The sequence below is a fragment of the Boleophthalmus pectinirostris genome, unplaced genomic scaffold (assembly GCF_026225935.1).
Source record: "Boleophthalmus pectinirostris isolate CB_2022bp ecotype Guang Dong unplaced genomic scaffold, ASM2622593v1 HiC_scaffold_10, whole genome shotgun sequence".
Taxonomy (NCBI): domain Eukaryota; kingdom Metazoa; phylum Chordata; class Actinopteri; order Gobiiformes; family Gobiidae; genus Boleophthalmus; species Boleophthalmus pectinirostris.
This window is the reverse complement of record NW_026570971.1, coordinates 21,020,806-21,283,966: the sequence shown is the minus strand read 5'-3', so window position 1 is coordinate 21,283,966 and position 263,161 is coordinate 21,020,806. Positions and strand designations below refer to the sequence as shown.

Genomic DNA, 263,161 nt, shown 5'->3' with positions numbered 1-263,161 from the left:
GCTTTACTATAGAACATTCTATGAAAATAAAATCTCCATGGAGTAGATAGCATGTGATTCATCAGAAAAGTTATGCACCTTTAATGATTTGATCAATTCAATGCTGGGATGGTAATATTCTTTCTAATCTCTGCAATCTTTACTTTTCAGACAAGTCAATCATACCCAGCATTAAAATGTCTGTAGCCTCAGACCTCTTCAATGTAAATCATATCGCCAGTGTCATCAATATTCCCTCTGTGCACTTAGACTGAGAGAGGCTGTTCCACTGAATTGAAGGAAGCATCCTTCATAGCTTGATTGAGCGGTTGCCGTGGTGACTCGGTAAAGTCCGACACAAAACATCAGCAGCAGCACACGAGGATAATCGGATCGCTCTTGACCTCCGCAGTGTGGGATTGTGGAGAAAAGAATATGAATTCATTGGTCACATATCGTTGAATAAGGCCAGTCACACTCAGATATGCAAACAGCAAAGTGTCTGAAAAACACTTGAGTTATTGGGCTAATGCAGGCTGTCTGGACTGGCTGTTAGGGAGGCGGACAATACCCTGACACATTTGTTTAGGTGGCATGTAACAGGGACCAGGGAGTTCGGAAAGAAACTTCACTGTCTCTTGAAAAACACTGTGAATATACGATACACACCCTATAGCTGAAATAGAGATATTTTAATCATTATGTTAATATAAGGGTAATAGCTAAACTTAAAGGTGCATTGTATCACTTTTCTGGTGGAGGGTCTGTTACCTGCTTGTTTCTGTGGATATGTTATTGCACTGCTTAGAAATGAGAAATAACTCTATAAAATTAAAACATTTTATGGAGATATAGCTTGAAAATACCTAGAAAAACAAGTATTCTGGCTGTGAGCCGGGTTTCCTTTTTCTACACATCTGACCTGTAACTTGGTCTGGTTTGGTCTCCTTTTAATACTATACTGGGAAACATCCCAGACAAAGCAATAACCTCCCCATAGAGAAAAGCATTTGATGGACCCTCCAGCAGAAAAGTTACACAATGCACCTTTAAATAACCTTCAGTAACATACATCTGGATAGGTTTCCAATATTTAAAGGTGTACTTTGTAACTAGCCAGGCTGGTGCCACCTAGTAACTCCATTCAATTTAATTTCTCTCCAGAGACTAGGTCAGGAATCGGAATACACTAGATGGTTTGTAAAAAGCCCAGAAGTGCGAGTTCAGGCACCAGCCAATCAGAGAAGAGTCATAAATTCTGTGGTAACAATGATTCCTGAGATCGAGGATTTAAAGCCGGAACAAAGAGAATGTTTGGTGAATTTTATCAAGGGAAAATATGTTATTGCCCTTCTTTCTACGGGATTGGGGAAAAGATTAATATACTAATTAGCCCATTAGCAGTGCATTACATATGTCACGACCAAATAGCAGTGATTGGTTAAATAAAAAAAGTACATACTTCCCGTCAAGTGAATGAATCCTAATGCTGCGAGGTCAGATGGTTTCTACAAAGTGAAACTGGTTGATGAATCTATTCTGTTCTGGATTAAAATCTGACTAAATCTGCTTGTTTTTACTTTGGCTGAAATGTGTTACCGTTTTAAATATATCAATCTCACGTTTAAAAATATCTTGCCTCTAATTTTGTAAACTGACCTCTAAGCATTTTCCAATTTCTTGTCTCTGTTGTGATCAGTTTAAAGCTATACATACAAGCAGAAGAAGTTACATGGTAGTATATCCATATTTGGACTGAAACTGTGGAAATCATTCACAGTTTTTTTTTTGTTTTTTTCAGTGTTATATTTACTTTTTTATTATTAACTTGCGCCTTTTTCCAGGGATGGGCACAACATACGCACTGTCATTTTGTGAGTCTAGGATCTGACCACATTAAAACTATAGAGGGGGCAGTGTTGGTGAAACGTCACAGAAATGCCATGCCGTTCTTTTTCTTTTTGACATGACTGAACTATATACCATCCGGTCAGAGGATCACTGCTTACCAACTGCATTAATAATTATCAGACACCTATCCGTTCTTGAGACTTCAGGAGCTCTTTGTTTATAACAGCATGGTCCGATTGCACGGAGGTGGGAAATCATCTTATTAAACACCATCACGTAGCAACCAGCTGTTTACTGCAAGTGGAAACAAACCAGCTGACCTCATCCAACAAAAGACAGACAAGAGTTTTTTCCAGTGTCACAGCTCCTTCACTCATCTGACACACAGATTATAGAGAGCACGTTTAAATCTGTAATTTATCATTTAAAAAAACTTGTTCAACCAGAAGACAGCTGAGCTCATTGTGTGTGGTGGGTTGACGCAGTGTGTCTCAACATGCGGCACAGGGACAACAGTTTGAAGCAGGGATTTGTTTTTACGGGAGATAATTAAAGACATTTCTTTTCGTTTTGAGCTACAATGATTCTGAAAGACAAGCATGGTCAAATTAACGATCAAAAAGAGGAGCAATTATACAATTAGGCAAATCGGTGTTCTTTGGAAATATCTCTTCAAATAATTTTCAGTTTTTGTTTATCTTAGCAATAGCCCAACAAATAGGGTATTAAAAATGATTAAAATGGCTTAGTAACTATTTAATTAAAGGGTTAGGTTTAGAATTTAGGGTTAAGTTATGGCCAAAAATTATTTATAAATAGCAATTTTTAGCTTTTGTTTTTTTTTATTTAGTTTTCCATACTCTATACAACTGTACAACAACTCACTCTTGCAATAGACAACCCTATGTCATGTCAATCACTATTTCATCTTCGCGCTGTTTTTGCTTACAGCCTCCTTTATAAAGTAGAAGTGTAACAATATCCAAATCTCTCGGTACGATATTATAATTATATGCATCTCATGCTATGATATTTATTGCGATATTTTGAAGAGGCTGATATAAGTGTAATGGAACACTTTTTTGCTTTTAAAATACCTTGACAAGATTTAGGGGTGAATTATTTCCATCATAAGCCCAATAATTCAAGTAAAAAACATATTTTTTTCATATTGTTTGCACTGAAATGAATCGTAGGATATGTAGTTTTCTATGTTTATAAGTTGTAGCTACTATAAAACAATACATTCAAGTAAAGAAACTTGTGATTCGATATATTGTGACAGCCCACGGTATTACTGTTAGACTTTTGACGACACGATATCACAATATTTCGGTTATGGTTAAGGCCAAAATGCTCTATTCCATGTTGTGATGTCATGAATGGATAGTTTTCAGGTTAACAGCTCTTTTTACTATTAGTTCAGTACAGATCAGCAATTCCAAGGCTGAAAGAATCCAAATCATTCTATTGAAGGTGTATGAAGTTAAAAAACTGGAGTAGTTCGATATATTGTGACAGACCACGATATTATTGTGAGACTTTGACCATACGATATCATGATATTTCAGGTATTGTTACATCCCTAGTATACAGCCCAGATATATTTTGTATTTACTATTTTTATATATTTTACTCTTACTTGTAAACATACAATTGTACAATAAATAGGGATGTAACGATATCCAAGTCTCACGATACAATATTGTCACGATATGAACCTTACGATATTTATTGCGATATCGTGGGAAAGATCACAATATTACTATATTATACATAATAACAAGACTGATATTATAAAATGCTTTGACCAGTCATTTGGTAAAATATTTATTGCCACATTCTAGGGATGTAATTATATCAGATGGAACAGATGGAACACTTTTTTGCTATTAAAATACCTATTATTGTGAGACTTTTGACAATACGATATCATGATATTTCGGTTATTGTTACATCCCTAATATATAGCCCAGATATAATTTGTGTTTACTATATTTATTATATATTTCACTCTTACTTGTACACATACAGTTATTTAATAATGCTTTATTTGGCACCAGTGTCACTATCTTTGCTACTTATTTTGAATTTAACATTATTATTACCATTTATATTTTTGCTCTTTGTTATTATATTTATTATATTGTGACATGTGAGCTACTGTGTTCAAATAATTTCCATTGTGGATCAATAAATTCTAGTATTAAGTGTTAGCAATCTAATACAATGATCTATAACAACATGTATTTTTAATCAGTACATACACATGTCATTACATTTGTTAGTCTTTTCATGATAAAGTGCATATTTTGAAAAATATTGGTGTTTTTTCTAACAAGACAAATTCATAAAAAGCTAAATTAAACACAAAGTTTCAACACAATGAATGTTCTAAACACAAAGCACATACGTAATAATAAACACGACATTCTTGTAGGTTATACCATTACCAGTTTCTGAAGAATCACCTATGAGTAAAGTGTTATGACAAAACATCCCGGGGGTTAAACATGACAAGTATCTGAGACCACAACTATAACATACTGTAACCAATCTCAGCTGACAGTAACCTCTGCAGTACTTAGCCATAGTTCCTGCTACAATGGAAGGAAGTGCGTCACAAACACTACTCATGCACCTCAAGACAAAGAGTGGAACGCAGAGGAGAGAAAAAAACAGGGGATGTGTTGGAGAGAGGGGTGGAGGAAGTGAACGAAAAACAACCCAAAAACAAGAGAGGTACAGTGTAGGGAGGGGGGGGGGACTTCTGAACAGGCACGCAATGGTCAGCCCCAGACACCTGTACCAACAAACCAACAAACAAACAAGACCCTTCCTTCCTTCCACAACTTCAAATTCACGGGGGAAGAGGAAAAACTTGAGTATTGTACGCGTTGTTATTGAGTGATGCCTCTCATAGCTGAACACAATGACCAAGTTTGTCCCTGTCAACGTGGCCGCTGGGGTAATTTATGAGTATGCAGGTCTGAAGGGGAGGCTATGGAATGTAATGGAAGAATGCTGTCCTTTTGTTGTTTGACCTGAACTGGAAAACAACACCTCGCCTCGGCAGCTGGTCCCGAGTTAAAATGACTAGAGAGCGAGTGCCTGCCTGTGTGGAGGTGGAGGGTTGCTGGCTTGGATGATGATGAAACAGATTTTCTTGAGGTCTGGAAATACTAAGCAATACAACTTACTCTATGCCAGCGAAGTCTTACCAGGAAGTGGTCAGAGTGTCTTTTTGATGCAGAATGTTTGTTATAACGCAATAGGTGATTCATGATTTTTACAGTAACCAGCAGGTCTCCAGTCTGAGTGTGTCGGGAAAGCTCAGCATAAGTATATATTCCTCAAACGTAGAGAAGAAGTTATATTTGAAGTAATTTTTCAAGCCGTTTGGACTGAAAGTTAACAAAAACTAATATTACTACAAAACCACTAAATATTCAGATTTTAATAATTACATTTTAAGCTTATTTCCAATCCACTCCACTTTATTTATATAGCACATTTTGTAAACTGTGACAACAAACAAATAAACAAATGGTCTACCAGTGCTCATAAAATAATAATAAAACTCTAAAACCATAAAAAGATGTTAAGAACAATAAATAAAATAAACACATATTTTGTAAAAGGTTGCCATGCCAACAGTGAAGCTGAAGAAACAAATGAGCAAGCAGAAAGGATTGTTGTCAGTGCTATTCTTCCTCACTATTCAAGCTTTTGGTCAATTGGATTTTAGGTTTGGTTGAATCAGTGCCACCAAAATATTAGATCAGAATTGAACAAACTGAAGAGTAATATAGTAAACAAAATGAATAAAGAACTGCATTTTGTCATATAATTAAAGGTGCATTGTGAAAACTTTCTGCTGCAGGTTCGTCAAACACTTTCCTTTTGCGTCCAGTGAGTTACCATTACAAAATTTAAGAGGGCAAGCCTTAGATCAGACATGTCAAACTCAGGCCTCGGGACCAAATTTGGCCCACGATATAATTATATAATATCAAATATGTATTAGAGCTGACCTGCGGGCTACAGATAATTTATTAAAAAATGTTATTATTTTATATTATGTTTGTTCTGGATTCAGTGTTTAAGCAAAACTATTATGAAACATTTAACACATTTAATAAGAAAAGGTTTAAAATTACATATCTCGAAAGAAGAGAAAACATGCAGATATCACTGAAAATTTTCAATAAAAATAAGTTTGACTCATGACTTAGTCCCAGTTTTGTGAATTTGAGTTTGACACCCCTGCCTTAGATGTATAGTGAGTTGCCTATAAACATTAAACCATATCCATTTATTAGTGAACAAAGTTCAAAATAACACATTTACAGTGGTAATTAATCAAAAGTTATTTAGTACAACATGTATAATTCAGAAATCTTTTGGTAAGCTTCTTGTAAGGGGGTGGAGAGCTACTGGTAGCTCCTGAACTATAGGTTGGAGACCCCTTTACTAATTCTTTGTCTAGAATGTTTCTCAGTAAAGCATTAAAGCTTTTAATCTACATGGAGATCAAACCAAACCAAGTTACAGGTCAGATCTGCGGAGAGGCGCAGTCAGAATGTCTGTGTGTCTTGGTATTTTTGAGCCCTGTAATTGAATACAAGTAAGGCAGAACTGTGGAACATTCCAGGCAGAGTGACATCTCCATGGAAACAAGCAGGTGATAGATCTCCAACCAAAAAAGTTACACAATGCACCTTTAAATAAAAAAAAAGATAAAAATATGAGTTTCAGCACATAAGTGATTACTGATGCAGGTGAAATGTCATTATTTGTAGCATGATTTATCGTAGTATTATTGTAGTATTGTAGTATTTGGTCTCCTTCTTGAGGTCCGTTCCTTCTGGCTGGATGCGGGCCTAATGTGTGTGTGGAAAAGTGGAAAATTTAATTAGGCTGCCAAAGGGGGTTTATGTCACTTTGCACGAGCCCTCCCCCCACCCTCTCCCCTCCCTCTCCCCTCCCTCCTCCCACTCAACCTTTGCTCTTAACCTCGCTGGAACAACCCCAGTGTTTGCTCCCTGTTCTGTTCTGTGTTTCTTACCCATGATGCTTCGGTGTTGTGACCCACTGGGGCAAAGGTCACACAGGGGTCAACAGTTTCCAGCAGGAGGAGGTAGTGGAGTGCGCCCGGGTGAGTGTGTGATGTGATGGAGATGTCACTGAGCGCTCGTGTGTGGGGATCATGTGTTACTGTACAACTGTGTTCACCAATGCTTTAAATCTAATGTATTTTATCACATGCTAATGAAGAACAGCACTGATGGAAAATGTATGAAGATTTAGTTGCTTTTTTTTATCTTCTATGTCATTGCTCTGCCTGGAATGTTCTACAATATGATGTTAAACAACTCTACCTTATATTTATTAAATTACAGGTGGTTTTACAGCTCTAAAATACCTAGAAAACATGAATTCTGAATGTGAGCGGGTCGCTATTCCACAGATCTGACCTGGAACTTGGTCTTGTTTGGTCTCCATGAAGACAGAAAGTTTAATGCCATACTGTGATGCATTCCAGACAAAGCAATAACACCTCCATGGAGAAAAGCATTTGACAGACCCTCCACCAGAAAGGTTACACAATGCACCTTTAATAGATAACATTATACATACATTATTCTCAGGAATTCAAATGCGATTAATCACGATTAATCACATGTTATATACAAAACCAATTAATGAATTAAAAAGTTGAGTATAGTGCACTTTTATTGGAATAAAAAAGTGCGCTATCACTTTTATTGGAAATGTAAATGAAAGAGCCATACATTTGTTGTGCAAACAGCATTTCTTTCAAAGGGGAACCCTCAGAGCCTTCAAGGTATTCTGAAGGCTCAAGAAAAAATATTGAATGACTTTTTGTACTACTATATAATCTATTTTTTCAATATTTTTTATTCAGCAAGTAATAAACACTACTAGTAATAATTTCTAGATCATTGTTATAAACTTGGACTGATATTTCTGAGTTAATATAATGGAATGAAAATGGACCAATCACAATTTTTCTTCCAATGGTATCTGGGTAAATCAGTGACTCCCCCTGCACCACTGACCTAAAGAAACACCTGCAGGGCCTTCGGTGACTGGAACGAAGTTTGAAATTGACAGTTGTCTTAGCCAATCATATTTCTTTGAGTTATGGGCGGGATCATGTTATGAAATCTTCCAGGCCTTCGCGAATACCCTGTGATAGCATAATGTAAGCGAGACCGCAGCGACGTAAACCACACTGGACACCTCTATTTGGATGCCTCAGGGACATCTGGAAGAAGGAGAAGAAAAAGAAAGACCCGTGAACCACAGCCCACGGCCTGGTCGGAGCTAAGAGCCTGCAGATGCTCAGAGCCCACGGCTGGTAGCCCGCGGCCGGGCTGGAGCCAGAGCCTGCAGTTGGCGGGAGCTCAGACACGTTGCATCTCACATGGTCAGAAAAAAGTGACAAAAAGTGTAAAGAAAAGATGTCAAACTTAAAGAAACTCTCGTGGTGGACTTTTTCAAAATAAAAGACAGTGAGCAACAGACATTTACAATTAAAAAAATAAAATAATAATAATAATAATAATAATAAAAACTGCGTTAACGGCATGAAAATAATTGTCGCGCGATTAACATGCCCGGACATAATTTTTATGCATTATTAATTCACTCTAATTGTGTAGCCATAACTGCTCTCGGGTAGCCAGGCTGGAGCCACCTAGTGCCTAGTGCTCAGCCAATCAGTGAAGAGCTGTGAAGCCATGATGTCAAACTCAAGCGCCTGTCTGGGTCCCTTTTGTGGTGGAGCACAACAGTAAACAAAGCGGTCGAGATGGATGTAGACGAAGACATACATTCAGTGTTGGAAACGATTCCCGAGATCGAGGATTTAAGGCCGGAACAAAGAGAATGTTTGGTGAATTTTATCAAGGGGAAAGACGTTATTGTCCTTCTTCATATGGGATTTGGTGTATGGTGTTTATGTCACAACCAAATAGCAGTGATTAAATAAAAAAAGTACCTGCCTACCGTCGAGCAAACAAATCCTAATGCTGCTAGGTCAGACGGTTTCCACAAAGTGAAACCGGCTGTTGAATCAGGCTAGTCCTGGGATAGAATGACCAAAGAACACTGCAAACTCTTCTAAAATCTCCATCAATGAGATAACTCATCTACCCACATTCATGAAGTTCGTTTTGGTAAGAGTCTTGCTCATGGGCACAACATCAGTATCTGGTCGAAGCTGGAATTGAACTGAAGATTTTATTAAAAGCATCTTGACATTTATAAAGCTTTGGGGCAGACTATAGTTTTAGTTGTAATAACTGACATTTTATTGATTATCATACCAGTACAGTAATGTGTTGTTGAGGCTCATGTAATTTAGTTTGGAAATACTTTTAAAATTGTATCGCTATGTACTTTCTGGTAAAAACTCAATCTATATAAACCATGATTAATTACTGCTAGAACATGTGGATCCAGCTAAGCGTTGCTAAGCTCATCACAAGAATATTAACTCCAGAGCAGGCTGTCTCTTCCCCATTTTGTGCTCCTCTTGTGCGTCTCAGAACAAGATGAAACCGATTCTGGGGAAGCGAAAAGATGTGGGTGCAATTCCCCTCGGCCTGATCATGAGTTAAAGCCTTCATGGGTTAACTAAGAACGCCCCTGAGGTCTAGCTTTGTGTAGCACAGTTCTTAGTTCAGGCGCATTAGGCAAAAGCGCTGGCCCCAGTTCAATGCATTTGATTGTGGAAACTGATGAGACTAAATTTGCCTGAAATTATGCTCAAATTAGCACAGCAGATTCACAGTTTCAATGGAGGTGTTAAAAGAGTGTTTAATAATCAGAACAAGAACAAGAGAGAGAGTACAGATCTCCACCAAGGCATTACAAATACAATCTGAAATCTGGGTATAGCAAATGAGATGCACGACGGATCTGAAAATCTGTGCAAAGCATATACAAGCAATTTTCAAATATTCAAGAAAATCATGCGGAATTCCCCTGTACTGCCACAAGTGTGTCTTGTTCAATTTTAGGGCTGAACAATTCAGACAAGAATATCTAATTGTGATTTTGCAGACAAGAATTGTGTTTAGATGACTTTTTTCACATTTTAAACGATTGAAGGTGAATGATAATCTCATACAAGAATGGCATGCATTTTGGAACATACGGTATTTGAAGTGGTCGATATTACAGTGTTAACAGTTTTATTAAACACAGAATATTGTGTAGTTTTCAGAAAACATCACATTAATAAGCAACTTTTTACATGCACAGTTCCACAGGAATTTTGAAGCGAAATATATTGCTAAAGTAACTATAGACAATAAATTATAATACTTACACCAAACTATAAAACAAAATTCTCCCAAAAAAGTAGTCTAAATTCTACAATTGTAGACCACAGTTTATGAACTGCAATACATAAATAGCAGAATGCAACCCTTAGTTTGTAATTGTAATTAGTTAATGTTTAATTCATTATTCAACCTTATATAACTCAAATGTTATCATATTGCTGAAAGAATAACCACAAATATCCCACTGGCACAAAGAAAAGGTACACAATAAATACTTACCCCCAATACTATTGTATCATCTAACAGAGACATGTCAAACTCAGGCCCAGGGGCTACATTTGGCCTACAATATAATTATATTTGGCCTGTGAGATCATATCAAATATGTATTAGAGCTGCCTCGCCAGCTACAGATAGGATATAAAGACATTATTTATTTAAAATCTTGTTATTATTTTATATTATACTTGTTCTGGATTTAGTGTTTAACTATTATTAGTGTAAAACTATTATTAAACATTTATTTTAATAAGAAAAGACAAAACATTACATATTGTGAAAGAAGAGAAAACATGCAGATGTTGTTCAAATTTTTCAATAAATATTTAGTTTGGCTCATGACTTAGTTCCAGTTTTTAATTTTGGATCTCTGTGAATTTGAGTTTGACACCCCTGATCTAACATTGTACGATATAATAATTATCAAGACAGGTCTATTTATTTATTTATTTATTTATTTGATTGGGACAGAGCATGTTAATGGACAAACATGACACAACATGAATGTAAACACACCAGATTGGAGCCTAAGGCTAATTTTCATCTGTTGTCCCAAAGGGCTGGGGTCACAGGGGGCCAAACTATAAAATATTGCACACTCCACTCTACTCCTCTGTGTATATAAGCCAAATTTACCATAAGGAATTTCACTGAATTTGAATCCTGTAGTTCCTATTTGTTCTGTATTTTGTCCACACCCCTACCCTCTCCCTTTAAATTTCTCGGTGGTACCTGAGCACCTGTCACTCTGGATTGCGTCCCTGTCTGTTGGTCCTGTCGCTGTGATTGGCTGTGGACACTGATAGAGCTGTCAGGCAGGATGACAGCAGACACACTCACACAGGTACATGGAATGTGACAACACCACCGCCACCAACAAACCCCCAGCCCCTCTGCACCTCCCCAAAACTATTTATACACACATTGGCTGGGCTTGTTTTAACCACTGGGGTCACATACATTCAAAAAACCTGGAAATGTTTATTTCAAATAAGCACAATCTCTTTTCCATTTAATTTTTTATGCTGATCCAGAACATTTGTGATACAAATTAATATTAAGCGTAGTCTGTACATCTCTTTAACATAAACAAATTGGTTTGCACTTCATAATAACTGCACCTCAGTTATAAAGGGTTACCAGTGTTTGAACATAACATGCATTCATTTTATATCATGCATTTTTGACTATAATCCATAAACTTAAATTTCAAAATACTAAATTGGTGTTTGGTCATCACATTTTGGCTATTCCAATAAGCTTGCATTCATTAATTACAAAACACCACAATTAATTTTAATGTTTTAAGATGTTGAGTGAAAACAGTAATACCAAAATACTCTATTCCACTCAGTATTTAATTGTTTTGTCAAACCCTTCACATTCACAATTAGCAAAATGAGTTAAGGAAAAATTTCAGTTTTTCAAGAGTTGAAATTGTCTAATTTTCACAACATCTTTGGGCCGTTTTTCAGAATTCTCAGATCAAACAGGCTGCAACAAAGGCCCCAAATCCCCCTCTCTGCTCTCCCTTTTCTCTCTCTCCCTCGTTCCAAAATTAGTTAAGCCTCTCAGCTCCATCATCCTCAGCTCGCGTCAACAGCTCCACACGCCGCTCTGCAAACGCCCTATAGGCCTTCACAGTCTCCCCTCCTCACAACCAAGTCCACCTCACTCCTGTAAAGCCCCCTGACGACTCACATACACAAGTGTCCATATGTCTGTGACCGTTTGTCCAGAGGAGAATACACTGGTCAGGTATTATGAATTTAAAGGGCCCATATTACTCTGTTTTCTGACTTGTGTTATTATGTTGTTTCCTCATCAAAAACATACCTGGAGTTGTGTTTTTTTTCATTCACACATGTCTAACACACAAACCCTGCATATTTAGTCTGAGTTCTTCTCTCAAATAGAAAACACCCTGTTCCACTTTGTGATGTCACTGAGTTTTTAAACTTCATACACTTTCACTAGAATCATTCGGATACTTTCAGTCTTGGAATTGCCGATCTCTACTGAACTAAAACGTAAAAGGAGCTGTTAACCTGAAAACTTCATTCCATTCATCACAAGGTGGAGCACAGCATTTTGATCCTTGGAGATGTAGACAGACTAATAATAAACATATAACGTGGCCTAAAGCTCAGAAAAGTCAATTATGTGTAACAGGGATGTAACAATAACTGAAATATCATGATATTCTATCGTCAAAAGACTCACAATAATACTGTGGGCTGTCGCAATATATCGAATTACAAGTTCCTTTGCTTAAATGCAGGTTTTATAGCAACAACCAGAGGTGGGGACTTGCAAATCATGACATGGACTTGAGTCAGACTTGAATCACTATTTTTGCAACTTGAGATTTGGCTTGATAAAATGAACTAAAATTTGGGACTCGATTTGGTCTTGAAGGTTAACAACTCAGGACTTGACTCTGATTTGAGGCCTGTGACTTGAGAAGACTTGATGCTTCTCCTAAAATATATTATGTTTTTAGAAAATACTTTTCTCTTTACAGTTAATAAATGTGACGCTTACTTTTACAGGAACAAACTGGAACATGTCCCTCCCACTTCTCTGTTTGTTACTTTGGATGGAACTGAAGTACTGCGATGTGGTATCCTCAAATGTACTACAGTAATATGCAGTACAATACAGTAAAACAGAGGGAACTGCGTAGAACATGGTCCTTCATGACAAAATAACTGTAACACTTTTAAATCTGAATTCTTTCTGTTCTGGCCGTAATGATTCACACTAAGCTCTTGTCAAGACATTTAAAAAGGAAAAAATTGCATTTCTACAACTCTTAAATACTCATATATAAATATACCATATTTTTTTAAAGTACAATTTAGTTTAAAAGTTGTATAAACAGCAAAAATCCAAGCTGTATTTGGTACTTTGGTTTAAAGTCTTGAAATGACCTGAAGCTCAAAGCAGATAATTTCGACTTGACTTGGATTAATGGGCCAGTGACTTGAGACTTGAATTGGACTTGCTTGTATTTGACTTGGGATTTCAATTGGATTTGAGATGAAAAGACTTACTTGAGACTTGTAAAATCACAACTTGGTCCCACCTCTGGTAGTAACAGCATATGAACATATGAACAAACTACATATCCCATGATTCCTTTCAGTATAAACAACATGAAGAGAGATGTTTTTACTTGAATTCTTGGAATTATGACAAAAATAATTCACAATAAAATCTTGTCAAGGTATTTTAAAGCAAAAAAGTGTCCCATCTACAATTATATCAGCCTCTTCAAAATATTGCAATAAATATCGTACTGGGAGATGCATATCGTGATAATATCGTACCGAGAGATTTGGATATCATTACATCCCTAATGCATAATATAGGACGTTTAAAGGTTTACTATGTAACATTATTGCATTAAACTTGTCTATCAGAGTGAAGCAGCTGGTGAATCCTGTATCAGAAAAAGTTACATAACACACCTTTACATTAAGACCTCTTCTTTTTGCTTTAGTACCAGTTTACTCTTGGTTTAGTCCTTCTTTATTTAATCCAAGTGTAATCCTTGTTTCAGTGCTGGTTTCATTCTAGTTTCATACTATTTCTCACTTTCCTTATCTGGTGCAGCTTGGTGTGAGCTATTCGAGATTGTCTGCTACAGCCCTCACGGACACAGTGGTCAAGATTTCCAGCCCGTTTCCAAGACGGAGCTGACAGATTGTGCTTATTGGACACGAGAACAAATAATCTGAAATAAGACCTCCCGCCTGTCTCCCCTCTTTGACATCTCCAGACCGACTCGGCGCTCCTGATGTCCTTTTGATTACTTCATATTCACCATAACAGCACAAAGGCACACGCAGCTTCCTTCTCTATTAAACTTTGTCAGCCATTAAAACTTTTGGAGACTTTGGGAGGTGATTTGGGGTGAGGAAGAGTAGTTAGCTCGAGGTTACTGCCTGGAAAAAGGTGGTTGTAGGGTTTTTGAAGTGATCCTGTTTCACACAGTTGTCACTCGCAGTGGCTGGCAGGTCCTTACTGCCTCAGAGCTTCTTACAGGCCTGTCACCAGTGAACTTAATGTTAATCGTATGCTAATATTCTATAAATATATACATATATTAAAAAAAAACAACCTAGAACTATACCAAAATCACGCAGGGCAAACACCAATCAGGAAAAACATGACCGCTGTCATAAATATCTGTACTGTGGCAAAAATTATGCCAAAAATTGTAAAGTAAGACCGATACTTAAAGGTGCACTGTGTAACTTTTGTGGTGGACAGTTTGACACTTTCTTGTCTCCATGGAGATGATATTGCTTTGCCTTCAATGTTCCATAGCATGACATTAAATTAAAATCTTACTTTCAATACAATTATATGCATTTTTTTGCTCATAAGTTCAACAAAAAATGCATTCATATTGTAAGCAGTAAGGATATAACAGTAACCAAAATATTCTGATATCATATCATTACAAGTCTCACAATAATATCATGGTCTGTCACAATATATCAAATCACAAGTTCCTTTGATTAAATGTATGGTTTTATAGTAGCAACAGCTTATGACATCGGGAACTACATATCCCATGATTCATTTCAGTGCAGACAACATGAAGAAATATGTTTTTTACTTGAATTCTTGGGTTTATGACAGAAATAATTCACACCAAAATCCTGTCAAGGTATTTTAAAACGGTCCTATCTTCAAAATATCGCAATAAATATCGTGAGATGCATATCGTGATAATATCGTACCAAGAGATTTGGATATGTTACATCCCTAGTAAGCAGGGTAACATCTCCACAGATTTGCCTACTTGCCTGTTACCATGCAAACAGATATGCTTAATGTCAGAATGCGGAACATACCAGGCAAAGCAATAACATCTCCATGGAGACAAGCTGTGGGCAGACTGTTACACGGTGCACCTTCAAAATGATACTATTCGAGGAGAGATACAAAGAAGATTGAAAAAATATATTTGGGGAAAGTACTATTCAAGTAAGAGTAACTGGACTAATAACATACAATTTGCAGAAAATCTGTCTGAAAATCAAGACCTGTCTGAAAATCTAGACCACAAAATTGAGAAAACATGAAATCTCTCAAGTTGTAAGAAACATAAACGTTAAATAAATAATTGAATACTGCCAACAAAAGGCTTTTGACACATAGACAGTGGGGAGTAACCCAAACTAAATATGGTGTGAACTATAAATGTACCCAGGGCTATTGTGGAACATGGGTGGGAAACAGTAAGCAGCAATTTGGCCTCAAACAGGAGAGTGAAGAAAATTGGTTTTGGAGGATTGGAGGATTAAGTCTGACAATAAATTTTAATGGGTCAGAACATCCCTAAATTTACAGAACGTGAGAAATTTTCAGGTATGCAAAGGTCAGTATCGATGAAAAGTTAAGATCATCAATTGATACTTTGCAGTGACCTCACGTTGGGGGTGTGGTACATGCATCTCTATTTGCGGATTGTTCAGGTACCATGGTGACACTTTGCACGCATTAACAAACACAGCCAAAAAGTTTTACAATCATCTGGAAACTCAAAAAAAAAAATAATAATAAAAAATTAAATAAAAATAAATAAATAATACTAATACAAATAATAACACTAATACTACTAATAATAAAATAGATAAATAAAATAAATTCTTACTACTACTACTGCTACTACTACTACTACTACTACCACTACTAATAATAATAATAGTAAAAAAATAATTAAATAAATTCTTACTACTACTACTACTACTACTACTACTACTACTACTGTTACTACTACTACTAATAATAATAAAAATAATTAATCAATCAATCAATCAATCAATCAATCAATACAATACAAAATGGATTTTAAAAAACACATTTTCAGGACACACATTAACAAACAGCCTGGGATCAATACGAGCATTCATGGTCCTAGTTAGGAGTTTGATTTCCAACAAAAAAGGTCAGAGTGACTAACTGAAAAACTGTTGGCTTGTGTAATTTTATGATGATTTATGACGTATTTTTTATAATTATGTGAAACTTGTTTAACAGTAAAAATCAGCTCACCTGTTCTAGTTCCAACCAAATCAGGTCTTTCTGGTCAGATTGCGTTAAAACAAAGCTCGGATTAAAGTCTGACTTGAGTGACAGCTTCTAACAGAGTAGTGCTTTCAGATAGCTTCACACCCCCAAAAAATATTGATGACATCAGCTGCAAAGTATCAATACTGGCCAAGTAATGAGTGACCTCCCTACACACGAGGATCAGAGGAAAGTCGGCTGTCTCAAACTTTCTCCCACCACAGTAAATAAAATCCCTCAGTTTGACTCTCACCACTTTGGATATTCTTGTTAATTATTCTCGCCTTTAATTATTCCATGTGTCGACCGTTGCGTTCTTCTAAAACGTCTGGATTAGTGGATTTGCAGAATTAGCGGGGAGGGTTGGCAGACCTATGCACTGTGATTCAGGGGTATCTCATCTTCAAAAGGTAGCTCCAACTGCACCTGTACGGGATCATTACACTGGATAAATCCACGCTAAGTTGCTTAAAAGCGTGTAATGGTAAGCCATGTTTGAGTGCAGACACATGGCGAGGGAGCTAATGCTAACGTGACTTTAGCAGAGCAGCAGGGACAGCGGTTAAGACACTTGTTTACAGGTGTCTTACAGGGCTTACGTCAACTGGGGTTCAGGTATTAAAGCACCTATGAGACAATGTCCCCTCCCATCTGGCTGATCTGAAGATGGCACGCTGTCTAGTTTTTTGCACGAAAGTTTGTAATGTCTGGAGTTATTCAATTTGAGCCAGGGCTTGACAGTGTGATTCAAAGAAATGGATTAACAGGTAATCCTTAATGAAACTTGGAACACTTCAGTTAATTGGTGGAATAAAACCAACAGATTACTTTGAACTTTGCGGCAAATTTGCAAGTCTAGTGATCGCAAGAATATGACCTGAACCTTATTGTTAATAAAAAAAAAAAAAAAAAAGGAAAACAAAAAACAAACAACAACAAAACAAAAAGGTCCACTATATACATTATGTAACTTTTCTGCCACTTGCTTGTGTTCATGGAGACTGTTTAGGCTAGAATCTATCTCCATGGAGAAAAGTTACTAGTCAGAGTTGTAGAGCGACTTCACCGTTCACATAAATGTGCGTTTTTTCAAGGTATTTTAGAGCAATAAAAGCACCAGTAAGTGAATACATGAAAGCAGGGTGTCCCCAGGTTTGACTACCCCAAATTTAAGACTTTTAAAGACCTTTTTAAGACCAGTTAAATTTAAATTAAAACAGCACACCCATTATGCAGGGACAAAACACCAGATCCAGTTCTAATAATGACCATTACTGACTGATTGAAGTAACATAAAATAAATCAATTTATTTTTAAAATCTCATTCAGAACTCATTTATAGTAGTGTGCATTGCTTGTAAAATGGCCAAAAAATCATTTATAACATTATAACAAGACAAACTAAGTATTGTTTGCACATACTTCAAATTAGATGTTCTTTAATTTTACACGATTTCATGTTTTGTTTTGTTTTTTTCCCCTCGCTCCATTTAACATTACAGTGCAGCCCGGTTGAGTATACAAACAAATAGGCTAATGAAATTTAAGACCTTTGTGAAAAAAAAGACTTAGACAACAGTTGAATTTAAGACTTTTTAAAGCCTTAATTTAGGAATATGAAATTTAAGACCGTTTTAAGACTTTTAAGATCCTGCGGCTCCCCTGGAAAGATAGATTCAGGCTTAACACCAAACTATGGAACATTTGAGGCCAAGTGATAACATCTCCATGGAGACAAGCCCTCCACCAGAAAAGTTATGGAGTATACCTCTAATATCACTGAAAAAAAAAAAAAAAAAAAAGATAAAAAAAAAAACAAAAAACAAAACTTGTTTCACATTGTGGACAAGAGCACATATCCACCTTCTCCCATATTATTAAAAGTCAATTGTACTTTTGGAGCAGTAGTCATTACATCTTGAGCCAACTGTCAAGTGAAACTATTCCTGTGCTCGTTATGATGCTCCCCTCTCCCTACCACAGCCCCCTAGCTCTGCAAAAGAGAACAGCTCATATCTCTGGCACAGCAAATGTTTTGAAAGCAGGTCGACAAAGGTTATGCTAAGAAACATGGAGTGAGGCAGTGAAAAAGACAAAAACAATCTTGCATTTTAATTATTTTATTAAGAGCCTTGATGCTATTAAATGCCCCAGATACATTCAGCTTATAGTTGTGGATTGGACTTGACAGTTGCTGCATTACCAACAATAAATATAGCAAAAGGCTGTGCCTGGGGCTGGACAGGACCCCTAACTCTGACCCTCAGATTTAATGATGAAAACAAGCGCACACACTCCTCTCCACTCGCTCCAGCAGAGGCACGTGCACACAGCGTTTGGACACACACACACACACACACAAATGAACCAGGGCTGACGCATTACTTCAACACAAGTGTAGCCTTCCTCTTGTTCACTCTGTAGTGTTACTATGTGTGCTACTGGTAGAACAGTTTGAGATTATTAAACATTAAAGGGCCCATGTTATGCTATTTTCTGATTTATGTTTTAATTTTGTTCACTCATCAAAAATATACCTATATATACATTCACACGTTTAACACCAACCCTGCACATTTAGGCTGAGTTCTTCTCTCAAACAGAAAACACTGTTTCACCCTATGATGTCATGTGGTAATATAAGAAGTGCTCTACTGTGTTTTTAATGTGAATGAAACAAAACATAACTCTATGTTTTTGAGCAGGTAACAGCAATATAACATTGTTAAAAAGTTAGTATAGCCAATTTAGCATGATATAGGATCTTAAGTGATAGTGTAAATACAAGAGTTGGCTGTTTTTTTGTTTTGTTTTGTTTTGTTGTTTTTTTTACATAAGTGTGCATAAAATAACTAACATTTCTGGGCAGCAACTTATGTTGTGATTCGGAGCTAGGCTTGTTTAAAAAAAATAATTCTAATCCTACAAAAAATAATTTTCAAACTAGATATAGATTAATAGATTCAATAAAGTTTAAACAAATGACAATTATGTTGTGTTGAAACTTTTCCTTATCATTGTGAAAATTGGTATTGAGTAGCATTTTCCATTGCATAGATCCAGGTGTTTTAAGATGATTTCACTTAAGGCTCTGTATGTTTGTATGGGAGGTAATGGTCGGACAGTAACTCTAATATACATGTAATATACCAGTTTATCTTTTCATACTCTTTCCCCGCTCTACACTAGGACACTTCGATACCAGCCACCTAAGACAAAAAGACAAAACCCTCATAATGAAAATGCATGTTTATTGTACTGGAGTAACATTCTTTTTTAACTTACATAACAATTAACAGTAAAAGTTTCACAGGGATTTCAATGGTCAAATATAACAGCATTTTACAGTGAAAACAGAGGTGAACAGTTTTATGACAAAGGAAAATCAGTAAACAAAGATTCCTCCAGCATTCCAACAGCTCTTCATGGTGACAGTTTCTATGTTGTTTACATAGACTTTAACAAAAACAACATTGACAAAACAGCGGCTGTAAGTGGAGTTTTAGCTCTAATGGTTCTAATGGTAAAAACAGATTAGGCATAACGTTATGAGAAAGATGGAGGGTCCGTTACCTACTTGTCTCCATGGAGATGCTATTGCTTTGGTTAGAATGTTTCACGGTATAACTGTAGACATATACATCTAGCATTTATTCATTACAGGTTTTTCTAACGCTCAGAAATACAATAATTCCCTCTGTGAATAGGAATGACTCTCCACAGATCTGAATCATAAAGTAGCGTAGTCCTGTAACCTGCTTGTCTATCTTGTAATAGATAGACAATGGCTGATAATAGACAAAGCAATAAAATTTTCATGGAGGCAAGTAGGTGACGGACCTTCCACTAAAAAAACACTTGAGCAGTGCACCTTTAAGAATCAGACCAGGGCCAAATTAGTAGAATTGTGATTCACAAATAGCGGCACCAAAACAGTGGGGTGGTCCTGTTCAGCAATCAAATCAAAATCAGAAGTATTCCAAGAAATGAACAGCAACAGGTGTCTGTGTGCCCCAACAACAAATATGTTTTTCTTGTTATGCTTTAACTGTGTGTACTCAAACAAATATATCTGGATATCTTTTAAAGTAAGGAAGTGCCTCATTACTCTGTCTGGTAAAGTGAAGGAGCAGATTAAGAGTTATCAGTTTCATGGAAAAAGAAACTTGAGATTTACTCATGGTGCAGTCAGTGCACTTTGTCTTAGTACTTGCACAGTACTTTTAAAGTCTTCCAGGTACACAGCCACATACACACATCGCGTCTCTGCAGGCGCGCCAATAAGACTACAGTTTCCCGTTGGCAAAGGCTCCCTCCTGAAACTGAGGTATGAAGCTCTTGAAGTACGCTCTGAAGACACAACAGACACAACAGTATAAACGCACAGCCAACTAAACATCCACATGTGACAATGATTGTGATCCTGCCGCTTCAAAGCAAAGAACAAATTCACTGGGTCAGTCCCAGCGCAGCGTGTGGTAAAGAGGAGATGAAAGCAAAGCTGTTTACTACAATAGTCCAAATGCATCTGCACCAGCACAAGCTATGGAAGAATCAGGGAGATTTTCATGCTTGTAAGTATAAGGTAAATATAAATACATACAAAAATAATTCAAATATCAAAGCAGAATGTGCAGCTCAGCTCTGGGAAACAGACAAAGGCACAAAGCACATGTCAGACGGATCATTTTAAGCTGCGTTTATGAATGTTGCTTTTGCCAAGAACAAACAGAGGCCTATAGATTTCAACGGGGTCATGTCAGTTTATGTACTCAGGGCGTGTGCGTACAGAGAGCTACTGCTCTAATCACAACTAAAGTACATAGCATTTTTATTTGTTCATTTGGTTGTGCATGTTGCTTATAAACACGCTAGACAGTTGTCATGGCCACATTTAGAACTGCTGGGCTTGCTAATTACCTCTTTAAATACAGACACAGGAAGAAATGCATGTGAAGTAGAGCAGATGGAGAAAATCTAAGGGTGAAATTATGCGATTGGGATTTGTGTTTTTAAATCTGTATTCAGTTCACAGTGGACATTTTAAACACATCCAGTAGCATTAACATTTGTGAAAGATATTAATATGAACTGACAAATTCCCGCAAGCATTGTGTACATTTTTTGAGGAGGTCTAAATTACAAGTTATCAGGTTAGAGTTCAACAATCAATCTCCATTCATCAATCAACCATTCAAACTGCAATTTTGGTTCAATAGCAGTTAATCGTGCAGCTCAAATATTAAGTGCTTTGCCCAAGGATACAACCGCAGTACAGACTGCTTAGAGTGGGGAACCAAGGGGAACTGCAATAGCATTTTAGGATTGTTTTGCAGATTGTAGCATCATTTCCTTTGCTGTATTTTGGGTTTTGAGGTTTTGAGCTTTGGGCCCTAACTTTGTCAACAATTGTCATGCTAATTATCTGCCCTCAAATGGAAAAATTCACTTAAAAAACCCAATGGAAAAATACTTACTTAGCTCTTTTGGCCATCTCGTTGCCATCCCATCTTGGACTGTATGGATATGACTTCTGCACTTGTGAGTAAAGCTGACCGCTGTTTGTGAAGTGGTAAACGGACTGGAAGGTGAGGGTGGGCTGGTCCCGGGGGAAGTACAATGGCAAATCCACTATAAACCAGAAAAAGATATGTATTAAGACCAGCTGAAATATTCATATCATTAAGTTTGATTTAACATCCTTACCATGCACTAAAAAACAAAAATCCTTCCACATGAGCAACAAGGTGAGTTTTGTGAAGCCCTCTGCATCATACTCTACAACGCCCCTGCAAAACAAAACAGTTTTGTAGTTTATTTTCAGCTCTTAAAATATGAGAAATCTGTGAAAAGGTAATAACTGGATGTACTAACGTTCCAAAATGGCTCAGGAAAGCAGCAATGTACTCCCTGCGTTTGTGGTAACCTTGGATAACATACTGCACCTGCAAAAAAGACAATGAGTGAAGAGGCTGAAGTGGTTTTGAAAAAATACAGATTATGACTCTGTGTACCCAAAATGATAGAAAATGTCTGCTATTAAAATAAACATCTTTGTCAGCAGTCCAAGGTTTCCTCAACCTCAATACTTGTATCACACTAATTAATGGACAGAAGAGTGCAGTTAGAAATCTATTTCAAATGCAGTAAAATATACACACATACACAGCTAAGTACAAGATGTAACTTTTCTGGTGGAGGGTACACTTGTCTCTATGGAGATGTCATTGCATTGCCTGGAATATCTCCACGTCAGATCTATGGGAGCCCTCTCACAGTAAGAATACATGTTTTTTTGGTTTATTTTTATTACTATAAGTTAAACTAACCAACCAACTACAGTAGACTTAAATAATTGTAGAAGAATGTAAGGTGAAGCAATATATCATCTGTAATTAAAATACTAAGAGACACGTTTAATTAGCGGTGTGCAGAAATATCTAAATATTGATATATCGTATCACTTAATGCAATGATACAGTATCGATATCTGCTGTGGGCTGCTGTATCAAAAGATCGCCAAGAGTATTTTTTGGTATATTTTACAAAATGATTTTGTTACAGCGCTACAGTTTTGTTGCTTGGTCAGAGGAAGGAAACTCGTTCATGCAACACATTTGACATTTTCACTGTTTTGATGAGTAAAATGGGTGTGTTTCATATTTACTTTGCACAAGAAGTGACTTAACAAAGTCTTTTAGTATCACAGTCATCATTTAGCCATTATTTTTTATTGAACCGTATTGAATCGGTTTCAAATATATCGTATTGAATTGAAAGTGCACTGTATTGAGATATGTATGTATGTATCGTAACAGCAACTTGACTGAATGATACCCAGGCCTACGTTTAATTAGCCTGATTCATCAGCCAGTTTCACTTGGTGGAAACCGTCTGGCCTCACCGCATTAGGATTCAGTTGCTCGACAGTAGGCGGGTACGTTTTTTTTTTAAATTCAATCAATCACTGCTATTTGGTTGTGATGTATGTAATGCGCCAAATACCGTAGGAAAAAGGACAATAACGTCTTTCCCCTTGATAAAATTCAACAAACATTCTCTTTGTTCCGGCTTTAAATCCTCGATCTCGGGAATCATTGCCAACACAGAATGTATGTCTTCGTCTACATTCATCTCGACCTCTTTGTTTACTGTTGTGCTGTACATAAAAGGGACCCAGACAGGCGCTTGAGTTTGACGTCATGACTTCACAGCTCTTCACTGATTGGCCGTGTGTAGTCTACAACTTCCAGGGTTCTAGGAAACCATCTAGTGCATTCTGATTCCTGACCTTGTTGTTGGAGAGAAATTAAATTGAGCGGAGGAACTAGCCTGGCTAACATTTAATGCCATACTGTGAAACATTCCAGTAATGACAGACCAGTAGTGTAATAGGACTAGTAATTATTTAGTAGTAGTAGTAGTATTAATGTGAGTATAGATGTGAACTGTGCGTTGTTTTTGTGATGTGTTCAATATCTTTCTCTTCATATGAATTAAATATAATAATAGCTAGGTTTCTACACATTTTACAGCATGAATACCATTACCGTATTTTGTATTTCCAATCACATCAGTGCATTTATATTAGCTCCGTCAACACCTGTCTTCAACCTTCTCTAGACCAAAAGCTAATGCTATGAGACGCGTTACCTGTGGACCAGCCCACAGTGTAAACAAGGCCAAAGAAAAGCAAGATTAAGAGATATAGACCTTTCAACAGCAGCTTTCAGTTTGACCTGAATACAAAATAACATAATACGGCGTCAGTGTTGATGTAGGAACATTGTTATGGGATTTCAGATTATCCTTTAATGTAACTTGGTTGTGACATTTCAATCCAGTGGTGAGATGTAAATGCAGATGTAGGTAAGGCTGGGAAATAAAATTTTAATCAAGTTTCAATCATTTCTAATTGTCTATGATTTGCTTTGATGTTTTTCCTTTGGAGGACCACAGCCAATCCATATAAGGAAAGACACTGTGGTTTTTGTTGTTATATTTGCCCGGGCCACAGATGTTGTTTAAAATATTGTTATGAGTATTTTAAGGGCCCATATTACATACATATTTTCTGAACTGTTATAATGTTTCCACATCACAGACATACCTGGAGTTGCGTTTTGTTTCAGTCACACACATTGCTAATCTCTACTGAACAAAAGATAAAAGGTCTGTTAACTTGAAAACTACCAGTCCATGACATCACAAGGTGGAACAGAGCATTTTGAGCTTTAGAGATGAATATGGATTAATAGATCAGACAGATTAATAATAAAGGCTTACTCAAACATGTTTGATTGAAACAAAACACAACTCCAGGTATATTTATGATGATGAGGTAACAACATTCTAACATATCTTAAATCTCACAAGAGTCTATTTTGTGTCATATATTTAAGCCCAAAGAGAAGGCTGAGGTAGTGTTGACCATAGTGGGTGCTGGTTATAAATCCCGTGGTCAGGTTAGAAAATCTATGGTCAGCCTGTAGGCCACCCTGATCCTTCACAAACACTGCAAACTACTACTAACTTCTGTACAGATGCTAATATTTTTGTGTATAGTACAATCATTACAGATTTCTAATAATTGCTGTGTGACATAAAATCAAAACCAAAAGAAAACGTGGAATAGGATTTAAAATAAATGTCTTTATTACACTCAGGAAGTACAGGTGATAATAGTTTTCCCCACTACTATCAGATTAGTATCTGATTGGCCACCAGCCACCTGTGTGCCTAGTCCTTTCATTTGCTGTTTAAGCTAACGTACAAAAAACACACATTATTGTTTGGCAAATTGATCATGGCAATTTTTACATCAACAAAGGTATTTATTTATATATCATCAAACATCTACAATGTGCCTCTTGAATTAATAGTGACTTCTTTGAATCCTCACTTTTTGTCAGACAGAGAAAGCCAGTCTCCCCTTTACAGATAATGACAGATAAAGGACAGTCAGATCTAGTGTGGAGTATGAGGACTACAGCAGGAGAGTGTATTGTTAGAGCCACTACTGTGCTTACTCATGGTTTATGAGTGAATGTTGGTGTTCTTAAAGAGAACAGCAGTAATCTGTGGAGCACACAGTCTGAAGGCAGCTTAAACACACTGTGACTCAGCTCCTGTTCAATGCTGTTTACATGGGACAGTGGAGGCGTGCATTTAGATAAGTGAAAAGCTGCAAGGCCACTACTCAATACTGTTTATTTAGTTCCGCTGAGCGACTGTGGTTTCAGGGGGAACTGCAGATCACTGAACTCTCACACCTACACTCAAAAGGAAGTCCCACCCCCCGCTGCCTACGATTGGCTGCCTGGAGGTTGGCATGACGCAACACAGGTGATGCTGTTGTGCAGGTATTTGCAGGTGCCCACACCCAGGCCTCGTTCCGTACACTCTTTGTGTTTGACTGTCTGAACATGTGCCAGCGTTGCGCTGATGCAACAGCACCGGAAGTGCACCCTGATGTGTGATTGAGAAATGGCACCTACGCATTCGTACAACCCACAGAGCCTGTCTGTTCTTTCAGATAATAAACCAAGGTGAATCTCTTTATTACCTTTTTCTTTTAGGCAAACAAATGTGCCACAGGAATAAAAAAATAAAAAATAAAAAAAATGAGAAGGATAGGGACTTCAACTGTGTGCAGGGTCCTTAATACACACAGATAATAAGAAAAAACATCAAAGAGCATTTGCGTTATTTATTAATTAACTTTTCAGAGGGACAGGGTGCATTATTAAACATTTTAACAAGTGTCCCTGGATTAGACAAGGCTTTCATTGGCAGTAATCCACACATTTATACTTTATGCTTTGAAAACAAGTTGAGAAAAGTGTTTCTTTCCACTACAACATATAATGAAGCACCATGTGAACACTGCTGTAATCAAAAAGACTTAAGAATTAAAAGGGCATCTTTATGGAGGTAATATTATACATGTACAATATCCATTATCTCTCATGAACCAGTAAAACTAATGCAGTATGGAGTTATCCAAAACTGACATTATTGAATTTAAAATGAGAAAATGATGTGTGTGCACAGGATTGTGTCTAACATAGACAGTTCAACAAACTATAACTGTCATGTACACACCCCTTTAACAATAGTTAGTTATGAAGAGTATTACATGTAGCAATTATCTGGTTACGGCAGAGACTTGCCGTTAAAGACCAGGATTACACAATACAATCTAGATTAGAGCAGGTTTCTACCTTGTTTAATCAGAGTTTAGTCTAGATTTAAAATTGATCAAGACAAGACCTTTTTAAGTCATAAACCAGTTCTGAACCACATTAAATCATAGTTTAGGTATGTTACAAGTCTTCAGTTAGGTGTTTTAGCTTCTACTTGGAGAGCAATGTCCTTTCAAAATAGTTATTATTTGAGAACAACTGATCTAAAATATCAGTGGGTAAATGAGAGAAGATGTGATATGGACACCAGGTGCAGAGTCCCTGTCTGTCTCACAGCTGAGGTATGCTTTACATTGTGTCATTGCACTCGGAGCATCTGGAATAAGTGGGTGTATGTGATAAGTGACTGCACAGGCTGGTGTCTGGGAAATTGATATTATTGCTGTTTAGATGAGTAATGGCCCTTAGTATAGATGTGAACAATATTCTGTAGGCGTAAGGTCTTTAAAAGTGATTTATTTTATTTTATAAGCATAATTTGTGTTATGATACTATAAATATGGATTATTAGTCACATGACAATCACACACCTCTAATGTTTTCCAGCTGAAGTGACATACATATGTTGTAATGGAAAAACACACTTCAGGATGCTCAGAGGTATGATTATCTCTACAGGAAGTCTGTTGGGTTTGTTCATGCAACTATTTTTGTAGAAATCTATTTTTGTGCTGGTTCCCTCTTATCTGTGCATGCAATTGTCACAGTGTGTTCGAAGGCCTTGCCCTAAATTTAACAGAGGGGGCAAAGTCCAGTGCTACATAAATGAAAATAGGGCTGCAGAGAACGATTATTTTAGAAAGTGATTAATCAGCAATTTTTTAGCGGGTTTGTCAAATGATTATTTCTGTTGTACATCAATACGTTTTTTATACATTTTTATCAACTAAAGACTGAAATATGGTAACTGAAGGCTTCTAGACAGACAATATAGATGGATAATTACTGATGAAAATCTCATTATTATTATTTTTTTTAAATGCTATTTTGATTTAATTCTACAGTCTTTGTTATGAAAGGGCTTTTGTATTTTACAATCTGTGTAATAATTTCTCTTAAACATAGTTAACATTGATTCAGGATTTTGCTAAAACATTTGCCTAGTCTTTTCTAGTTTTGAAACTTTGGTGAATTTTACTTCCTGGCTAGACACGGGCAAAAGATATGATAAAACAAAGAGGTATGTTACCTAGAACCATAATGTCAAGGGTCAAAATAGTTATGATTTGACAAAATAAAAACACCTTTATTTTGTTAAATATTGACACTGTCATAAAAATGTCTTCCTTGAGCATAAACTGTCTCTGTATTTTGGATGGAATTGATGACAGAAGTAGTATTCTGTTATAGAACTCATTTCTAATTCCTGTATTTTCCAACTATTTATTTTCTACATTTCTTAACAAACTGCTACTTGATTGATGTACATTATGATGAATATTTACCTTGTGTACTATCCCGCCAAATCAAGTAATAATACAATAATATATTGTTCTACAAAATGCACTTTAACCCAAACAAGGTTCAGTAGTTTCATTCAGGATATGTTCCTCTGGCATCTGACTTGGCGGATGTCAAGTTCAATAAAACAAACCCAAAATAAGCTAATCAAATTTCCTTTAACATTTATTCCTCTAACATGTGGGCGTTCACGTGATGTGGAGCTCGGAGCCTGTAGGCCATTTGAGGACAAGGATGTAGCAGACATTATTAGCTCAGTAGTTAGCGTCCAGGTGAGCGAGGATAGAGAGGGGAGACAGGGGCGATCAGTATGCATTATGTGTGGGTGAGGAGAGTGAGAGAGGGTCTGGGGACTGGCCATGTGGGGGATGGGCTTCTCTTACTCCCCCCGGGCGAAAGGGCATTACATCTCGTCTCCTGCTCTGCATAGCTACCTGTCAACCTGTGGAAGTTAGGAATCAGCAGACAGACTATGGAGATCGGCCAGGACGCCCACATCTCCAAACATACGTGCATCAGTACACATGTTAACAAGTAAATGGCTATACACAGCTCTGAGGCTAGAGCTGAATTAAAGGGCCCATATTATGCTATTTTCTTATCTATTGTAATGTTGTTTCCTGATCACAAACATATCTGGATGTTTTGTATCTTGTGTTTTGTTTCATTCACACGATTAACACACAAATCCTGCATATTTAGGCTGAATTCTTCTACAGGAAGTGCGATACTGTTTTTAAACTACAGTTTCACTAGAATCATTTGGATAGTTTCAGCCTTGGAATTTCCAATCTCTACTAAACCTAAGGTAAAAGGAGCTGTTAACTTGAACACTACTGCTTGACATCACGAGGTGGAACAGAGCACTTTGAGCATTGGAGATGTACACAGACTGATAATAAAAGATTACTCAAACGTGTGAATGAAACAAAACACAACTTCAGGTATGTTTTCGAGGAGGTAACAACATAATAACACGGTATAAAGCTCACAAGAGTCAGTTCTGCGTGATATATGACCTTTAAATATCATGCAGGAAACAACAAGAGCAAGAGCAGCCATGTTAATAGTTACCTTATTGGTGAGTAACTGGCAAACTTGAGGTACATAGTCGATCAGGCATCCTCCACTGGGGAAGGCTGGGATGTGCAGTGCAGAAGATCCTCCGAGAGCGCTGAAAGAGTAACAAAAACATGTGAACAGTGTAACCCGAAGACACACTAGGGTCCAAATTGCACAATATTTATATGATTTGAAGTGTTGCTGAAGAGATTGCAAAAGACAGTCTCAACACACATAGTCAATAATCATGTGTAATTTGTAGGCATGTCTTCACAACTTTTTCTAATCTTGTTTTGATTTTAACAACCTCAATTACTGGGAATTTCTGCTGGTAGAGAAGATAGGTTCAAACAGTGAAGAATAAGTAAGCAGTTTTAATAGTAAACTAATGGAATAAAAGTATCACACAGACACTGGTGAGGTAATAATATATTAGTAATGTGATGAAGGGGGAGTGTGATACATTTCAAACTATTTTCCCCAGAGACCATTAAGAGGAGTAGATGGAGAAGCTGAGGTGGCTGAGGATCTTGTTTCTCTGATGGAGAAAGGGCAAAGATGGGTCATGGTAAATACTGAGACTACATTTTGTAATTTTTGTTTGCGGGAGGATATATATAATAATGGGTTGAGATATGACTGAAGAAGAGGTAAAAATGGCGGGATGTGGTGTGGCCAACAATGAGAAAGATTCTAGAATTAAAGCCACAGTATGTTAGCCAAGTTGGCACCACCTACTGCCTCCGCTCAATTTCATTTCTCTCCAGCGACTAGGTCAGGAGTCAGAATACACTAGATGGTTTGCAAGAACCCCGGAAGCACATCGGCCAACCAGCTGTGAGCTGTGAAGCCATGACGTCAAACTCAAGCGCCTGTCTGGGTCCCTTTTATGTACAGCACAACAGTAAACAAAGTGGTCGAGATGGATGTAGACGAAGTCATACATTCTGTGTTGGCAACGATTCCCGAGATCTTGAATTTTACCAAGGGTAAAGACGTTATTGCCCTTCTTCCTACGGGATTTGGCGCATTACATACGTCACAACCAAATAGCAGAGATTGGTGAAATAAAAAAAGTACCCGCCTACCGTCCAGCGAACAAATTCTTTCACTTCGTGAAACCGGCTGACGAATCAAGCTAACAGTATGTAGCTTTTTAGCCAAATATTATTAATTACATTAAAATAATAATAATAATAATAAAAATAAATAAATAAGCATGTTTTTTTTGGTTGTTTTTATTGCACTCTATAACTTATGAAAACAAGCATCCTTACTCTGAGTGGGCTTGCACCTCCACAAACCTGACATTATTTAGTCTGGAGGAGGGCCGCCTCCTGCTTGCTTCCATAAAATTGTTGTTCCTTTGTCTATAATCTTTCCTTGTATGACATAAAACTCCATAGAGGAGAATGTTCAGAAGTATGGTTTTACCTTCCGATTTCCGAAAGTTACATACTGTGCCTTTAAGGACATCAAATCATACACTGATTAATTTAAACCCTTGCTCAATGACAGAAAGCTTTTATGTTTTAAGACTGTATTGTTGTGCTACTGAATAGTTTTACTTGAATTACTTGAAAATTTTGGTGACTCATAGCTGTGGCATCCTCTTTATTCCTTTCCTTATACTGGTCTGACATCTTTGTGATTGTGCAGCATAGAGATCCATTAGTGATTAGTTCATGCTTGTTTAATCAATAAATCTGCTGCTGTAGTTGCTCTGTGACTACACCGCTCACTACAGCTCTTCTGATTCAATGGGGCAAAACAGGGAAAACCCCCAGGACAGGTTAAAGGTCTCTAAGAAGCGTTTATTCTGTCATAATGCTCATTTTAAACATCGGCGTTCACAGATGAGTTCTTCTACTTGACAGACACAGGCTGATTTGATAGGTCTTATGAAATACAAATGCATGTCTAAAGTATTTGACAACCGTTTACCAGGTTCAAAAGGCATCACGCATGTACTTAAAGCTCATCAAGAAACATCATGTCAAATACACAGAAGATGAAACACAACCTTAGGGCAAAATGAGGTTATTATAAGGTGAAAATGCAGTGAGCAGTGACTGTGTACTGTAAAATTTACTTCAGTGCTGAAATATTACATATAGTGTAGTCCAATTTAATGATTCATATTATGACTGTGGTTATAATTACTCTAATCGTTTATGAAAATGGTGTAATAGGAAAAAAACAATTAATAATTACCTGTTCTTATGGGCTATCATTCTGCCCAACAAAACCTGGAGCATAGCCAAGTTGTTCAAGCTTTCAAAACATTAATCAAGAAGACATTACAAGAGAATAATAATAGGTCAATACTTTCTCTGGTAATTTGACTGTACTTAACCATTTCAAACAATTATGATTTCAGTTTTTGTTCCATAATCAAGCAGCTAGAGCATGTGGATTAATTATATTTTAAATAAATCAAGAATCAATTATTTTAAATTATATACTTTGTGCTTTTTAATTTGAGATATCTACAGTCATTCCTCTAGCCAAAAGAAGCATGTGGAGTCCATATTTAGAATAATTTGAACTGTTTTGTGTGAAATGGCCCTGATTAAAAGTCTGATAAAGATTTTTAAAAATGTGATCTATCAAAGAAAGGAAAATGAACAGCTCTCAGCCCTATGAGCAATATGACCACATGTTTCATGAATGTGAGAAAACATTTAAGGGAGTCTAGAGGAGGTTGATGTAAGCCGCTGAATAATGTGCGCCACCTTACAAAAGATGGGAAATATTTTAAAATAAAGGTCATAGAATGGTTACTGGTAAGTGAACTTTTGGCCTTATATGGGAGGTGCATTTTGTTTGACAGGAACACTGTTGTTCCCTATAGAGTATTGACAAATCTCCAGAAGCATAATAGATTTTGTGTTAGCTAACTTTTAAAAAACTTACAGAAACAAGCCAAGCAAGCTGTCAAAGGCACTGCTATTGTCAAACCTATTTTTCCTCCAACCCAAACCCAGTATTTACACAGAGCTTTGTGCAAATAATTAGTGTTAGCATGTGCATTTCCGTGCTCAGCAACAAATGGCTTACTGCATCAAGCACAAGAAAGCCTTTGAAAAGGAAAATCTAGCTGATGCCCATCTATCCACCCACAGGTCTAAGAATAGCGCCATATCATTCAGATGGAAATGCGTTCGAGAGGGACAAAATAAACGGTGCTGCGTTCGTCACTCATTTGTGTCAATGCGGGCCTAGGAACAAAAAAGTGCGCTTTGTGTAGCACTGGTTTTCTGGTTTACTGAAAAGAGGAATGGATGGGATTGTAATGGTCGTGTGTAATGGCACCAAACCACACCAGGATGAAACGAGGAAAAAAGAGTGAATGATGAGAATATGAGAAAGTAATTGGGTGACAATAAAACGGAAAAGGATAAAATACTGTTGTAAATGAGACCAAAAGAAGACGACAGGTTTAAAGAGTGTAACCATGGCAGCAAAAAAAACCAAACAAACAAAAACCACACACACACAAAAAAGGAAGCTATGGGGGTGATATGTACATGTGGTAGTTGTAGTAATTAATGTTTATTTTTGCTGTTTGTTTCTTCACTTGTGTCATCCCAGTTCAGATTATAAATGTGGTCAATGTATTAAATCATAGTTGTGTATGCTTCCTGTAAGGTATAAGTGGCGTTTCCAGGAGGGCCCTTGAGTCCTCTGTCGGCCTTAAACGGTGACAGTGCTCTTAACACTACCCACACATTACAGAGTCATCACACAGACATGCTACCTAACACAACCCCTGTGAGCAATGCAGCTCACTGTATGACACTGTACAGTAGACACACACACACAGGACATGGAAACAGCATATGACTTCATTAACAACACATATGAACCTGTGTCTGTCATACACTGGTGATAGAAGAGACTTATGTTTAGAGGACGAGAGGATTTCCGACACAAGATGACTTAAAGCTGAATTACTCAGATAAAAATGCATCGTGTAAGGACGAAAACAAAAATCAGACTGTTACATGCTGTCTACGTCCAATTAGAAAACATTTTGACAACTGCTAACACATAGGGAAGAGTCATGTACGTCACTATATGATGTTTTGGGATGAGAGCTGATTGGCTGATTGGTTTAATTAAGGTCCAATCTGCTTCACCTTTTCCGGATATATATATATATATATATATATATATATATATATATATATATATATATATATATATATATATATATATATATAGTTCTGAGCAAAGATACTGCACAGAACTCTCAAGCTCCCAGGCCGGACAGGCAGGGGGCAGGACCCGAGCTGAATGAGGGTGAGAGAGACCTACCACCGTGGAAGGTGAGAAACACATTTTTTTAATATATATATATATATATATATATATATATATCACACACACACACACACACACGTGTGTGTATATGTATGTAAATATATATATATACACACACACACACGTGTGTGTGTATATGTATGTATATATATATACACACACACACACGTATACGTATATATTCACTTTTTATTCCACGTTTAGATGAGTGTTTTCAGGAGGAAATCTGCGTGCATACGATAACGCAAAAGTGTGTGGAATTTGATTGGGTATGCATGCCAGGCAGCTCGGTGGTGACGTTAGGTGGTGATGTATGTGACATAAATGCGTACGCGATGTGAGCAGATCTGACCAGAGTTTTGCATCTTGGTCAGTGTAGATTTTTGTGTTTTTAAACCCCTAAAACATTGTCACTGTCTAAACGAAAGGCACTTCCGATAAAATATTTTGTTGTTTTTACCCACAATACATGCATGCGAATACAAGTGATGCGCCAAAGGCTTTTTGAGAGCTACAAGAAGTAGTTATATAGATTTATACCAACTTCCTCATTTCCTGGCTTGAAAATCAGCTAGTATTATATTGTAGAATAACTTAAAAATCATACTGTATAGCGCATATTGCATATCAGCCCAATTTATTAAGATACTGTTAAGTCACTGACAATGAAAAAACCTAATGATAGAAAGTCATTATTTAAATGTGGACATTATCTGTGCTAATATCAGATAGCTTATTTTAGGAATTTGTTGTGAAGACATGTTTTGACTTCCTGCAGTATTTCTTGGGAAAGTGGTTTTCTTGGTAACTGTTACTGGTTTTGCTCTTCCAGTTTGAAAAATGCAGCCATACTACTTGGAAAAGATATACTATCAGTGTTTATACTTTAAATAAACCCTAATAGTGTGATTAGGTTCACTGGGTCTTCTGTATTGATTATACTTAAGATTCTTAAGTACATACCTCTATTAGTTTCATACCTTGACCGTTTTGGCTACACACATCGCCACCTTCCTCAGAAGTGTCAGATGATGTAGTTGCAACATGGTTATTGGATTTAAACAGATTTTTTCCCCACAGGGCGTAGCAGGGTGACAGCGCCATCTGCCGTCCAACTTCTTCAGAACTGCATCCCAGTTGTGAGAAAGTTGGTATGCCCCCTAATCCCGATTTACAGTCTGTTGTTTTACTGCTCCAAGCAGGAATCAAGCTGAACAGACATGTCACAACAACATCATATGCACATAAGAATCTAAAGTATATAAAATATATAAAGTATAAGTATAGTTTTTGAAAGCTAATTGAATGGACCAGTGCAACCTGTCCCCAGAAAAGTAAACATCAAGCAAATTGTTCTGTAATCTTTAAAAATCTTTCAAAACTATTTATGTAGTAGTAATCCTCCCACAGTGGTAATGAGCTACACAAACCAGTGCACCTTTTATGCAAATAAAAGAAAGAAGTCATGAACCATAACCATAACTCCTAGTCCTTGTAGCGGGAAGTGTGATAAAGCAGCAATAGGCTGAGTCACACATTTCTTGCCTGAGCATCAAAAGGTACGTTGCAATTGTGCTTTTATTTCCTCTTCAGTTCCTCAAAGTTCATAGACTGCAAGAATATTCATTAAATAAACTTTCAAAATAATAATTATTTTCTGCTTAACTTGTATCAGTAAAGCCTTGATATTGTGGTAAAGACAGGTGAAGAACATGACAGGGGAAGTTTGCACTGTCTTTATAAGTGACTGACTTGATGATTTCTGACAGCGACAAGATGCTCAGGAAACCTTGAAAAATATCTGATCATAATGCGCAGATTTCAAAGGCCGTAGAACACCTCTGCAGACCTCTAGAGAAGGGACACACGCGGCCGCCCACGCACACACATCCTTATAGGCACCTACAGGCAAATGCAGATCTGTGGATAAACACAAGCCCAGCGCAGCCTAAAACTGTCTCTCTGTGTAGATTTTTACGGGCTCCTAAATCTGGTTTGGGGGCAGAGACGGCAGTGCCCACTCAATTCTTTTAAGCAAGGCAGCAGGTTTTTCCGGGGAAGCAAAGACAGTCCCAGTGCATCTCATGGGCATGGTGCAATCAGGTAAACAACTAGTATGAAGTTAAAAGCAGTGAGAGGTGAGAGACATAATATTAAGAAAAGCCATGGATCAAAATGATGGTGCAGCTCTGTGCTTGGGTAAAACATTAGAAGTATATTGTTAATCATAAGGTTTAATAGACAAAAGGGGAACAGGCAAATGCAATTACAGAATAATAAAAATCTAGCTCAGAGCACAATAAACAAATAGCTTTTCAATGAAAGAGTTTAGAAGATTCTAACTGCTAACATGCTAACATCTTTAATTAAAGGTAAATTTTTACAAAGTAAGTGCACGTTCATTCTAGCCTGATTCACCTCGCTGACCTCGCAGTGTTAGAAATCGTTCGCTCGACCGGTGGGTGGGTACTTTCTTTATTTAACCAATTGCTGCTATTTGGTCATGACATAGGTAATGCACCGCTAATGTGGTTAACTGGTTTATAAAGCTTTTACCAAATCCCATAGGAAGAAGGACAATAACGTTTTTTCCCTTGATAAAATTCACCAAACATTCTCTTTATTCCAGCTTTAAATCCTCGATCTCAGGAATTGTTGACAACACAGAATGTCTGTCTCTTTGCTGATTGGCTGGTGCCGGGGTTCCGGGGTACTTCCGGGGTTCTTGCAAACCGTCTAGTGTATTCCGATTCATGACCTAGTCGCTGGAGAGAAATTAAATTGAGCAGAGGCACTAGGTGGCGCCAACCTGGCTACGTTCATTCTACAGTACCTATATAAATATGTAAAAAAATTGCCATGGGTGTAAATTTGGTTCTGCCATATTATAATCCACATTTTGTATGGCGAGGGAGGTCAATATTATTATTCAAGATTATTCAATTCAGTTAGCTCAAAATATAACTGTAAATTACTAAAAACACCATTCAAATTAATCTACTTTCTAAAACAGTCAACCTAAATTTTAAGTGTTTATTTAACTGGCTATAACATTAACTTTATCATTCAGAAAGTTTGATCTCACATACTAGAGGAATGGTGATCTAGACATGTCTAGATGTGTGTAGATATGTGATGCATATTCTCTCAATAATTGTACACTAAAATATGATATAGTAACATTCCAAAACTGAGCTGAATCAAGTATAAAGATTGGCGCTGGAATGTAGCTGTGTGTTTGGAATTGTGTAAAATATTGAATTAGAGATAATCTTAATCATAGAGTGTAATAAATGCAGCTGTATTAGACTATGCAATTATAAACCAATTAAAAATAGTCCCATGAAAGAATTTGGGAACACAGTAATTAATCATATTTAATTAAAGGCCAATTATTATCAGTGCAGATTCATTCTATGTTACCCAAATGGAAAACCTAGAGCCAAGAATGTAACTTTTGTCCTGCCAAACCATATATATATCAATTTGTAATCTATAATATATAATCTATATCTCAGAATGTCCTCTGGCAATTTTATTTGCAGTGTTTACAAGACAGATTCAATAGCTTTCCTTGTTTATTTAAGTGTGTGTTTTCAAGGCAGTCTGCATATTATTATATAAGGTATGAATCTTAAACAGGTAATTTTCCGAGCCTCAAGAGCCACAGTGGAGTTAGAACTTCTTATAATCAATAACTCCTACAAAATGCAGCGAATACAAGGTGCAGTCGCATCAAAGATGCATGAGCAGATGGAGCGGTCTGTGCTGCACATTATTGGTTAAAATGTGGGTGTTTCAACATATTTTTCTCCATGTTATCACACAATAAAGTGAAAAAAAAAAAACTAGCAGAGACTCAAAAGGTAAAAAAGAGTGAATAGAAATCGAGGTATAGCTCTGGGGTAACTTTACTTTGGAAATTCTCAGATCTGACCACTGTGAAAACGTGAAATCAAACAACCCAAGAGTGATGGGAGACGCAAAGACAGGAAGGATAGAAAGATAAAAAAACCCATCCGTTTTTCCATTGGAGCGAGAGACGACCTTGCAGAGACAAGCGCGCCGATTTTTAGTCTTTCAAGTCCCACTCACTCACGCTGGCTTCCCTTTGAGGATCAGCCAGAGGGATTGGCGGAGGAGAGGAAAACAGAGCGATGGGAAAGAGGAGAGGGGAAGGAGACACATGAGGAAATGAACAACGAAAGAGAGCAGGATACGGGGACAACCGGAGTTAAACGTTTTACCAGTGAGAGGGGCAGAGTTACAAAGAGATGTCTGAAGATGGCACACAGCCTGCATGGGGACAAAATTACAGGCCAAAGGATCAAAGGAAGAGAATAAAGAAGATAGAAATAGCAACTAATAAAGCCAAAAACATTTGATTGACATTTATCAAATCTACTTTTATAGACAAGTCGAGGTATTGGCTGTGAAGGACAAGAGAACACGCCATAAACGCTTGCTCTTTATCAAATGGGCACTTTTATTACAACGGTGTTCCAGCTGTGGACAGAAGACATACATCTGTTTTTGATGTGTTTTTTACAACTTTGAGAAATTGCAACTATTTAAATGATGACAATAAATAAACCATTATTTGTGGACAAGAAGACAGGCTACATAAATCATCATTAGTGCTTGTGTATAGGCCTGTCACGATAAATTTACTTATCGTTCAATATATGAAAGCTGGAACAATGTTTTTTTGGGGCCAGTATACATCATGTGTATTTTTTCTTTGAATTACAGGGACATTTTGGGTTATTTTTTGGCTATATGGTAAGATTTAAAATGCAAAAGCTTGAATTAATAACTACTATGACTCATTACAGATGCAGACTATGTAGTAAAGTGTTTAATTCTGATATTTATTTATTGCAGCTAATGATTTTTTAACTTTGCTGTACATTTAGAATTGTTTTTGTTGCTTAAATCTGTTGTTGGGTTATTGTTGTGTCACTGGCATAAATTCATGTCAGTATTATCCCTTATGTCCATATTTTCTTCAGTAATGTATATATTGCACTTCAAAATTTGTTATCATGACAGGCTTACTTAAGTACATTTGCTGGGTCTTATTTTTATTGTTATGGGCAATACCGCAAGTTAAAAATATTCACCTTTCTTTCCGCACATTAAGCTGTGCAAAACAAAATAATTAAAATCTCTTCTATGGATGAAGCCTGTCAAACATAACACAGGGGATGTAGCAGGACAGTGAAATAAATGTGTTTTCCTCTTCACTTGGGCCCATGTAAAATAATGGGCACCAAAGGCTAACAAGGGTCAGTAAGGACAACTAGCACTAACAGATCTGCATAAACAGGCAGCAGAGGCTAACACACATCAGCGTGCTAAATTAAGTAGCGAGTAGAAGGCAGAGCAAATGCGCTGAAGCGTGAACATGTAACACACATGCGATCGTTTTGTCTTCAAACAATCGCGGAGCCATACATTGTAGCCCTGGGTCATGAATTAACACACTCCCACACAGCTCACAGAAAGGTGCACAAACACTTGTACAGATCCATGCGGCCTTCATATGCATATGTGTAAATAGAGGCAGCACAAAGAGGCAGCATCAGGGCAGGGCTAAATGTGTTTGGAGGGTTTTTAGTTCTAACATTTTACAGTGTTTTATAGCCTAAGCTCATGCGCCCTCCTCCGCCACCACCACCAACACCACAGTCGCCTGCTCCACTGCCTTCAGCCAGTCTGCTCCTCTCTGTGCCTGTCACGCTACTGGACGAGCGCACTGCCTCCAAGAGGAACTCAAGTTTGATCTGAAGCTGCGCCAAGGTCATTGTAACACGCAAGTACAAGTAATACAGCTTACAAGATATCATAAGTTAGTAGACATCACTATCTGCTTTCCTCTATGGATCTATGAAGATGTTTCAATGTTCCACAGTATTACATGAATTATTGTATCTTGCTTTTATTCAAGTATGGCTGTGTTCACTGCAAATAAAAATAACTCTCCACAAATGTGACCTGTTACTTGGCCAGAGACCGTCCCGTCAAAGCAGAAAAAGTACCATAAACAGTTGGTGACAAACCCTCCAAAAAAGTTCCATACTGCACCAAAAAATATATTATTTTTGATTATTTGATTATCAGAAGTCGCTTTTATTTTCTGGTCAATATACTATAATGGATTTTGTTTTTGCTGCCACACAAGAATACGCTCTTGATTACTTGACAATATAGGTGTACAAAAGACCAACATTATCTAAGAAAACATATCTCCGTATTTGGGAAAAGTGCAGGAGCAGAGTGCACTGAGAGGAAAGGGTGAAGTGTGTCCAAACAGAGAGAGGTAGTGGTGGAGGGGCAGTGGGCAGCAGAGGTCTCCTAACCTGGTGCGACGGTGCGTTTGCTTGTAAATAAACATCAGCCTGAGATTATTCCAGGCACGAAAGCCCAAACCGAAGAGGCCTGGGGTCAGAGAGATCTCCTACAAAGCACATGTATTGGGTTTCCACGCTTTTTGAGGACATTGCATTGACTTGCATTAATTTCCTGGAGACTGATTCTATCCTAAACCACTGTCAATACCTCCCCATTACCCAGACCCTAACATGAACTTTTAAACATGTTAATTCTTATCTTAAATTTAAATTATGCTGCTGATGTAATAATAAAGCATTAACATCATGAGAACCTTATTTCTGACCCCATAATGGAGACAGGTAACTGATTTGAAGGTGTACAGATTTCAGTCCCGACATTGCAATAAATGTGAGCCAAAACTGTACACACTGTACTGCTTCAAATAGTGCTGTATGGCCAAGGACACATGCAAGTAGACTTACATTTAGAACAGCAAAAAGCTATAAGTGTCTAACTGTGGGAGTACCAAGGTTATTTCCTGTTCAGCTTTTACTTTGGAACATAAAATTCAGTGGTATAATGGAGTGACACTGCAGTCATTTTACTCCCTTTTTCAAGTATTTGATTCATTTAGTCATTTGAGCTTGGTTACTTACTGCTCAATACTGGGAGAAAGGTAGAGCTTGGGGAAGACCTGCGTGGCCTCAGCATCTTCAAAACTGACCGACAGAAGAGCCATGTCCTCACCAGGGTCCAGGGTTGTGTCCTGAGGGTAGACAATAGTTCATTAATATCACAGCAATGAGGGCTCTATTTCAGTTTATGTAGACAAGTCCTAAAAATGTGAAGGGGTGCAAAGGAAACCAGGAGAGACACCAGATAAAAACATCTGTTGGTTTTCATGCTACATTAGCCTTAACAACTGCATGAGGCTGAGCTGATGACTGGAAGCACCATCAAATCAAGTGTGAGAGAGGCAAAGGCCACCCGGAGCTGTGCACTGCAAACTTTATCTAGCTCTCCAAGCTCTTCATTTACCATTCTGTGATGTTCTTTTCCTAGAGCGTGGCACTGTCATTAGTGCACTTCTACGTCAAATACCAATCTGGCCTGGTTTCCCTGACAGAGCGTTAATCAAATGTCTTACAGATGGTTTGAACTCATCCAATTGTTATAATCACTGCCCGAGATGGTGAGAGGAAATGTAGCTACAAAGATGATGGACACAGGCAAAAAGCTACCAGTTAACAGCAGCGCGGCCTCCCACATGAGAAGGCCTATTAACTAATTGCACATGTCTGCCCCACACAAAACCAAAGTGACCACTGGAGACAGCCTGTGTGGGCGGAAAACTTCACTGAGCAGATTTTCTTCAAATCAAGTGGAATAATATAGTATCTTTTGCATGTACCCTAAGAATTACAATTGGTAAAATTAACTACTTACATCTTGATGGAGATGGAAAAATATATATAATGCAACAAGGGTTAGTTGAAGTTCAAATGCACAGTATGACACTTCATTATATCACAAAAAACCTCCCCGCGGCAGTATCAAGGCTGTTGAAGATGAAATATAGATTATTAGCATTAAAGAGTGTTTATTTGAACTGAAGCTTATTGAAGCCCATACACACAGCAGGGCTCTGTGGCCTGTCCCCTTGTGCTCGTCTCTGAGACTGCACTAGGCTGAAGGAGGCGACAGTCAAAGATGCAGTGAGTGTGGCATCCAAAAGTGTTGCCTGATGAAATCAGCTCTCATCAATGGACTGAGCTCCAGTAAACAAGAGCGGCCTCATGGAGCAGGCGAGCAGCGCTCAGGGCCTCTACAGCTGACGATATGAGACAGAACAGACCCCAGACGACGAGTTGGGCGAGTGGGTTTATAGGAGATTGTTTTGCTTCAGTTTGTATCTGTCAACTCTTATTTTCATCTGGAGCTTATTTAATAAAAGTTTCTTCAGGACTGGGATGCTGTAAACATGAGATGAGAACAGTTTGGAGAGAGAGGCACACTGCAGCTGTAGTGGCTCTAGACTGCGTCAGGCTCTGGAGGAGAAAAGCCTTTCTGTGGCATGATGCAAACTTGTCTTGTCTGACTGGACAGCGAGGGACTGTCACAAGTCATACAGCACCAGTCCACCAAACTACAGGCACACCCTTAAACTTTTAGCTAACATACAATATAAAAACTCTTGCATGGTTAAAAATAGACTTAATTTCTTGAGAAGGCTATGTCAAACGACAAAGCACAAAGAGAACCAGATTAACACAGAACAATATTCTGTATGATAAAATCACAAATGCTAAACTGTGCCCATAAATAAATGGAATGTTAACATTTCCATCAAATATCTGATTATAACTCCAAAGCTTGGGAAAAGTCTGTATGAGAAGAAATGTGACCTTCTAGGCCCTTTATTCAGATTGATACAAAATGTATTCCCCTCAGTAATGAAATGAAGCCCCAAACGGCCATTAAATGCAGTGTACACACTTGTTATGTCTTTTGAACTAAACAGACTGGAGGGCAAAGCGTGCTTATGTAAAGATAACAAAGGACTCCCATTAAAAATCCTGACTCCACAGGCTACAGGCAGGGTCTTAATGAAGTGCGTCTTCATTGTGGAGTAATGAGCCCTGAAAAGCCATGCTCAGACCACTGTCCTGCAGGGAAGGTGCAGACACAGAGGCAGTATTTACTGAGCCCCTGGGCACAGTGATTCAGCTGCTCGAGGACTAGTTTTAAGTAAGTACAAAGTGAGAGCGGAGATCAAGGTTAGAGGGGGCCTGAGAGTCCACCACTCTCACCACATCTCTGATGCTCCTGACTCCTGGAGACAGTCTCTGTTCTTTCTGTCCGCTCTGTGTCTGCTGCCCTGGCCTCTGGCAGCTCACTGTGCTCCATGTGACAGGCTGGAGATGTGACAGCTGTCCTTATGCCAGACCAAGTCTGGCCAAAGTCACAGCACACACAACACACAGTGATGGGCCCCACTGCAGGGGAGTGGAGGAGGTAAGGGCACGCTGTCCGCCTTCTTCACCCAACTTTAAATGTCAGGCCCAGTGTAATGGGAGGCATGACTGACAGCGGGATTGTTGTGTGAGGACATGTCCAGCTCCTGGGCCAGCTGTGAGTGGCCCTGTGCATATGCTGGACACACAAGAGGATGTAACCTTCTGCTCCAGCAACAAGGGCCACATGTGTCTTACATCTTTTGTTCTTTAACATTGAAGGATTTTAGTCATTAACTTCAACACACTAGTCTTTGATACCATTTAGTTTGCTGGAGTAAACAAATTAAACTTCAGCATGACTCAATCAAAGTAAAAAAAAAAGTGGGAAAATGTATTTCAATCTAAAATATCTGTTTTGTGTTTACTGGAACTTGTTTGGTTGAGTTTTCTGCCATAAGATGAAGAGCATCTCTAAGGATCACAGGCTTAAGGTGGCTGGAGCCCAAATGTCTCTTCCCATGATGCGCAGTGCTGTGATTGAGGCCAGTTAAAGAGATAGTTCCTAATTATGTAGCTGTGCTTCTGTTGACAGGAATGTGCTGTGACGCTCTGATGGGCTGTGATGAAGACAGGAAGGCATTTATAAGGTCACAGAAAGACTGAGTGCATTTCTAAGATGGCATCCTCTGTTAATCTACAGTTGTGTTTCATTTGTGTTTGGGGGAAAAGCTAACTAACTTTATTACTGAACAACTAAACTGCGCACAAAACATTTAATTACAGTTAGGTGAATCCACGTGCTAATGTAAACTACATATCTCATATGTGGCCATTTACTATGAAGTCTTCATCAGCCTTTGTGAAAAGGCTGGGACCTGGGCCAAATCCTGACTGTGGTGGTAACAATAACTGGCTGGTGACCAATGGATGTGACAATGAGCTGATAATATTACACTTGTACTCGTCATGTGTGACGGTGGCCAAGAGTCAGTGATAGTGTGTCAGTCAGAGCATGCTCTGTACATATCAGTGAGAAGTGTGAAGTACGGGCTGGGAGCCACGGGCGTGACTCAAGTATGTGCATTTACATGTGTAGGACAGAGGAGGAATAAATGAACATATACTATGATGTATCCAAAATAAATGAATGAGATACCAACAGGAAATAGACTTGGGTTTAGGGCAATAGATTTTATGTTAACATTTTTCTAATTTTAAATATAATTTGGACAGATTTAGACATAGATAAGTATTAATTATGACTGAGCAACCTCACAGTGGAGAGTTGGACGCAGTTTTTATCCCAAATAGTTGATAATAAGATCTCTCTGAACTCTTGACCCTGTATGACACTGTGGATATTTAAACATGCATAAACAAGAACCAAATAACGAAAATGTATCTTCTTTTGGAGAGGGAACAGTCTAGAGGCTTTCACAGAAGACGATGTTCATTTAGTTCATAAAAATAATTTTTTGTCAGTCTGACCTCAGATGGAACACAAGATACTAATACTGACCACATGACCGATTACTGTGGCTTGTTCTCAAAATGTTAAACGGAAGGGTCAGAGTCAGAACCTTCTCAGCAAATTAATATTACAAAACCATATGTTTTCTTATAGTGGGGGTCATAGAGTTGCTTGCATTATTATTTGAGGGGTCACGGTCATGAGTGTAATGTAAAACTATACTTTGTTGTGAACCACATCACAGAGCAAGTAGTGTACCGATCTCCATACTGCTTTGCAAGAGGCCATTGTTTGTAGATAATAAAAAATAGACAACATTATTATTCCCTAGACATTGGTAATCCAAGGGTAAGCAAAGGCCACAGCTCACAAATGAGCATGGACAGCCAGCATATAGGCATTGGGTTTAGCCTGGAGCCATCACTGTGTTAAACTGCCTATAGGATGCAGAAAACATGCAGAGTGACAAGCGGACTGGGGTTAAATGAAAGATGAATAACATGGTGGTTAATGTAAGAAAAACAAAATGATCAAAAAAAGAAAATTTGAAGGTGTAAAATGGAAAACAACATAAAGATAGTTGATCTGGAGCGCAGGCGGAAAGTAGGCCAGATGGAAGTAATCCCACAGAGGCGCAGAGAGGAGGAAGAGTTGGTGGGGGGCTGGGGGGCTCTCTTGAGACTGGATACTAGAGATGTGATGCTCAGCTGGGGGTGCGGGCAGGTGGGTGGGCTCTGAGTGCAGGGATGTGTGGGTGGGGACAGGACGGAATGCTGAAGTGGGTGATTGGGAATGGCAGATTCACAAGGGAGTTGTGACCTTTGACCTTTGGTATAGGAGATCACACTGGGGTGAACTTGAGTACAATGCATCGTAAGTTTATAATTTTTACTTTTAAAGCAATTTGCTTTGATTAATCAATTACCATGTTGTATTCTTCTGAAATAAATTCAACCACTCTTCACGGGGTGGAAAATAAACTATTAATTGTCCATTTAGGAATCAATCTGCATTGTACTTTGGATAAAAATACTTCAAGCTTATCAAGAATTATGGAGGCAGTAGCAAAACAGTGGCTTAGTTTTGTTGTTTATACATCTACATTTTTGTGTTTAAGTCATTCCTTTCGGGCCCTCAATTTACTTTTTTTTATTTTGTTATGCTGTTTCTGTTTAGCTCTTTTACAAATTTTGTTTCTTTAAAAAACAAAACACTACAAAAAGAAGACTAGACATTCCTTTTTTGGAGTCCAGGAAAGAAAAAATGATGCACTACGTGGTGAATGGGCGTCCATATGAGACACACTGTATGAATGTGTTGAGTCCATGTCTGTCATCACAGCATGAGGCAACATTATGACTCAGTTACATCAAGTAATATGTTGTTTATCATATGCAAACAATTATCAATGCACCCGCGTCACAGTCAGTCTGTGGCATTAGTCACCGCATATGGTCCACACCTAACGGGCCAAAAGCAGACATCATAAATGGGATGCTACTGAATAAATCAGATTCAAAACCTCTGAGGATGAGTATTACTGAAAGAATCTCAAGCGAAATCGGAAAGGTCAGAGGGCTCCTGTTTGTATTAGAGGCTAAGCACCTCCTTGTGCAGAGCCGTGCCAGTGCCGGCAGTCATGTGTCACAACATGGACTGATGGAGCACACCTGACTACAGCACCCTGGGCCACAACCTTAGTGACAGCCCCGTCACCAGGGCAACAGTGATGATCAGCCGTGTCACTGTCACCTCTCACCTCTGAGCAAAACAAAATGTCTGGCAAGACATTTAGGAAAATCTTGAAGACTTCTCATTATTTCCAAAATATAAATTGATTTTAGAATATAATGCATAATCAGGTCAGTGAAATTGTACAGAGATTACATCTTGATCAGCAATAAACTTTTACATAGCAATTACAACTATAAAACAACTAGATCATCTGTTGGTTTATGGTTAAAAATATGTGCCACTATACCCGCAAAGAATTACAAAAATGAATCCACCCATGAGGCCATTGTTTGGCCTCATGGGTGTTAGCTTTACATGTCACTCTTCTCCCTTATACCCACATTCGTTATCAACACAGGGGTTGGAAAACTGTACCAAAAAGTCAAGGGGTCTGTGTATAGACATGTCACACAAGCCAAAAACAAGTGTTGGTGGGGTAGGAAAACTTTTTTGTAAAGCAATGCTATTGATAGCCAGGTTAACCAAAAACTCTGACAGGCGGTTGCAACCTGGCCACATTATTATGTCAAGTCCTGCCTGCTTTTCCTGCAGAGCGGCCCTGCCCTGACAGGTGCACCCAAACCACAGAGTGAGGGCTGTTGTCAACATGCCCACGCAAACAGCATGGACATAAAAAACATAGCCATTTTTACATGTAATTGGAAGATAATTGGAAGATTTGAAATTTAAATGGTACCCTAAAGTGAGTTATTATCAGTAATATTCAACTCTCTGGCAAACTTCTGTAAAAATCCTCCATGGGTGAGTCAGCAGTTGGACGCTAATGGTAATGGTTATGTCATGACCAAAGACTAGGCTCAAATATTTACAGTTGGCTCAGTGCGTTTCAGGGTGTGGGCATTACCAACCTCAAAATTGATATTTACAAGAACAAGGATCAAGTGCTTTTGGGTTTCTATGGGCTTTCTATTTTTAACATAATGTTCAAATTCACGGTGCAAGTTCAGGCATATCTGGGTGCGTTATTGGTAATATTTCACAGCAATCTGATGACCTAAAAAAGGGAGCGATTTTTGCACCTATGTAATTGGGAGATTACATGACAGCCATTATTACTGTGTTTATTGATTAGGTTTCTGTTACTGTTTACTGTTACGGTGTATTACACATGTGCTGCACTGAATGTCATGTTTACACTGGGGTTATTTATGATAAAAAGCATAAGTTAAAAAGTTTATAAAGTAAAAATAAAAATATAGTATTGCAATTTACTTCAAAACTAAGCTAGTATTTGATGCTCTAAATGTAATTTCATTGTTTATATATGACAATGACAATAAAATCTTGAATCTCTAAATTATTTTTTTTATGTACATTTTATACATATTTGGATTATGCATTTCATATCTATTTATACCTAAAAATTTGAATAACCCAACAAGTACAAACATCTGTTTATATATTTGAGTCACTCCCTGAGCTATAGTACCAAAGCAGTTTACAGCATCTATAATGTTAAATGAGTAATTGGATTTAATGAACAACCTTTTGACCAGTACATAAGAACAAAATAGCTGTATTTGAACACTACAAATATCTAATAATAGTTTTAAGAATAATACGCACTATAAGGACTTCATAAGCAAATCTGAAAATGACCAGTTGTTCTTGCAAGTTATAAAAGTAATTTAAGCAGATGCGCCTTGCTTTTTGTGAGCAACAGGTGCTTCTTAAATCAGGGAGGTCTCAGACATTGGCTGCATGCATCAATAGTAATAAAAGTCTTCTGTCAATTCTCAAAAATAGCCTGTTTACACGGCAGTATACAGCTGGGACCATTATAAAGTAGTGTCTGCAGAACAGTTCGTGACAGTCTAAAGCACAAGTATAAGATGAAAGCTGTGCTACTAATAACAGAAGTATCATCATCCAGACTCCCTTTCAACTTTCTGTATACGATGCATCCTCAGAACGGGCTCCAGATGTTACCACACCTGGTAATAACAGCAGCAGGGCTTGAGAATATATTTAAAAGAGAGTATACTACCATGGCTCTGGAACACACAAAAATACAGGTATCAGGTATCATTACTGCAAACAGGTGCAGTTATTATTTTAGTTGTAGTCAACTAAAGACATTTTTAGGCAACTATAAATGCCTTGTGCATTGACTAATCACCTAAAAGGCATAGGATGTACTCATAGATCAGGGCTCAGAAAAAATACTTTTGATACAAAGTAAACTATAAATATTTTGTTGGAAACTCCTGCTGTATTGTATATAAATCCTCAAAAAAGTTGAGTCAACTGAAACATAACTGACCAATAACTAATTAATAAATAATACAGCCCTAGATAGAATACTTATTATATCAACTAATTAACATTTGAATGACTACTATAAAAGATTATAGCCAAATGAACAACATTTCAGCCAAGTGTGCAAGCCCGTTTCGAGTAGGAACAACTTTTATTTTTATTTATTTTTATTTTTTCTATTTTTAATGATGTGTGTCTCTAAGCACAAGCAGCAGGAAGGGGCCTCACAAGTCAGTCACTGACAAAACAGTTACATCAGATAACCTACACCGTACAAATATAATTTGTGCAACAGCTATAGAGAGGTTCTTGCAAAATCTGGATTTCAGTTTGCAGTGTCAGCAAAACAGCTGTGGACATTTCCTGTATATGGATGGACACATAGCAATAAGTGTAAACCAACATACAAATACCACAAGGCAGACTCAAACTTTACATCAATAAAACAAAAAATTATTTACATATTATTTTTTGCTTCGTTTCCGTTTTAGAGCTGTTGCTCCTGACATTTAAATCTGTCTTCAAGAGCATCCTGAGTTAGAATACATCCACCATTTAAAAGGCACGTAATTGTTTATCTGCGTGGAAGCATTGGCTGGCCTTTTCAGATTTCAGTCGTACACTGCATTAGTGAAGCCCAAACTGGCAATTACTTAACAATGTCTTTTGGGCAACTTGCTTTCCCACTAAATGCCATGTCTTAGTGCCATATGGATAATTTGACAACTGTTAGAAAGAGGGGAAAAAAAATAAAAAATGCATGTATATAAAAACCTTTCAATTGATTTATCTCAATGGACTTAGGATATAGTTATTGATTTGCATTATAATTAAATATAACTGAAATCAAATGATAATCACTCAATGTTTAACCTATAGCATAATAAAAAATGTGAAAAAAAAAAAAAAAGCTGTGGTAGAGGGCAAATCCAGGGCCAGGATCACATCTCTAAGCATTACAGGAGGAACCTACAATTATTTTATAGCTCTTAAGATTCCTGAGCTCTTAGTCAGTGTTTACCATGCAGGGGCATGGCAAGGCCACAAATTACCTCCACTCACAGTGACACCAAATGCTCAATGGTCACGCACAAAGCAAGTTACAGTATTACTATGTCGTCATAGTAATACAAACACTCAGGTGATCATGAACAGTAATAGTATTTATATTTCATTGATAAAAGAGTTCTTTCTGATTCATAGGCATTAGTTCACATGTTTGTTTGGTTGTTCAGGCCTGGCCCATCTGTGTACCCTCTTACAGTTCTGCTCTTATATAAAGTCACACAGTTGTTTTCCAGCTCTGTGCAGAGCATTACAAAAGCCTCATGTGACACGGAGCTATCTTCAGCCACTTCTCCAAAAGTCCAACCGCCACAGTGTACCGACCTCAGGAGCGGTTGAGGGATGTGCAACATTATGTGGCAACTATAGAAAATTATCTCCAGCTGCCTTTACGTGCCAATTATCTAAAGATAATCACAAAATCAGCCAGGATTAGGTTGTCTTTACTAAATAGGCCCCATCACCAGAGGTATTATGAAAGATAATTATTGAATAATAATAATGATAATACTGATGAAATAATAAATGGACATTTTTCTAATCTGAACATAGAAAACAAAAGCTGCAGATGTGGAGAGTGGGTTGGCAAAATCAATCTTGCTTTACAACACTACACCCACATAATTAGCCTCTGAATAAAAAAAGTGTTGACCTTGTGCTATTTATATCCTGACATAACCTTTTAACAGCAAAGATAAACACAGGTCACATGGTACTGTTTTAAAAAAAAAAAATCTAAATTAGACAACATTAGAGAAGAGGTTAATTATTCAAATGGCATTTCAACATGTACTGCTGCAGAGCCTCTGGGGTAACAAGCAGAGTAAATATGATTAGTGCAGAAAGGTGCAATAATGGAGTCAAGCAAAACAGGGTCATTCATCAAGCTGTCAGGAGGAGACAGGGGTGGAAAAAAGCCAAAATTCATAATTTAAAATTATGTTAAATTTTTAAGTAAAATAAAGTAGTCTTCCACAAAAAGAGCATTTGAATATGGTTTGAGAAAAAAAGGAAACTATTTTATATAACTGATTTGAAGCTCACTGTAACATAACTACAGTGAGAATTATGTGCTAAAAGAGACAAGAATTTCAAAACAATGTTTCCATTTTGCAACATAAAAATCTGCACACCAAACAATAAACCCTAATAGGTAGCAAACAGCAGAGATAGCAGATAAAGGAAAGACATAATGACATTGATCTAACAGTTGTTTTAATTTAATCTGCAAATGCAAATATTATTAAAAGGTCCTATATTGCACAACATTGATTCTTGTGAGTTTTCAGACATGTTATAATGCTGATACCTCCTCAAAAATTAGTTGTACTTAATTTCAATCACACATGTTTAAGTAATCATTTATTATAACTCTGTCTTCATTTCCAAAGCTCTGTTCCACATTGCGATGTCATGAAGAGGAGGTTTTCAAGTTAAGGGCTACCTTTTACTCTTTGTTCAATAGAGATGGGCGATTCCATGGCTAAAATTATCCAAATGATTCTTGAAGATGTAGGTAGCATTATAAGAATGAAGAACTGAATTATTAGTACACATTCTTGCAGTTCATTATTAAAATCAACAAGTCCTGACCTCTTCTGTTGGGTAACATTTAACTATTTATTCATTTATTTACTTAGTCCAAACTAACGCCCACGGCAAATTCTCATTTAAAAATTTGTATAAAAGAACAAACCGTGACAGGAAATGGAGGGCAAGAGCAGAAGTCGGCGACACTGGCACCGCGAATGAAAAGCCCGAGGCGGCATTTCACCCTGACCCTCCCTTCACTCTGAACAAGGAGCCTTCGAGGTTAAAGTGCATATACAAGAGGTAGGAGTGGGCTGAGATGGAGACCAAAATAATTGGAGTAAAAATAATTAGACACTAAATTGTTCTTTTGAAGCATGCACAGAAAATAAGAGACAAAATAAGGATACAGGAATGTCCTGCGTAGAATGCTACCTGGACTTAGGAGAGCAGAGCGGGAAGCACAAATGAGCTGACGAATGAAGTATGCAACCACTGACACTAATATAGCTTTTAATAGATTTAACGGTTGTACTAATGTGTGACGTTCTAGTACATAAACACAGATGGAGGAAAGAGATCTTCAGTAGCATATGGACAAGACATTTAGGGTGTGTTCACATATGTCATGATTTGGTTCTGGTTTGAGCCCAGTTTAGCTCCAAAGTGATCTATACGCAAGTGTGAACGCACCCTTTAAAATACTAAAAAAACACTTGTCCACAACAGGTGTATTACTCTTATGACATAATGACCAAAAAATACCAAAATATTCACTCACAAAACATTTAATCAATCATAGTTTCTGATTAAAAATAAAATGGCTCACACTACTAACTTTATTAATATAATAATAATAAAAGAATAATGTATATAGTAGAAGAGTCAACTGCAAAGAAATAACAAAACATACAATTAAGATATTTACAGTGTCTGATCTTCAGCAAACTCTACCATGTTTATCTTAGTCTCACAACATGAGTTCTTTATAATGTTACAACATGACAGTAAAACTTCTCCTAAAATATCCTTTGGGATCAATAGTGCTGTAAATGCATAAACAACAGAAAAACACTTGCAGGCTGCTCTGGAGCTGGTGACATGGGTCAGTGCCTGCGAAGGGAACAAAGCACAAGTGAAGCGAGAGCAGAGGCTTCAGTCACGAATGTGGAGCCCTCTGCACTGATCACTGTGGACATTTAGGCTTATCAGAGCAATGTGCTGCCATGAGGAAGTGTGGACGAGCAGATGGAGGGGCAAAGAATGCATGCAAAAAATGCAATAAGAATTGAATCAAAATGGTAATTGAAATGGTGGCAAAAACAAAAACAAGTTATCAAGGCAAAATAATGTCCTCTGCAAAATGTAAAAAAGAAAATATCCTGGGTTCCACAGGGTCTAATATTGTACTGTTGCACTGTTGTTGTGACATCTACAAACATGTGCTAAAATGCTTGTTGTTCTTGTATTAGTCAATATTTCAGTCATGTGAACCTGCTCCATTTAATGTACAACAGAATCTCAATTGAAAAACAAACAAAACAAAAAAACCCTGCAAATTTTACCACAGAATTACTGAAACAACAACCACAAACTAGAGCCCGACCGATATATCGGTTGGCCGATATTATCGGCTGATATGGGCAACTTTGGGCATATCGGCTATCGGCCGATATGCTTGCTGATAGGGGCCGATATTTCACGTGGGCATGTTATACCTCGTTATAAAGCTTAGACTCTCTACATTCTGTTCATTTAATCCAATTTACAGACAGATAAATGTCCTAATATGTGGCTCCACATCAGTATTTATCTACGGAGTCATTTGTCTGTGTGTGTCCGTACTGTCCCTGAACACACCACAGAGTCGCGTCACTCACGTGTGTTTGTTTACACCTGCAGACACAGATCCAAACACTGAGATTATATACTTTTTACGGACAATCGGTTTGAGTCTGGATTAAAAGGACATTTATTAGTGCAGATTTGTGATGTGAGGAGGAGCCTGTGTGAGCGGTGAGTGTTGGAAATATGTCGACTCTGAAACTAGTTTTTGTCATTTGTTATGGGTTAGCTGCTGTAGCTCCCGCACATAGACAGACTGTTTTCTATTGGTCTGTACTAAAGTGACTATATTGGCCGTATATTTGCTACTGGACCTGCACTGATATGTAAATGAGCTGTGAATAGAGGTGTGAATTATGACATTTGCGCATATAATTAATTACCGCGGCGCGCACGTATTTACGGTTAAAGGCTAATAGCGCTACTTTCTTTACTAGTTATGGGTCGGTCGCGAACGAAATGACTCTTAGAGCCGGCTCTTTGAAGGGAACGACGGGAGCCTGATCCTTATTGGGAGCCGTGTTTTCTCTTTCTCTCACTTTTTTCTCTTCACGCCGCGTGCAGACTCGTGGTTTGACAGCGGCAGCGGCTAAAAACGAAACTTTGAGAAATTTGCGTGTACGTAGGATTAAAAAAAATAAAAATAAAAATAAACGAGCATATTTGACTGTAGTTTAGCATAAAATAAATAAGTCCCGGTTTAGTCATTTTTCAGTCCTGGTTTAGACCTGGTTCAGTCCTGATTCAGTCCTGCTTTAGACGTGCTTTAGTCCTGCTTGCAACAAAACAATCTGAAGAGCCACTTGGGAGCCAAAAGAACCAGCAGCTTTTAGTGAGCCGAGCCAAAAGAGCCGGTTCTCTAAAAAGAACTGGAATACCCATCACTAGTGTCTAGAATGTGATGCAAAAATGCCATTAAGTCAACCTACTGTCTGTAAATATGATGTAAAGAGGCAGAATAACAATAAATGTTGCCTAAATAAACCCAATTTAAAATCCACCAGAGCCAAACCTAAGTTTTTTAAACAATTCAACATTTACAGTGAATTTTTACATCACTAAATATATCGGTGATTATATCGGCTATCGGCAGCTCCAACTTCCATTATATTGGTTTCATATCGGCCACAGCAAAATCCATATCGGTCGGGCTCTACCACAAACAAAATCACCATTAAACATTTTGCCTTAAAATGTGCATGTATTGAGCTCATTATTTTAATTTGATTAATGCAAAAATCTATGTAATTACAAGCCAAAACTATTCTATCAGAATTTGACGAAGATAAACCATGACACAAAAATGTCCCCTAATCCATAAAAGCACTTTGAACATGTAATGGTCAAGAGGTTAAAGGTTAAACTATTTGTGTGATCCTGTGCACTTAAGGGAGCAGAGCTAAACCTGCATGTACCTTCTTATCCTCACAACAGCCTGCCCCCTTTAAAATAAACACACAAGTAAATGAACTCAAATTCCTTCTCGCTCCTCTAGGCCAGTGGTCCACAGAGGAAGGTAAACATGTCCGTGCAGTACGCTCAGATTTCCAGGATGCTGCAGGTAACAGTCGTCCTCTACAGCTCCGCGCCCACCAGCCGTATGCGGGGTAGCCCATGTCTGAACACATTTCCACTCCAGCACTAAATCCCCCCATAACACAAGGACATCCGCGAATTTGATGGCGAGATTCAAATCAGGGTCAGTGGTGCGACCTCTACCTGGCTGTGGGCTTACCTTATGTGTACAAAACAACTTTTTTTCTGAAGCCTGCATTTTGTTGAACAGAAAGACCTCCTGTTAACATGCTGTAAAGTCTGATTTCCACCCATGGGAAAAGCTCCACCATTATCTATTCAAATGATCTTTTTCAACCACTAAAATAATACAGTCTCTAAAATTCTTTGTTAAATGTAGTGATTTCAAATTCAAACAGAGCTTAGCAGTGGTAGGGTTTGTCTATGGCCATAAGCTTTGTGTAATGACTAATCTTTATCAGTTATATATAGGGGACAGGCGCAAGATGTTTCAAGAAATCCCCTCTTGAGTTACAGACATGCCCCCCCGATGAGACACCGGAAAGGATTGTAGAAATGCTGAGCGATCTTTTAGATGAAAACCATGAAGTGTCTGGGGAAGGGAAAAGTAGTGTAACTTTGTTTAAAGGGCCCATATTACACTATTTTCAGATCTGTATTATGTTGTGTCTTATCAAAAAACAGAAAACAGTCTGCTCTACCTTGTGATGTCATGTGGTAATACAGGAAGTGCTCCACTGTGTTTTTAAACTTTATACACCTTAACTAGAATCATTTCAGCCAATAGAATTGCCAATCTCTACTAAACAAAACATGAAAGAAAGTTCTTACTCAAAAATGTGTGAATGTAATAAAACACAACTCCAGGGATTTGATCGGGTAACAACATTCTAACATGGCTTAAATCTCACAAGTCAATTTTGCGTAATACAGGACCTTTAAACTGTTACATAAAGTGCAGTATATTGGTAGTACATGTCAAAGATTGTATTGCTTGTATATTTTCCATATTCATCGTAACCCTTGTAACTGACTAAACTAAACTTTTTTTTTTGCTCAAATAGATGTATAGCAATAGGGGCACTGGCAGCACCAAAGAGCTACTGTTCACAATGCACAAAAACGACCGAGTGGAGACAGCATTCACACTGACACGACTAATTACATGACAACTGTCGAAGTGAAAATCCGGGTCATTGATTTGGCTACACCGATGTAAGAGTCCGGCCTATACGCTGCATAATCCTGCTCCTCCAGAATGCGGAGGTGGACAAGGTGTAGGCTGATGTTCATTACTTTCTTCTTTTCTGCGCCAGCTGTCTTCCTCGGTCCTCAGCGCTCCCATGGAGATACTATGTATAACCTGGCTGCCAAATACAGCAGAGCACTGTGAGTTTTGTGTGTGCGTATGGGCACATGAGGCTCAGCTTATGATATGATCAGTATGACAGGAATGTACGTCCAATTCCCACATCTCTTCTCTCATAAAAAAATCACTTAAGATTACATGCCCGACACCATGTCACTGACTGTGCAGCACCACCCATAGTTCAAGGTGTCAATGTGGCTGCCCCAATATTGCATAAAAATCATCGGGAATCATTTGGGAAATAATCCACTAATAAATGTTATGCCAACAGTGAAAAATGAGATAAAAAACAGGAAGAAACTTTTAGGGAGGCAGCATGCAACTTGTCAACGCATATTTTGTACTTGCATTTTTTGTACTGTACTGCTTATTCTACTCTTTGTGCCATTTTAAACAAAGAAAGGATTTTTCTTTATGATAAAACATACCTCATTTGAGAAGCATCACTTTTTAAATTATTCCAATTATGCATGTATCGATTAAAACAATAGTATTTGCAGTCTCGCTCTAAATCAAAGTTTGACTTTGTCCCGGCAACAGTAAAGAACTTCTGGGACATTTGAACAAAGGCTGATTTGACACTGATGACTTCTGCTGTTCGCCGTATGTTTATCATCATTTCCCTTTCACAAACAGAAGCGCGGACTGAGAAAGGCCAGAGAGCTAGGGCCCGGAGCGCACCGAGGAGGGACGGGCGACACTGTGCAACAAGGACTGGAGGAGAGAGAGAGTGGCGGAGGCAATTACTAATGCGGCCGAGCAAGGCAGAAGGACAGTGAGGGAGGGATGGAGAGAGAGAGAAAAAGAGAAGGAGAGATGGAAGGAGAGAGGGCGAGTTAAGCTGCCTGCAGACACCACGCGGCTCAGAGCAGATCCAGAGTGACGGCTCGCTGATTAGTCAACTCACAGCCCCCAAGACTGTGGCCTGCACATTAAAAAGTCCTCTAAAAATCAACCGCTCACATGCCAAAAACTATTCAACACATCATAATTACAGCATCTACAAACGTCAATACCTAAAATTAGACTAGTGACAGTACCTTTAGAAGATAGACAGGGATGTTGCTGAAGTCCACAGGAAGTTTTAGGAGGAATCGGGCAGAAAACTCGCCAGTCTGGACAAACAGAAAAAAACATTGTTTTATAAGTAAAATGGCAGTGAAGAAATACCCGTATGAACTATAGAAAGCTGGTTTTAGGTCAACACAATGAATTATTAATATTGAAACTACTGACACAATAACGATAAATATATAGTATGATTAAAAGACATTTGAAACTGTAAATAGCAAACTAAAGCAATTGATACTTTGCAACTGCTCAATTTAGATGTAATCTGAGCTTTATTTTAACACAATCTCACCAGAAAGAGCTGACTTGGTTGGACTTCCAAGAGTCTCTCACACATAAAATTACAGTCACATGCGAGTGAACAATTTTTCAGTTAATCACTCTCACCTTTTTGTTGAAAATCAAACACCTAAACTGGACCATTATCCCTCTATTGATCATAGGCTCCTGAAAATGCGTTGTTTAAATCCATTTTGTATTTTTTCTTGTCTTAAACTTTTTTGTCTGTGTTTACTAATGTTTGCGTTGTGTCACCATGGTAACTGATGTACATTCTTCCAATAAAAATACATGTAGAACTCCCCCAGCATCAATAATTAGCCACATTACTTAGTCATCCCTATACAGTTCTAATCATATCGTATTACCAAAAAAGTAATGAACGATAAATCAATAGTATTTATTGCGGCAGGCCTAATTATATGTTAAGCAGTGTATTTATCAACAATATAATATTATTCATATACTTTTTGCACCTTCAGGCACACTCTGTCAGCGGCACTGTGGTGTGTGGTAAGTTTGGGGGTTGCAAAACCTTATAGGGAAATATCACAACATGCTGAAGTGCTGAGCTTTCTTCAACCTCAACAGCTTTTTAACCACAGCGGGCAGTTGTTATTTGAAAACCACAATGTTTTGCAATTTTACCATAAAATTCCATAATCTCATCTCTCTGCATTTTAGTGACATAATCTTGTAAATAACTGAAGAAAAAAGATTCAAAACAAACTATGACTTTTTTACTTGCTATTGTAATACACAAATTATTTTATTGACAAAATTACAGAAACCTTTTGATAAATACCTGGATAAATAGAGTGATATCCAGTAATTTAATCAGATCAATTTGGTCTGTTTACATATGCACAAAAAAAAATCTGATCATCAAAATTAAGTGTTGTATCTAAGAGACAAAGTAAAATGAACTTTAACCCACTCAATCTTTAACATTTTCCCTTTCATGTTAGTCTTTTGGCACACTTTTCCTTGCCAAAAACTACACAGAAATGAACAATCAGAAAGAAATCAGATTACTCACATCATGACATTTTAATAATCTGATAACTGCTGAAAATAATGATCTGATGTTTGTGCATGTAAACATAGCCAGAGAGAGGAAGCCACCTATGATTAAAGGTGCACAGTGTAACTTTTTCGTGCTGCTGCTGCTTGTTTCCATGGAAAATGGAATTTCTCTGCCTGTTTTGTGTTCCACAGTATGATAATAAAACAGCTCTACCTTACATTTAATCAATTACACATGGGTTTTATAGTTCAAAAATATCTAGAAAAACAGGTATTCTGATTGTGAATGGGTTGCCTCTCTACAGATCTGACCTGTAACTCTGGTTTGGTCTCCATGAAGGTAGCAAGGTTTAATACCATACAACCAAAACATTCCAGACGAAGCAATAATATCACCGTGGAGAAAAGCATTTGATGAATCCTCTACCAGAAAAGTTACAGAATGCATCTTTAACCACTCTGCCAGTGTGCCTATATGAACTGTATCTGACACATACCCAGCTGTTCTTGCGGCCGGCGTAGATCTCGATGCTGCGGGCATAGTTGGGGTCCTCCAGGAGGCTGTCGTATTCGAAGAGCAGCCGGGAGCTCTCGCGCAGACGCTGGCACTGGTACTGGTGGTACTGCTGGATCAGCTCCTTCACCAGCTGGAGCAGGCATTCTGGATTCCCAGCATCCCACTGGACCAAGTGCTGAGGAAGACAGACAGAAGGTAGATGGATATTTTTATTCAATTTCAACATGTTAGTACATCATTATTTTTATTAATACAACTGTAATCAAACTACCCAAGTAAACAAGCTTTGTATTTTAGCTTTTATTTGGTGGCAGATGGGTAGGGCTCCAAGGCACAAGGGCTTTCAGTGATCACATTAACACTTCAATACTTAACACTAAATTATTACAAAGTCGTTCCACCTACTGCCCATATGTGTGCTGTGAGTGGTAGCAAAGCCATAAAGCGGAGGAACACCACAGGGCAAAAATACACTTGTGAGTTAAAAATGTCACATTAACAGCATAATCCTGACAAATGGAAGTTCCCATGACAATACGAGATTGGAGGGAGAGGCTGAGCTAAAGGATGTCCTGTTTCCATAGAGTGACTTAGCATATGATGGAAAAGTACTGAGTCTACTCAGGCGCCAACGGCAAAAGATGTGGAAATTTTCACTTTAGAGCAAATTAAACACTACAAATGCTACAAATATTTCCAAGTAGCTTGAAAACAGTTGCTAATACAGCGAGTCTAACTGGTGCATGGACTCTCCCTGTATTTAATCTCACTCTAAGTATAAGCCAAATGCCACTCCACCCACTGACCAAGGCCGCTAAGGCAAATAAACATGAGGCAATCATGGCGAATGCAACCCACGATTAACAGATTCCAAAGAAACTGTCTTACAGTTTATCTAGATGAGAAAAAGAAAGAAAAAAAAAAACATAAATATTGCAGTTTGCAGCTGATATCGGAATCTATTTCACCCATCTTCTGTCACCACTGCTCTTAACAGTCTGTATTCTGAATCCTCACCAGTATATGTGCTGTACCGTATCGCAATAACACATTTTGAAGTGCAATATATTGTTAAAATAAATATAGATGATAAACGATAATACTGAAGCCAAGCCATAAGCAGAAAACTACCTCAAAAATTATTCTACATGTACAGTATTGTTAAAAAATATGAGCTGCAAAACTTCAGTAATTATTAGGTTGTATTTCTAATCGGTCATAGATGTTCATAAGTCTACGGCTTAAAACTTATAGTAGTACAGAAAAATAACCAAACTTTTCCCATGATGAATTTTGACCTCCAAAAATGTATGTTCTTTTTAAGATGTATTGAATATTAACTTGATTAACTAGTAATTATCGTGACAGGCCTAGTGCTGCTGTCCTGTCTGTCTTGTAGATGTAAGGCAAGATGTAAGAATAAACAGCTCTTTTAAGACTTGAAATGACCAGTTTAAGGATTTAATATTTAGCCAGTAAATGATTATACATTAGCCTAGCCTGATATGACCCATATTTAATGCCCTGCTCTTCCTGAACATGAAATTCTTTGGATGGGATAAACAAGAAGCTATGCAACTTTATGACATGACTGGCATTCCAAGTGATAGTGCACCACATTATGTGACCTTAACTCAATCAAACAAAGCTAAAAGTGAATACTGAGTCACTAGTGTGCACCAAGTAGGGGGATGATTCAAACTTTAAAACTCATGACGCTAAGATATCAAAAGTAGCCTTGGCTTCTGCAATGCTTCATTGTGAATGTCTACATTGTTCCCCAGCGACTCAACCCGCTCCCGCCATGTCAAAACCAGCCTGCGTATGTGTGGTGAATAGAAGTGGGGCTAAAGTGAGACGTGACCTCATCAAACTTGTCTCCCAGTGGTTACCAACAGGGATTCCCGAGACATGGGCAAATGCAAACAAGTGTAGGCATTGTCCAAAAAGCAGCAGCAGGGGAGGTGATGGCCTGGGGACTTTCAGAGTGAGCCGAAACTGAGGGGAGAGATGGTGGGAAGTGCTGCGTCAGGGCTGTGACAGAGCCCATCAGTGAAACTCCAGCGGTGGGGAAGGGGAGGGAAACGGCAACTAGGACAAAGCCAAAGAGGGCACTGGTAATTCAACTTCACTGGAAGAGAGTCAGTGTGGTCAGGTTGGCAAAGGTTCAAGAAATTGGAGATGGATTAATGAAAACTATCATAAAAGAGTGAGATCTTTAGTAGTATTTGTTGGTAGATCAAGTATGTAGCTCAATGAGGCATTTTAGTTTCAGAAAGTAAGACCCTTTTCCCCTATAGACACGTTTGATGGACGCTAATCAACTATGAAGTAACACAACTTTCAGCTTTATATGTGAAACTTTTTAACCCACAACATCACAAATACAGGATAAATCGTGGTGGAGTATAATTTTTGCTGTCTATAATTAAATAAGTTTTAAGAAACTTTCAGAAGCATCAAATTTCAGTGTGATTTGCTAATCCCTAAATATATTTTTTGTTTTTGTATACCATGTCCAGATAATATGTTAAATTGCTGGCCATCACACAATATTGTTATTAACACAATTGAGTAATATAGCGCCTTTTTGGACACCTACACATTTTATACATAATTATTACACATAAAAATAATACAAAATATGCATAATACAAAATAACTCAAAAATAAACGCTTTCCAAGTAAATATAAATCTGCTATGGAGGAAGTTTGCTGCATGTTATTACTTGAAAAGGTTTTATAGCTAATAACGGCAGAGTGCACTTGCCGTCTTCTCCCGTACTGAATGTTCTGACCACGAGTTAACAAGGTAGCAGTTGGACGCTGGAGCGGATCTCTGGTCAAATGGAGACCAAGGAAGAATGGGAAGCACTGAGCCAAAAAGCAATGTCCATGTGTTGTATATGAATGTGTGTGTGTATATGTGTGTGTGTGTGTGTGTGTGCATCTTCACAGAATTGATTTTACACGCTCTGCTGAAGACTGTGTGTGCCAAAACAAATCTATGTGCTTTTTTCATGAATTGAACAAGCCTGCACAAAAGAGAGCATATTTGAAAAAAGGAAGGGTCAAAGTCTGGGTAATTCTGGGAGCTGTCACAATAATTACTATATTGACCTATTATTCAATATATAAAAGCTGGAACAATACATTGTTGGTTCAATATTTAGTGCATGTACATCTTCCTTGTAAAAGTGAAGAGATTTTTGTTATTTTAGTTGTAATACAATAAGATCTGAGCTGACTAATTCTAGGTTCATTTTGCTATCTATTGCAGTTCAGGCCTTTGATACTATTTAAAAATGTTTTTACTGGCCTGCTTCATTGTTTTTGTGTCAGTGGCATAAAGTAGTTTCAGTATTATCGTTTTCTGTTATATTTCTCTGTAGCAATATATTTAAAATGTGTTATTGTGACAGGTATAGGGAGCTGTATAGATTGAAATAATAAAGTATATCTATATGTGCCTTGGACCAGGGAGCTTAATCCACAGGGGGCAAATATTCATAGACCCAAACAATGTGCCTTGTGTCAATCTGGGCTTCATAATCCAATTATTTGTCACAACACAGGGCTAAACCTGTGAGAAATTATTATCCAAATCTAGCTCATTAAAAAATAAAAATATACCTTTAAAAATAGATCTGGCCAATATATATTATATTGTCATAAGGATTTGATATATTAATTTAGGATAGAAGTAAAGATTCACAATTTTAGAAAGGATTTGAGGACAAAAGTAGTTTATTATTTGTATAGTATTTGTGCATTTAAGTATTTTGTTCCTCCCTTCTAGTTTTACATTTCATATTTTATTCTTTATTTAGCACATGCTGCAGGGACAAGGGCTCAAAAGACAGTGTGCACCTTCAAGAAAATCTAGAAAAATTTTACTATTTGTCTTTTGACTGTCAAACAATACAGTGCATGTCTTGCTGCATTGCGTGTGTCATTACGGGACCATCATGTCCCATAATTACAAGAATACCACAACTACACCTATTAGCTTGGCGCTATACCTGCCACAGTCAACATTACTGTGCGGAAAGAAATCCAGTGCAATCAATGAACCTTCTGTCTACTTTCAATTATCAAAGTGGATGTCTCTCAAGTGAGGCATCTGGTACTGACCATCTGTGGTTATTATGCTTCAAATATGCTTTCAGCAGCCTCAGACACAGACAGTGTTTTATTATATTAGTCCAAAAATACAAATGCATGGGACATTGACACTGGCACGTTAGGACTTCTCTGTAAATATAATGAGAAAAATTGTCCAAAGGCGGTGTTTAAGATCCTTTAAGAACAACACGTACACCTAAATTGGGCATATTCACAGTGAATAGACCCAAGTTGACAGAATTATGTCTTCCTGTGCCATCCGTCTGTACCATCTTCGATCCAATATTTATCTGAGGCCAATGAGAGAGGGGCTGGCATCTGAGAATGCAAGATAATTATATAGGCCAAGAGAAGATATTTGTTTTTACGTCTTAAAATGTGATTTTTATAGATGCTGGCAACCTGATCCAATAAATCGCTGTAGACTTGAAAGTGTGAGGCATTAAAAAACTCCCAAGTATTAAATTAATCTGTGTTAGTCGCTAATTCAAGTGTGGGCTCACACCCTGTTTCGCCCCCGGAGAGTGCCAAGTCTAAGATCATGCTAAATTGCTCTTGTCATGTGTTTAAGATACTTGGCGCTCCCAGCCGTGTGCTTTCTCACCAGGCTCGTATGGGCTGTGTCCAATGCACTGCAACTTGTTGACAGAAAAAGCACTTTTCCTCAGGAACAGTACATGGGGTTCAGTGTGTGCTTTCGTGCAGGTTAAAAATATTACATTATCAAATCTTTATCTTGGTTAAAAATAAAAACACATTTGTAATATGTGGATGTCTGCCCCACAGTCAAGCACTGCATGCTGAGCATGTCCCTGAGCAAGACACTTTACCTATCTTGCATGATGTATGACTATAAAATTAGTGGTGGTATGACACAAGGGTTATACATGACACTTTATTACTCATTGTAGTTCACCATTATTAAGGAAAGCACACGACTGAGGACGACATGACTAGTGAGTAACTTTAAGAAGCTGGAAATGCTTAGCATGCGCAGTGAGAATGTAACCTATACTTTGTGTTTATACTAAGAAAAAGGTTTTGGGTGCAGCATGCACTCTCGATGCATAGATCTTGTGTCACAATTGTATTTGCCAGTATTGTTAACAAAAGCTATATCTATTCAAAAGTGAACACTGCCAGTAATAAAGTCTAATAAAAGCTGGAATGCACTAAAGCCGGAAGGAAGCAGAGCAACAGTGGTGCACTCTGCGCAGGTTGACACGATTTCTCTTTACGGGACGACAGAGTTCCATTGTTACTAACTATCAGGGGACAGGCTAGAGCGGGACAGAGAGGAAGGCCTCACCAAAAGCTGGCATTCAGGCTCACCAGTGGGTAAAGTCAAGTTGGGAATGTTTCCTGGTCCTTGACGGGAATGACTTGGATTGGCAGCACACTTCATTATCTTTGTGAAGCAGAAATACAAACACAATAATGCAATGTGCATCCACAGGAGGGACACAAGTTAATGAAGCATACAAGAGAGACTCATTATAGCTTTCAATGTTGGCTACGATATTTTACAACAATATGTTTTTTGCAGATAAAACAAACAAACAAGGTGATGCAGGAAGATTAGGTGTTCCCCAGATTGCTATTGCACTGCAAAAATGCAGAAAAAAGAAATTATTAAAAACATGAGTCCTTACTGTGAAGGAACTTGCATCTTCACAAACCAGACTCTGCTGACTGGCCTTTTTGGTCTCCATGGAAATGTTGTTCTTTTGGCTATAAAGTATGGTATACAACTCATCTATCTCCATGGGGAATGTTCTGAAATATGGTTTTAATTTTGTTTTTCTGTGGAGTCATACAGGTGATGGCACCTCCAAATTACACTGCATAACTTTTAAAACATACTTCTAGTTAAGGGTTAGAAGCTTATGTTTAATGATGGAGAACTTATAGGCCACATTCAGTTAATTAACAAACACTGCAAACTCCTGGCTGCTTTTAGTGAGTGAACCGAGCCAAACAACCCATAATTCCACACACGCTCGTAGGAACCAGAGTTGGAAATTCCAGTTTAACTAGACTGAGCCTGCCTCTTAACACTAACATGGAGATACTGTGCTGTGTGTGATGGCTAACCTTGGAGAAAAAGGTGTATTTGGGAAGGGTATTCGGTCTGAAGCACACATTGTTTGACTGAGAACACTACAACACAAGGGGAACTCCCAGCAGTTTAGAGCCAACACGGATCACTGAACAAGTCTAGACCAGACAAATGATACAGTGTGCTCAAAGAATGGGACAGAGGACTAGATAAATAACAGTATTAAGGGAGTAAGAGGAGGTTTTATAATTCGGTCAGGTCATGCACACAAGGTTACAACCTCAGAGCTTGTACTCCCACTTTAACAGAAGAAGGAACTTGGCATTCTTCCTAACCAAAATTTTAATGAGACCTTTAACTGTTTCAAATCTTTGTCACTGACGTAAGGTACTCATGAGTTGTTGTTTGTGAGCTCTGCCAAAACATACAAAATTACTTCATGGTTTCCTCATTCTGAAGTGAATATATAGCTTAAATAAACAACATTACCCCATATAACTTGCTTTGGCTAAACAAATGGCAATCAAATCATTGCATATTACATTTAACATCTATAATCTCAGCAATTATTTAAAACACTTCTCTTTTTAAAAGGTATACTGCTATAATAAAGTTGTCTTCATTCAGAGTACTAGGGAAGGCACACGGACAGATGATGTAACATTCTCTAGAACTGCTCTCCAGCTCACCTCCTTTCCTGTGTATTTTTTGGCCTCTTTTCCGTATTAGCGATAGAGTCATGACTTTTCTAGTTGCTCAGTTATATGAAAAATTAATCACAGATTTCACAATAAAGTTAAACGTTTGATTTAATAATGTCAAGTATGCAAAAACTAAAACTCAAATGTCAGTAGTATCTATTTTTTGTGTTTTTGAACCATTTTTATTCTACTGCTGCTTTGCCATTTCAACACAAATACACAAATATGCAACATAAATTATCTTTCATGTCAAGTCCAATGTATGCATAATGTGTCCCAAACTTAGATTTGATTGACCACTGACCATTACCCACTATAAACTATATGAACTTCTGTTAAGAGAAATAAAATAATAAAAAAGGATTGTGTTTTCGTGGCACTTAAGTCTAGAACTATGCAATGTGCTTGTCAATGGTCTCAATGACTGAACGATCAAGTTCTGATGCAACCAAGCTATTTCTCAGTCTTAACAAGTTTGATTATATTACCCAATACACATTTGGGTTACACAGTGCCATCGTTAAAATGACAACTTGGCACAAGTGAAGTGACAAGATGACAACTCATATTTTTTTACACTTTTACTTTGCACTTTTGTATTTAATTTCACTGTCCATTAACATTTTAGCACATTTCTGACAGATACAAATATTGTCATCAATGCATAAAAATAAATATACATATGCATGCATTTTTGTTTTGCTTTTGAGAGTCTTAACTTTTACTGTAAACTATAACTAATCTGGATAAAAGGTTAAATAAAACCAACAATGCACCAAGTGACCTCAATGAATTAGTTGCAGCTTCTTGTGGTTTGCTGTATTTAAGCAACTCTACTTAAAAGGAGCATTGTGGGTAATTTCATTTGTGAAATGTTCTTCGTAAAACATGGCATGGCAAAACCCAAGCTTCATGTGCAGGCCAAATACTATAAAAGAGAGCATAAAATAGAAGAGGAATGTAATGGGGTACTATATGTTTGGGCGAACTATGTTACATCACTCACGGCAGGGAAAAACACACAGCTAAAAGGAGCAGCTAATGATAGCCTTGGTTGACTGTAAACAAGAGCAATGTGTTGCTGAGACATCAAGAAGTCAACAGAAGACCTAAAATTATCCCTAATGCTTAGTTGAAATGGACAAAAACTATTGAGTTATAAGTTACCTAGTTTGATCTTTTAAGCAAGAATGTTATTGTTGTTCTACCATCTAATAATGACAAAAACAAGATGCTTCTTCAGATACCTGGTTTATTTTAAGAGAATTCCCAGAAGCCAAAAACTGGTGGTAAAAACTTTTTGGGGTTAATCTAATGAAGTGCTGGGAAGTTTTTATAAGGAGGGGGTTGTACTAACAGAAAGAGCACTGGAAAGAGGAGCGGGAGAGGGAGACGCAGGATTACGAAACACAATATAAGCGAGAGAATAAACAAGTGCCGGGCTGCCAAGCACTGGCTCAGCAGAGGTACTTCCCCTTATGTGCACAGCTGGATCTCGCTGAGACGGTGAGCAATACACTCCCCTCTCCCAGACACTGACACAAACAGGGGAATTTAGCTGCTCAGTGCAAGGCTACATTAAAAATAGACTTGGAGTAGAAGAAAAAAAACAAGCCAAGTTCCATAATGTGGCACATACTTCTCAAAAGGGTTGTAAAAAAAACATAAAACTAAACTAAAACTAGTATTGTAACTACACTGACATTTGATACTGATCAGATATTGGTAAAAACAAACAACAGTGCATAAATTGGTCAGTACCGGAAATTTCCTGAGATAATATCAAAGAAACTATACTATTTTAAAAGTGTTGAAAATTACTTTAATGTAACTTTTTGGTTGGGGGTCCGTCACCTTCTTGTTTCTATGGATATTTCACTGCTTTGCCTGGAAGGTTCCACAGTAATTATAGTTGGTTTTACAGCTCAAAAATATATATATATATATATATATATATAAAAAAAAAAACAGGCATTCTGACTGTGAGCGGGCTCACTTCTCCACAGATCTGACCTGTATCTTGGTCTGGTTTGGTCTCCATGAAGATAGAAAGGTTTAATACCATACTGTGAAACATTCCAGACCAAGCAATAACATATCCCACCAGAAAAGTTACACAATGTCCCTTTAAATTACCTAAACAAAGAGCGATTTTTATTATTGGTGTGGTTAGAATCAAAACTGCAGTAAAGGGTGAGAACCAGGCTCTAAAAAATGAGGTGCAGAATGAAAGAGAGGAGGAGAAGGCTCTGCTCGAGGCAATCTACAAGTCCATATTCATCCAAGACAAGATGGACCAAAGAACCAAGAGCCTAGAGACAGAACTTGTCCTGACCACAAAGAACTTGTAGCAACCAAACAGGTACAAATGCTTACGTAATAACGTAAGATCATCAAACTCCAGGAGTCTACGAACCATGCAGAAAACACAAGCTAAAAACAAGAGGCTGCGGGAGAAGAGGAATGAGGAGATGCCCAGGCTAGAGGCAAAACTGGTTTAAACAACAAAGACTCCAGAGGAACAGAAATCGACTACCATACTTAACCACTGAAAAAATTGCTGGTTGAATACAGAAGAAAAACACACTCCATGCTTCAATATAACATACACCTAACATACTCTTCTGCAATAGCCTCCTTACTTCAGAGTGTTTATCAGATATTTAGAGCTTTCAACTGAGTGTCAACATATTGTCAGAGGCAAAGTGCTTGCATAGGAAGGTCATGGTGAAAAATGTCTCACATCTTATGCCAGGGTAAATATTTTCTGTGTAATTTTACTGGAAATCCAACTTCCTTTTTTTTTCCATGTGGGTCTTATACATTTTTGGAAGGGGAGTTGAAAGCTGCATGATTTCCTGGCTATATTTCAGTGGTTAAAATGTATGCTAACTTTATTGCATTTGGACTGCAGGGTGACAGTATTAGCAAACACAAGAACTCCCAATTTAAAAAGTGATGCAAGAAGTTGAAGGTTTAATATCAGCTTTGCAACAACAAATTAAAGTTATTTTCATCTACATTTGTCTGACTACACTACATATCCTTTAAGTAAATACAGAGCAATACTAAGAAGAACATTAAAGCTTTGAGTATGTTTTCTGAAGGTATACAATGATTATTTAGTTAATGATATCAATAGGATACTGTAATTCTTGTCACTGTAACTAAAGTATGGTTTAGGTTACACATGACCCTCCCCCTTTATCTTGTTTAGACTAACTTTAAAGTGAATCACTTGACAGATTTGCAGATAAACAGTAAAGCCCACACAAAAAAGTACAATGAGCAGTGGCATGCTAAGTACTGCAACATATTTAACAAATTAAGAACCTGTCTACAGGATATTTTAAATCTCTCAGTCTGTTACGGGAGTGAAGTCTGTCGACTTACAGGCAATTCTGAGGGTTCAGGAAGAAACTCAGCATCTTCTCCAAAGATAAAATCAGGAGGCAGCTCCGGATATTGTGCATTAAATATAATATCCCCTAGAAAAAGAGATAAAAGAAATTAATAGAAGGTTTTTGTTGACAATAAACATTACGTTTACAAGTAATATGAAATTCTGTGTAAGCCATAAGAAGAATAGAGGAATGGTGAACTACTGTATAGAGAAGAAATAGAAGGCACTTACAAAAATGTGATTGTAAATGGTGGTCAGGGGGCTTTGCATTATATTAACTGGACACTTCAGTTTTTTTGTTTTGTTTTTTTTTGTTTTTGTGTGTGACATACTCAAAAATTTCTTGAAACATTGTTGTAAGTGCTTTGCTCTTGTTATTTAATAGAACCAGATTTGTGCCATTTGTGATTGAAGAAATGTATCTATAGACACAGATTGGATTTCTAGGGAAATCTGGCTTTGCCTTCTCTTACAGCAGGACTGACAATATGTCCATGCCTATGTACAAAATGTATATGTGACTTTCAACATTGTAATCTATAATAAAGATTACCTTGAATAGTAAAACTCCAGTCATAACATTCTGAAACCTGTAGTAAATGTTTTTTGCAAGAACAAATGGTTTTAGAAAAATGCTGAATAAGCAAATTACTCTTCTCCTCTATCAGTTGTGACCACAATATCCTTAACAGAACTACTTACTAACAGAAATGTCATAAATAGAAAACATTCATAGCATACAGTGTTACTTTTAATGTATAGAAAAGCATTCCAGTATGCTGAAATAATTTTCTTTTTATTTATTAGCCAACAAATTACATCACCCATTACCATCACCCACTGATAAGGGATCATGGCTTAATTTTAGACCCACGCAATACTGGTATTTATGCTAACATTACATCTCTAGTGTCATAGGCAAAAGAATATGAATTGGAATTTGAATGTGTGCTTGATCAAATTAGAATAAGTGTATGTTTTGACTACATGAGTCATCTAAGTTCCAGTAAGACTAAAGAAGTGAGGACATTTAACTGTCACTCTGCATTTAATGACTTGGTGCTGAGCCTGTGGGCACTAAGCAAAAATATGTTAAATCAATAAATATCTCAATGGAAATTCATATGACAGGCTTAATATGAATTTTAACAAAAAGTAAAATAAACATTTATCTTTCTATGAATAAAGTGACAAGAAGTTGGTACATACATTTTAGTGTCTCTCCAGCGTAAGGTATGTGGAGCTTGAAACGATCACAACACGGTCCAGGAGTCAATGACGTACATCTGACCACAAGACATGTACAGTTAGTATCTAAATTGTAAGCAAAGCATACTATATTATGTATGTACATAATTAACCCTATACAGAGGTTTTTAACATATTTTTATTATTATTATTATTAACTGTACTGAAAAAATAACAACTGTACAGTCTGCTTTTAAAGTCAATTTAGATAAAATAACGACTATCAAAATATGATTACAATTGTGTGCCATTCAAAATGTATCGAATGAGCTACTGCAGTCCTGTTAAACCATTACAGAGTCTTTTGGCATTGCTGAGTACTTAAGTTGAAGTAGTTACATACAGTTTTATGTAACTGAGTGCCCTTTGTTCAAAATAATTGTATTCCCTGGTTCTTGGTGTCAAATGAACCTCCAGACTGTTTTCATTATTTTGCTTGGCAATGACAAATAAAATGTTACTGCTAACCCCATAAACAGCTGATTTGATTTAGAACAAGAATTTGCATTGTTTTGGTCCACAAGACACCTTCCAAGTGCAAAAAGAATTCAGACTGGCAGAATATGTTCTTCGTAAAAGCAATTATTTGCAGTGTCCTACATGCACACATTCCGCCACCAGTGTGTAATGTAGCCAATGTAAATACATTTAAATATATAATGCAGCGCATAAGAAGTGACTTTTGTGTCGCCAAACATCAGTATGGACAAATAAATTCACCCAGTTTTGAGGTCTGTAACACGAAGGCAGTTGGTGGAGTCCAGTCCCACACGCCCATTTCGGACCACATTGCACAGCAGTGGCCGAAGCTCCGGGGTGATCCGGTGCAGCGCGACTTCAGGGGACATATTATTCATTTTGTGAAATCTACGTGATCTGTGGACACATAGCAGCATCACTGTTATTACAAGAATTACAAGATAAACAAGCAGGCTATCCTATGGCAATGTAGGTACCAGAGTAACATTTCTGTCAGAATTGATGGAGTGATTTCTCTTTGCCCTTTCCCTTCTCTTGCTTTATTATGATAGCTAAAGCATTCGTTTGGTTAGCGTTCACTAAATCTGCCTTTGTTTAAGGCAAATATCAGTGTCTTTCTGTATCAGACGGGATGTCAGCATAAAAAACAAACGCATAACTTCATCATCATAATTAAAATGTGCAGGTCATTACCTTTACAAGTTATAAAGTAAAATTAGACCAATGTTTACTTCTTCTTCTTAACATTTCCGGTAATTTGTTATTTGGGTCCTTTAAAGGGCCATGAAGTTGCCTGTTTCTATGCCTGTACAGAAATGTAATTTTTTAAGTTTTAAAATCCTGGAAACATCGATTAATGTACACTAAAATGCTAGTATAACAGCGTACCCAACAAGGGAACAATCGTATTAATTATTTATCACACGTTGTTAAAGATAAAAGTTTTGCCCCCTTGTCTATGGTCGGTACAACGTCACATGCGGACGGACAGACTAGACCGGGGCGCCAAATTTAAGGATTCTGAGCAATCGAAATGACAAAACTACGTAATATAAGACAAATGATGCAGCATGATGATGTTTAGAACCTATTTCGAGCGACCGAGCCACAGTTTATAGGGATTTTACTTGGTCAAGGTCAAGAGTGGTGGAAGAGCTGGAAGCTTTAATTGGATATCCTTAATTATATTTAAAACTACCAAGTTTATTAAACTGTTATTGGCTAATAATGAACAAACGGGTTGTGGTTGTTATATTTGTGAATATATTGAAATGTACTTTTATGAGCTTTTAACCATGTTATAACTGTGTCATTAGCTTACTCAAAGTTGCATTAAGACATGGTTGAGAAATCCTGCATTGTCCTCAATTTAAGGCTGGAGTGCTGAGAAGATGCTTATTTTCACCTACCCCCTATCTCTGCTCACTTCTCTGTACTTTGTGAAGCCTAATATTAACACTAGCACTAAACTCTGAAAATACAACCAGGACCATACAGGATTACTCTTAAGGCCACTCTACTTCACCCTTTAGGTGCACTGTGTAACTTTTCTGGTGAATCGTCAAATGCTTCTCTTCATGGAGATGTTACTGCTTTGTCTGGAATGTTCAACAGTATGTTATTAAACCTTTCTATCTTCATGGACATTAAACCAGACCAAGTTACAGGTCAGATCTGTGGAGAGGCAGTCTGAATGTTTGTTTTTCTAGCTATTTTGAGCTATAAAACCACTTGTAATTGAATAAATGTAAGGTAGAGCTGTTTAATGCCATACTGTGGAACATTTCAGGCAGAGCAATGACATATCTATAGAAACAAGCAGGTGATGGACCTTGGTTGGGGGTCCATCACCTGCTTGTTTCTATAGATATGTCAAAGTTACATATTGCACCTTTACCATGCAATCAATTGAGATGCAATTCTGAGCATTCTAATGGGGGAGCACCGTTATTACATGGTTCATTTGACATACTTCGTAAAATTTGTAAAATAATAGTTTGTGCCAACATTTAAACATCATGGTTAAACACTTGCACATAAATTGTCTCTTATCACGTCATGACCTCAGCACTCTTTCTGAGTTGTTTGCATCGCTCACATGTGTGGGTAGCTGTGTTATTACTCCATCACTGCTCAGGTAATACTGTCAAAGACACTCATTTTTATGGTTCATATCCAACTAGGGTTAGCATATTTAGCTTGATAGGCGTTTGCAGAATTATGGCGGTGTGTATTTAGATTATAACGCGAGTTTAGCCGTTTCCGAAGAGCTGACGGTTTTATATTACAATGCGAGCATGCAAATGCAGCGTATACATATAGGAAATGCATGAACTTGAAACAGTTTAAGGACGATGTATACTCCAGTATTGACATTTCCAAACGTTGCCTGCTTGGGTCCTTCAAGGACCCAGATTTGGATATCTTCGTGTATGCCTGTAAAAGTGCGAATATTTTTTGTCTTAAACATGCATATTTTCTAAGGTTTAATGGCGTATAACGGATATTTATAACCACAATACAAAATATCAGGTAAAATTATAAAATGTTAACTGTCCATTGGACATTTTATGAACGAAAATGAATCGGGCAGCACTGTGCCACTTCAGCGCTGACCGAGTTTGTGCATGATCTTTGAACACTGTTATTATAGTAATTTTCGTCGAGTAGGCAAAGGATTCTGCTAAAGGGAACAACTGTCCAAGGTAAATACAACACAGTTCCCTCCAGACATTTGTGGCCATTTGAATATGACAGTGACATGAGCATTTTAACTTGTGTAGCAATAGATTCCGTGTTGTTTTGTGTGTGCCTGTTCCACAAATATAACTAGTATAAAACATAACTATGGACCTATTCTAGCCCTCAAAATTACACAGAACACTGTGCATGTCTGCACAAGAAAATAGAAGTGTATCAACTATGTAGTTCATTGCAATGTTATTATGCATAACCACTGTCAGTACATCCCTCTCCAGTACAGATCTAATATTCTTCTAGTGTCTTTGAAAAAGACTCCAAGTTTATGCCTATGAAGTGAAGACAATATGCTTGGAGATGTGGGAGAGAGAATTGAGCCATCCTACAGCCAGCGGCCAGGCTTTCCAAGTGTTCTTCTGACTAGGAAGAGATTTGAGGAGATTAACTCTCAAGCATTAGCTCTGATACAAGCAGAGGATTGAATTAATTACAGGCTCTTCTGCATGGGGTAACACAGAAGCATACCCCAATTCAACCCCCAATAAACCTGGCACCTTTCCAACTCAGGCAATGTTGAATGATCTATTTATACCTTCATTTATTGCAGCCAAGTGCACGCAAATGTGTGAGATAAATACTTTCAAGTGTTTGTAAAATAAGGAGAACCACTGAGTTTACATATTTTGGCTGAAATTGCCTCAGAACTCATCCTTCTTTTGAGTTATGGTTTTCTCCAGCTAGATATTTGACAAAAATGTCAATAATTTATATAGTTTAATAAAGCTGCTATTTTCATCTCATTGTAATCAAAGCTGTGTGTGTGTCTTTCAGATGACATCGGGCAAGGTCTTGGACGTGATTGTTGTGGGCTCCTGTATGACTGATTTGGTGAGGTGCGTAAACTAAAAATGAATTCTGTCTTAAAGTAAAGAAGTCTGATGATAAGAGCATTTTTGAAGAAGGCTTTCCGTGGTTGTTAGTTTTTCTCTTGTTTTGATCATGACTCATAACATCAATATAAATACAGATTTAGATGGATCAGGAACTGAACATTAAAAAGCATTGTTTGATTACTGGGGCATGGTAAGTAATATTAGTTATTTTAGTCTGAATGCAGTTGTCCTGTTATTTCTAAACTTTATTGTACATCAACCCATTCCTATTTTTTCTCTCAGATGTTTTGTTTTTAGTCTTGAATACTTGAAAATGTATGACAATGTCTTCAAGACTTTTTCCATGAACAGCACAACCCTGTCTGTACTTATATTAAGGAAGTGGCTATTCTTAGACAAGAATACAGACTTTGTATTATAATCATTGACCTAATACCGTTGATTTGTAGCAATTAAAACAACTCAAGTTTAAGCATTCAATGTGTGATAGTATGATTGAGTAAATTAGTGCTGAGTAAAATGTCAGCATTGCATCATCCCTGCATGTGGCAAGATTTGTTGAGCCAACTAGGATCCTTTCCCACAAATCATTAGTCATCTACTGTAACACAAAAGGCTTAGTTGAAAACAATTTGTCACTTGTATTTACCATAACCTTTGAGAAGACATGACCCAACAATTAGATAAAACTACAATAGTAGAAGTTCGACAAGGCCTAAGCCTACAAGATTCCTGCTATTATGTTTGAGCATGCTGTATATTTTTCTGTCAAGCTGCCACCTGGCTGTCAGCAACATCTATTTGTGACATGATTTAATTCATTTGACTTGAGTTGAGTTATCTGTCCAACTTTCAAACATGCTGGAAACAAGCATTGTGCCCTTCCCACTTTTTGGCAACTATTTATTTTGCTCATTAGTAATTCAAACAATAATGGGTTGCTTTGAAGGACAGGAGTTCTCAATTAAGATCCTAATAGGCTAACGGGAAATGGCCTGGTTTTTGGGGTGTGCACTGTTGGGTTTTTGGATGGAGGTCAGAATGCAGAGGGGAGGGGAGTTGTTGGAATACAGCCCTTCAAAGTGATATGTGCAGCTTTGAAGTAAAAATCCAGTTGTCTTAAGCCAGTTTTCAAGTGGCAATGGCCAACAGAGACTACAGTTTTTAAATAAACCATCCTTTTCGCATCTACCTCATGGAGATTTTCATTGTGATCCTAGGCTATAAATGTAACTGATTGGGGCTGTAAAATGCACTGTACATATCTTGGTTTGGTTGTAAAAAGGTTATGCCGATTTTTCTGCTCCCATAAATAAACATTGGAGAAGTAGCAGCTTACTAACCCTATTGTCAAAGCCATATAGTGCCCCCTACTGCTGCAGCAAACTGCACAAGTCCAACAACTCCACATGCTCAACTTTAAATAGTAAAAATAACAATGTCTCTCTTTATAGAAGTTTTAGTCTAAGACCGCAAAATAATATGAATGCATAGAAACAGCATTATGATCCCCAGAATATCTTGTACACATTCAATACAGTGGATAGTAGGGCTGTACAAATAATCACATTTTAAACAAGAGATCGAGATTCATTCATTTTTAATTGTCAATTATAAGGTTGTGTCTTTTTAATCAAGAGGTTTACAGCAAATCCTCTACCAGTAAAAGCATGTGGTTTGCAGCAGAGTTCAGAATTTGGAGGGAGAAATTATGTTATGTTTTAAATCGCAATCATGAAACATTTGTTCAAACATTGAAAGTCTTTGGTATTTGTTTTCAAGAAGAAATATTAAAATAAACGTTGAGATTGTTAAATATGAAGGGGTAAAATACTGATAAATAAATTATCTTTTTTATGCTATTTTGGTAACCAGGAGGCTTGCTTGATTGCAAAACCTACAAATGTTATTCTTTAATTCTCTTAAAACTTATTAGAGATTGCCTTGCCCTTTCACCATGTCCACAATTGACCTGTTTCAGTCCAGACTTTGTTTTTCCACACTTTGTCCACTTCCCCTCATCTCTCACTCACAGCTGACTTGAACAGTGGCCGAGGGAAATGAGAACCAGCCTTTAAGTAAACATGTCGCGTCACAACACACCTGCTTTGGCGTTTCGGTCGTGTGAGAAAAATCTCTTTAACAAGCAGTAGTTTTCCTGTAAACTCAGAGCAGACAACAATGTTTTTGTTTATATGGTCAGTCTATGAATGTGGACATTCACTTATGTAATTAAATGTTTTATTACACATATGACAAGGAAGAACCTGCCTGCTAATTTATCTTTGAATGCCCTCACAATATTGCTATGTATGAATGCATTTTACATTTGCTAAAGCCTACAATAGATATATTGTGATACTTTATTACTATGGCATTAGAAATAAAGCAGTTTTCCTTTTTAAATTTCACCCTGTTCTGACACAATAAAACATTAACTAAGATGCCTACACCAAGGTAGGTGGAAGAGGTGTGTGCGAGTTTATTTACATGAGTTCGACCTTTGTTCAGCTTCCTTGTCTGCACTGTTCAGGCTCAGTGACCCTGCATCCTGCTATAGCTTTGGGCATTCCACTATGTTCACAGACCGCAGCAAAAACAACAGGGTTGGCAGCAATGCCATCAGTCTACTTTAGGTCACTGGAAATCCTGAGATTGAGCAAAGTTACTGTGAAGGCACACCTGCAATTTAGACTGTTAAGTGTAAACAGTGGACAAAAACAGGTGCATGACAACATTTTATCATCCACTTTGGCCCTGGCTTTGACCGCTCAATGATGTTCAGTGAAAATGACTATAACCAATGTCTTACTCATTGCTAGCTTTTGTTTAGTGATTGCTTAATTCAGAACAGATTCTGAGGACAACCACCTGTTGCACTGCACCTTCCAGGAGAGGGGGAGGGGGGGCTCTCCCAACCCTGGTGAGTCAAGTAATATCGCGGCCAGTGTCAGATTGAAACATTTTTCAGTTGAAGAGGTTGCATCATGAGCACATTTGGATACTTATACCTTTATTAGTGTTGTGTGATACTTTATTTACACCAAACAATGTTGGAAGATATTAAAAGAAATATATTTATTTATTTATTTATATATATCAACATTCAAACAACTGTTTCCATTTAATTCCCACTGGATTACAGTGGTCAGTGCATTTCACTGTTTTGGGTTTTCCTCTTTTCTCATGCATCCTTCAGTGAGTCAGTATAACCATATTCCTTGCTGTGTTTTTTCCTGTATTGTAATTCTAAAGAAGGAGGAGGTTTTGAAACTAAATTGAATCAAGTCAACAAAGAATTTGAGTCTGTTCATTTAAAACTTCAGTCTTTTAATCCATGTTTTTGTTTTTTGTTTTAGCCAGGCACCAAGATTACCTAAAGCAGGGGAAACTATCCACGGTCACAAGTTCTTCATCGGGTTTGGCGGTAAAGGAGCCAACCAGTGCGTGCAGGCTGCAAGACTGGGTGCAGAGAGTGCAATGGTCTGCAAGGTAAATAACAAAAGTCAGCAATTAACAATGGTTACCTCTAGTATATCTTCTGGTACATTCTATCTTTGTGTTATTATGTAGAAATAAGTGTGGATTATGCTCAGTTGATGAAAAAGAGCAGTTTGTGATTCTTATCACAAATCATGAGCAATGAGCTTTTAGTTACCAACACTGAATACCTTGTAGCTTCGTTCATTTCACAACTTCAACTCACTGCACATCATTTTCTGTTGATCAATACCATACTGCATGCATACACCACCCACACTGGTGCTCCATCAAACAGGCCTATTCCCAGACTATACAACCCCAAGTCTCCAATCAGTAGGCTGAAAGTGGCCTTTCAACCTGAGCGCTAAAGCAACGAAGCCCCACCTCTGTCAGAACAAAGAGGCCCGATCGATAACAGCGCGGTGCAGGAGGAGCTCTCCGGGCATGGGGAAACCCAAAAATAGACACCCGGGTTTGACAAAAACATCCAAGACACAAGGCCGCTCTTCAAAGAGAATGGGGCCAAGCAGCCAATACCAGCCCTACCCATTATCACAGCCAACTGCAAGTGCCCGAGTTTTGGCACATTTTTTGGAAAGCGTGGGTTCGTTTTGAGCGCCTCGGGGCAAGGTGGGGACCCCTTGAACAACCCAAAGTAGCTACAGATGTGGACATCCCAGTGCTGAGCCGGCGAGGAAGGGAAACTAAACCGAGGTGGGCATGAAGAGGCGTGAAGGCGGGGTTATCTTGTCTTCAAGGCTTGGCGCAGCTGGTCCTGTGTTTTCACGTATGTGCATTTTCTTGGCTATGTTTGTTCATTTCTACACTTTTTTGTTGGCGGCACGATGCCAGTATGCTGGCAGGGCACACAAAAAAACAACCCAACAGAGGTTTGAGTAGACTACTTTTCAAAAGTTGCCGCTAACCAAGTCTGACCTTGCTTGACTCTTTCTTTGTTGTAATCGTTTTGCCTTCTGTGTTCTGTAGGTTGGAAAAGACTTCTTTGGAGACAATTATATCCAGAATTTCAAGGACAGCGGTGTGCACACAGGTAAAACCGGGCTATATTTTTGTGGTGCATGCAGTATTCTACTTACAGTATGGAGCCTTTTGTCTGTAGTAGGTGTTTAACACAATAACACACAATTTTTTTTTTAACATTTAACATTTTATTATTGTTTTATTTTCTCTTAAAGATTCCTTTTTTCATGTGAAAAATATATAAGTATATATTACTATATACTTATATGTATTCTACCTGATTTCATATATTTTGATAACACACAAAAAACACTCACTGGCATATAACTAACTAACTGATTCTGTTTTATTCTGATACAAAATGTAAAATGTATAATAGTATTAATATTAGTCATTTTAATGCTTTTGAATGATTTAATATGTTAAACATAAGTCATACTTTTAGAACTGACTGTGACTCTTTTATCCTCTACAGACTTTGTACGACAGACCTCAGATGCAGCAACTGGGGCAGCCTCCATCATTGTCAATGATGCAGGTAAATGCTTTTTCTGTCTTTCTTGTCACCTCCCTGCTGAGATCTTAAAAGCTCCAAACTGTGGGTTAGTGCTCTCACCCCAAAAACAAAAACACCTTTTAGTTTTCTTGTTCTTTACTATTCTATTACTCTTATTACTTACTTTTCTACAAATAACTTTACTTCTTTTTCTTAACTGTTGTAATGAAAACAAACATACGTGTCACATGCTGCAAATGTATATATTATATAAAGTTTTAACTCTAGACTCTCTAGATCATGAGGGTGTGGTACAAACGATGCTATTTTTGATCACTGTTTTGTTTTTGTCATCTCAGGGGAAAATGCCATTGTAATAGTTGCGGGTGCGAACATGTTGCTGAATGCTGAGGATCTAAAGGACATGCAGCCCTCTCTGAGCCAAGCGAAAGTCCTGGTGTGTCAGCTGGAGATCAGCCCACAGACCTCACTGAACGCACTGTGTATGGCTCGGGAGAGTGGAGGTGAATGAGGGGTCCCCAAGTTACTCAAACACTGCTGACTATAAAGCTTATAGTCTCTCTAGATGTGACCACCTAGAATTGGTTGATTTTTCTGATAGATAAGGTCTTTGATTAAAATAAATCATAACATTATGCCAATTACAAGTGATACAAAATAAATATTATTTATACTAATATATTTAAGATTACTTTGAAGATAATAACATGTTGCTTTGTGATTGATATAAGTAGACTCAGGCCCCATACAGTGTTCTCTGTTCATTTGTCACCTTTAGTCATAACCAGGTTACCGAGCTAATCATCTTTAACAGTATCCTATTAATAGAAGCCATGCGCGTCATCCAAGACGTCTGAGGAGCTCTGGGTTCTGCCGCTGTAATGGCTCTCCGCGGGCTGCCAGAACGTAGAGTCGCAGCAGAAGCACGTTGCAGATGGGACACCCAGATGGCCTTGTGGAGACGCTCTCTCTCTGGTCCTTGGCCCCCTCCTCTCTCTGAGGAGTGCAGCGGGATTAGGCTCAGCAGGCGCGAGAAGACACTTGGCAAATGATGCCACCTCGATGTTGCTGCACCAGATCATTGCGTAAATGGAGTTCTCTGGAGAGAATGGGTGTTAATGGGTTTGGCGGCAAGGATTTAATGACGCGGGGGTGAAGCGCCGCTCAAATTACGCAAATGTCACCATCAAGCCACACATACTGAAGATGCCAGCCCTCACATACACTTGTAAAAGAAGTATATTCAATATATCCAGTATAATTGTATGTTATTCTGCCAATTAAACAATACTTTATGTCAACAGATACCAAGCAATTTGGATCCTCTTCCATATCTTCCATATAGGAATATAAATCATTTCTTACCAAAGCGGATATGGTAGGAGTTATGTAGTTGCGCTCTTTCCTTCTTCCGTCCTCTCTGCTCTTCCTCCCCCACTTCCTTGTCTGTGTGCGAAGCTGCTTTTTATTTCTCAGCAGATGCAATTAGAGCCTCTTAAAGCCTTTTCACAAACTCACTGGTGACTCACTTCTTTTGTATGTGTGTCACTGTAAAACTGTGTGACGATCTCCATCTCTCTGTCCTTGTTTTCTGTTCACCTTTTGACCACAGGAACAAACTGCTGCGTTATTGGACTTTATTTGGCCTATTTGGTAAAAAGCCTGGCCTTTGCACACATGTGCCACCTGACTCTGAACTCAATCATGACACACACCTTTATGTCATGAGTCAGTGCCCACTGTTCACACATCTGTCCCAGCAGCCCTTGGGCTTGTGTCTTTTAAGTTTTTTTGTGTTATAAAGGCATCTAGTGAACACAACAGAACAGAGAGAATCTAAATCATAATTAACTAACATATCCTCAGTCTTTATTTTAAGGCTTGAAGATGGACTCGATACTCAATACTAATTCAATACCATGATGATAATAAAAAAACAACAACTATACAATACAATATGATTTTCAACATTAAATCATAGTACTTTCTTTTTTATTACTAAGAGGTTTTAAATTTATGTAATCCCTCAGTTGTCCAGGTAGATTCCAAAATGGTCAGTGGCTGTATTAGTCTGTGTGCTCATATAATTGTTCAGATACACCTCAAGATCTTTCTAAAGCAATTAAGGAAAGGTTTATTTCGGTTCTGTTTATTTTCTGGATTTCTGACTTTTCTTGTATGTATACTAGTTCAAATGAGTATCTAGTTTTATTACAAGTTTTAATACTGAATAGTATCTGATTATAATTATTATTATTTTTAACAACCCTAGTATACAGTAGTCTGAAACCATTTGTTGTTGAAAAATGTGTTTTTCAACTATTGCTGTTGAAAAATGTTTCTTTAAGCAAATCATTTAAACCCCAATTGAGTACTTTATGTAATTAGCCATTTCTTAAATTCTACTTTGATCTTGAAATGTATCTAGGTAATTACAAAAGGAAACCATGAGTAAGAATGTTTTAGTTTTAGAATAGTTTATAACTTAAAAACACCCCATGGCAGCTGAAAATAAAAGAGTTTGTTTCATTCTTAAACTTTGCATGTCTGTGACCTGTGGCCCCAGTGGTGTAAAGTGGAGCTATGGAAATGAAGGTGCAGCGTGTTTGACACAAATGTCGAGCAGGATCAGAGCAGATGGAGCACGTCCGTGTTGGAGGGCACGCATGTCATGGCCCGGCCTCATTTGGGTTTACATACATTCAGTACAATCCAAAAACAGAGGGAGCGCTCACTCACCAGCCGCCCAGCATCCACCTCAAAGCGCCAGGTGGCCAAAGCCCTGTGCTAACCCACGCAGCTGTGCTCTGACGGGCCCACGCAAACATACACACTTTTTTACACAACAGACTTTGATGTCACCAACAGCCAACATACATTTCCCTTGCAGACGCACATTCACTGGCACAAGGCTTTATTTTGTACACAGAGATATCAGAATTAATAGGGCTTATCCTCGCACATACACAGAAAGCCTGGTATTAGATGCATTAACGTCGCGCTCTCATGAATATACATAAGACAGTTGATGTGCTACACATACTGAGGATTACTTTTGACAAATAGGGCCTCTCTCTCTCCCTCCCTCTCACGTTCACTCACTCCTATGCTCCTTAACGCATAGAGAGGGTCATTTGGTCATCTCACCCACTCACTGGCACACTATATGTACACAGTAGAGGTATACGTACTTTGTGTAGATTTTTTATTTTTTACATAACAGCAGGGATGGGTCTCTCTGTATAAAAGCCCTATATGTGTTACTCTGGCACTCAGCTTCCTCTTCCAGTTCTAGTTCTGGGGAATGCTAATTTCATCGTTAAAAGGTGGCTTTATATAGAAGCTTATGCACTCGCCCCAGAGAGCAGTCCCCTGAGGAGGCCCATTTGCTTTGTTCCTATTGAAAGTTTAATTAAGGTAATGCCAGACCTTGACAGTAAGCCTGTATCCAGAGGGAGTAATTATTACACAATTGTACACCGTGTCTCAGTGGAGTATTGTCAAAAGCATTTAACAACCCTGACATATTCTGTTTGGGTTGCAAATTACTGTTTATTCTCAGACTGACCCTAAGATGAGTAGTTTTGACTCTATACCTAAATAGACTGCTCTGCTTTTCTTGCAGTGAAGACCATATTCAACCCAGCGCCAGCAATCCCGGTCTTGGATGAAGAATTCTACAAAGTGTCTGATGTGTTCTGCTGTAATGAGTCTGAGGTGATGATTCACACACACACAAACCACACACAAAACAACTGGCATCTTCAGTCCCGCAATAATTACATTTACAGTAAAGGAAGCTGAACCAGTCATTACAGGTGTGCAGTTAAATTAAACTATTTTAATTTTTTTTTTAAGATTTTGTGAAATGTTCAGTATTAATAGTATAAGACAAAATACAAATTATTGTTGGCAGAAAATATAAAACTTATTTACATACTTATATATTACATATTTAAAATTATAAATTCTTATCTCCCACCTAAATAAAAGCTTTTTGTGGATTATTTTTTCAAAGTATTTAGCAAGAAAAGATTAAAGGGGTGTTCCCTTTTCATTAGCTTATTTTATTTCCATTCATTCATGCGTGTTTGAGTAATCCTAGTAAACTTTAGTAAGTATACTTTATTTATATAGTGCTTTTCACAGATAAAAATCACAGTGTTTTAAATCCTGTACGTTCTGCATGGAAAACTTGAATACAGAGAAGATTTTTGTTTTCACCTAGCCCCTATCATGTGGGCGGGGATAGGAGCTAGGTGAAAACAAAAATCTTTCTTGTGATTATTTAAAAAAAAAAAATCCAGATTCCCGATCATGCATGTGTTTCTTTTGTTTGTCTTTGAACTATGTGAAGCGTCTTTGAGCATCATGAAAAGCTCTATAAAAGTGCTATGTATTACTATTATTAAGTAGGATTCAGAAATGTCATGTATCAGCAATAAAACCATATAAATAAAAATCCACTTCTTACTACACTGAAACAGCACTATGAAGAAGTGAGGCTACCCAGTACTGAAGTTTTTTAACAGAATATTATTTTACCCATCTCTATTACAGCATTAAAACGTTAGACATTATAGTGTACTAAATACCTGATCATAATTTAATCCCTCCCCTTTTAGAAGAGAGGAGTGGGATTAAATACATTTTCTTCTTCCCACTTCTTTTTGGGCACATTTTTTGTTGTTGTTCTTGATTCTGTTGATATAATGACACTAATGTCAATATGGATAATACTATGTTCCATTGTAAAAGAACGTAAAATGCTTAATAAATACTATATCTTGTTTTTTTAGGTGATAGAAATTCTTCCACCAGCTCAGCATATTTTCAAAGTTTCACTGAGTCTTTAAAAGCATTGTTGATTGAAATGCAGGTGAGAAAATCTTTTGAGAAAGGTAGACTGTAAACAATAAAGGTTTCTGCTTCAGCTCCTAGGTCCTGACCTCTGTCCAACACTTCATAAGGCTCCAGTGTAGCCTGCAGCAGTACATGTAATAACACTATGAACAGACATGTTGGCCCACCCTTCTTTACGGTAAAAAACTGTGACATGGCACCTGAGTGTGAGGTGATGACAGATGAGTTTGGAGGGGCAGGGGTTGATGGGAAACGTAGTAAAAACAACAGGCAGATGTGCTTAGGGCCTGAGTCAGCGTGCCGCGGGGATGAGCTGGAGGAGCCTGGTCTATTTGAAGTAGTGCTGCTGTCGTATCCAGGTGTGGGACATGAAAGGGAGAGTACTCGAAAGAGTGACTTGTATTCACTTTTCCACAGGTGTCAGGGGTTGTAGTGATGGAGTTATGCATTATGCAGTGTGCTGAGGTGTAAAGGACACCACCTCTTGTATTGTGTACTTGTGCTGATAATGCCAATAAATAACGTAATGGCCAGCCACAACCACACACTTTGACAAAACTTTACAAAGACGAGTGAATCTGGAGCTGTATCCCGTCTCCCAGATTTTACAGGGCATGATTGACAGGCCGATTAACCAATCAGAGAGACACATGGTCCTTTCGCATCAAAAACAAACATGACATTACACGTAAAAAGAAGAAAAACAACAGTGCAGACTTTGTAGAATCAACAACTGAAACAATGAACTATTACTTTTCTCAGTACTTTTTGTTAATCCCAATGGTCATACCTCATCCTCAACAATAAAAAACAGAAATATATTTGTCCATATGTACTTCTGCAAGTCAGCTGTACTTATAAGAGGTTGAGCATATACCAACCACCAACCATGATTTTAAAGTTTGGCTTGTTTATATTGGCTATTGTTGTATCAAGGGGCAAGACACTACACCCACTTTGCTTAGTCATCACAGAATGTAAAAAAAAAAACAAAAAAAAAAATAGAAGACTAGTTACAAAAGGGAGGTCATCTGGAGCTGGTAAATAGTTCCAACTTGTTTGATGGAGCAACCCTGACAAAAAAAATAAATAAAAAAATAGTGTGGGAACTGTGCAGCTGGAATTCCATGTCTTAAAGGTGCACTGCGCAACTTTTTGGTGGATGTTATTGTTTTGCGTGGAATCTTACATGGTATGACATTAAATATATCAATCTAGCATTTATTTATTCATTGTGGGTGTTTCTATTACTCAGAAATACAGTAATACCTTCTGTGAATAGGGGCAACTCTTGACAGATCTGAACTGTAATGTAGCGTAGTGCTGTAACTTGCTTGTCTCCCTTGTGAGAGATAATTTATACTGTGGAACATTCTAGACAAAGCAGTAACATTACCATGGAGACAAGCAGATGGCAGATCTTCCTCTAGAAATGTTATGTTTTCAAACTTAAAATTTTTAGTAAATAGCATCTTGGGAGTCTGTTTAAAAGTAATCAGTGTTTTGCTCTGCTTTTGTTGTTTTCTTGCAGCTTTAACTGTACACCATGTTTATCAGCATCATTACAGTGTATGTGTAAAAATATTCTATTATTCTAATGCAAAACTGTAGCCCACCTGCCTTGTTAACAATAAGAGAACCTTGAAATAGTGCAGAGTTTAGATTGCTAACACAATTCACCTCGCTCATATCCTGGTACTCAGAGGGAGGTAGATTGATTCTGGGCCCTGGTGTGAAGCCTGATGACTAACAAAACGTCTCCACTGGCATCCGTGCCCTAAAGCTCTGATACACTCCACGGCCGTTTATTTTTGAACTGTCCAAGGTCATTGTTCGCTTCGACAGATCACAAGGAGCGGATACATCAGATCTGCATTCAGTGCCGTGTCAGTACTAGAGATGTGCTAATACCGCTACAGGTGTGTGTGTGGCCCTACTGTAGCGTGCCCGAGATAATGGTGCAGAGCAGAGGGGGCATAAGGGGGGCAGAGGAGGGGCAGTGGGGGCAGAGGGGGGGTAGTGGGGAGGCAGTGGGGGATTCTGGTTGACAAAGTGCAGGTACTCTTTGATCCCACATACTCCGCCACACTGCTTTATTCTGTATAGTCTTTTGATGTCCACCTGAAGACATTATGTGCCAAAACGGATTTATGTTTCCATCGTCAACAAAATCTCCAGGAATTCCAGAGTTTTTATTTTTAACATGAGTTCAAAAGAAAAGTAATCTGAGTTTTAAAAAATGTGAATCTCTATGGTTAACATTTGTAAAAGAGTCTCATCTTTGATCTGTAATTGTGGCATAAAATTAAAGGGGAAGGCCGCTTGTAAAAAGGAGTGCACATGACAGTATGTTTAATCTGTTTTAGATCACAAGAATGATGCAAGAATCTGTTGAGATCTGTTACATTTTCTATTCAGTGCATACAGTTTATTTTTCTTTTCATGGAGTATTGCTATTTACTAAAGAAATATTTAAAAATGCATTCTCCATTACTAAAATTCAACTCTATGCTATAGAATACAATTTACTGTGTTAACTTAAGTTTTGTGAAAAGTAAAAGTAGCAAAACAATGATTTAACTTCTCTCTAACTGATTTGACTTCATTCTACACATTATATTAGCACAATTAACATGTATTTATTTCTGATTTATTTATTTTTTGTATGTGTTTCCCTGACATTGGCTGAGACCAGCTCCAGCAGGCTGTGGGCTTTGTCATAGTTTAGTCATACTGGGTCCTCTTTGTGAATCTCTCGTTTGCGGAGCGCCGTTGAATCCGGCAAATCCTTCCCAGACTGTATGTGTTTTATGAGTCTGCTTTAGCACGGTCACTGTGTAATTAAGAGCTGAGTCATCCCACTGCTACTAATATAAAACCGTCAATACATGTAGGCAATGATCAGCTAATAAGGCACTATAACAGTTGTGACAATAAAGCAAATGCATTTAAATTACTGTTACAATTTTTTTAAGTAAAAAAAAAAAAATAAATATATAATATATATATATATAATATATATATATATATATATATATATATATATATATATATATATATATATATATATATATATATATATATATATATATATATATATATATATATATATATATATATATATACTATCTCTGTTCCTGCTTCATAATATAATTTTAAAGATATACTTTTTATATTTCAGTTCAGTGGAAAATTGTTCTATCTTTGATACACATTTTTTGCACATTATTGAATTTCTTTTGAACCTCTTTTAAATTTTCAGCGATTTTGTAACATGGACTTTTTTTTTTTTTTTACCAAGCTATGTAAATCACACTGACATTTTGTTAGATTTTGGTCTAAATATAAAGTACATTATAAATGAAATGTATTAGTGTACTAATTATTAATATAATTACTATAACTTAATATAACTTATTTCGTACTGCTTCGGGAGTTTTTCCCTTAGGGGATTTCCATAAACCAGTCTTTATTTATCCCACTCCAATGTTGGTTTTGCTGTATCTTTAATTTGAAGCTAAATTAAATTGACTCCCTGGCTGTAGATAACCTGTAATTAAAATGCCTCCTGCACGTTGTCCTAAGTAATTTCCCTGTTGTTTCATTTTCAGGCCGAGCTGTTAACAGGCTGCCCGGTCTCCAGTGTGGTCGAAGCAGAGCATGCCGGACAGAACCTACTAGCTCGTGGTTGTGGGGCAGTTATCATCACTTTAGGACCCCAGGGTTGTGTGGTGCTCCAGGCAAAAGGGTCCACATCCAAGCACATCCCAACAGACGCAGTAACAGCTGTAGACACAACGGTAAAGTACACACAGTTTGTTGCATATCAAAGTATTACAACTAAAATAACACGTTCTTTACATTCACACTGCTTCGTTTTGTTATAGTTCTTATAATATCTTCAAACAATCATGTCCATATAATTTAGTAATAGTAATACTATCAAATTTTATTTTCTTAAAATTAATTAGTCACATAAAAATTACTTAAATTGTCATATGATGTAAAATCAAACTTTCTCTATATATTTTTGAGTCGAACTACTTACTACTGTTATTATTGTTTAATTCCACTGTATGCAAATGTGTTGACATTCACCCTTATTTTTCATATTTTTACAAGCACACATTGATTTTTTTTAAGTTAATACATTATTTGTTTTACCATTTGTTATTGAAAGAATTACTAATATTTTTATTGATTCATTTGTAACAGAGGGTTAACCTTATGAACAATTCTGCATATTTTGAGTTCCCAAGAGAATTTTTACTCACACTTCTCTGAAACAACACATGCTCTGCTTCGCACTATTGATTTATTTACATCTCCTGAAATAATCAATTCTGGTACTTTTGTCGAGTGGAACCAGGGCCGCGCTGACCAGCCTCTCTGATTGTAATCTGCGATACAGGCTAGCAGTGCTTGACGCATTTCATAGCGGGTTTTGAATACAGTTGTCGTCACATGCACTTCAGTTAGTTTGAGTTTCCTGTTTCTGAGGCTTCTGTGGTCTTGTGTGTGTGTGTGTGTTTTAACCAAGCCTGTCACTGCTCAGAGGTGATTATCACTTCACCTCGCCATGGTCTTTAATTGTTTGTGTAATGGAGTGTATTGCTAACTAGCTCTCTATAGGGACTTTTACCATGTTGCAATTCCCCAGTGCTGTTGATGACTGCTTATAGTAAATCATGACTTAAACTCTTCCGACGCCCACTCTAGGCCCACTCTTGTGAAAACAGAAATTATTGACCAATAAAAGTTTGTGTGGGGTGAAAACTCAGAAGTAATGGCACTAAGACTGTGGTAAAGCAAGCCTGTTTGGGTGGTGTTTAGAAATCTAGTGACCTTCTATTATTTTTGTGGCTTAACTAATGTTATTCCTTTTTTTTTTTAGTAAATTAGTTTTACAATTATTGAAAAGAAACTTCACATTTTAAAGTTGCGCAACATAAATGAAATGATTAGAAAAGCATATCTAGGTATGCTATCTAGGCTTTTCTGAATATAGCTTGAATTGAAATGACTCAGTTGTGATTCTGATTATATTGTGATCTGAACGATTATCAATTAACCAACTAATCTTGATTTTCCTAGTAAGAAATTTTATCTAATGAAAAATTTAGACCATGGTTTATTTATTTTATATTGATACTTCTAATTTTTACCATCTTGAGAGCATCTACTCACACAATTGAAGATTTAGTTTAAGTATAATTTAAATTATTGCTATAATAAAATTGTATAATTTTTTTTTTGCAATGAACCAATATAGATAGAAAGATTTTAGTACGTTGGAACGCCAAATATTTTCTGGTAGCGCTTGTGCAATTCACTTTGACATTTCTAGAACAAAAGACCTACTTTCTTGAATACCATCTGACTGAAACCACATTGTGAACAGGGACACACAGAGCTCCTCAAACCATCTCCCTTCCCATAAGCCCCTGGGGTAAAGGCACCCCTCCACGCCTCTTGTTGTGCTTGTTGAGTCATTATTTGGCGCATCAGTCAGTAGAAAGCAGAGTTAAGTTTTTTTGTGGTTGTGCCGGCTGCTTGTCTCCGCTGCGTTGGTAAACACGCACTCACACACTCACACACACACAAACACGCACACGCACGCACACATACATCACCCCTCCTAACCCGCTTCTCTTTGATGAACCCATAAATCTCAGGCTGTTTAACTCTTTTGGACATCATAATCCCTGTTCCAGTAAGGCCTTTAGTTTTTACAGAGGAGCACTCAGGAAACAATCTGTTATCAGGATCATTATTCACCCCTTTGGGAATGTTACACTTTATGATTACCTTGTGGCCTATTCATTTGCTAACCAATATGCTAATTAATTTAACCATCTTAACATATTTTCACTGTTGTTGCTGTATGTGGCCTGTAAACAACAAGAAAAACTGCCTTGAATGGGTAAAATTGATAATATTGTTGGTAATTATTAGTAAATAAATAAATAATAATAATAATAATAATAATAATAATAATAATAATAATAATAATACATTATTCTTTTGATTTTGTGAGAGTAGAATTGTTTTCATGTTTCTCAAAATATTTCTGGTGAATTTTCGTGATTTGTTATCCAGTGTGGAAAGACATATTTTTGTTATTATCATTTCAGAATCAGAATTTGTTTTTCCATGAAACCAGAGACTAGCCTGAACCAACTAGTCTCCAACAACAACTAAGTCTACTTTACTGCTAGTGGTGACTGTGACTTTTCTACTGTAGTTCTTCAGTAGCAACGCATGAGTCACTTGTGGTTTCTCACTTTGCAGCTTCTATTGAGCCATGTGCCAGGGATGACCCGCTCTGAATGTAACACAATTATCCTCACTGTAAAAAAGCATTTGGTCACTTTGTTCCAGTAGACACAGATGGACTATTATTTTTGCTCTATCTGCTGACGCCGACTACTGTTGGCTAAATTATGTACCCTCCTTTTGTCAACAACTCTTTGCTGCTAAAACTGTTTGTATAACACTTTTTACTTTGGCAAGAAATGTTATGGACTGAGTCAGGCTTGTGAATCTGTTGGAAATACTTGTACTACGCATCTCAAGTGTCTCCCGTAACGTTCTTTTGTTTGTTCCCTTGCGCTAAATTGTGTACAGGCATCCCAAGTAAGATCAGAAGATTTTGTTAGGACAGTTAGACAAAACTTTGATATACACACATGTTTTAGCCCGAGCAGGACTTGGGTGGCCCTTGTTTCCACTGTTCCGGGAGGTCTCGTCTAGGGTGAAAGGTAGACATTACAGCACTGCAGTGGTGGGTCCCGGACAGTCAAATTGTTCTCACATGACTGGACAGTTAGAGGAACGCAATCACTTTGTTCCTTCCTGGAAGCTCAAGGTAAAATAAGACATCCACCCATAGTGTTCTTTAACTTTGTGAATGCCGGACAGAGAAAAAGATGGAGCCATAGCCATTAAAGGAAATCATTTTAATTTCTACCAAAATGTATCAGTTGTACAGACTGTGTATCTATGGCAACAAAGTTATTATTCCTTTATCTGATTTGACCTTTTCCTAATATACTTCAATCTATGTTTCATTTCATTTATTGAAACCTGTTTGAGTCAATATAACACATGAATTCATCTTCAGCTTGTCTCAGTTTTAAGTCTTTTTGAAAGCAAAATCATTGCATTGACAGACAAATGTAATATTTTACCCCTGGTCCAGTAAAAGTACTACCCACTTTTGCAGTTGGGTTTGTGGCCAATAAGAAAACTGCCACATCACCAGTTTAAATAGCTCTCATCTGTTGCATTTTGGCCAGATGTTTCTTTGCCTGTGCAGCATGACTTGCATCACCCTCAGTGTTAAATAGTGAAAGAGAAAAAGCATTGGGGATGGTGATGCAAGAGACTAATTGGTCTAATTAAATGTTTTTTTGATCTTGTGCTCTCCGGCTCAGTTGCCTCTGAACTGTGGTCCCCGGCTGATAGCGAGCCTTACTGGAAGCTTCCGGATGTGGAAGCCTTGGTGAGTCACGGCTGGCCCTTCAGTCGGCCTTTGCTCTCCCCGGGGAGCCTTTCATTGACAAAAGCTGTAGGCTTCAGGAACTAACGGCACGCAGCTCCATCTGTCACAGTGCGCTGGGAATCGGGTGTGTGCCAGGCTACTGGTCGAGATATAAAATATAGTACAGGTTTCAGAAAGGCTTTGTGAGTGCAGCCGGTTCATTTAGCACTGAAGATGTATGTATGATCTAAACTGTCAGCTCTAGGCTGATATTGGAGTTTGATAAATGTAATTATCAGCCCTGATGCTTTTTAGCTTTGCACTTAAAAGTAAGACTTGTCAGTAAAAACCTGGGTGGCTTTTGTCATTTATACTACCTGTGAGTTTTAGACTGACTTTGATCGGTTACAATTGCTTCACTCAAATTCCATTTGAACTGTTTTGATGAAGTTCTGTAATACAGTATTTTTATTACTTTTGACCTCAATGGGGCTGATATATTGTATACAAGATAATACTGAAATTGTGTTTTTGAACATATGAAACATAACAATATTAATTTTATCGTCTATAATTTAAAAAAGTTAAAAGTTCCTAAATCAACTTTAAATTTACAGGTACATTTTAGCACATTTGTAGTGGATTGCAAATATATCATTTGATTATTTATTAGGACATGTCATTTTTGTCCATGTCACCCACCCTCTACCAACCTTGTAACAAACAAGCTCTAAAAGAGAGGAGTCAGCTGTTTTTCACTAGGCCGCTGTCTAACTGCACAGAACTTCTGGATCTCTACTCGGTTTATTTGGTGAGCTTCTGAAGTGCCATCCCAATCGTGATCATCAGCTTGAGCTCCAGCAGAAACACGGCAGAGAAACGGCACAGGGTCAAGACCGCCAGAGCATCAGCGCTCCTCCGCAGAGAGCACTTGTGTCATTTGATTGACAGGTCCCCACATCTAACCTTCATCAAAGTGTGTCGAGGGCGCAGCACTGTCAGCCTCACTGAGCCTCAGTCAGAGCGGCCACGAGCGTCACATGCCAGTCTCAAGTCCAACAAACAAGGAGCCAGGAATCAGAGGACAAAGTGTTCAATTATCTGCCTGCTGAACACTGTGCTTTTAGAGTAAATCTTTTATAGCTCATAGCAGCATAGCAACTACACAATATTATTTTAACTTCTTGCATATTGCTTATGTATATAGTATTAGTTTTTACCTGCTCTATAGACATTTATCAATTTTAAAATATTTAAAACATCACAAAGAAAATATCAAAATTATAAAATATTAATATTTTTCTAGAGGTCAGGTTGAAAATACTGTAAAATGATTGTCTTTATTGCAGAAAGATTAGAAAATTACAATTCAATTGACTGATTATTCAAATTTTCCTTTACACAAACCACATTAACTTTGCTAAGTACATAGGCTGATCTAATAATAATTTTAGATTCAAATTTGCAGTGCTAGTTAGAGGGTGTGAGACACATTTGCATTAATTGTAAGAAATCAAATATAATCTAAGGAATATTTGACCATTTATAAAATGTTTCAACTGACCTTGTTTTTCACACATGACAAATACTTGTATTTTTAGCTTTCAAGCTGTTCTTATTTTTGTGCTATAAGTATGTGGTTTAATCATCGCTTCACCACTAAATCACACTAAAGTGGTGGTGTCATCATCCTGACCACAGTGAGAACATGGGCATGAGCAATGTCCAAAATAGCTCCAGAGCATCACTACAGCTGTACTCTCAGATTCTCAGACAAGACATAAACGCACCTTGGACTGCCGCATGGAAATCCAGCCGGCCTGTAAAAGGGTTCAGCTCTGATCTCACTCTTTCCAACGTCTTCCCACTGAAGGAGCCACACCAGCGAGAGGGGGTGGGGTGGAAAAATGCTCCTTATAAATGTCACATCACAGGAGCTTATACATTTCTGGTCTCTATCATTCTTAAACATTAGCAATTATTGTGAGATCTAGTTTGAATCTTTCCTTTCTTATAAAAAGAATGGAGACATATTTCTTGAAAAGCAAAATATATTGCACACAACTGGACTCATCTTTCAGTTAAATACCCTTTTCACTGACACATAACCTGACAAGTGTTCAGTCTTGCCATGGTAGTTCTTCCACTTGTCGATCAAAACAGCGATCCACACATACGTTAGTCATCTTTTGGGTGACAAGAGCTCAGATGATAAGTTAGTTTTATGATGATTTATTTGATTCCAACTCAGATAGTGAGTAATACTGTTTTATGAGATTGGTAACTGTTGATGAGGCCGTTGCTGATGTCAACCCACCCCAAGGCAACTGTGGCTACAATATTTACAGTTCAAGTGTGGAGAGTGAATGATGCATGAATGATGCAATAATGCAAGACCAATGCATTATAAAATTGTATCATCTTATATTTGCAAGATTACTGAAAATGTATTTACAAAAAACAATTCATAATATAAAAAAACTATTACTTTTTGTCTTTTGTGCTATTTGAGACTTTCCCGTTAAATGCCCCAGTAGGGTCATGGTTAGGGCCTGTTTTTTGCCCCTTCTTACTGACTCATCTTCTCAGCTGTCACTTTCTTGATTGGTTAAACCTGACAAAAGGGTTACTTTGAGGTTATAGGGGGTGCTTGCAGAAGTGAATCGAGGAGAGAGACTGTGATGAAGTCTTCTTTTGAGATCCAAAGTGATGAGTAATGGCACGGGCCTGTGAGAACCAGTGTCGGGGGCCATTTGTGGTTAAACATGAGCGTGTCGCCACATACCAGTGAGCCTTTTCCCATCAGTGGACCCCCCTCCCTGCGTCCTGTTTGAGCCCACCCCCCAGGGCCCAGACGCACATTCCATCTGTATCAATAGATGAAAAGACAAAGAGATGATATTTCTGAGATTACCAAAACCAGAAGCACTGAGTTATGGCCACTGTGACTAGCCCATTTATTTTTAGATGTTTTTTCTTTTCTTGTTTGAATAAAGAACACCTCAATCACAATAAACATGTACTATTTATATATATGAGATCATTTATTGTGAACTATATGTCAAAGGTTAAACAACATACAGTATGCTTTTACTTGTATATCCTAATGATAAAACTATATTTTATTGTATAGTTATCTAGGAAAAGGAAAATATTTTATTGTAGTTGTTTTGCTCAGTCTCACATTTGTCTTGTAATAAAATTGTTTCTTCCAATATGCAGCAACTTGCCGGCTTGAAGAACATGCAAATTGAGTAGCAGCTACTGATTAGTGTCATAGTGCCCCCTACTGCATAGCCAATTTTTGCACTCTCATGATCATTACAGTCCTAATCAGATATCATTATAATTGTAATCATTTTTCACCAATATGATTATGCACATGTTGAATGTATATTTTTTTCATCTTTTTAGGGTGCTGGTGACAGTTTCATCGGAGCACTGGCATTTTACATGGCCTATTATCCCACAGTGCCTTTGGAGGAGATGGCGAGGAGAGCTAATAAAGTTGCTGCAGTAAGCGTGCAGACCATGGGCACACAGACATCCTTTCCCTTTAAAAAAGATCTGCCTTCTGTATTATTCTGAAGCCTTGAAATCAACTATATATGAATCAAAACTGCAAAATTAAATATTTTTAACAACAGATGAATTGTAATATATTGTATAACACTTAATTTTTAATAAAAATGTACAAAATTGAAATGTAAATACTGTAGTTACATTTACATAACCAACTTGTCAAAGCCTGGTCTCATCTTATGTCGGAAACTAATTGATTAACAGATTAGTACTTGGACAGGGGAATGCTGGGAATATCAAGTACCACAGCAGGGCAGCAGTGGTTGTAACTCTTACTGATACTGTGTCCTTGGGGAAAACACTTGACACACCTTGCCTCTGCCCACGTATGCTTGTGCCTTAATGAGAGGGTTTGAGAGTGAATGCAGGAGAACAGATGGAAACTAGCTCATAATTTTGTTTACAGCATATATGTCATGTATATTCATTAACACACACATAAACAAATGATAGTTACATTAGTAATTTTTCCCACAAATAGAATATAATACAAGGAGCATAGATGGCAAGTCCATTTTGAAAGTATAATGTGAGAATCCTAACACATAAGAATAAATGCATAATCCAGTCTGGTGCAACTCTGTACAATCCACTTTGAGATGTTTTCATTTTGTCCATTGATAATTTTCTTTTCTTGAGAGTAGCATTAAATAGACCGAATCTTCCTCTTCTCAAAGAATAATACATGCTTGTTTACTAGAAAAAAACAAACAAAAGGGCAATGTTTAAAAACAGGAGTAATTGGACATTGACCACAATAAGCTTATTAGCCCAATGAGAAAGCTTTTCGTAGCAAATGTGTCTCACCAAATGGATCATGTTTACGGATGACTAGTTTATCTTTCAGTCTGTTTCTCTTGGTGTTGAAGAAGTATCCTGTTCCTGCAGCGCTTACCATCTGCACCAGGATTGTCCTGTTGACCAGCAATTGTAACAGTTACGTTATGATGACTATTTTTACCATGCATTTGTAATAAAACACACTTACTTGGATTTTGCTTTGGCCACTAGAGGAAATAAGAGCAAAGAACATAGTTTAGACATGCTTATAAACTTTATCCAGTCAGGTATAAACCAAGATCGAATCTGTAGCATGTAATTTCTTTATATAATAACCCAAATATTTGACATTTCCAAAACATTTAACAGCAGTGATGTGGAAAGAAACTCGAAGCCTACTAGCATCGAAAAGCATGAGGATAAAGGCAAGATGGGTTTCATAAACAAGGATAGAGTATAGTTGCGGCATACTTTAAAATGATAAAATGTTATACTTACAATTAACAGTGGTTAGAAACATTATGACACGTTAACTGCGCATTAATAAGCAGAAATTTTAAAGCACTTGAGCAGCAGAAAAAAGTCACATTGAAAATAGAAGCGTTTCCGATATCAGAACCACTTCCGGGTACTCTTAAAGAGACAGTGCAGAGAGAAACCAACCATTGCCTGTAATATTGTATTTTTTGAACATTAATTGCTCTGTTAAAATGAGATGTAGGTGACTAGGGAAATAAAAATTGTATAACCTATACTGGCTCAAAACCTTTAAAAAGACAAGAAAAGCATAATAGTGCACACACATAATCATGTGTTAAATTAAGAAAAAAGCCCCTATTTTTAAGCAATTACGCTTCACCTAAGCAAAAACAATTTTACTAGCCTCATGTCTAAATATTTATTTATTTTATTTTTATTTTTTTTTTTACAGTGGATTCATTCCTTGGACATTGGTGAGTTTAACTACCCCCCTGCAGTGCTTAATGAACCTCCTGATTTAACTCCTTATCATATTATATAAAACTCATAATTCACAGTAACTGACAAGTCAGCTCTTTCTGGAAAAGATGGACCCCTGCTAAGGAGAGATAATTGCTTTTGTCATAATCATTAACCATTTGAGATTTGTGAGGCTTATTTTAGGTATCCCATGCACACATGATACTGTAACCAATAGGCTCCTTTGGAATAAAGCTGTCTTTCTGATCCCAGAGCAGTAAAGATAAACAAAATGTCCTAAATGGTAAAATGAGCAGCTAAAAGCATTTTGAATGGGACTGAGAATAAAAGCTCAAAGTAGGAGAAGAGTATTATCTGAAAATCTCTATTCGAAAATCCTCTCATCCTTTTCAATACACCCCTGTGTTTGAGGGCAAGATCTCCTTCAGTATGTTTCTGGTAATTTTACTCAAGTGTTTCCGGTGAAGAGCAGCTACTAAGAACTCAAACATCATTAAAGCCGGTTTTGGGGGGGAGCTAGTATGTCCAGTGGGTTTTCCTCTATATTCATATCTGGACTCTGCACCAGTGCACATTTTGATCCAATATGGTCGACTTCCTGTTCATTATAGAGCAGTGCTTCAATTCATTTTTAGGCTTGTCTCATGGAGTTCCAGTGAGGATTTCTGTTCACAGGATGTTGTTGTTTAACAATAAATAATACATAAATAATACGCATGTTTAAGAAAGTGGCACTGTTGTCATATTGTGAGTCTGGCCTGAGGCAAAACAAGTGATGGATTTGTGGCACTGTGGAATGTGCCACTACTGTGGACTATTGAACGGACATGATATGAATAACAATGTTGTATGGAAATCCCCCAACTCATCTCACACTAAAGTGTAATTAGATAACTACTTTTTGGTGAAGATTGGCTGAATCAAGTCTGTAGTGGTTTCACTCTTTTGACATGTACATTGGACGCAATAGAGGCTTCAAGAATATAACCCGAGGACCTCTTACAAAACCTTTGGCACATGGTTAGTATCGACATGCATGATTTTTTTGTGTTCAGTGCACTGCTTTTAAAATACAGATTAAGAGAAAATATTATTATTAGGTTATGAAACTTGCTGAATATGATTACTGTAGCAAACCTTACTTTACAGTTGCAGACCAGAGCAGGTGATTACAAGCTTACAACCACAATCTTAGTGCAGGGCAGGAGCAGATGTCAGGATGTGTGAGTGGAACATCCTGTCTAACAGATCATCATTTTGACCAACCTCCCCTATTCACTGTCCCTCTCTCTCTCTCTCTCTCTCTCTCTCTCTCCCTCCTTCTCCCTCTTCACTTAAACTAAACACAGCTCTGAACTTTCACTCAGCATCTTGTCCTTCAACATTAATCATATGGCCATTCAAGTTAAGAACAATTTGTGTGAAAGATGGGCTGACTGTGATGACTGTGACAGAAGCATTTGTAATTATTATTTTTTTAAATCTTTGGCCTCAAACCCACAACATGCAAAATAAGTAAAATTCTCCAATGTCGTCTTGACAAAATCATGGCGACGGGTTCCTGCTCCTGAAGGGTTGCCTCAGAAGCACTGAAGTATGGGTCAAACACAGAGGACATATTTCTGTATGGGGACAATAAAGTGTACCTTAACTTTAACTAATCCCTTTGGAGCCACAAACCCATAACTAACTCAAATTAGTGCATTAGTAATTGTGTCCATGAGCAAGACACATTTCCCATGTTGAATGCCTTGAGAATGTGTGATTGGTGGTTTTCGAGGGGCCAATATCACAGACTCACATCTCACTCCTATAGCAGTCTACAGCGCAGCTATGGCTCTGGAGTAGCTCACCATGAGTTTGAGGAATGAATGAATAGTTTACACAATGTAAAAAAATATGCAGTATTTAGCTAACCCAGTCTATTGATTAATTGGTTTGTTGTTGTTATGTGTGAATTTAGCTTGATATTGTGTATTTAGCCCTAATAAAAACATACTGCCTCTTTGTATTAGCTCTTATTACTTATTACTCTTTTTTATTTTTACAGAGGATACCTGTTGACAGTTGCACATGCCCTACTACTGAAACAGCATCAGTATTATTAGCTGCCACAACACTTTGGCTTTTCTTTGACCAGACGAGCCCAGTGGTACAAGGTGACGGGATGACTCACATAAATACAAACAGGAGAATCTCGACTCCCCAGTCTGCGTCAGCACACTTCTTATCAACTAGTATTAAGAGCCAACTGAATCAGGTCTCATTGCATGTTGCCATTTTTCATCAAAATATTATGAAAATACATATTGGTACCAGTAATTTGAATGCCATTGAACAGGGTGTTTTGTATATGATTTTGAATGTTTCTATTCAATTCTCTATATATTTTTTAATCATAAACAATAATTTCATTTTAGTATTGAAAAAGTTTTATTCATCTTAACAAGTATTTGTTGTTTATGTTATCTATCATTTATTAAAAGAATAATGCTCACAACTTGAAAAATTATTGTAAATTTTGAAATCTGCCAGCAACTGACAACAATATTCAAGCTATAATGAATTTGACATTTGACATCATTCTGTGTCAACATGCAGTCTGTCAAAATGCAATGCTAGCAAATAAAATTACCATTGGAACATACTGCTGGTGGTGCAAGCCAAAAAAAATGCCCTGAATTGCTTTTCCATTTGCGTAAATGGGAACAATCCAGCCTGTAATGATGTCACTGCCGATGTGCATCACGTCTCCATGGATACACCAATCTGGTGGTGGAGAAGCACATGGCTCTTACAACAGCAACAGGTCTGTGAGGTGACCTGCAGTGGGATAGGCTTAAACACAAAATAACAATTTTCTCTTGATAATATTAAATTAGCCTTTAGACTTTTCTGTTCACTCTAAAATTATATTTTTCTTCCATGTAGCCTATTTATTTAGACCACACACTTATCCTGTCAACCTCACTTTTTAGCCTCAACATAAAAATAAAACACCATATTAGAAACGAAATGTGTTGTTCTTGTTTAATCTATTTTGTTGTTTTTATCTCAGAGTCATTTTCATTTCCCTTCACTCTAAAATGGTCACTTCCTCCTTCTATATTGGGCCCAAGTGATATTTATAGTCTACAGCAGGGTGCTACACAGTTGTCCTGATGACCATGGTGCGTTGTTAGGAGTAATGTTATAAAACGGCCAGCCAGTAAGTGTGTCCTCCTCCCATCTGTTCCCTGTGTCTCCATTTTGGCCTGTTCCATGACGTAAAAGGCTGAGTGGGAGTGGACCAACCTTCTGCTCCCCGAGAGAACTGAGTGGGCCATTGCCATCCGCTGTGAACTCACAATACACACCCAAGCAGCAGGACAGGGAGGAAGAGGAGAGAGGAGGGGAATGGTCAGGAGAAATTGGGCTAAAAGAAAAATAGATTCAAGTACAAAACCAATGTGCAAACTGTACAGTCAGAGCTCATGTTATTTATGTTTTTTATGTACAAAAAAATCTGATGGTGGGTCCATTACCTGCTTTTCTTCATGGTGATAATATTGGACCAGGAAAGTTTGAAGATGTCTTAAATGAAACTGAGTGAGTCACTGGAGATTTCAATAGTGATCCACATGTGCTAACAGAATAAACTCAATGACCGCCTTGAAGACTTGCCATTTCTTAAAATAAGGCTATAACAATAATCATATTAAAATTGTAAATTGATTATGTCTTATCTGCATGATGTAACTTTTTATTGGAGGTCCGTCACCTGCTTGTTTCTATGGATATGTCATTGCTCTGCCTGGAATGTTCCACACTGTAACATTAATCAGCTCTACCTTACTATTATTTAGTTACAGGTGGGTTTATGGCTCTAAAATACCTAAAAAAAAAAAAAACAGACATTCTGACTCTGACCTGTAATTTGGTTTGGTTAGAAGATAGAAAGATTTCATACCATACTGTGAAACATCTGAGACAAAGCAATAACTTCCCCTTCAAGGAAAGCGTTTGATGGACCCTCCATCAGAAAAGTTACACAACGCACCTTTAAATGCTGAAATTATTGTAGCCAGCTGATATTTTCTTAATTATAAACCTATTTACACAAAGCACATGCACAACAAGAATTCCAAGAAATTAAGGTCAGCTGAGAGTCTGTTTAGCATTCTCATTAGCATTTCCTCCTGCATTTTCATTATTTGTGTTAGCTGACCTTAAAGCATTTGTTTCTTATGCTCTAATTTGAAATGGTAAAATAACCTACATTATGCCCAATTTTATCATGGCCAAACCAGTTCATTTGAAGTCTTTTTTGCGATAATACATCTTTAGATACATTTCTTAGCATTTTAGCTGTCTGTAACACTCATAGCAGCATAGCATTGCAGTATTACTGATAATGTAAAAATTCTATTCATTCAAATGGACCATTGTGTAACACTTTTACGCATGATTTTTCCTATTAAAACGTGTAAACCTTCGGATTAAAGTGCTCCCCATGAGACCTGGAGCCTATTTTCTGCCACTTCCTGGTCCTCCTGCCATGGGTCGCTTATCTTTAGTAACTCCACCCCCCTCATCTTATCCATCAGTGGCTATTTTACAATTTGGCTAAATCCAGCTCTGAGGTAACAAGTGACACCTCCTGTTTCTATGCTTCCGGTCGCTATAGCAACCTCAGCACCGCCGGAGAGAGTCAGATGAGAGCATGAGAGGAGAGAGCGGGCAGAGGAAGTGGCTGTGTCCGAAACCCCCCTCCTGTTTTCGTCCACGATTCCATCCTCCGCCCGTCCTCCTGCGCGTCAGCCCGGGGCTCGCTGCTGCGTGCGCCTTTCCTCGTGCTGGTGTTGAGGAGACAGCTACTGGAGATGAGGACATGGGAGCACTACAACACTCTGCTGCCCTCTGTCGGGTAAAGATTTGCAAGTTAATGATAAGAAAGTATTACAGTAAGCATTTAGTACAAACGCATGTATCTACTTTGCTTCTGAGGTGATAAAATCATTTTGATATAATCTAAAGAGTAAAACTATAAATATGCCTAAGCTTTGGATGGGCTATTTAAAGTGACCTTTTGTTAATCAAAAGAGCTTTTGTGAGGACATTTCTTCTATCACCTATAATACTTTATTTGAACTGTTTTAATGCTGTATATTGGGGGACCGTTCTGGAAAGATTTTTTTTTTTTTAATCCTGAAACCCATGAATTCAAAGAAAAGTGATTTTCCTCCATCACCAAACTATAAATTAAATGTAAAAGTGCAATAGTGTCATGGTCAAGATTCTCACAAATTGAGAGTGAATCACAATAATATTTCCAAGCTCATGTAAACATTGCATCTTAGAAATAATGCATTTGGTCAGTGACTCACTCACACATCAGGCATCAGGATAAACCAGCGCCTTAGCTCACTTTTATCCCCTGTTAAAGAGGTAATTATCTCAAGAGACCTAAGAGTGCTGTTTAAAGCATTCTCTTTTGGAGGAAGCCAAATTGGCACAATGAACTTGCATAAAATATGCAAATGTAGTGATAAATGTGAGCATTCATGTTAACCTGTCTGTGTCTTAGTGTCAGCCCACCTGTCTGCTCATTACTGGTACGACCGCTGGTTTGAAATGCAAGCTGCCTTTTCTAATTATTACTGGAGGTCAATTATTCAATTTCTATTAAATTATTCTCACATTCGTTGGTAGTCTTGGATATTATGGACCTGGAAACTTGCAAAGAAATGCAAATTAAAGAAAACTCAATGTGATCAGTTAAACAGGAGATTTGTTACAGTACAAACACAATATTTGAAATGATTAAAAGTTCCTATAGGTCCTAGATAAATAAGGTAAATAAGAGTAAACAAATAACAAATGTTGACAAAAATAAAGAAATAGACTAATGATTATGCCAAAGGTTAAACCACAATACAACAGTAGAAATAAGCCTAAAGTTCAAGTAAACCTACAGGCTATCTTAAGTGTGTTACTCAAGATGCAACCAAACCTTTACATATGAACTTAATGATCTAATTTCATATCAGTTAAGCCCACTGATTTAACACATTTCTTTGTCAGTAACCCAAACTTGTATTATTTCTCAATTCCTATCAGTGGCCAGACATTGCCTTTCCTGGCACTATATTGTGTAATCAGGAAAGACGCACATTGTGAGGCTAAATAGTGGAAGTATTCCTGGACCATGTGGGTTTTATTTAAACAATAGTGACTAGAAAATAGGCACTGAGAATAAAAGTAGCCTCTTCAACAGCACAGATGGGCCCCCGCTTCCCGCCACTGGGTCATTGGGTGAGCGCAGAGAGGAGGGTGGGAGGCAGCGGCTGTATTCTGTTATCCAGGAGAGAAAGAGTGGGCGACGCAGGCCGGAGGAAGAGGAACACAAGCACTTCCAAGGCCAAGTGGGCTGAGGTTTGGTACACACTGCTAAAAACAGCTAATGACGCACAGAGGTCAGCCCGCTGCTTTGTCATCAGCTATTTCAGCAATGTTAAACAAGTGATGGAGCAATGAGGAAATGTTGACATCATTATAACAATATCTCCACATTCTGTTCATTGTGTAATTGTCCACCTGGAGAAATAAGTTTTCTCTGTTATATCATGGCCTTATTTGGAATTGCAGGATCAGAGTAGGGTATAGAATTAAGGTTATAATTTTGTTATTTGGTCAAGAAAAAGAGAACAAAAGATTTCCGAATTAGGGAAACTTCTGAGGGTACACACACTTGCCAGGAGATACTTGGATGGGTCTTATATAGCAGAGAATAGTATTTGAATATAAAATGTTCTTTGGAGTAGTCCTATATTTTACATCTTTAATGTCTCAGTCGGATTTTGCTGGCACAAATATCATTAAAAGAAGAAAACAGTTATAGTTGGCAGTACACAGATTACATAATTGGTACCAAGTTACTCAAGAGTATGTGAGACAAAGGGGACCCAATAAGACAAAAAGGTTGGGAACTACTGATGTAGGCTGTAGGACAAACAGTGCCTCAAATTTCCTAGTAACTTACTGAAACAAACAGATAACTCACATTCAGCTAGACTTAGTGACAAACTTTTACTGAGTGAGACCTTTGCTCTTTAACTTAGGTCAACGTGGAAGACAGTAGACTTAGGATACATGTATTGACGTGTATTTGTGTACATTGCTGCTCACACACCTTTGTGGATTCAATACAAAGAAATGTCAACATGCTGAACCTTGTCAACTAGAGATCAACAAGATCCAAGTGTAATGAGACCAAGTCGCCAGGAGAGGGCAATCAATAAGCCTACTTAATACAAGTGCTACTCTATTAACCTAATACTACTTTATAAAACGAATACATAATTGAATCTTTGTGTTATTATGTTAAGTAGCCCGTAGACAAAACATTCCTCTTGAATTTATATCTGTTAATTTAACAAAAGAATAAGAAAAAAGACTTCTAATGAGACTCTTGTCTAATGAGACGCACCTTTTTACGGTCTATGTTGTCCTAACGATGCCTGACGTGGTTGTGCACTAGACCATAACTCAGACCTATTATTTATTTCTTGCTCTCAAAATAATACACGTGCTGCCCTCGTGTGGGCAAACCGTTAAACTCCATTCTATAACTAAAGGTGCACTATGTAACTTTTCTTATGCAGAGTATGTCACCTGCTTGTCTCAAATACTGGGCCAAATTACAGATATGTGAAGAGTCAAACCCCTTCGTAGAAACAATGCATGTTTTTCAAGGTGTTTTTGAGCAATTAAAACACCTACAATTGAATAAATAAGGAGGTTTAATGCAGTGATTTACTCATAATATTTACTTTAGCCTATTCTAATCAAAAAGCTGAATGAGCACCCTCTTTGGGTTGCCAGATCACATGGACTCTTAGCATCTGTCCTCAATAAAGTGTGTATATATTGAACTTTCAAATAATGTATGGCATGTCCAAATAAACTGAGAATGAGATGTTAATACTTTTTGTTTATGGGTTAGATTGAGAGCAGTAAGCACATGTTACAACTATACATGCACTTAAGTACTTCTGAAAATAATTATAAACCTTGTTGGAATTTGCCTTATGCCTTGTTATGCATTTCAGTCATGCAATAACTACAAATAGTGCAGACCTATGAGTGGTACTTCACTCGGGGGCTAATTTCAGTGCTTGGACATCTAAATTGGATTTGAGTTTGACCTGGAGCAAAGCCACAGGTTCCTAGTAGAGTTTACCAGGTCAGTGACAGTAGGAGGAGTTATGTGAGAAGGCCTCAATGCATGACTAAGCTACAATAATTTTAAAGCTCTATAGTTGGGTGATTGCGTGCGTAGATACACCCGGGCTTTCTTAGATTACTCCATAAAATAAACAAAGGCCTATTGCTTTTATAGCCTCTGACATAATTGGATGAGTATCACTTTGACAGCATGCTGGAGACGAGTTATGTCACTGGTTAAGGTGTGTCTCGCGTCTGCCATCACAGGGAATAGTTCTGTAGCATTAGAGCATTTACAGTGCGTTACTGCAGACAGTGGTTGCAAAGCATGACATCATTGAAACTGGATGCCCCACTTACACCAATTATACCTGACATGCTCTCTCTGCTCTCAGCTTTCTCTCTCCCTCCCTCTGTCTCTGCATCCAGCACTGGTCACTAATATTTCAAATATCCCAACACAGAGGACTTTGTAATGTTTTGATATTGCAATTAAAGCATCTTCTTATCAAACTTGAAATACTAATTGTTCATAGGCCCATATCTGAGGGTTTTCATTTAAGCTTATCAGAGGTGGAACAAAGTTGTTGTTTTACAAGTCTCAAGTAAGCCTCAAGTCTTTGACCTCAAGTTCAAGTCAAGTCCCAAGTCAAATACAGGCAAGTCCAAGTCAAGTTTCGAGTCACTGGCTCATACGTCCAAGTCATCTGCTTTGAGCTTCATGTCATTTCAAGTCTTTAAGCTTAAGTATTTAGATTTTTGCAATTTATATGAATTTTAAACTAAATTGTACTTGAAAAGTCATGATCTATTTATATATGAGTATTTATAGAGTATATAAGAGTTATACAAATTAGTTTGGCCAATTTTTCCTTTTAAAATGTCTTGACAAGATTTTAACATGAATCATTGGTCAGAATAAAAAGAATTCAGATTTAAAAGTACTTCTCAAGTCTTCTCAAGTCACAAGCCTCAAGTCTGAGTCAAGTCCGAAGTCACTAACCTTCAAGTCCAAGTCAAGTCCCAAGTTTTAGTCAGTTTTATCAAGTCAAGTCTCAAGTCCTAAAAACAGTGACTCAAGTCCCCACCTCTGACTCTTACGGTTACATATAATTCATGCAAAAAAACAAAATGAAATTAAACTGAACTAATCTCAAGAAAAGAAGTCTTATTCATAAAGTTGCATACAGTTCAGTTACAATAGGCCAGATAGGCTGATAGACAGTAACTATTACCAACCATTTTAAGTAAGGTTATGGGGACATTATTGATATGTGTGACCTTCAACGCCAGCACGTTATGCAAAACCGTAATATACACGGTGTTCCTTATTATAATTAACTATTAACTACTTTTGGTACTTTACTACTCATTAACTTTTTTCCATTCACTACTGACATGGTGCAATGTTGACATCTAGAATTACTACTTCCACATAGTATAAGATGCAGTGCCAAAGAAATACTGCCTTTAAATTACAGGGGCGACCTCTTAATATAAAAATACTACAAGTAAACAGTACAGTCAATGTGGCTTTAATTAGGTCCCTCCTCTTTTAGTAAAATACATGACATCATTGCGTACTTTAGCCAATCTAAGCGCAGCTCGCTCAGACCGGAGACTCACTCCGTGTTCGTGCAGTTTACTAGGCATCTGCGTGTGTGCATGTGTGTGAGAGTGCGTGTGTGAATGCGAACAACTTATTACTATATTTTTTTTATATTTTCTAAAACATATTTCAATTATTGTGCAGTGTAAGCAAGCCGGGCCTAGGGTGAGTTAGTCCGAAACGGAAAGAGAAAGACTTTTTTTCCCCTTAATTACGCAGCTACCAAAATAAGTTCCCTACGTTTATGTCTTAGAAAGTACGCAGAATTCTGATACAATCTATCATTCTATCGAGGTTCATAGATGCTTACAGGGTCATCTTTGGAGGCTGTCAGCTTTTACCAGTGCCTTTTAAATGTCGTTCATGTCTGTAGTCTTGTAGGCTCTAGCTTTTAACAGCACCAGTAACGCGTAATAATAGCCATACACACTGAAACAATGTTAAAGACGCTGACCAAGAAGCTAAGAAGACATTCACTCAATGAAATACACCCATTTCAACTAAAGGTAAGTTTTGACTACTTTTTATGATGCAGTAGCCTTTTGTTGTTGTAATAGTAGGCCTAGTAGTAGTAGTAGCAGCAGCAGCAGCAGCAGCAGTAGTAGTAGTAGTAGTAGTAGTAGTAGTAGTAGTAGTAGTAGTAGTAGTAGTAGTAGTAGTAGTAGTAGTAGTAGTAGTATTGCAGCAGCAGCAGTAGTAGCCTAGTAGTAGTGTAATTAGATGTAGTGTGCTTAACCATGGGAAAAAGTGTAGTGAAGGAGGTTGTTTGTGAAAAGTGTGGCTTTACTTTTGTGTCTTGTGACTCAAGTGTATTTGTAGGCCAGTTCCCTTTAACGTTGCTTCAGTGGAGTTGAAATAAGTTCATATACTTTGTATCTTTCATGACATGGCACTGGTTGATATTGCACTTAAGCTTGTTCTACTATCTTACATTTTGACATCCAGGAAGTATGCCTTGTTTGTTGATATTTTCTGGTTGCTTCCAAGTACTTCCAACCGTTCATTACAGTGTCACAGGGGGAATTTAGGTCTGCAAGGGTTATAGGACTTTGCCAGATGTTTACTGAAAGAAACTGGAGAGCCAAATTGCTACATAAAACTCCAGCAAGCATGTGGCAGTGGTAACAGATCTCATACTCATTGACCTGTAAACTAAACTTGTGCCTTTATTTTTAAGCCAAAAGCTACAGAGTAAATTCTTGCTTTGGAAAACTGTTCAGACAAAACTTTTGCATTACTTCCAGGATGTACAACTCCTGGAAAATTATCCACTATGCAAAAAAAGTGCTCCTCAATTGTTACTGCTTAGTACTCCCTTTTCACCTAGGAGAGGGGTGAATTGTATCCAGGCATGGGTCACTAACTTGCTTGATCCAGAACACTATTGTGCGTCAACCAACTGTATAGTCTACTGTGTAGTCGCATGGCAGCCATTTTGTGCCAAAGTGGTCCCCCCTTTCAAAGGCCTGGCTGAAGATACAGGGGGAAAGTGTGCCATCTCTATTGTCTGCTGTGTTCTTATTTGGTGCTGCGGTCAATGGCGGGGTTCCATCTTGTTAGGGTGATCAGTGAAGTGAGTGTGTCTCTCTGGGTTGCTGATCAAGATATGGTGAAGTAGCTACACCCACTATTACTGAGGCAACTGATTCCCACACAAAATTATATGATTGTGAATGTTATCGCAGAGGCGGAAGGAATGGCGTTTTGTAGGCTTGTCAAGTGTGCATCGATGGCCATGATAAACAACCTGATCAATACAACAGATTAAACAGTAACGTGTTCCGGATTGAAGCCTGTTTAGCACAAAATGTAGATGTCCTTAAAAGCACAAATCACATTTTAATGTAGGATTTCTGAAAGTTGTCACCAGGTTAAGTGTAAGTGTTCTATGCTGTACTTTGTTTCTCTGGAAAACACAATATTTTACACACCCAAAATTGTGTTGATGTGGGGCCATGATTTTGACTTTGTGCACACAATTCAGACTTCAGAACCATTCATGTATCTATTGATCATTTACCGTTCTTAACTCCCACTATGGCTATTAATAAACCTCACAGGGGTTTCCAACAGTGTTACTCAAGACAGTTTGGAAACAAGCCAAAGCAACAATGTTTCTGTTATTTTGCAGAATGAACTTGATTGAACTAAATGTATACAAAAACTTACAAACATGATTATTGATAAAGCAGATGTCATGAAATCTCATCTATTTTAACAGTTGCAGACAGCAGAATCATAATAGTTTGTCTCTGTATGTTAGATAGGCCTGTGTGATATTGCTGGTTAATATAGATGATAAATATATTGAAAGTAGGGATGTAACAATAACCAAAATATTGTGATATCGTATCGTCAAAGTTCTCACAATAATATCGTGGACCATCACAATATATCGAATTACAAGTCTCTTTGCTTAAATGAAGAGTTATGGTGCAGCAATAGCTAAAAAAAAGACAGAGGGAACTATATAGACCATGATCCTTTGCTCCATTTCAGTGCAAACTACAAGAAGAAATAACATTTCTAAACAGTTTATACATGAAGTCTTGTCAAGGCATTTTAAGAGGAAAAAGTCACATATTAAAAGTTTTGTTTGTTAGCCTCCACAAAATATCGCAATAAATATTGTACTGTGAGATGTATATTGTGAAAATATTGTAACAAGACATTTGGATATTGTTACATCCCTAATCGTGAGCCTCCACACCACATTGTGAGCTTTCCCACGATATCGCAATAAATATCGTACCGTGAGGTTCATACCATGACGATATCGTATCATGAGATTTGGACATCATTACTCCCCTAATTGAAACCAAACCATAAAGCTGAAACATCTACAAAAAAATATTTTAAATTAGCAATATTGTTCAAAAAATTAGCTGCAATAAGTAAACGGCAGAATGCAACACTAATTCAGTTGCATCATTTTAGTTCTACTGCTCAAGTCTTGTCATATTACTGAAAAAAATAACCAAAAATTCCCTCGAGTACAAAGAAAAAGTACTCATGATAAATACTGACCCCAAAAATGATTGTTCCATGTAACAAATATTGAATGATAAGTTGATATAGTTATTATGGTGACAGACCCAACGTCACAGCAGAGGACAGATACGTATGTGGTTGAACTGGCTACTGTTGGGAGAGCGTGTACGGTGACATTGCCATTGATCCAGCTTAGCGACCGGCTCAGAGACACTGCACTGACAAGGATTTCATTCAGCTCTTCTTGACACACAAACACTCCTCTCTTTGTCCATGTGAAGCTGCAGCACAGTTTTACGACTTTAATGATGTGGCATCGCATCATGTGGCCTTTATCACACAGTTTGTGCTTGTGTTTTACAACCTCCTCTGTGGGATGGATAACATAGTGGACATTTGTATCATTGTTGATTGTTTAGTGACTTTTTAATCGCAAAATAGTGCACATGTAAATTGTTAGGACTGTCATGATAACACATTTTGATATATTGCTGAAGTAAATATAGACGATAAACGATAATATTGAAATTAATTTATGCCACTGACATGATAACCAAAGAGCATATTTAAACAACAAAAACAGTTCTACATGCACAATATTGTTATAAGAAATAATGAGCTACAGTAATGAAATAGCAGAATGAAACACTTTTGCATCTGTGATGAGTCATACAAGTTAATAATTCATCATTTGTGACTCAAATCTCGTCATATGGTGAAAAAATAACAAAAAAAAATCCCTGATACTACAAAGAAAAAGTACACGCAATATATACTGACCCCAAAAATATATTGTTCCACCTTCCATATATTGAATAAGTCGATAAAGTAATTATCATGACAGGTCTATAAATCATTTTACAAAAGGGAATCTATTATTAAAATGATTTTGTTTGCAGTAGTCTGTGTTTTCTTAAGAATGATTATAACGTCAGTGGTGTGAATATGGCTGATCCTGGTTGGACATTCTAGTTGGCTTTAGTTTCGACAAACCTCTTTGTGTTGAGTCCACTTGTTTTTACAGTTGTCTAATCAGTTTTAAACAAGTTACAGTTTTGGTTATACACTTAAACATTGAAACTTGGCTCAACGTTACAGCACAGGCCAAGGACATAAACAGTGGAGATGTTTTCCTGCCCTCTAATGTTTCCTGACATCAAAGTACAGGCCCCCTCTTTCTGCAGTGGAGCATGGTTAAACTAATACCGTATATTTAGATGCAAAACATTCTCTGTCCTTCCTAAACTAACCGTACAATGACCATTATTTGGAGTATTGTGGAATGTATGAGCAGAGGTGGGTAGTAGTACTTTACGCAGTTACAGTATTTACTTTGGAAAGAAATTATACTTCTTGGAGTAGCTTTTGGACTGCATTTTACCCCTTCTGTGTACTATTTTGTTTAAAGTACTTTTACTCTTACTTGAGTAAAAGTTTTGGTTACTCTTCCCACTGCGAATATAAGTCTATCTATGGTCACAATTATTTAATGGTGATAATATTGATGATTTGAACACTTGTGTTTCATGCACCGCTCCTTCAGATATGATTAGTTTTGTTTATTTTTGTGGTCCATCCTTTGAAAATACCTTATTATCTATGGTTTTGTCCATCCATTTACATTAACTTCAAATCAAATCTTGAGTCCAGGCAGTAACTTTTACTATTACTCATTGTAGTTTTCCCAAAAATAGGTTCACTTTAGTTATTACTGGACGACTACTTTTACTTGAGCAATATTATTTTGGAGGTAATATTACTTTTACTTGAGTACATTATTTGGCTACTCTACCCACCTCTGCGTAGGAGTCTGAAAGCTGCAAATGTGGCTGACTTGTGAAGTTCTTATCTGTATCTCTCGTGGTCCCGTGGTATCAAGTGCACCAGCGTATACATGCCAGTGCCAGGAGAGATTCCTTACATTCTGATATAATGTTTGAGCCATAAATCACTGTGACATCTGAGAGGATCATCTCTCCTTGAGGTTTACATTTCCTCGAAAAAGTCTACTCCATCTGAACTGCTCTACTAGCTCTTCTAAATTAAAACATGATATTTATGTAACGCTACAGTATATTATGAATGGTTTTATAGGACTGAAGGTTAGGGGTTATTAACAAATCATTGTCATTGTTTGCATCCAACCTAATTTCTAAGAAGACCATTTCTTCTAAGAGGCCATGGTAAACTCCCCATGTGTACCTACTCTATTTCATTACATTTATAGTAGTTTATCATATTTTTACCTATTTATTTACCTATTATTTTTTATTTAAGTTATTTAAGTTTATTTAGATTTTACCTAAAACTCACAGAAAATGAAAATATTTGGCCATTGTGGTTAGGCCTGTCACGTAAACACATTTTGAAGCATGATATATTGCAGCAGAAAAATATAAAAATAAACATTAATATTACCACTAACATAATAACAATAAATCAAGATAATCCCATTTTTTAAAATAGACAGTATCATTAAAAGGCATCAGCTGCAACAATCAAATAGCAGAATGAATAAATGTTTAGTCATAGATGTTACTTTTGCAAATCTTTACACCATATTACAAATAAAATAACAAAAATCTCCCCATTATTGCACAGAATAAACACTGAGCTCCAAAATATATTGTTCCAGCTACCATATATTCAACAATAAGTCAGTATAGTAAGTCTGAAACAGTATCTTGTTCTGACTCTGGATATCCTTAGTAGTCTGAAACTCACTGAAGACTTGAACAGAGCATGTCCTCCTGCAGATCTACACATGTTTTACATTTGTCTTGATCTCCAATTCATCAGCACAGACCTTTGAGTCGGCCTGAGGGGAAGGAGAGGCCAAATCATTACTGTCAGACTCAGTGTGATTGGAGGAACACTTGGCAATATTTGGCTATGTGCAGACAGACCGATCTCTGTGTTTGCCTGCATTGGTTGGTTTGCTAGTCTGTGTGACCAGCAAAGATTTCGTGGCACAAGATCTCACAAGCTAAAATTACCACAAGATTGTGCAGACGTGAGTAGAATGATTTTTTTCCCCCCATGTGTTTACATTTGGCTCAGACAAGTGAGTGGTGACTAACATCTCTTGAGAAGCCCTAGTTCAAAAACAGTGCTACAGTGACAGCAACAATATCAAATAAATCTGAAATTGTGAGGACAATTAAATGAACATACTCGCACCATTTAATTATAATACATTATGTCAAACTTGCTCCAATCACTCAAAGACAATGATAATAATTTAAATGTGTACTAAAGTGTTTTATAATTTATGTTTTTGTTTGTGCTGCATAAACATGTTTCAGATGCTGAATGAGTGACAGTAAGCTATGCACTGAGGTCACTTAGATTAGAGGGTCCAGTTGGGATTTCTATATTATATTGCACAAACTGATGTGAGAAAAGGCTACGCAAATTATCTAAACATTTTAACAAATATAAGTTTCAACATTTGTCAATAAGAAAAAAACACACTTGGGACAAAGTTGAGATTTGAATGTTTTGTAACTTAGAAACAGAAGTGACCCTTTGACTCACTTTTTTTTTAACATGTTCTTTTAAAAACTTTTACCTTATTGTTCATACATATTTAAAGCGGCATCTGTACTATACCCCTAAGAACATTCACACTTGAAATGTATTGAAAAGCTGTGAGGGCTTAGAGGCCACTGGCTCCCTTCTTGCTTTTTCTTGTCTTTTGGATGAGTACCCCCCTCCGCTCCAACCCCCAAAAAGGAAGGAGGTGTGTGCGCTTGTGTGTATATGAGGGAGGACAGTGTGTGAAGCGTACAGCAGCACATGCACAGATGGCAGCTGCTCAGCGAGGCCTCACAGTGGTAATTACCCACACGAGGGGCATTACTTAACTCTTAGCGTGGCAGTCTGCAGGGTATCTGCATTGTTGCGCCGGCTGAAGACGAGGAATTGATTTTAATGAGAGAGTGGAGAGGGGCGAGATTGTGGGAACTGAAAGTTGTCAATACAATGAATGTGAGTATGGCACTACTTTGTCACTTTGGTTTGATGCACAAGTGGTGAACATTCGTATGAAAATAAAACACAACATCTGTGTTTTTGTTCACAGAAAAAGAAAAACTTGCTTTGAACCCTACTGAAGTTACCTTGACTTGCAAAAGTTGTCTCAAAAGTTCTTTTCAACAAATTCAACCAATGAAATATGGATCTTCCAAGCATATGTACTTAATTATTAAGATGTATGGTGTTTGAATTGTTGCCTGACTTCAACTAATTATTAGTTTCCACTCTTTTGTAGTACAGATAAACTTCATAAATAAACAACCATATTAAATTACTTCTCAATGTTGCGTAACCTCAGCCAGGATTTGAATGAAAAACATGGGTATTTATTCAATAGCTGAGTCTTATTTTCTATTTGTGAACTCTGTCAGTAGTTTGTGGAAGTGCAGTGTTCCCTTACTGGCTGTACTGTAAGAACTGCCCGGCTGGTGGACCATATGGCATATCTGACCTCCAGTATAATGTGTCTCCTACAGATTTCTTACCATGGCAGCGGCGAAGGCGGAGAGAGTGATGACTCTGAGGGTGAGAACCAGGAACTTGCACAAATTGACAGAGGTGAGATGAATCAGTCAGTTTAGATCTAAATGTTAGAGAAAGTTTGACCTAAATTATAGCCTCAAAATGGTCAATTAAATAAAGAACAGAAGATTGTTTTCTGCTCTTTCTTAACTTTTTAATACAGTTACAGGAGGAGGATGTCCATGCATTTTCTATTTGTGAGGAACTTGTCTAAAGTAATGATGACTAGTGCCAATGCTGTGGTTTCAATTCTCAAAAAATGTAGCCGAAAGGGGAAACAGCTGACAACTGGAGACATTTATTACATGAAAGCAAATTTTAAAGTACAAATGTAAATGACAACATCTTGTGTTCTGCCATTTTAAAACATCATAATAACAGTAAAATGTTTATATCAACATGTGTTTGTACATATTGGGAGTTACTTTTTGTAAGTTTTTATCTTTGCTTTGCTGTTTTAACCATTTTGACAACTGAAGCAGAGTTTTAAATCACATCTTGACCTTTTCCTTTGACTCCTAGAGAGGCGGAGAAACTGCGCCCTCACTCCCTTGGCCACCAGTCAGCAACACAACCAGGGTCCTCTGTCCCCTGCACGGCTACGTCGTCTTCGTCTCCTTCTAGACGCCAATCTTGACCGGCATTCTTCAGAAGAAGAACTGGAGAGGATCAGCTGTGGCGACAACAGGAAATGGGTGTCGGCTTTCCACGGACGTCATGGTGATCACCATAGCAGCGCATCTAGTGACGAGGAAGTACGGGACCTGTGTGGATGTGGGTCTCCAGCTGGTAACAGAGCCCTGGAGCCCGGTGCGTGCCTGGCCACGTCCCCCAGCCCTGTCCTGTTCAGCTCCAGCCCCCCGCGGACTCTCAAACCCCCCTCTATGAGGTTTCAGCTGCAGGTGGTACAACCCGTCACACGTCCCATCATCCTCACACACTTCGACCAGGCCGCACCATACAGGAAGTACAGGCACAGTTATGGAGGGGAGCTGGGGAGGCCCAGTCTAGACCTGGAGAAGATGCAACAGGTGAGTCTCCAATAGAAACATGTTCCATTTAATGAAAAAGACTGTAATAGTAATAGTACTGGACTGGTTAAGATATTTTTCATTCCAGATTATTTGACACACAGACTATTATACTACATTTAAAAGTCAAATAAAATAAGATTTTTTTTTTTTAATATTAAGTCAAATTTGTGGCTTCTCAAAGTTTGAAAACACTGTCACTAGTTATAGTACAAAAATCTTGAAGCCACTTTACACATACTTGTACAAGAATTCAACCTGTTTCCAGAGCAGTTTTTGAACTTGCTTTTGCTGAACCAGTAGTGTGCTGTAGGTATTTCTAAAAGCCATGGACATTTGTTAGCTCATATATTACCCTCTGCTGGTGTTTGTAGTGAAAACATTAAAGTACCAAGCAGCAGATGAACCTTATGCTGCCCGCTGTACAAGGCAAACAGTTATGTTGGTCTGAGGATCTGTTCCAAAAATACAATGATGTCCCAGCAGTCTATCCGGCTAGCCTCCGCACACGCACATGGCTCCCTAAATGTGCACGCTCTCACAGGCAAACAAAGTCATCCCTCTCCTCAGCCCGCTCGGCCTGCACGGTGGTCTGCTGGACCGGGATGAAGGAGCACGGCAGATGTCCACCCTGCTTTTGCACAAAGACCAGTGAGTGTGGGACAGCGTAAGAGGGGTGGAGGCTCAAGGAGAGGATTAAATACACAATCAAAATGACAGCCAATAATAACAAGCTCCAATACTGATCATCTAAGCCAAAGACTATTGGCCCAGAGCATACTGGGCAAGGCTGTGTGCAGAGGGTTTGGACCATATGTCCATAGGGTTTTATAGGGAGATGGCAGATGACAGGAGACAGCATTGAGAGGGTGAAAAAAGAGGAAGAGCGGCAGAGGTCTGAGGTCCGCGTCTATCATTCGCCCCTGTGTGCGTGTGTGTGTGTGTGTGTGTGCGTGGGCTCATCCTCGTGTCTGCTCATTTGTTGCTGTATCAGTCTGTGAGGAACTCAGTCAAGTGGAATGGGAGGTGCAGCAGAATACAATAGGGGGCCTACAGAGGTAGCAGCAGACTGCTCCACTCTCCCATTAACCCTTTAACGGAGCACTTCCAGCTTCCCGTTTAAATCTCCTCCACAGAGCACAGCATGAGCTACAGCCAGGGGCATACATTTATTTATCTCATAATTTCCTTAAAGGCCGGGTTAAAGGGTCAGTGGGTTGTTTTCTCTCAGTCTTCGATAATCCCTCATGCATGCTAAGCCATGTCCAATCGCTCAGATGTGACAGTGTCATTGTTTGTTAACCACCTGATAATAATTGAAGGGCAACAGTTTGCACGGCAGATGTCTGCTGAGCCTCAGCCAAGCATTTTGGAAATATTTAAAATCCCCAAGTAAGGGTGTACTTGAATGATCTCATTCTATAACCACAGGCATTATTATAAACAATAATTAAATTATTTGTTCTCAAACTGCTTGAATTAACTCATAAAAAGTCCAAGCCCTTGTAAAACAGTTCATGAGCAGACATGTCACAACTTGCTTTGCTTCACACAAGTGTGACACTTGTGCCTGTGTGTTACCCCGCTGAGACTGATAGCGTCTCTGTGTTGTGTGTTCAGCAGCCTATCTAGAATCAGCAGTGGAATACTCATCCGTCATTTGTGAACTGATATCATCTAAATGTCTATGAGTTTTTTTTACCCATGGGCTTTATTGGACATGACAGATGTAATCATGAAAGAGGTGAAGAGAGGGGAGAGACCTTCAGCAAATAGTTACTTAGCTGAGTATAAGTCTCACATTGCTGAGGTGGCAAAGTTCTCAGTATTTGTGCAACCACAACTTAGATTATTGCGGAGCTCGTTGAAGTATAAAAATTATATTGAAACAAAAAAAAAATAAATGCCAAAATGGATTTAGAGACATGATAGTTACTCTAAAGTTAGTTTCATTCTCCAATTTACTGGCTGCTGAGCCTCAGCCCATTGGATAGTAAAGATAAAACCGATATAGACCTTGGCATGAGGTGGGCAAGAAAGCAAGTGCACACCAGCTCGCTGCCACATCATAACAGTGGGAGAGTAGAGTTTCCATTCTTTTCTGTGCTCCCTTCCCCCTTAGAAGCCAGCCACCCAAGCCAAGACAATTCGATGATTGTGTGGTCCCACCACCCCCACTGCTTTTTGAGAACAGTTGAACTGCGTCTACATGGTGGGGAGTGGGAGACAGGATATTGCATAAGTTTTATTGACTGCTTGTTTAGGTTCATAAGATGGCTGGATTTGGCTCACTTCCTGCATCCTAAATTGGTGTGAATGGGCTGAAAGTGTTAGAGTGACTGTTTAGGATAACAGCCTCAGGTAGAGTCAATATTCACATTTAGGTAGGAGGTGCAGAGGCTCAGCTCATGCACATTACTGAATTATAACATTGCTATGTTTTATTTTCCAGAAAATGCTCCTAAAGAAAAACTGTGGAGGAAAAACTCGGACAATAAAGATTCGGGTGAGTATCTCATTGAAACCCCACATGCACTGTCTGTCCTGATGGTAAGCCTATACCTTTGATTTGAGCAGTGTTAATTTAATGCACACACAGCCATTCCCTTTATGCACAACTATAATAGGCACTGCGGTCCAGGGTTTCCATTGACAGCAGTGATAAGGTTGCAAGGTTGCTCAGCCCCCATGCACAGCTCAACCTGTCCTCTCACCTGCTCTTTAATGTCCATCCAAGTGCATGCAGGGACAGTACGTGGCATTGGAGCTTGTTCACTGAAGATCAAAGTGGACATTTGGCCCTTCCACCCTTAGTTTTAGTAAACAGATTTCAATGTCTTAAGAGTTTACAGCAACTTGTAACTTGTGCTTGTTAGTGGAGTAACACTATAAGTAGAGTAACACTATAAGCAGTACTGAGGGAGTAACCTGAATAAATATATAGGTTTATTAGTTTATTTAAAGCTTTGCTAATTTTGTTGAGCTGTGTTAACCTGGAGATTTGCCAGATGTTATGAGACTGATGTTATGAGAGGTCAAATGGGAGATGGCTTTTTATATCTAGTCAGTTCTGGGGATTACAATCATTCACTCTCCTATTTCTTTGCTGTCAGCAGTTTCAAACCTTTTGTTTTTTGACAGTTGGAAGAAACCACTGTATCCATAACAGAATTTTAAAATGTACTAAATAGTTTTATTGACGATAAGTAGTAAGATTATGGTACTAGATCCATTGTATTATTTCTTTATTTTCATTATATAGATATGTCGAATGTCATTGTGAGACATTCTAGGTAAAGCGATACGATTTCCATGGGATCAAGCAGGTAGTGGATCCTCTATCAGACTGTACATAGTGCACCTTTAATTGCACTGTAAACGGGAATATTTTCATATGGTTGTATAGAATTTGATTGTGTTTTGTTAGTGGGGTTTGGGAAGACTGGAGAGCGCGGTGGAACAAGCCCGGGATTTTGGCACTGAGTGGAGCACTCCAGACGGACGCGCAGTGTGGTGAGAAAAGTGACGTTATTATCACGTTGTGTGGGCTAGTGTCAGTGGAACCTTATCATGCACTTGTTTATGTACACACATCCACCGACTGTAATGCTCCAGGCTGCTTCATCCATAGCTCTAACAGAGTGCACTGAACAACTTTAAAGGCAGAACTAGTGATGATGGAGAGATGAAGAGGAGGAGGAGTGCGGTTGCTTCCCTTGTGGTGTATTTCCAAGGATGAAGTCATTTTCCATTAATAGAGCGGCCGGCTGTCTGTTGAGCTGGCCTGATACATAGAGATATCGCCTCATATTCTCGTGTTCTCGCTGGTGTTGTAGCCGCTAGTGTCCTCGCTAGTGACGTCTTTGTGACTTGGGCGCATTCCAGTTTGTTGATTTTCTTCGCACACACAATTTGTATTAACGCTCTCCGCCTTAAAACGCCTATTCTCTCTAACTTTAACACGGGCCTCTCCTCTCTATCCCCTGCACGGCTCCGTCCTTTACCCCTTTTATCTGTCAACCCTCAGTTTCCTGGCCCGTATCCAAAAGAGACACTGGATCCTGACCCTGTAGTCTGCGCTTTGAGGCTGGATTCAAGCATTCAAAGATGGGAGTTGTTACGGGGTTAAGGAGGTCGGTGGCTTTAGTTAAAGGAGGGGGTCAGTAGGAAAACACAGCCCTGGCTTCTCCTCCAGGGGCTGTGGGTGAATAGGCGAGTGGGCCGGTGAGAGCTTCCCAGGGCAGGAGTGATGGCGTCTGGTTTCAGTCACTGTGCACAATGGGTGGAGAGCGGGGCAGATTGATTGAGCTGGGGGAAATGGTGCAGATTTGAAGGGAGTGGAAGGAAAACCAAATGAACGAATAGCGTGTATGCCTTATTTTGATTTGAGATTAGGGTCACAGGGGAAGGAATACAAAAACATGACTTTGCTATGATATCACTTCCCAGTTAGTTTAAAAGTTAGTTTAATTGTTTCTTGAATACAGTAATATGTCACTTCTCTATGGATGGCGACTGCATGTTTATTGCGTCCACTGTCCAAAGAAAGTCATGCACGTGTAAGGTGAAAGTATGAATCCAAATTGCCCAAAAAGAATGTACATTTCAGAGGGTGCCTGCCTGTGTATCCAACTTGAAACTTTCTGTCTTTCTTTTCCTTGGTGTACTCCACTCAATCATCATAAAAGGATGAGTAAGTAGAAAACAATAAAAGGATATGAAAGTTTTATTATGTGGCCTTTCCAAGTTGCAATATGGGTTAATAATTTTGGAGTCTTACTAGGTTTGTGCATTGTTTGTAACATTTAGCCTTGAGACTAACCTGCCCACTGCCCAAAGTGTAGCTACTTCTACCACTCATGAAAAGCAAAATAATGTTATTACTTTATTACTTGTGTCATGCGCACAGTTGCCATAGCAAAACGTCACCCGCATTCATCTTATGTTGAATAGAAAATGGAATTCTCTGTCAGTAGAAGTAACCCATTTTGCAACCACTGCCTCTGTCATGTTCAATATCAACGTAAACTCTTGACCAGGCTGTAACTATAAGTACATCATCTGCTTTTCAGAAATTGGTACCATGCAAAGTCCTCCATGAATTATCCTCGACTGTATTTGCAATTTGTTCTTTAAACCTTCACAATCCCATCAAAGCAGAAGGGCCCCAGCTGTACTTTGTTATGCTCCCGGGCCTGTCTTTAGTGTATCTTCTAGGGCTTCTTCTTTTGGGATCTGTACTTTGTCTGACCCTTTTGGGCTGTGGATGTCTGTTCTCTGCAGATGTGACAACAGGACAGCTCTGTGGGGATCTTGAAACCATCCTGATCTATGGCTCTTACCTCCCCCTGCTTGCTCGACCCCTATATCCCATGTGGAGAACAGTTAACAGCAACATAAATCACACTTACTGTAACATGTTCCTGGCTGGAATAAAGGGATTTTCCATGTATTGGTTCTTGTCTGTTTTTGTTATCAATGGTCGTCTGTTTAGTAGTGGGAATTGTTGCTGTGTTACTGCTTCTCAGTAGTCAGAGTTGGATCCCTAAAGATATAGCATAGCAACATCTCACGTTCATTGAAAGACTTGATAGTATGGCAATACGTGCAGGATTGAATGGAGTGGATGAAAAATGCTTGTGAGATTTATCAAAAGTGCACTGGAAGAGCAACTATTAATTCAACATAATTTTGGTGTTCGTTGCAATTAAAGGGCCCATATTGTGCTGTTTTGTGGGGCTGTGTTTTGTTTCATTCACACATATTTAACACACAGACCCTGCATATTCTTGAGTTCTTCTCTCAAACAGAAAACTCTCCGTTCCACCTTGTGATGCCATGTGGCAATACAGGAAGTGCTCCACTGTGTTTTTAAACTCCATACACCTTCACTAGAATTATTTGGATCATCTCAGCTCCAGAATTGCCAATCTCTACTGAACAAAAGGTGAAAGATAGCTGTTAACTTGAAAACTACCACTTCATGACATCAGAAGGTGGTACAGAGCATTTTGAGCTTTGGAGATGTACCGTCGAGCTAACTAATCCTAATGCCAGTCAGACGGTTTCCATAAAGTGAAACTGGCTGATGAATCAGGCTAGTAGATTGACTGAATAAAGAACTGTTAAGGCTGGGTATCATTAAGAACGTTGCCTATACAATATATATCTCGATACAGTGACCTTTCGATTCGATACAGTATATTTCAAATCGATTCAATGAGTCTAAATCGTGGCTGTGATACTAAAAGTCTTTGTTAAACCACTTCATGTGCAATGTAAATATGATACATGCCCATTTTAATAATCAAAACAGTGGAAATGTCAAATGAGATGCATAAACAAGTTTCCTTCCGCTTAACAAGGAACAAAACTGTAGCACTGTAACAAAATAATTTAGTAAAATATACCAAAAAATACTCTTGGTGATATATCAGTACAACAGCCCACGATATCGATACTGTATCATCACATTAAACAATACGATATATATCAATATTTCGATATTTTTGCACACCCTTAGCTGTAACATGTGTGAATGAAACAAAACAGAACTCCAGGTGAGGACTTTTTGATGAGGGAACAACATTATAACATGGCTTAAAGTTCCCGAGACTCAAGTTTGTGAACTCTTCAGCAACTGCATGTGTAACGACCCAAAGCAATGCTAACATGCCTAAAAAGTACATATTTCCACCATGAAGTAGTTTATTGGTGCTATAAAGAAAATAGGAAAGTGACTCGTAGATGGAATCATTCATTTCGTATCCTGTCTGGAGGTGTGGCACGTTTTCAACATCTCTGAAACACAGCACCAAAGAATGCAGAGTTACTAAACTTAATGAAACAAATATTCTCTGCAGCCCATTTTGTTTTCCAATCATTAGCTTTTTACACTCTTGCATGGTTGTGAATAGAGCAATGGAAATTCACAGCTCCAATCTAAAAAACATTGTGAACACACTGGAGCACCAAAGCCCCAATCTATCCCTCTCTGCAGACTTCACTCCCCCTCCACAGGCTCTGGAGAAACTGCTGCCTCACTGCCAAATCCAACAAAGTCATTTCCTGTAGTTTCCTGTCGGGAGGAAAATGACCAGGGCTAATTTTAGACGTGAAGCTTGTAGAGCCGTAAGAGGCCTGCTGCAGCTCACCAGGGGTCGACCTTGTGCGGGGAAAAGTGTAAACCTGAATGAAAAACTAGAAGTGTTTAGACTTGTTTTAATGAGGGCCAGGCGTTTTCCCACACTCGTTTCTCACAGTCCTGGCGCATCGGTTAAAATAATATGAGGCAAATAATAACAAGTAGTTGACCTGGAGTTGCAGTTAATCCACATCAGTTTTAAGCACGAAGCTAAACGTAAAAGTTAGATTTTGAACTTGCACAACAGAAAAAGGACACAATGCTGTATTTTGTAATAGTGAAGATATTCAGTTGTGACATCCCAAGAAGTTTACAGATGCATTTTTTTTCCCATTAAGCTACACAAAATCACTGTGTCACTGTGTATTCTGAGTAAATCTGCACGAAATGGCTCTGACACTCACACTTCCTTGAATCAAAACATTAAAATGGACTATAATATATAATCATGTTGTCCTTGTTTATAGTAGCTGCTTTTACTATTATTGAGTGCTACAATATCAATTATAATCCACAGAACTAATCATTAAATAAAGTAAATTGTTAACCAGAGTTGATAAAACACCCTGTATCCTGATCATGCACAACTAGACATAAACTTAGACATAAACTTTATTGATCCACAAGGGAAATGAAATTATTTGGACACAGTAGCCTACACATCACAATATATTATAATAACTTGAACTAACATGAAACTGTCCCCTTATTTCTCTTTCAGAACTTGACCAGCAGCAGCCGCCCTCCTCCCAGATACACCTACGACCCATCCATCTTTGCGTTTCGATCCCTCAGCACGGTGCCCCCCTGCAGCCCCCTCAACTCCAGTGAGGACCCTCCCTGCTCATAAGGAAATCCACTCAGCCCTGCCGTAGTGACCCAGCTCCCAGCGCCCTGTTCTGCATTCCCAGCCAGACAGCCGCTTTCATGTGGCTTCTGCTGCCGAGACCAACAAGTGACTGTTAAAGACTGACAGCTTTAGAGGCACACTTAAGACACATGTCCGCTGGTCTAACTCTTGCACACTCAGGTAATCCTGCTCCTAATGCTGAAACAGGCTAAACTACACACTAAAGTCCAAGGGTATTTCAGGTATTGCATGTCTCAAAATCCTAAAATGTTACTGTTTTTATGGTGATGAAACAGATGGGGCAAATAATACAAAAGAAACTTGGATGATTTTGAAGTTAAACAATGCATGTAAGACAATCATTGGTACCAAGATGTCTTCCTTACGATGATAAGATTCTTGGTAATACTACGTAATCGACACATTGAGTCATCTTATTGTTAAACTAAAGGGCAGTTTTTGTCTAACTCTTTGGCTATGAATATACAGGTCATGAGATATAACCAACTGTAATGACTGTAGTTGAATAGTCGATTTTTGATGATGTAATGTGTGTTTTAATGACTGTCACTTGTAGTCAAAGTTGAGTACATGTATCTTCTTTCCTTGCATGGATTCCAGTGATTGCAGAAAGGAGAGGTGTCAATATGAGATGACAGTAGTAACTGCACATTTGGCAAAGTGTAATCTGTGTTCTGCATAGCCTACTTTATAGTGTGCCATGATTTTAAATACTACTGTAATTCATTACTTGGAGGTAGAAGAGGATCAATTGTGTATAGACATTTTAGTGTCTTTACAAGTCCCTTAATGCCTCAGGGTGAGATTACGGCTGTATGAAATGCTAGTTCTCGGTTCAACACAGATTGTAATGAATTTGATGGACGAAACATCACTCTAGACAAGGACACTGCTGAAGAGAAGGTAACATTGTGACTGATGTCCATGTTGCACAAAATGAACCAATAAACGCCCTGTGGCCTCTTGTTTGGGCAATCACTTTCTGTCTGTTTTTATAACGAGTTTGAAGAAAATCCTTAAACATTACACAGAATGGCATTAACCTTACAGGTGTTATTTAACTCCAACAAATGCTCAGTAAAACATAGATTCTGGTTGTGATTGGTTTGCATTTATACTGAGCATTGTCTGGTGACATCATCTGGTATAGGGCTAGACAGGTTTAATGCCATATTGTGGAAAATTCCAGGCAATCCGGTGTATTACCCTTCCCTCAGAAAAGTTATCATACACTGTTAAATTGTAACATTCTTTAGTGCAATTTATACTGTATTTTTTGGTTATGGCCATACATTTCTTTGGTACTTTTCACCTCTGAACCTGAAATACAAACTCTAACCACATTGTATTGTTTGAGTCCTAGCTTTAAATTAGAAACTTAAAAAGGGTAATTTAATACTCTACAAATGGTAAGATGTGCGTACCCCTCATTAGTAGGTCACACACACAAGTTCAGAGCAAAGCACCACAGCCAAGACCACAAGCCTCTTTACACCAGTCCATTCCCTGAGAAGAGCTCTTTGTGTGAGAGAAAAGAGAGAAAGCGCTTCTGACGTCAAAACTGGTTTGGGTGTGAACAAGGCATCCTGGTCAAAGCCAGCTGCCTGAAAGTCCACAAAACAATGGGGTCAGTAACAATTATTGAATTTAATTACATTTTTATATAACAAAATACAATCATTTGACAACATTACAGAGAGCACAAACAAGAGAATACAAGCGCAATTAGTAGGAATTACACATAAAGGAATCCTACTTCATGCAAACAGTTCAAGTGCTGACGGGCTTATTGGGAAATCCTGTTAAAATAAGAACTTTGCATGTGTGTCAGTGTATATACAGACACACACACTTCACTTAGCTTGAGTCATTATCAGCTTGCATTTCATCCAGTTAGCCATCCAAGTGTCCAGATGGTCAGAAAAGCTGCTTCAATGCCTTCCTCTCTTTCTCTCTCCCTGCTACGCATTCTCTTTTGGAAAAAAAAAAAAGGTTATGCCAGCAATTGACTAGTGCCAAACAGGAGTGGGTAGACGGACTGGGTGTCAGGTGAATTTAACAGGAAGAGAAAGCTGAATTGAGATCAGTTAAATGTCCCTGCTCTGTCCCTTAGTATTTTCCACTCAGTAGATATAGTGAAGCAGCTCACTGAAATTAAATGACAAAATTTTAAGTGTGACCCCATCTCTGAGTACAAAAGTGCCAGCAGGCCAACTGCCCAGTGTCTGCTTAGATGGAGGGCACTTCTCCAGCATTCTCAATTTAAGTGAATAGACATGGTGTGGTTTTGTTTATCACTCTGTAAATAGTCCCAAAAGCTGAAAAGGGTGCATTATTGTCTCAACGAGTGGGTTCGGGACAGTTTTATTGGTCTGCCTCTCCATTTCTCAGAATGACCAATAGTAGGCTTTCTAGAGCTAAGTAGACCACTTTGTATTGTAGGTATTCACTGGTATAGAAAGGCTGGTGAAGTTGAGTAAGAATGGTCCCTCAGTAGCCATATTTGTCATTTAGGTGTGTACGACCATCTCCAGTCTGACCTACAGGATACAAAAGAACAGAGTTTATTGAAAAAATCTATACAAAAGACCAGTGGACAAAAGATTATTATAGTATGACAAGAATATGGTTAGGTTGTAAAGAGCATTTTAATATTTTAAGCAACCATTAATATTTTTGAAAAGTCAACTGTCTTTAGTTGAGAATCATGAATAATTTGGTGCATAAATAAATCTGAAATCGTAGTTTACATCACCTTCTTCTTAAAAGCAAAGTTCTACATGTAATAGTGTGATGTTACAAATATGTCTTACCCACAGGAGGCACCCACACACAATAATCAGGGTCATCATCTGGATACTTTCCCCCGGTGAGTGGCACAGGTGGCTAAAAAACAATAAATCAAATCAAAATACAACAAAATCCAGAACTTGAAGAAGCAGCTTCGGTAAGCTGTGAAACGTATTCAACCAAATAAACTTTTATCCATTTGACAAATTGAATTTCTCCTTTTGCCATGGATTCTCCTTGGATGACTGAGGGATATTACACACAAACAAAACAAAAGTCTTTGCTGTACACTGATTGAACATGCAGACTTACCCTGCTCGGGCCAATGACTTTCTTCTTTTTGGGAATAGACACAGATGCTGTTTCACTGCTGTCATCTGGCTTGGACTCTATCACAACACAATGCTGGTCAGGTGCGACTTCATAAATAGGCTAATGTGTATAAAGGTCCAGGTTATATTTTTCTAATAACACATTTTAAGCTTAAAAACCTGAGCAAGTTGGATCTGATGAAGTTTCCTTATTCATGGGACTTTTATTGACCTTCTTCACTGCTTCTGTCCGTTTGTCTCCTTTCAATACTTTTGAACTGTGCTCTAAACAAAAATAAATACTAAACTATATAAGACTATAGATGGTAAGGAGTCCATTATAGCCGCCATAGAAAGACATTGCTGTGGAGATCTGCCGCCCTCTAGTGGAGCGATTGAGTATATATTTTACACTATTGTGTTGCATTTCTTTCACCTTTTAGTCTTGGCCTTGGTCTTCCTTCCTCATTTTCTTCTTCTACCATCTGCTCGGTTGCTGATGTTCTGGTCTCCTCTTCTGTTTCAGGTTCAGACATATTTACACAATTTTTATCATTGTTATCATTGTCCTCCATTTTGTGCTCTTCTTCCTCTTCCTCTTCTTCCTCCCCATCTGGAGGCAGCTCTTTCATATTGAAGAGCTCTGCGGGTAGATTAGGACGCTTTGGGGGCAATTTCTGAAGAAATGTAAAAATAAAAGGGTTAAATAAACATGGAACAGTATGGAGATACTAGCTTGAATAATTGTTCTTACCCCAATTGTACCAGTCTTGAGTTTGAATTTACTGCCACCCTTCATAGCCCCAAAAAGTGGAAGGGTTTTTTTCTTTTCTGGCTCTGAGCTGCTGCTTAAATGTAACATAAATAAAAACATAGAATTGAAGAATAAAATAAAATAGAAAAACAAAGATTAATTTGTATACCTTGGTACAAGTGTTGGTAACTGGACAGGCCGTGTAAGTTCAACCAGTTTGCGAAGTCTCTGAACTTCTTTCCTCAGATCGGCAAGATGAACGTGGAGTTTTCTGCGCTCTACACCATCCATAGCCGCCTCACTCCTTACAGCTGTCATGAAAGCATCCAGAGGATCCTCAGTAGATGACGCGGAAGAATCTGACAGAGGTAGTTAGATAAATAGTTCAGATACTGGATTTAGACAAAACAAAGTAAATGAGAGAGCAGTTGAAAACGGACCTTTCCTTCCAGAATCAAGCTTTTTCTGAGTGACTTCTAACTCCTTTTCCACCCCTGCCAGTTTGGCCACCTGGATGAGCCCAAGACAAAAAATATTTTAACAACACACACATTTGAATCTCTCAAAGATACAAAGAATGAACTGGTTTAAATTGTGCCATCTTACATTTAAAAGGTCCTATATTACACAAAATTTACTCTTTTTTTTGTTTTGTTTGTTGTGTTTTGAAACAACATTATAACATAGATCAGAAAACAGTGTAATATGGGCTCTTTAAGTTACATTCCATAATAAAAAAAATAAGTGTCTAAGCAAGGGTTGAAAACATATTCAGCATTACTAAACTTTCACCCACCAGAGATTCAAAGGTTTCAGCTCGCTCCTCTATCTTCCCTGCTTTTTTCATCCTCTCCTGTCTCTTTCGTTCCACTGTGCCGGTTCTGTCCAGGAAAGTATCATCATCACTGTCATAGTAATCCTCATCCTCCCAGTTTTTCTTCTTACGCTTCCGGGACACTAGAAATGACAAATAAAAGAAGTTTTATTGTAACTTGAGACTGTGGGGGAATCAGTTCCGTCATCTTTCTTGGCCTTGATCTCCCACCTGCCTCTTGGCGCAGCAGCCCTCGAGCCTCCAGCATGCGACACGCCTCCAGGCAACACTGAACTGTCACCTCTTTCTTCTTTCCTGTGTTGGTCACCTCAGCCACTAGCTGCCTTCCCTTGGCATCGTCAACCGGTAACCTGACAGAGAGCAATGTTAGTGTCACTTAAAACCTGGACATTTGTTAAAGGTGCACTGCACAACTTTTCTGATTGAGGGTCTGCCACCTGCTTGTTTCCATGCTTTCAATGAAATGCTCCATGGTATGACTTTAAACATTTCCAGCTAGCATTTATTCATCTTAAGTCTTTCTATTGTTCAAAAATACAATAATTTGTTCTGTGAATAGAGATGACTCGCCATAGACCTGAATTGTATATATAGCATAATGCTGTAACCGGCTTGTCTGCCTTGTGATAGAAAGGCTATACTGTGGAACATTCTAGACAATAACATTTCCATGGAGACATGAGGTGATGAACCCTCCACTAGAAATGTTATGCAGTCTACCTTTAAGACAGAATTATGCTATTTATCTTTCTTACTTGATTCTGCAAAGCCATGTTCCTGAGCCTTTCTCTTCATACTCAAACTCCAGCTCCTCTCCTGTGATAAAAAAAACAATTAAAATAGCATTGACTTAAGTAATTACTATGCATAGATTATACAAAAATATTATAATTGCCAAACCTTCTCTGTCATAAAATCCCTGGAGTGTTTTCTTTGGATCTTTGAGATAGGCTGCTTCTTGATCCTCTTGAAATTCTGTTGAGAAAGGGTTCTCTTCATTTTCATCCTCGGCGATGGCATCATCAGCTGGAATAAAAGTTAATAGAAGGGGTGAAGGGCAAATATTTATAAATAACTATGTGTATAATAATAAAAAAGTTCATTTTAAAAGGCATGATGACTCACCCATTCCCCACAAGCAGCCTGAATCCTCATTTGACTGTTTGCTCTGGTTCTTCTTGTCTTCCTCATTCTCTCCTTTCTCCTCTTCCTCATCATCAGAACCAGCTCCCATCATCCTTTTCTCCAGTTCCTCTCTCTGCTTTCGAGCGCGCTCCTTCAGCTCTGTCACAGTAAACTCAGACTCCTCCTCCTCATCAGACTCTGGACCCTACAAATATTGTGGTTCATTGGGATGTAACATAACAATACACTGGCCTATAAGTAAATTTATCAAGCCTGTGACAAACATTCAAACATTAAAAGTAAAACTATTTTATGATTTGTGGGTAGTCTGTTTTTTGTGTTTGGGAGTGTTTTTAATCACTGTAAAGCACTTTGTGTTATGTTTTTGTATGAAAAGCGCTTAATAAATAAAGTTTGATTAATCGATTAATCGAAAAACAGTTGAGAACCACTGATCTAGAGTAGACTAGACTATATTATGTAAAGACACAAAATAAGACAAAAAATAATTAGACAGATTTTAAGCCTCACCTACAATGGATTTACATTTACTAGGGGGTCCTCAAATAAAATGGGAAAAATATATATATTTTTAATTAATTAAATGGTCTTTGCATCCTAATGAATATTATGACATAATGCTACTTCTGTGTCTCACCTGTAATATAAAAAGTCTTGTACTCCCACCAAACTTTAACACATGCCCAACTTTTAGTCTAATGTAAGTCTTTGGTGGGATCTTGTTCTTGTTCACAATGGTTCCGTGTGTGCTGCCCAGGTCTTGGACGTAGAAGCCCCTCTCCTCACCCACAGAGTCCGTTTCGCCGGACTCTCCTCGGTACTGGATGATTGCGTGGTACCGGGAGATGGACGGATGCTCCAAAGCTACATCACACACGGGTAAACGTCCGACAACGAAGAAGCTCCCGTCTTTAAGCGGTATCGTGTTTACAATGGCACCGTTTTTTAGGATTTCTATAGAGTACGGAATATCTGGAGCTTTACCACCCCAACTCGGTTCTGTGTAAGGAAGAGGAGGGAATTTACCAGGCGGGGGACCTTTAGGAAGCGCTTTAGATTTAGCTTCATGTTTTCTTTTGATAGAATCCGTTTGCCTTTTTGGCTCATCGGCATCCTTTATTCTTTCTTTTTGTGTCTCCTTGTCGGGTACAGTTTGAGCATCCACAGTTTCATCTTTTTTGTCCTCTTTGACGACACTTGTCTCAGATGTTGGAGTCTTGGTTGGAGCAGTGACAGTAGCCCGCTTAGCTGAGAGAAGGGGCCGCAAAAAGAGCCGGCTTTTTAAAAGGCTCATCTGCTTCTACCTCCGCTTTAGACCCATTTTCCGTTTCGGGTTTTTCATCGTGGTCTACACCTGTGGCTTCAGATGTTTCCATTATAGAGTTTATTTCTTCACTTGTGTTTTCCACACACTGCTCAGACGACGGGGAAGCGGCCATGTTTATTTGGTACGTCAGTCAAAGCCGACCGTAATGTGGTTCTATTTAAAATATTTTCAAGATCGAATATTGACTTATATATCTATGCAAATAAAATAACTTAATGTTGCACAATTACTTCAATTGAGTACATATGTTAATATATAAAATAAAATGTATATATGTATTATTTTCATTGTATCGGAACACAACATACGGTTTGTTCTTACCGAACCTATATACTGCAAGGACAGGAAGTTTTTATCCGCTCAAACCTGCGCTCCAAACAAAATTTATTTACATCAAATTACAACGCATAGCCGTCTTCCTCTCAGTGTAAGCTACTTACTAACTGAAAACCTTATATGTGGATATTTATTACTTCCATTTGTCGATGTTAATGTTTTAGTATCGACCCTATGAGATTCAAAAGTATCTTGGTGGTTCAGGCTATGTATATAAATAATTGTGCGTTTGCGTAATCTAATTATTACTGTATTTGAAAGATCAGTGATGCTTGGTACTGCTCTGACGGTCCTAACTGCTCTCATCCTTTCTAAAACTGTACAGTTTGCTCTGTGGTCATTATGATGCGTTACTGGGGTGAGATTCCGGGTCCTGCGGGGGCCCCTCCGAGCCGCAGCTCCTTTGACCTGCTCCAGCGCGAGTTTCGCTCTGTGGAGATGCAGGACCCTCCTCTGCACCAGCCGTCCGCTCAGCGCCCGCGCCCCACCACTATGCTGGACATCCCCTCTGAGCCCTGCAGCCTCACCATCCACACGGTGCAGCTCTGTCAGCACACGCGACGCCTGCGGGGACTTTTAGCTTTAGCCCAAACTCAGGCTCAGGGCCAATCCTCTGCCTCCTCTGAAGGAAGATTAGAGGAGACGGACACCAGTCTGCCTCTGCGGGCTCCCACCCCTCCTGCCATGCCAGACGACCTGCTGCCTGTGGACAGTAAAGCTCCCCAACAGCCTTTTAATCTTCGACACAGTGACCCTGAAAGTGACTTCTATAAGTGAGTAAATCAGACACTGATGATGTTCCTCCAAACACTTCACATGATATAAAACACACAATTTGTTGTATTTGAAGTTTCATAACAAATGTGATTAAATTAAATGAGCACATTTTTCAGTTTCCAGAAATAATTACTTTTTATTGAATTTTTCAGGGGCAAAGGCGAGCCTGTCCTAGAGCTGAGCTGGCCATCCTGCAGACAGCTCCTGTATCAGTCTGTGGCCACAGTACTGGCCCATGCGGGCTTTGAGTCGGCCCAAGAGAGTGTGTTGGAGACACTCACTGACCTGGTTCATGAACATTACCTCAAACTCACTCAGCTGCTGCGAGTAGCAGTGGACAGAGAGGCTCGACTGGGCGCCACCAGCTTTCCCTGATGTGATGGAGCAAGTCTTTCATGAAGTGGGTATTGGCAGTGTGCTTGCGCTGCAACGTTTCTGGCAAGTGAGGATAAAGGACTATCACAGCTATATGCTACAGGTGAGAAACTGGTGTGAGATTTTTCTTCTCTGACCAATACGTATACGGGGTTATTATTACTTTATTTCTATATAAAAACATACAGTATACCACCATTTTATGATGTTATGATACTAGCATCACAGTAAAGAGTTTTCCATATTTTATTTTAAGTTTATAGCTCAAGCTCTACTTTATGTTTGGGAAAATAAATACTGTCCTTACGAACCCCAGAGTTGTACCTAGAGGCAGCGACTATATGTTGAATACACAACATTGTGTGTTAGTTTTGGCTATTCAAGCACACCTATGCTATACAAGGAAGTTTAAATAGGAGCTAAGAAGGATATCTTGGAAACAAGATGGCTGAGATAAAATGAGAAAAGCATAGCATACTGCTTCTGAGATGAGTTGACCAAGGAAACTGATAATGTTAAAGAAGGACAAATTCTGTAATAGTTGGATGATGCCAGTGCTAACCACAGAGAAATGTCAGCAATGAACTGGAGCTGTCCTTGTAACACTATGCTGAGGATGCAAACATCCACAACCCTTTGTACTGATATACTGTATGTGTTTCACCTCTCAATATTTTCTCCTACAGTTGAGTAAAGATCTGTCAGAGGAGTACGAGCGTCTAGTAAACCCAGAGAAAGCTCAGGAGGACTCCAAACCTCCCAGGATCAAGGAGGAGCCCATGAGTGACATCTCGTTCCCTGTTAGCGAGGAGCCAGAAGCTGACTTGGCGTCTGGAGACCAGGCTCTGCCCATGGGAGTGCTGGGACCACATGGGGAGAGACTCACATCAGGCTTGGACAGTGACCATTCTCCTCATACCTCAGGTGAAACTTAATCTATTAATTATTAATTTATTATAGATGTTTTTCACTGTAGAGCAATATGAGAAAAATTGCAATAGTGCTGTATGCCTATTAAACATAACCTTTCTTTATTATTACATGTCATTTACAAATGATCAAGTCATTCTTTAGAATGATTGTAAATCTTTTTTTTTTTTTTTAGCATTTTCAATTCAATTGTATTTCCTTTGGGTGGCGCACAGATTATTCCTTTGAATGTTATTGAGTGGGTCTATAGCCACATAGAAATTTCAAATATAATCCAGACAAAAAAAAATTGTGTTGTTTAAACAAGATTCACAATAAATACGTTTTTATTTATATTTCTTTCTTTCAAATAAGGTGGAGGTGGTGCCAACAACTCCCCGCTGTGGCCCCAAGTAAAAATAGAGCCTCATGACGGTGATGACGGCCAAGGATCCAGTCACCACCATCACCACAGTGTCCTGGGAGGAGACGTGTTTGAGGAAGGGGATCCCATGTCCACCATGAGTGAGTCTGGGGGGGCCATGGCTCCGTCTCCAGGGGGTGCTGCATCAGACGGGAGCTACGGATCACAATCACCGGACTCTCTCATGGGAGCGTCTCCTGTCTTCAACCAGAGGCCCAGGAAACGCAGGAAGATGTAATACTGTGTTTCCTATAAGACTATATTTTCATCGACCTAGAGTTCAGTGATGTACAGTTGTGAAGTTCTGGATTTAAAGTAGTGAACAGCATCTTCAGAATGGTACTTCTATTGTTTTCGAAGTATACTTTAAAAGTTAAAGTTGTTTTAGTGGGATGCTCAAGAAAGTTTTCATACATAAATTAATTTCTTACAGTTATCATTTGGTTTACGAACTTGTCCTTATTAGGAAATTCAATTCACAGCCTCACATGTTAGCAATACAAAATGGATAGAAAAGTAAAAGTAAAATTCTATAAATGTGCAAAAAATATTTATGAAACAACAATGTCTTGCTGTAAGAATTATGATTTGTGCACACCAAATATTCAAGACAAATATGGCTGAACACAGAACAATCTCCGAGTGACCGTCTGTTTCTAATTACTCATCTTTCATTCATGTTTTCTGCTTGTTTCTGAAAGGCTCCAGTCACAATCCAAAATGAGCAACTTTCAGTCTTAGGTAAAAACACTGCAGGACAGAGCCACCCATAACACCTATGAACAACCGTTTTATTCTTGTGATATTAATTCAGTGTTTTCAGATTCACATAGCAGGTGTGCTCATAATTTTGACAACCACAGTATTTGCCAGCACAAGCAGTAAAGCACAATGATAAGGTTTTTGTATAAATTTTACATTAATTTCTAATCAACCCATAACATCGCATGAATATTAAGTTTGGCAATTTGTATGAATTCATTTTATTGCCTGAAGAATAAAATCCTTTTTCATATTTCTTCTGGCTTGATTCCAGTTGTTTAGTTATTTGTACAATATATAAAGCTCTTTCAATTAGCCTAATGAATCTTAGAACAGGGGGAATAAAAAGATTTAGACGCAAATTGTTTTGTTGAGCAAGCTAATAAGTCACTAAACGGCTTGTTTTCTCCAGCTATTAACTTTGCATTTCTTCAAATACCAATTAGCGCCGGTGCAATTTATTCATATACAAATCCCTAACCCAGTTCTTATGATGATGTATTTCTGCTGTGTTTTTCCAAGCGCAGTTCACATGAAACACACTACTAACACAAACCACCTGTCAACCTGAAACGGGCACACCAAATAGCATCTGTTTCAGTAATGAGACAAAGCTGAGAATGCAACACCAGAGGCAATTATAGGCTGGTTGTCTGCTTCACCAAGGCTACATCAATCCATGCTTAATGGCAAATTAATCTCAGCACGCATAGTTTTGCATACACAATGAGGAGCAGGTCTTTCCTTGAATACATGTGATTTCTTTTTGAGCATGACTATCACATTCCCACAATTAGTCAGGTAATTGGCTGCGTACACAACAAAGTGCCAATGAGGTCATGTTTTCTGAATAGTCATTTAGCAGCATTAAAGCTGATTTAGGTGTTATAGGGAAAGTGGGGAAAAATAACATTTGCCCATATATAGTAATATTTTAAAATGATTCTATATGTACTCTGAATCACGCAGAATATATTTTCCAGCACGTCTTACTTCTAAAATGGGCTACTATCTACCTTCATTTTCAGCTTAAAGGTGCACTTTCAGGTGGGGGGTGAGCCATCTAGCTGTCTACATGGAGATGGGCCCCCTGGAATGTTGCAGAGTAGAATATAGATAGGTTATAGTGTGATAGTGTGGAATATTTCAGGAAGCTCTATGGATATATAAAGAGGGTAATAATGGCTTCACCGGTATATGTGGCTGTCCTATTATGACTATATGACTATTATTGTTGGCAGTGTTTGACATTAAGAACATTTTCTCCTTAATAGAATAAATTATTGGCCAGGCTGGCGCCACCTAGTGTCTCCGCTCAATTTCATTTCTCTCCACTGACTAGGTCAAGAATCGGAATACACTAGACAGTTTGCAAGAATCCCAGAAGTGCGAGTCACCAGCCAATCAGAGACATACATTGCAGAGACATACATTCTGTGTTGGCAATGATTCCCGGGATTGAGGACTTAAAGCCAGAACAAACACAATGTTTGGTGAATTTTATCAGGGAGAAAGACATTATTGCCCTTCTTCTTACAGGATTTGGGAAAAGCTTAATGTACCAGTTAGCCCCGTTAGCGGCGCATTACATACACCACGACCAAATAGCAGCGAATAAGTACCCGCCTACCGTCGAGCGAGCGAATTCTAATGCTGCGAGGTCAGACGATTTCCAGTAAGTGAAACTGGCTGATGAATCAGGCTAATAAACTATGGCTCTTAGTTCCCAAACATCTTTTTAATACTTATATTCTAACTCTGCTGTATGACTTCTTCGTAGTCTTTGGTGTTTCTCCTTGAGCTCTTTTTACCAGTACAAGGCAGCTGCTCAGGGGAGCACAGGCCGTTTTAAGGTAGTTTGTTAACTTGTCAAAACTGTGCTCTAGGGAGGTTCAGCAAAGGTAAGAGCGCTGACTGAGATGCAGGTGGTGTGGTCACATTGAGTTGTGTACTTTAGAAATACCCTGGGATTAAGATGGTTAGGCCAGCAGTGATGTTAAGTGGATCAAAAGCACTGATCACTGATTAAATCAGAAATGGACAGCTTATATTTAATGTTTTAGTTTAGGTATTGTTAGATTGACAGGGTTGCTATAAACAGTCACCAGTTGCAACAGTCTTGTAAATGAAAATGTGATGCTGGAGCCATGCTGTTTGGCTAAAATTATGATGCCAAAGTTGCCCATTTTCATCCATTTCTGAAGCACAGAGTTTTAAACACTATTAAAGTTTAGAACTCCCAGAGCTGCCAAATCTGATACAAATGACAACTAATTTTAGCCCATTTCTGACACACACCAAATCACTTAACCCCTATCTAGATCAACACACTTGGCTCCATCCTTTGTCCCTCTGCGTCAGAAATGGAGGAGAACTGATCACTTAAGAGTGAAAATTGTATGTCACTGAGAGCACTGAGCAAGCCTTATCAGTCACATATTATTTTCTGTATAACTTTAAGTAAGTAAGAGTAAGACTGTGCTGAGTGATTAGATCGGTGTCTCCAACCTGTAGCTTGGGAGCTAACAGTAGCTCTCCACGTCTCTCACTAAGAGATTTATGATTTATATGTATTTCGCTGAAAAACTAAAATTCCATTAACTACCATGGTAAATGTATAATTTTTATGCCTGACTTTGTGCACTAATATGTGGATAATGGTTTAGATTTTATAGACATTTAACTGTACCCCATTTAAGGCTCGCGCTGGCTCTTATATGTACTACATTTCTTGCAAACACTAAAATTAGTAGCTCTCTGGCATTTTCGTGTTGTAAAGGTAGCTCATCGGAGGAAAAAGGCTGGAGACCCCTAGGTTAGATGGTTAGAAGGAAAGGTTTTAGTTGCCAAGTGCAGAAGGAGAGTGAAGAAGAGATTTGTGGATCAGCTGATATCAAGACATAGTTGGTGTAAGTGAAGAAGATTTTCTACAGTTTGACAGCAGCAGAAGATTAAAGATATGTAACTTTTCCAACTATTTCTTGTCACCAGAGATGTTTCGCTTTGCCTATAGTTTTCCAGTGTACATACATCTTGCATTTATTTTATTATTTTATTTTATTATATTATTTCTTTTCACAAATCTGACTTGTAATTTGACTTTGTGACATCACCCCTTTCAGTGTTTAATGCTTTACTGTGGAACATTCAGGCAAAGCAGAAACATCTTCATGGAGTAAAGCATTTGGCGGACCTCCATCTGAAAATTAGATTGTGACTGAAGACAACAGCTGAAAGTGAGAGTGGAGAACATAGGCCTATTCATATTTTGTAACTGGGCAACGCTGTAGATTTAACATGGACGGTGTCCCCTATATTAAGCAGCTGTAAAATCCAAGAGAATTGAAAATATTGATCTGTCGTGCAAATGTAGCGAATGCAATAAGTGAAAGCATGATCCTATTATATTTGCCCTGTGACAATGTGACCTCATCAGTCTGTAAACAGCTGCTGAGTGGATGCACGGGGGACAATAGGTGTAATTACAAAAATGTCAAGATGTTTTTGAGCAGGGTCTAGTATGAGCAGAGCAGAGGGAGCACTGGAATAATGGGACCCAACAAATGATTAATTACCTCTCTGTGTGCCCCTTCGTTCATTTAGCACTGAGTTTAATCTCTTCAGCCTTAGTTGAGAGTTTGTGAACGGAATAAAAATGTGTTTAATCTTTACACAATAGAGGCTCCTTCAGGGTCATCCAATTTTCTATTTGTACAATTACAAAACACGAAAGCAATTCCAAACTACTGTCAGTAGAATTCAATAAGTAATGAATAACAAAACAAGATATGAGGAGAAAAATGTGGCTTCATTCACACGTGATATTTGTTTTGAACACTGAGGCTGTCTGTCAGTTACGTCTCGCTGCACCTCACAGATGAGAGCATGATTGCGGTCTGTCTGGATCAATCAATGGGCATTTTCACTTAGGCTGTTCTGAAAATGTAGAATGGATTGAGACCCCGTATGTCGGTTATTCTCAGGGGGCACGTTAGACTGCATGTAATAACACAAATCTATTTTTCACTTCTTTTTTTCACTTTAATCAAAGCACCTGTAATCTTTGTCAGACAAGCATGGAAGAAGTACACATTTTGCATAATTTTCCTACCACTACTATGTTAAGACTCATCCAACCTGTATGATACTGTCCTGATTTCCCTAAACATTTATTCACATCTCCACTGGAGGGCAGTGTTGCACCGTTTTATAAATAATACTGTTATTTTCAGAGCTGGTATTAAAGAGTCATGGGCACTTCCTGCTCTAGTGAGACAAAAGTTTAGGGCATTAAAATGACTATGTTACCAAATCAGTACCTTTCCAAATGTAGTTAGTTAGTATAGATATATATATATATATATATATATATATATATATATATATATATATATATATATATATATATATATATACATGCATGCTTTCAAACACAAAGTACGAGACTGTACACAAACAGATAATAAGATCTGCTCTTCAAGATATATTTCATTATGTTTCCCAGGACCTGCTTTAAGTCTGCTATAGGATTCCCACATGCCAGAGCTGATGTGAGTATATTTTGCTCACAGGTGCACCCACACATCACTTTATCCTGATATCTTAATTGCTTGTCGGTGGCAGCGGTGGGTTGTTGTGGTAAGTGGTTTTCTCACGTCTGCCTTGTTGCTCGTGCAGAGGATAGAATCACCAATTAGGGAATGTGCATGTAGCCAGGAACCAGCGGACAGAAATAGCATGACCATCTCTCATTCAATTCACCACAATTGACACAACTGTGGGTAATATACATTCATGTCGGCCACTCCCACCACTTTAGATGATAGTTTTGATAAGGTAAAAGTCATACAGTACTGTGAATGTAACTGTTCAGTAAAATGGATCTGATTTAAATGGGCCTTTTGACTGACTGCACGTTCTGCTCACATGCTGTCCCTGTGCAGGAGGTCGTTCTTTAAAGGTCCTATATTACGCACAATTAACTTTGAGCTTTAAGTTATGTTATACTCTTGTTATTTCCTCAATATGGAGGGTTTGTTTGTGAAATCTGTGTGAATGAAACAAAACACAACTCCAGGTCTGTCTGTGATGAGGAAACATAGATCATAAAATAATGTAATATGAGCTCTTTAATGTGTTTTTTGCTGACTGTCTGCTCTGCCTCTGGCCTTGTACAGGTTGTTCTTTTAAAAAAAATCTTAGAATACCCAAAGCATTACAGAGGTACCTTGCAACTGCATTAAAAGTACAAAATAATCATTCCAACCTTAATGATAAGCTTTATAGGTTTCAGCACAATATAGTCAAAATATGTAAAATATTTGTGCAACTTTATGTTTTGTGCTGTCAGTGCAAAACAAAGTCCTGGGTAAGTCCTGGTTTGGTCCTGGTTCAGTTCTCGCTCAGTTCTGGTTTAGTCCTGGTTTAGACCTGGTTTAGTCCATTTACGGCACAAAAGTTCTGCATCTTTGCACAGTTATTTTGGTGAGAGTAACTTAAAGTGCTGCAATAGTCATGTAATGTTTTACATTTTAAATGCAGTAATAGTGTAATGTAACAAATTACTTTGAAATGACAGTAACAAGTAGTTACAAACAGTGTTTATTACTACAATAATAATAAAATGTCATCAAGTTAGATAAATCACTGATCGAAAGCTTCCATGTTTTGCTATATACTGTGTTTAGTTAGTACAGACTATTATTAATTCTATAATGAAAAGCCTCATACAGTGCATGGCCGTGAAAGCCTCCTCTGAAGTGCACTTGTTACGCTTCACTTACACTCCTGGTGTCTGGTGATGGAGGAGATGACACCTCTCCATCCGTCTGGAATCTGTCGGCACTCTCCCTGAAACTGTCAAAACACTTTTAAATCTGGAATAAACTGTGAGTATAACCAACGCGCCAACTGTCAACAGAGAAACAAGGCGTTCATTCATGGCGGTTACCAAACTTGTCAACTGTTTACTAAAATTAGATTATGGTTTATAGAGTGATGATGTGCGTTTAGCATAGTTTAGTCTTTATTTGAAGGGACAATGCAGATTAGTGTCATAACAACTGTATATAGTTTACATGGCTTATCTATCTTACAGGTTATAATACTCCCTACAATAATAGCATTGGATTTCCTTATCAGTAACCTACAGTAAGTGAATTATTCCTTAAGAAAATTGTATTGCTAAATATTTATGCAATGAAGATTGAAGAAGCTTGTTGAGATGGTAAATTACTGTCATTAATTAACTTAAATCAGCTCTGTTAGTCAATATGATTTTATTAAATTGAAGTGGAAGTTCCAAATGATTGAAACATTAAAAAAAAGTCAGCTCCAATTTGAGTCATTTTTAGAAAACTGTCAACACAGAAACAAAGTGTTCTTTCATGGTGGTTACCAAACTTGTCAACTATTTTGTAAAATTATACCGCAAAAAACAAAGTTTAGTCAAGTTAAGATGACTTGAATTAAGAAAGTTTTATCATGATTTGAGTAAATTTAACTTGACGGGTAAAATGATCTGCCAGTGGAACCAGACTTTTTGAACTAAAATATGAAAATGCATCTTGCTACACTTAAAATTAAACTTAAATTGTTGCTTGAATTAAGAAAAACACACTTATTTCATTGGTAGATCATTTTACTTGTCAAGTTCAATCTATTCAAATAAAGTAAAATGTTCTAAACTTCAGTCATTTTAACTTACCGATATAGTTTTTTTCCAGTGTAGATTGTGATTTATAGAGTGATGATATGTGTTTAGCTTAGTTCAGTCTTTCTTTGAATGGACAACGCACATTAGCGTCATAAAAACTGATTCTGCAGAAGATTAGCTAAATAGCTTCCATCTGCAGACTCTGATTAACAAGAATAAATTATACAATGTAATTACACCAATCAATGATGAGAACAATTCAAAATGTCCACTCTCTGATCCATACACATTCACACAGCACTACACATGTACAACCTGACCATTCAGTAAGTTTTTTTTAATTTTTTATATATATATTACGTATGTTTTATGAATTACTGATTGATTTACACAAGACCTGTTGTGACAATGAGTAGTAGTCATGATATATCTATAGAAGAAATCTATAGAGTGACTCTGTTCTGTCCTTGCCCAGGTTTTAAGGTTAATTTACAGCTGCAATAGTAAAGTGAGAAATAATCTTGTGGTAAAAAGTGTGAGAATGAGGGTCATTTCTGTTACATAATCATCTTAATATCAATGAGACTTAAACTTTAATTTCCATTTCCAGGCGCCAACTTTAGATTGTACCTGTGAAATAACTAACACTAACAGCCTCCTTATTCTATCGCCCACTCAAAACTTAGTCATCAAAAAGCACTTATAAAAACAAGTCCAGAATTCTTGTAACATGTGTTGTTGTGTACTTTTTCTGAACTCAAAGTTGTGTTGCTGCTAATTGTTCAAATGAAGTCTGGATGAAGAGATCTCCTGCTGAGAGACTGAGGAGATACTTTGGTGAGGGGATAAGGTTACACCATCATCACAAGCCTTGTCGGGGTTTGTACTTAAGATCAACCTGACTTCTTATTTGCAATATTACTTTGAGTTCTCTGCACACAGATTTTTACAGTGGATGAAAGGCGACTGAAATGTCATGATTTATTAACAGTAACTGATAAGGAAATTACACTACTGTACCAAGGACATGTCTGGTTCAGTCTTTGTCAGATGGCTTATACGCTTTACATGGCTTATCTATCTGACATCATCAAAGGTTAAAATACTCCCTACAACAGAAGCAAATTCCTTATCAGTAACCTGCAGTAAATGAATTATTCCTCAAGAAAATTATATTGCTAAATATTTATGAAATGAAGATTGAAGAAGCTTGTTGAGATGGTAAAGGACTGTCATTAATTCACTTAAATCAGCTCTGTTAGTCAATATGATTGTATTTAATTGAAGTGGAAGTCCTATTCCCAAATTATTGAAACATAAAAAAGACAGCTACAATTTGAGTTATTTTTAGAAAACTGCAAGTCTGTTTTGAGATTACCATATTGAGCACACCTGAATATAAGCCGCATCAACTAAATTTTAACAAAATTTTAAAATTGTACATATATAGGCCACACCTGAATATAAGCCACAGGTGGCCACATGTTCAAGTTCAGGCTGTCTGCTTTTATTGCCTTTGAAAGCTTTTGTCATCTTTCTGCATTGAGTCAGTTCGTCACGCTGCCGTCGCCAACGTCTCAATTGCCTTTAACTTCAAATCTGCATCATCTGCATTTCTTTGTGTGTTTTCCATGAGGAGGGTGTGTGTATGAAGCACAAAATAACTGTTCAAAACATAATCAAATGAGCATCTCCCTCGGCACATCACCCGGTCTCTCCCCGCGCTCTACTGCACATGTCTCCTGCAGAAAGAGCTGCTGTCCTGTCCACATCATGTCAGTGTCTTGTAGGAGTTCAGCAGATTTCAGACTCTCCCGGGGCTAGGCAAGTTGTGTCTGTCAGGTATGAGTGGATCCGGCTACTGAAGTTTGAGATGTTTCTTCTCGTCATTTACACACACGGGTAAGACGTATCCCCCTCACTAATGTTCATTTAGCATCATAACTTATTTTATCACACAGGGATAAACTGCTCTAGTGCTGATAACATTGCTTATTAATCCATGTTCTATGTGTTAACATAGACAGTGGTGTTTTCTGCACTCAGGCTGTGTGTATCCGCTGTGTTGCCAAACCAAATACCCTTTATATGAATGGACAATGTGCCAAACAAATAATCCATCCATATATTAGCCACATCATTTTATAAGCCTCTGGGTTCAAAATGTGACAAAAAAGTGGCGGCTTATAGTCTGGAAATTATCATATGTTACTCAAGTCAGGTTTTCTCCTTGTTTGGCAGAAAGATCAATGACCCAATCTTTAAGAAGTTGTGTCGTGTGAATAGATTTGATGTGTACATTAACTTCCAATTCCAAGTCCTTCAAAAATGTATATAATTCTATGTCATGTCATTAAGTTTTAATTTCCAGTGTAAAATCTGTCCCAATGACATGGACTCTTTCCATGGACCGGTGTACTGTCTGGCTCCTGACTTTTCCCATACCATTCTCTGCTTATCTGATATGGCTTGTCCGGTGTATTGGCTGTCTATGGATTCATTTGGCTTTAGAACCACACTCTCCAGTTTGTATCCCGGGCCGCTGACATGGCATTCACAGTCAGAGATTTGAGCCAGGGCTTAATCACAGATGCGACTGCCTCCTGATGTGGAGCTGGAGATGCCAACCGTCTCTCTGGCCACTGGTCCTGTGCTGCTTAACTCGACTGTGCATTTTGGTTGATCTTGTTTCTGTCATTTTGTTTATGTTTCACTCATGTTTGCAGTTGAAACAACACAACAACAAAAACAAACACATAGCTGCTTGTGGTGACCATACCTGCTTATCAGTGCCTGATCTCAGATGCTAAGCAAGGCCAGGTCTGTTTAGTGCTTGGATGGGAGACACATGCTGTATCAGGTGCTGATATGGAGCAGAAGTGGCTCTAGTGGAAACTGTTTGTGTCCCTTGGCAAAACTATCCACCCACAGTAATAATAACCAAAATATCATGATATCATAAAGTCAAAAGTCTCACAATGATATACTGTCACACAAGTATATCAAATGTTAAGTGTCTTTGCAGTTTACACGATGAATTAAGCACTTTTAATTATTTGGCTTATGACAGAAAAGTCATAATTTTGTTACCGTCTACAAAATATCACAATACATATTGTACTATGAAACCAGATAATTACTGCATATCATGAAAATATCATATAGAGACATTCAGAAGTGGGACCAAGTTGATGGTTTTGCAAGTCTCAAGTAAGTCTCAAGTCTTTGACCTCACGTCCGAGTCAAGTTCCACGTCAAATACAGGCAAGTCCAAGTCAAGTCTCGAGTCACTGGCCCATAAGTCCAAGTCAAGTCCAAATCATCTGCTTTGAGCATCAAGTCATTTTAAGACTTGATGCTTTAAGAACTTTAATAGTATATTAGTATTTATATAAGAGTTGTAGAAATGCTATTTTTACCTTTTAAAAGTCTTGACAAAATCTTAGTGTGAATGATTATGCTTTAAAAGTGCTTAACAGTTATTTTGTCAAGGTGTCTGCACTAAAATGAAATATATTCTTTGTAGTTCCCTCTGTTTTGCTATTGTACTGTATATTACTGTGGTACATTTGAGTATCACAGTACTTCAGTCACATCCAAAGTAACAAAGAGAGAAGTGGGAGGGACATGTTTCAGTTCCTGTAAAATTAAGTGTTGCATTTATCAAAAAAGAGAAAAGTATTTTCTATAAACATATTTTTTAGAAGAAGAATCAAATCAGTGACCTTCAAGTCCAAGCCGAGGACCAAGTCTTTTTTGTCTGTTTTATCAAGTCAAGTCTGAAGTCCTAAAAATAGTGCCTCAAGTCTGACTTGAGTCCAAGTCACAACTTGCAAGTCCGTTTTTTAGACATTTGGATATCATTACTTCCCATTATCATTAGTGCTATATCCACTTGGGAGTTTGCAAATTAATCAACCTCTTTCATTAAATTTTTGGCTGTGTTTTAGCTAAAGATGCACCAATACTAGAAAATGTCAAAAAAAAAACCTTACTGACTTAGGAGTAGTTAGAGGTTAGACCAATAACTTGTATTGTATATGCATTAAAACACTGCAACTGTCTCATATGAATGATAAAAAGTGTCCAGTATCAACTACAATTCAAAACCCAAATATCAATATGAATATGAAGATAAAAAAATCTGGTTTTATTATGTTTAATACACATCACATAAGAGCTATGGATAACACTGACTTCATTTAATTGACTAAGCAAGACCTCGAAATACACCAGCAGACGGTTGTGCACACTGGCAGCAAGAGGCAGATTAAACAAAAGCTCATTGTGAACCAAGATTACGAATAGCTTTTGTATGGATTGTGATTAGTCTATCTATCTATTTCCAAATCAAGTCTACGAATCCACCTCTGAACAGTATTGATTCTTTCACATAACTCCCAGTGAGAAAGTGATTGGAGAGAAAAAGACTTGGGACAGTTCTTAAATAAGTCGTACAGAGAAGGTTAGGACAAGATGGTGGGTGACATTTATTCTATGTGTTCACTTTGAGACCTCTCAGCTCAGGTGCTGATGTCTTGTACTGATCTGTGTGTAGTTGAAACAGATTCTATGTAGTTGTGAGGCTTTAAGATTCGCAGTGAGAGCAGTGAAACTTTCTTTGTAAATGTTTTATTTTGGCCTGCAGCGTGTGAGGTCCCCACAATAGTTTACTTGAGCTCAATTAACTCCTGTCACACTGTTTAATGGCACTGTTTGGGACTCTGTTTCAGCACTTCATGAGACACTCCCTTTATGTCGTTTTTAAAAGTTGTGGCCGTATGCTGAATGCTCCTTTGGCTACACAAATGATTCAATTACTCTTCTTTTAAATGTGCGGGCCCAGATAGAGGCTTGGCAACCAAACCACAAGCCCCGAATGAAATTAACCTCTGCTAACTCTTACAGCCTCTGCTCTTGTGTCATGATTTTCTATTAAAATGCTATCACAGCTATAATTAATTCTGTTCATAATGCCCCAAAAAGACTAGGAACTTATGTCAACTAATTTTTGTTTGTTCCAGGTAAACTCATAGATGCAGCTGAATGCCAAAAAGCATTTAGTAACACATTTATATGCTAAAAAAATCAAGGTTTTTAAGGCAATCATGCAAACCAGTGACATGGCAATTACTTAAAATTGAAAGGTACTTTGAAACAGAGTAAACAATCTCACAACGTCAGGGGTTTATCTAAAACTTTGTCAGCCTGTAACTGCAATTTGGCCCTGGAAAATATTAAGGTTAAATGTTAAGGTCCTCTGCATTTGACCCATGGAGCAATATTAATAAAGCCAATCCCAGGAAAACACAAATGCAACACACAAGTTTAAAGAAGTGAACAAAGGGAGTGTGACATCATTCATAGCGTTTGGCTCCAGTCAAATGAAAGTCCTCATGGAGTCAGGGTGGACCATATGGTTCAGTCTGTTGGGGTATAAAAGGAGCCTGGTTACATCTTCGCTTGAAAGGGAAGGAAGTTGAAAGTGGGAGGTGAAAGTGGGTGCTAGAAAGGGTTAAGATGGATAAACGAGGACCACTGTACTCTCACTTCACAACCTGTGCACATAGACTCACACTTGTCCCGATCTGGACGGAAAACGGAGAATTTCTTGTACAGTATAGTATATATACTATATATATATACTATACTATATATATATATAGTATAGTCATTGTTAAATGCGCTTTTGCGCTTCGGTATGTTGCAGGCTGACCGACTGTTTGTGTCTCGCTCCTTCTGAGTCACAGACGCTACGAGAGACGTTCAGTTTAATGAACGGTACTGAAAACCCGGACATTTGCATCACTTTATTAAAAAAAACCCGGACGCCCCGGACAGGACCCAAAATACGGACATGTCTACATTTGGAGGGTATACAGCCTTACTACTTTGCCCTACACCTTTGCCATAATGGTAACTGAGACACCCCTACCCCTACACATGAATGCGCAAAACGGATGGGTAAAGGAAAGTGTTATGGCCAAGGGGTGTAATGGGACTCAGTCTATGACCCTGCCTAAGGCCCATAGTTGCTGAGACAGTTTCCAATACCTGCAAATGTAAGACAAAAGATAAATAATACATTGCACAGTTGTGGCTCATAAACAGTTAGCTACATAACATACAGGTCATGGGATTTTCTTGTCCCCATTTCTGCGGCTCAAACTTACAACGATATACGTATATGTAATGTAATATCATATGGCTCTGGTCTGATCTTATTTTATGATGTGATTCCTTAAGCCACACTTAAGTCTGAGGATTGCCTGTGCCGTGGCTATTGCCTATATGTAAAATGAGCTGTTAACCCCATGTAAAGGTCAAGGTGTCAGGATTACACAAATGAAATGACTAATGACTAAGCTAAAGCCATTTGGATATTTTAATGGTTTGCATACATTAATAAATCCCAGTCATTTCTCAGTTTCTTTTTGCCATCACATAATTGTAGCTGGGAGGAATGACCTTATGAATGTGAGTAACATGACATGATGGAATAGTAATATCCAACACTTGGCTGTAATATCTGTGAGAAATAACATGTGATTAATGTCACCAAATTAAGGCTTTTGTATTCCATCGTTACTACAGTATTTTTTGGACTATAAATCGAACTGGAGTATAAGTTGCACCAGCCAAAAAATGCATAATGAAGAAGAAAAAACATATATAAATCACACCGGACTATAAGTCGCACTTTTAGTGGGAAATTTATTTTTATCAAATCAGACCAGGAACCAACATTTCATCTTGAAAGGCAAGTTCTAGTAATAACAATAGAACAGAGAACAACAAGCTGTTAATATCACATATGAACAGTTCTTCAGATAACTACAGCATAAACAACAGAACAGAACAAGTTTACCAAACTCTCCAACTCACTCCAAATCACTAAATCCATTGAATTCTTCATCCTCTGTGTTCACTTCTGAGCAACTCTACAATCTCCGGAGGTAAACAGAGAGCTGCTTCCTCTTCTGTGTAGCTGTTGTCAGTTTTTCGTTCACTACAAACTTTCTTTGTTCTGCTCAATTAATGTTTACAGATGCAGATTTCACAATTTACAGCTTGTAATCTGCAAAATATGATTTTGTTTTTGGGGCATTTGTATTCAGCCTTCTTAGTTGTCTTAACAAGTTTGTTTAAATTTTAAATTTTCACTGGTACAGAAGTAATGGTGGGATTGACTGACATGATACAGACAGGACAGTGGCTCTTTCTGTAGGAGACATGCAGAATAGAGCCAAGTGACCATGGTACAGAAGTTATAGGAGCAGCAGATACTGGCATACAAGCAGTGTTGGGAAGGTTACTTTTAAAATGTATTCCCCTACAGATTACATATTACATACCCCAAAATGTAGTTTGTAACGTAATCCATTAAATTACTTAAAGTGAGTAACGTAATCTGAATACTTTGGATTACTTGACATTGTCATGCTTTTTAAAACAACATGAACGTAGCAACCACATCCTGAAAATTCTTGTTTGTTCTCTTCCAATTGTCTGTTGAGCCCAAATCTCCATGAACAGACAACTGTTTGCTGTAGAGAAGCAAAGACGAGGAAATCTTAACATGAGATATTTTGTTTTGTCTGCTAAAAGACAATAAAAAGCCCAGTCTTCACTTAAGCATATAAAAAATATTATTGATACAGAAATTATTTTTGTATGAAATCACTGCTACCTTAAATTATGTCCACACTACTGTTAGGTGTCATATTGTTTAGACCTGGTTCAATCCTGGTTTAGTCCTTGTTTAGCCCAAAATGTGTAAACAGGAAAATACCGCCATGTAATCCATTTATTTCAACAAAGTAACTGTAATCCAATTACCACTCACTGAAACAGTAACTGTAACTGAATACAGTTACTCATAAATTGTACTCTGATTACGTAATCCCGGTACATGTAATCCGTTACTCCCCAACACTGCATACAAGCCTAGAGCCTCTTGCAGCTGTCAGTGTAAACATTTTAATATATAAGTCACACAAGAGTATAAATCGCCGGGCCATCCAAACCATGAAAAAAGTGCAACATATAGTCCTAAAAATACAGTAACATACACAGTAACATACACAGTAACAAACATTCAAAAGTAGCATTGAACAGTGGTTTATCAGTTTCTTTAACTCCTTAGCACTTTATCTGTTTATTTACTGTATATGCAATGACTGCTACATTTTACTCTTTTAATCTTTTTAATGTCTCTTAACTTTGATCCTTTTTTATGTATGTGTTGTGTGAATACTCAGGTTGGTGTCAGCCCCTCAGAACTCCAGGAGTGCACATTGGTTGTACATTTTCACTGTGCCTTAACTTTAACAAAGACATACTATGCTTCTGTTGGTATTTAATTTGAAAGTATAACATGTGTAGAGCATTATTTTCTTTACTCAATGTAAACCACATTAGCCTTAAATTGGCCAAATAATAGAAGTTCTTCGTAGTGGCATTTCACTGTCGTCATCAGCAGAATGTCATGTATCTGTTTTTATTGTTAAAAATGTGTCTGTGATATTTTGTGATAAGAAAAAACAGATTTACTCAAACATGTGTAAGATTTCAGAATAATGGATTACTCAGGGTTTTATTTTATTTTGAAAGGAAAGTCAGACTTATTGGTGCCTGGATACTTTTGCTGGTGTTTTCTCATAATACATCGCTTGAAACACTATATATCACCAAGACACTATTATATTAGGCGTTATATGGAGAGAAGATGTTTAGATTTCAGTTTTTGATGCTGGCTCCATTTCTTGAGTTCACCTGTCAGAGAGATAATCGTGCTGTGTTTTTAGACTTGAGCTAACTTTAGCCCCTGTAGCCGGGGGTGAGGCAGAGAGAGGGGGCTGTGTCAGGAGGGTTAATGGTGCTTGGCAACATAATTACTCAGTCTGCCCTGAAAGATCCAACAAAGGAGCTTTATCTGCCTTAAGCATAAAGACTCAAGTCTGCAACAAGCTCACAGGAACAACCTATATGTTATTTGAATCTTTTGGATCCGATCACTTCAAAGAACTGCTCAAAAGACTCTTTTAATATTTATGCATATGATAGAAGTCAATGTGAGCACTCATGTTACATTTTTAACAAACTACAATCACAGAGAAAAATGACCAAGGCTATATAAGATTTGCTTCAACTGAGAGTAAGAATGTGTTTACTCATTTAAATGATGCATAGTCTAAATAAAACATGGCACAACAATGATAATAAAAACAACCTAACTGTTCTAATGATGCCAAATATGTTCTTATGTGCTCAAAGCTCTCACTCATGTTTCCTGCTCTGCTTCTAAGCTCTTGTGTTAATTCAGCTTTAATCAGTATAAAGTTGCATACAAATTAGAAAGAAAAAGATTTGGTTCTTTAAAAAAAATGAGATGCAGTTCCACCTGTTCTCATTAAAAAGCTGTTCAAAAGAGTCGACTCAAACCAGCCCACACAGGATAGAGCCATGCTGGTAAAATTAACAAGGGAATTTTAAATAAGGGTATAAAAATATAATGCCTCTTTTTATAATTTGAATTATATAAAAAAATAGGTGACAATTAGCATTCAGCCTTATATTAATTAGGCAGAAAACCTAAGGTTAAACACTTATTATTTGTTCAGATTCTGATAATATTATGAACATTGATTTGTTTACCGTATATTTGGCCCGAGCCAGTAACAAAGTAACAGGCGAGGGCTATTGTTCTTTGTCGGTTTCTTCTTCTTCTTTTTTTTTTTTCCTTGAAAACGATCTCAATTTTGAGGACCTGAACATCGACGAACCGGTCCGGTGAAAAATTTGATAAATAGGCATCGCAACAATACCCAAAGCGCCCCCTTGAAAATGCTAATTTTAAAATGAATGGGAGGCTGAGAAGCATATTTTGTCGTAGGTTCACGAAATTTGGAACAGTGATAGAACTCAAGGAGACAAACAAAAAAGCCAATCATTGTGCACCCCTATGACGAACAGGAAGTCGGCCATATTGGATCAAAAATTCTGCGCCGTTTTGACTTGGGTTTCATGGATTAAATTCTATGCATGATTATAAGCAAAAAATATATTCCAGACATGGAGCATTTTTCACAGTTGGTCAGCAGGGGGCGCAAAAACTCCTAAAAAGCATTTAAAGGTACACTATGTAATATTCTGTCGCCAGGGTGAGGGCCACCATCGCCGTGAGTGGGTTTAATTTTATTTATACTTCACTTTTAGAAGTGACTAGTGAATCTATTATATACAAAACTAAATAGATAATTACTGAAACAACTATCTCAATACATTTACATTTACATTTAAATTAGCAAAAAGACTGAAATAAACAACTAAACATACCTGCATTTTTCATAATAATAATAATAAATAATCACTGAAGGAGCAGGAACCTTCTTTAAGGCTTCACTTTTGTCTTCTTTATTTCCTGCATATAAGAAGTTTTATTTATTAACCTTAACCTACTGATATCAAAGGATGACCTGAGAAGCACATTAAAGATCAAATAGCACAGACAGACAGAGGGAGGAAAGGGCATGGAAGAAGAAGGGTGATGGTCAGGTCCTGCATGCTGTAGTCAGACTTGACGTGACTTTGAGTGAGGCCCACAGACTGTATAAAGCCAAATGAGTCCAGCTCCAGTCAAATGAAGTTCATGAATCTAGCAGTTATAGGAGTGAATTTGGACTTATTTATGAACAAAATAGTAAAATAAAAACTGAATCAAAATGAAAGTCTATGGAGCCAGAAGCGCAGCCATTTATATATCAAGTCTATGGTGAAGACTTAAGGTAAGTAAGAACTCATCAGCACAGTTTATGCAAACTATTATGAATTGAAAAGTGCACTATAGACAGCATAACTATGACCAAATTACAAAAAGATGTACAGAACTGCTCTGTACATGTATTTAGGTATTCTTTCACAGCCTCAAAAGCAGCTGCCAATTTTTCACATGTCGATGCTCTTATTCTTAGTTTTTTCCCCTTATCAAAACTAAACTAAACAACAGACTTGAATTTGGATTTACTCTGTCCAAGGAGGAAATTGAACGGTTCTCTCTAGTGCCATTTAAATGTCTCAATGGGTAACAAAGGAGCCCTACCACAAATAATGGGAGTGTGGGAATGAAATATTGTTACCACAGGAGTATGTAACCAGAAAACCACAAATAAAAGGGAAATAGTGCAGGATTTGGCAAAAAATAAAGAGGCTCTCCAAAGTTTTATTATATTTTTATTAGAAATTTCAGCACCAAGGTCACCCATGACCAAGGCGTAGGTTTGCATAGGGACGGGCACATGTGTTGTTAGCAGCACGACTCTATTGACAATATTCCATGGAAAAATGTATGGACATGACCTCACAAAAATCTGCTACATACTTCTGCATTGCTGTTATCCACTAAAGAATCATCTTAGAAGGACAATGGACACAAACTGAAAAAGGAAACCACCTCTCACTTATTTTGGACCTGCCCAGACTCTGTGTGTTTTTGGAAAGAATTCATAATCTTGCCTTTGTCCAATTACCAGTGCTTTAAAATATCATAAACATGAATTTTTATTCCACATATCTAACCTTCAACTTGCTTGCCTCCAAGGAGATATAGTTTAAAGAAAACCCACTGAGCTTGTGTCTGCTATGACACCAGTGGATTTTTACATTAAAATTTTGACATAAAATGATTACCCAATGCTGCCAAATCCAATGCATATCAAAGATTAAAGTAAGTACAGAGTAGTGGCTGTACATTGGCAGTGAAAATGAGAGCTGATTGACAATATGGCATCTTGAAAATAAGAGATTAGATTAAAGAGTGCTCAAACATGCACGAATCACTCCAAATACAACTTCAGGTGAATAAATGATGAGGGTAAACAAGTACAATATGGCTAAAAGCTCTGAAAAGGCAATTTTGTGTAATAGGTCTATTTAACGCTACACTTAAATCATCAACAAGCAGTTCACAGACAAACAAAACGTCACATAGTTCACCTTTATGTAAAGTTTTACACTGGAAATGACCATTCTCACAAAAGTAACACATTGGTTTCAAATAAAACAGAATAATGTCTTGTTATTCAGTATCCCACCAAGCACAGGCATTAAAGGTTTTACTTCCATGTTTGAATTAAATTTAATGCTATATTTAAATAAAATCCTTCAGTCATGTGGTGAAGGAGACATGATTAGTTCTTAGTGGGGATGAAAAACACAGCATGGGTTCATAAATCTCAGAGAATTCAATAGGTTCAGTAAAAGAACACATTTTAGTGGGATGCCTGCACCAGTGGATAAAACCCTTTACAAGACTGGGTCAATGCTGTGAAAGGTTTTTCAAGCCAGACAAGCCCTAATCACTCAGCACACAATTCTAAGTAATCAGTAATCATTTTACCATTATTCTTATGAAATATACATGTGTTACTATTGACTAACAGAGACACAAATCATCATAATCCAGTGTACACCATGCCCAGCCTTGAACAATTTAACTGGAATTATTTAATTAAGGTGTAGGTTTGTATTTATTTGTCATATACAAGTTAACACAGAGTCAACAAGGCAATAAAATGTGCTTAGATAATAATCTATCAACTCATTTAAAGGTCCTATATTACATAAAAAATATTCTTGTGAGCTTTAAGACTTGTTATAATCCTGTCACCTCATCCAACACAGACCTGGAGTTGTTTTTTGTTTCATTCATGTTTGAGTAATACTTCTCCAAAGCTCAAAATGCTCTGATCCACTTTGTAATGTCTTGAAGCAGTAGTTTTCAAGTGAACAGCTAGCTTTTACATTTTGTCCAGTAGAGATCGGCAATTCCAGATCTGAAATGATCCAAATTATTCTAGTGAAGGTGTATGGATTTAACAAACACAGTGGAGCACTTCCTGTATTGCCACATGACATCACAAGGTGGATCAGTGTGTTTCCTGTGTGAGAGAAGAATTCAGCCTAAATATGCAGGGTTTGTGTGTTAAACATGTGTGAATGATACAAAACATTAACAACATTATAACAGAGATAAAAAAAATTCTGTAATATAGGACCTTTAAAACAAGACTATATTAAGATAAAAACATGCAGACACAGCTACATAAGTACTTTTACATATAACAAGAGAATAACTTGATATTGCAAAAGTAGGCGAGTGGTCGAGACCAGAGGTGGGGACTTGCAAATCGTGACTTGGACTCGAGTCAGAATTGAGTCACTGTTTTTAGGAATTGAGACTTGACTTGATAAAATAAACTAAGACTCGGAACTCAACTTGGACTTGAAGGCCTGGGACTTGAGAAGCACATTAAAATATAAATTATTTCTATTCTGACCGTAATGATTCACACTAAGATCTTGTCAAGACATTTAAAAGGTTTTTCTACAACTCTTATATAAATACTTATATATCAATATACTATGTTTTTTTAAGGTACAATTTATCTTAAAATTCATATAAATTGCAAAAATCTAAGCTTTTTTTTTTTTTAATACATTGGTTTAAAGACTTGAAATTACTTGAAGTTCAAAGCAGTCAACTTGGACTTCACCTAGACTTATGGGCCAGTGACTAGAGACTCGACTTGGACTTGACTGTATTTGACTTGGGACTTGACTTGGACTTGAGGTCAAAGACTTGAGACTTACTTGAGACTTACAAAACGACTATTTGGTCCCACCTCTGGCCGAGACCTCAGAGCAATTAGATTTTTACTTTTAAACAAAACAAAAGAAAAAAACACCATCAAAATAGAATCTGATTGTCAATCTATTTTAACTGTCAAAGCATCCCCCCCTTTCATGTTAGAATGGACGAGTCAGTTTGACCCTGATTTGGACATAATCATATCATAATCATAATCATAATCATATGTAATGGAGGTAAACAATTAATTGTACTAGCAAAAAAATAAAAGTACTTTCAGCTCTGGTTATCTAGTAGGTGAATGAACTAATAAGACAAGTTTCCAATCCACCATAATTCAATTAGAGTCCCCCCTCCCCCCCCAAAAAAACAAAAAAACAAAACAAAAAAAACCAACAACAAAAAACAGTGCATTATAGTGAGGGCCCCAAACTCAAGTTCGCTTAGGGCCCCCAACAGTCTGATGGTAACTGTCTTTCAGTACTTTGTGAGTACAAGTAGACCCCTGTAGCACTTGCCAGATAAAAGGGAGCAAAGGAACAAGAAAATAGAGCCAAATAGTAATACAACTGCTAGATATTTGAACAGTAAGACAAAGTCAATAATTTACCAGCTTGAACACGTGGAGAAATACTCTTTTGTGGAGTATAGATTTCTAACAATAAGAGGAGGAAGCAGAGGCGTATGTACCTGGATGGTGTTCTGGTTCAGTTTTAGAGCTGAATGAATGTGGAGCACAGGTCATTTTTATCCCAACGAGACACAGCACAGCCCCGGACACATCATCAGTCACCCCCCCATTCTGTCCTGTCCCTCCTCCTGCTCCACTGACTGAGCTTCACTGAGAGGAGCATAAACAGCTCACAGAGGGGGACAAGACAAATGCTAAACCAAGTGGAAGAATAAGTGGCAGTATGGATTATTTTAGGGGAGAAGTGGGAGTCCGAAAAAAATATAAATCTAAAGGTATGGAAAATAAAGCAAAATAAAGTTATACAGCAAAGGATTTTCAAACCCTAGGGGACAGCTAAAGGGGTAGATTCTTGACAAATGTAGTTATTATTATTATCATCTTGATTCAGGACCGCAAGTTGTGTGAAATGGGGTAGAGAGCAAGAAGAGACATTCAGCATTTTCAGTGCTGGTAAATATTCTTGTGAGCAGGGGTGTAGGGGGCATTGTACGTGGGGGTACGCCATCCACCCACTGATATACAGCGATATAAAAACGTGAGATATAAAACAATAACAAACTACTGGCAATGGTGAAAACAAACTGCATAGGCTCATGATATTTGCACAACTGTCCTATAGTGACCTGAAACATGAGGGACCAGGACTGAACCAGAACTGAACTAGGACTGAACCAGGACTCAACCAGGAGTGAACCAGAACTGAACTAGGACTGAACCAGGACTCAACCAGGAGTGAACCAGAACTGAACGAGGACTGAACCAGGACTCAACCAGGAGTGAACCAGGACGAAAACAGGACTAAACCAGGACTGAACCAGGATTGAGTGTCGGGACAGACCCGGAGGTGCGCCCATGTAGACCGTCGGGTGACTGCAGGAGAAAGGACCGGCGCAGAGCTCCGCCCCCATGGTGCTAAGTGCAGCCATCGCCTGATCATGCTTTGCGGACACCCTGCTACATGGGCTCAGGGTTCTCTCTCTCTCAAGTCCAAGATTAGTCCTGGTTTAGTCCTGCTTAAGACCTGGTTTAAAACTGTTTTAGTCCTGGCAGTGGTGGGGCGTCAGGGCCTGCAAGGCCTTCTCTGCTGGCCTAGCAGAGCCGAGCCCAGTGCGGTCCTTTCATCTGCGGTCACCCGGCAGTCTGCGTGGGCACACCTTCGGGCCAGTCCCGACAAACAGTCCTGGTTTAGCACCCCAGCGTTCCTCACTTCTTTTCCCTGCACCGCACTCCCCCCTCTCCTCACTTCTATGTGCACGGAATCTCCACAACTCTTTATACTGTGTATAATGTAACTATAAAATAGTTATTGAGGAGTGGAGTGTTTCAGACAGAGCACTACTGAAGGCCTAAATGTGAAATGCACGCTCCGCCACTGAGTCCTGGTGTAGTTCTGGTGTAGTCCTGGTTTAGTCCTGGTTTAGACCCGGTTTAGTCCTGGTTCAGTCCTGGTTTAGTTCTGGCTTAGTCTTGGGCACAAGTGTTGTAGCCTGAAAGGCGTTAATGTTAATAACATGATTCCGCATCATTTTGAGTAAAAAAAACATCAAATATTACTGATTTTTACTGGGCTGGAGCCTTTACATTTGTACTAAAAGTGAGTTTTTTTTTGTTTTGTTTTTTTTAAATAAACGATGCCATGAATCGCATACCCCTTGTGAACCTACCATGGACTATATAAGGAACTGGACTAAGGGTGTGTGATGTCACCCATAGCGTTCAGCTCCAAATGAAGCTTACAAGGCTAGCAGTTCCCAGAGTTCCCTATTAGGAATAAAAATGTATTTACGGACAAAATGGTGAAAAAAAACATCACAAGGATCATGTACTGCAGGTTGATAGGAACATTTTCCAAAATGATGAGGCTCACTGCAGCAGTTACAGAGAAAGGGGTAACAATTTTTCAATGTAAAGTCAAAGGAAGAGTCGATGGAGCCGGAAACAACCCCATGCTCACTTCCTATTTGGAATGCTGCAGCTCATGGGTTAGTCTATGAAGCCTACATAACATGCCGCTACCTAACCCTGTGCCATAAAACTCGATAAAATGAGGCAAAACTTGTAAATGGTTGGGATAAGTGTACTTAAAACAAAACAAAAATTTTTTTCATTTCGAAAGATTACTGTAAACGCACTCTATTCAACATTGCTGCTGACTGCCCCATTTAGACAGTCATAAAATATGTATTGCATTCAGGTGGGAAAGTATTTTAAAATCGAAACGCCTGAAACTGTAAGAATCTGCAGTCTTCTTCCCTCTGACATTTGCAATAAAAATAATCGCGTCTTGGCATTTGGGGATGTGGATAGAACAGCTCGTTTTGAGTGTGTGCTGAGGAGAATGGGTCTATCTTCTTTTGGCTCTGGCTCGATGATGGATACAAAACTGGCAGAATGCTTCACATAACTCGCACAATTTTCTGAGAGAACGTTGTGAACATGTTTCTCCGTGCTTGTTGGTCTTTGCAGCAGAGGATTTGGTCTTGTTTAATTACTTACAACCAATATGTCACAGTAGTTAAACAAGTCACAACTAACTGAACCATTTTAGTTCACACATAAAAACTGTTATTATAGCACTGAAAATATCTTGCATATTATAATGCCAATGTAATCCCTCTTTGGTACGTAGTGGTAAAGGCTTTTGAGTAATTTGAGGATTTGGTCATGAAATATATAGGGCTGGGCAAAAATAAAATACATTAATCGCATTAATCACAAGTTCCTGTGATTAATCATGATTAATTACATGTTATACACAAAACCAATTAATGAATGCGACGAAGACCAATGGGCGATGGGCGTTGTTGCCCCTGCATGTACGGAGCGATGGCTCTGACACGTTGCACCTCACGTGGTCGACTGAAGCCTCGCTCCACTTGTTTCACTGAATGATTTGCCAGCATCAACAGAGTGTGCTGCTTTTAGGTGATAATTCAGACTTGTGAAACTTGAAGGGTGAAGGGTAAGTTTCTTACCCTACTCCATGTTTGTTTATCCCAGTTTCTTTCATTTCATTTTTAGCAGTAAGCAATTCTAGGCTCACTCACGATGGATTTTTTTCAGAATAAAAGCCAGTGACCAACAGACATTTACAATAAAAAAAGAAATAATAAATACTGCATTAAGGAGAGAAAAATAATTGTTGGAGATAATGAATTAATTAGTTAATGCAAAATTAACACATTAATTAATATACCCGGCCCTAGAAATATATATGCATATGAAAAATTATTATTATTTTTTTTGTTTTGTTTTAGGTTTTTTTTGTTATTGTTCTTTGCTACATAGTTCCATACATCTTACTCCATATATTTGGTGTCTTCTGTATGTACATCAAATGTAGAAAGTAATAAACATATTGAAAAAAAAAAAAAAACTGACTGAGTGTGTCCAAACTTTTGACTGCAGTGTATTTCTAGAACAGATTGACAGTGGCTCCCAGATGGTTGCTGAAACATCTTGATTTGTCCAGGTGGCCTTTGAAACTGTTACTGCCAACTGTTATAATATGGAAATGCACAGAATTAAACTGTATAATTTGTAATGAGCATTACTAATTCAAATAGGCCAATTACATTTAGTGAACACAGGTTTTAATCCGTCCTAGTCCCAGGCTGAAATCTGGGCACTATATTTTCCCCATGGTGTGTAATTGGTCTACAGCACTGGCAGTATGGATGACTTTGAGTTCTTTTAATTTAATTAAAGCTTTGCTCAGCCACATAAGTGGAAGTATACGACAGATGGTTAGAATTTATTCTGAAGCCAAATTTAGATTCACTCATTAATACGCACAGAAGGAGGAGAGAGGTCAAAGGCCAAGTTATTTGCCTGAAGATCTCACATAAATTCAAACTTTTGCAAAGCACTAGTTCTTGTGTATTTGAGCTATCCTGTTTACATCCTCAGAGTCACAGTCTGAGTCAGATTTACCTCTTTTCAGTGGATGCGCTCAATAAGCTGCTTTTAGTTAATGTTTGTGTCTCGCAGAACTGTTAAAAAAGGAGAAATACATAGTTTGTTTGTGCCCTTTAGCTGTGCATCATTTAACAGCTCCCCTCTTCTCTCTGATGGTCTGAGGAAGAGCTGAGGCTCTCCACCTGAACTGAACTGAACTCCGCGCCTGGGGTTTTTCAGGAGTGTGACATGAATTCACAAACATCCGGACACAGCTCCCCTCTCTCCCTCTCTCTGTCCCCATCTCTCTCTCTGTCACTCCTTGTCTTTCTCTCTCTCTCTCTCTCTCTTTCTGTCTCTCTATCTTGTCTTTCACTCTCTCTGTTTGTCTCTCTCCGTCCTCAGTGCTGTCCCTGGAAACAGACACTTACCCCGTTGTTGTCTGCTGAGGATTCAATGTGACACATGAACCACAGTTTTGAGCAGAAGACAACATCCCTGCCTAGAATGGAAAAGTTTTTACATCATGGAACAGCTCAGAAATAATAGACTAAACAAAGACCAGTCTGAGCAAGGACTAAACTGATGAACTTAGAAGTCACAATTTTCCAGAACGTAAAAGGTTGCTACCTGCTACTTGTACCTTTTGATAACAGCTGAATTAAAAGTTCTCATTCAGCTCAACTCAAATATTTGCAGTTGGAGTTTTCAAACCTCTGGAATAATGTAATTTTCAGTTTTGTTTGTAGTTCATGATTTTATACACACATTGTACACACAATCCAGTAGTATCCACACACATTATAGTATACATATATACACATTAAGTATACACACATTATACATACTTTTGAACTCAGGTCCCCCATGTGAAAGTCAGGAGATTTACCAGTTAAGCTACCCAGCTGAATGCAAACTACACACAGTAAATCATACATTATAGTATACATATATGATACTATAAAAACATACTACTATACATATAGACACATTATACATATATTAGATTATCCACACCCTAGGGCGGGGATCTAAACCCAGGGTCCCCACATGAAAGTCAGGGGATTTACTAGTCTACTGTAAAACCACTCACCACACACTTTATACACTTTTCTCAGACAGGACAGTTACAACCCTTTTTACTTTCTTCTTAAAACTTTTTGCTGCTGTCGTCCTTTTGTTATTTTCCTCCTTCTTTATGTAACGAACCCAAGATTCATTTATTCCGTAATGGAGCCTACAGCTCAGAGTCCTGCATGGGTCAATTTTTGGAGACCCCCAGCATCGCACCCGCGCAGTACAGGACCGCACCTGCCAGAGATTATATCAAATTTTGTGCTGCCTATGCCACGGACTGAACTAAGACTAAACCAGGACTAACCTAGGACTGATTCCAGGACTGAAGAGGAGGATTAAACCAGGACTGAATTAGGACTAAACCAGGACTGAACCAGGACTAAAACAGGAGTAAACCAGGACTAAACCAGAACTGAAACAGGACTCACTGTCGGGACGGGCTCGGAGGTGACCGCAGGAGAAAGGACCGATGCAGAGCTCCGCACCTCACAGAGGTAAACATGGCAATTACCCGATCGCGCTTTGCAGACAAACTGCTCGGCGTTCTCTCTCTTAAGTCCAAGATTAGTCCTGGTTTAGACTTGGTGTAGTCCTGACCCACCCGTGTTAAAAAAAAAAAAAAAAAAAAGAAAACATGCAAAATTGACACACACACACACACACACACAATGAAAAATAAAAATAAAAAAATAAAATAAAATCAGTGAGACGGCGAGACTGCGAAAGGTGAACTGCAATATAGCGAGGGACGACTGTAGCTCAATGTTGAGACCCCACCTCCCACCCCTGTAAGGTGTCCAGGTTTTCACAAATGGAAATATGGTCACCCTACTTTCAGGTCTAAACCAGAAATAAAACAGCCATTAAACTGTCTAAATTAAACTGATATTTTAAACAACGGCTTAAAATTCAAAATAAAACCTGCAGCTGGTACATCTATGCAACTCCAGATACCACATTTAGATTTACCCCAAACTTCACCTATGTCTTGGAGACAGAGTTAACTTTTGTTTTAGTTCAGTGAAACTAAAACTAGAAGAGAAAGAGAGAGTGTGCTGCTGCCTGAACATCTCTCATAACAGTGTGACGCCTTTAGCTGAGCGCTGATTCAAAGCCTTATCTGTAGACCTACTACATTAAAATGCAAGGGAAATAGTGGCTAGCATCATTAGCATGCTGGGATGTTATCTTACTGTAAGTCACTCCGGGGTATTAGCTCTTCAGTATGCTAATGAACCATTCACTTATCCACAGGTGAGATACAACTGGGAAGATAGAGGCAAAATATAGGCTTTGTATCTGTATCAACATTATATCAGAAAATAGCCAATTTTAGCACTGGAGCAAGTCTAATGGAATGAGATTTTATAAAGACCAGTTAGCATTTTAGTACGTATGATATTCCAGGATATCATTGCATCAAAAATTGCCTTAAAGTGCTGTTGTTATTGAATTTTTTTATATATTGAAATAGTCAAAATATGTCCTATATGCACATATTTGAGATTTGAGCTTTTCTGCTTCAGTTATAAAATTTAAATTTATACTGCAGTGTATATAGTTTTGAGAAGAATACTTTGAAAATGTATTTACCCTATTTTCAGCACACCTGAATATAAGCCACATCAATTAAATTGTAACTAAATTTGAAAACTGTACATATATAGTCTGCACCTGAATATAAGCCACAGGTGTCCACGTCTTCAAGAATGTTTTCAAGTTCAGACCGTCTGCTTTTATCGCCTCTGAAAATTTTTGTCATCTTTTTGCATTGAGCCAGTTTGTCACCAGTGCCGTCGCCAAAATCTCACCATCAACTCATTGATGCCGAGCTCACGTGCAGAAGCTTGTCCTTCTTCCACAGCCACATCAATTGCCTTTAATTTAAAAGCTGCATCATCTGCATTTCTTCGTGTGTTTTCCATGAGGAGGGTTTGTGTATGAAGTGCAAAATAACTGTTCAAAACACAATCAAATTAGCACATCACCCCCGTCTCTCCCCAGGTTCTACTGCACATGTCTCCTGCAGAAAGAGCCTCTGTCCTGTCTGTATCATGTCAGAGTCTTGGGGGATTTCAGCAGATTTCAGGCTCTTGGGGGTGGGGCTAGTTCTATCAGTCAGGTATGAGTGGATGTCCGGCTACTGAAGTTTGAGACGTTTCTTCTTGTCATTTACACATACGGGTAAAACGTACCCCCCTCACTAATGTTCATTTAGCATCATAACTTATTTTATCACACAGCGTAAACTATTTGAGTGTGCTGACAATAGTGTAGCAACTTCATGTTAACCCTAGATCCATGTGTAACCACACACACAGCGGTGTTTTCTGCACTCAGGCTGTGTGTATCCGCTGTGTTGCCAATCCATAGACCGTTTATATGAATGGACAATGTGCCAAACAAAGAATCCGTCCATATATTCGCCGCATCGTTTTATTAGCCACAGGGTTCAAAATGTGAGAAAAAAGGAGCGGCTTATAGTCCGGAAATTACGGTAATTACAGAATACTAAAAAGCTGTGTTTGTACCATGCTTTTACATGGTCTAATCAGAGGACTGTGTTCAAAATACTTTTACATTATGTTGTATTATTTTAAAGTGTTATTTTATAGATCCAAACCATTTGTTATGCTTTTTTTTTTTTTTTATCACTGATTGGAGAAGACACACTCGGTACACATATTTATTTATTTCTCTTATTTCTTTATTTATTTTTTTTCACAATATCCTTCAAATCTGGATAAAATCATTTGTCTGAAACCAATAAATTGTGTTGTTGTTGTTGTGCATTTTTTTTTTTTTTTTTAATACAACTTTTTGATTTTACAGTGTTGGGTGCAAAGGTTTTTCTTGGTTGAAACATGTTTATCTATCTCTATAACGTAGACCTGCATGCTCTGTGGCTTTACGATGGCTCTGCTGGTTGGCTCCTCTCTCACTGGATGCACTGGGGAGGCTGCGTCTGGGGGCCTGCTCGGCGGTTCGTCACGGCTGGTCACGCCACACTGATTCAGGCCGTACCATGTCCGATAAGTGCTCTGCTATCTGGAGGTGAAGGGCACGCTCGCTCTCTATAGAAAAAGGATGCTGAGGAAAAATGTAGTGAGCCATTTCTGATGCTGTTTGTGGATAAAAAAGGGTTGGGTAAAAGTCAATGGGTTTATGATGTTATACAAGAGTACTGGCTCAAAGTAAACGTATACTTGGAATCACATTTCAAACTTTATATGTTAGTAACTGTTATTATTAATATTATTAATATTTATGTTTATTTATTTTTTATATATATTCAAGTTTATTTAACAGTCACTGTCAGTCAATCAATCAAACTTTATTTATAAAGCGCTTTGTGTTGCATTTTTTGTGTGTGTGAAAAGTGATTAAAAACAATCCCACATTTCCTTCCACCCACCCACCGACCCAAACCCCACAGGTACCCGAACCCACACAACAAGCACAACCCACCTTTTCCACCCACAAGGCACCATCGCATCACATCGCATCCCCCCCCCCCCCCCCCCCAAAAGACACAACAACAACAACATTCACCTGTGGGAGCTGGAATCGTACCACCAACCTGTGCATCTGTGGGCACTCTACTGACTGAGCTGCTGTCGCCCCAAATGCTTTTTATATTGTACTTACATCAATAGATATAATGCATATTTTGAAATACTTATTTGTCTTGATTTTTGACTGCATATTTTTCATTCTGCTGTGTTCTGTACACTGACATTTCATCTTTGTGTGACGAATGGGTTCTCTTATCTTATTATAACAAACACCAAAATTCCACTCACTGAATAAACCATTCCCCAAAGTCCTCCTCTTCCGCCCCATTGACCCTCCTCACTCAGTTTTTCTCTCCTCATGGGCGTGGCCTGGACACCTGCTTCACTAATCTCTAAATTGATTTCATTATAGCTGTAATTGGGTGGCTCTGATGGCTCTCTAAAGGAATTCAAATCAACTTCAGGTCTAATGGGAGCTGTATATCTTCCACTGGTCCCTGGACAATTAGCACTTAATATAAGCTCATTTAGGAGAAGGCCCACACTGTACAGGGTGTAATTAGTGGGCCATATTAGATAATGAGTAGAGACGCTTTTAGATTGACAGCTTAAATTAATCATTTAACCTGGTAAACATAATAGGAAAACTTAATTTCCCCTAAGCATGTATCCCTGATAATTATGAAAAATTAATTACTAAAACAGAAATGTCATGCAATTGTGCAAATTAGAATGAAGACCCATAAAAAAGTAATGTGCCAATGGAGAATCTTTAGTTTGAGTCAGCAGATTGCACTGCCTGTTCACAGCACATTCTGAATTGATAATATCCATGGAAACCAGAAACATGAGGCTGACTTGGCAAGTCCTTATCTGATCCAATATGGAGAAATGGGCTTTTTGTATTAATATTAATTCTCATTCACTTCATTTCTTCCTGAACAAAGACATATGCAACAGTATGAAGTGAAGAAAATAACCTTTATTTAACAGGGAAAAGTCCCATCAAGATTCAAATGCTCTTTTACAACTCATCTGTCATGTTTTTTAGTTGAATCATTGTGCTGTTCAGTATAAGAACTCTGCAGTGTTTTCTGGCAACATGTTAGGAATTGTTCACAAACAAACTTTCAATGAAACAAAATCAAACAGTGGAACTTCTAGGAATCCAAAACTTAGCTCTTTTAATCTAAAACTGTGTGTGACATAACCAGAGCCAACACTTTCATTGTAATACCACGGCTTTGAATTTCCATTTACTTTGTGACCTGGAAAAGTTTGAGCCAACTCCCCTCTCCTGCATCCTGAGGGCACACACAGACGGGCTTATTCTCAGAGTGAATGGCCCTCCTCTCACAGTTCTATTACACTCTGTTACATATACTGATCCTGTACAGCTCCTATTGAAGTCACAGAGAATTGAATGCCTATCTCTGACAACAGAAGGACAAAACTCTACATAAACAGGCTTTTAAACTGCTTCACCTGCTTTGGATTGTTTTAAACTCCTCTCGTACCAGCTGCCACAGTTACAAATCACATTCCCTTGATACACGCTTCTTTTTTAAGCACCTTGAAATCTGTCACAATATGATACCTTTATTTTCCTAGTAAAACCTCTGCACCAAATTGTTTAAGTTTTATTATTTTAAATTGTATTCAGATCAGTTTGCATATGGCTTTTATGTCTTTTTATAAAATGGTTATGTGCCAAGGATAGTTGCACAGTCATGCTTCTATAGAGACTGTAAAGAGGACTGTTAAGTATTTATGGATCTTCAAGGACGTGTTGTACTTTTGCCTCTGCCTGATATTACACATGACAACTGTCTGACTGTTGTTATTGTGCAAACAGGACCTTTAGCACTTCTTATACTGCTATATGAATCAAAGTAAGTCATGTTGTACAAAACTAAACACATGTAAGATATTGCATGAAGAAGACAAATATTGAAGGCCATGAGAAATAGTTTCACTTTCAAAGGGCCTTTGGGGTCAGCTCCATTACAGGATGCTGGGGCCTGGGTTCATGGACCTGAGCACAGGTCAGAACACTAAAGATCCACCTCTCCAGACGAGTCCAGACTTTTCAGAGCAGACAGGATGAGAATGATGAAGTAGGCAGAGCTGAGGCAGGAGCAGCTTTCAGCTCAAGTGATGATTTTCCCACTGGCTGAGCAGTAACTAAAACACATCCAGGCAGAGTGGGCGCCTCTGTTGGATGACCCTGTGAGTTGGTGCAGCGCCCTCTGCTGGCACACACTGCGCTCGTGTTAGCAGATGGACAGGTCAGCTGTGTGTCTGGATCAGCAGGACTCTCCTCTCTTGTTTGGCCTGTGCACTAGATGATAGGGTTTGGTTTCCTCTCGGTGAAACAAAAGTATTTGTAGACACGAGTGGGGACACTCTGTCCTTGGTGCCGTTATTTGGCCAGTGTTAAACTGGCAGTGTGCGCCCTCACTAAAACTAATGGCTGACACCTCAGTGACTTGTGTGGGACCATGAGATGAGCTGGTGATTGAGGGCTTTTGGCAGACTCAAGGGCAGATGGAGGAGACTGTGACTGCCGCACATTCTCTCCATTCTTACTATAATCTCAAGTGAATATGGAGCACAAGAAGAGGAATTACAGACCAAGTCACATTGCTACAAAGTATGCTCATTGCGATACAACTTACTGTATTTTGGATCTAAAAGTTTAAAACTGCTTTTGTGTCAGACATCATTCAAAAATAATACTGAACTCAGAACATTGCATTTCAGATCTAGAAGTGAAAAAGAAAGCAACTCCAAAAGTGTACTTTAAAACAAAGTATGGTTAAACTTGAGCCCATTTCTTGTGTGTGACCTTTTATGTGTGAGAGTGGACTCATCTACTTCTGTGACAAGTTCTGCTGCAGGGACCTCACCACTCCTGTTTTTCTCTCCAATATCATTCTCACTAAAGACAAAGATTCAGTTACAGTGAAAGGACTCAAAGTAAGAGGGTATTTCACAGCTAAATCCATGTATGTGTCCCATGGCTTATCCAAGAAATGGGCTTCTCATTTACATAGACATGAGACATGTGAAATCATTAACATGTATAAAGAATTGAGGACCCCTCAATCTCATGGGAGGAAATGTGTATAGTTTTCCCTATGATCTATACGATACAGGATTTCCTTTGGGATAGACTCACGTGTGGGTGGGTGTTTATCACATTGTGGAGACAAAGATGTGTAGACATATTTAATTTATGGGGACCTGCTTCCCTTATGAGGTAAAAATCAGGTCCCTCTGATGCAAAGCATTTATTATTAGATCAACAGCATGATTTAAAATTCAGATATGGGATAAAATAGGTTAGGGTTTATTAGGTAGGCATCTTGTGACTATGGTTAAGGAAAGTGAATGAAAATGAAGGAAGTCAAAGTAATATCCCCAAGAAGGATTAAACCCAACATACCCACCAGAGAAAATGTAGCACAGAAAAAGTGTGTTAATAGATCCAAGATACAAACCTCAGGGGACACTGCTTCACTCTGCTGTTTATTCTAATAGGACCAATCCACTAGGAACCAGAATATAGCAGGTACAGCCGCAGGACAGTGGAGGATAGGCACTGTTAAAATCAGGTCGACTCCCATGTCTCAGTGAATTACTAGTAAAGATGTGGAAAATGATACTGAGACTGCTGTTATGGCTACTTTGTGCATGCTCCAAATTATAATCTGAAGTAAATGATGAAAAAAATAAAATAAAATAAAAAAATGTGTACAAATTATATGAATCTGAAGAACAAACAGACTATTTTAGTTCTATCACCATTCCTACCTAGTAGGGATGTAACAATATCCAAAATATTGTGACATTATATCGTCAAAGTTCTCACAATAATATTGTGGACCATCACAATATATCGAATTACAAGTCTCTTTGCTTAAATGAAGAATTATGGTGCAGCAATAGCTAAAAAAAAAAAAAAAACAGAGGGAACTACATAGACCATGATCCTTTGCTCCATTTCAAGCATAGACTACATAACGAAATAACAGTTCTAAGCACTTTTAAGTCTTAGCTCCTTGGATTCTTGAAGTCTTGTCAAGGTATTTTAAGAGGAAAAAGTAGCATATTAACAGTTTTGTTAGCCTCCACAAAATATCACAAATAAATATCGTACCGTGAGATGTATATCGTGAAAATATCGTACAGAGAGATTTGGATATTGTTACACCCCTAATCATGAGCCTCCCCACCATATCGTGAGCTTTCCCATGATATCGCAATAAATATCATACCATGAGGTTCATACCGTGACGATATCGTATCGTGAAACTTGGATATCGTTATATCCCTACTAGCTAGACCGATTCATCAGCCGGTTTCACTTCGTGGAAACCGTCTGACCTTGCAGCATTATGATTAATTCGCTCGATGGTAGGCGGATACTTTTTTATTTAACCAATCGCTCCTATTTTGTATTGATGTATGTAATGTGCCAAATCCCGTAGGAAAAAGCACAGTAACATGTTTCCCCTTGATAAAATTCACCAAACATTCTCTTTGTTCCAGCTTTAAATCCTCAATCTCGGGAATTGTTGCCAACACAGAATGTTTGGCTTCATCTACATCTATCTCGAAAGCTTTGTTTACTGTTGTGCTGTACCACAAAAGGGACCCAGACAGTTCAATTCAGTTCAATTCAAGTTTATTTATATAGCACATTTAAAACAACTTCAGCTGACCATAGTGCTTCACATACAAATCAACAAAATAGAAGAAACAGTTACATACATATATACAGATAACATGTGATAATTACAATAAAAACACCAAGATAACCTGACTAGCCAATACTAAATGCCAGGGAGAAGAGGTGAGTTTTTAGTCTTGTCTTAAACTGCATTACAGACTGAAAGGATCTGATAGCAGGAGTCTGAGCGCTGCCACAGAAAAGGCTCTGAGTTTGACGTCATGACTTCACAGCTCACAGCTGATTGGTGCGTGGTCTACAACTTCCGGGGTTCTTGCAAACCGTCTAGTGTATTCTGATTCCTGACCTAGTCGCTGGAGAGAAATGAAATTGAGTGGAGGCATACCCCCCCCCTTTGCCCCTTTGTCGTACTCTCCTGCCATGGCATCTTCCAATCTGACCACAATTCATTCATAATACATTCTCTGTTCTTTATTTCTTGAAGCTGTTTCATAAGACATAAAAAACATGATTGGCCTGTCAAACCTAACTATATTCTCTCCTTTACTGTACTTTATCTCCTGCTATTATGCCCCCACAAGCATTTACATTACATATTCTCAAATCTCCCTCCAAACGACAGTATAGAAAAATAAATGTCAAGAATAAAAATGTTTACATTATGCATATATGTTCAAACAAAATGTGTTAAGGCAGTCATCAGTGCGTGGGATCAGGGTGTTTCCAAAACCTATTAAAATGGAGAAGATGAAAAGACTTTGACCTGGAGCTGAATGCATGGATTAATAAAGGAAAGACATCTCTCTGTGATGCTATAGAAACAAACAGTTTAACAGAAGGTCAATGTAAGATTCAGTGCAGTTTAAAGAGTGTGGCTGCTGCACTGTGCTGCACATGTCCATACATCACACAAAGAAAAACATGACTCCAGGCTGGAAAGAAGAATATGAAAAAAATCATCAATTCAAAATAAAGACTGACTGCACATTAACGGTCTGTTGTAGCCCTGACCATATGGTGCTTTCAAAATAAGATATGCTTGTTGACAGTTTTAAGTTACGACTTCTAAAGGTTAACAATGTATAATGTGTATATTTGCATAAAAATCTTGAACAGCTTCCACATACGCTCTCATATATAGTCAAATAATGATCCAATTTTTAAACTCTACAATGTAATTAGTAGTAACATTTGTCTTAGATATTCAAAACACATCCACCAGGACCAAACTTTAGGATGACCTCTGTACCTGGATCTTAAACATGATTAATCTGAAGTGCACAATTATTATAACTCAATCAAGTTGGATTTAATATCTGATTGGCTGCCCACCTCTGTGATACGAACTGAACTAGCTTAGCCACCAAAACAAGTGTTACAACCAGTGGCAGGGCGTCAGAGCCTGCAGAGCCTTCTCTGCTGGCCTAAAAAAATATCTGAATTACAGACTGATGTTAAATATATTATTATTAAATAATTCCAAATGTTCTGTCCACTTCCTTTCAGAGCTTTTCCGATGGTTGTGCTGCTTCCACACATGCATTTTCATATTAAAGCATTTGACCAATCACATTTGAGCCGTCACTTGTTGCTAGACAGAGTCAAAGTCATAGAAATGTGTCTGAGGCCTTCACAATCCGTTCAGCAGGCCCTCCAACACAAAATAAATGTCGATGAAACTGTTGCTTCAACCAATCAGATTTTGAGTTGGTATCATCAGGGCCTTCTAGCAGGCGTACGACGTCACTGGATTCAGACACGCTGACTGGACAGTCAGAGAGCGAACCAGCCAAAGCAGCAAACTGCATCTGTAGCAGAACCAGGACTAAACCAGGACTAATGTTGGACTTGAGCGAAAGCGAGAGCAAATGAGCGAGTGAGAGAGTGTCCACAAAGCGCGATCAGGCAACAGCTGCACTGAGCCCCGTGCGGCTCCGCACTGCATTGAGCACCGGCCCCGGGGCGGTCCTTTCCTCTGCGGTCTTTTGACAGTCTATGTGGGTGCACATTCGGGTCAATCCCGACAAACAGTCCTGCTTTAGTTCTGGTTTAGTCCTGGTTTAGCAGCCCAGTGCTCCTCACTCCTTCTCCGTGCACTGTGCTCCCCTCTCTCCTCATTTCTCCGTGCACGGAATCTCCACGGCTCTTTATACTGTGTATAATGTGACTATAATATAGTTGTTGAGGAGTGGAGTGTTTCAGACAGAGCACTGCTGAAGGCCTAGGTGTGAAATGCACTATATATATATATATATAGCCGCTGTGTTCCAAACAGGAAGTGAGCATAGATGCACTTCCGGCTCCATCGACTCCAGCTCCAATTCACTGCGCATCTCTCTCCGTGACTGCTGCTGTCAGGTTCCTTATTGTGGTCTTAAAGTGTTAGTATTAACTGGTTGTATATGATCCTGTTGTCTTCATTTTGCTATTTTGTCCTTAAATCAAATATAAAACTCGGCTCCAAATTCGTCCCTATAACTGCTAGGCTCTGAGCTTCATTTGACTGCAGTCGTACACTATGGGTGACATCACACTCCCTTAATCCACTTCTTTGTACAGTCCATGGCAGTGTTTCCCAAACTTTTTTCTGTGAATCCATACTTTAAAAGTCAGAAACCTTTGCAACCAAAGTCAATGGACATTTTTCTTAAATCACTAAATAAATTTGGGATCATTATGCAACATTAATAAGGATGTTTTATTGTTGAGTGAGTGATCATGTCTCTCTGAATAATTAGTATTACTCAAGTTTTAAACAATGAAAAACAGTAATCAGTGTTTCCCACAAAAAATTGGTTAAGCAACGCAGTGCTACCGAAAAAGTGAGGAGCAGGGAGGGGTGCGCGGAGATTCAGTGCACAGAGAAAAAGTGAGGCGGAGATTCTGTGCAATGTCCGTAGTTTTTCGAAGATTCACTTCAGTTAGGAGGTCAATGCGGGGGCCACTTGTTGTAAGGCAGCTGCCTTAACTATGAAGTACTGCAGGAAACACTGGTAATTGAACCATCAATAAAAGGTATCTATAAGCCTATTTGGTCACGACCCAATCTTTGGGAAACAATGGTCTATGGTTACAACAGTAGAGAAATGTTATTGATGTCGTGGTAAACATGTTTTTGAGGGAATATTGGTTTTGACATAAACAATGTATTCTTCATTTCACAAAGTCAATCTCTTGAAAGTAACTGTCAGTGTCTTTACTCTTTATTAAGGTTAAAGTCACCTCACCAGCTACTGCCTAGAATTGTAGCCTATTTTAATCTTTCCATTCTATTGAAGTACAAACCTGTTCAGGTGATAATCTGTATCAAAGACTGAGCTGTCTCTAAAGCTCTCTCCAAAATACAGGGATCAATCTCAGAGAGCGGACACCTGGATTTCCTGCTCCTCCTTCATCTCCTAAATCCAAACCATCAGTTACATCTCTCACACCTTCTCCAGACACATTGGATTTTGAAAATGTTTTACTCCCCAAATGTTTAGACTTGGAATTGTTACAGAACACTTTGACAGATTTACTTCCAACGAGTAAACCGCTGCTGTCCACTGATGTGAAAAGAGGCGTAAAAGCATGGTGTCAAAACACGTAGTAAACAATGCTGATGTGAAGAGGAAGAATAGGAAGAAAAATGCATTTAAACTCAAGGGAATGATTTGTAGGTCCAGAGAGTGTGCTGCAGGATTCACTGTCACGTTAATAGCTGCCTTAAGTCCAGTGAGAGTAATGTATCTTATAGGTCAACCACCAACTTCTGCAGTGTTTTATATTGGAGAAGTCTAATGTATAGCCTAGTTGACCTTTGTAGATTAAAGGACAAAAAGAAATAGCAAGACTAACAAATCAAAGAGGTTGCTTTCAGGAGAACTCAAGGTGACAAAAGACAAGCTCATTGGAAACATGGCCTCAGCTGAGCTATGGGGATGAATAGTCTCTAAAACCTTCAAGAGTTGTCACAAGAAATTGATTACCAGATACTAAAGCTATCTTATAAATTAGATACGTATTTGAATATTGATATTGAAAATGTGACTTTTTTCTGATGTCAAATCTAGTATAACACCACATGGAAATGTAAATAAAAGCACAACTGTTTCATGTTGAATATTTCAATTGCACTCTCAAAATCAGTATGGAATTTCAAGTCTTTTCTTTACTATAGAAATTGAGTTTGAAATGTTTATATTGTGGCAACACTAAAACCTTCTATGACAAAATGTGCAGCAATTGAGTACTTTAAAAGGCCCATATTATGCTGTTTTCTGATCCATATTATAATATTTCCTCATCAAAAAGATACCTGGAGTTAACAGAAAGCCCTGCATATTTAGACTCTTCTCCGAGTTCTCCGAAACAGAAAACGCTGCTGTTACACAGGAAATGTTCCATATATCTTCATTAGAGCCATTTGGATGACTTCAGCCCTGGAATTGCCAATCTCTACTGAACAAAAGGTAAAAAGTATCTATTAACCTGAAAATTACCACTACATGACATCACAAGGTGGAAAGGAGCATCCATCCATCCATTTTCTTCCAAGGGCAGCAGTCTAAGCAGACACTCTCAGACTTCCTCCACCCTGGACAATTCCTCCATTTCTTCTGAGGGGACCCCAAGTCGTTCCCAGGCCCACTGAGAGACATAGTCCCTCCAGCGTGTCCTGATTTTCCTCAGTGCCTCCTTCCGGTGGGACATGCTTGGAACACCCCCCAAGGGAGGCGCTCAGGAGGCATTCAAAACAGATGTCCGAGTCACCTCAGCTGGCTCCGCTCAATGTGGAGGAGCATCGGCTCTACTACAAGCTCCTCCCATGTGACTGAGTTCCTCACCCTATCTCTAAAAGAGTACCCACCCACCCTGCATAGGAAACTTATTTTAGCCACTTATATCCATGATCTTGTCCTTTCGGTCATTACCCAGAGCTCATGACCATAGCTGAGGGGAGGAACGTAGATTGACAAGTAAATCGAGAACTTTGCCTTTCGGCTCAGCTCCCTCTTTACCACCACAGTCTGATACAGTGACCGCATCACTGCAGAAGCTGCACCAATCCGCCTGTCAATCTCATGCTCCGTCCTCCCCTCACTCATGAACAAGACCCCGAGATACTTGAACTCCTCCACTTGAGGCATAGACTCTCCACCCACCCACAGAGGGCACCAAGAGCTGATCCTCATCCCAGCTGCTTCACACTTGGCTGCAAACCGACCCAGTGCACATTGCAGGTCTTGGCTTGATGAACCCAACAGGACAACATCATCTGCAAACAGCAGAGATGAAATCATGTGATCTTCAAACTGGACCCCATCCAGCCCCTGACTGCGCCTAGAAATTCTGTCCATAAATACAATGACCAGAACCGGTGACAAAGGGCAGCCCTGGTGGAGTCCAACATGCACCGGGAACAGGTCTTACTTACTGCTGGCAAAAAACACAGCTCCTGCTCCGGTCATACAGTGACCGAACAGCCCTTAGCAAAGGGCCCCAAACCCCATATTCCTGGAGCACCCCCCACAGGACACCACGAGTGACACAGTCAAATGCCTTCTCCAGATCCACAAAACACACGTCGACTGGTTGAGCAAACTCCCATGAACCCTTGAGCACCTGATGGAGCCCTCAAGAACCCCCATGATTATTAGTCTATGTACATTTCCAAAGACTAATGAGTACATTGCTCATGAGAACAATAATTAAAGATAAGGACACACGAATGAATGATGAATTTTGATGATGTAACAGCATTTTAACATGGCTTAAATGTTGTTCAAAATATGACTTTTAATGTTTTCGTTTACTTAATAAACACAAAAAAAATAAGACTTATCATACAGTATCAAGTTGGAACATTGTACATTGTCTGTGTACATCAGTGCAACAAAGTCTTTGCTACATTTCTCTCTATGATTCTGACTAAAGCTCATTATATGGTTAACGCACACCTCTGCAGGTCAAACATTTTCTCAGCTATATTCTGCGAACTTGAATCAACACCATTCACAGGCTGCAAATGAGGGAGCCACGAACTGTCACTCCTAATCACTGCTCTATTGTGTAAGCAGTGAGGAAATTGGGGAGATTTTATGCACAGTCAGTTCCCATGATCCTCTGCTCCATTGTCGCTGTCTATGGTTCAGAGATGGCAGGATCCTCATTGTGTGTTTGACAGCAGTGACATGGTCCTGATCCTTCCTGGCTGATGAAGAATGAAAATACGCTTTACCCTCCACCGATTTCTCATGATTTGTGACTAAAATGCAGTTTAGAGAATATGTGAGTTAGAGATAAGGGTTTTAGTATAGAGTTTGAATTGAACAGGTCCTTCCGTCAGTTTTGTTTGGTACATTATATAATTAGAGGCTATGTTTGACCTAACTCAGGTAGGGTTAGCAGATCTGTCTCAGGGCAGTTTGAGAGGGGAGGAGCCAGCAGTGTCCCTCCTTGTGTCCTGTAGCCAGAGGACACAAGGAGACCATTAGATAAAAGTAGGCGGCCGCTGAGGGCCCACGAACCTGGAGGGGCCCCCATCCAATTACCCCCAGTGATTTGATTTTCTCTCAGTATGACATTAAATAAGAGTAGTTTACTTTTAAACAAGAAAACACAATCAAAATAGAGTCTGACTGTCAAATTTATTTTAATTGTCAAAGCATTCCCCCCTTTTACCTTAGAATGGACTAGTCAGCGTGACCCTGATTTGAACATAATCATAGCATAATCATAATCATAATCATATGTAATAGATGTAAATCAAAATGTAATTGTACCAGCAATAAAATAAAATTACTTTCAGCTCTGGTTATCTAGTTGGTGATGTAATTAATAAGACAAGTTTCCAGTTCAGCCTAATTTAAATAGAGATGTGCATGTTTCAAGAACAATGGGGAAAACAGACAATAAAAAATAAATAAATAAATAAATGAATAAAAAATACAAAAAAACAAAACAACAAAACATGCATTATAGTGAGGGCCCCACATTCAAGTTCGCCTAGGGCCCCCAAATGGTTAACTCCGCCACTGCCTGCAGCATCACAGCAGTGTCCAGGGGGAACAAGGTGAACACAATAGGAAAGGGCTCGTTCTCACTCCGCTCTGGTGTTTCGGTTGGTGATGAAATGGCTCATTCCCTCAACGTGTTTTCTCAGGAAAGTTGTTTTGTAGATTAATTCCATAATGGCAAATTTTTAAAAAGTATTTCCAATTTAGCTCAACAGCCCCACTCATTTCAAAGCCCACTGAGTTTACAGCGCAGACAGAGGCTAACCAGATATATGGCAACTAATAACTAACGCTGTTGTTTTCTGTCCAAAAAATACAATAAAAATTCTGCTGAATGACAAATAATTCTTCTTTTTATTATGGAAAAATGAACGGAAATTCATTTCTGCAACCAGGTGGTGTGCGGTCACATCATTTTTGTCTTGCCAGCTCATTATCCTTTTAGAAAAACCACTACACTACAATTTGTTCCTCTCAGTTTTTATAATAGACAATGTTCTGTTAACAGCTAAAAGTAGTGTGACTTCATGCCTGATAATGAGACCTATGGGCTGCATGCTCGGGTACCTACACTTCATAATTGCCTTTGCACGGTACACACTTTCTCTTTTCCTGTTGGCACCAGAAAGGCCACCCACATCCTCCCGAAGAGAAGCAGAGATCTTCATTAAAATGAGGAGCAAGCTGCCTCCCCCTCCCCAGACGCCTCCTCCACCCGTCATCACTGGCAACAGGTTTGTGTGAATACATGCATTAAATTGGATTCATGGCCTGCAGGGAGTGACAAGTCAAGAGAGGCATCTAAACTGGAAAAAAGGTGAAGGTTTTTTTTGGGGGGGGGACAGGAAAGAAACCCTCTAACACGGCTGTTTGGTCTGTTTGAGCCTGAAATTCCAGTGTCCAAGTCGCTGATGTGGTTCAGACACAGTCTATTTGGAGCATGGCTGATCACAGTGGATGGAGGGAGAGGAGTCCAGTTTGGAGAGGGCAGCGTCCCAGAGCGATTTGTTTGTGAATGAAGAAAACAATAGTTCCAACACAGATGCATTTAGTCACCCTTTGCTTGTCCCTTGTCCCAACTTTTCAGTTCAGTTTTGTGGCTTCACTTGGCGTCTGCTGCTTCTGCTAATTCACGGTGAACCAGCAGCTGCCTGGAAACCTGCCAGAGCAGCATTAGAGAGAGGAAGAGCGTCCATAGAGACTCAAGTCCAAAGCTTTCAGAGCGCTGCTTTAGTCACAACTCGTGGTCCAGTCGTATGATTCACTTCATGCTTCTGTGGAGCTGAGAGCAGAGCTTCACCAGGCTGCAGTAAATACACATCATAAATGACTTTTAATGACCATTTGAGTAACACGATGTTATGTACACCACCACTAATGAAAAAAACAAACAAACAAACAAACAAAAAACATAACTCCCTTGACAAATTGCTGCTGAATTCTGATTGATAGTTTAAGCAGAATATCATTATATGTCTCAGAGTTGTAAGAAACAGATGCTGTCATTTGATTGCTATGCTAATGTCATATTGATGCCAACAGCCTGACTGCGCTGTGTCCTTTTTATGGGCTCATTCTGACAGGGCATACTTTATATTACGAAATATCTTTAAGTTCTACCCTACTTTCTGTCCCTCATAAAATATTCAAGAACAGTTATGCACATGTTGCTTTTTTAAGAATACCTTGTATGTATTGCCCTCTTGACCTATGATGAAGATTACGGAGACTGACGTAAAAACAATCGCTAAGAAAAAGAAAATTACTGAATGGTCATGATAAAGGTTTGATAACATAAAATATGAAGATGAATATGAATATGAATATGTTTCCTTGAAACATCTCAATGTGGTTTCTGCTGTGACACTGGGCTGGGGCACGGCTCTCTTGACCTGGAGCAGTATGAGGACATGTCTCTCAGAGGAGCTGGACTGGACTGACACAGAACATGGTTAAACCTCAGCAGAGTGGGCTCAGTGTTCCTGACAGGACCTCAAGGCTCTGCTGGTGGTGAAGGGGACGTCCTGACCTACAAAGATAAGACACATGAGAGACAAAGATGGGCAAATATAAACCACAACTATAGACTTGCACAAGTTTAATCTTTGTGCAATACAGTATATCAACCACTAAATCTTCTGGCCCATTTTGGAACATTTCTTATGGATTGCAAAAAGAACATTATGATTGTTATTGGAATCCAAACATGATATAAATTGTTGTCAAATGCACTCATCCCAGGCCAGTACTCTACACAACAACCACCTTTAACTCAACTGAACTGAATTGTTTACTTACTGATGGACTCATACATCAGCTCTATCACCTGTTTGTATTTAGCTTGTAACCTTGTGTTTATTTGTGGACAGAGGACACAGAGACAGGAGCAGGGCCTTAAACAGGGCGCTGACACATGTAGCAGTTACACTCTTATACTTTAGCAGGACACACCTGGGGACAGTCCATAGGATTTGTGAGGAAAGGTCAGACTGACACTGTGGATGTTGCTGATATGAGCTGCTGTCTCCTGGGTTACATGTGGACATGTGTTATTTATTGAGCAGGACTTAATTAAAGAAGAAGTCTGTGTACAGTGTTGGCTGGGATTTCTCCGAGGAGTTTGTGTATTAATTCATCATCAAATATCTAATCCTCAAGTACAGCATGCTCTTATTTGTCATTTTTTGGTAAATATAGTCAATCCTTTTTGGTTTGAATGAAATGAGAGAAAATGAAGTTGTGCTTTTTATATAACCTCTTAATTAACATGAGTGACGTTCATGAAGTTACAATTGAAGCAAATCTCATTATTCCTTCTTAGGTAAGACATTTTCCATTTTGACTGAATGTATGAATGTGCTGTGGGGATTAGAAGCTAATAGCATTTGATGTGTAAATGAACAATTGACAACTAATTGCTAACTGTTTTGAGAAGCTTATCAAGCACAGAAATGGCAAAATCCAAGTCATTAGTGTATTGAATACTGCTGGAACCTTAAGGGAATACATACAATTGAAAGCATGGAATAACAGGGAAGGAAATGTACTCCTACTTGAAGCAGCGGTAAACAGTAGCTCTGAGTAGAGTGTGTAAAGGCCCTAGTGGAGGTTACAGTTGGAGGTCTCTCACACGGGGCTGAATCCCCACAGAACAATGAGTGCAGCTGAATTCCTCTCCCGTAGAAACAGCAAAAAGATGGATCCACAGACTTGCCTCCAAACGCCGCAGGAGGTGGCACCAGGGCTCCTTTGTCTCCCAGCCCCTCCATGTACTTTCCTTTTGCTGTGTCCCTCTCAGGCTTCCATAAGAGACGGTACAGGCATGTGTTAACAGGTGGGAGCACGCTGCGTGAGCATCCTGGACCAAAAAAAAAAACTCCCTGTAATGACAATATGGTTCAGAATTTAGACAGAAGTCCAGAGTTACAGAGATAAAGATATGAAGTTTGAAAGTGAGTTGTTACATGATTTTTGCAACTTTACAGGAAGGAGCAGATTCAAAGAAATACATGCTGTGAATAATAATGAATACAGGTTTATGGACTGTGAAACATATATAGCACAGATTATATATATTTAAGTGAAGGAATATAGGGATAAAGGTTTTGTACACATAAGTATGAATAAACATGCATACTAACATTGGTAAGTACATTGGTATCTCACTTGGGTTCCTTTGATATGGAGCAGGTCATTAAAGTTTTAGCAGCAGCATCTAAGGGTCATTAGGTAAGTTCAAATTCTGATAACATTTCTAGTGAATACATATATTTTCACTGTATATCATTAATGGTTAACCTTTCATTAAGACCATGGCAAAAAACATAAAATCTAGTGCAAATGTGGCAATAGACCTATATTCACATGGTCTTAATTTGAAGTAAACTGTTCAGAATGAGGCCTACCTCTGTGCTTTTCTCAGTGTAGTACAGAATAGGTTATCCTCTAGAGCAGGGGTCTCCAACCTGTAGTTCGGGAGCTACCAGTAGCTCTCCAAACCCTTCCAAGTTGCTCGCCAAGGAATTTCTGAATCATACATATTGTGTTGAATAAGCAAAATTTTTGTACACTAATAAATAAATAATGGTTTATGCGCATCTAAATGTAACTGTACCATCTAAGGCTTTCCTTGAATTTATATTTACTTTTTTTATATATTTAATATTATATAATAAATATTTACAATTTCTTGTGACTGCTTAAACAGCTCTCTGACATTTTGTTTTGTAAAAGTAGCTCACTGGAGGAAAAAAGTTGGAGATCCCTGCTGTAGAGGAAGCCATCATTGAAGTCTAAGGTAAAATGCAGTTTATTTCAATTAAAAGTAAAAATGTAAGAGGTATGGTTGTGAAAAGTAAAATCAGTCAAAGGATTGAAGACTTGAAATCAGATAGTTTTAGCGGAAAGGTGGCAATAAAAGGGCAACTTGATAAGTTGCACTTTTTTCATTGTTTGGGTGGTCCTGCGACTTATACTCTGGTGTGACTTATATGTTAAATTTTCACACTGACAGCCACGACAGGCTCTAAGCTTGTGTACTTCTGTACCATTGTATCACTCTACTGCGCATGTCTGCTGCAGAAGAAAGAAAAAGAGTCACTGTCCTGTCTGTATCACGTCAGTCGATTGCACCAATACTTCTGTATCAATGACAATTTAATATTTAAACAAACATAAAGAGAACTGAAACCATCCTGTCGGGATTCAGAAAGGCCAGAATAATTTTCCTGGAACTGATGCTGAGTCAGATGACAGCTACACTGAAGAGGAAGCAGCGCTCTGTTTATGTCCAGAGGTCACGGAGTTGCTCAGAAGTGACACCGAGGATGAAGAATTCAATGGATTTAGTGATTTGGAGTGAGATGGAGAGTTTGGTAAACTTGTTCTGTTGTTTATGCTATAGTTATATGAAGAACTGTTCATATGTGACGTTACCAGTCTGTTGTTCTCTGTTCTATTGTTATGACTAGAACTTGCCTTTCAAGATGAAATGTTTTTCCTGGTCACTGATTTTATAAAATAAATTCCCCCCAAAAAGTGTGACTTATAGTTTGGTGCAACTTATATATGTTTTTATCTTCTTCATTACACATTTTTTGGCTGGTGCAACTTATACTCCTGAGTGACTTATAGTCTGAAAAATACTGCAACTCTGGATCTTATAACTAATATAGAAGTACAACAGGCAAAACTGGCCCAAAAGTTACAACAATGTGGATGTGTTTAGCTTTTAATTATCAATATTTTAGTTGGTAAAATATAGTCCAGTGGAGCAGCGGTAGAAAAGGTTATGCACTTTTGAGATGAACCAAAGGAGCAGTCCTGAGTTTTGTGTTTATGCATTGTTTTGGTGTGGGACTATGCAGCCAGCAGACTTGGTTCAGCCATGTAGAAACAATGAGGTCCCTGTGCGCTCAGCTCCTGTCTCCACCAGTAAATCTGCCCTGGTAAGAATGGCTGCATTGGAAGTACTAATTGCTTTTATTGATAAAGAGTTTTGCCTCATGATGTGGACCTGATAAACACATCACCAGGGAGATGGAAGGGAAAGTAAACTTTAATGTACACTATTATTATTATTATCATTAGTATTATGTTTTATGGTGCTGGCCAGGATTGAACTTATATACTGTATTGTTGTTGTGTAGTTAAAAATGAATACACCGCATACAAGTAGAAAAGCATTTCCCAAAAGGTTGATTTCCATTTTAGACAGGCCGTATCAGATTTGAAAAAATACTATAATAAAGTCAATTTTTTTGCCCCAGTGTAGACATAATGTAAAAGCACATTTTAGGGTAAAATGAGACGACTGAGTGCTGTCTGCATCTGATGATTCTAGTTCTAATACTTAACTATTAGTGTGTGTGTTAGCATGCTAGTCATTGTTAGCATTACTGTTACCTTCCCTTTGCTAGGGGAGAAGGGAAGCAATAAATATTAAGATGTTAAAGGTTTAACAAAAAAATGTGAATTTATTAATTTACAGTGTAGGAAAGAAAGAACAAAAAAGGTGGTGGTTAAATAAAGGGATTTAAACAACCTCGGATTTCACGTGTCAGACTTGGAGAGTAGCGTGTGGTCTCACCGACTACCAAACTCATAGGCAGTAAGGTATTGCATTAATACGAGTGACTGAAATTGTCATTTAAACCACCAAAGTGTCCAAACACAAAGAAAACACTTCATATTTACACGTCACAGTGGGCAGAGTTATCTTAGCTTCTGACTCGGAATTTTGCTCGGTCTACTTTTTCCACCAAGGTGGTGGTGGAGTCTCACTGTCCCAGGAAAAGGGGCGGGTCATGAGTGTCGCTAGGCAACATCCTTGGATTGGTGGGAGTGGAAGGGTGCCTGGCCAATCCAGCGAGCGATCAGACACCCAGCCTTCGTCTGCGAACCAGATTTGTATGTATACAAATACACAAAAACAAAACAAGAAAGAGGAGCATGGGACTGACAAATACCAAAAGGTCAAAGTCCGTAGCAGTTACCTTGGTGGAAAAACTCAGCTCTGGCCTCTGAATATTTTGAAAAACAGGAAAGGAAAAGGAAGAATAACTGAACTGCTGCAAACTATTAAATGAACAGGAAGTAACTTGGCAACCCCGCACTTTAATTATAGACCTACATGTATATACTGCAATGAATAGCTCTTTAGATGAAGCAATATATTTTCTTTATAGGTTTCTTTCTATGATAAATTTCCCCACAGAGACAGAGGGCTCTGTAATGGCGCAGAAGTTCCTCAGGTGATAATAGAGGAGGGGATGTGCAGGAGCAGGCTGTAAACAATAAAGCACTGATGTTTGTCTTCCATGCTCCACTCTGCTCTCCTGTGTTTGACCATTAGAGCAGAAAGACAACGCAGATTTAATTAAAAAGCCTTACTTGTCTGCTGTTGTTTCGTTATGCATGGGTGACGGCGTTAAAAGCAAGGTGGGGTGAGTAAAGAGTAAAAAAGTATGTCAAGTGCAGCGATGTACTTCATTATAATCTAATAATGTGCATATTTTAAAGAGAAGTACAATAGATTCATGGTACTGTAATAAGATTATGTAAAACAGGCATTTGCAGTGTAAAGAATTAAATTATATCCAGAGTAATCTACATATTTAGACTATATATCGCTGTCATATCTCCAAGTGAAAATTAAGGTCCTGCTCTATCATATCCTATATGCTTATCCAAGTTTTACTCCTGACTAAGGTCTCAAGAATATAATTTATTCAAAGCCTGGGCTCTTACTTCAAAACTGAACCGCCTTTACCAGTGCATGGACAGACCAGGCCGTATGTGACAGTTCAGAACTTCCAGAATTCACTCAGAGGCTGCACTAGCACTGTTTAATGGTGGCTGGTTCTGGGGTTTAGGTAGGGAGAATTTGGCTTACAGACTGCAATAACTGGAAAAATCTGCATTAAAATTGTTATCAGTAAAAGCTTTATTTGATTTCAACATGTTTAACGTATATTTGGGGAGAAAAATCCAAATCCTGAACAGTTCCTTTAACGGTTTTGGTTTTGTCTCAAGGGTGTAGGTTTGCATAGGAATGGTGGGGACATGTCACAATCAATATTTGGGGAAGACAAAATAGTCCCTACCAATATTTGCCTTTTTATTTTAATAAATAAAAATATACATTTATTCTGATATTTTTTCAAACTCAATAGTATCAGTTGAACACGTTTTAGTTCACATTTTGTTTCTTAGGCGTTCTGAGATGTATTCAGTGATATGACGACAGGGTTACTCCTGCCACTATTTCATTGGCTGTAACAGAGTGATGTCATTACTGGAGTCAGGAGCCTAAACTGGGGAAGCGCAGGACAGTGCAGCACCTGAAGATGGCAGCTTGAGCAGGCGTGAGTGAAGATGCTGCACCAAACTTTGAAAAACTCTTCAACAGGAACTTACTTGGCTTCATGTTCAATTAAATTTGCCTTATAATGAGTCACCACGGAAAAGAGTGACTGTCACCACCCTACTCGTGCGCTGTTAATGGCCGGATTCTACTGACAATATTTCATGGAAAAATGTATGCACATGACCTCACAAATATCTCATCACCAACAAGCAAAGGGAAATCTGTTATAATCTTCTTAATCAGTGTTATCTACTAAAGAATCATCTTAGAAGGACAATGGACAAACTACCTCTCACTTATTTTGGACCTGCAGAGATCAAACCTATGCCCTTGTTTTGTCTAAACACAGGGAATGTAAAAATGCATTGGGCAATTTGAGCACATGTTAAAAAATGAATTTAGAATGATTCAGGTTGGCACACAAAACCCTTCAGGCTTTGTGTGCTAACAAACAAATAACATCAAATGCAAGTCAACAGGTAGTGTCCCAAAAGAAAGGTCAGCTCACAGATACAGACTATACACCCAACCATTTACTTGAGTGAGCGAGTACAGCACAAACCACAACATAAGAAAAAAAAAAAAAAATCTGCTAATTAATGTGGTAAGAGTCTCAGGTGACAGCGTTAATGTAATGTTATTATGCTAATAAACCTCACAGGGCGCTGCCTCTGGAGCGGTGCGTTTGTGGTTCTAATGATTCAGTGGAATAGATCCAAAGTCATATTGGCGTTTTCCTCTCTTTGCTCGGAGCACCTCGGCAGCATACATTCATTTCTATGGATTTTTCAGTGCTGCTTGTTCCAAATGGCTTTAACGTTATGGGCTCACGTACGTTTCATTACATTTGGCAATGGTTAAGTGAAGGCAGCAGGTCTCCAGGGTAGATTTGTGGGATCAAACTGAACAAGAGCAACTATAAAGTATTTAACAAATATGATACTCTATGTTACTTGTAAGTAGTATTAAAGGGAGTAATTGATATTAAAGATTGGAATTTAAGAGTTCTAAGTTAAAGCAGAACTCACGTGGTCTTTGTGAGTGTTTGGCTTTGACTAGAAGTAAAGTTTGGGCCACCACTCAACAAATGTTGAGAAATATTACCAATACAATATAATCAATTATCTGAGTTCATTAATTAATTAACAATTAATTAAACCATTCTTCTGAAGGTTTGTAAATTCTTGTCCATATCAGTGACCCATATCTGGAAAAATCACTATTCAACAAAGCAAACTGTGATTTATGACTATTTACTGACCAAGTTAAACAAACAAACAAACAGCATGTAGATATGAAATATGCAAATGAGTGCAGGTTCATCTAGACTGGTGTCTAAAGACTGAAGATGAGATAATATTTTAAGAGTTTTTTTTAAGTTATGTGTTGAGTCTAAACTGATCAATTAAGCCATCCTGAGAAGCCGGGAGAGTGGAGAAGGCTACAAAAATGCAAATATTTAAATTATGAAAAATATGAAAGCTTCACTTCTGGTCAGATCAGCTACAATAATTTGGATAAAAACATGTCAAAAGACAGGCATAAATTTGGAAGCAAGAAAGTTTTGAAAGTTTTAACTTCTTGGGCGTTGTCTCTCAGGATTGTTCTTTGTCCTGCATAATATTGGCCCTTTAAATTTGGAATTTCAGTATCGTGACACGTATGTATTCAGATGGGCTTCATGCACTGAAACACAAGCCATAACTGTACTTTTAGAAATAATTATTATTTTACAGCCAGCCACAAACTACAGCTCTTTAGTGATCTATGTGAGAGCTGAGGATGTTTTGAACAGATCCCAGACTGACCCTTCACTGTGTGCCCTCCTGCGGTGGAGCTGTGTCTCTCACTCGGATACTCAGGGCGGCTCAGCTACTTACCCATAATTGCCAATAAACAGCTCGGTGTGAAAAGGACTCAATTCATTTTTCTTGTCTCTGGGAGCATTGTCCTCTGCTCCCTCTTATTTCTCCATCTGTACAACTCATCCTCACTCGCTTCAGGGCTTTCTGCCTTATCTGGAGGATTACAGACGATTGCAGCAATTCCCTCCTCTGTTCTCGATCATTGTTTTCAAAGTTTGGTTCTGTGTTTCTCATTGACAATATCACAACCACAAGTGGACCACAAAAAATCTCCTTCTAAATTCTTTTATCTCCTGACAATTTATTTGGGGGCTCTCATCCTTGTCTGAAATAGCTTATAGAATATATTGTTAACAATATTTGTCAGTTTAAACAGTGATACAAGTTGTTACTTTCATTGTTTACAAAGTCAGAGCCTCCCTGCAGCAGTAGAGCCACAGAGAGGCTGATTATCTCATTATGAAAACAACAATTAGAAGATTCAATTTGGCTTTGCTTTGTGCATTTTGAGCTTTGGTTTGACCTCATGTCAGGATGTCAGGACAGTCAAATCAGTATAATTTGAATTTGTGAAGGTTGTGCAACTGAAACATGAGAATATGGAAATATTGCTGCAGTCATTGACAGACCAGTGATGAAAGTGTAAAAATAACATTTGAGCAAGTATATTCAAGCATAGAGTAATATTATAAACATATTCTATAGTAGCCGACAAACACAGGAAAGACATGCTTGGTACAAACTTGGAGTCTTCATTTGTACTCTAAGAGATAAACACTGTAGTTGTGACATGAAAGTACCATGAGTCACTTTAAGAGATCACAATGAAATCTGGTAAAATACATCCAGGATTCTTGCAGATTTACAGTTGAATAAGTAGTGGCAGAACTTGTTGCATTTCCCGAGAAGACTTGTTTTTTCATGATAAGAAAAAAAGAAATCAGATGAGAATGTGTCTTTGCACGAACTGCAACCTTCAATTTTCTGCTGGATTCTTAAAATGAGTTGGAAACAAGAATTAGACGTGACTTGTGAAAGCTCGCCTGTGTGTTAGGAAGGCAAGTCTGACAGAAATCTTTCAATAACCCCACTAACAAGCATTCTTCCAGAAGACTCCCTGATACAGAAAGAGGAAGGGCATTTTTCGTACCCAGCGTTTGGCCTGTGAACGCACTGCTGACTGTTAGACGTCTGATGTTGCGTATCAAACAGCAGAGGAGCCCAAAGGGAAGAGAGTGGGCGCAGGGCCACTTCAGGCACCTGTCCAATCACAGACAGTGATGAGCTGCTCACCAGGCAGGAAGTGCGCACCGATGCCAAGACACAAACTGCAGCAAAGAAGAGGAACGCCAATGTGCCCCGGGAAACTAAAGCCTGTTTGACATTAGACACAGCAGTGCGGCCTATAATAATAATTATAATAATATGTTTATTCTGATATTTGATAAATGTTAAATTACATTATGTTCAAACAATAATCAGCAAATACATAATTAAGCCAAAGATGTTCATTTTGTCTTCTTATGTACTTTAACTTCTTGGGTTCTTTTTAAAGACAAAACAATAAAGTGTATTTACCTTGTTGACATGTTTCGGCTGCTGCTGCAAGACATCTTCAGAAGTGTCCCCGGTGTTGGTGGTGACGTGTTGTATATCAGCTGCTGTTACTTCCTGCAGGCGTGATCAGCCTGATGGCCCTGGCAGGTCGGTCAGACTGACCACACCTTCTGTCGCTCGGTGTTCTCTGGAGGAGGATGTCCCAGGTGTGTGAAAGGAGGAACGCTCCGTCATCACAGTTAATGCTGTTCATGCCTTGTTTCCTGATTTCACTGTCCTCCCTGATCCAGCGTTTGAACTTGTTGTTTTCCGATCCATTGACCCGAGCCTCGTCCCAATCCAGAATGTGGTTATTTCATCAGACTGATCACGTCTACAGGAAGTAACAACAGCTGATATACGACGCCAGTGACAGTTCTGAAGATGACTTGCTTGAAACATGTCAACAAGGTAAACACACTTGTAAATGTATTGTCTTTAAAAAGAACCCAGCAAGTTAAAGGAGATCATTATTTTACTTGACCAATCACAAATATAGTGTTAAAATCAATAATTATGAAAAGGAGTGGGAACTATCTTAAACAAGTGTCACTAGTAGGGCAGCACAGTATTGATGCTTTGTAGCTGATGCGTGATTCTTATTCAAAGCAGTACTGTCAGAAGCTATTTGAACACAACTTGAACAGAAAGTCTCTCTCACATAAAATTATAGTCACAAGCTGGAATTAGCCAACACTTTTTCAGTTAGTCACTCTCACCTACTCAAGACCATGAATGCTTGTATTGATCACAGGCTCCTGAAAATGTGTTGTTTAAATCCATTTTGTGTATTTTCTTGAAATTTCAGACAATCTTTAACCTTTTTTGACAGTCTTTGCTCTGTTTGTTGTATCTCCACAGTAACTGAGAGACATGTAGAACACAACCAGTGTGACATCACTGCAAAGAATCAATACTGCAATCCAATCGAAATCACAGTCTGAGTTGGCCCAATCATCAAATTAAAATCTGATAAAATCATGTAGCCATAGTCAGCAGCTCTAAGTCCATCAGTCACTGTAAACATTAGACTTTATGCAGACTTTATATTCACACGTCCAGAATCAATCCACTTTAATTGAGCTTTGGCTGTACAGTAAGTAAGTCCTCCCAACAGCATTTAGAGGCTCTGTCCTGCTCTGATAAACATTTTCTAGTCAATGGGATTTTAAAGCAGGCTTCAATTGATTGTGATTTTTCAAGGTAACTTGGAAAACCTTGACTCCAGCTGGATGCCAGTTCTTCTATTTGAAATCCACCATAAATTAGTTCTGAAATGTCTGTCCTTATTCTTTTGTGGTGAGAGACAAATAGGACTGGGCTGCAGTGTAAGTCTAGAAATTGTTCATTTCTATTGAGGTTTAATTTTCAAAACATTTCTCAATCAATGCTCCTGAAATTGCCAAATAACAACACACACCACAATATACACCACAAAGTGTAACTCCATTTGTCACTCACTGTATTGAAAAAAGTACCAATACTACAAATGTGCCAATACCACAACTTAAACTTTTCATTTGAACGTTGAACAGTATTTTCTTGCTGTAGACAGTCTGAAGTGGCCCTCATTTACGTCACAGATCTCCAGATCACAGCAGCAGTTGTAGCTCACTTTTAAATCTGTCTCACAGTGTCATGTTCTTTTCACAGCAGATAAATGGCACAGACATTCTGCTGTTAGCAGTGCTGCTGCTGAACGCTGTGATCTGTCTGGATGTACAGGAACAAACAGTGAGATGTGTAAGAACTGACATGGCTCAGGAAGCACCCAGCAGATTGTGCTTCTCACCGATTGCTCTAATTGTGATTTTATGGGAGCACTTGTCAATTAAATGGGCCTGTGCAGACACAAACAACAGAAATAACTCTCAGAGACTTATATTGGCTTATCTTAAGTTTCTTCTTTAAGCAGACCATAAAGATTATTCCACACATTAACATTGTCTCTTAAAGCTGAAGTCAGCATTAATCTCCTTAAGTTTTTACCAAATATTCCAGTATAGATATGAACTGGAATATATTAAAATTGCACACAGCTAATCTGCCAGTCTTGATATTCCAGTGTAATTTGTGTTTGGCAATATCCATAGATAATCTAACACTGAACACTTGGTCAAAGCTCGCTTGTGTGAAAATAGCATTAATGAACATGTTCAATGGGCAGGGAGCCACCTGAAGTCCCGAGCCAGGCTAGGCTAATCTTAGCCCATTGACTTGAATGGTCAGCCATTTTTAGATCCCAGGGCTTGGTCTACAGACTATGACTATGACAGACTATGTTTTACAGCTTAAGCAACAATTTCAAATGTCCAAACTCACATGAACACACTCAGGGAGGGAAGATTTAAGTCAGTGAACTTATTGAAATAGGCAGGCGCTTTTATCATATTCATCATGCTTTCTGCGAGCGTGGGCCTGAGATAAAGGAGCATAAGAGTGCGCTCTGGTCATGGGGGGTGGTGGGGATGTTGAGTCCAGCACAGTGTCTAGGCACAGAGCTGTGACAGAGGCCCATATGGAGTCACTGGGGCTGGAACAAACTGAGACTCACTGCAGCCTGGAGAAAGTCTGTTAGACCCAATAAACACATGCTTTAGAAAACTCCTCATAAATGTTACTGGATCACATAGTCATATGTTTGGAGGAAATAATTTAAGAAAATATATAACTTACAATCATGGAGGATTTAGAATTATTTGTTTTTTGCATTATAAGAGTAATGATATTCTAAAGAGTGCTCCTGACTGTTCGTAGGATTAGTTCTTCCAGAAGAACATTTTCAGTTATGAAATTTTGTGAATGCCACAAATGTTCATCACAAGGCCTTAAGTACAAATTTGTTTGTAAGAATGTTTCACAAATGAGGCCCAACCTTTTACAATAATATCAGTGAAAACTATTTGAACAATTTGAATGTTCTTATCTGGGAACACAGATAGATCTTATTCATGAAAGGTGAAATAAAATACATGAAGCCATTTATCTCAACAAAGCCATGGCCAGAGGTTGAATGTCCACATAACCTCATTTGACCCTTATATCCCAGATGACTTTGAGCTCAGAGTACACTGAATATCTCAACAGCCTTAATACTACACTCGTCCATTTCACTCTGGCCACTCCAATCACCAGGCTTTTACTCTCAATGAGCACTGGCATGGACTTCAAGATGAGGGCTAAGGGTCTTTAAAAAATGCTAAAAATCTCCACCACATGTTGAGCACAAAATGGAAGTCGGACAAAGCGTTTCACACGATGCATAAAAGTGTGTTCTCTCTCACTCTCATGGGTAGAGTTTTCCTTTCTGTGAGCTAGTGAGGAGTCTGATCTGTATGCAGGTGATGCCGGAGCTGAGCCAATGCTACTAAGGGTCGCCCCGGTGACTGTATGCGAGGGGAGGTGTAGTGCGGAACATTGCTCAATCATCCCTCAGCCAGTGTAACGAGACAGTGACAGGGAGACAGAGGCCCCAGGGAGAAACATGCATTATAGAGAGTGGCAGAAAGTTTGTTATAATGTGAAAAGTGGAAGAGGCGTCTGACAAGAAAGTATTTTATGTAGCATCTAACTGTAAAAGCAGAACTATGCATTTTATTTACACTGTCAAGTGAGTGTGAAAACGCCTTCATAAGTGACTGTGATTTATGTATGACGCCTGCTCAAAGAAATAACCTTACCATTAAACGTTATCAATGACTGCTGCGGTTCGAGATATTAGTTTCTACCTCCGGAAACTGAACTTCAGCTGTAACAAAATTCATAAACAAATAATAAATAAATATATAGACAAAACAGACTCTATAGTTCTGACGTGTTACTTGGGCTTGTGATATCTCTTGCTTGTTTCCATGGAGATAGATATGTTTAAAGTTATACTGTGAAACAAATATCTCCATTGAAAAGCGTAGTAGGCGGACCCACCACCAGAGAAACTACACACACCTTCAACATAAGAACGGCCGCCCAACATCGCCCTACACCGAAAGAGTACAAAACTGAATCAAATGTTAATACAAGCCTATATGTACTTTCACTCAGCCCTATATGATCCAAAGTGATTGAAAAAGGTCTCACAAGAGGCTGAAGGGAATTTTAAACTTTAGTGGCTGCTTTTTGATATTTTCCCCTATTTTATTTCATACACCTCTGAGTGACACGGGGCAAAACATCCAAATGTCAAGCCAGGCTGTTCCAGTGCAGAGTGAAATGAGAGTCTGGCTCCAGTGATGAGGTCTGACGGCTGCACCTGCCCCTGCTTTATGCACACACATATATGCATACACACACACACTCCCCACATACCTCATGGAAAACATACCAGCAACACATTATCCAGAAAGCACTAAGCTTCTAACTGAGTTATAAATATAGCAATTTCTAAATATTTCCCTGTGTCCTCTGTGCTATTAAAAGTATATACACAGGCATTGTCATAGGCACACTGTATGACCAACTGTTACACATAAATGTTTATAGTATTGTCAAGCCATCTGGGTTTGGAACTACTGAAATCCCATTAGTTCTTTAAATAGTAGTGAATTTCTTGCATATAGACATAAGTGGGACCATGTTGTTGTTTTGCAAGTGTCAAGTAAGTCTCAAGGCTTTGACCTCAAGTCTGAGTCAAGTCCCAAGTCAAATACAGGCAAGTCCAAGTCGAGTCTCAAGTCACTGGCCCATAAGTCCAAGTCAAGTCAAAGTTGTCTGCTTTGAGCTGTCTTTAAACCAAATGTATCTTAGATTTTTGCAGATTATATGATTTTTTAAGTAAATTGTACTTAAAAAAACATGGTATATTTATATATGAATATTTATACAAGAATTTTAGATTTATATAAGAAATGTCTTGTCAAGATGTTAGTGTGAATCATTATGGTCAGAATAGAAAGAATTCAGATTTAAAAGTGCTAAATAACAGTTATTTTGTCATGAAGGATCATGTTCTTTGTAGTTCTCTCTGTTTTATTGTATTGTACTGTATATTACTGCAGTACATTTGAGGATACCATATCGCAGTACTTCAGTTACATCCAAAGCATCAAACAGAAGTGTGAGGGACATGTTCCAGGTTATTTCTGTAAAATTCAGCACCGCATTTTTTTTTTTTAGCAAAAGCATCAAGTCTTCTCAAGTCACAGGCCTCAAGTCCAAATCAAGTCCCAAGGTCCCAAGACCCTGATCTTCAAGTCCAAGTCAAGTCCCAAGTCTTAGGCCATTTCATCAAGTCAAGTCTCAAGTCCTAGAAATAATGATTCAAGTCTGACTTGAGTCTAAGTCACGACTCACAAGTCCCACCTCTGACTGTAGACTTAATCTAAGCCATACTTACTTTTAACCCTGATCTGTATTGATTTTGGTCTTTTCTTGATTATTTTAATTGTTTAATTAGGTTTACTTGAGTCTGAAAAATGAAAACCACTGGCCTTATTTGTGAGTGAAAATCTTTGCCTTAAATAGTGACTGTGTCTCTTAATCAGACTGGTCCCACTTCTGTAAGGTGTCATATCAGGGGACTATTTATGCCCCCAACTAAAAGCCACCACGCTGAAGCATTACTCATACTGTTGTTTTCAGTGCACCTCTTACTCATAAAGCTTACAGCACTTGAGACTGTGTGTGTGTTGACATCCTATAGACGCACATATAAGAGGAATAGTCACAAACACCTGTACGTTAAACTTCACTTCTCTCCTGCATCTCTGTCTGTTTAATGAGCTGAGAGGCAGAGAGAGTGTGGATCTGGGGTCACATGAGGACGAGCCCCCGCTGGGTCTGTCACATATCGACTCATATTGAATCTTCGGCTGCGCTTCTGAAAACTGAACAGCTCAGAGATCAAAGTTGTCTCACTTACAGGTCTTTGAATAGAAAAGTATTCGGCTGCACGTTCATTTAGAACGAGCTCAAATATAACTTGGGGCTAAAGTTGTGTCCCCTGGTCGTGTGCACAGGTGCCCTTTTGTTTATATTAAACCCAGATTAGAGCTGCTTTAACATTAATCACTCACATGGTACTTTGTATTATCCAGGGCAGACTAATTACACACTTCTGTTTTTCATCTCCAGAGAAATAATTTTGGAGCCAGGGGCAATGATAATGATTGTGTTGCTTTTTATTTACAATCTGACCGTCCTGTTGGCACTGACCTATAACAAACCTGCAGCACAGACAACACAAGAGGCGTTTTCACCCTGTACCCACTCCCACCATAGACACCCATGTACGCCAGGTGAGCTCTAATCCGCTCGATCTGACAGCGGAGTCTGTGACTAAGTGTCCAGACATTTGCTATCGACTGTTCCCCGGGGCAGACACAGCACTGATGGACTGGAAAAGGTAACAGTGTTTCTCTAAGGGAAGAAACCTCCCTCCCTGTGCACTGCAGCCCTGCACCAGCGCCTCTGGAACACAGCAGGACTACAGTGACTCAGAGGAGGGCTCACGTCAGCTGCCATGTTCCCACTTGATCTTTGGGTTTAGCTAATTAGCATTTGGGCATAATCAGAGTAATCCCTGAAGGGGCTCGACTCATTGTTTTGCGTGGGGGCTGTGTTTGTGTTTGAGCAACAGAGACAAATTTGGGAAATATTTAGATGAGAAAATATGCTCTTTTTTCAATTTTAGCATTTTGATTATATTTATTTTACTTTTTAAAAATAACACTGATGTGGTTGGTTATTTGGTTACACCACTTTTGTATTGGAATTAATGTATAAAGGAAGAAACATGAAATTTAGAACATTATGGCAAACAGTTCAGACTGAAATATTCAGAAGAGATTTAAGAACTTAGTGTATGCAGACAGAATAATGTATTTTAACTTATTCAGAATGTTTCCAGACTGAAGGGCTGTACATTTGAAGTCCATTAGTTGTTTAGTGTGCGACTGCTAGGGGGCAGTGCAGTCTGGGGTCTAAGAGGCAGACTTGAGTGGACAGTGCTCTCTCTCCCTGGACAGTACAAACCACATCACCGGATTATTCTGCTTTAACAGACTCCATTGTCTTGCCTCAGTGGAGTTTCTAGCTCACAAGAAAAGAACCCTTATCACAAATGATCCATAACAAATAAATATTAAATGTGAGCATGGTAACCCAATTAGAAATGAAATTAACTGTACACTGAGTAAACCTATAAGACTCCATGTACTGGTCCCATTAGAGCAACGCATTTCTCCTGACAACTGAGACAAGAGGATTTTTGATGCTGCTGATTAAAATGTACTTGTTTCCTCAGCTTGCATCAAACTACACTAGCTCTGTGTTATTATACATTTCAAGCAGATTTTGAAAATCAAAGCACCAGGCAACATATTCTCAAATGTCTGAAGATTGTCAGTAGAATGGCAAAAATGATTTCAAGTTAAGACCATAAATCACATATTGAGGTCTTGTCAATTAAAGTATTGTCAATTAATATTTATTATTATACATTTTATATTAAAATATTGTATTAGGGTCATTCCACACCAAATCTCTGAATGCCCCTGCTCGACCATCTCAGATTTGACTGAAAAAAATTCTAGAAGGTTCATACACTTTTTAACAGGAAAAGTCCCACATTTTAGCTCCCATCTCCTTATATTAAATTATACTCCTACATTTTGTCAACTCCCCCCTGAACTGTTCTGAGCAGAGTTTTCCGATGTATCTAAAAATCTATTTAAGGCAGGTCCTTCACATTTTCAAGGGTTAAAATTTGGCAAATGTACTTGTAGAAAATGAACATTTACACATGTGCTTTTGGTTTATCACAGATTTCTGGGGGCTTGAATTTGCTCAAAAATTCTACTCCTCAAGGACTGTGGAAAGTGCAATTTTCAAAGACAAAATTTTCAGATTTTCTCATTAAAACATACCTGCAGTTGTGTTTTGTTTCATTTACACTTGTTTAACACACAAGCCCTGAATATTTAGGAGTTTTGTGATGTCATGTGGTAATACAGGAAGTGCTCCACTATGTTTTTAAACTCTATACTCATTCACAAGAGTCATTTGGATAATTTCAGCCCCGGAATCGCCCTTCTCTACTTAAAAGGTAAAAGGTTGTTAACTTGAAACCTGCTGCTCTGTGACATCACAAGGTTGAACAGAGCATTTTGAGCCTTGGAGATGTAGGGTATTTTTTAAAAATAGGGGGAACGTAGAGGGAAACATTTCCCTTCGTGTGTACACACCTTTTACACGCAAACCGTGAATTTCTCCTCTGAAAACAAATCTTTCTAAAAACTCCGACTAGAGTTTAGATTCTGGAAAGCTATAGTTTGGCATTTGCGTGTAAATTGAGATAAACAGAGTTTTAGGAGCTGACGCACCAAAAGTGTAACCAGTGTTTCCCTTTTGCTCTGATGATGATGAAGGAGCATTCAGAGCAGCAGTCGAATTTCTCCTGGTGTAAACACGTTGATGGACAACACACAGCTGATGGATCATATCCATGACCAGAGATCAATGAGCATATCTGTGGAGAGGCGAGCCCACTCAGTAATACATGTTTTTCAAGGTATTTGTGAGTAATACTTACAACTGTAATGAAATAAATGCTACAGGTTTGGTGTAGTTATAATGGTGCTCGATGGTGTATTTATGCAGGTTGATGTAAACAAAAACTTTTTTGAAAAAGATGCTGTGCTCACAGAGAGCCATAGACAGACAAATAATAAAGGGTTACTCAAATGTGTGTGAATGAAACAGCAACTTTCTAATGTGGCTTAAAGGTCACAGGCCAGTTTAGCATAATATAGGACCTTTAATATAGGGTACTGACAAAATAATGAGCTGGACAAACATGATATCATGTGAAAAACAAAAGGTTACCACAGCAAGTTGCCCTAAAATTACATAACTAACATTTAAGTTTTTGGCTTATGAATCTAAATTGTTTATTTGTTTGTGAAAGCAGTGTCTGACTCAGTGCTCCCATGACTTTAGAGCATTTTCAGAGCACGCATGAAAAGATAATTCTGAAGTCATTACCCACACACTCATGCCTGTTGACATTTTACGCGGCATCTGTTTTTCTTTTCTTTGGTCTCAAATGGTTTTACCTTCATATCAAAGAGTGCTTGTTTTCCAGTGCTGTGCTGTGTTACAAAATTGCATCACTTTTAAAAGGCTCTAAAGTTGAATGCTAATGCAACAGAAAATTGCTTTCATTTCTGACAAGCCAATTTGCATCACACATTTCCTTGTCATCACATCCAATCTTCTTGACAAGTGGTTCAAATGTGACCACCCAATCACCAAAGCAGAGTATGAATCTGTGGAGTTCAGTAAACAGGGCTCCAGTCTCTCACTCTAGTGTTCAAGGTGTGTGATGACGGTTTACACTGGCTCACCAGGTCTCAGTGTGTCGTCTGTGTCCACTGCCTGGAGGACTTTATGGACAACTGCTCTCATAACTCATCCTCTTCAAGCCTTCATCTGTGGCCACTTAATCCATCTCTAGTGCTCAGCTCACTGGTGACCTGCAGATAAATGGTATGGGGCTGTACAGAAGCCTCCAAGGACAAAATTAGATCTGTGCTTTGCTGTCAGACTCATGAAATATGGAATGTGACAGTTATTTGGACTAAAGTAAAGACAGGGGGTTACCTAACCTAAAACTGCCTGGACACACGTGAGCAAAACAGAATAACCACGTGTGATGGATGGGCAGGAGGAAGTTCGACTGAAATTTATTTCTAACTTTGTTGGCAAAAGTACAGGTTCAGTGACCTTGAGACAAATGGCCTGTTTGTCACTATAAAAATATTCACACATGCACTTTCATTCACTTTGCACTATATATATATTTACATTGCACATTTATAGCACGCAGCAATTACAAGATATGCTCATTTGCACATAAGAAAAAAAACTGCACACTTTTGTATTGTTTTAAAATTATTTATTGAAAACTTTTAGCGGGTGTCACATGGGTCAGGTTGGTTGGGCACTTCCTGCTATGGCGGCCGCCGGTCTGCGGAGATATACCAAAACATTACAATTGGAATCTTGCAATTTAAGTGCCGTATTTTAAATGAGATGTGTCTTCTGTGTGTTCGTGTTTGTGTCATGTGGATATTTTAAAGTGTGAAAGTGGTATGTGTGTGTATGTGTGTTATTTGTCAGTCCTTTACTTACCTGTGTCTTGTTTCCCAGGGGGACCAGACGTCCTTTAAGAGTTCCGGGCCAACTCATGACGTCGGACATTGGGGGAAAGTAGCACTCGTTTTTATTGGGTTTAGTCATGTTGTGTTTTATTAGGAGTTTGGTTTTAGGGTTTTATCTTTTGTATTTGGGGTTTTATATGGTTTATTTGGTTATGGGTATTTTATTGGAGGATTTTAACTTTTTTAGTTTTATACAGCTATGATGAATTTTACATCCCTCAGAGTTTTAATGGTTTTATCCAGTAGTATTTAAGGCACCTGAACATTCCATTCTGTATTCTGCTGCTGGAGAGACCTGTTGCTCCCTATCCTCCCTGCACCTTTTTTTTTGCACCACATTTTTGCACCAACACTTTTTGGAGAATAAAAAAAAATAAATAAATCAAAACTGTGAACCACGTCAAACCTGCCTCCATCTTCATCTGTATGTGTATCTCACTGCAACCCAGCCTCTCTACCCGTCCTGGTCACAGACCTACAAAAACACCTTAAACTCAGATGAACACTGTTATTTTGTTTGCTTGTTTATTTGTTTTATCAAGGCTTATTTTTCATTATTCATTTGCAATTCAAATTACGTCCAAACATTAAATTTTTCTGGCAATAACTATGCTGTTAAGACATACTTGACTTAAACAATATGATATCTGTTTCACTTTAGTGCACTTTTTTCCAGTATTGAAATCACCCAACAAACCATTTTCTTTTATCTTTTCTTTGTGCTCCATTGGACATTAGACTAGCTCATACAAAAAGAACAGCTGGCCCATAAATACAAACCGCAGCGTTCACTTGCCTGGATCCATGTGAATACATGAGCAGATAGAAGTGTGGGCGTGGAGGTGCGCCACTGGCACCATCCCAGGTGCACATAGCTCTGGGCAGAGTCTGCTGGAGACTCTGAATGTTTGTTTACTTCTCTGCTCCACACTGAGACCTTCACACTGACTCTGCTTTGCCCAGTGAGCTGCAGTCCTTTTGATGCCTCTGTCTCCAGCACCACTTTGGCTTTGTGCTTATGGACAGTCTACAACACATCCATCTGCACAAGTCATTACAAATGCAAACCTGAGGAGCAGGGGGCCACACTCAGGGCTCCAACACTGTCTTCTATCCCTCTTTGTCTGCTGAGAATCCAGCAGGGATTTGGTGAAGAGCTCTGAACTGGAAGCAGCAACTCAACAGAGACCAGGCCGATGACAGCCAGTGTAATGAATGAGAGGCTTTAGGAGCCACACAAACAGTCTGTAGAGTCAGTGCACAGAGTCACATATAATGAGGAGGTTCTTCTTTGTTAAAAAACACACAAGATCCCATGTGAACCTGGATATACTAAGACAAACACATGAAATATACAGCACCCACGAGCATGTTGGTGGGCTGTTGTTCCAGAGGCAAAACATTAAAGCTATAATACATAGAGACATATACACTACACTGTTATATGAGATCAAATAAACAGTACAGGAAGTATCTCCAGCAGGTCAGAGGATGCTGCCAGTGCCAGATGTAGACACAGATCAGAGCTGAGAAGAGATGAGAGTGTAGTTTATGTACATGTTCTTCACTGATGCTACAGAACTAAACCATCTGACAGTGCTTTGAAAAAGCATATCCATAGTCAGCAGCTTGGAGCAAAGAGACGAGCTTATGTACAACATGACATCTAAGGCCCACCTTATAACCTCATCACATTATGTGACAGTGGAAGGGGTCCTGACTCAACCCACCTTGACTAGGTGTACTGCATCTCATTGAGCCATCTGACCCACCCCAACAACCTATGGGGTACAAGTTGACCTGCCCATCACTAATGTCCACATATATTTGTGATCTGGACCCATAATCATATTGGAATTGTACCATGGGAAATGTGTTTTATGGTTTAAACCGGGGGGTCTCCAACCTGTAGCTCAAAAACTACCAGCAGCTGTCCACCCCCTTCAGAGTAGCTCACCAAGGGATTTCTGAATTATACGTATTTTCCTGAATAACTAAAGGTTGATTAATAAGTTTAATGCCACTGCTAAAATGAGTAGCTCTCTGGCATTTTCAATTTGTAATAATAATAATAAAAGAACAACCCTGGTTTAAACCTTTGCTTCGTGTCTTTATAATTCCAAACCATATGGTGGCAGGGCCTTTCAGATAGTCATAAACCAGGGGGTTGGTGGTTCAAAACAACAGGTGGGCATGACACTTTACCTTTGCTGTTGTGATTTAGTTTGCCACTATTTACTTTAGCAGAATTATGTGTGCAGAGGTAAAATTGCTTGAGCGTGTGCTCGAGGAAACCAATAAGGACATGTTTTGAGAGAAAACTGATGAAACGAAAACCTCCTCTTCCCAAAGGCTCATGAATAAATAAACAAAATGTTTCATTGAAGGTGTACACTGGATATTTCTGTATGTCAGTGGTGTTTTGTGGTCTCCATTGCTCAGTCTTATGGCATCAGCGGCTCAAGTGTGATGCTGCTGATGCATTCGAGGGAAATCTGTGAAAAGCTGGTGGGTTTGGTTTGCTCTGCTTCACTGAATCTCCCATTAGCCCAGGTCTAAATGCAGACTGCAGGGAGCTGGATCTCTCCACTTCCAAACAAGGTTCACAGTCATTAGGAGAGATTTGACCTGAGGAAAATTGAGGCAATGAGGAACAGGGATCTGAAAATCCTCAAATCTCATGATATAAAAAACAGTTCTTTGTTATTTTTTACACTATATCTCACTACATTATTATTTAAAGGTTACTGAAAATGTAGCAATTCCTTTGTGAGGTATCTTGACAGGTTTAAACTACCCAATGAACAGCTTAAGGTCAAAGTAAAAGCACTTGAAGGAATAAAAGGTTCTATAATACACAGAATTAACTGTTTTGAGGTTTTAGCCATGTTACAATGTTTTCACCTCCTCAAAAACATTTCCTCAGCTGTGTTTTGTTTCACTCACACATATTTTAAATAATCCTCTATAATGACAGGTCTGAAGTCATCCAAATGATTCTAGTGAAAGTGTAAAGAGTTACAAACACAGTGGGGCACTTCCTGTATCACCACATAACATGAGTGTTTTCTGTTTTAGAGAAGAACTCAGCCTAAATGTAACACCTGAAGAATCCACAGGTAGCTTTAATAACAAAGCAAGCCAGTCAGTGTGTGGATCTAACCAGCAGCTTTTATTTACAGGTTCAACAAAACGTTAAGTTTGATTGATATGGAACGGGTGAGGATGCCACTGCCACTAAAATATACAAACTGACTGATTTATTCTCACCAGAAATAACCATGTGTTAAGCCTGCTCAGGAACAGGAAGTGAGCTGGTTCACCTCTGAGCTTTACATCATCAGCTACCTTGCCACATAAATCTGCAGGGTTGTGTGTAAAACATGTAAATGAAACAAAACACAATTCCAGATATGTTTGTGGTGAGGAAAGAGCATTATAACTTAGATCAGAAAATAATAATATAATATGGGTCCTTTATTATGTAGTTGTAGCCAGACAAGTTGGTGAATATCCTCCCTGCTCTTCTCTCCCCTTTCACTCCACACTGTCCTGTCATATACATATGTTGTTACTGTGGTGCTGGTTCTCTCTTTACTGAGCCAGGGTTTCTCATGGCTGACTTAATTGGTTTTGTGGAAGAAGTGTGAATTGTTTTTGCCAAATCATGTTACTGTAAGATGATACAGAAGAAACGTGTTCTCTTTTCATATTGCTGGACCACGTCTTCAGCCACATGGTTTATGAATATTAATCAGCAAAGTCGATTCAAGCTGCAAATGTTTGTGCAAGAGACAATCTTTGAAGTGATTCCAGGAACACAACAGGGAGCAGGAACACACGCCCGCTCAAACAAATGTATTGAGAGGCCATTTTTCTTTTACTTCGGAAGTTTGTACTTTTGTCCTGCTTGGACGAAGTTGGAACAAATGTTGCGTAAATTGGAGTCGTGGTTTATTCGCTCTCAACAGAGGAAACCAGAGGAGAAGTGGAGGAGTCCCACATTAACTATGCAAATGCCTCAGTGTGCATTGGGTGATGATCTGTATGCATGCCCTGCACTCCCATCCACAATGCTGTCTTAAATAAGTAAACAAACGTGTTGGGCTTAAGCTGCATGCGGGGCTCTCATTAATATTGGATTGGATCTCCTTTTAAAATGCAGATAGCCATGGCCTTTATACCCTTGACACTTGTAAGTAGAGCAGTGGAGGAGCAAGAAGCCAGAGATTTATGCTAGTGAACTGTGTGATGTGATGTGTGCTAATACAGATAGCAGCTCACAAATCTTCACAAGGCCCAAAGGTGCATTGTGCTGACATCACAGGGCCACACTCAGATGTTGTGAAAAGAATGGAGAATGTTGAAGTAGAACATTAGAGGTACAGCAATTAGCAACAAAATATGAAAAAAAAAAAAAAAAAAAAAGATCAGAATGAATCCAGAGGAAAGAAACACAGTGTTACTTAAGTGATATCAGGAATTTCCATTTTTCTTCTGCTTTATCCAGGATCAGACTAGACAGGCTGGCGCCACCTAGTGCCTCTGCTCAATTTCATTTCTTTCCAGCAACTAGGTCAGGAAATGGAATACACTAGATCCCTAGTGTAAGAACCCGAGAAGTTGTAGACCGTGCACTGGCCAACAGTGTTGGGAGTAACGCATTATAAAAGTAATGTATTACAGTAATGCGTTGATTTTTGCTGTAACGCAGTAATGTAAGGCATTACAGGGGAAAAAATTGTAATATTTTACTCGGTACAAATGTGAGTAACGCGCGTTACAATGCTTTTTTAACCTGGATTGAAGTGGTGGGTTTTTCTTCATAGAAATTCGCTAAAATCACCATGAAATCAGCAGCGGTGAAACGCCGGAGACGCGGCCGAATAGACCTTCAGTTAACCGCGGGCGAAAGGACCAACCCGCTGTTTAGACCTGGTTTAGACCTGAGTCACTTCTGGTTTAGACCTGGTTTACAGTCGTCCCTCGCTCTAACGCGGTTCACTTTTCGCGGTCTCGCTGTTTGTTTGTTTTTTGTTTGTTTGTTTGTTTTTTGTTTTGTTTTGTGCAATTTTGCATGCCTTTTGTTTTTAGTGTATGAACACGTATTGCGTTCCTCCCGCTGTGTCCTGATCGGCTAAGGGACTCCTGTCTCCTCTACAGTACAGTACAGAATGTGTTCAGCTGCCAAATTTAAATAAATGTTTAATCTGTAGCAGTGTGATTCTGAAGTGCTGTACGGTTGCAAGTTTTCTCTCCGACAAAATCCACTACGTCGACGAAACGTTCTGCACCGACAAAGTCTCCTGCGCTCACACCCAAAAGACAGAGGACGATGCAAACCATCACACAAAAAGTTGAACTTCTGGACACGTTGAAGGAAGGTAGAAGTTACGCGCTATAGCAGAATCTTGCACCGGGTCTTGTACCCGCAAATAGTTGCTGAAATTAGGACCGCGAGCCCCTGCAGCAGGGTGTCCATAAAGAGCGATCGGGCGACAGCCGCTCTTACCTCCATGAGGTGCGGAGCAGAGCCGCTCCTTTCTCCTGCGGTCACCTTCGAGCCCGTCCCAACAGTGAGTCCTGTTTTAGTCCTAGTTCAGTTCTGGTTTAGTCCTCCTCTTCAGTCCTGGAATCAGTCTGAGGTTAGTCCTGTTATAGTCCTGGTTTAGTCCTGGTTCAGCTCTGGTTTAGTCCTGGTTTAGACCTTGTTTAGTCCTGGTTCAGTGCATATATGGCTCAAAAGTTCAGCTTTTTCGCAGTTATTTTGGTGAGAGTAACTTGGCGTAATGCAATAGTAATGTAATGCCTTACATTTTAAATGCAGTAATATTGTAATGTAACGAATTACTTTGAAATGACAGTAATAAGTAATAAATAACACATTACAGTTTTAAAGTAACTTGCCCAACAGTGCCGGCCAATCAGTGAAGAGCTGTGAAGCCATAACCTCAAACTCAAGTGCCTGTCTGGGTCCCTTTTGTGGTACAGCACAACAGTAAACAAAGTGGTCGAGATGGATTTAGACCAGGGGTGGGCAAACTAAGGTCCGGGGCCATATGCAGCCCTTAAATCGTTTTGATCCAGCCTGCCGAACTTGAATAATAGCAATAATAATGATAATTTTCAGTAAATAGTAAATACCGTGGGCCATGAAAGACAGATATTTTGTTGTAATGCTTTGTAATGATTTTCAATTATGGGACATTTCAATAACATGGGACATTTTTTCTCTTATGAGGTGGATTACCAAAAAAGTCTATCCATCTGCTCCTCGTCCAGCCTTTCCATTAAATTTTAGAACCCTCTGTAGCCCAAGAGTCAAAACGTTTACCCACCCCTAATGTAGATGAAGCCATACATTCTTTGTTGGCAACGATTCCTGAGATCAAGGATTTAAAGCCAGAACAAATAAAATGTTTGGTGAATTTTATCAAGGGAAAAGCCTTTATTGCCCTTCTTCCTACGGGATTTGGGGCATTATATACGTCACAACCAAATAGCAGAGATTGGTGATTCAGTGATAAAAAAGTACCCGCCTACCGTTGAGCGAACGAATCCTAATGCTCTGAGGTCAGACAGTTTCCAGAAAGTGAAACCGGCTGATGAATCAGGCTAGGATCAGACTTCCCTCACCCCAGAAACTTTCTCGAGCTCCTCCAGGGAACTCCAAAGGGTTCACAAACTGAGCGACAGTAGCTCAGTTTGTACAGTTTTTGTCCACTGATCCGAAGGTTGGTGGTTCGAATCCAGCTCTCCACATAAACATCATTATTTGTGTGGCGACTGACCCACAGACTGGTGGTGCAATTCTAGCTCAAACAAATTCATGTTGTCACTGTGTCCTTGGGTACGACACTTAACCCACCTTGCCCCCAGTATCTTCGTACACTGTTGTATGAATGTGTGTGTGGTTTCTTGATGTAAAGCGCTATATAAAAATGTGACAATTTACCACAAAGATTCGTATTCCCCCCTTCATTTTCTAGACCCATTGACCCTTGATAATTTACACCATGTCTGGACTTCAAGCTTCACAAAATGGTCCCGGGATGTCAGTTTAGCACACATTTAACATCATGAGTAGCTTGTAGTGCTATTTAGGTTAGCCCTTTTGGCAATCCACTGCAGCATATTTTTTTCTTCACCCTCTGCCTTTGATCAAAACTACTCTCATGTGTGGCAGTTTCCTTAAAACGAACAAATAAGATCCTTTACACCCTGTTACACAAGCCCAAGTTTTAATTTCAAAATATTGCTTCTCAATGACACCAAACAAAACCGAGACAAGACATGAAACCAAAAAAAAATTAATAAAAAAATCTCAAAAACTCAGTAACCTCTAAAACCTCCTGGCAGACAGTGCAGAGGGAAAAATAGAGCTGTATTACTGTATTGGAGGAGCTTCTTCGCTTTTGCATGATATGTCAAAATATTTTAGGCATGTGGTTAGTTAGATCATGCTGAGTGAGATCAAAACAACATTGAATTATTGATTGTTGCTAATAGATGCACTCACTGCTTACATTATTCAAATTGAGACTACTTGGATTCAGTGAATAAAATAGGAGTCTTTGCATCTCCCCTGTCTCTTACTGCGCTCAGACCTTTAGCAGCAGAAACACATGCACAACATCTGCTGCAGTTTAGAGAGATAGACAGGAAATTGGAAGGAAATTAGTCCCACAGGAAATGACAAGAATAGGTGTGAATAAAACAGAAGGCAGATTGTTCCCAGAATATCGTCAGGCCAAAAAGAATAAATGTAAAATGTTCAGTGGTGTTATTTGTTTCCTCCTGAACAGTTTCTTGAAGGTGCACTGTGAAACTTTTCTGGTGGAGGTTCTCTCATCTGCTTGTCTCCATGGAGATAAAATCATTTTGCCTTGGTTATTCCGCAGTACGGAAATAAAAGTAGTAATCCCAATGGAGACAGGTTAATGGTCAGATCTATGGAGAAGCATACCTGCACATGGTAAGTATTTATGTTTCTCAAGGTATTTTGAGATATAAAACACCTGCAATTGAACAAATGCAAAGGAGATAATGTATGTTTTATGCCACACTGTAGAATATTCCAGGCAAAGGAAAAGAGACAAAGAGACATCTCTGCAGAAACAAGCAAGTAGCGGACGCTCCACCTTAGAAGTCACATAGTGCACCTTTAAGTAATGTCTGCTTAATTTGTTTGTACCTACTACTTTAACTGAAAAAGGAGAAATGTTTTGATTAGGTACGTAAAAATGTGTTGTACTGGGTGAATAAAAATAAGAATAAAATGCAGAACATATTACCGGGATATGAAAACTGAAAACTAAAGTATGCACATGTCAGGATTCCTGTTTTTTTTTTTGACTTGTGCTGTCTCCCCCTAGTCAGGCTGGCGCCACCTAGTGCCTCCACTCAATTTCATTTCTCTCCAGCAACTAGGTCAGGAAACAGAATACACTAGATGATTTGCAAGAACCCTGGAAGTTGCAGATCGTGCACTGGCCAATCAGCTGTGAGTTGTATAGCCATGATGTCAAACTCAAGCACCTGTCTGGGTCCCTTTTGTGGTACAGCACAACAGTAAACAAAGCGGTCGAGATGGATGTAGATGAAGTCATACATTCTGTGTTGGCAACCATTCCCGAGATCGAGGATTTAAAGCCAGAACAAAGAGAATGTTTGGTGAATTTTATCAAGGGGAAAGATGTTATTATCCTTCTTCCTATAGGATTTGGTGCATTACATAAGTCACGACCAAATAGCAGTGATTGGTTAAATAAAAAAGTACCCACCTACTGTCGAGAAAAAGGAATTCTAATGCTGCGAGGTCAGACGGTTTCCATAAAGTGAAACCGACTGATGAATCAAGCTAGTCTCCCCCCTTCCTTTCTGAGTCTCTGTGTGCCTGGAGCTGGGCGAAGAGTCTGGCACCACCCTCACCTGTGGTTCCCACCCACTAGTCACCTGCAGTCCATTGCCAACCTTCAACCTCTCCAGTACAAAGATCCAGCTCATGCATATGCATATACAGATCGTCAGTTTATCCTCAGTGACCCTGTTTTGGACATTACCCATATCAACTTCTGACTCAGCTCCCAGCACTTTTTTGCAACGAATAATGCCCGTTCATTTTTGAGTTTCAGTTGTCTGTGTCATTTGAGTCAATACAACTTTGTCACAATTTGAATTTATTGCCACAGTTTCAATCTCAACAGCAGTAAGGTCAACTTCAGACATGCCTGTACAAGTTTTCATCTCAGAACCATTCACTCATTCATGCAACTTTGACACTTGTTAGTAGGATTGTCAGGTTTCAGTGACTCAACCCACACAAGAGAGTCTGAAAAAACACAGAAAAACCCACAGACCATACGTTATGGCTGCATTCCACGGTATGTATGAAAGTAGCACTGCTCCAGTGACATAGACCCACCCCCTCTCCTCTCTCTCACACAAATAGAATTTCTACAGAGCGCTGATGGCTTTGGATATGAACATTTGTTCCCAAAGTTCAGGACTTTCAAGAGGATTATTCCAAAATCAATACATTTTACATGGAAAAAAACTCTGGCCAAACTCATTCTGAGACAAATTTGCTGATGATTTCATATTCCCAGATAGGGGACCAGAGCCAGTATTTCCCAATTGTTAACATTGTATTTACAACATTTAACCTGATTGACTGTTTCTATTAGTGACCAGACTAAGAAAAAGTATGACCCCCCCCATCTGTGTTACATGTAACTGCTCTATTATATTACCTGAAAGCCAGCAATCGCCTTTCTAACAGTATTCTCAGAGCAAGGGCAGTTTAACATACACATAGATCATTCTCTTCCATCTCTTTTCTGCCCATATGATAAACTACCACACACATACAACATGAGCTCACTAGGCATTCAGATTCAGGGGGGGTTTGGGGGGCTGGCACTGCAGAAGGGAATAGAGAGGTCAGTGCAGTGGAGGCCCATTTGTCTCTGTCTGCGCCTGTCCTCAGATGTCATAACAGTGTGAGGCGTGTCATTTGTACCACCACCAACAGCTACAAGTCCCTTTAGGCTGCGGTTTTCTAGTACAAGAGAAGAAAGAGCGTGGATGTCTTATAAAGCAGCCTAATTTGAGCTGTTTCAGCATCAGCTGATACTCAATAGTTATGAAAAATATTATGTTGTAATAACATGTAAATACTGTGCCTCAAAAAGTGGAATAACTCAGAAACCTGTGATATTCCCATATAAAAATCAAGACACTACTTAGTATATATTAAACATACTGAGTTGACCAAAATTTGACAAAGCCTTTTGGGTGACTATGGGTTGAATGTGAACAAATATTTTTGATAGTAAGGTAGTGTTTCCCAAAGTTTTTTTTAGGGGGACCCATATTTTAAAAGTCACAAATCTTTGCGACACAAGTCAATAGACATTATTCGTCAATTACAAAATAAATTTGTGACCATTATTGAACATTAATAAGGATATTTTATTCTGTTCTGTATTTCTGAACAATTAGTTTTACCGTATTTTTCGGACTATAATTCACACCAGATTATAAGGTGCAATATCAATAATGTTGAATTCTTTCATCTATTTTCATATATAAAGTGCACCGGATTATAAGGCACATTAAGTGAAACAAACAGATGACACTTGAGACGTTTTTTATTTCCTACAAGGAGGACTCAAATATACATTGAGTAATAATGTGTTTAATGCAGCTTTGTGCACATTTATTTATGTTTTACAAAAACAAAACTTAAAACCACATGGCTCATTTGCATAAACTGTAAGTGCTGAAAAACCAGCTCGCTCCTTATGCACTGAAGCGGTTCAACTTCTGATGGACTAAAGAACGTGGATCAGTGCTATATATGTGAAAATTGGTTTGAGGTCAGTAAGCACAACCAGAATTAAAACATAAGGTGCACAGGATTATAAGGCGCACTATCGATTTTTCAGAAAATTAAGGGGTTTTTATTGCGCCTTATAGTCCGAAAAATACGGTACTCAAGTTTTTAAAAAGGAAAAACAGTAATCAGTGTGTATTGCAGACCTACAAGCAGATCGTGTCAAGGAGACCCCAAAAAAATCTCTTGCAACCCACCAGTCTTTGGCAAACAATGTGGTAAGGTATAGATAATTGGACAATTGCAACTCAAACCCTAGTTGACAGTTTTTTTTTTTTTCCCCTAATCACTACAAATGGCAAATAGACTAAACCAACTTTAACCTCACAGCAGGAAGGTTCTAGGTTCAACTCCTGGACCACCTTGGAAAGTTTGCAAGTTTCTTCCTGATTCTGGGTGAGTTTCCTCCGGTTTCCCCCATCACTGTGGTGCCGCTGCTCTTGACAGGCTGCACCAACGGCACTGAAAGATAGGTCAAATGCAGTGGACCAATTTCCCTACAGGGACAATAAAGTGTATCTTAACTTTAACCTCATCCCAGTTTCCTCTGTAGTCACAGCTGCAGTTGCTGAGAGTGAATAAATTATGGCTTCCAATCTACACTCCATCACTGCCTCTCTAACACACGCAATCATACTTTGGCTATAGTGGGTGTATAGTAGGTATAGTGTTTTGCCCAAGGACACAATATCAGTATCAGTCACAGGTTGGAGCTTCGATCAATTTGTAGACCTTTGGGTTGTGTACGTTAAAAGACATTTTTTTCCTAATGGCATTTTCTGTATAATTTCCTTTGATTGCCATATCTACAATTGTTCACTAGTCCTTATCATCATTCACTTTCTATACACCCAAATGGTTCCTGTAATTTATCACTAGTCATATGTCACACACGCTGCCTTTTTTAATGAAGTCTGCGTCCTTCATATATGCATCTCGTTTCATCCTCAGTACATATATCATAATACATTTCACAGTCTGTTGCATCAGGTAACCGACAGTCTTGTGCTTCAGGTAATTGTATAGTTTCCCCCCATTAGTTATCCTGGGAATAGTTTCACTTTACAGACAGACACAGAGACAGGAGAAGCAGTGGGAGGTGTCAAGAGGCAGGGCAATTCAGAAGTTCTTAGTGGATTATCTTTCATTAGTCTTGGCGCTTGTTGGGAGGCTGCATTTTAAACAGTTGCCAAAAGCCACAATCATCGGTAGTTGCAATAATGGATAAGTGTTCAATATTCAGTGCAGATATCTCCGGCTTAGAGCCATAGGAGCCTGACAGCTTGTGTTCAGTCATGTCTCATTATTTACTGCCAGAGGTGAGGACTACCAAGATACTTCATTCTTTAAAGGATATTCTATTCTTCTATCGTTACTGGGGTGGGACGAGATAAAGCCCACAAGACACATTATTGGATCCATGAAAACAAGACAATACAATAATCAGATCTTAACTAATACATATACTGATGTATTTCTTATGACTTATTACAGTCTTCAGCAGTCTAATGTAACCTAATATATACTGGTTGTGAATACTCAAAGGACAATAATCTTGTAGCATTTTCATCTTGCTAAATACACACATTAGACACCTGATCTTATCTGATCCATAACAATTTAAAAAGCAGTTTACAAAAAGCATAGTCAAATTTCCCATGACAGTTTAGTGCTTTACAAAAGATTTGTTTTGCTCCAGTACAGGGAAAGCAGCAGTAGGGTCAAGAAAGGAAGTGTGTTGTTAGCATGCTAGTTGTTGTTAGCATTATTGTGACCAAGACAGCAGTGGCTCCGCTCTGATGTCTAAAAGTTGTTACATGCACATATAAACTCATCTTTGTGAATAATGAGAATGGTAGTAATGCATTAGGAAAGTGAGGAGTATTTAAACTAAACTAGATCTGTTTTTTCATGTCTTTAAGACAGTAAAAAACAAGGTAGATGAAGACATCTGTGTGCCAGTCAAACTGAACCAGAGAATTCCTTGTTCTTTTTGGAGAACAGTTCGCTGACCTTCATGGCTGGAGGGGGAGGCCTATAGCACCTAAAGAGTCAAAGTGGACACATGTGCATCACCTGTTTGTACGTGACTTTGAGCTCAAATGGCCCTGATTCTGTTTATCCACATCTCATTGTCAAAAAAATCAATTCTGGTCTGTCACTCAAGCCCACACACATTACAACAGCGTTTCTTCTTCTAGAACGGTGTAAGAAGACTTTGTATAAATTCTTACTGTATTTGAAAGTAACTGTTATATTTTGATATTTCACAATAGAAAAACATGCTTTTTGTGATAGAACACAAAAGGGTAACATGTACCCTTCTATTTAGGTAGATAATTGTAAATTGACTACCAGTTAAAGTGTTTTCTGGAGGCAATCATATTTAATTAGGGTTTTTAAACACTATACACAGTAACAGCATCAAAAGGACGCAGGTTTTGATGCACACAAAAAACATTTTCTAAAAAGGTGAACTACTGACTGTGAGTGATGTTATGAGTGGGTCACTGCATGGTCTGAATATGAGTTCAGGGGCAGCTCAGATGTGTCTGTGGGACATAAGTGCACTAGAACAATGGGAGTGTATGACCACAGAGGGAGGGGTGTGTGTCAGGAACAATCAAACTGCCAAAATGGTGCTGGTGTGGAGCCTGTGATAAAGCCTGCTGAAAATGCCAGATAGCTCACTGCGCACTAATCCCCCTCTGCTGATCACTCAAATGAACTGCCAGAGAGAGAGCGGGCCGTGCTACTGTAATCATGCTCTACAGTCTGATCTGAAGCACCCCACTGGATTTTGGTGGCTATTTTAAGCTATTTGTTAAACTAAGAATACATAATTTACAATGAATTAAATCAACCAAGTTCACTATATTTATTGCTTTTTCTACAAATAATGCCATTACTTTTTGTGAAATCTGAACAGTTAAAAGTTTTCTGGGGACTGGTGTTGGGAATTAACCTAGACTATCAACACTGTGATACCTTCATTGTTAGTCTGTGTTTGAATTATGTGAAGTTAAAGTTAAATTCTGGATTGTAATATCAAATGCTCCTACTCAATTAGTAGTTAAATACTGCTAACTCATCAAGCATCAATTTGCATTCAAAAGTCTTAATCCCTGGCTGTCCTCCAATGTGTTTATCTTTCAGGATAATGTAGTTTTCAGTGGTGTCTCTAAGGACGTCTAAATATGTTTTGCACAATTTTCTTTAAAGGACATGTTTATCTTTCCATCTGTTATAACACTAGTCTACATTCTCAAGGTTACAGAGCCCAGGTGTTCACATAAAAGTCATCTAAGCCCACAAAGCTTCTCTCTAACACTGTTTTTCAGGCCTCATTCAGAGCTGGACCTGAAGTCAGAAGACAGAGTCAGCCATCATCAGTCACTGTGGTAGAAGGGCTGCTGTGGTCATGAGAATCTCAATGGGGAGGACGAGTTCACATTCACTCTCATCACTCCCAATGGGTGGAATATGTTAGACTTGTTTTGTTGTTAGAAAATAGTCGTGACATTTTAAATTCAACGAAATGTCTTATAAAAGTGTTTATACCGTGGTTCAACCTTGTGTCTCTGAATGACAACAGTGCACATTGAGGTAAACCTGATTTCCATTTTACGAGCAAGTCCGTGATTCTCTTTTTGTTCCAGCCTTTAACAACTATGCCTGCACTGCAAAAAAAAAAAAAAAAAAAAAGAATTTCAAGGTAAAATAACTTTAATTCATACTTGAGAGACTTAGATTATTATGTCTTTGAATATTTTTCTGACTTGTTTTAACCCTATAAGGCCTCACCATGAACTACTGGTTGTAAACAAGTTTCTGTGTGTCTTCAGCAGAATGTAGAATGAAAATGACTGCATATATGCTGTTTGTTTTTTGGTTTTTTTTTTATTTCTGGGTTGTCAGGAGTTTGGACCAACTTGACTGGGTCTGAACTAGGGGTGGCCGATAGCTTGATATTTAAAATATATCGAGATATTTTTTAAACTTAAAATGGATTCTGAGATATTGTATATATCAATATGCTTATATTTAATTCGGATTTCGCCGCTTCGCTTGTTTGCCTTCTCTGTGCTCACCGCGTACGCCCCTGCCTCCTTGCTATGAACAGCAGACAGGTGTCTACTCCCATGAATGTCCAAAGTTGATGCCAGCCAAAGCCTCTAGCACTACAAACCTTTTCCACCATTTACAGACAAGACCATCAGCAGCACATCCTCTGTCACAGACAGAACACTCATATTCCACTGAGTCGTGTTCTTCAGTCTGACAGTTTATGCAAATGAGCCATGTGATTTTAAGTTTTGTGTCTATAAAACGTAAACAAATGTGCAAATCTGCACTAAACACATTATAATCTCAAATGGGCTGATGTGGTTCTAATGTAGTTATGGTTTATATGTTGCAGAGATGAGCTTGAGTTGAGTTGTCTTATTTTTGAATGAAAAGAAGGAAATATGTATTATTTCTTCTTTTATTTTACAGTTAAATTATTATTTTTGAATACGGGGATTTTTTAAAATGTCGCAGAAGCACTTTGTTCCTACATGAACTGCCTCTTTGCACTTCAGTAAAAAGAAAAATACCTTGTGGAATTTGGCATATTTGTTTTTGCAGTAGTACTGGGGGGTTATTATTCCTGTACAGATATTGAGATATATATCTTATATCGTGATATAGCAAAATGTATCGATACATTCTGTAGTTTTAGCTCCATATCACCCAGCCCTAGTCTGAACCGCTTGACTGGTTGGGACTTGATTTGGACTGGTTCTGATGTACAGTAGATTGAGTTCAGGCTGCTTCACACTGTGTTTGAACTGTGCTTGGGGGGTCTAGACTGCATTTGTACAGGTCTTAACAGGATCCTGACTAGTTTGTAGTAGGTTTTGACTATTCAGCACTGGTTACAATTGTTGATGTTTGTGCTCCTGTTTATTCTGAGCTGACGAAAATATTGTCCCATAATATTTCACATCCGAGCTGCAGATTAGTTACTGTGCATTAATTTTCATGGTAGTTTATGAATGATAATGACTTGGCATATCAGGCTCTGAAAGGCATGCAAATGAGCATGGTTCATTAGCGACATTAGCCACACGTTACCTCATTACCGTATTCTGCTTCTCTGTGCCAGTGACACTAAAACAGAATTTGGATGCGCTCCTGGGTTACCTATTTTCAAAGGGTCTGAATTAAACTACTCCTGCACTAGAATAGATAATGGTTGTATTATTAGCTGTGAGGAAAAACAACTCTATATTTAACACAGTTCTGCATTCAAGACCGAGCAAACAATTTCTCTAAAGCAGGAAACAAATTGCTCTGTGACAAAAACTCAATGATGTTGGTTTGAGAAATGTTATTTTGCAAAATAGAAAAAAAAAAAAAAAGTAATTACTTTGACCTTGATTCTAGTAAAAATATAAATCATCCATGTACAATGCATTATTAGTAAGAGAAAAATGAATGTTTCTGTTCAGTTTATGGATAGCTATACTTGTGAACAAACTTTATTACTGAGATGAAAAAGGAGGTCAGCCATTTAAAGTTAATGGCTTGTTTAAATCATTTTCTAACTAGACTTTCAGTACAGATGGGCTGTTGATGAGATTTTGATGTATCAGGCCTATTTCCAGGTGTGGCAGAAGAAAATGGCGTTACCCAAGTTCAATTTAGAAGACTGAATGTCACGTACAATATGTGTTTCTCAAACTGTGGTATAAATACTGCTGGTGGTATGCAGGGATCTCTAAAGGTATAGTCTTTCTTTCGACTAAATTACCTTTCTCTTTCTTAAGATTAGAAGAATTTTAATGGTAGTTTAGCTCTAGTTTAAGGCTGTAATAAAAACCTTGTTTAGATTTGATTTGTGGTATTCAGAAAATCGTATAATTTCTCAGTCAGTACTGGGGGTGAAATGCCGTGGACCATTTCACTTACAATAAACTTTAGCTGAGATTAGTAATAGACCATAAAACGTCCATGGGAACTATTCATTATTAGGCCATACATTTTGGAATGGCAATGTAGGGATTTCATACTTTTTTTTACTTATGCAACAAATGAATCTGAGGTGGACTTTTATTTGCACTTTCTTATGAACCATTTTCCATTGAACAGTACAATTTATATTCACCATATACAAAGTCCTGTGATAGTAAAGCAAAGTAAGGACACCCAAATGTGAAGCCATTAACAGAAGTAGTTAAAACTCAGTTACATTTACTCAGTTACTATTATTACTAGCTAGTTTTTTCACAAGAGCCACATTGGAAGAGCAAAATCAAGAGAGCCACTTATACTCAACATACGCCAACATAACAGGTCACTTTTGCAAATGTGCATTTCTACATACACATTGGACATCCTACAAGAAAGAAACAGCCAATACATTTTCAGTTAAAACCATATTTACCTTAATTCCTGGGATAAGCGGAAGCTGGCATGCGTTATTACTATTATTAATCTGCATAAATAAACTCAATTTACAACATATAATCCATAACCACCATAGAGCCACATCAGCCCATTTGACATTATAATGTGTTTAATGCAGCTTTAACACATTTGTTTACATTTTACAGAAACAAAACTTAAAACTGAATGACTCATTTGCATAAACTATAAGCGCTGAAAAAAAAGCAGCTCTTTCTTTGTGCACTGAGCTTCTGTTACAATAAAGGACACGACACAGTGGAATATGTGACAGAGGGATGATGTTGATGATGATGATGGTGAGTCTGTTCTGTGTGTGTGTCACGTTGGAGATGGTTCATGTTTTCAGAGATCATATGTGTGCAGATCAGACGTGTGCAGGTTTAGCACAGCTCTTTCAGTCATTTCACTCACTTTATTTATGTTGGTCACTTTAATTTGGTGATGTTAATTAAGAGCATGTTCTACTTTTTAAAATGCAACTCAGGCAGTGGGTTGGATACAGTATTTTCAAATTGTGTGGGTGGGTTAGTTGAAATCACCAGGAAACAGCATTAATTAAGCCTTGATTTATACTTAGTGTAATGCAGATGTTTGTGTTGTAGTATTCACTATATGTTTATCGAGCACATTTGAAAAAAATATATTGGCTGTGTTACTATTTTTGGTATAAGCTTACGAGCCACCAGTTTAAAGCTTGGCGACCTCCATGTGGCTCGTGAGCCACATGGAGCCGTTTTCTGAGTAGATTTTGGACTGCACACTTTTACTTCAGTAATTTCTTTTAGTGTAACAGTACTCTTCAGTAAAATTTTTGGTTAGTCTTCCCACTGTGAATTTACAAGTGACAAAAGTTGCACATAGTGTCATATTAAGTTATCTTACGTTCACAATATTAAATTATTTGGACATTGGTGTCTCTTGCACAGCTCCTTCATTTATCTTAGGATTTGTGTTTTATCCTTACCACACACACACTTTTATGCATTACTGGATGTTTTCTTATTCCGTTTACATTACTTACAATTACAAATACTTTTTAAAATCATGGACCACTACTTAACATTGTTCTCAGCTCTGTAAAATAGTTTACTTCTGACCATTATGATGAGGCAGCACAAACCACTTTATCCAAATATAGCATATGTTGTAGATTTTTGTCAGTTTGTGAGTAGGACTGTGTATCTCCAGAATAGCACTATTTAAACTCCAAATAACTCCTGCCACAGAAATAGCCCTGTGCACCTGAGAATTGAATGCAGATTCCCATTTCCATCACAAAACAGCTACAGGCGCCGCATCAGCAGGAGATTAGCGTATATCACACATGCAGACAAACTCCCAGCCTGATAAACTTGCAAATTTGAAAATAAATACTTGGTAGACTCCATCTTTCTGACAAGTGTTGCAACATCTTACAAAGTGATAAATAGCTCTGTTCTAATCTGATTTTAGGAAGAAAATGTCTCAAAGAAAAAGCGCTGCCGCATTAGGAATACATCATGATTTCAAGATAAGCATTCAAGTAAAAACAAGGAAAAATCTAGTGTAAGATAATATTTCTGCTTTATTCATAGAGTTCAGATTCTTGTTATATGATAGCACTTTGAGGACAGATGACCATTCAAAAGTTATCATATTTTGTTTTCACCTGCAAATTTTTAAGGTATCGGTCCTAACTTTTCATCATTCTGAAACCCATGATCTATTGGTGCATTTGTTTATCCATCCAACTTGGAGGTCAGAGGTGTGTACTGACACACCCCTTTTCCTTGGAAGGCGCAACTTGGAACTCAGAAGAACTTGTAGGAGACCGAGCAAGGTTTCTGAGATAGAATCCAAGATGGCTGCACCCAATGTCACTTGTAGTATGAACTGTTGTCATTGAGTGCGTAAACATGCACATCAGTATCCCGGTTATTAGCCATATCCTGGTTATGTCATTATTCGGCATACTGCGTACACATGCGCGCTGAGAGAACCAGGATACTCCATTTGATCATGTATACGGGGGTTTGAGTATTTTGACATAATCTTACAAATGCTCAAGTGCAAAAATGAACTTAAATCAATTTAATAAACCAGTAAAAAGAAAGTTAGAAAGCTCGGGAGGTTTAACCAGCAGTATGGAGCTATGATGTATCCCACAATGCACTGCACAGATCAAACCGAACAGATTGTTCATTAAAATCTTCTGCATAAATAAACTCAACTTCGCAACATATAAACCATAACCACTACAGAGCCACATCAGCCCATTTGATAATATAATTCATTTGTTTACGTTTGATCACATTTGTTTACGTTTTACAGAAATGAAATTTAAGATGGCATGGCTAATTAGCATAAACTGTTAGCGGTGATAAAAACAGCTCGCTCCTTGTGCCACTGATGTGATCAGCTTCTTTCAGACTAAAGGACACGACAGTGGATTATGTGTGTTCTTTTTGTGACAGAAGAGGTGCTAATGATGGTAAGTGTGTTCTGTGCGTATATCATATAGAAGATTATTCATGTTATAACTTTTCAGCGATCATATGCGTTCAGGTCATACGAGTGTAGATTGTATGTGTGCAGATTTAGCGCAGCTTTTAATTTTACAGTCATTTCACTCATGTACGGTCACTTTATTTATGATAGTCACTTTATTTATGTTGCTACTGTTGCAATGAAAAGACTGGAAAGTGTTTGTCTTTTGGATGCATGTGCACTCAACTTTAAGTTGCAGTAACCAGGAAACTACATGCCACAGTATCCTGGTTACTATCAGAATATAACAGCTACAGTATCCTGGTTTCTAATAACCGGGACACTGACATAACCGGGATACTGAAACCGGGATACATGCACCATGAAGAAATCGGGATACTCACAAAACACGATCATAACCAGGATACTGATGTGCATGTATACGCACTCATTGAGTTTGGATCATATACTGTATAAAAGAAGTGGACTAAAAGAGTGTGGCGTCACCCATAGCATTATGCATGAATATAGACTTTTTTTGACAAAATAGCGAAAAAAAAAAAAAAAAATCAACAGGTTAATACGAACATTTTAAGACCAAAATGGCAAGGCTCACAGCAGCAGTTACAGAAAGAGGAGTGACAAGATCCTAATGTAAGTCAATTGGAGCCAGAGTCAGAAGGAGCTGGAAAAGCCTCCTAGTGAACTTCCTATTTGGCACGCGGCAGCTAGCACGTTAGCTATCTCCACTCATATATACAGTCTACGGTTTGGACGCTTTGGTGGTTTAAATGACAATGTAATCACTCGTATTACTGCAGTACCATTACTGTGTCCGTATGACTGCCTATGGGTCTGGTAGTCAGTGTTGCCCATGTTTTTAGCCCATTTCCTTCTAGCTAACATGCCAAAATGATCAACTATCACGTGACACCAACACTGTCACTTTACTAATTTGCTGAATTATACTATTTATTCTGAATTCTTCCTCGAGCTTGTGTAGTTGAAGCACAGACTTATTTTGGAGCGCCTGGTACTCGGCTAGTGCTAAAGCAGCAACAACTTTCCGGTTAGCATTAGTTTTTTCTCTGAGTCGGACACACGAAACATAATAAAACGGTTGAAGCGTGGACCTGATGTCATATCCGAGATCTGAGTATGAGACGGATAGATAAACGAATGCAGCATATGACTGATTATATTACATTTATTTGATTTTAAACCACAATATTCTTGTAAGATAACTTAATAATAGGAATGGTCAGTTTAATTTATGCTACTTATTTATTTTAAACATCATAATAACAAAGTGCAGCGCTGTTGGAACATGCTGATATCCCTGCCTATGTAGCAAGGGGAAAGCAAGGTCAGGTGAAAGCAAGATTTTGTTTTGAGGGCATTTTTGGTCTTTCTCCTCTTCTGTTCAATTTACAAATTTCTCATTAGTAAGAATAAGAACATGAAAGCATTGCTGATTATTTGACGACCTCTAGTTCAAATATGTCTAGCCCATTTCCCTCTGTTGTCTCCAGGGCCAAAGAGGGTGCTTCAGCCAATTGGATTATTCCAGAGACGTGCCACAAATTGATTAGGGCACAGCAAAGTGAGTGCCCCCTTGTGGCTGTGTATGACTAGAAAACACTATTATGAGTGAAGTGGTGAGACAGGGAGCCATGTTGGTAAAACAATCATAGCTTTGAGATTTTAAGACTGCTCTGAGGACGTGGAGAAATACAAGGCATCAAGTAACAGCCTGTCAAGAATGAAAAATATCAGTTATTTTTGTCAGCAATGTTTGGTTTCTTGCTTTACATGTTTCAGCTACTGTTTGACTCCTTCTCCAAACTGCATCCCGAGTGTGACAAGGTGAAGGCTCCCACGTCCAGTTTATGTTCTGTGCGTATCTCATGGTCTCCCTGATCCAGTTGAAGTGTTTGTTACTTTCAGCACTGATGACCTTGGCGTTACAGGGCTCTCAGAGATGTGGCTCTCTGGCTGATTTAATATAAAGACATTTAACTCTTGAATTATTGTTCAGGTTAAAGGTACACTATGTAACTTTTTGGTTGGTAGTCTGTGACCAAGATGGGTAGAGCGGCTGGGTTGCAGTGAGATACATGTACAGATGAAGATGGAGGCAGGTTTAGCATGGTCCACAATTTTTTTATTTTTTTATTTTCAATTCTCCAAAAAGTGCTGGTACAAAACTGCGATCCAAAACAAAAAGGTGCAGGGAGAATGTGAGCAACAGGTCTCAGAATACAGAATGGAATGTTCAGGTGCTTTATATACTACTGGATAAAACCATTAAAACTCTGAGGGACATAAAATTAACCATGACTGAATAAAACTAAGTTAAAACTCTCCAATAAAATACCCATAACCAAATAAACCATATAAAACCCAAATACAAAAGATAAAACCCTAAAACTAAACTCCTAATAAAACACAATGTGACTAAACCCAATAAAAAACGAGTGCCATTCCCCAATTTTTTACTATGTGCAAATGCTGCATGCTATAAAAGTGCAATGTAAATATATAAAAAATGCAAAGTGAATGAAAGTGCACGTGTGAATATTTCTATAGTAACAAATAGGCCATTCGTTACAGAGTCCCCCACTTGCTTGTTTCTGTGGATATGGCATTGCTCTGCCTATGAGTATGATGTTAAACAGCTCTACTTTACATTTATTCAGTTACTGTTGGTTTTATAGCTCAAATTACCTAGAAAAAATACTCTCCACAGATCTAACTTGATCTAGATATAACTTGATCTGGTTTGGTTTTCATGACTTCATGAAGATAGAAATGTTTAATACCATACTGTGAAACATTCCAGATAAAGCAATAACATCTCCATGGAGAAATGCATTTGGCCGGAAATGTTACATTGCACTTTCAAATGGACAGGAAACTGACAGAACCTTTTACAAAAATGTACAGTCTTGTGAAGCATTTGGAAATATTAATTTCAATTACTCCATGGGCAAAAGTTGATGAACTTTTCCTCACACATTAATCCATTATTGAACCTCGAGAGGATTACAAACAGACAGTCACTTGATGCAGTGTCAGTGCGAGTGCCTGTGATGGTGCAGCGTTTGAGGCGATGCCATCTGGCCTCTGCTGCAGATGCTGTTTCGTGTTTTGTGTCGGAGTGTAATTATGTAGTTGAAAAATTACATACATTAGCACTTTATCATGTTCTGCTGTTTGGGGGGCTGGAGGCATCAGAATGTCTAAATCTGTTAAAAACTCTGTGGTCTAATCTAACACCAAACTTTGCTCTTTTAGCTGCTAATGTAGGCGTATTGTGCCGGGTTTTTGGTACGCTCTGATGTATTGTGCAGTGTGAGGCTTTCTGACTTTATTGATTAAGAGGGTAAGAGATAGACTTGCGTTTCCTTATTATGCTACTGTTTTTGTGCAGTAGTGGTTTGAAGTAACCAATTAGAAACACACATGGCCCAAGCAAGGCCAAACAGGAACACAATGTAAGTAATGCTGCTTCTCTATTTACCTGTCAGCATAGGCATACCAAGGACAAGTTGAGTCCTTGTTGGTTTGAGCACAACCATATTTACACATGCATCTTGTATAAGCATCAGCTGGATGAGTAGTGACATGAACCTTGAACACAGTATGGTTGCACTGACAAATATGCTTCAGTTTGGCAAGGTTTCATAAGAACACACGCATCAGATTATCCACACATGCAAAACAATAGAAATGCAGACATGACATTATCATCAACAAGAACATAACTGCTGACTTCCTTGGTGTGAGTCTGAAGAGATGAAAAACAGCTGACAGCCCCATACACAATTTAGTTTACCAGTTGGGCAAGACAGTCAGTTATCTCATACTCTGTAAAGGAGCCTCACTCATCAACATTCCCTGGAGGTGTGATGCTAACTGTAATATCTGATCTGTTTGTGGCTTTATAGATTAAATCTGTGCTTTATTATAACATAGGAAGAACTGAAATTACAGTTCCGAGCAAGGTAGCATTAGTCAGAAGCTTTTCAGTTACTCACACTCACCATTTTGTTGAAAATCAAACACCGAAACAAGACCGTGAACCCCTGTATTGATCACAGGAACCTGAAAAAATGTGTGTGTTTTCAGAAAATCTTAAAATTTTTGACAGTGTTTGCTACTGTGTATATTGTGTCACCACGGTAACTGCTAAACATTCCACCATTAGAGATACACATAGAACAGCCCCAGCAGGATGTCAGTATCAAGACGAGAGGGACAGGGTGATATGACAAATCAGATTCCAGTAGAAAGTGAAGGTTTTGAACGATTTAGCAAAAAGCCTTTCTAAGATCATTGAATTAAACACACACCTGAGATCTACGATTGCTTCTGAAAAAGATAAACCCAAAGTCCTTCCTCTGCTGTACCCTATAAAATACACAAACAACTTAACATTGTGTATTGTTTTCTCCTCGTGTTTTTGCTGAGCTGTGTGTTGTGAGCTCTTGACAGCAGTAGATTACTCTCCCTGACGTAACTAGACTACATGTGCTGTAGGATGGATGTGATCTCTCAAAGGTGGGAGCCCCGGGGAACAGATGACCAGCCTCAGTGTCTTTGTGCCAGAGGTAAGTGCAAACAAATGGTCACCGCAGCAGGTCGGCCGCAGGCTCTGGACACAGCAAAGCACAATATAAAGACTCCATCCTCAGAGAGCTGTTCAAAGAGTCTAATGTCCACTCTGTGACTCACACCTGTGTCTGAGCTTTAAACAGTTAATACTGCAACAAAAAGGGATCAAGATATTTTGTAGTGGGGTCTGAATGTCTGCTGAAAAATAGTAAACTGAAAAATAGTGGAAAGAAATCGTCATGAGTTGGTCAAGATCTGTGGGGTGATTTTGGGATACAGATAATATCAAATACAAGATAAGCTTCTGTTTACAACAAAAGAACTGCTACTTACTCTTGGAGAGGCAGGTATAAATGTGCGTTGCAGATAATGTCAAACATTGAAATCTAAGAAGTAACACAAGCTCAGCATTATTCAAAGACAAATAACTGAGGTAGGACTTTTCTAAGTAGCACAGCATTCATCACTACGAAACACAGAGCAGTCTGCAGCAGATCTCTCAAATGAATATGTTTGAATGGTAATAGAACTCTTGGCATTTTTCTCCGTGAGTACTACACACTCAAACTGCACCTCAAGTCATAATACCACATTTATCTTTGTTAAATGAGCTCCAAGGATTTCCTGGAAACACATTCAATATATTTATCTATTGAATGTTAGCTATCAATCGAAGACATTGGTCATTTTTTAATTGCAGTTCACGGGTATTTGAACCATCTCCAGGTTGTTTAATTAGGGTTTGAAGGTGTTTAAGTGTGCCTGTATTGACTGTGAGTGGAATTGACCGCTATTATCTTTGTGTGAAAAATAAATCAGGACCAGACTGGAATATTGTGGATGTCAAGAGATGCCATAAAGAGTCCACATGAGGAGTTCAGAGGGGGCAAAATGGCCGCTCAGTGTCCACTATTCTTCCACTGACAGCTGTGATTATGGCTTTGGCTCTCCCATCATGTGTATCCTCGGTCTACTTGAGGCTAGGTCTAAGGTACAATAGAATAAGATTAAGAAAAACACAGGTTTCACAAAGGAGTGAAGTTATATACTTTCTCCATAATAGCTCCCTTGGACTTGGATAAACCCAGTAATAAAAGAGTCAGACAAAAGGTGCACTGAAAGGTTGAGGACAGAATCTTTCATTTTTTTTGCAGGGTCAATAATTCAAATTTTAGCAGCTTTTGGTTTTATGTGAAATCGATAAAGCAAGTTTAAGAGTTAGAATAAGTGCTTTAATGGTAAGTGGTAGTGTCTGAAATATTGACCTGCAGACCTGAGAGCCAATCTTTAAAGGGTTTCCAGCTACACAAATTTAGTTGAGAATATTCATTGGATGTGTCATATGCCAAGGTGCTCCACACTTCAAACATATCCAATTTACATAATATTCTGTTACATAAGTGTGAAAAGTGTTGTGGAGACATTCTGCAAATTATCATGACGCAGAGATTTACATTATTTTATTTATTTTTTTACATTTTGTTTACATTGCATGCATACATTAGATCAGGGGTGTCCGTACTTTTTTCATCAAGGGCCATAGACGGGTGGTTAATATAGTGTTAATTCAAATATGTGCATTTATAACAGGTTGAAATGAGTCACCAAACTTTCATCCATGTTTAGATTCTCAAAAAGACACACGACATATTTGATATTTGCTTTATTAAGGCAGATTTTCAAAAACTGCAAACAATTTACACTTATTATTTCCATGGAGATTGATACTATTTTGTGAAACCTTTTGGACAATGAAATAACAGCTCCATGAAAACAAACAGTGTAATTTGCTTGCATTAGACAAAGGGGTTGATGAGTTAAGGATCACTAGATCACTAGAATATAATATTGTACACATGCATATTTTAGCGGCAAGGTGGTGAGGTTATCTGTATGGGAGTAGGTGCTCATAACCAATTGCTTCACTCCAGATCAAATCCTAGACCAGGTTATGGGTGAAATCTGTGGAGAGGTCACCCTTCTCACAGTAAGACAGCATGTTTTTCCAAGAATTATTGAGTAATGAAAACACACAAAAAAAAATGTATTTATTAATGCTGTAGCATGGTAGCCAGACTGGTGCCACCTAGTGCCTCTGCTCAATTTCATTTTTCTCCAGTGACTAGATCAGGAATCAGAATACACTAGACAGTTTGCAAGAAGTTTGCAAGAAGTTGTAGACCGCGGACCGGCCAATCAGCGAAGAGGTGTGAACCCATGACGTCAAACTCAAGCGCCTGTCTGGGTCCCTTTTGTGATACAGCACAACAGTAAACACAGTGGTCGAGGTGGATGTAGATGAAGACATACATTCTGTGTTGGCAATGATTCCCAAGATTGAGGATTTAAATCTGGAACAAAGAAAATGTTTGGTGAATTTTATCAAAGGGAAAGACGTTATTGCCCTTCTTCCTACAGGATTTGGCGCATTACGTATGTCACAACCAAATAGCAATGACTGGTTAAATTTAAAAAAAGTACCCGCCTACCGTAGGAGCGTAATAATTGTAATGCTGCAAGGTCAGAAGGTTTCCACCAAGTGAAACTGGCTGACGAATCAGTCTAGTAGCATGGAACAATCCAGGCAAAAGTTTATTGGGGTGACAAGGTTGACAAGGTCCTTTTCTCTAGCTGTGAATGTATTGAAAAAGTATTAGAGCAAGATCTGACAGTTTTATTGAATTCTACTGTGCCATAAATAATTTCAAGCTGTGCCTATGTGAACCTCTATAATGATAACATGTGAATCCTGTGTCAAATAATGAGGCCTGTTTCCACTGAGAATAGCACACACATAGTCTGCTCTGCTCGTCATTCATGTGCTGTGTGGTGAGGAGTAAAGGATTGTGGGAGATTGGCGGCTTTACAGAGACAAGGCAGTGTTATCACGAAGCGCGACACCACAAAAGACAGGAAATGGGATTCTCTGTGTGCTGACAATCACCGTGTGTTGTGTGTGAATGTTTCTGAACACTGTTCCACTGCTGAAATCTATATAGTATTGGAAAAAGAAGGTAGTAGAAGCCAGATCTTTTATTCATAACTATTGTATATCCATGCTTTTTGTATTTGATTTACTATACTTATGTGAATGTATAAATGAATGGGGCCGTATATAGCCTGCACTCTTACTGTGTAAAAAAGTAACTACAACCGGATCTGAACTTGAGTTGCAATGCCTCAACGACAAATACACGTTTATTTTCATTTTCAGGACATTGACAAGCCACACATCATGTGAAAGCTCAGAACCTCCAGAATTCACTTACTGAGCTGCAAAGGCTACACTAGCGCTGATTATTTAGGGAGGATTGAGATCAGAGTGTGTCAGGCTTAGGTTTAAACTGGTTGAAACTGGCACACATCTTTCCATCATGTCCATTGTTTTTTAATCAAGAATAAATCACCATTACAGTTGTTATCATTAGAAGCTATATTTGATTTGAAGATATCTACATTGGCAATTTTTATGGAATATAAAATCAAAATCTGACAAATCAATTCAAAGAAAGAAAGATGAATACATAATATTAATTGTAAACTCTGTGCCAGCTCTAGCACTCTGAACTTTAGGCAGACAGAGTGAGATGAGATGTTGTTTATTTGTAGCAGTGTGTCCCAGACGTGCTTCAGCAAAGTAATATAGAAATCGGCCTCTCCGTCCAAAGCTTATTCATCACTTTGTTTTTAATCTAAAAACTATTATGTAAATGTGTGAATGCTAACCAGCACTTTGTTTATTGGGATATTCATATTTCATTTTAGCTGGAAGTTGGCATCAGTGTCTTATGGTCTGACATACTGATATGAAGACATACTTAACTGTGAAAGATTGTCAAGCGATCACTAAGTAACTCATCACTCTTTTCAAGAATTGTCCTGACCCCAGAGATGACCAATAGTACAGCTTTTAGTGGTATAAACTAGGGATGTACCCATCCGATACTGATAATGGCAGTTAAAAAAGTATGTAATACGTATGTATGTATAGTCCCAATTTTTAGTTACCGTAATTTCCAGACTATTGAGTGCACCTGAATATAAGCCACATAAATGTTAACAAAATTTTAAAATTGTACATATATAGGCTGTACCTGAATATAAGCAGCAAGTGTCCATGTCTTCAAGAATATTTGCAAGTTTGGGCCGTCTGCTTTTATCGCCTCTGAAAGTTTTTGTCGTCTTTTTACATTGAGTCAGTTCGTCACGCTGCCGTCGCCAAAATCTCACCATCGATTCATTGATGTCAAGCTCATGTGCAGCAGCTCTGTTTCCTTCTTCCACAGTCACATCAGTTGCCTTTAACTTCAAATCTGCATCATCTGCATTTCTTCGTGTGTTTTCCATGAGGAGGGTGTGTGTATGAGCTCAAAATAACAATGCAAAACACAATCAAACAAGTATCTTCCTCAGCGCATCACCCCCGTCTCTCCCCGGACTCTACTGCACATGTCTCCTGCAGAAAGAGCTGCTGTCCTGTCTGTATCATGTCAGTGTCTTGAAGGATTTTAGCAGATTTCAGATTCTCTCGGGGGCGGGGCTAGTTCTATCAATCAGATATGAGTGGATGTCTGACTACTGAAGTTTGAGATTTTTCTTCTCGTCATTCACGCATACGGGTAAAACATCTCCTTCATTAATGTTGATTTAGCATCATAACTTATTTTATCACATGGCAATAAACTATTTGAGTGCGATGACAACATTGCAAGCGAGTGTAGCAACTTCACGTTAACCCTAGATCCATGTGTTAATCACATGGACAATGGTGTTTTCTGCACTCAGGCTGCATGTATCCGTTGTGTTGCCAAACCATAGACCATTTATATGAATGAACAATGTGCCAAACAAAGAATCCGTCCATATATTCGCTGCATCGTTTTATTAGCCGCAGGGTTCTAAGTGTGAGGAAAAAATAGCGTCTTACAATCTGGGAATTATGGTATACAAAGTTGTTTTTTAGTTCCTTGAGGAATAAATAACATCAGTCTGTCTCTACTCTGATATCGGTTGATGCAAGTATTAACAGCTACAGTAGCTATAGTATTGAATCAGTATCAGAACTGAAAGAGCTTGATCAGTGCATTCCTAGTATAAACCTGTTTGAGAATAAAACCTGGCATGTACTTTCTCAAAGCAAAAGATTTTTAGAGGTACAGTATTGTAGTATTTATTCAGTTGATATCCCATGGTGAATACATCTAATAGTCCCACAGTGCTGGAGATTTTACAGTTGTAGAAAAGATCAAGTACGCGCCATGATTACAGAAACTATGATTTATTTCTCAACCTCTGCATAAATGAGCTCAAAGCGTTTTTTGCTTCGTCGAGGCAGTTTATCTATTAGGATTATAATTAGAAGTTATGCCATTAGTTTTTACTTGGATAATGATTCTTACTTTGCAATGTGTGCCTATAGCAAAAACAAAAAGAGCTCTCATGCATTATTCCCTCTCACAGCAGTACATTAGCAGCAGCTTGTGAGCGTGGTTTAGAGACGCATTTTCGCTGTGATAAAACGTTTGCGGATAAAACAACATCCTGCATAATAAATGTATTAAAAGTAATGATTAGCGCTGTGTTTGCCAGGTGCAAATATGTGCACTAGCAAACAGATGTTCAGCAATATGAGGGAGTCACAACGCAGTCTAATTACAGCCATTACTTCAAAGAGGATGTTTGGTGATGGCTCGTGCAGATCTAGTTATCGCAAAGGCAAGGAAAGTTTATGTGTAGCTCAATTCGAAAACAAAGTTATTCAAAGTGCTTTACAGAAAAAGAAAGATGCACTAGTAGCAAGTAGTGATTATAAGCTCTTCATGGTTGGGCTTCTACTCTTTGTATTCTACAGAAAAGTAGTCTGGCACAGTTTGACCTCTAAATGTAATTTCAAGTTTTCAGCATGTAAAAAGGAAACAGAAAAGAAAATGTCTCGTCTTGTCTAGCAAACAAATGAACACTATTCTTGTGTGACCCTGGGATGCACCATGTAATGTACTGAGCTTTGGATTATAAAGACTGTGTCCTTACAAGATGGTATTATTTCCATCCTTGAAGAAATAATCTAACAAAAAAAAAAATCACCCTTTAAAGTCTTGTTTCTTCTGCCATGTATTTTAACAGCTCATCTATGCACAGATTAGGTTAATATCTACAAAACAACAATGGTAAAAATTACATACAGTGAACATACAAAATTGTTTACTTGTTTGTTGGAGGTCCGTCACCTGCTTGTGTTTTTGGAGATGGCATTGCTCTGCCTGGAATGTTCCACAGTATGACGATAAATGGCTCTACTTTACAATTACTCAATTACAGGTGGTTTTATAGCTCAAAAATACCTAGAAAAACATACATTCTGTCTGTGAGCATGGTTGCCTCTCCACAGATCTGACCTGTAATTTGGTCTGGTCTTGTCTCCACGAAGATAGAAAAGTTTAATACTACAGTCCCTGACAAAAGTCTTGTCGCTTATCCATTTTGTAGAAACAAAAGCTTATAACCTGACTTTAAATTAAACGATTGGTTTTAGAAATGTCTCATGAAAGCTAAAACCCTCCCAAATTATACTCAATATACTAAAATAAATTTGCTTCACTGAAGAAAGATTGATCATTTAATTAACACAGAAAGGTCAGATTTTGGCAAGACAAAAGTTTTGTCGCCTACAGAAAATTTAACAAATAATTTACTTCAAATACAAAAATATGTTGCATAACGTCAGTGAATTAAGTAGTGGTTTGCTGTGAGATCCATATTTAATATCTTGTATGACTTCCATGAGCTTGAAGGACGCATCCATGCGGTTCAACAATGATTCATATAATTCGTTGAGGAAGTCATCAGGAATAGCAAGAGAAAGCGTCTTACATGCCTCCCAGAGTTCATCAAGATTCTTTGGTTTTGCCTTCCATGCTTCCTCTTTCATTCTACCCCAGACATGCTCAATGATGTTCATGTCTGGTGACTGGGCTGGCCAGTCCTGGAGCACCTTGATCTTCTTCACCTTGAGAAACTTTGATGTAGAGATAGAAGTATGCGATGGAGCACCATCCTGCTGCAAAATTTGACCCCTTTTATGGTTGGGAATGTAAGAGGAGCTAATACTTCTTGATATTTTAGGTTATTGATATTGCCTTCCACCCTGCAAATGTCTCGCACACCCCCATACTGGATGGAACCCCAGACCAGGATTTTTTAACTGTTTTCTGGGTGAATCTTGGATCCATGCGGGCTCCAGTAGGTCTCCTGCAATATTTGCGGCGGCTGTGATGTAATTCAACCGAGGATTCATTTGAGAAATCCACCTTCTGCCACTTTTCCAGTGTCCATCCTTTTAGCAGGCTGTGGGCCTTGCAAATGCCACACGGTTTTTTAATTGCCTTTTGTTTAGTGCTGGTTTCTGTGCACTGATTCGACCATGGAGGCCATTTCCAGACAGAATTCTACAAACTGTTCTGGTTGACACAGGGACTTGAGGTGACCAGGCCTGGTGGAGCTCTGCTGCATTGGAAAAGGGGCTGGATTTGGATTTTTGAATCAACAAACGGTCCTCCGGAGCAGTTGTCTTGCGGGGTCTGCCGGACCTGGGCTTGTCAAAAACATCTCCAGTCATTTCAGATCTTTTTCTTATTCTTTGTACTTGACGCTGAGACACACTGAAGGTGTCAGCCACCTCAGCAGTGGATCTGGTCTTCAGCCTCTTGATAATTAACGCTTTGGTCTCAGGGTGGATCTTAGACATGTTGTCAGAGGTCAAGTTGCAGTTGATGTGAAGGTCTGCTGTGCTGGGGTTCTTTTTATACACACCCACTAATTTATTGATCAGTAACTGATCACAGGTGAGGCTATAATCTAGGATTGGGTGCATCATATGACAAGGCGACAAAACTTTTGTCTTGCCAAAATCTGACCTTTCTGTGTTCATTAAATGATCAATCTTTCTTCAGTGAAGCAAATTTATTTTAGTATATTGAGCATAATTTGGGAGGGTTTTAGCTTTCATATGAGACATTTCTAAAACCAATCGATAAATTTAAAGTCAGGTTATAAGCTTTTGTTTCTACAAAATGGATAAGCGACAAGACTTTTGTCAGGGACTGTATACTGTGAAACACTTCAGGTGAAGCAATAACATCTTCATGGAGAAAAGCTTTTGATGGACCCTGATCCAGAAAACTTACACAGTGAAGCTTTAAAGATTGTGAGTTGGTTAATTCCATGAATTTGAATTTCCATTTAGGTCAGCATATAATTTATGTCACATTGAACACTATTTTTTAATGTTCCTACGATAAAACAAGAAATTGGCCGCAGAGCATTTAACTTCAAAGCCCCAAATGAATGGAAAAATTTAAAAATACATTTTTGTTCAATGTACTTTCTGCTGTACATAGAGTTGTTTTTTTTTTTTCATTGATTTACAAATATAGGTGTGGTGACGACAAAATCTGAGAGATGTATATCTTATCTTACCTTAGGAACTGTTTCAAAGACCCCATACACATAGAGCTAAATGAAACCAAGAAGGGTGATAGGTTATTTGTACTTACTTGTAGGTTGCTTTACCAGATAACAGGGATGTTATCTGTAAAGCAACCTACAAGTAAGTACAAGTAGTAGAAGTACAAGTAGTAGAAGTTTCTAGCAGATTTCTCTTTGCTTGTTGGTGATGAGATATTGATGGTGATGAGAGGTAATGTCTGTACATTTTTCCATGGAACATTGTCAGTAGAGTCGTCATATCACTGAATACATCTCAGAACGTCTAATAAACAAAATGTGAACTAAACCATGTTCAATTAATACTATTGAGTTTGGAAAAAGATTGAAATAAATGTATATTTTTGTTTATTAAAATAAAATGGCAAATATTGGTCTATTTTGTCTTCCCCAAATTTTGGTTGTGACATGTCCCCATCATCCCTATGCAAACTTACACCCTTGGAAACCAATCACCAATTATTAGTCCAATTTTAAAGGTGCAATGTGTAACTTTTCTGTTGGAGGATTTGTCAGTGCTTTTCTCCATGAAGATGTTGTTGCTTTGTCTGGAATGCTTCGCAGTGTGGAATTAAACTGTTCTATCTTCATGGAGATCAAACAGGGCCAAGTTACAGGTCAGATCTGTGGAGAAGCAACCCCGCTCAGTCACTTGCCTTTTTTTTTTTTTTTTTTTTTTTTTTTTGTATTTTTGAGCTGTAGACTCCTCTGTAATTTAATAAGTCTAAGGTAGAGCTGTTTAATGTCATACTGTGGAACATTCTAGGCAGAGCAATGGTAGGTGATGGACCCGCAACCAAAAATTTACATAGTGCACCTTGAAGTAATGCAAAAATGACAAGATTATAACATTTTAAAGGTCCATAAACAGTAACACACTAACCACTAGGGTAACATTCTTAGTCTCTGTGTACTCACATGAACAAAACTGGGCCATGCTAGTCAAGGACGATTTCGATCCTCAGGGAAAAGTCATGCAAATGTATGCCATTCCATAGGGTAATTAGTATTTGGTGTGATTTATATTGCTGCAAAAGAGGGGACAATAACACTGACAGTCAGGCCATACAAGAGCGCATAATGAGAATGTGGGTTTTCATTATTTTAATTAAGATGTCAGAGAATGCAATCAGGATGACTGAAGGGCATCTAGTCCAATGTTAACACAATCACACATCGATCGTCAAAACAGAAACAGGAAATGGAAAATGGCTGCCAAAACAGCCACGCCTTCGAGTGATTACACGTCACATCAGATAAAGGTCCACACTTTTATCAGATGTGACGGCTGGGGCTCTGTGATTGCATCAGAGACGTCATCTTAAATTTAGGTGTGGGTTTTGTTTGACGTGTTAGAGTTGTGTACAGATTATTTGCCCAAGTCTCACAACAAAATGTGCGCAGAAGACAAGCATCAGACATGCGTAAATGTCTTTGTCCTCATTAGAGAAAAAATAATTGTGGTTAATTGTAATGTGGTTAATTATTTATTTGCTATCTGCAGGCAAGGACTTATAACGCATTAGAAGAGGCTGGCTTAATACAAAGAAAAGACTCACCTTGTATTCACGGTTTTCGGAACAAGCTGAATAAATATCCGCATTTAGTGATCATTTATCTTCTTAGGATTATTAGTCGCAATCTTTAATAGACCAAAGGATGTTTTGCTCATATAGTACTTAGTTCTCCCCTACAGCGAGCATAACAGAATTTTAAAAAGACCCACCTTTCTTTCAGTGGGATTAAACACCTAGCCTGATTCATCAGCTGGTTTCACTTCTTGGAAACCATCTGACCTCGCAGCATTAGGGTTCCTTCACTCAACGGTAGGTGGGTACTTTTTTTATTTAACCCATCCATCCATCCATTTTCGTCCGCTTATCCGGGGCCGGGTCGCGGGGGGAGCAGCCTAAGCAGGGACTCCCAGACTTCCTTCACCCCAGACACGTCCTCCAGCTCCTCCAGGGGGACCCCGAGGCGTTCCCAGGCCAGCCGAGAGACATAGTCCCTCCAGCGTGTCCTGGGTCTTCCCCGGGGCCTCCTCCCGGCGGGACATGCCCGGAACACCTCCCGAGGGAGGCGCCCAGGAGGCATCCGGAACAGATGCCCGAGCCACCTCAACTGGCTCCTCTCGACGTGGAGGAGCAGCGGCTCTACTCCGAGCTCCTCCCGTGTGACTGAGCTCCTCACCCTATCTCTAAGGGAGCGCCCAGCCACCCTGCGGAGGAAACTCATTTCGAGCGCTTGTATCCGCGATCTCGTCCTTTCGGTCACTACCCAGAGCTCATGACCATAGGTGAGAGTAGGAACGAAGACTGACCGGTAAATCGAGAGCTTCGCCTTTCGACTCAGCTCCCTCTTCACCACAACGGTCCGATACAGCGACCGCATCACTGCCGAAGCTGCACCGATCCGCCTGTCAATCTCACGTTCCGTCCTTCCCTCACTCGTGAACAAGACCCCGAGATACTTGAACTCCTCCACTTGAGGCAAAGACTCCCCACCCACCCGGAGAGGGCAAGCCACCTTTTTCCGGTCGAGAACCATGGCCTCGGACTTGGAAGAGCTGATCTTCATCCCAGCCGCTTCACACTCGGCTGCAAACCGCCCCAGTGCACATTGCAGGTCCTGGTTCGATGAAGCCAACAGGACAACATCGTCCGCAAACAGCAGAGATGAAATCCTGTGGTCCCCAAACCGGACCCCCTCCGGCCCCTGACTGCGCCTAGAAATTCTGTCCATAAATACAATGAACAGAACCGGTGACAAAGGGCAGCCCTGGCGGAGTCCAACATGCACCGGGAACAGGTCTGACTTACTGCCGGCAATGCGAACACAGCTCCTGCTCCGGTCATACAGGGACCGGACAGCCCTTAGCAAAGGGCCCCGGACCCCATACTCCCAGAGCACCCCCCACAGGACACCACGAGGGACACGGTCGAATGCCTTCTCCAGATCCACAAAACACATGTGGACTGGTTGGGCAAACTCCCATGAACCCTCGAGCACCCTATGGAGAGTGTAGAGCTGGTCCAGTGTTCCACGGCCAGGACGAAAACCACACTGCTCCTCCTGAATCCGAGGTTCGACTATCGGCCGGATTCTCCTCTCCAGTACCCTGGCATAGACCTTACCGGGAAGGCTGAGAAGTGTGATCCCCCTATAGTTGGAACACACCCTCCGGTCCCCCTTCTTATACAGAGGGACCACCACCCCGGTTTGCCAGTCCAGAGGTACTGTCCCCGACCGCCACGCGATGTTGAAGAGGCGTGTCAGCCAAGACAGCCCCACAACATCCAGAGACTTAAGGTACTCAGGACGGATCTCATCCAACCCCGGAGCCTTGCCACCAAGGAGCTTTCCAACCACCTCAGTGACTTCAGCCAGGGTGATGGATGAGTCCGCCTCCGAGTCCCCAGCCTCGGCCTCCTCCTCGGAGGACGTGACGGTGGGATTGAGGAGATCCTCAAAGTATTCCTTCCACCGCCGGACAACGTCCCCAGTCGAGGTCAACAGCTCTCCCCCCGCACTGTAAACAGTGTTGGTGAAGAACTGCTTCCCCCTCCTGAGGCGCCGGACGGTTTGCCAGAATCTCTTTGAGGCCGTCCGATAGTCCTTCTCCATGGCCTCCCCGAACTCCTCCCAGCTCCGAGTTTTTGCCTCCGCGACCACACGGGCTGCAGCACGCTTGGCCCGCCGGTACCTGTCAGCTGCCTCAGGAGTCCCCCGAAAGGACTCCTTCTTCAGCTTGACAGCATCCCTTACTTCCGGTGTCCACCACCGGGTTCTGGGGTTGCCGCCGCGACAGGCACCACAGACCTTACGCCCACAGCTCCGAGCAGCTGCATTGACAATAGAGGCCGAGAATGAAGCCCACTCGGACTCCATATCTCCAGCCTCCCCCGGAATCCGGGAGAAGTCCTCCCGGAGGTGCGAGTTGAAGGTCCCTCTGACAGAGGGCTCCGCCAGACGTTCCCAACAGACCCTCACTACACGCTTGGGCCTGCCAGGTCTTTCCGGCTTCCTCCTCCGCCAGCGAACCCAACTCACGACCAGGTGGTGATCAGTTGACAGCTCAGCCCCTCTCTTCACCCGAGTGTCCAAGACACGCGGCCGGAGATCAGATGACACGACGACAAAGTCGATCATCGACCTCCGGCCTAGGGTGTCCTGGTGCCACGTGCACTTATGGACACCCTTGTGCTCGAACATGGTGTTTGTTATGGACAAACTGTGACTAGCACAGAAGTCCAATAACAAAACACCACTCGGGTTCAGATCGGGGAGGCCGTTCCTCCCAATCACCCCTCTCCAAGTGTCACTGTCGTTGCCCACGTGGGCGTTGAAGTCCCCCAGGAGAACAACGGAGTCCCCGGTCGGTGCACTGTCTAGTACCCCTCCCAAGGACTCCAAGAAGGCCGGGTACTCTGCACTGCTGTTTGGCCCGTAGGCCGACACCACAGTGAGAGACCTGTCCCCGACCCGAAGGCGCAGGGACGCGACCCTCTCGTTCACCGGGGTGAACTCCAACACACAGCGACTGAGCTGTGGGGCAATGAGCAGGCCCACACCAGCCCGCCGCCGCTCCCCGCGGCCAACGCCAGAGAAATGGAGAGTCCAGCCCCTCTCAAGGAGTTGGGTTCCAGAGCCCAAACTGTGCGTGGAGGTGAGGCCGACTATATCTAGTCGGTAACGCTCAACCTCCCGCACAAGCTCAGGCTCCTTACCCCCCAGCGAGGTGACATTCCATGTCCCCAGAGCTAGTCTCCATGTCCGGAGATCCGGTCGCCGAGGCCCCCGCCGTCGACTGCTGCCCAGATCTCTCTGCACCGGCCCCATATGGATCCTCCTGCGGGTGGTGGGCCCACGTGAGGACGGCCCCACGTCGCTCCTTCGGGCTGAGCCCGGCCGAGCCCCGTGGGGGGAGGCTCGGCCACCAGGCGCTCGCTGGCGAGCACCCACCCCAGGCCTGGCTCCAGGGTGAGGCCCCGGTGACGCCAATCCGGGCGACGTAACTGGCCTTGCTCGTACACTCATCATAGGGGCTTCTGAACCGTTCTTCGTCTGACCCGTCCCCCCGGACCTGTTTGCCTTGGGTGACCCTACCAGGGGCATGAAGCCCCCGACAACATAGCTCCCGGGATCATTCGGGCACTCAAACCCCTCCACCACGATAAGGTGACGGTTCAAGGAGGAGCTTTTATTTAACCAATCGTTTCTATTTGGTCGTGACGTATGTAATGCTCCAGAATGCTCAGTGGTGTCCAAATAATTGTCGCAAACAAAGCAGAAAGTGAACATGTCTATAAATGATCATTGTTGTTTCTGCAAGATGAACTTGCGAATTAAAGGTGCAATAAAAAATGCAAAGTTTGTATTTGACAAAGGAAGTCCAAAGGAGGATAGTGTATGCAGTCTGCTATTGCAGCTCGGGTTGGTTCAGCTCTTCACTGATTGGCTGGTGCATAGTCTACAACTTCTAGAGTTCTTGCAAACTGTCTAGCGTATTCTGATTCCTGACCTAGTCAGTGGAGAGAAATGAAATTGAGTGGAGGCACTAGGTGGCGCCAGCCTGGCTACTAAACATCTAGGCTCCACCCAAAACCACATTTCAAATAGAGCTGCTAAACTAGACATTGCCTGGAGGACTACAAGAGTGAGGGATGAGGCTGGGCGGGGTGTCGACCTACAGTGAAGAGTGTGATTGGTTTAACAGGTAGCCACACTTTAAACTCCACCCACTGTAATCAGGGTAATCTTGCGTGATGTCACCAAGTACCTGAAACTGCAGTGACACACCTATTTTTTTAATGCATTTTTGACTACAAAGCTGCAACTTTATAGCCAGGCTGGCGCCACCTAGTGCCTCTGCTCAATTTCATTTCTCTCCAGTGACTAGGTCAGGAATCAGAATACACTAGACATTTTGCAAAAACCCTGGAAGTGCGAGTGCGGGCAGCAGCCAATCAGCACAGAGACATACATTCTGTGTTGGCAGCGATTCCCAAGATCGAGGATTTAAAGCCGGAACAAAGAGAATGTTTGGTGAATTTTATCAAGAGGAAAGAAGTTATTGCCCTTCTTCCTACAGGATTTGAAGCATTACATACATCATGACCAAACAGCAGCGAATGGTTAAATAAAAAATTTAGCCCCCTACCACCGAGCGAACGAATGCTAATGCTGCGAGGTCAGAAACTAGCTGATGAATCAAGCTAACAAATTTACCTAGTTTGCACTAAAATTGCCAAAAGAGTGTGAGAACAAGAACAGACAATGCTATTCAAACACCTACACAAAAAACATACACAGTTTAGCAGCAAAAATAGTAGATTTAATGTTTAGTTCCCCCGCTGTATTCACCCTTTAATAGGTTCTTGTTTTTCAGTTTGCATCCAGATCTGGGTAATACAAATGTTAGATAGAGTACTCTAGATACTCTTTAAAACATGGTAAAACATGTAGGCTATGGAACCCAATGCCATTTTTATACATTATAGCCAGTAATTTGTGCATTAACGGACATGTAAAATATAGATTGTTTCCTTGGCTTAGATCAGCCCTGTTTAGACCAATAAGAACTGCTGAGGTTCCACCCCCTGTTTGTGTTGTGGAGATAAATAAGCGAAGTGTCCAGCCTCCTTCTTTGTTCGTTATTTCCTTGTTGCACCTGCCAGATCCCTCTCCGAAATGTCCCCTGCCATCAGTTTGAAAAGGGAAGTGTGTCCGGACCTTTCCACCTGTCATGGAATTTGTTTATTTTTCATATTTTCTGGCAGATGCATCAAAACAACATGGCATTTCCAAATGTTAGAGATTTGACTGCTGCTGTCTCCGCAACGTATTTCTGCTTATTATTTTCACATAGTTATTTATAGAGCAACACTAACAAATAATAGACTGTTGCAACAAGGAAATGAATAAAATGTTGTGATGCAGTTTAATTGCAATCAAGGAAGCACTCCTCTGTGTTTTCAAAGTTCATATGTGTTCATCCCCTTTACCTGATCCAAAAATATGTGACATTTATTAGATTTCTCCTTAAGCAAAGTTGACATTTTGTGGTCGTTTGAGTGTGAGGCTAAATGGTGAGATTAAAAGTTGAGTTGAAAATGAGACAGAAAGAATACCAGAGAAGTCACGCATCACTTGAAAATGCCACAGTGAAATGTGTTGAGCTGATATGAGCAGTCCGGGCCTCTGCAGTGGACTGTGCTCTGTCTGAGAGAATCAGGCTAACAAGCTGCACTCACATCTGTGTAGGACAATACATGGGCTTTCTCTGCTCCTGTGTGATTATTATGTGTAAACACCTGACATCAAGTGATAAGCACCACCGGGAGGTATGCAATGATAACAAAATATATTACCTCGGAAAGCTATGCAATCTAAAGATATGTAATTTGGGAAGAATAAGTGATTACTGAAACATGTAACTTGAACTTCTCAAAGGTTTCAGGCTGGTAAGCAACTAATCACTAACTTGAGTCATTAGATGATTTCACTTCATGGAAACCGTCTGACCTTGCAGCATTAAGATTTGTTTACTCAAAGATAGACGGGTACTTTTTTTATTTAAACAATCGCTGCTATTTGGTCGTGATGTATGTCAAATCCTGTAGGAAGAAGGGCAGTAACGTCTTTCCCCTTGATAAAATTCACCAAACAGTCTCTTTGTTCCGGCCTTAAATCCTCGATCTCGGGAATCGTTGCAAACACCGAATGTCTGTCTTCATCTACATCCATCTTGTTTTGTTTACTTTTGTTCTGTACCACAAAAGGGACCCAGACAGGCGCTTGAGATTGACATCATGGCTTCACAGCTCTTCGCTGATTGGCCGGTGCGCGGTCGACAACTTCCGGGGTTCTTGCAAACCGTCTACTGCAGGGGTGTCAAACTCAAATTCACAGAGGACCAAAATTAAAAACTGGCACTAAGTTGTGGGCCAAACTACATATTTATTGAAAAATTTCACAGCATGTGCATGTTTTCTCTTCTGTTGAGATATGTAACGTTACATGTTTTCTTATTAACATAAATGTTTCATAATAGTTTAGCACTGAATCCAGAACAAGCATCATATCAAAATTATAACAAAATAAAAAAAAAAAAGTCTCCATATTTTATATGTAGCCGGTGGGCCAGCTCTAATACATAATTGATATGATCTCGTGGGCCAAATATAAGGATATTGCGGACAAAATTTTGTCCCCTGGCCTGAGTTTGACATGGCTGATTTAGTCTGGTGGTGCCAGCCTGGCTAACTAATCACAGGGCAAATCGGAAACTTACAACAGTATTTCGATACAGAAGCAAAACACAAATATTAAAAATGCAATAAGCACAATATTAAAATACAGAATATGCATTTTGTTTCGGTAAGGCACAATGCAGAAATACAAACAGATCTCTATACTCAAACATAACAAAGATTTAACAAACTTCCTTTAGGCTAAATCTTTTTTTTGTTAATAAATATATCTGTGGGTTCCAAAGTTATAGAAAAAATAGAACTGTTATCATAGCGGTTAATAAAACAACCTTTTATGCTTTTTATCAACATTTTTATTTGAATACGCTGAATAAATATATGCCTTCAGGATCAACATTTAATTTATTCTTGTTCCTTGCCCCCAAATAACCTAACAACCACTTGAGCTCATTTCTTATTAATATTGTGAGTGCTCTTGGATGTGCAGAGCCATGCGTGACCCACAGTGACAAACCCAGCCCCATATCTGCACAATGAAACATTTATGTGTGTCTGAAGACCAACCCTGAGCTCCTGCTACCTCTCCTCTGTGCACCAGCCCTTATGGGAACACATTATCACTTTGTCACAAGCTCATAACCCTGTGTTTGGGAGCTACTGAGATAAAATGGTGGAAATGGTAGAATACAAAAGGTGAATATATATTTTGCAAAAGAGGGTGAGTGAAAGGGCACACATTTTCTTCTTTTTCTTCTTTCTTTCTCATTGCACTTGCTTTGAAACATTTTGTAGTTGCAGGTAGAAAAGCAAAAAACAAATAGAAGAGGGAATAGTTTTACTGTACAGTCTGAAGACTTCAAATTTGGCTTCAAATATGCTCAAAGTCAAGTTATCTTAAAATATGAAAAACATTACTAGTTCATTTTTAAAACATTTGCAGTGGTTCAAATGTATTCCTCATTTAACCTTGTGCAGTTCATGCATCCAAATTATTCACTGCAGTGAGTTTATAAAAGCTTTACACAATTTTCAGAAGCAAGAGTGGAGTTCTGCTGTCATGGTAAAGTTACTACAGCTACTATATAACGTGCACTTTCTGATTATCGAACAATGAAATATTTTATAATTAGATTCAGACAGCACACATGCTTTGACCTCAGGAACTTCTTTTACAAAATATATGTACTGGGACATGATCGTTTTGTCAATACATAGGAAAAATCGGGTACAGGGTCTTTACAACTCTGTCTTAAAAATTACAAAGATTTGTTTGAAATCTAAATTGTGACACGTCTGTGTTAGTACTTGTCAAACAATTATTTTATTTTAAATGGGAGCACAGGAGAATATTTAATGTTAATTGAAAGGTTCAGACCAACAAGGTCATTCCAAGGTCATTTAGCTAATAATGAGCTCTCAGTTAGACCTGTACACTAACAATAGTCACCAGTGTGCATGTGCAGGCCTCATCATTTGGGATCACCGATAGGCACAATCACTACAAACAAATGTAATAATTGAGAAAATTACCATAGAAAAAGCATTAATTCCTAATTCAATTAAAGGGCCCTCTCCGTGGCAGGCTGTTGTTCAGGCTGATTAGATCTGGTTGCAGAGTCACTGTGGATAAATGGCTGTACAAAAGTGAAAGATCTCCACACAGTCACAGGTCTGTCTCGTAACACAGAACCAAAGCAGATGTCATGGTTTACAAATCTATTACTCCCTCACTTTGACCTGTGGCTGTTTCATTAATAATGTGATAAATGTGTTTTTGTGATGACAAAAAAACACCTGGAACAACACAGAGCAAGGTTACCATTAATTCTCTTGCAACATCGTCAGCCTGCTAATGTTTAAAAGACACATATTTAACTTTTGGAGCTTTTAACCATGCTACAATAATATTTCATCATCAAAAACATACCTATGTTTTATTCAAGCTGGTTTCAGTAATATTCGGTAAAAGGTCTTTTGCCTCTGAGCTAGAGAACATTATTTAGTTTACATTTTCCAGGGCTTGTTGCATCACAGGTAGAAACCCTGCAGAGTTTTTACCTCCATAAATAATAATTTAAAGCATTTCTGCATTGTTTACATTAACATATTTGTTATTAGCTAAGATTTTTTTTTTTTTCCCCATGGTAATTCCCTCTGCAGCACCACCAGATTAAAGTATGGGAAGGGCTCAAGCTTTAAGACAATGTCTGGTTCTATACATTGCATTTAAGTTTTAAAACAGGAGATACTGAAGCAAAGGTGTTGTTTGTCATCCTCAAAAGCATTTAATAAATTGCAAATTCAAATAACTTCAGCCAACATTATTTGCGCATGACAAAGCTTAGTTTTGGCACCTCATCAATATTGAAATATCTGTGCTTTTGTCGCAATCCATCAATCACTGCCAGCTGCAACACTGACCAGACGACAAACTTCCTATGGCAACAATATCAGGCAAATATTATTTATGCAGTCATCCTAAATCTATTTATCAAAGTAGTATTTTATTTGGACAGGACCTTTTCAAGTCAAATTCATCTGGAGCTTAACTGGATAGGGTTTGTCATTTTGATGATATCACACATTACTAGTAATGTCGAAAAAGTATTTTTTCTCCCAAGTGCTAATCATTCAAGGTGCCTTCCAAAGCAATCTGGTATTTGTGTGCTACAGGAAATGCATCAATAATACACGCACTGACTGTTTTCTCTCTGGGGCATTGGAGCAAATGTAGCACTGCTCTTTCTTCACCCTTAATTTCATCACAATATTGAACATTTTATCAGTTAATTGTTCTACTCTGAAATGAGGAAGCCAACCTGAGGACCTTTCTTCTCTTTTGTGTAAACAATGTTAGCCGTGCCTAATTCACTCAGAAGAATTTCATCTCCAGACTCATAAATCATTCATCAGGAGTTGCACTGACGCTGCATAATCAGGTTTCAGACATTTTTTGTCGGAGCAATCAAACATGGAGACAGTCGGAAACACACACAACGTAGTGGGACATGAATCACTTAACATGTTGTTTTTGTTAGTGTGCATGTGTGTGCGTGTGTGTGCATGTGTGTGTGAAAACAGATGGGTGAGGTGCATGACAATTAACATACAGTAGGTTTGCAGAGCGGTAATTACTTGATAAGGCTAACAAGCTGCGAATGTCAATATGAAAGAAACACAGCTGTTTATCTTCTAAGCAACAAGAATAAAAGTTTAGACAAGTTTTGATAAAAGTAACAAAGGGACTAAAATATATCAGTGAATGTTTTCAGAGGATGCATGGAACAGTGTTCTGAGTATGGGTCGCCCTGGATGCTGCTGTGATGCTGCAGGACACAGAAGAGGGACACTTTTGGCTCTTTCTCTCTCCAAACTGCCCGTACACAGGATCTGTTGACTCTCCCTGATCAGCTCCCCTGTTAAACTGCACTGAGACCTTTCACTGAGACACAAAGGTGATTGAGAAGCGTAGTCAGAGGCGGCACTATCATTAGGCAAAAGTAAGCAGCTGCCTAGGGCCCCCAAACCTGGAGGGGCCCCCAACCAATTGCCCTCAGTGCCACTAATGGCCAAAGCCTCAGAGCAATTAGATTTTCTCTCAATATGACAGTAAATGAGAGTGGTTTACTTTTAAACAATAATCATAAGAAAAATAATTATAATCTTTGGAATGGGTGTAAACAAAAATGTAATTGCACTAGCAAAAAAATACAACTACTTCCAGCTCTGGTTATCTAGTAAGTAAGTAAGCAAGTTTCCAATCCACCATAATTCACATAAATAGAGATGTGCAAGTCTTAAGAACAATGAGGAAAACAGACAATAAATATATTAAAACAAAACAAACAAAAAAATAAAATAAAATGGTGCATTATAGTGAGGGCTCCAAACTCAAGTTTGCCTAGGGCCCCCAAATTGCTAACTCCGCCACTGAGTGCAGTGTAAATATTGTTGCAACAAAACTTGAATTTCCCTCGGGCTTGGAGCTTTTCAGATGTGGTGGAACAGTCCTGTCTCTATCATAGGATTGCTCACAAATGTGTTCTGTACACACTGACCCATTTCTCACACTGAAACACCGAGTGGCACATTTTAATAAACATTCTGACTGAGTTGTAGTAGCTTTTTCACGAGCACATTCACTTTCCTCTGCTTCTCAGACATTGACAACTGTATGAAATGCTGTGACTATTTCCTGAATGCCCGCCACTCTGATGTAGAATCACCCCACGCTGTCTGTTTTATGAAGATGTCACCAAACATCCAAGTTCTCATTTAGTCCAGTGCATCTGCAGAGAGACCGGCCAAAGACAGGAGCTTCCTACATGGAGAGAGTGAAGACGAAGAGCTTCCCTGTTTGGGTTTGACAGCGCAGCCTTTGAGGGGACAGTCACATCCGTCATCGTTCACTCCTGAAATATTGTTACACAGCAAACAGGTGGTATGGATGGAATCAGTACAGGCCCTGGTCTCTATGTCTGAGCTGGGAAGAGTGGAGATACCTGCTGCTCAGGACTGTTAATGTTTTCCGACAGAAAATAGTGGATTTGGAAACACAAACTGAGCTTTGAGAATGTATATAATAGAAGAGACATAGACTGTGAATTAAAGTTTCCTTGGCCGTTTAAGTGGTTCATTAAAATTCAAAACAAACACACAAAAAAGTGGACTTTATTTAGTTCTTATTAGTTACTTAAGGAGTGCAGAAAACCCCACTTTGATAGAACTTTTAATTCTTACTATCGTTTTGGCTTACTGAACTTTTGTGGTTTCTTGTTTGGGCTCAGAGTCGTTCCTTTGGGTTTAAATCTGAACAGGAAATCAAGCTGTTTGTGTCAGAGCTGTGAGGAGATGAGTCTGGTGCAGTTCATCAGTATTCGACAAAAGTAATAAGAGTCAATGTGAAATGCTGCACGTGTCAAACTGCCCGACGTCTCAATGACCTCGGTTAGTTAGTGGCAACACTCTCTTTGAACTTGTGCTGATGCATGGACATGTTTAATCCTGCAGCTATATTCTCTGGCCCATTCATAATTCATAACATGTGATGCTTGCAGATTCAGCCACAGTGATCATACTGTGCATAAAACATGTTTACAAGCATCCTTTAGCTATTGGTATTATAAACCAAGTAATTATCTCAGGTCTTGTACTTGTTAAAGGTCCACTGCACAACCTTTCTGGCAGAGGGTCCGCTACCTGCTTGTCTCCATGTAGATCTTATTGACATTAAAGGGACAGTCTGGAATTTTGGACATATAACCACATTTCCTAGTGAGTCAGAGTGTTGGAGACACTTTTTAAAATATTCCATCCAGTCCTTGTATTTGCAGAGATCGCTGGTGCTAGGCTAGTGCATGTCAATGGCCATAGTTATCCTGTCACTAAAAACAGTCTTACCCACTTCACAAAACACCCAAAGCAAATCTATTATTACACCAGACTGTCCAATTAAATGTCTGTGTTGATAGAATCATTTTAGAAGTAAAACCAACCTTGCATTTGAAAGATTTATGTCTGAGCAGCAGCAGTGAGTTGTACTTGACAGTGGCAGTGGCGGACTGATATATGAGAAAATAGTCCCTCAACATGCGACGATTCATGTGATGCAAGGTTAGTTTCATTTCAAACATTATTCTATCAACACAGACATTTACATCGACAGTCTAGTGTAATAATAAATTTGCTTCAGGTGTTTTGTGGAGTGGGTTTTTAGTGGCAGGCTAACTACGGCCATTGGCATCCACTAGCCTAGCACCAGCGACCTCTGCAAATACAAAGACTGGATGGAATATTTGAAAAAAAAGTGTCTCTACCTGTCTCCAACACTCTGGCTCTCTAGGAAATGAGGCCCAAAATTCCAAACTGTTCCTTTAAACATATCCATCTAGCATTTATTCCTATTTATTTCAATTGCTCAAAAATCCTTCTGGGAATAGGGCCCCCTCTCCACAGATCTGAACAATAATGTAGCATAGTGCTGTAACCTCCTTGTCTGCCTCATGATAGACAGGCTTAATCTACACTACCAGTCAAAAGTTTGAGAACATCCAAATTTTTCCAGTTATTTATTACAATTGAAGTCATGCAAGTCCAATGAAGAGCTTTAAATGGTACAAAGGTAAGAACTGAACAGACAGAGGTTAAAAAAATAAATAAAAGGTAGAAAACACAAGTCCAAGCTCTGCCAAAACTACCTCAGGAAAAAAGAACAAGATAAGTTTGAAAACATGGAGTGTCCAGCACAGCCTCCAGACTTAAACCCCATCGAGCTGGTTTGGGATGAACTGGACAGAAGAGTGAAACAACCTACAAATGCCACACATTTATGAAACTTCTGCAACAGACTTGGGAAGAACTGTCTGAAGAATATTTGATTTCTATTGTAAAATGAACACGCCATGAGTATTTTCAGCTGTTATATCTGCCAAAGGTGGACACTTACATGAATCAAAAGTTTAGAATATGTTTTGATCAAAAGTAAACTGTAAAGAATAAAAAACTAGAAAAAGCGTGGTGTACTGTATACTGTGGAACATTCTAGACCAGGGGTGTCCAAACTTTTTTCATCAAGGGCCACATATCTAAACACAGACGAAGCAGAGGGCCGATCGAGGGCCGTAGACTGATGCTCAGTACAGGGAATAATTGAAATATGTGCATGTTTAACACATTAGAATGAACCATCAGTCTTTATTCATGCTAAGATCCTTAAAACCACACAGTAAGTATGAAATGTTAGCTTTATCAAGGTAGATTTTCAAAAAACTTGCAGTAAAAAAATATTTTTCAATTGATGCAAGGTAATTTGGGCCAATTGACCTGGAAGTCTGAGGGCCAAGAAAAACTTGTCTGAGGACCGCATTTGGCCCCCGGGCCATAGTTTGGACATGCCTGTTCTAGACAGTGCAATAACATTTCCATGGAGATAAGAAGGTGGTGGACCCTCCACTAGAAATACTATGCAGTGCACTTTTAAAGACTAAACCACATTATCCTGATTCTTATATTCCCATTAGACACACAAACACATTTTTTTAACTTATTTTTATTCCATTGAAAGGTTATAAAGGGCCTGTGTGTTCTCGCTGACAGTGAGGATTACAAACAGTGTAAACAAATGCACACTACCTACTGTGCATCACTTACAGTTGTGTTACTACAGTCGATAAAAAACCATCCAGAGCAGAATCAATATGATCTTTGAACATGTCAGCTCTTAACAAAACAGAGCTAAATCAAAACATATTGGACATACAGAAAACACAATTGAATCTGAAAACATTTGTTTGCTACATGACTTCAACTATTTTCCACATGACTACTTACTTGTACACCTTTATTTGTGTTTATATAGCCATCCCATACATGTTATAATGACTTTGCTTGTATTCCTATGTACCGTGGAGCTGCAGATATTGTGCAGTGGGTCCTCTGCTCCTGTCTGGTCTGTGTGAAAACTCAGAGGCGTCTCTCGTCTTTCTGCTGGAGCTGCAGACACATGATGAACGATGGAGAAAAGGTCATATAAATCCAAAGACCACCGATGCTTCTGCTCCGATCCATATCAGATCTGCAGAGAACACAAGGAGTTTCAGATGAGACTTCAAATGTTTATCAGACGTGCTTTAATTCGTAGTGCTTTAATTAATTTCTCCAGTGCTAGATACCCAAGCAACAGTATTTGTCTGTATGAGCTGGAATTGCACTACCAACCCGTGGGTCAGCAGATCTCAACCAATGATCAGTGAACACACTACAAACTGAGCTACCCTCACCCCCAGTCATGAATGCCATGCCATAGAACATTTTGGAGAGAGAAAATATTCCACACATCTGTCTCTGATAGATTTTGTCCCACCCTTTGTCATACCAAACACACTCCAATTATAAGAACATCATAATAAAACATTGTCAGACAGCAGAGTTACAGCTTAACCATGCATTCTCCTCTCCACAGACTCTGATATCTCTTGTCTCTTTGTCCCTGCTCAGATTTATCCCCAATAATCACAACACAGCAGGACCACATCACTCTCGCTGACAGCATATTGCTCTCTGGAGACTTGCCTCACTTGATCTGGATGGCTGGCTGTTTTTTGCTTTTTGTCTGTTGATTGGAACAAGGGCCTCACAAATCTCCTTGAATTAGCACTAGTCTGAGCACAGGGCTGGAGAGGGATGTGCTATTGACTGTGTTTGGCTTTTAGAAACTCCTTACAGCAGTAGAATGAGACAATGTATATGATCCAGGACACTTACGGCATGGACAGTCTCACTTCATCTGTCAGGAAAGCCCAGGGGTCAGTGAACGAGATGTATGTAAAATGGAAAATATGTTTTAAAAAAGATATACCGTTGCTTTGTTTACATACCATACCATACCAACTTTATTTATAAAGCACTTTAAAAACTTTACAGTAGGCCAAAGTGCTGTACACAAATACAGGACAGACAATGACAACCGCAGTAGAAGAAAATATATGGTACGAACACAATACAGCTACTAAAAAACATAGAAAACAGTAAAATACTCAACAAGAAATATACATGTCACTTATTAAAAGCCAGTGAAAAAAGGTGCATTTTTAGGAGTGATTTAAAAACAGGCACAGACTCGGCCTGTCTAATCTCTAATGGCAACTGGTTCCACAGCAGTGGGGCAGCAACAGAAAATGCACAGTCCCCATGAAGCTCACATTTAGTTTTTGGGACGGCGAGCTGGAGTTGGTCTGCAGACCTGAGTGTGCGAGAAGGGACGTAAGGGTGGATCAAGTCAGTGAGGTAGGAGGGCGCTAGGCCTCTAAAAGATACTGGGAGCCAATGAAGAGAAGCTAAAATAGGTGAGATGCTCTTGTGTTTCCGGGTTAAAGTAAAAAATCAAGCCACTGAGTTTTGGACTCGTTGCAACCGGCATAATGCATTTTGGCTGACACCAACATAAAGTGCATTACAATAATCTAATCTATTCATCACAAATGCATGCATGACAGTTTTGAAGTGTTGCGTTGACAAAATGTACACCAAATGTACATGTACAACAAAATGATTATAAATTATTATAAGATGATTCAAATAACTGCATGCAAAACACAAACTCTATTGTGAATAATGAGACGATCAAAGAAATTAGATGATTTTACAGTTTTTATGCCATTTTAATAATCTTATAGCTCAACAAATCTGATAATAGTGCATGTAACTGTAGCCAGTGTTGAGGGCATACAGAATGTGTGCATGTGTGTGTGTGTGTGAGTGTAAAATATAATAAAATGTGCAAAAATACATAAGGCCTCAATACATGAATGTGATTTGTAGTATTTATTAATAGTAATTGTGATTGTTGTTTTGTGCTCGATTTAGACCTTTCAGACAGGAAAAGCACAATTTAGCACTTTCCAGTGTGAGAATGATACAGGCATTTTCCACAAAACATTCTTTAGAGGCAGAAGAACTGGAAGGAAAAAGTTTGATGGGTCTATTTTCTTTTGTGCTGGTTTTATTTATCGTTTGGAGTTATGGTTGTCTGTATCAAAGAGAAAGGTCTAGAATAATTGGTCTTTGGGGGACAGAGTTGTCTGTGTCTGATCCTGTAATATGAAATGTATGAGAAGACTTCCCTCAGTAATACCTCTAAATTTACCACTCGCTCACTCAAAACAATCCTTAAAGCTACAGCAGATTTATTATCGAAACAAATTGCAGTGAGTTTAACTTGAGTTCCTGGCCCTGTATGCCCCTCCAAATGATAATAAATGTAGTAGGTCACATTTAGCAATTTTTAAAGATACTTAGCAGTACACCACACTGGGGGTGCACTACATGTATCTGTTTCTGATGGAATGTTCAGCAGCTACCATGCTAACATCAGCAAAGGTTTTAAGATGGATGGATTACAAATGTGCCTGTGATCAATAGCTCTTGGTTCATTTAAGTGTCTGATTGTCATCAAAAAAGTGAAAGTGACTAACTAAAAACTGTTGGCTAATGCTAGCGAGCTTGTGACCATCTTTGTGAAATACATATTTAACAGCTCACCTGTTGTAGTTGTAACGAAGTAAACTCTTATGATCAGACTGTGTTAAAACAATCCTGAGAATTAAGTCTAACAAAGCCTTAGACAGAGCATTGCTTACAGTTAGCATCGCAACCCCTGGGAATGAAAGTATCAATACTGCATACAAGAAAACACGATGACGTCACATCTGGGGTGGAAGCCATTTTGGTAGGCAAAAAAGCATCAACAGTCAACATCAACAGCCAACATCAGCATCGTCAACAGTTATCGGCGTACAACATCAACAATCGTCATACAACAGTACAACATCAACAATCGTCATACAACAGTACAACATCAACAATCATCATACAACATACAACAGTACAACATACAACATCAACAATCGTCATACAACAGTACAACATCAACAATCGTCATACAACAGTACAACAGTACAACATCAACAATCGTCATACAACAGTACAACATCAACAATCGTACAATCGTCATACAACAGTACAACATCAACAATCGTCATACAACAGTACAACATCAACATCATCAACAGTTATCGACAAGTTTTAACTTTTCAAAGTAATGTTTTTCATCCTCTACATTCAGTGAAGATGATGAAGTCATGTCAAAACAATAAAATGCAAAAGCTACTTCAAAATAAGACGAGTTATCTCATGACAGACATACACAACGCAACTGTCAACACACACGAGCGGCCTCACTGATTTTTTGCTTACCAACCACTGCGCATGTGCAGAAAAGCCGGATGTTTTCTCGTATTTGGTTTGATTTTTGTGTTTTGAGACTCAGGTATATTAGTAACTTTGATTGTTTTTGTTTTTGTCTCTCAGTACAAACAAAAAAAAAGCAGTTAGCCCTATCCTGTCGGGCCACGGGCCTAAAAATATTCCTGCTAAAAATCTGAGAAAAGGCCAAAGACACTGTGGTAATGCATTATTTATTTATTAATTATTATTATTATTATTATTATTATTATTATTTTGTCAATGACAACTCACAAAAAATATTCTAGCAAACATTCTGTTGGCCAGTGCAGTAGACCTTTTAATACCTGGCTCCACATTCCAATCGCACACATTATGCCATCATGGGTGCTCCTTGTCTCTCATTACATTTGTTAGTGAGCAGATGCGAATGATGTTTTAATTACGCATTAAGAGACACCACCTGCACTGCGACACAGGGACACAAGGAAAGTGTTGCATAATCCACACAGCTCACACCAGCCTTCCTAAGAAGCCTTGAAAAATCCACTACTTTGCTCCTAAAAAGGCGGAGCGCATAGGAATAAAGGAAGACAAAATCCCATAATTCCCTGACAGCAGTCGGCAGTTATAATGGTATTTTCAGGTGCAGAGGTGTATTGATTATTTGATTCCAGGCTGACGGTGTGTTTGTAGCACATGAAAACCATAAGATTTCTTTCAATTTGCTCTCATTTGAGAGGTTTATGCTCGCTATTACTGAGACGCTGGAATGTACAAGAAAAACAAATATCTCAAAGAAATGGAACCAAAGCAAAACGGTAAACACAGTGAGATTACCTGTGGATTTGACTTATTGCTTGTTAGTTAAGAAATAAATGCTCCGTCAATTCACATTAAAATCACAAGTCACAAAGCATTTTTAAAAAATGTGTCCAATATGGCAATTCTGCATTTTACTTAAAGCCACACTATGTACCAGTAGATTTTCTGCTGAAGGATCTACCACTTGCTTGTCTCCATGGAGATTGTATTGCTTTGTCAGAAATGTTCCACAGTATGTCATTTTACTTATGTGGCTTACATCTTTTCAATTACAGGTAACATCTTGGAAAGTTGGCATTCTTACTTAGCCTGATTCATCAGCCGGTTTCACTTTGTGGAAACTGTCTGAACTTGCAGCGTTAGAATGCGTTCACTTAACAGTAGGTGGGTACTTTTTTTTTAACCAGTCGTTGCTGTTTGGTCGTGACGTATGTAATGCACCAGAATCCTCAGTGGTGTCCAAGTAATTTCCGGCGCAACAGCAAACAAAGCAGAGAGTGAACGTGTCTGTCAAAGATCATTGTCGCTTCTGCAATTTGAATTTGTGAATTAAAGGTGCAATAAAAAAATACAAAGTTTGGTTGGTTCAGCTCTTCTCTGATTGGCCGGTGCGCAGTCTACAACTTCCGCGGTTCTTGCAAACTGTCTAGTGTATTCTGATTCCTGACCTGGAGGATTGGAGGAATTCCTGACCTGGAGAGAAATCAAATTGAGCGGAGGCACTAGGTGACGCCAGCCTGGCTAATTCTTATGATCACCTCTCCACATATCTGACTTGTTACTTTCCTGGTGGCATGGCCTGCTTGTCCCCATGGTGTTAGGTAAGCTTAACGTCATGCTGATATAGAACATTCCAGCAAGCTAGAACAAGGCTGCAGGCTTTTCACCAGGAAAGTTACATTGTGCACGTTTCTTTTAATAATTTACTACTTTTTTGTTATTTTCATGATCTCAAATATCCAACTATTGCATCATGGTTCATCAAACGTTACTGAACTTCTTTTTAAAATATTTTTCCATATCACTAGTGCTCTGAACTTTTTTGCTTGTTAATTATTACAGAGCAGTAGATGCCGGCATGGTCCCTTCACACCAAGACAACTCCATGTTCTTCTGATGATAATTGGATCTTGTGGATGACCTAAGGTATGAACAGTTGTCCACCTGACCCCTATGAACCGGTGCCCTTCTTCCTGTCCCTGACCTCCCTCTGTGTATGAGTCCTATTGATTATTGATGAACGGATGAACCAAATGGGGTTTAATCCTTCATATCAAATCCTCTGAGAGCTCTTCCCCCTCCCGGTGCTGTAACAGGCCCTGGACCACTCAATTAGCAGCAGAACAGAACAGTGGGTCTCTGAGGATCTGATTGTGGATGAATTAATGATGCCTGGATGCTAAAAATGCCAATCATCAAAGCAACGATGTGGATATTGATTTGCACGATGAGATCAGTGCACGGGTTACACTGACATTCAGACGACGTGCTTCACTTTCCAACATGAGCAGGAGAGGTGAAGTGAGGCAGCCGACTACATCAAAGTCCAAAGACATTTAGGGCTAACGAATTTGTCCTTTCTGAGGAGGATTAATACAGCTCTGGTTTCCTATTATTAACATCTGTGTGATCAAACAGCATGTGTGAGTGCAGCACCAGGGAGGCAAGTGTGGCACATACACACAGCCAAGGGGTAAAAATATCACATACATCAATCTGTATTAATGAACTGAAAATCTAATCACGTAAATGTTAAGACGGCTGCGTTCCATCTGGGTCTAATTATAACATGTTTTCATCTGCTGCGAACCAGGAAGTATCGCTGTTAGCATGTTAGTTGGCAGTGGCGTCACTCTGGAAAGGCACTTTCCAAATTATTGTGGTGAATAATTAAGATGCTCATTAGGAACGTGTCATTACTCATTTGCACGGATAAAGATGCGCATGGAGGCGTCTCTCTGTCCTCTGCATTGTTCTGTCTGTAATCTGCTCTGTCTTCTCAGAATGTCAAATCTTAGCATTGTACTTGAGAAAGCTGTACATGTACTAACCACTTGGCACTTGGAACAGTAGTGAACACAGCTCGATAGTGAAAACCAAACTTTTACAAAAGTGACTAGAATCAACTGCAAGTCTACAGAAGCCCTGAGCAGCAAGAAAGAGGAAACAAAAAAAAAGAGGCATGTCATTTGGGCTCTATTTTCTAAGTTTTTTTTTTTTTTTTTTTTTGCCACTCAGGGCTTCTGTACAAGTCACCTCATTTTTGTGACTCTTTTGCAACAGATATGATCTAAAACTTGTTGTGAATGTCTCCATATTGTTGCTCATTTTGTCCTTCTTGGTCGGTTGTCAAACTCACTTTTAGTGCCCTCTTGTGGTTCTTTAAGAGACTGCTGCCTTGACATTAGAAACGTTTGTAAGTATAAGTGCAGTGACGTTTACCACGGCTGGAACCAAGCTGTAAAATATATAGCCGTATATATATACTGTCTATGCCTGGAACGTACAGATCTGTTTAGGAACAAAAGCGGCGCATGGATGAGCCTTTAGGAAAGTACAGGATATGTTTGGACCCCTGCAAAAGGCTTAAACGGAACTAACACATTCTTAGACACAGTACAGCGCCTTTAAAGGGTCTACCCACAGGCTGCCTTTGGGTTAAGTAAAGGTCTACAGGGACAGCACTGGAATATTTGTTCATCTATGAGGTCGCATAATCTCTCAGGTCACAGGTGGAGATCTAGTAATGTGTCTACAGTAAATATTTGATGAAAGAAAAGGTGACATAGTGCACTTAAAAAATCTAATTTGGAATGTACTTACGGTGAGAAAGATAGAGAATAGACTGCATGGTTAACAGCTTTAAAACATATTCTCTGACATAAATCAATGGAGACAGCTGCAGGGACGCCTCTCACTTTGATTTCACCTGAGACCCTCTCCAGAGTGACAGGCCTGTGCATTAACTACGGGTAGAAAACAGCAGCAGAGAAAAGTGCTATGTTAAATGTACTGAACTAGACACACACAATATGGTTCTAGGGATAGCTGTCATTGCTGGCATGTTCTTAATGGTGTGTACATTACTTTAAAGACTCACCTCCTTAGTCCCATCAGTAACTCCAGTGTTGCACCATGACAGAGAAACGTCTTTCTGGGGTGGTCACAGTCATGTGTCTACGTAGCCTACACATATCACACATATCTAATACTATAAGGTTCTCATCTCATAAAATGTATAGCAGTTTCATTCAGTCAACTTTGTTCTCAAAACGCTTGCACCAGTGTTTCCCAAACTTTTTTTCAGGGGACCCATATTTTAAAAGTCATAAGTCTTCACGACCCAAGTCAATAGACATTAATCGCAAATCACAAAATAAATTTGTGACCATTATTGACCATTAATGAGGATATTTTATTGTTGACTGAGTGCTCGTGTCTCTCTACAATTAGTCAATAAGGTGCTCCAGATTATAAAGCGCAATAAGTGAAACTAACGGATGACACCTGCGAGGAGGATTCAAATATAATGTGTTAAAACCACATGGCTCATTTGCATAAACTATAAGTGATTAAAAAAACAACAACAGTTTGCTCCTTGTGCAATGATTCTGTTGGACAAAAGAACACGACTCAGTAAAATATATGTGAAAATGGGTTCAAGGTTAGTAAGCACAACTTGAATTAATATATAAGGCACGGCAGATTATAAGGCGCAATATTTCAGAATATTAAGGGATTTGAAGTGGCCTTATACTCTGAAAAATACGGCACTCAAGTTTTAAACAAGGAAAAACAGTAATCAGTGTTTCTCACAGAAAGTTGGTTAGGCAAGGAGGTGCTGCTGAAGAAGTGAGGAGAAGGGATGCACGGAGATTCTGTGCATATATATTGCAGATTTACATGCTGATCGTGACCAGGCAACCCCCCCCAAAAAAAATCTCTTGCGACCCAACAATCTTGGGGAAACAACAGCTTACACTATATTATAACTTTGGACCAAAACTCTCATTTGTTGAAGGTCCTATTGTCAGAAAATCTTTACTTGTAAATCATTATTTTATTTTGTAGTCTGGTTGACATGATTAGTGATGTCACTTACTGTTTGTGTTTTTCACTGTACTTTCTGAACAGCACTTGTGTTTCCCTGTGTGGTGTCCTCTGTGTGCGTTCATGTCCCACTCTATCACACCTATATTACACAAAATTGACTCTTGTGAGCTTCAAGCCTTGTTAGAATTTGTTTGCTGCATCAAAAACACCCTTGGAGTTCTGCTTTTTTTTGATCCACACATGTTTGAGTAACCCTTTATGATTAGTCTGTTTACATCTCCAGAGCTCAAAATGCTCTGTTCCACCTTGTGACGTCATCAAGCAGTAGATTTCAGGTTAACAAGTACCTAAGTACAATTTTTTTTTACAAGTTTTTTTGTTTACTACAGATGGGCATTTCCAGACTTAATTTATATTTCCCACAGAGGGCTAACTAACAACCTTTGGCCTGCCAGAGCCTATAGTTTTCATGTTTGAACTTGTGCACCTGCTTAAGCCTGCACACCCCACTAACTATGATGCAACATTAGTGAAACCTTTTCCAGGCTTTTTTCAAGTAAGTCAGTGTAATATTTTTCCTCCAGCACACTATTGAGAAGTGTTTGGTTCTGAGGCCCATCCCCTCACTCTGACAGCAGCTCTGATGACACACAAAGAAATGACTGCAATATAATGGCTCTTCATTCACTCACCGGAACATGCAGGTGTGGGAATTTGGTGAGGCTGACTTTCTAGGGATTCATTTAATGATTAAAGTATCCTGTATCCATGGTAACCCCACATGGAGCTAGCATGGAGTTAATTACGGATCTCCAAAATGCTAACTCTTGACGCCAACTGTGGAAAATGTGATGCTTGGACTGCAGGACACACATGAGACAATTTTGTCCAGATGGCGGTTACTCTCCTCAAACTGCATAGCAACAACTCTCGTCTCATTTGGGCAACAGGAGCTCAGTTGGTGGACTGTTTCTTTACTAATCCAAAGGTTGGCGGTTCTTAACTAGTCAGGCTGGCGCCACCTACTGCCTCCGCTCACTTTCATTTCTCTCCAGCGATTAGATCAGGAATCGGAATACACTAGACAATTTGCAAGAACCCCAAAAGTTGTAGACCACACACCGGCCATTCAGCGCTGTGAAGCAGTGACGTCAAAGTCAAGCGCCTTTCTGGGTCCCTTTTGTGGTACAGCACAAAAGTAAACAAAGTGGTTGAGATGGATGTAGACGAAGACATACATTCTGTGTTGGCAACGATTCCCGAGATCGAGGATTTAAAACCTGAACAAAGACAATGTTTGGTGAATTCCATTAAGGGGAAAGACATTATTGCCCTTTCTACGGGATTTGGGAAAAGCTAAATATACCAGTTAGCCCTGTTAGTGGCACATTACATACGTCATGGCCAAATAGCAGCGACTGGTTAATTAAAAAAAGTACCCGCCTACTGTTGAGTGAACAAATCCTAATGCTACAATTTCCACAAGCTTCCATGAAGTGAAACCAGCTGATGAATCAGACTAGTTCTTATCCTGCTCTCAACATAAACATCATTGGTGGCATGGTCATATCCACTGACCCACAGGTTAGTGGTGCGACTCCAGCTCCTACAGATGAATGCTGTTGTTGTGTCTTTGGGCAAAAATAGTTAACCCTCTTGCCGCAGTGTCACCAGTGTTCAAATGTGCGTGTGAACGGGTGAGTGGCTACTTGATGTAAAGGGCTTTGAGTGCCTTGAAGGTGGAAAAGCCCATTTGGTATTAGACACTGGTTGGTGCATTTGGCTTTTAAAATAATTGATATTCCATCCTTGGTTGTAGGCAGATCTCACTCTGGTGTCAAACATATTTCTCTTGATTTTGTATTTTTCCATGAACAGAGCATTAAGCCCCTCCGTGACCCCTGACGCATTATGATCAGTGCAACGCTCTGCTAATCCTATAACATTCTCTCCAATTCAATTAGACTTCTCATAATGTCACGTATCATGCACACACTGCCCATTATAAAGTACAGTACCAGCTCTGCTCTGCTTGGCCAATTTAAATACAGATTCAAGGCTCAATTTTCTACAGTGATTACAAAAATATCTGGAGGCAATCTTTACATTAGTGCTTATATCTTGGATGCTAATTTATTGGTGCAGAAATCCAATTAATACTTGCATGGCCGTGAGTCAACAGTTAATGAATTCTATTTCTTATTTAATGTCATATATAGAAATGCGGTGGTCCTATGACTCACAGTGTTGATACTGTTGGAAACTAACACATGTTCTGCAAATTACAACTCTTAAAGATTTATTGTCATGCATTTGTTGCTGTTACAAGAAGATATGAAAGTTTTAGTTTTAATTAACATTTATAGCATTAAACTTATTTATCACACATGTTTTTGATGCTCATAAAAGCTTTGAAAAACATGTATTCTTGTATGCTGGCGCGCCTGCACAGATGCGACTGTAATGAATTTTTATGGCTTTTTTATGGGATCTGAATCTTTTGGATCTGTTCATTTCAAAGAGCCGTTCAAAAGACTGTCTCTTTTACTATTTATTTATATGGCAGAAGAATATGAGAACACATTTTATCTACAAAATAGTCACAGAGAGAAATGACCAAGGCTAAGAAATTCAAAGGGAGAGTGGGTCTATCCTCAACTGCCAATCCCTCTAAAATAATTACTGCACTACAATAATAATCATCAAACAACTGCTATTATGATGTCAAATATGTTTTTGTGCACAAAACTCTCACTTGTGTTGCCCTCTCTGCCTCTGCTGCTATGGTGTTGTTGGTTCAGCATGAATGAGTTAAATTAGAAAGAAAAAGTTATGGTTCTTTTAAAAATTTGATCTGGTTCCAACTGTTCATGTTAAAGGGACAGTCTGGAATTTTGAACATAGGACCTCATTTCCTAGTGAGCCAGAGTGTTGGAGACGTGTGGAGACACTTTTTTAAAATATTCCATCCAGTCCTTGTATTTGCAGAGGTCGCTGGTGCTAGGCTAGTGCATGTCAATGGCCATAGTTAGCCTGGCACTAAAAACAGTCTTACCCACTTCACAAAACACCCAAAGCAAATCTATTATTACACCAGATTGTCAATCATGTAAATGTATGTGTTGATAGAATAATTTTAGAAGTAAAACCAACCTTGCATTTGAAGGATTTATGTCTCAGCAGCAGCAGTGAGTTGTACTTCCTGATAGAAAACTTCGCAGCTGCGGACTGATATCTATTATTACACCAGACTGTTGATGTGAATGTCTGTGTCGATAGAATAAAACTAACCTTGCATCACATGAATTGTCACATGTTGAGGGACTACTTTCTCAGCAGCAGCGGAATTTTACTTTGCCGGTAAGACAGGTGCTAGGTGATATCAGTCTGCTGCTGCCAAGCTTTCTATCAGGAAGTACAACTCACTGCTCAAACATAAATCCTTCAAATGCAAGGTTGGTTTTACTTCTAAAATTATTCTATCAACTCAGACATTCACATTGACAGTCTGGTGTGATAATTGATTAGCTTTTGGTGTTTTGTGGAGTGGGTAAGACAGTTTTTAGTGGCAGGGTAACTATGGCCATTGACATGCACTAGCCTAGCACCAGCAACCTCTGCAAACACAAGGACTGGATGGAATATTTAAAAAAAGAGTCTCCACACGTCTCCAACACTCTGACTAACTAAGAAATAAGGTCCTGTGTCCAAAATTCCGAACTGTCCTTTAACGTTGTACTTTGTAACTTTTCTGGTCGAGGGTCTACAGTATTGCAATACATGTACCTATATCCATGGAGTCTAAAAAGTGACACAACTAAGCCAAGTTCATAGCTCATAGTTTTAAAGAAATAATAAAACACCTGTAATTGAATAAATGCAAGATAGATACATTTAAGTACACTGTGGAACATTACAGGCAAAGCAATATCGTCTCAAAAAAATAAATAAATAAAAATAATCGATGGAAGCGGTTGCATGCAATAAAATTATGTTTAGGCTTTGAAACTTATTTCAATCCTCTCTACACATATTTTTCTCAGAACATGAATGTCACTTTTTCAGCTTCACCACAAATGAAAACAAAGTCATGTTTCTTTAGCCTCATTAAAAGTTGCAGGTCTAACATCGACCACAATCAAACGACCTTTGTAAGATTTAAACATGCTGGGCGAAGAATTATAAAAAGTCGTGTTATTGTTGTCAAATTTGTGTTTGCTCCATCAGAGAAGTTACGCAATATACCCTTAAGGAACCACTCAAAACATCCGACTCTTTCAGAAATGTGACATCACTACATCCAACTTGTAACTTGTTCTGGCTTGACCTGGTTACCTGATTGTCTCTATTTATCCAGATATATTTAAGAAAAAAAAAAAAAAGATTAGGTAGTGAGATATTGTGTTGTTTTGAAATATTGGTGTATTAAAGCAATTTTTAATCACGCAGAGCTCCATAAATACACAATACACTTACGAATCAATACCATGATGAACAATTAATTTACAGCACAATAATACTGAATCATCATTAGAGTGCCAAGATCAAATCAATAAAGTTTTTTTCTATGTCCTGACCTCCCTGTGAGAAACCCGCTCTTGGGCCCTGACCTTGGCCTTCCATTGTAGTGAGTCTGTGATGAGACCTCTGTAGACCTCGTATAGAACAGAACCATGTGGGAAAAGCCTGTGCACAGATGAAGCTTGTTATTTCTGACTCACACTGAGAAACCAGAGGAGTTTTGGAGCACCTCAGTGGGCCTTGGGATTGGTGCTTTTTCAAACAGACACACGTTTGTGGAGAGTATTGGACTGAGTTTGTCTGACACGCTTTCTCTTCTTCACCAGCCCAGTGTCAAAGATGAAGCGTGTCTTGTACTTTTCTCCTCCCTCCTCCCACTAAAGTCTCCAGTGACAATGGCAAATGACCGCCGACAGTTTGTCCATGATTGAGGATGAGACTTTCCCTGAGCTGGAATCTGTTCGGAATGATTCACCTCGGAGCAGCCACAAGTCATGGGAATTGTGTGTGGGAATACAGATGTGTGCTTTACCCAATCAATGATTATGTTGTTGTTAAAGCGTCTGGCATTAGTATTCTCTACCACAGATCTCCTGGAGGTACAGCACACAGCCATGAAAAAGGTTTGTGTCTTTAGAAAAAAAATGGCTTCTCGAGTATGGAAAATACTGGAGTGTGACTGAAATAATGAGTTTGGGTGAGGCATAACACTGTTTTCCAGCTGAACTAAAGAAATACATGGTTTTGGCATTTTATTCAAACTTTGTAACTTTGACAAAACTTACAGGTAACTTAAAGGTGCATTGTGTAACTTTTGTGGTCCATCACCTACTCGTCTCCATGGAGATGTTACACAATATAGAAATAAACTTGGTTATGGGGTGATGGGTTACAATGGTGCTGTATGCCCCTAGTGTTATACCAACTTTAGAGACAGACAGCGAGCCAAACACACTGGCACCATCTTGATCAAACTAGTGTCTAGATCTAGTGTTATGCTCTCTGCCTTTTTGCAGTGATGTGGTTAAAAATGTGATTTTATGTTAAAAGGTTAAAAACAGTAAAAAGGTTTGCAATAAATATAAATTTACATAAGCTTTTAAAACAGTTAAATACAGTTATAAATTCACTAAAATGTTTATTCTGAATTTCATTCAAGGAAACATATAGTCATATCTGTGATCGACTGCCGAGCTTGGGATCCTTTGTTTTGATGACTGGTAATGCCTTCACCCACCACTTTGGGGATTTTGCACTCTTTCTCGTCATTGTATACATGCATCCTGAATTTCAGACTTCCAGTCATCATGCAATGCATACTGGGAAGGACCTTCCAAAAAAGTCAGCATCAAACCGCCATGTTTGATTTCCCAGTGGGATGCGTCTATTGACAAAGCCGATCTTTTCAAGTCTTTTGAACCATATCGCTTTTGTTTCTGGTTCTGATATGGTCATATTTTAGTTTTGGGATTCAGACATTGTAATTGTGTGGTTGTTGGATGTCCTGACAGTGGAAAATGGGCTTCGGAAGTCTGCGAACTCTATAACTTCAAAAGGGAATCAGATCTGTGTGACTACAAACCTCAGTTCAAACAGTTTCCCTTCCCAGTGGAACTGAAAAATAGTGAAAGGCGAAGGCGATGGGCAGGATTAATACACAGGAAGGACAAAAAAGGTAACCTAAGCCTAAGAAATGATCCTGAGTTTGCAGCGAACATTTTGTATGTGGAGCGCCATCAAAGCAAATTCCCGTTTGTTATGTGAGAGGTACAGAAGACAAACAGGCTGAGCTTGCACTTTCTTGTTCGACTGACTTTACAGCAACATCATGTCTTGATCGCTTTGCAGTGGAAGGTGTTTGTTGGTGACAGCTTGTTCCTTTCTCTTTGGTGTGGACTTTTTAACCAAGATTGAGGTTTGCAGTCACATAGCTCTGATACCCTTTTGCATTTATGGAGTTCGCAAACTTCCAAAGCCCATTTCTCGAGCCGTTTTCTGCTGCTAGGATATCCAACAACCACACAATTGTGATGTCCGAATCAGATAATTTAAATATGACAATATCAGAACCAAAAACAAAAAGACTTGAAAAGATTGGCTTTGACAATAGCTGCATCCCACTGTTAAATCAAATATGGCGGACTGATGTTCACTTTTTCGCAGGACCCTTCCCAGTATGCATTGCGCGATGACCGGTAGTTCAAAATTCAGGATGCATGTATTAAACTTCTGCATTATTTTACAGCATGGTACAACATTCCTCATTCCAGGGGTACAACAATCGCAATGGAGACAAGTTAATAATCAGCTCTATGGATAAGCAAGCCTGCACTTATTAAGAATTCTTGTTTTTCTAGGAATTTTTTAGCTATAAAGGACATATAATTGAATAAATGCAAGGCGGATATGCTCTGCTGTGGAAAATTCCATGTAAAGAATAACACACCCTCCACCTTAGAAGTTACATAGTGCACCTTTAACCCTCACAATCTTACAAACAGCTGTGACCCTCTGTGGCCTCCTCTCTTTGGTTGTGTGCATCCCAAAACATTGGCCTCATTGTGGATATGCCATAGTGATGATGCAGTGGAGACAAGTCCTACATTTCAGTCCATTGTGTTGCTCTATTCACACGTCAGACTTAATAATAGCTCCCAGACACAAACTGCCACAAGATTTATTGACGTCTGGTTTATTGTGCGCAGCTCTGGTATATTAGCTTCCTGCTTATTTGTCCTTTGGAGCTGGTTCAGTACCTAAGCTAAAATTATTTCGATACAGTTGCAGCTTTAGCTTAGGCGCTACAGAATTGCTTTTTAATATTTTAAAAGCAACTATAACTTTACAACAGAACTGAACTGAATGGTAACATACTACAAGTAAACTGGTAAATTAGCCAAAATGTAAAAAAGTAAATAAAAGAGCTCTGGACCCTATATGAATACAACACACCAGCAGAATATGTTATGTATGAACACTAAGTTTAGTATTTAGCATCTTCAAATCTTCATTGGTTTAATGACAAGCAAAGTGAAAATTCTTTGAGTCATGACAGCACAAGTTCAAGCTCTATACACTGATCATATTTCACTACTCAGTTCATAATCTATTATTAACATTGGTGTATGCGGGGGTACACCGTCCACCCACTTCTCCAGACATGAGATATAAAAAAATAATAGGCTCATGATATCTGCAGTACTGTCCTATATTGACCTGAGACATGAGGGACCAGGACTGAACCAGGACTGAACCAGGACTAAAAGACTGAGTGCTGGGATGTGCCCCGAGCTGCACCCATATAGACCGTTGGGTGACCGCGCTGCAAAAGGACCAATACAGAGCTCCACGGGGTTCAGTCCTGGTTCATGTGTTGTAGCTTATGATTTATGTTCTATAGGTGATTATGAATGGCGTTAATCTTAATTAGGGGTGTGCAAAAATATTTAAACATCGATATATTTTATCGTTTAATGTTATGATACAGTATCAATATCGTGGGCTGCTATATCGATATATCACCAAGAGTAAATTTTTAGTATATTTTACTAAATAATTTGGTGTAAGAGCTACAAAAATGTTGACATTTTCCCAGTTTGGATGAGTAAAATTGGTGTTTTTCAAATGAACTTGCACAAATCTAGTAGATTTAGTAAACCTTTAGTATCACAGCCATGATTTAGCCTTTTTTACACTGAACGGTATAGAATCAATGTGAAATATATTGTATCGAATTGTAAGCTCACTGGTGGATGGGATAACAGCTTTCAAGATATCAGTTCAGTCAATATACCATTTTGGTCTATAAATTGGTGTAATAAGAGGATTTAATGGCCAATGGTGCCTCAAAACACCTCATAATATTAAACTCTGGATCATTATTTACCACATTATTTATCGGCAGATATTTAAAGCTAAAGTATTGACAGTGGTATTGAAAAAGAAAAAGCTGCATCCCCACTAAACACGTTCCTGTTTTCGTGACTATATCACCGTCTGGCACTTGAAACAGAAAACCATCTGTCACCTTTCAGTCAGCCTGGTCTTCAAACGTCTGCCCCAGAACATGCACCTCCTCAAGATGTCTCCTCCAAATAGATAATGACAGAAGACAATTGTTCCCATGTGCTGTTTGTGTCTCATGGCTGGATCCAAGACTTTGACGGGTTTGTTTTTTGTTTTTGGGCTAAAAGCATCAACATCAGTGTGGCATTTTTCAGTTTTGATACAAGTTGGATCTTTTGTGTTTTTGCTTTTCTTTTTTTTTGTCTGAAGAGGCAGTGTAATTACAGTTTCTAAAGTGGTATCTGTCAAAGTTTTGCAAGTTATACAGCTCCAAAAATCTTTCTCTCAGTTGACACAGATGACTGAAAGTGGTTTGTTTATCTTTTTATGATTTTAGAAAAAAAAACAAAAACAAAAAAAACCTAGAATTTTCAATTTTGCTTCCCATCCTGGTTGTAATTGAAATAGTTTGAATAAAAGGTAGTTCACTCACAGACCAAGAAAATATCACAATTTTCTGATATATGTTATAATGTTGTTTTTTCACCTATGTTTAACACACAAATCTTGCATATTTAGGCCTCTAAAATGGAAACCACTGTTCCACCTTGTGATGTCATGTTGTACAGGATGTTCTCTGCTGTGTTACTCCCTACACCTTCACTAGAATTATTTGGATAATTTTAGCCCTGGAATTACCAAACTAGAGCTAAAAGGTAGCCTTTAATTTGAAACTACTACTACTATGTGACATCACAAGGTGGAGCAGAGCATTTTGAGCTTTGGAGATGTAGGCAGACCTCCAGGTCTATTTTTGAGGAGAGAATGACATTATAACATGAGTCAAAGCTCACAAGAATCCATTTTGTGTAATATAGGACCTTCAAATTTCAGTATTATTTGTAGCAAGTTGGTAAGTATTCAAAGAACATTCAAGAACTTAACCTTTTAAAAATACAATAAGCATTGCTAATTTATTCTTTATATATATTTCATGGAGTTCCAGTGTCAGCAGTGGTTTGCAGAGTGAGAGCAGGTACTCCTCACTTGACTTGGAATGGCACCTGCTAACAGCCCTGAGCCATTATGTGCACAGAGATAACACAGAGAGAGAGAGGTGACACTGTCCTGGGACCAGTCTGTCAGCTCCAGGCTCATCACAGACCCAGACACCTCCTCCTCCATATGGCAACACAGAGCACCAA

At 38.7% G+C, this 263,161-nt stretch overlaps 6 protein-coding genes across 14 annotated transcripts; 3 read left to right on the top strand and 3 right to left on the bottom strand.

Annotated features, from left to right (window-relative positions):
- Positions 1-19,748: 19,748 nt before the first annotated feature.
- babam2 (BRISC and BRCA1 A complex member 2) lies at positions 19,749-70,977 on the bottom strand. The gene is made up of 11 exons (XM_020919673.2): positions 70,841-70,977; positions 70,082-70,158; positions 68,863-68,957; positions 58,565-58,759; positions 56,732-56,806; positions 40,561-40,670; positions 29,255-29,354; positions 22,389-22,459; positions 22,221-22,303; positions 21,992-22,145; positions 19,749-20,864 (listed from the first exon to the last, which is right to left on the bottom strand). Exons 1-11 carry the CDS (start codon positions 70,975-70,977, stop codon positions 20,801-20,803), a joined length of 1,161 nt encoding a protein of 386 aa, XP_020775332.1. The 3' UTR covers positions 19,749-20,800.
- Positions 70,927-95,225, top strand: rbks (ribokinase). 6 transcript variants are annotated; one of them, XM_020919720.2, is made up of 9 exons: positions 70,927-71,068; positions 74,132-74,193; positions 77,553-77,685; positions 78,664-78,727; positions 79,133-79,195; positions 79,513-79,677; positions 82,800-82,891; positions 87,649-87,837; positions 94,935-95,225. In XM_020919720.2, exons 2-9 carry the CDS (start codon positions 74,132-74,134, stop codon positions 95,106-95,108), a joined length of 942 nt encoding a protein of 313 aa, XP_020775379.1. In that variant the 5' UTR covers positions 70,927-71,068; the 3' UTR covers positions 95,109-95,225. The 6 variants fall into 6 exon arrangements, with proteins under 6 accessions (XP_020775379.1, XP_055010883.1, XP_055010888.1 ...); XM_055154913.1 differs by having other exon boundaries at positions 70,987-71,068; positions 77,557-77,685; XM_055154918.1 differs by lacking the exon at positions 70,927-71,068 and adding an exon at positions 73,079-73,305 and having other exon boundaries at positions 77,557-77,685.
- mrpl33 (mitochondrial ribosomal protein L33) lies at positions 95,181-96,514 on the bottom strand. Its single transcript, XM_020919775.2, has 4 exons — positions 96,381-96,514; positions 96,091-96,109; positions 95,910-96,016; positions 95,181-95,798 (listed from the first exon to the last, which is right to left on the bottom strand). The coding sequence occupies exons 1-4, from the start codon at positions 96,400-96,402 to the stop codon at positions 95,749-95,751; spliced, it is 198 nt and encodes a 65-aa protein (XP_020775434.1). The 5' UTR covers positions 96,403-96,514; the 3' UTR covers positions 95,181-95,748.
- Positions 96,515-101,529: 5,015 nt separating this feature from the next.
- Positions 101,530-124,228, top strand: si:dkey-16j16.4 (uncharacterized). Of its 4 annotated transcripts, XM_055156195.1 has the most exons (6): positions 101,530-101,748; positions 114,162-114,243; positions 114,730-115,238; positions 117,691-117,744; positions 118,666-118,751; positions 123,104-123,244. In XM_055156195.1, coding segments are annotated over exons 1-6 (936 nt in total). In that variant the 5' UTR covers positions 101,530-101,544; the 3' UTR covers positions 123,105-123,244. The 4 variants fall into 4 exon arrangements, with proteins under 4 accessions (XP_055012170.1, XP_020775306.1, XP_020775307.1 ...); XM_020919647.2 differs by lacking the exon at positions 118,666-118,751 and having other exon boundaries at positions 123,104-124,228; XM_020919648.2 differs by lacking the exons at positions 101,530-101,748; positions 118,666-118,751 and adding an exon at positions 106,654-107,162 and having other exon boundaries at positions 123,104-124,228.
- Positions 124,229-124,881: 653 nt separating this feature from the next.
- slc4a1ap (solute carrier family 4 member 1 adaptor protein) lies at positions 124,882-130,534 on the bottom strand. The gene is given in 15 exon segments (XM_020919624.2): positions 124,882-125,793; positions 126,067-126,139; positions 126,356-126,432; positions 126,535-126,639; positions 126,791-127,031; positions 127,109-127,202; positions 127,278-127,467; positions 127,549-127,618; positions 127,905-128,065; positions 128,154-128,293; positions 128,699-128,759; positions 128,844-128,969; positions 129,069-129,273; positions 129,727-130,342; positions 130,344-130,534. Coding segments are annotated over 15 exon segments (2,394 nt in total). The 5' UTR covers positions 130,529-130,534; the 3' UTR covers positions 124,882-125,743.
- Positions 130,535-130,735: 201 nt separating this feature from the next.
- supt7l (SPT7 like, STAGA complex subunit gamma) lies at positions 130,736-134,261 on the top strand. Its single transcript, XM_020919715.2, is given in 6 exon segments — positions 130,736-130,843; positions 131,078-131,525; positions 131,682-131,892; positions 131,894-132,007; positions 132,591-132,828; positions 133,189-134,261. Coding segments are annotated over 5 exon segments (1,281 nt in total). The 5' UTR covers positions 130,736-130,843; positions 131,078-131,094; the 3' UTR covers positions 133,476-134,261.
- Positions 134,262-263,161: the final 128,900 nt, after the last annotated feature.

Excerpts from the sequence above, each read along its gene's own strand:
- babam2 (XM_020919673.2), bottom strand. The coding sequence starts at position 70,977 with ATGAATAATATGTCCCCTGAAGTCGCGCTGCACCGGATCACCCCGGAG. Across the intron at positions 58,760-68,862 it reads CTGAACCCTCAGAATTGCCT|CACTTGGTCCAGTGGGATGC; the intron begins GTAAGTCGACAG and ends TGTCTTCCTCAG. Across the intron at positions 56,807-58,564 it reads CCGGCCGCAAGAACAGCTGG|ACTGGCGAGTTTTCTGCCCG; the intron begins GTATGTGTCAGA and ends CTGTTTGTCCAG.
- rbks (XM_020919720.2), top strand. The coding sequence starts at position 74,132 with ATGACATCGGGCAAGGTCTTGGACGTGATTGTTGTGGGCTCCTGTATG. Across the intron at positions 79,196-79,512 it reads CATCATTGTCAATGATGCAG|GGGAAAATGCCATTGTAATA; the intron begins GTAAATGCTTTT and ends TTGTCATCTCAG. Across the intron at positions 82,892-87,648 it reads TCTGCTGTAATGAGTCTGAG|GCCGAGCTGTTAACAGGCTG; the intron begins GTGATGATTCAC and ends TTTCATTTTCAG.
- mrpl33 (XM_020919775.2), bottom strand. The coding sequence starts at position 96,402 with ATGTTTCTAACCACTGTTAATT. Across the intron at positions 95,799-95,909 it reads CCGTAAACATGATCCATTTG|TAAACAAGCATGTATTATTC; the intron begins GTGAGACACATT and ends GTTTTTTTCTAG.
- si:dkey-16j16.4 (XM_020919647.2), top strand. The coding sequence starts at position 101,545 with ATGAGAGGAGAGAGCGGGCAGAGGAAGTGGCTGTGTCCGAAACCCCCC. Across the intron at positions 101,749-114,161 it reads ACTCTGCTGCCCTCTGTCGG|ATTTCTTACCATGGCAGCGG; the intron begins GTAAAGATTTGC and ends TGTCTCCTACAG. Across the intron at positions 114,244-114,729 it reads ACTTGCACAAATTGACAGAG|AGAGGCGGAGAAACTGCGCC; the intron begins GTGAGATGAATC and ends TTTGACTCCTAG.